This window comes from Cavia porcellus, unplaced genomic scaffold, assembly GCF_034190915.1.
Source record: "Cavia porcellus strain 051 isolate PalLab524CR breed Dunkin Hartley unplaced genomic scaffold, mCavPor4.1 scaffold_26, whole genome shotgun sequence".
Classification (NCBI taxonomy): Eukaryota; Metazoa; Chordata; class Mammalia; order Rodentia; family Caviidae; genus Cavia; species Cavia porcellus.
In genome coordinates this window covers 45054402-45342759 of record NW_026947509.1, presented here as the reverse complement: position 1 = coordinate 45342759, position 288358 = coordinate 45054402, and the positions used below count along the sequence as shown (strand labels likewise).

The 288358-nt window shown below is 42.2% G+C and overlaps 5 protein-coding genes, 2 long non-coding RNA genes and 1 pseudogene across 22 annotated transcripts; 4 read left to right on the top strand and 4 right to left on the bottom strand.

Annotated features, from left to right (window-relative positions):
• Positions 1-13689: 13689 nt before the first annotated feature.
• On the bottom strand, positions 13690-27549 carry Cpo (carboxypeptidase O). The gene is given in 13 exon segments (XM_063236650.1): positions 13690-13904; positions 13906-14078; positions 14834-14918; positions 15354-15357; positions 20484-20659; positions 20662-20702; positions 21767-21773; positions 21775-21858; positions 22945-23073; positions 23968-24072; positions 25490-25591; positions 26190-26276; positions 27511-27549. Coding segments are annotated over 13 exon segments (1215 nt in total). The 3' UTR covers positions 13690-13721.
• A 138034-nt stretch (positions 27550-165583) lies between these two features.
• Positions 165584-183471, bottom strand: Fastkd2 (FAST kinase domains 2). Its single transcript, XM_013157722.3, has 12 exons — positions 183282-183471; positions 181002-181835; positions 178993-179096; positions 178325-178433; positions 177929-178052; positions 177541-177680; positions 176242-176402; positions 170323-170486; positions 168851-169069; positions 168430-168460; positions 166718-166832; positions 165584-165784 (listed from the first exon to the last, which is right to left on the bottom strand). Exons 2-12 carry the CDS (start codon positions 181737-181739, stop codon positions 165668-165670), a joined length of 2022 nt encoding a protein of 673 aa, XP_013013176.1. The 5' UTR covers positions 181740-181835; positions 183282-183471; the 3' UTR covers positions 165584-165667.
• Positions 183472-183616: 145 nt separating this feature from the next.
• On the top strand, positions 183617-214600 carry Mdh1b (malate dehydrogenase 1B). Of its 16 annotated transcripts, XM_003474463.5 has the most exons (12): positions 183623-183702; positions 188043-188155; positions 191786-191920; positions 192125-192267; positions 193838-194334; positions 194515-194656; positions 195909-196072; positions 197310-197449; positions 198080-198131; positions 201458-201535; positions 211012-211066; positions 214520-214600. In XM_003474463.5, the coding sequence occupies exons 1-12, from the start codon at positions 183675-183677 to the stop codon at positions 214524-214526; spliced, it is 1554 nt and encodes a 517-aa protein (XP_003474511.5). In that variant the 5' UTR covers positions 183623-183674; the 3' UTR covers positions 214527-214600. The 16 variants fall into 16 exon arrangements, 14 of the variants coding, with proteins under 14 accessions (XP_063093426.1, XP_003474511.5, XP_023422650.2 ...); XM_063237356.1 differs by lacking the exons at positions 211012-211066; positions 214520-214600 and adding an exon at positions 201660-208282 and having other exon boundaries at positions 183617-183702; positions 192148-192267; XR_010043499.1 differs by lacking the exon at positions 197310-197449.
• Positions 184648-186035, top strand: LOC106028619 (DNA polymerase epsilon subunit 3-like; annotated as a pseudogene).
• LOC134473302 (uncharacterized) lies at positions 212369-218562 on the bottom strand. The gene is made up of 2 exons (XR_010043501.1): positions 217931-218562; positions 212369-213908 (listed from the first exon to the last, which is right to left on the bottom strand). It is a non-coding gene; the product is annotated as an uncharacterized LOC134473302 (long non-coding RNA).
• Positions 218563-218723: 161 nt separating this feature from the next.
• LOC134473148 (uncharacterized) lies at positions 218724-221721 on the top strand. The gene is made up of 2 exons (XR_010043241.1): positions 218724-219012; positions 219274-221721. It is a non-coding gene; the product is annotated as an uncharacterized LOC134473148 (long non-coding RNA).
• Positions 221722-231168: 9447 nt separating this feature from the next.
• Dytn (dystrotelin) lies at positions 231169-281258 on the top strand. Its single transcript, XM_063236649.1, is given in 15 exon segments — positions 231169-231187; positions 238766-238840; positions 240726-240927; positions 242171-242256; positions 242770-242870; positions 251242-251313; positions 251541-251704; positions 255400-255511; positions 257034-257182; positions 264490-264637; positions 267399-267469; positions 272426-272585; positions 274482-274959; positions 278855-278982; positions 280084-281258. Coding segments are annotated over 14 exon segments (1941 nt in total). The 3' UTR covers positions 278959-278982; positions 280084-281258.
• A 485-nt stretch (positions 281259-281743) lies between these two features.
• Fam237a (family with sequence similarity 237 member A) lies at positions 281744-287988 on the bottom strand. The gene is made up of 3 exons (XM_013157459.3): positions 287852-287988; positions 285824-286239; positions 281744-281957 (listed from the first exon to the last, which is right to left on the bottom strand). The coding sequence occupies exons 2-3, from the start codon at positions 286233-286235 to the stop codon at positions 281824-281826; spliced, it is 546 nt and encodes a 181-aa protein (XP_013012913.1). The 5' UTR covers positions 286236-286239; positions 287852-287988; the 3' UTR covers positions 281744-281823.
• Between the last annotated feature and the right edge of the window lie 370 nt (positions 287989-288358).

The window sequence follows — 288358 nt, the reverse complement described above, 5'->3', positions numbered from 1 at the left end:
CCACATTCAAATCACACGAAGCACTAGCAGACAAGGTTTGTCCCAGTTCTGAAGAGTTTTTGCTTGTGGACTCAGGTTTCTAACTAAAGGTTCTCACCTTTGGCTTTTTGTTTGCAGGTTCGTCTCAGTTCCCGGAGGGAAGCTCTCTGCCCTCCCTGCCTAATCCATTGCCTTAAGCCTCAGGGTCACATGCACAGGTTCCCGATTTGAGCTGGGGAAGAAGCAGTCACCCTCCGGCTCCTCTTCTTTCTGTCTGGAGTTGAGGTAATAGGTCCTTGGGAACTCACCCTCGCCCCTCTCTCTGAAAGCAGCAGAACCGACAATCTCATGTTTGCACGATATTTGTCACTAGTTTTTTAAAGTTTCCCCCACCGACACCTCCTCTCTTTCCCCTTAACATATGAGGTTCACCTAGATGAAGATAATAAATGCAGACTCCCGGTACCCAGTGATGGTAACAGGTGAGTATTGATGGGTCCTGGGGTATTGGGCACGGTGCTGGTTGCTTCCTACACTTTATATGTCACTCTCCCCATGAACCTTATTAAAATGATACCATTATGATGCGTTATTTCCAAGGTGGGAGGCTGAAAGGCAGTTTAGTTAGCTCTTGTTGCAATAATGCTGCACAGCAGAGACCACACATACAGGGGCATGGAGAAGCACGGATTTAGGTGACACCTCCATGGGTTTCCAGGAGTTCAGGAGCCGCACTAAGCTGGACCCGGCCTGGGTGGCTTCGCTGCCTGTGCCTCTCATCCATTTTGGACCAGTGGCCAATGAGGGTGAGTTCTTCCCATGGACACAGTGGAGGCAAAACCTGCAAGGAGCATAGGGATATTCCTACCTGTATCAGATATTAGCCACAGCCGCTGCACGGAAGAGTGCAGAGTTGGTGGGGAAGCACATGCTGCTTAAGATAAAGATGGAGGGAAGGATGAGGGACCAGAAGCCCGAGTAGCGAAGGGGCGTGGCTGGACTTGGAGCAGTGCTAGCTGGCTTCAAAATCCAAGTTCTTAACTGCTGTGCTACATGGATGGGGCATAACAAAGGGGCATTACTGTATTTTTGGTTTGTTTTTAGAATTTTTTATGAATGTTTGCCACATATAATAAATACACTTGTCATGTGGTGTGGAAGACCATATGGATGGCTCTCCTTGGATACAGAACAATTACCTCTGCTTTAGCCAAAGCCAGCCCCATCTCCACGTTCCTTTTCCCTTCACTTGGCTCTGAGCAATGTGAACAGGGCTGGCTGAGAGACTGAGGTGTAATCTTTGAAACCAAGTGACAGCACTGTGTCTCCACTAAATGGTTGAGCCCAGCGAGATGGCAGAGCAAATGCTCCAGGGCGGTCAATTGGATTCAAGCCTAAAGATAAGAGGCTATGACTGCCCAGGGCACAAAACAAAAGTTTACACATCAGAAATGGAAGCAAAAGCCCCTTAAATGCTAAATGCTACCTCATTTATGTTGTGCAGATTGGTCTTTCTGCATCTCCTTCTCTTTGCATATTGCAGAGATGCTTTCTGACCTCCTAGCCAGCTCAGCTCACAGTACTCATGTATTTCCCACCAATCTTACTGCCATTCATCCTTGAGCCATTCTCTTCTTGACGAATTCATAAACTCTGGGTTACGCCCAGGGTCGAGGCCTTTGTTCCGTGAACCCTCACCTGGACCAGACTCAGGACTCCTTGGCTGTTCTCAACTGTAAATATGTGTTGGCATCTTTATTCTGACTGTGGGTTGCACTGGAGGTACTAGATGGGTATTAATTACCCAGGATTCCAATAATGTTTCCATGGGATTACAGATATAAACTTCCCAGACTGTGATGGGGAGAATGGAAAAGAGGCCACAGTAATATAGATTCATATTGCATCTTGATGCTTTTCACGTCTCTTAATCTCTTTCTCATTTCCACCCTCCCCAGGGCCCCTTCTCATCTCCGAGGAAACTCTGTTTCAAAGGTCCACCATTGTTGTTTTACCAATTCAGTTGGATTAATGTAGGCCGATCCGTGAGAATGGGTGAGAAAAGCTATGAACAAGAAATAGTGGAAGAATAAGAAATGGGGTGTGAAAGGGCAGGCAAAGCTATATTAATAGTTACTATATTAATAGTTATATTAACTCACAGTTGTGCGGTGCTGACTACTTGCAGAATATCTGCTGTATTTTACTCCATCCTTTCAGAGCAAATGAACAAGATGCCCTGTTCTGCCTTCTGAGGTGTCTCTACTGGCCTGTCTCTTGTGTTTTCTGACCCATGGTTATTTTTAAGTGGTTATTTAGGAGCTGTGCCCCCACTGTAATAGTGTGCTTTACTTCAGATATCCTGGCACTGCTCTGCTGGAAAGGATCAAGGACTAGAAACTTCTGCATCTGACCCCAGCCGGAGTGCTGAGAGAGCAAAGCCACCCAGAGGAAGACAAGTCAAGGGGAATGGAACAACGCCCTTAGATGACCTTGGAGGACAGATGAGATTGCAACAAAACGACAAAGTTGAGTAGACAACTAAACACATAAAACCTTTGGCCTCACCAGAAGACAGATAATTACTTTCTGTAACATTGCACCTCAAGATTGGTAGGGTCAGCCAGACAGAATTTCCTTGGATAGTGACTTTTGTCACAATTAGGAATCAACCACCATCATCCAGCAGGAAGCCAGTAAAGAAGGGGTCATGGGAAAAATGAGGTCAGTGACTCTCCCAGGGAGGAGTACCTTGCTACTTGATGTATGATGTTCTTTCTCCTCTCTTTTGAAAGTGATTTATTTGGATAATTCTACTGTCCAAGTCCTTTTTTTTCCTAACCTGAAATAGTATGTAAGGATCTACTGACAACTTGTTCTTTGCTCCTCAGTGTGTGTCTGTGTGTGTGTGTGTGCACGTGCGCACATGCATTTCATGGCTGTGATACAGAAACCTATCTTACAGAGAGAAATGGAAAGACAGCTCCTAGAAGACCAGGAGTGACTGTGGGACCAGCCAAAAGGCAACAATAAAGAGGAACAACAGAAGGTTCTAAGGTTCTTCCTGGAGAAAGACAACAATCCCCCTTTTCCTGCATCAGTGAAGCGGGGGTCTAAGTGTGAGTGCAGAGATCTAGCGGGCAGCCTAGGTGAGGAGGACCATGGTGAGATTTGGAGGAGATTCTTCATCTGTGCCTTGCTGTCTCCTCCTCCCCAGCCCTCCAGGCTAAGTGTCTTTCTTGAGAGTAAACTTCTCCTCAATGAAGCCCCTCTGAGACATCTTTGAGATTCCCAAAGAACAGCGTGTCCAGAAGCCAAGAGCTAAAAGACAGGATACTGGGACACTTTGGTCACTGTCTGTCTTAGGCACTTTCTCACTGCAGAGATACAGTACTTGCCACTCACAGTTTAAAGGAGAGTTTTAATGAGGCTCATGTTTCGTTGTTTAGTCCATGTTTCGGTGGCTCAAATGCAGCAATAATGGCATGGTGAAAGGGTCTCCTGGGGAGGAGCTTCTCACATCATGGTGACCAGAAAGCAGAGAGAGGAAGGAGAGACCTGGGTGGGAGATACACCCTTCCAGGCCACACTCTTGGGGGCCTACCTCTCCTGACCAGGCCTTACCTCCTAAAAGTAAGTCATCTGAAGCAACCCCAGGATCCAGTCCTCTTCCAAAAGACCTGCCTATGAACTCATGAGGCTTAGTGGGGACACTCTTGATCAAATCCATAACATGACCGATCATATCAGACCTAGGCAAGGCATGTCAACATGCAGGAGACACCATCTGCATGCCTTCATTTTCACAGTCACTTTGTGGGGACAGCACTCTTCCTGCATTGCAGCATTTCCCACACGAGACAGGACTGTGGCAGCAAGAATTATAGTCAGTTTTAACTCCTGAGCACTTATTCTGTGGCTGGGTTAAATGGCTCCGGGTGCAAAAAGTGACTTTGTCCTGGAAAATCAACATCATTCAAAGTACTTTAGAAGCATTAACCTACATGACCTCCCCCACAAACAGTAAAAGCTGGTCCTCTTATGATTCCCATTTGATCAAGGTAACCGCAACAGAGTTCCAGCAACTTCTCTCAGTTATACAGCTGTGAAGAGATGCAGTGGAGCTTCATACCCAGCAACATACCTTTGGAATTTTTGCTGTTCGACACTTCCCAAGTAGTATGTTTCACATGAAACCTGGGCATGGTCTGTGAAAACAGTTACTTGAAGCATTTGTGTATGTACCCAGACACATTGTTCTTATAGGTAAGAAGGTTCTATGAGTGGAAGGCTTTGGTTTACTTTGGGGAACCCTGAACCTAATTTTGGATGCATGCCTAGCACACATTTGAGAAATAATTTTATCAGTCAGTGCTCACTCGAGAAACAGATTTAATATAAGAGATACAAATATATAAAAATTTACAAGGCAGGTTTATACTGGCGGGCTGCAGAGTCAGGTGTGGAAGAGAACAAAAGGGCTGTCTGTGCTCTGGAGAGCTGGAGGAAGAGCTAAAGGTCGAAGGCCTGGGGCTCACTGTAGCATCCTGAGCAAGTCTGGATCAGGAGGCTGAGGGGTCTGCGGTGGAAGCCAGGAGACATCGCCCAAGGTGAAGGTGAAGCCTGGAGCTCCTCCACCAAAGCAGAAGTCAGCCTCCGCCTTCTTTCCCTTTTTATTCCATTCAGGCTCAAGCCTATTGGCTGCTGTCATACCGAGGGCGGATCTTCCATTTTCAGTAAATCCTATTGGCCACACCCACAACCATGCTGCTCCCATGGAGTTGGGCATTTCTCTTTCAAGTGGACGGTTAACTATCACGTAAGTTATGTTCCCGCTTGGAGGGCATATGGTGTCTTGAACCTCCTAGGTTGGATGCTGAGCCCTGTGGAAAGGCCCTGTACTTCGCTGATAGTGGGTAACAAGGGCTCCACCCAACCCCTAGGTCTTCTGGATGGAATACAGGGCCCTCGCAAATGGTAGACAGTGGCTCTACCATGAAGCTACACCCCTAGGCTTCCGCTGTGGCTTTGTGACTAGCCAGTGACTAACCCCAATATGAACACTCTAATTTCATTTTCTGTTTCAATCTCTGTGGCTGGAGCAGCTGGGCTATGCGTGGGTGAGCATCTCGGACCTGGATGGTTGCATCTTCCAGCTTCTCAACCCCAGAGGCCCAGTCAGTCCCACTTTGGGAATTTTATTGGAACTTCTGGAAAGGAATTATTTTTTTCTCCAGATGAAAGAAAAGATAGGATCCAGGCTGTGGCGAAGGGGTTTATCATTTTGCCCCCAGACAAGAGGAGATTGCTTTGATAGAACCAACAGAATAAAAACAGATGCAAAATTAATTAAACCCTGACCACATCTTTGAAATCCCAGTATCCTTCTGCCATACTCTCTGAGCCTTTCAGTTAGAGGAATCAATAAATTACCCCCCTCCCTCTCTTTTTCTGTTTCAGCCAGGTTGTTTAGTTTTCCAGTCTGACTGATCTCTCGATCTGTATCTCTCTCTCTCTCTCTCTCTCTCTCTCTCTCTCTCTCTCTCTCTCTCTCTATCCCTGCCTGGTTATTGTGTTTCACTCTGTCCAGGAGCTTCAGAATTCCACTCTGGTGAAGGGCCGGGTTGTGGGATTTCCCACCGTGAGTGGAGAGCACCTGCCTTACTTTCTGAGAGCTGAGGAGCCAGAGACCGCCAGGTGTTCCTTGACTGATTACCCAGCCTCTTCCTCTCCCGTCTGAGGGAGGGTTTGTTCAGGCTCCCTGGGGTTCCCAGCCCTCTCCTGACCCTGTACCCCCCACTCTTCTGCCTCATGAGAGATGCAGAAGTTATTGATAATTACAAAAGCATAACCAAATGGGAAACCGTGGCTCTTGTTGGAATCTCAAACCAAAGTCTGTGCCTTGCATAGATCAAAGATCACATAGGCACTCGGGCCAATTCCACGGTATGCTCAGTGGCATAAGCGCCTGCCTGGCAAGTGTGAGATCTTGAGTTTGATCCCTGATGCCAAAAAAACTGAAGAAAAAACAGCTGAGGATTTAGCTCAGTGGCGCAGGTGCTTGCCTGGCAAGTGTGAGGTCGTGAGTTGGATCTCTGGTACCAAAAAACAAACCAAGTTCTGCTCAGGTCCTGTGGCAGCCAGCTGACCCGTTCCCTGACCCCTTTCCTGGCTGCCCACACACCATGGTCTCTTCTGCAGTATCTATCACTATGTGAAGGGTTCATTTTTCTTTGTTTTGAATTAGATTCTAACATCTCTCCAAGAAGAGACTTTTCTTCACTCTTTTTGTCCCTTTTTACTCAAAACTATAAATCCAGGAATGAAGCTACCCAGGGGCAGCTACCCAGGGGCAGCTTCGTCTTAATTAGGAGCCGAGTCCTCTAATCCAGGGTTTCGCAGAGCAGGCTCCCTGAAGAAACAGTGTCGCTATCACCTGCTGAATCAGAAACTTCGAGATAGGGCTCAGTAGTTCACATATTAATGAGCCTTCCACCCTCTGATGGTCACTAATGTTGGAAAATTACAACTTTAGCTTCTTGCTACTCAATGTGTTGTAGTCCAAAGCCCGACAGTATCACATCCCCTGGGAAACTGTCAAAAACATAAAATTTCATGTCCTACCGCTACCTACCCATGTGGCTGAGAATCTGTGTTTTAACAAGCATTCTGGGTGACCTATGCACTCTGAAGCAGTGCTAACTAAATTCCACACCATCAAATTATCAGGGATTTTGTTTGTAGAAAGCTCCGGTGCCCAAGAGTTTGAATTTTTAGCAAGCTTCCACCTGAGACCAATGCTACAGGTCCATAGACTATAGTTGGAGTAGAACCTGCTGCTTTAGGACTGTGGGGGAAATTGGAGGGGAATTAGGGAAGCATCCCCAGAGCCACTGCCCAAACTTCTTCCAAAATCAGGCAGGATGGTTCTGTTTTTATTTCTTTTTACTTATATATTGAGTTTCAAGGTAAGCTTTTATTTTATTCAAAATAAGAATCTTGCTGCAAAACACATCTTCTAAGTAACAGTCGTAGAGAAAGCAGTCAACCTTTAAAGTGATAGACTTGCAAACCTAATTATAAAGGAAATGACATAGGGTAAATTAGTATATGTGCAAGAGGAAACTGGTGGAGATTAGAATTTTTAACTTTTAAAAAGCTTTTACTGAGTTCCCCCATATTGGGTGAGGTTTTAATATGATAGTGAAGGCTGCTTGTGACATGGCACCTGATTTCCAGAAGGAAAACCAGCCCCAAATTTCCACTGGTGCTGCTGTGCGAGGTTCTGAGTTCCCTGCATCCACGCTGTCACATGTTCGGTTCCGCTTTCCCTGGTGGCTTCTACGGATCCATCGTCAGCCTCCTACCCCTTCTCAGCCAGAGACAGAGCAAAGGTGACCGGTGACCTTACCATTCCAGGTTTCTAACCTGCCGCTCAGCAATTTCAGCCCCCCCTTCTTTCACATTTTCTTATTCAAATGAATTCCACATTGAAGTTCTTTGAATAACGGTTCCAGTTCCTGACTTTGCTTCCATTTCTCCAGGTGCCGCTCCGTGTAGGTCTTAGGCAGTTCCTGTGTGTACAGCATATGTAGCGTTCAGTCTCTGTCTCTGCTCCAAGGGTCTCACTGTACGCGTGTGAGACTGATCTTCACCCAGGTCTCACCCACGCGTGTGCAGGGCGTGGGTGGGCTCTGTGGTTTATAACATCTACACCCCTGTCTGGCACTGAGGATTTTTTAATCACCTGAACCTAACCTGTCTCTCTACCTTCTCAAGATTCATCTTCATAGTATCCTGAATTTGCATGAGTCCAAATCCATGAATTAATTTTATTCTTTGTCTCTTCTGTGTTTCTGAGGTTGCTTTTATCACACCTATGTAGAAAAGGACACCGTCCTTCTGTGATTAGAAGCATTATTTTGCAGCTGACTTTCACCAACTTGTGTTAAAACACAAAGAAAAAATCTTCAACATAGCCACCATTAAATCATGTTGGAGTCTTACTTTTTTTGCTTATTTATTTATTGATATTATTTTAAATGAATGAGTCCTTAGAAAGAGAGAAAATGCCTTTCCAGAGTAGCTAAGACTGTAATCTTAATTACTGCAGAGCAAAAAAACTGTATTAAGTGGCGATTATTTTCTCATGAAGGCTTATCATAAAGCCAATTACTTCAAAATTTGCAAGTCCACAAAGGCTAATTTTTCCTCACTGTGCCTTCTGTGAGAGGCCTGACTAAGAGTGCATGGTTTTGCAAAGCAAAAGTCTTATCTTAGACAAAACTCTTCATCATCTAGAATGACATCGTCAATGTAAGAATATTCTATTCATATAATATTCAGAATCCCCAGGAATATGCTAAGTATTGAATAACAGCAATACTTGTATTAAAGGTCATTGTTAAGAAATTATGAGTGTTTGGGTGATAATTCTAGAGGGGTTTGTCTTGCATGGTGCTCTCCAGTGGAAGGTGCGGAGCTGAGGGTGTATATTCAACTGATTTTTAAAGGAAGGGTTGTCAAGAGAGGCTGGCAAGGTAGCAGGGGAACGGGGCAGGAAAAGGGAGGAAGCCACCAAGTGCTCAGCCTCTGGGGAAGCTCTTTGAAGAGGAGCTTGTCCCTCAGGTCTCTAAACACAAGTGACATAACTTACAGGTCCTGCTCCAAAGGTACGAGGCTGCTGCACTCACAGACCCATTGTCCCCCTACAGGCTCAGACTGGAGATTTCCAGTGGTGGCGGTGGTGTAACTTCTTCTAGCTCCCTGTGGCTACAGGGAAATTACATGCATAATCCCAAGAGCAATCATCGTAAAAAAGAATGACGCAAGTGTGACCTGCTGGAGGCAAAAACACTCTGAAGACAGGGACAGATACAGGTTGAGGCTGGAGGAATCACAGGGAAGCACTGACAATGTCCACTAGAGAGGGCTCTGGACTGACACCCTGGAACTTGAAGTCACTATTCTGGTGAATGGTCTGCTCAGTCTTACCATGGATTGAACCCAGAGCCTTGTGGTCCTGTGGATTGAATCCAGGGCCTTTGCAATGATCTCCATTTCCAGCCCTTTTTAAATTTTTTGTGTTTTACTATTGAGATGGGATCTTGCTAATTTGTTCAACTGTCCAGCCTGGGCTGGGTTCAAATTTGTAAGTCTCTACAGATATTGGAAAGTAGGCAGAACCTGTTCACATAAGAAGGGAACAAGAGAGGAGGGAAGGGAAGGGAAGGGAAGGGAAGGGAAGGGAAGGGAAGGGAAGGGAAGGGAAGGGAAGGGAAGGAAAAGGAAAAAAAGGAGAGACTAGAAGGGAAAAATGGAAACAAAGCTCTTGTAGGTGGGGAGGCAAAGAAGGCTGAAGGAAAGGGAGGGGAATGGGAAAAAAAGAATTAAGATATATGATGTACAGGTACAGCTCCCATACAATGAATGTGGTCATTGTGTATGACAAATAAGTACTAATAAAAAGAATGAAGTTAAACCAAAAACCAAACTCACTTGTGATCCTCCTGCCTCAGGCGCCCAGAGCTCCGGTGTTACAGGTTTGTGCTAACATACCTGGTTTTAACAACTACAAAAAACATGTTACTTCTGTGTCTCAGCTTCTTCATAAAATACCTAGAAGCACCTGACTCAGAATTATTATTAGAATCATAAAAGGTAAAGTATTTCAGTCCTGGAATATTGTAAAGGAAACTAACAATTTTTGTTTCTAAAAATCTCTTTTGCACTTAAAATTGGGCAATTGCTTCTTTTAGCACCACAATAAATTTATGCCAGATTCAAAGTACATAAATAAGAATAATGTTTGGATGATACAAATACACATATGTTAGCAGGAGCTTGATCACTCATAGTGAAAACAAAATTATGATTCCTTTGACACTATCATAGAAATAACTAGAACTAGAAGTTTGAATACTGTTATTGCTTATAGCTAGATGTCCTGCAAAAGCTTCATGATCTCATAGGAAGAGCTTTCTGGAGATGACTGTACCATGAGAGTGGATCAGTTCTCTGATGAGTTTATGCCTGGGTATAATGTTGATAGGTAAATCCAGGTGGGAAGAGGGGGCCACTGTGGAAGTGGCCGGAAGGGTCTCTGTCCCTCCTCCTTCCTTGGTCTCTGTTTCCTGCCTACCCTGCCATGGACTGTTCTCCTATTTCCTTCCTTTCTGTCATGCTTCCTGGCCTTGGATCCAGCCAGTGATGGACTAAAACCTCTACAAACTGTGAGCCAAAATAAATCTCCCTTCCTTTAACTGGCCTGGTATTATTGTCTCAGTGATGAGAAAGTAACTAAGGCAAATACCTTCTGAATTTATACTTTTGCATAATTTTAGACTTTGAATGTACCTATAAATCAAGAAAACTATGTTATTAGTAGGAATAATGATGGCAAAAAGCACTAGGTGGATTTGCGGGAGGAAAGAGTAAACTGCAATAAAATCAATTTTCTTAAAAAATAATAAAAAAGGCATATGCAAATACTTTTATTAGCATTGAGATGACATTAATTTGAGCTACATAAAAGCACTAACACTTAAATTTGTTGACCAATGGAAAGAATAATTTCATACAATAAAACTTGATACATAAAGTCTATTGAAAGATAATCCTTTGTAGACTTTTTACTTCCTATTTATCTTACTGGTCAAAAATACAAGGCACTGACCTTTCTGAATCTGGGCCACTTCTCCATTTTGCCTGCACTCAGATGACCTCAAGTAATAAGGAAATATCTCCTTCTGGGATGAAGATGAGGAGGCAGTGGGCCCCAAGCTCGGCGTCTCTCTCCTGTAACACAGCGTCCTGCACACACAGAGTACCTGGGATTTTGTATCATCCCCTTGGAATTGGGAGCAAAGGAGTCCATGGACAGACGCTGAAATTTAACCTGCTTAATGTACTGTGAGAAATAATGTCTCATGTCTCTGGCCCTGGTGTTGCGTGTCTTCTGCTAACATCCATGAAACGATAACAGGCTGACTTCCTAGCCTTAAATTTGGGTGAAAACAAATCCCAAATGCAGCTAGGGGTGTGGCGCATGCCTGTCATCCCAGCATTCTGAGAAGGAGTGCACAAAGGGTGAGCTCAACCTTTGTGAGCTAAGTCCTGGCAACAGGACTTAGCCAATCCTGACTCTAAATTAAAACATTTAAAAAGAACGGGATATGTAGCTCAGTGTGAAGGTCCTGGGTTCAATCCCCTGTACCACAGGAGAAAGAAGGAAAGAAAACAAGAGAGAAAGCCTTACTATACCACCGCTACCAGCAAAAGGCATAAGTGCCGGGAACAGTGCAGCTGTGACCGGCTGGCACAGTGTCCTTGGATATGCAGTCACCGTTTCCAAATCTCCTGGGTGCCGGTCACAGTGCACTTCTGGGTTGTAACCCTTTCATTAGCTTCTCTTGTCCTCTGTTTCTCCATGTTTGGCTAGTGTGTGGCAGCCAAGGGTCAGACAGGCAAGTGTCTGGGGCAAGAGGGCCGTCTCGAGATTGCATTTATTTGCACCACTTGTGGAGTTCTCCCAGGCGATTACCATTTTATACCAGGAAATGGAAACTATCCCTAGGGAAAATCACCGCGACCGCTTGTCATCTTCCTCCCCTTATCCTTAGGATCCTTTCACAGGGTAGAAAGCACCCAGAAAAAGCAAACCATGGGTCAGTCATATCCCCAGGACTCCAAGCCCTCAGAAGAAAGGGAGTCCCTGAAGGAAAGAAGCCCCTCAAGGAAGCAAGGGTTGTTTCCCCAAAACCTGAAAACATTGCTTCAGGAGGCTTTAGGCAAGCTGGTGGATTGAGTATCTTTCTATCTGTTCCCTTCCAACGGTATTTGTCTATGGGCTTAAACCTCAATAGTACAGGTTGTGACACTTGCTATGAAAGTCATCAAATAAACTTTGCAGTCATCAAATAAACTTTGGCAATCGCAGGCCCCAGTTATTTAAAAAGAAACCTTGGAAGCTAAAACATGGCAGATTAAAACCTATAGGCAGTGTCTCTCTAATGTTTAGTTTCTCCGCTCTCCTTGAATGTGACACTGGCTTTCTTCTTTGCTAGGCTGACTGTGGATGAAACCTGACCACTCTCCCGGACAATGCCACAATTGTGGAGCTGGCATTTTTATGTAAATAGCTTTTCTCTGATTCATTAAGCGCTATTGCCCCTGACATTTTCCTTTCTGACCCTTATCAGCCACACACTAGCCAAACATGGAAAAAGAGACAGGACCAGGGAAGGCAATAAAAGGGTTACAACCCAGAAGTGCTCTGTGATGGAGACCAACAAGGAAATTTGGAAATGGGTGAGTGCACATGCAAGGGTGCCCTGTCAGCCGGTGATGGTGACATTTGTTCAAAGCTTGTCAAATGCTTAGCCCCATTTCCAGGTGTCACGTAGAGATACACAGGAAATGACAGCCATGAGCACTACTTTAAGAGCACTTAAAATTTAATAGGTGCGATGGTGCAGTTTAATAGCTATGCATCCATAAACAGCCAATCTGGCTCTCGCTTCCTTCTCTATTTATTCTTTATTTCTTTCATAGCAAGTGTCACAACCTGTACTATTGAGGTTATTTATTTGTATTCTTGTTTAGTGTGGCTTCTCCTGACATGGGATTTGCCTGCTATGAAATGGTGCCTCCACTCCAATTATTTATGACTGTTAATCGGAATCTCACCTACTGGCATAGAAATTCTAAATAGAAGGGACCACATCCATCTCAGTCACCATTGTAACCTCATAGCAGAGTCTCAAAAAAAAAAGTAAATAAAAAAATGAATACATAAAACCAGTGATAGCTATATAGAGACATTATATAACTTACCTTCTGCCACTAACTCGTAAACACAAAACTAAGGGAGAATCTGATTCAAAGCTTAACAAAAATTTTCAGAGAATTTAGGCAAGAAAATAAAAAGACCCAGAAATTTATTTCTATTTCATTACCCCAGTGACTATTGAGATCTCAAATCAGAAATAAAATATAAGAACATGAGAGGCATGTCGGAAGCTCATCATGTGATCTTTGTGAGATTTAAGGAACAGTGGGATTCCACGAGCACTCATGGACTTCTCAAGCTGGAATGCTGGGTGGAATAATCATGACTGTGCTGAGCCATCCCAGTGGTAAAGCTGGACCAGGATGCCCCACTCCTCGATGCTAAACTCAGCCACATGACTTTCTTTTCTTTTCTTTTTCTTTTTTTTTTTTTTTTTTTTTTGGTAACAAGGATCCATGACCTCACACTTGCCAGGCAGGTGCTTATGTCACTGAGCTAAATCCCTGGCCCCCATGTGTCTTTCTTTAGCCAATGGTATCTTAGATGTCTGATGCCCTCAGAAGTTTAAAAAGTGCCCCCACCCTGGGACTTGCTGGAAACCTTGTGTTTTCTCCTCCACCATTGCCATGAGCACATGCCCAGCTTAACATGCTGAAGGACAGGCCTCCTGTGTACAGCCACCACCTGCGGTCCTCGCTGGGGCTGCCCCAGCCCTGCTGAGAGAGTGGCCCTGGATGAGAGGAAGCAGTGGTTTTGATACTGCCCAGACCAGCAGGCTGCCTCACTGTCCACTATATAGATTATGTGCCACTGAGTTTTAGAGGGCTTAATTAGTTGCATTATTGTAGCTATAACTAATACTATGCTCTTACAGAGTGATAAAATTTGATTACCAACAAAACAAATATTAACATGCCGACACAATTCTTCTTTATTGGATTAGCAATTATTTTTAACTCCATGATTTGGTTTTCCCCACAACCGCCCAAACCTTCCCTGCAACCACGTCTGCATCACCAAGGTCACACAAGCCTGGGGAGGCTGCGTCTAGAGCAGAGACTGGCAAGTGACAGCAGGTTAGCACAGCAGAGGTGCAGGTTAGCTTCCCAGCAGCCCTGGAGAGCCAGTACTTGGCCATGCGCAACGTCCAGGATGGAGAGCACGGCCTCCATGGCCACCTCACAGGTCGGCCGCATCTGCTCTTCGGGCAGGATAAACTCATGGGTGCCATTGTCCCTCAGCTCAGATGTGTAGGAGAAAGGGATCTCGATGTGTCCAGTCCAATCTCTTGATGATCCGAATGTTTTATCTAGGAATGAAACACGATGGATGTAGGAATCGGGCTTTGGAAGGGCAGACTTCTTCACCAGGCCAGGAAATAAGGGGCTAGCTGTAAAGAACTGCTTTTGCACTGGGGCTCCCTGGATAGTGGGCTTCTCTCTCTCCTTATAGGTCACTTTGAGGGCAGCAACCTCCACCCACACAGTAAAGGGCAGAGAATTTGGTTACAGTTCCTTGATGGAATCAAAGGCTGGGCAACCTCATACTGGAAGGTAAGAGTGCACTGAAATAAAAGCTAACAGAGAAACGGTATGTAAGTATTATCTAGGTGGACCTCTGAGAGGGAGGAGGTGTCGGCTGGGCTGGGAGAAGCAGTGCTGTCTTCCTTCAGCCAAGCTCTGTTCCTTTCTGCCTCTAGGTCCCACCCTGCTTGGCTTCCTTAGCCTAACAGGTCCTCTGGGAATTAACTGACCAAAGATCAGGGGACAGTGTCCTTCCTGTTAACTTTGTGTGTTCTCACTTGCCAGCTCTTTTTAACTGAAGCCAGGGGGGAGTTTAGGTCGGAGCCAGTGTATTTTATTTTCCTTTCGTTCCCACCGTTTCCCTGGAGAATGTAATTTTGGACTCGTATAGACTCCCTTTTATCCCTGGTCATTTTGATTTGTACAACTCCCTGTTGATCTATTCCTTTCCTGCCTACCTTACCCTGCAAATTCCATTGACTTCTTTTGTGCCTTGGATACTACAGATGAGGAAAAAAAGAGGGGGAAAAATGATACTTACATAAAATATCTGCACTCGATTCAACTCTATAATTGGTTCCATGCTTTGCTCTCAATGTATTTGCCTCCTTCTCTCCAACTTGAATCTGTAGGTGGGAAAGGCAGAGACAGATATCTGGTGTTAAAAATAAATCCAGTAATCCAAACATTGGGTGTTTTGTCCAGACCTATCTCCAGAGGAGTTTTAGACCATCCTTCTAACTTCCCCCTGGACAGCCAGGCGGCCTGTTCATACTCGTAACTCAGCACCTTTCCGTTCAATTGCATCATCTCTCTTTCAGTAAGGTGGTTGTAAATTTCCTGTTTCTTGCATGCTCCCTCAGCTCAAGGTAAAATGCCGCAGGCATCTTTGACTCCTGCTTTCTCCAGCAGTTACCAACTTGCAGTTCCAATGTCATTGCCCTCGGTCAGATTCATTATCTGAAAACTGGTCTGCTGCATCTTCTAATAAGTTTCTCTTCCTCTCATCAATCCTTATTCAGATTGATCCCACCTGGCTTCCAGATGCATAGAGCTAGAACCATCCTCCTGCTGCAAACGTTCAATAACTCCCAGTGCTCACTGAATAAAGTACAAACTTTTTATCCTCATTTTTCAAGATCCTTTCAAATCCAGCCCCCAGGGACCTTTCCACCACCGTTCTCTGCACGGCCAACTTAGATTGCACTGAAACTCAATCTCCCCATTCTCCAGACATGTCCGGGGCTCTTCAGTCTCCTTTTCTGGTGGTGTCCCTTTTACCTGGAGTTCCTACCTCTTACCTCTGCCTTTTGAAATTCTCCCTAACCTCAATTCTCAAGCGCCAGCTCTCCCATGAGGCCTTGCCTGATCACCTGGACTGGATTCTGGCTCTCGGATCACCCATAGCCCTTTGCTTATACCTCTCTTACAGTTCTCCTAGTTCTCCTTATAGATACTTGAAACGCATCTCATGTAGACTTACGGAATTTCTGAGATGCAAGGTATGACTGTTCCCATGCCCGCCACCATGTCACCTTCTAAACTGGATTTTTCTAAGGTCTCAGTCTATGTCGACCCTTTCCTGAGACCAGAGTCACTAACTGGGACATAGTCTATTGGCTGCATTTATGGACTTTCTCATACATCTCATCTTTCTGATGCAAAGTCTCTCAACGGGCACTCTGAGTGACCCCGCTATCCGCCATGTACACATCTCAGTGACTTCCCCTGAGGGTCTACACCCTGTCACCCCCTATCCACATTGGGATCTGCCCGAGGGCTGCGTGGCTGTGATGGCCAGTGCCTGGCTCCCTGATTCAGGGTCATTCACCTGTTCTCTTTCCTTTTGAATTAGGGTTCTGAACCTGCCTCAGTTCCGGGGTTTGTGTGGCTCAGACCCCAGACCACAGGCAGGAAACGGTGAAGAAGAACAGGTATAAAATGAGTTCAGCCTTTGACACTGGGAAGAGAACACGAGCTGTTTGCAGAATGAAGAGAAAACAGTCAGAGGTAAGGGAGCATCGCTGATTTCTGGGAAAGAAATTCTGGTCAGAAAGTGAGGAAGAGTGGGGAGAGGGGTGGGGTCGCTGCCCTGTGTCATGAAATTAGGAGCAAGAGTTCCAGGAAAGCACTGCTGTGACTTCTCAACGACACTCTCTTTTCAAATCCTCCCAGAGTCACATAGCTGAGATATACATTGTTTTTAATTATTTTTAATTCCCATGTGCTCCTCCGTTTCTCTGAATGAGACTCCCTGCTAACTGGTACTACAGGGGCTTACCTTTTCTTTGGGATCCATGGGTCAGCCCCGGGCTACATTTTCTATTCAAATTAATCCTTGCAGGTTTTTAATTTTTTTTTTTAACAATTTGCCCCTGAAAATTTCTTTTCTCCATTACCAGCCTTTACTTATTTTATTCCCAACAGTTGTTTTTTTGCTCAGATCCTACTGGCTTTCCAGTTTTCCTTCTTTTATTGCTGTTGTTGAAGAAAGATCCTTTGGATTTTAGTTTTGAAATAATTTCCCATAGCAATGACTATAGGGAAGCCGATACGAATACGAATTATATATGAGAAGTGTAGAGCTGTGATCCACAGCTTATAGGTTCGATCCTTTCGGAGAGGATGAGATAAACATCCCCCAGACTTCTAAGTGTCCTTTCTCTCTCTGCATTCTTCTTACCTGATATTATACGCCAAGACCAGACCGAGACAATATCACCCGGCACTCCTCAACCTAAAGGTACTTCTAGTAAAATAATTAAAAAGAACTTCTTCGCCAGTAGAACACAGTAGACATGACAAATACCTCTAGCCTGCACAGCTCCTTCACCAAACCCAGAAAAATCCTTGCAGGCATGAATTCACATAAAAACTTTGCTTGAGGCCTGGCATGTGTGTGGGTGGGGTAGGAGGGGAAAAGTTTGGCATGGAGGACGGAGGTTTGCCGGAAAAGAGTTGCAATGGAAGGACGGAGGTTTGCCGGAAAAGAGTTGCAATGGAAGGACTGTAGGGGTGTAAGCAGTAGAATTCTTGTAGTTATCCTAATTTCCAGAACAGTTTAGAAAGGAGCTGCAGATACTTACATTCTCCTTACATAGTCACCACGTTGTCTATCATGAAGTGTAGCGTTTACCATGATTTCTAAGCACTTTGAGTTTTGTAAATACAGAGATTAATCACTAGCTCCTGTTGGCTGTAAATAGTCCTGGAAATGGAAATGCCCTTGAGATTGTGAGCTTGATTCTGTGTTACTGTGCATGATATCAAAACTTACCCCTCTCATAACCTCCCCCCAAAAAGCCTCAAAGTAGTGCCAAGTGGCTTCAGTAAATTTAACACATGGGGACATGTTCACATTGACTTTTCACTGACAAGTCTTGGAGGAGAATGTTTATGCTAACTCTTCAGCCTCTAAGACAGAGGTACAGACACATCTACTAAGATCTACAGCTAGTGCTGAGGGTCTTTTCATCTTAAAGATATCTTTCAGGATTGTCCATGTGATTGGCCCAATCCCTCCTGCTGTGTTGTTGGCTTTAACCTGTGGCCACAGTGTGCTTTCAGAGGGCCGACAGAAGCACAAGACCCTCTAACCTCTGAAGATGGACCTGGAGAAATGGTCATGCATCTGCTTTCCTGAACCCAAGAGAGAATGAAATTCCCCCTTGAAAAAGTACTAAATGCATAGGTGCTAGTGGACTCTGCCTTTCCACAGGAGATCTTTCCATAGGCTGAAGGCCCCGTGCCATCAAAGATCTGCCTCTGAATTCATGTGACTTTGTCACAGGCTCCTTGAAGGAGAAGGCAGAAATCTCACATGAATACTGCAGGACCCAAGGGTAAGAAGGGTTCTGAGCTTCTTGACCAAAACCTCTGTTTCTGCCTATATTTTGCTTAAAAAGCAGGATCTCTGGGAATTTGGAGTGTGGCTTTGAAAAGCTACCAACCCTTTCTGAGTAGACTGAGGCTAAGTTCTGGGGATGATGAAGGCAGCCTCTGGAATGCAAGGCCCCAAATTTCAACCTGTCCTCCACCTTTCTGGAAATGCGTCTAACTCAGTCTCAGTCTGACCGCTCTAAAATGAGGTTATCATGTTGTCACGAGAGTCAAACAAGAGAGTGACTCCTTTGATGAGTTATAATATCCTTTGATGAGTTATAAAGATATAGGCAAATGGAAGTGACTCTCACATCTTACAAAATGCGCACATAAAACAAATTTTCTTGGAATGAGAAAGACTAAAGTAATTTCCAGAAAGGCATGTGAATTTCACCGCATATTTCTGAGTGCGGAGGGAAGGATTCCCTCCAGGAAAGAACTACAGTGGGTTGTGTGTGTGTGTCCAGCTTGGGTTTTACGGGTCATGCCCCGGTGACAGAAGGACAGGAAGTGTGACATAACCACAAGACACCCGGATACTAACAGCAGAGTGAGACTAGCACCCTCCCCACCCACCATTTGCACACACAGAGGAGCTGAGGAAGCAAACAGGAAACAGCAAGTGTTGGCAGAACCGGAGACACTTGAGCACTTGTGCTTTATTGACGGATCTGTGAAATGGTGCGGCCACTGTGGAAAAAAGGATGACAGCTCCTCTAGGAATTAAAAATAGAGCTATCGGAAGATCGAGAAATTATACTTCTCATCACATCTGAAACAACTGAAGGCAGGGTCTTGGAGGGGTAATTGTATACGCATATGCAGAGTGGCATTATTCACGATGCCTGAAAGGCAGAAGTGACCCAGAGGTTCACTGAAAGATGAATGATAAACACTGTACGTACAGTGAGGCATTCTGTGGCCTTAGAAGAAAAGGAAACTCTGACATAACCTACAACACGGATGAACCTGAAAGATATCATGCCATGTGAAATAAGCCAGCCATAAAAGGAAACATTCTGTGTGACTTCACTAGGAGACCTGTTTAGAATAGTCAGATTCATGGAAACAGAAAACAGAATGGTGGTAGCCTGGGCTGGGGATAGAGAGAACAGGGGAGTGTTTTGTTTTTGTGGTACTAGGGATTGAACCCAGGCCTTTCGAATAAAGCTACATTTCCTCTAGTCTTTTTTTTCCCTTTATTTTGAGATAGAGTCTTGCTGAGTTGCTCAGGTTGGGCTCAAATTTGTGATCTTCCTGCCTCAGCCTCCCAAAAGTGCTGATATGAAAGACAATTTCCACCATATCCTACTTGGCAGTTATTATTTAATGAGTATACAGCTTAACTTATGCAAGATAAAAATTTTCTGACAATTGATTGAACAACAATAGAACTATTTTAAACTTTATGCTTAAAAAAGGCTACCATGGCAAGTTTTATGTTAGATGTATTAGACCACAATTAAAAACCAAAGAAGAAAAAGAGGAGGAGGAAGAAGAGGAGGAGGAGGAGGAGGAGGAGGAGGAGGAGGAGGAGGAGGAGGAGGAAGAAGAAGAAGAAGAAGAAGAAGAAGAAGAAGAAGAAGAAGAAGAAGAAGAAGAAGAAGAAGAAGAAGAAAGCATCAAATACTACAGTAGTTCTGCCCTCACCTTCCCTCTGATTTGTGACTGGGCTCTTCAGGTTCACAACAGGGCCAAGAGCCCAGCTCTGCTCAGCAGTTCTGCTCAAGTGCTTGCGTAAACACAGCAACAGGAAAAGAATGAAACAAAGCAGTTTCCCTGCCTCAGCTGGCATTTCGCTGGTGCTTCCTCTTACAAAATATTCCCAGGCAAAGGCTGGAGGAAGAGTTTAGAAGAAAACAGAGCATTGTGCTTAGCAGAAAAGAGAGCAGATACTACTTAGCCGTGTTATTTTAGATATGCCATATTCCACTAACAGCTGGCAAGTTCTGTCAAGCATGATTCAAAAGCTGTAATTGCTGAATGGAGCTTCGAGAGAATTCACAGAAATGAAAGTGCATTCCTGCAGATTATTAACATAATCATCTCATTTATATTATGGGCGAGTACCTAAGATGTCTCCCAACTTGATGCTTTATGAAACAGGTAGTTAATTAACACAGGAAAAGCAGCATTTAACCCAGAGCCTTCCCAGCAGGCATCTGGCGAGGTGCAGAAGATAGGAAAGGACAGTGAGCCTGAGCAGAGAGAGAAGCAGAGGGCTGAAGCCAAAATCATGGACGTGGAAACGGGAAGAAGGGAGGCAGAGGTTCTGCGGAGTTCTGCCAGGCGGCTGTGGACTTTCCAGCTCTTCCTGATTGCTTGGTTTATTTGTGGTGCAGCCGTATAGTACCAGAATGAGCTGGCCGTGACAGTGTATGGCCAGGGAGCACAGCATGTCTTCCTTCCTGCTCTCAATGAGGTTAGCGACGGCTTTAGTCTCTGGTTCCGCCTCTGGTCCTGTCCCATCACCTGTGGCCCTGTCCCACAAAATATTATGTCTTGGCAGTTTGTAGATGCGCCACTACCTGAAAAGTACAGGAAACCACGAAGACAGCTCCATGACTTACGTTTAGAAGTGACAGAGGGCAAGCAGTCTTCCTTGTTCGGGGCATCTGTGGGGATGCCAGGGACTGTCCTCATTTGTCTAATTAGTGCTGTGTGAATCAGTCAGCTTAGAAGGTCACCCAAGATGGCGATTTGAGAGGGAACTCAGAGCGCCAAATGCCAGGCTCACATGGCTCAGGGGGCAGATTGGCAAGGGAACGGCCTCCCACTTAAATCTGTGGCGAGCCGTGAGGCAAGTGCTTGGCAACTGCTTCTCAGATTCCCATGTCAGGCTCTGACAATCTCACTGCTCCAAGCCTCTTGTTCGACGTCTCGCTGCCTGGATTCTCATGAGACCAATTTGCTAGGACTTGAAGTAGTGCATCCTCTTTGTTAGCAACTACGAAGCGCGCCCGTGCAGCACCTCTGATGTGCGGAGTGTCTACCCAGGCCCTGCTGTGGAACACTGCAGATATAGCTGCTGGGCACCTTCTGATAACAGAGTCTTACAATGACCCGCACTTTATACAAGGAAAGACAAAAGCAGAAAGGGCCAGTCTTTCAGGGCCACCCAGCTGCCAACTCTGAATTTTAACCCTCGCCATCGGGAGATGGTTAAGCAAAGCACCTCACCATTTCCGCCTCTACTTGCTTCCAATTCTTCGGGAATATTGAGATTTGGAAACTTGGAAGGGCCATAAGGAGAACATGTTGGCTTTGTTTACTACCCACCATCTTGCAGGAAAAATCTCTAATTTTTCTGCTCTTTATAATGATCTATATATTTTAAAACTGAATGATAGATTTCAAATATATTCATATCAGCCTGGGTTTCACTGATCCTTGTTTAGGCAAACCTCACTTGAAAAGGGTTGTACTTCAGTGGGTGATTCGTACTATATGGATAATATCGTCTCTTTGCGGGGAATAAAATCTGAACAGCTTTCAGAATGCTCAGAAAGCTGTTCAGATTTTTTAAAATGATACTGTTTATAATGCACCTTTCCTTGCTTCTGACGCATTCTTCTACCAAACAGGTACTTACTACACCAGGGATATATTGAAATTTCTATTGAGATCTGACCCACAACATGAGCCATTATTATGGGATGAACGGGATTTCCTCCACAGCTGATCCTGTAACAGAAAAACCAAAGGCTATTGCCATCATGAGGTTACTGGATTGCAATGTTAGTGGTGCTCGGTGGTGTTTGAGTATGAAACTGTTTCCTAGGTTTACCTGGGAAAAGATGCCTTGTGAAGCCAATGTGTGTGATTTTTAGTTCTGCAAATGGGATAGCAAGTCCCGATAAGAGGAACATCTGTACAACTCAGAGCATGCGATCGTGCCAGCAGCCGCACTGAGGGAGGCAGACTGTCCTTTTCCTCATGAGCAGATTAGCTGTGCTGGTGAATGCGATCCGCTTACTCAGGGCGAGCTGCAGAGCCATTTTTCAGGGCCCAGGGATACAGAATGAAAGGGAAATTGCCCAGCAGATGGAAAAAGGCTGTTCCAGGTGTAATGGGGCTGGGCTCTGCGTATTTCTGGAAGCAGAAGACTAATGAGCGGAGGGGGAGATAAAGACAACTGTCACCTGCCATGCTCAGAAGGAGGGACTGGATTCAGAGATGAGCCAGAAAAGCTGTTCCAGCCACAGGGCCTTCAGGGAGTAACGGCAGAAAAGGAAGCATATCCTTGGGAGAGAAAGAGGGGCTCTCCATTGTGGGGTGAGGTGGTTTAGAAATGTCGTCAAGGAGAAACCGTCCACTGTCAAAGACACATGGAAGCTGGGTGCCATGTCCCATCTGCATGCACGGTCACACTGAGGAGCCAGGGTGGCTTGGTATTCACCTGCCACTCATTACACTTCTGGTCCCAGAACTGATCTGAGAAGCGCAGAGGCTGTTGCATGGGTTTTACATCACAGAATTCTAACTGGGTGATGGATAACTCACGAACATGGAGAAGACAGGGGAGAAGAAAAATGAAGTCAGCCTGGAAAATGGCAATAGGTCCAAGCAGTGAAAATCCCTGCAGTGCAGTCAAGTTGAAGAAGCCGCTTATCACTGACTTCTAGGGTTGATTTCCAACTGGTAAACTGATTTTTCCCTCACAGGGGTTTCTTTCTTTTCCTAGGTACAGCATATTTTTAGAGCTGGAATGGTGGAGGTCAGGACGAGGAAGCCAAGTGGACCCTTTAGTCTGTACACACATTCCAGGACCAAAGTCAGGCTGCTCATGGGTGTCCAAGTGTACATGCACCTGTCTATGTTAAGGACAGGAAGCACATACAAGTCCAGGGTCTCAAGAAACCTGCTGATCCTCGAGCTGCCTTCGTAGTTTTGGAGAATCTGAAAAATTGAAAAGAGAAGCATTTAGAGTGACTCCAGGAGGAAATCTTTCCTACCATTTTTATGATTTCAACTTAATTGTAAGAGGTGTCTGTGCGTCACATCTCCACTCTCCAGGCCCCAAACCCCTCCTTACTTTTCTTATTCTTTATGGTAGTCATCCTAAAGGTTTAAAGTGTATCAGAATCATCTGGAGAACATTCTAAAACACAGATTGTCCAGCTGTACCCATGCGTTTCCCTTTCCTGCTTCCTTTGTGGGTTTCTAATCTACCAGGTTTGAGAGGGAGCCAAGAGTCTGTGTTTCTAGAAAGTTCCTAGTGAATGTTGATTCTGTTTGTCTGGGATCCACATTCCAAAAACTACTCTTTGCAGGTTATTTTCTAATGTTTGGGTTTCTGAAAAGATTGACCAAACAAATATAGTATTTTTAAAGGATTTTTTCCCTGAAGAGAGTGGTATAAGTAATATGCAGAAATTCACTGTGCTAGGCATGTCTCTATGCCACGGCTCTCAGTCCATACAACAGGTGCATAAATTAATCATACTTTTTCTAGAGGAAAATCTGGAGCTCTCATTGTTAGAAAATCCACCCAGTGTTAGGAACTGAGAAAGAGTCAAGACCAGGATGAGCCCAGAGAATCATCTCTGATTCTCAAGATGCAGTTTCTTCTACATTTTGATATGCGTACTCTCCAAAAATGGTGATTGGGGTGTCAGCTACTAACTCGGTTTCCAGAAAGGTCCTGATTCATTCCCTTTCACTTCAATGAAGGCCCAATTCAGTAAAGAAATTCATCGTCAACATTTAAAAGCAGCATGGGTTCTCAGGAGCCCAGAAGTGCCAGATATTTAGTGAAACTGCTGGCCACTGCATGGAACCAGAGGTACTTACTTCTTTCACAAACCACTGGCAAAAAGCAGGGGCAATCCAGTCCCTGGCATGGATTCCACAGTCCATCCAGATGATCTTCTTGGGGGTACTGGACAGCTGGCTGATCTGGAGAGGAATCAGTGCTCCATCACCAAATGATCACTTACTGTTTGTAAACCATCACGCAACGCCAACCCGGTGCTTCCTTCTCCTAGAGGTGTCTCTTTCTCACTCTATTCTGTGGCTCCAGGAAAATGCCAGCACAGGTGGAGACAGCCACCTGGCACCTCTCCCCTGTCACTCTTCCTCTTGCTACTTGCCTTTGTAGTTATTCTCAGACCATGTGCTTATTCCCCCCGGAGCTCACCCAAAGCATGGTCTTTGTTACATTCTAAATATTCCCTAACTCCAAATAAAGGCATAAAACCCAAAGCCACCAGCTCAAATGCCAAATTTGTATAAATCTTATAAAACCTTGTCACAGAGGGTTCACTTAGAGTGACAAAGTGCACATGAGGTAACGCTCAGTAATCAAAGGAATTTAAAAATGGAAGGAATCTTCGCTTCAACTTTGTGAAACTGTGAATAAGTCAAAAGACATACTCTCCCGCGACACTTGCTTGAGTCCCCTTCTTGAGGAGTTCCTCTGCACTCAGCCAGCTCAATCGCCTTGCTTCTCTGTCCATTTGTTATTACTGGACATCAGGTCCACTTCGTTCCAGCAAGAAAGATTCCCTCCTCCTGCAGGTGAGGGGCTGGGAGCTGAACTGGTGGGTGTGGATTCTCTCCAGGGGACAAGAGACTGTGGCCACTGTGGGATTCACAAGTGGCCATGATTCATTTAGTTTGTTGAAAGCCACTGGGAGCTGCACAATGGAACCTCTCTCCCTCCACATGAAACGCTAACAAGCTGGGGCTGAGGATTTAGCTCAGTGGCATAAGCACCTGCCTTGCAAGCAGGCAGTCATGAGTTCTATCCCTGGGACTGATAAAACAGAAAAGACCAAAAAAAAAAAAAAAAAAAAAAAAAAAAGAAATGCTAACAAGCTATAAACACACGGCTGTCGTATTCCTGGAGCTTTCTCCTGTTAGCTTCTGCTATCTTTCAGCAATTCCAAGACAATTCTTTTTCAAATTTTTTATTAGTACAATTTTGTATTAATAATGTTTACATTCCTTGGTGCATGCAAGTAACACACCTTCATTCTTGTTTCATTCCTTTTCCTCCTCCTCCTCTTCCTTCTCTCTCTCTCTCTCTCTCTCTCTCTCTCTCTCTCTCTCTCTCTCTCTGTCTCTCTCTCTCTCTCACTTTCTCCTTGTCTTTTTGAGACAAGGTCTTGCTCTGCAGTTCAGGCTGAACTTGAACTCACTTCGTAGTCTGGGCTGGTCTTGAACTCATGGTGTTCCTCTTACCTGAGCCCAGTTTGGGGCAGACCTTCAGCAATGCTTCTTTTAACTTTTTCCACATTTCGGATAAAGCTGAGCTGCAAATGATATCCTCCCCCCACCCCACCCCAAGGTCCTTCTCAGCCTTTGAACTCACCTTCAGATAATACATGGGCGGGGACTTGTGTGTTACCCCTAGGAGATGCTGTATCACCGTGTCTGCAGACATCTCTCTGAGCTGTACTATCCACTCATAGATATGAAACCACCAGGAGAATGTGGCTACCAACAGCAGATCACTGACTGATTCTAATGACGATGACTCTTCCACTAAGACACTGGATTCTGGACTCTGCTCCAGATCGCAGCTGCCGTGCAGTACACAGAACAGAAAACCCAGCCAAGGCCTTGCTGCCTCCCATCTTTCCTTTCTTTCAAAGATCTCTCCTGCTGAGTCCTGGTCTCTTGGCATGCATTCTCTTCAGAGTAAAATGAGGCTGACCCCTGAGTCTCTCCAGCCTCCTGCTTTGACCCTGCTGTTGTTCTCCCCAGCAGGTGATACAGCAATGGCCAGTGGTCCTCACCAGAGACTGTATCAGGCTGCCTGGACTTTCAGTTCCTAAACTGTGAGCTAAACAAACCTCTGTTCTTTGTAAGACCAGCCTTCCTCGGGTATATAAAGAAATCAGATTAATATACCAACAGTATCCTTTTCTAATGTCCCCAAATTAGGCAAACTTATGTATAGCCTTCCTAGAACAATACAGCAAAAGTTTATAATCCCATCTTTCAAGCCTTGCTAAGCATCCTAATGTAAGTTGTGATTCCCTGCATCCTCCTCCCGTGTCCTTTCTCACCTCTGCCATGGGGTGGTACTCAGTGTAGGAATAGGTGTCCAGGTTCACTGCTCTGTCCATTACCTGTTCTCCTTGAGTGCTGAGGATCTGCAAAAGGAAGAAAGAGAGACAAATAGTGAAGAAAGTGAAATACTGTTGTAGTTAGGGATTGTGCAGAGAACAATTAGAATCAGGACATGGAGTTTATAATATTGTTTTATGATGGTCACTGGGAGTTTACACAAGAAAATGCAGGAAATCTACCCACAACACCAAAAACATAGAACATTTAGCCAAGGGCCTAAATTCCACAGCAATGTCCCACATGAGTCCAGATGAAGACCCAGAGCTCATGAAAGTGCCTCCCACGAGTCCAACTGGAGGTCCAGAGCCCACAAGAACGACTCATGCCAGTCTGCTTTATGGATCAGTGCTGGGAAGGCCCAAAGGTCAGCGGGGAAAAGGAGCTGTGCTGGTGGGATGAGGGTTCTATGCTGGAGCCAAGAAGCCACACTCACAACAAAGACCATGGCTGTCCTGAAATGCACCACAGCCATCCTCAGTGACATGGAAGCCCCGGGCTCCTTTGATGACAGGCACAGTCTGGTACATGCCAGGAAGCCAGCATGAGGAGTTCATCCTGGAGACCAAGTGGCACACATCTTCCCTTCCACAGCCAGGAAGCAATGCTCTATGTGAGGACCAAAGCTTCTCCAGGGGAACCAACAGCTCAAACAGCAACTCGTAGGAGAACCCACAATGCCCCAACACAACAATGCGTTAACGCCTTCCTTCTCCACGTCTCTATTTATGCTAGCAACTTTCCTCAGGTGGAACACTCAGTGCCATGCTGATGTAATCCAGCTGGCATTAAGTTGACCACCAGTTCTTAATCCATAACAGATACCCTGAGGGCTAGAAGGTTGCTGAGAAAAGTACCGGAATCATTGTGCAGGATTTGAAGCCCAAAAGCCAGTGCTGGAGTCTTGACTCTAATTTCCTCATTGTGAGATGGTGGGCAGTCACTGAACCACTTTAGGCTCCTGTTTCATTATCTATAACATCGAGACAATCGTCCCAATCTCGCAGGGAGGTCAGGATAATTCAATAAGATGTGGATATTTTTAAAAAGCTGTTTTAGACTTACAAAAGGAAAACTAGCTAAGATTTATTGAACTGAAACTTTTTATGAGACATGCACTGTTCTGAGCAATTTAAATCCCATTTGCCTCTCTGTAAAACTCTGAGATAGATACTCTCATTATCTCTATTTCAGAGATGAAGAAACTGAATCAGAGAGAGAGGGAGAGTGATATTGGAATTTAAGTCCTAAAAAACTGACTGAAGAGCCTGTAACATTAACTGCTGTGATGAGTAACATGGCGAGAACTAATCTCTCTGTGGTCGTTTATCTTCTGTTTAAGAAAACATTATTTTTAGAGCACTTGTAGCACAATCAAGTGGAAAGTCAGGTGGTGCCTATGGCCTATGTCTCTACACAGGCAAAACCTTCTCTACCATGGAACCCCACCATGAAACCCCACCATGGACACTCCACCATGAAACCTCACCATGGATACCCCACCATGGACACCCCACCATGGAACCCCACCATGGAACCCCACCATGGACATCCCACCATGAAACCCCACCATGGACACTCCACCATGAAACCCCACCATGGATAACCCACCATGGACACCCCACCTTGGATAACCCACCATGGACACCCCACCATGGACACTCTACCATGGAACCCCACCATGGAACCCTCACCCTGAACACCCTACCATGGAATCCCACCATGGAATCCCCACCATGAACACCCACCATGGACACTCCACCATGGAACCCTACAGTGGATACCCTAGCATGGAACCTCACAATGGACACCCCTCTATGAACACCCCATCATGGAACCCCACCAGGGAACCCTCACCATGAACAGCCACCATGGAAGCCCACCATGAACACTCCACTATGGAACCCTACCATGGATACCCTAGTATGGAACTTCACAATGGACACCCCACCATGGAACCCCACCATGGAACCCCACCATGGAATCCTCACCATGAACACCCACCATGGAAGCCCACCATGAACACTCCACTATGGAACCCTACCATGGATACCCTAGTATGGAACTTCACAATGGACACCCCAACATGGAACCCCACCATGGAACCCCACCATGGAACTCCGCCATGGACACTCTACCATGGAACCCTACCATGGACACCCCACATGGAACCCCTCCAGGGACACCCCACCATAGGACCCCACCATGGACATCCCACCATGAAAACCCCACCATGCATACCCCACCATGGAACCCTACCATGGAATCCCTCCATGGAATCCCACCATGAACACCCCACCATGAAACCCCACCATGGACACCCCACCATGGAATCCCACCATGGATTCCCCACTATTGTGCTACATTAGCTACAACCAGTGAGCTTGTAGGATACGTCACCAGCCAGAACCCATGGTTTGCATAGGTTTTACACAGTGTTGTACTCCATGGTTTTAGACAAATGTCTATGGACACAGATCAGCCACTACAGTCTCATACAGAATTGTTCCTTAGCCCTCAAAATCCTAATTTAGCTGGGTGTGGTGGCACAGGCCTGTAATCTTAGCAGTCTTGAGGGAGCAGGAAGATCATTGTGAGTTCAAGACCAACCCAGGCTACAAAATGAGCTCAAAACCAGCCTGAGCTCATAGCAAGACCTTGCTTTAAAAAGGAAAATAAATAAATAAGGACAAAAAGAAAGAAATCCTAATTTATCACTCCCATCCTCAAGCCTTGGCAACTATTAACTCTTTTTTGTTCTGTAGTTCTGTCTTTTTTCCTCAGGTTGTACAGTCGGAAAGAGTGTGGTGCATAGACAGCCTTTGCAGTGACCAACATGCATTAAACTCCTTCCTGTCCTTTCAAAGCTTAAAAGCTCATTTCTCTCTGGTGTTGTGAAATTTTCCTTTGTCTGAATGAACTACAGGTTATCCATTCATCTGCTGCAGGACATCTTGATTATTTCCAAGTTTGGGTATGTAAGCTTGAACTAGGAATAAAACTTTCTTAAACTCTGCCTGTGGGTTTTCGGGTGTACAGGCTTCAGATCACGGGAGTGAACACCGAGGGGTGCAGTGCTGAGTCCAAAATGTATGCAGTTTGCTGAGAAACTGCAGCCCCAGCTTTCCGAGACTGCAGTGAGGCTCCACACCCCCACCAGCAGGTGGCAAACCCTAACCCTAACCCTAACCGTAACCCTAACCTTAATCCTAACCCTAACCCTAACCCTAACCCTAACCCTAACCCTAACCCAACCCTAACCCTAAGGTGCTCCTGACCTCCTTCCTCAGAAGCACTTGGTGCTGTCGGTTTTGGAATTTGTGTCCTTTAATTAGCAGGTGAGTAGTGGCAAATCATCACTATCCTCATTTGCAGCTCCTCCGTGATATTCCAAGTAGGGCACCTGACGTCTCTACACCTTCTTTGGTAAGGTTATCCATTCAGGGTCTCTGTCCGCTTTTTTATCAGGTTGTGTTTTTAATGAGATGCTTTAGGAGGTCCACATATGTTTTAGATCGCAGAATTTTTCCCAGCTGTGCCTCTTGGAAACATTTTCTCCCCATTTACGTCTTGTCTTCTCATGATCTTGATGTCATCTTTCAGAATAGGCAGTTTAATTTTAAAGTTCAGAGGATCAATTATTTCTTCCATAGATTGCTTTTTCTGTTTATCTAAAAGAAAATCACCACACTCAGAGTCACCTAGGCTTTGGTCTTAAATTATCATCTGGAATATGACAAGTTTACATCCAACATTTAGGAATATGATACTTTTTTTAAATTAATGCTTGATTCATATTGTTTTACATATGGATGTCTAGTTGTTTAGCATTATTTGTTGAGAAGAATACCTTTGCTCTGTTACATTATCTCTCTTTCTTTATCAAAGATCAGTTGGCTACATTTATCTAAACCTACTTCTAGGTATCCTTCATCTATCTGTGCCTTTGGTGGTACCACACTGCTTTGATTACGGTAGCTTTGTATTTAGTCTTGAGCTCAGTATCAACCCTGTCACTTTATTGTGTTGGCTACTTTGGGTCTTTTACTTCACACAATCTTCAGAATGCATATGTTGAAAGTCACAAAATAACCTACTTGGACTTTTATTGGGATTTCATTGAATCTATACCTAAGTTATAAAGAGTTGATACCATGACATTAAGTCTTTCTATATATAAACATAATGTGTATCTCCATTTATTTAGTTTTTCTCTAATATTGTTCATGAAAGTTTAACAGAACTCACCAGATAGTTCTTGTACACAGTTTGATAGATTTGTACCTGCATATTGCAATGAGGGGACAGTAGTGTAAATGGTAACGTGCTTTTCGTTTTGAACTTCTCTTGTTTACTGTTAGCATCCAGAAAATCAACTGACTTTCCTGTGCTGCCCTTGTATCCTGGAACTTTGCCATAATTGCTTATTAATTCCAGGAGATTTTTTGTTGTTGTTGAACCTTCCTGATTTTCTAAACACATATTTATGTCATCTGCAAACAAGATGACATCTTCTTTCCTAGTACATGTACTTCTGTTCACTTTTCTTGTCATATTGCATTACTAGGGCTTTAGTACAATGTTGAAAACAGTGTTGAGAGCAAATATCCTGTTATTGATTGATCGTAGGGAGAAAGCTTTTAGTTTCTTACCATTAAGCATGATGTCAGCTGTTTTGTGAAGACAGTCTTGTTAAGTTAAGGAAGCTTTCCTCTTTGTATCATAAATGGGTGTTGAATCTTGTTGATTTTTTTCATGTCTGTTTGTATGGTGATGAGATTTTCCTTCTGTGATAGATAACATCAATTGATCTCTGAAAGTTGAATAAGCCTTTTATAAATAGTATGAATCCCATTTGGTCATATCGTATGCTTCTTCTTACACATTGCATGAGTGGATTTGCTAATGTTTTGTTGCGGATTCTTACTCTAATATTCAGAAGGGATTGTAGAGAATTGGAATAATTTCTTCCTCAAATGTTTGGTAGAATTCCTCCATTGAACCCACCTGTGCCCACTTTCTGTTTTAGAAAATTACTAATCATAGGCTAAATTTACTTAATAGTTATAGGCTTGTTAGTTGTGCTCCAAACTATTTATTTAAGATGTATCTTTGGCAAGCAGCTTAATACTAGCATTCAGTGCCTTGTCCACCCCAGATATTGCACTAGCACCTAAGAGACCGTATTTACACACCGTGTGTGTAACTTACTTCTCATTATAGCCATGTAAAATTATTCATGTTCCATAAATGAAACTAGACCAGAAGGAGCTAAATAATTTGCAAAGAGTCAGAACTTGCAAGGAGACACAGAACTGTATTGCTAAGGTACAAACACGTAGCTTAGTTCCCTGGTTAAAAGATTTTGTTTTACAAACAAGATCATGTTTTTACTCTATGACTACATGGCTGATAACTCCTTTACCCAGCAAATATGCATGGGTGTGTCAGTGCTGCTGTGGCGCAAACTTTCCCAAAGGCTGCAGTGCAGACTTTTGAATTGTGGTTCTAGATAAGAGGAAATGTATGAGATCTAATTAGCTAACTTTCAATGGCTTTTACCTATTTAACCACGTTTTGAGCTTTTACAGTGTTTCATCTCAGTAGTACCTCAACAAAAGGATTCTCATGAGATTAAATAAATGAATCCATTTAACAATAAGCACAATTTCTTACACAGAGTCAATTTCTAACAAATGTTAATTAAATACAGTCATTCAAAACAAAGCAAAATCCCTACTTAACTGCCATAACATTAAAAAATAATTGTACAAAGAATAATTAAGCTGTGCAACTAGCATTTTTCTCAAACTATGTCAAACTACAAAATATTTTGCTAGGATTAATTAAAATACAAATTTCACTCATGCCTACCTAAGTCCAGCATTACATTCTCTATATTTTAATTTTTTTCTAGTTTTCTAGCATCATGTACCACCTTTAACTCTTCTAATGGAAATACATTTCTTTACACAATTCTACTTGAAACTTGAAGTTACATGTGTTATTGTTAATTATTATCAGTAATACTAATTTTTTTTTTTTTTTTTGGTACTGGGGATCGAACTCATGACTTCATGCTTGCCAGGCAGGCGCTTATGCCACTAGGTAAATCCCCATATCAGTAATATTAATATGAACAATTTGAAGCTCTCTGACTTGAAAATTATAAATATTTTACACAAATTTTATTATCTTTATCTTGTTCAAATGGAAACCTTTTGGGGCAAGATTGCCCAAATAAATTGCCAATAGCTAAAACACTAAATATGAGTTTTAGATGGAGGTTTACAGAAATATTATTTATGTTGTAATAATTTAAGAAAATATGTTCATTCATGTTTTTCATGGATCCATTTCTAACATTTGCCTTTCATTGTATTTTTAAATAAACAACACTGCTTTCAAGTAAGTAATTTCAAAATAAAAATACATGTTGGTACAAGTAATATATTGAGACATTGCTTTAGAAAAGATACTATCATTTTATAAAGAAAAATACATACATTTTCAAGTGTGTTTAAAAGTCATAAAAGTCTGATCTACACATAAATCATCAGGAGCACACTTCATGGCTTCAGTAACAAATCAACAAATACACCTTCTAATAACACTAGTTAGCTCTTACTAAACAATACATGCTAAGAACTGGTCAAACCATTTTATATTCTCTTATTAACCCATTCAATAACCTAATGGGCTCATATTCTTAGTATTTTCAAAAGTAGTAATAGGTAGCAATGATAAAAGTTTCTTTCTTGCCTTTTATAAGCCACTAAAGAGAATAAGAAATGAACACATAAAAAGCAAAATAGTGTGGCTATGAAATAAGAAGATATGAGATATTACAACCTAGTGCCTTATTAAATACCAATTAATGCTGCTCAAAGTTTTGACCTGTTCAGTACAGACAAGGAGGCGGGGAGGGACATCTTCAACCCGAACTGGCGGAATGATGTCTGTGGATAGGACAGCTGACTGTATTCCCAAAAAGCAGGGCTTGTACCTGGTGGATTTCTGTTCTCATGAGCTGGGACCCCCTAGAAATGTCACAACGTAAGAGGAGTAAAGAAACCCGAATACCATCAAGCACCAGCACCTGGATTTTCACCTCGCTAATGTCCACAAAGTGGGTAAGTGGCTCCCCAAACCCAGCGTTGACTGCCTGGGTTCATTTAATATGCAGAAGTTTCCATATTGGAATGGCCTGGGATTTGAATGAAAACCTCTAACATTAAAAATGCTTATCATTTTTCATACAAAACTGAAACATAATACTTAAACATCAGATTCTAATACTTAGTTCAAGTGAATTTTAAAATCGCATACTTAGAAAAGCTATTTTGGTTTCTAGGCAATTCTTGGGTGATGCATAATACATGTAGACAGGGCAAGAAAAAGCTGGATAATCCCCCAAATTATCACCACACATCTCGCCAAGTAAATGAGAAGATTATTGTACTTCGCGTATTCTTTCTAAACAGAAATTCATAAAATGTTTAACAGAGAAAATGATCCTTTGGGGTACATTATTAATAAATGCTGCAGATCAAAGATGGTCTGATGAAATTTTGACTGGAATGTAGAAGGAGGCACAAAATAATGAATACAAAGACAGATTCTGTACTATAAGTACATAGTGGAGAAACAGATACATGAATATTTCATTTAGCAATGTATTTTCAATTTTTATTTTTCTGTTTGCAAAATTAACATATACTTAAAGAGGAGCGTTTAAGAATATGCAGCAGAAAAACGGGTTAAAAAGTAAGGGATAATTCCCAAAATTTCCATCTTCCTGATTTAAGGACTGCTGATATGAGAACACATCTCCTTTCAGTCCTTTACAGATGCCTATATTTACCGGAGATTGTATCTATGTATAATTGGTATTTATTCCTTTGCATTCTATATGTTACTACAGACATTTCCTCAAAATAATGCAAACTAGCGGGGGCGGGGGCACAATCGCAGGACTTGGGAGGTCGAGGCAGGAGAATTTCCTTGAATTCAAGACCAGCCTGGGCTACGTAAGCGAGTTTAAGGTCAGCCAACACTACATAGTGAGACCCTGTCTCCAAAAAAACAAAAGAAAAAAGAAAAAATGCAAACTCTTTCTAAACATTATTTCTAATAATTGCATAATGGTTACAACATTTATTTAAAAATTTTCTCCTATTCTGAATAAAGCTGTTTTTCTTTTTGGGAGTCTTGCCATTTTAAATAATTCTAGAGCTAATAAATTTTTGCATAAATCTTTATTCACATTTCTGATGACTTCCTTGAGCTAAATAAAAAAAGAAATAGGAGATAAAAGAGGCTGCACATTTTTATGTCATTTGATTGCAACATTCAAATTACTTTATAGATGTACACTTTTTGGAGGACCATGAGTGTCTGTCTCCCTAAATGCTCAGAATAAAGATTACAAGCTTCTGGTCTTAATTAATTTTAGATTTTTCTAGAATATCATCACATGCTGTCACAAGGACTTTCAAAAGTCACAGCTGACCCCTGTTTTGAGTTGGTAACAGTCCTACAAATGTAAATGCTATTTCATACCAGGAAATAACAACAATAAAAGTCCCCACAAAGGACAGGGCCACACAGATTTGAAATGTTTTTCTCAAATATAGCCGTGAGGAGCCCTCCAAGACACACTGTCTCACCTGAGTCTTTCCTCCCAAGCCTGACTACTTTTATAATTTAGCCTGGGTGTGGCAACTTCTTTCTTTAAATATCAGTGTTACATGAATCCATTGTGGAATATTTACAAACTGAAGAATACTTAATGGAAGGGGAAAAATCTCATCCACTAAAGCTAAGGATTACCTCTTTGGGTTGTCTTTGTTTTTCTGTTCTACTATAGGAAGCATCTACAGGAGTCTGTGCCTGCAGGACAGACTGATGACGCTCATTGTGGAGAGTTGGTGCATCCACCTAATGCATCTTAATTTTTCTGGACTTCCTTCTCTCTCCTCCTCTTGCCTGCTGCCTCCATCTCGGGATCCCCTTCCCATTCTCCATGTATGCATCTCCCTGTCTCAAGAGCAAAATAAAAGACAGGCAGTAATAGAACCAATACTTTCTTGGCATACATTTGTTCTTTAATTTTTCTAAGTATTTTATTACATTTTGTAGTCTGCATCTATCCCTTGGCCTAAAAGATATACTTTCCCATGCCTTTGGAATGTTTCATAATTATTCATCTAATAGACCAATAATTTCACTGCCGTATATCACACATCAGCATTTATATAACTCAATATGGTACATTTAATTACTTCCAAATATTATAATATTTATAAATAAAGCTGTATCTCAGCGTATAAAGTACTTTCCATGCTTTATTTCTTCAGTATAGACTTCCCAAAGCAGGGGCAGTAAGCCAAAAGACATTTAAGTTTTAAGCTTCTTGCTATTTTCAAGCAGCCTAATTTTTCCATGTGAGATAGAGTCTTTGTCTCTAATCTATGGAAGGAGAATCTTAGAAATAAAGATAAACGTGCCATCTATATGGAGCCAAGTACATCAGTGGACGAAATGAGAGAGAAATGTCTACACAGGCTTTTGGTATCAGGTGGACACTGGGGTGTCTTCATGTGTCTGAAATCAGACTGTTAGGGCAGGGGACCACCTGAGGTCACATAGTTAGTCCGGGGCAAAGTGTAGGGTGATGTCTGTTCTGTGAGAACAAGATTGTTGCGGGATTAATTTAACTACAAAGCAAAAGAAGAAACACTAATTATAACCACACTTCATGAAATATGCCAAAGGAACTATCTATGTGAGCTCCACGTGAGCAGGAGAAAATATCCCTATATGTATAAGGAAGCTGTACACAAATGCATGCAGTTGAACCTAGATGCTCAGAGAAGAAATAACATGGATGAACAACTTATAAAATAACGAAGTAATAAGCAAGACGAAATAATTAACCTTATTACAAATCAATGAAGTACACAGGAAGTCAGTATTTTTCGTTTGTCAAACTGGCAAACACATAAAACAACCTTTCATCCATGAATGCTGGCAGTGTGAACCTGAAGACCTTTATGAACAGTGGTTCCTCAGTGTGTGGCGGGTCCCTGACATCCCCTCAGCTTCTGACCGAGTACTGCTATTTCTTATAACTTAGAGTAGGGAAATAATGAAAGATTGGCAAAAACCATGCAGCTGGTTGCTTGTGATGACATTATTTATGAAAAAGGAAAAGTACACATAATTTAGACAATGGAGTATTACTAGTGACTCTAATATGTGTTGAATGAGTTATGAATGCCATAGGAAAATTCTACAAAGCCATTTAATTGAGACATTTCAGTAACCATACTATACACATAACTAGCTATTTATGTACCCAAAATCATTAACAGTTATTATCTCAAAATGAAATTATTTAATGATTTTTAACATTTTTCTTAATAATTAGGAAAATTGGATTTATCAGTTGAGAACTATGAAAAGCCATACAGAAGTCTTAATACAATTTTCTAGGAAATGTTTGTTAGATGTTTATTTATTTTAGGATTATTAAAGTAATGTTCAGTAATAAAACATCAGGGATCTTTATTGTTCTCGGAGGTATATAGTCATAGGAAGTGTGGGGGGAGAACCCAGCCGCATTGAGCTTGTAAAAAGCTTAAACAGTAAATCCTAATGGTCAGCCCTCTTCCCTGGCCACACTCACCTAGCATATCCCAGCCCCCCCCCCGGAACCAGCATCCCCAAAAGGTAAAGGGGTCCCCAGCACCAGCTGCATTCTTCAGAGAGAGCTAGACAGTCCCAAACTTCCTGTAGGCCTGGTGTCAAGGTCCTTGAGCAGGCACAGGGATGGTGCCCCTAGAATCAAGGTAAGATCAGTCAGCCAGTGGATGTCCCAGCAGAATCTGACTTGAGCGACGGCTTCATTAACTCCATCCTCCATCTGGTCCTCAAACACATCTCATCATTTGCTAATTTCATTTCTCTTCTAAAACTTGATGCATACCAACTCCTGGCCCCATTAGACGGAGAAAGACATTTCCTCCCTGGGTGAAGTCCCCAGGAGCGTTGCCAGGAGCCCTGTCACCTCCTACTCTTCCTTCCCCCCCGGGCTGCAGGACAGGAAAGGTGGAGCCCTTCCGTTCTCAGACAGCACACACGGACACTACTCAGAGTCCCCAGGTCCCCACGTCCTTCTGCAGCCAAGGCTTGCTTGGGGCCAAGTGACTTTCTATCCTTCTGCAAAACACACTGCCTCATCCTTAAACCCATGACTCCCAAACTTAACCTCCAAACAGAGCAGCTGCTCCTCGTCCCCTCAACCCATCAGACAGGCCCGAGTCTCCTGCAGTGACCAGCCAAAGTACCAATGCCCTCAAGCAGGCAAACTTGAGTGCAGGGCTGGGCGAGGGTGGAAATAAAGTTCTAGTTACTTGGGAGCCTGCTATGCTTCAGAAACTGAGGGAAGAAAGCATCTTAGAAAATGAGAATTACACAAATAAAAAAGAAAAGAAAAACAAACTTTGAGGCTGGGGCTCCATGGTAGAGCTCTTGCCTCGCATGCACAAGGCCCTGGGTTCAATCCCCAGCACCACCACTAAACAAATAAACCAGGAGAAGCACAGCAGGAGTTACTCACGGGGTCTAATCTAAAGTTAAGAATTTGAGTCGGGGCGATTGAGCACTAACCCTCCACCATATTGCTCAGGATGGAAGCTCTGGGACTCTTGAGAGCGAGCAGTCTTGAGGACAAATGGCAGAAATACCCGCATTGTTACGACCTTCCGTCACCACCTCGAGCAGAAGATCACAGATATTAAATTTGGATCTTGGGGTAAAATACTAAGCCTACAACACTCTCCTCTCACCCAAGAGATGGGCAGGGCAGGCATCTCCATCGTGCTAATTCTGGGGCCTGGGATTTCCCAAAGCAGTCAGTACCAGGGGAGGGGAGCAGGCCGGGGAGTCCAGGGTGCACTGTTCCAGCATCTAAGCAAATAGTAAAGCCACCATAGGCCCCTCGCCACCACCACGTAGGCAAACCATGCAGTCATTCTGGAACAAAAGAACAAACAGAAATAAAAATACATAAGAACGCCAGCCCGTATACATGCAAATTGTCTGTAGAAACCTGCAAGGAAGTTTCAAAATGTGTTGCGAGGACATTTGGCATTGCAACACAGGGTTTTCCTAACAGCTGCTGGTGAGTGGATTTCCCTCAATTCCCCTTGTCCAATTTCGCTATAATATGTGGTCTCCTGCCAACCCTAGTGGCCAAAGATTATCTTTCCGTGAACTTATGGTACATGAGCAATAACCCGGAGTACTCAGGGCCAATGAACTGGAGCCATGCACTCCTCTCTAACAAGGGTGAATTATTATCACATATTTCCTGCTGATTAGATTATTTCTTATCGCTGTGTTTTACAGCTTTCTAGTTAGTCGTTGCAATACAATTTATTCACAAATAATAGTGTTTCTTATTATTGCTGTTTTATAGTTCCTACAGCAGTAAAATTTATTTTCAACTCTATTATTACAATATTCGACTACTAATGGAATTCTTGTTTTTATTTGATTGTGTTTTAAGGCCATAACAATAAAATTTACTTCCAAAAATATTACTGCGAGTTTTATGCTCTTTAAACCATAGCATGCCTACAAACACATGTGGTTCTTTAAGTCTGCCAAAATATAAACATTGCTCTAGGAAAAGAGAAGGGGGCTGGGTCCTGTTACAGGGAGGCTTGTGTTCTTTGATAGCTTAAGGAATAGAATAAAAGAATCTTAGTGATAATAGGATAACAGAAGCATTAACTTCTAATTGGCAGAAGTGTTCATTTTTTAAAAAAGCCTTTTTTTACTCCCTGCCCAGAGGTATACATTTCCACTACCTTCAGCCTCCAAAATAATGTGCTCTAAGAATAACACCCCTGGTTTCCCTCGACTCAAAGTTGCATGGCAGGTTGCCGCATTAGCTGGAGAAAGGCTGCCATGACCGTCTGACCAAGCCTCAGTGACTTAAGAACTGGAAGGCACACAGCCAAGTCAGCTGTGCTGCTCCTCATCGCTGTCACTGACCCTGGACACAGGACATTACCGTGAACCTCATTACGTACTGTTCACTGAATCAAAGGAACCAGAGCATGAATTACAATCCACCCAGTGCAGCCACGTACTGGTAAGTTTCAAGGAACAGGTCTATCAGACCAGCAGCAATTAAGGTCTAGTTAAGGGCTTGGTCTCAAGTGCAAGACTGATTTATGGTCACAAGGAGGAAGAGCGGCAGATCAGGTGGAGACAGAGGCCAGTGAGTGCTCAAAGGATCACCTTAGGAGCCAAGGAAGTAAAGTCTAGATTGGATCTCAGGCAGCACCAAGGACAGGTTCTTGTTCCCAGGAGGCTTCAACAGGTTGTTGCTGTCCTCTAAAGCCATAAATGAGTGCGTGTAGGGATGGACAGATGGACGGACGGGTGTGTGCGTGCATGGATGGATGGTGGATAAACCTGTGTCTGATCTCTTGTTGGGTGCCACAAACCCATTGGCTGGATCTAACCACTCGAACGCGTAGGTGGATGTGAGGTTTGCTGAGATCGCCCGCCTCCCTTTATGCAGCTGTGGCAGTGGTGTAGGTGCCAAGTCACATGTTACAATGTTACTTTTAATAGAAAAACTGCTGTTCACCTTGGGGCTGGGGGGAACTTCAGAATCCGACTCAGTAATTCAAGCCAAGACTAACTACCAGCTGGGCACCCCAATCAATGAGCTAACACAGGAGCAGTGGAACGACACCTGTACAAGGAATCTTGAAGTTGCACTTGAAGCCCCTCCCTCCCTCCCAATTCTCTTTTCACAGCTGTCAGACTTGGATCATGGAGGGAAGCTTCTTCTCGTGTTCTTATTCTTCTTCTGCCTTTTCTCTTTCTCAAGAATTACATCCCCAGAATTTTATATTTCTAGCTCCGCCATGTTATCTGCTTCTCAAATAATCCAGCAATAAACCAGGCAGAGTCTAGGCCCAAAGGAAGTAAGTTAAAACAATGCATCTGAGTCACAGGAATCTTTTCGGACCTCATGAATAATTACATGTGGAGATGGTCCTGGAACTCACAGGGGTAATCCTACATGACCCAGCCTCATCGAGCTTTCAAAACACAGCCGACAAACTACAGAAAGTCACACGCTGACACACCAGCGAGCTGGGTTAGAAGAGAAGAGGAAAGCTGATTTTCTTTATCCCTGTGTGTTTGCCCTATCTAATCAGCTCATAGCTTGTGCCAAGAGTGGAGTCTTCAACTTTTAGTGAGGATAGACTGCTTCCTCTCTGGTGTTAAGATAGCTTGCATCTGGGTCATCAGGAGAAAAAAGGAAGCAGGATTCATGGGCATGCCCTGAAGTGTCAGGGCAGAGGTGGGGGGGGGGCATGTTAGCTTTCCACTGCTGGGACGCATGCTTGATAGAGTAATTTGATGGAGGAGAGATTTAATCTAAGTCAGAGTTTGAGAGGTTTCAGGCCATGGTCAGCTGGCTCCAACATATCCTGGAGGTAGAGATATCATGGTGCAGGAGTGTGGCAGAGCTAAGCCACTTAATTCACAGCACTGGGGGACATAAAGCAGAAGAGGAAGCGGCCAGGGACCAGGTCATGCCCCATGACCCACTTCCTCCAACTAGGATCCCCTCCCAATACCTTAACAGTCTATCAACTCATCCACACATTAACCCATCGGTGAAGTTAGTATCCTTGTAGTGTAATCACCCTGCCGGAGTCTCCTACTCCAGTCAAGTTGACCTGCCAAGATGTACCAGCATAGTGCACCAGGAGGCTGAGCAGAGTCCCAGGAGGAATGTGGCTTTCCCACAGAAGCCTCAGCCACATTCCTGGACATGGTGGGAGACAGAATCACAAGGAGTAGGGAAGTCACCTTGGGCATGTCCACTGGATTCATTTCCATCTCTTCCAACTGGACAATATTTCATTCAACATCAGCCACCAATTAGTTTTCAAAGAGAACATGTCTGATGCACCCCCTGAAGGTCATCATCCTGGAAAATATGGTAAAGAAAGTTCTCAGTATCACAGATTATGAAAATCATGTTGGAATCTCAGCAAATTGTTAGTGAGGAGTCCTGGGTTCAAAATTAGATGTCTTGAGTTCTTAGTCTGACTCTACTGTTTTTCAGCCATGTGGTGTAGGGCAAGTATCATCTATCTTTGTTTAAAATATATATAGATGTGTGTGTGTGTGTGTGTGTGTGTGTGTAACAACATAGTAAATGAAGTCGTGTATGAGAAATCCCTTAGAGAACTGTAAATCAAAATATATCGTGTGATTATCATCGACATTAAGGACAACAATCCATATCTAGATTATAGCTTTATACAATTGTACTCTAATATGAGACCACACACTATAGAAGAGAAAACCAAATGGCCCAAACAGAAGATGTGGATCATTTTCTCTTTCACTATGGAAGATTTAACTGAAAATTCATCAAAGGATTTGCAAAAAGTGGCAACAGAGTTTCCTAGCCCCCCATATATATATATACACATATATATATGAAAAACAGATTTTTGAAATGTAACACATATTTGAAATGAGCTATATTTTAGCTACTAAAATCAGCTGTACATCATACTTCATCCTAGCTTTCAGTTTATAGAGGAACAACACTTTCTAGCATAATTAACTTTTCTATAAAAATGTCACTAATCTAATGCAATTCAAGCATTCCTATTCCTGTGACTTTACTCTGTATCTCTAAAATAATTTCTATAAAAGGATAGAAATGAGACTCCTACTTTGTTTCACAAATTGAGAATTAATTTTGTATACAGTTAAGTAACTGCTACCAAAATCGTGGAGGTTTAATAAACCCAAATACATTCCAGAAGTTCAGCTCCATGCTGACACACGAGATCACCTAGATTTCACAAGATTTCTACTTGTGACTGCTGTTCTTGTAAAGATTGTGAGTGGTGGATGGGCATCCTTTATCCTGACTCTCCTATGCTTGTTTGGCTTCTATCAGCATTTCTGTTCCTCCCTAGAAAGATGTCACGTGACTCTGCTGGAAAGACAACACTTAACCTAAGTGATAGAGTTATAAATATAGTTGACAGAATTATTACTATAACAATACACAAACAACCTTTATGAAGCAGAACCAATTACTGGTCCCAATTACAAAGAGAGAGAGGGACGGGGGGGGAGAGAAAGAGAGAGAGAGCTGCAAAACACTCTTCCTCAATCACACTGTTGAGAATGGGTCAGTAATAATCCAAATGCCTCTGCACAAGAAGAAAAGATTGCCAAGCACACACCCAATAGTAAGCAGTAAGCAACTATTTTTTGCAGATCACAGGAAGCTGTGCTCCGGGCTGGTGCATGCATGTCAACAGTGGTATGAGATCTAACAAAGGCCACGATATGTGACGGGAAACAGAAAAGCCCGGCACACAGGCCCAAGGTAGCAGCAGCCACAGGCAGAAAAAAGAGGCTGAGGAGTCAGACTTTTGGAATTTAAAGCCAGGCAGACACCTCTGCTTAGGCGCCTCCCGCTGAATCTCCCAGGGCACCCATGCTGGGCCTCTCCTGGGATTTTGGTATTTTTATCTTCTACTTCTCTTAGTATGAGGGAAATAGGAATAACCATGCAGTGTTGTTTAGAGTCAAATGCAGAGACTGTGTGTCTGGCAGTGCTGATGCCATCTGCTTTCCTCTGACTGTTTATGCTCTGCCCTTCAATTTATACTGAGGAATGGGGTGGGGTGGTGACCAGCCCCGTGAAGCCGACAACCCTGACCAGACACGGGCTGTGCTCATCTTGGATTTCCCAGCCACCAGAACTGTGAGCAGTACATTTCCTTTGTTTATAAATGACTCAGTTTAAGGTGTTTTGCAATAGCATCTCAAACTGGAATGTGAGTCAAAGACCAGCAACATCAGCAGGCCCCAGACCCTGAGAAAGGTGAATGTTCTGACCTCCCTGAAGTCTCCAGACCTCTCCCATTTCATTACCTCACATCCATCTGCTTACTGTGGGTCCTATTTGCTTCTCCCAGTGTTCTCTGAAGGCCCTCGCCAGAGATGGGCTTCTGCAGAGCCCTCTCCTCTCAGTCTGGAGCTGTCTTCTTGGAATAGCGGAAGAGTCTGCTGTCTTGCAACCTCAGAGAGAAGTAGAAACCTTCGACCTTTTTATTCCTAATCCCTGCACCAGAGCTTTGCTTTACCTGGTAACCACCTGCTGCGTGAGTGATGCTATTCTCATAGCTGTACAATGTTACAGCCATGTTAAACATTTCTGCACAAGACATCTTCCCCAATCCAGTTTACCCTGTATTTTCTCCTGGAAAGTCATTGCCACCCCTCTAGACAAAGCCTTAGTCTGTCTGAGCATTTTGTTTCTTCATTAGCAAAACAAAGGCAAAAATTACCTTCTTGCAGAGCTATTGGGAGGAACGCATTAACCCAAAATACACAAATAAATTGTGTAGCTCAGTAGCTCACTTACTTGGTATCACTTTAGAACCCTATGGGCAGCTCTTCCTGGGTCCTTAGACCAATTAGCTTCGAAATCCTGGGGGCACTGGCTTGGAATTAGTATTTATCTATTTCCATATCTGTTTCTAATGAACGTGAGAACCTCTGACATCGATTACATTGTTGTAAAGGCCAAATAAAAGTAGCTGAGTTTTCATTCTTCCTAAACAGACTTTGTCCAAGAGTAAAGCTCCCCAAAGAAGCCTTGCTGAGTTCTACAATGGTTTTCCTTAGGTTGAGTTCTTCACTGAACCAGGGCACATTGTTTCCATCTCTACCCTGTTTTCCAAGGAATTACTTATGAAGTCATAGCTTTTCTCTAGAATCTTTTTAGTTTCTCCAAACCTGAGCTTCTCTCAAATACAGTGACAGTCTGAGATCTCTTCTATAAAAGCTACCAATATTCCTGATTCTTTCATGTGTAGTTTGCAGTGGTTTCCTGTGTGTCTACTCAGCACAATTATCTCCTATACCTTCTGCCAAGTGGTAGATATACCTTTATCTAGAAGCTGTAAAATCATTTTTTAAAAAATGTAAAATCAAGGCTTACATAAAATAAACAAGAGTCAAAGATTTTGCTTCACGCATCAATTAATGAAAAGTCCAGAGTCATGTTATGACAACTTGAAAGGAGAATTTGAAGAACCACATATATAGGCCCCTGGAAATGCTGAAATTGATTTACAAATAGATTCAAAATTAGCCCAGTGCATTCCACTAAACACTGTTCACTTGTATTTCCATGGTAAAGAATCATTTTGACCCACTCTTCTGTTCTGACTCTGTTTTGCTTAGTCACATTTGTTTTTATTCTCTTCAAAAAAGTAATAAGAACCGTGAGAATAATAAAACCCTAAAAGTCTAATTGTTACTGTAAAAAAGAGAGGAAAGTAAGGTGGACTAAGGTATATAACCGTGGGAATGTTCGAGAGTGTAGGACGGAAAATCATATAACTGAGCTTTTGTTGGATCATTGAACGGAACTGTCTCCAATTCCACTGTATGAATGTTCACTTTATATGCTTTAATTTAGTGATATGGACAACTGTTTCTGGGAAGATAATGTGTAGCCTGTTAACTGGTGATTTCGTACTGTATATATTTTTTTCTAGAAATACTGTATTATTTGTACCCTTTTACTGCATTGTTTTTTTTTATGTCCTTTCTTTTTTTCTTCTTCTTCTCTCTTTAAATAAAAAAAAGTTAAAAAAAGAATCATTTTGACTATTGTTCATTTTCTACAATGTGCACAGTTATAAAATAGATCAAAGATGAAAGAGTGAATCACAACAGTCCTCTAGACAACATCCAGGGATTTTTTTCATAGTAAATGATCCATAATCTTTGTGGTCCATCCCATAGTCTTTCACAGCTTTTTTCTGATAGCATTAAATGAGATTAATTCAGCTAATGGCATCTTCAAATACTTGCAGACAAAGTAGAGTCATTAGAACAGGCATGTAAATTTAACTGCTTCAGATATCAATGGAAACTGGTTCCAATTGTTACTCAATTAATGAACTCAAGAGTGGGAGATGTTTTTCAGTTGCATACCACCCTGCAGGATACAACCTCCAAGTGCTGGGACCAGGAACAGCAAAGATGATTTGAACATGATCCCTACGTTCCAAACCAATATAGTAATAGTGACCAAAAGCTAAGAGAATTGCAAAGTATAACCTCACGATTGTGCAAATATCATTTCAACTACTTTTAAAAAAAAGCTGTTCTATGAAAATTTAACACCAGTATTGTGGGTTAAGAGCCAAGTTTTAATGTTTCCCTCTCTTAATTAAAAACTTATTTTTCAAGTGGAATCTACTTATTTGCTTACATGTTTTATGCTCCCTTGCCCTTGATCATGGGCGAGTCCCATTGGATTGTGAGGAATTCACTAAGAACCAGAACACATCTGGACCTCCCAAGGTTACTGCCCAACCCTAGTGTAACCCACTCCCATGGCCTCACTCCAGATGTTCTCCTCATCTGGCCACCTCTCAAATTCTATCCAGCCAGCCCTCGCCGAAGGTCATGTCAACAGGCCTCTTCTCAGCATCTTTAACACCTCCAAGTCAGTTATGTCCACCCTGCACATCAACTAGCCACCTTGAGTCATTTACATCACCTGCATGGAAGAAAAAATCTCAGCAAAGCTTTAGCTGAAGGCTTCCTTGATGGTTAATAGCTGAGGAAGACAGGAAATGTCAGTTGTTATGGATGTGGACTCCACTTCACGGAAGGAGAGTCAGAGATTCCCTGATGAGGAGGGTAGAGGAACACGGATATCTAAGAAGCCATGAAAGATCTCAAAGAAGAGCTGAATGTAAGAAAATCTCTACCACAGCCAGTTAAATCAGCATGGTGCAAGTGATGCATTTCCTGCTTCCTCAAAGCTTCTCTTTCCCATCCTTCCCAGCCTGGTAAGATAAGGAGGTGGATTAGAAAAACAAAGGCAAATAAAAATCAGGATGCCCTCTTCTCTTACCACTGGAGTCAGGCTGCAATAGGCTGGGACTATGAAAAGGGAAGTGTTTAGTACTCAGAGTTTTATTGGACTAAACATTTGGACTGTTGACTGTAAGACTTTTTTTTATTAAACTGAAAGTGGTCATAAATGTCATGGACTTATGTTAATCTTCATCGAGAGACTGAGTTCCACCAATAAATCCAAGGAAACATGGAAGGGACTTCCTCTTCTTTCAAGGAAGTAAAAAGTCATCAGAGACTGGTATTTTCCTTCCTAGCAATAAGAGCACTCCAGAGAAATTACTAAATCGCACTTGTAATTGGTTTTTGAAAACATTTTTGCTGTTTTTTGTATGTTCACTCTTCAGAGAGCTGAAAACACAAGAAAGCTGGATAATTAACTTCCAGAAAGTAAGAAACCTTCCTAAGAAAAAAAAGACCAATAACTATATTCATTCCTAGTAGAACTGGGAAAGGAAGGTCTGATCCAGAAGGGACACGGAACAACCAAGCAAAATATAAACAAATATTTAATGGCCACAGGTCCACTGGCATAATGAACTTGACCTCCAGGATCCCCAGCCACAGAACAAGTTATTCACCAATTTAGAAAGGAACATTTGTCCACAGTCCTTCCCTAAGCTCACGGGGCCAGCACTGGAAGGCTGGGGCCAGGGCAGGGAACCGGCGGAGTCACCTTGAGGATCTTCAGGGCGGAGTGTGGAGCCACTGAAATGATAAACATGTTTATATATAGACACGGAATTATTGATTGTAAAAACAAAAATAATAGTGATGTATTTTGAGGCTTATGCATATATAGAAATTTATAAGCACAAGGACATAAGTGTGGGAGGAAAGGAGAAAATTCCTAGTGTCACTGTAGGGCTCTATACTTTGTAATACGATCAAATATTGTCCAAATGTAGACTATGGTAAAAAAATGCATATTTAATATCTGCAACAGATAAGAAATTACAGCTAAAAAGTCAATAGAGGGATAAATTTAAGTAAATAATCATATTCCTCAAAAAGAACAGAGAAACAGACCAGATGAGGAAATCAGAAGTAAACAGCAACGTGATTCAGACTCAGCCGTACTATTAATTATGCTAATTTTAAGTAAACTTAACACTCTCATTAAAAGACAAAGTTTACTAGGTTGTATTAAAAATTCAAGATTCAACTTTATTCTGTTCATAAGAAACCTACTTCAAATATAGAAAAGTTGTGTGGCAAAAGTAATATTGAGATTTTCAGGTTAAGAACATTACCAGACTCAGAGAGAAACAAAATGGGATCATAAAATGGTTAACTCATTGAAAAGACATAATGGTCTACTGGGCATGCATTTGATAAGAGTTTCAAACTAAATGGAACAAGACCTTGGAAAATAAAAAGCAGAAATCTAAAATCCATAAATCGAGATGTTGTATCACCCCTTCTTAGTAATTGATAAAACCAAACAGACAAACTCAGTAATAACATAGAAGGTGTGAAAATTGTTATGATTTCATTACTAACATTCTAGAAAAATACCCAGCAGTCACATCAAAAAAGATACATTATTTTTCAAAGACATTCAAACATTTATGAAGAAAGATATACAAAGTATATTTTCTATTCACAATAATATTAAGTTGGAAACTGATGATAATAAAATAAAAAGGAAATCTTTAGAAATTTAGTTACATCTGAAAAAACCTAGTGGGCCCAAGAAGAGATCACAAGGTATCTTGGTTATTTTTTTTCTCCTCTTTGTTGAGACAAAACACCTGACTCCCAAAGTTATTTAGCTTACAGTTTTTGGAGGTTTCAGTTTATACTCAGTTGGCTCCAAGCATCAGGGTGACATGGCTGGGCCACCATAAAACAGCAAGGCATGAACTGGCAAGATAGGAACACACCTTCTTCTTGCTGTGACACGTTACGCTGGCTCCACCCCTGGAGAGGTGTAGGATTCATACCACCAATCTGAGTGCTAGACCAATCACAACAACTAGATTTGGCTGTGTCCATGAGTGCATGAGGCTTGGGGGCCACTGACATAAACCATGACATGAGGTGCATCAGTCAGTGCTTACTAGAGAAACAGATTTAATGCAAGATATACAAATATAAGTATTTACACGATTGGTTTACAATGGCCATTCGGAGTCAGGTACGGAAAAGGCAGAAGGTCTGCCTGCATGCGGGAGATTTGAAAGATTCAGTCAAAGGCCTGGAACTCAGTGCAGACTCCTGTGTGAGTCCGTATCAGAAGGCCAAATGGTCTTTACTGGAGGCTGACGTGTCTGTTGGAAGCCAGGAAACTACATCCAAGAGAAGGTGAAGGCTTGGTTTCCTCCAAAGAAATAAAAGGGAACCTTCCTTTGTTTCCCCTTTCTTTCCATTCAGGCCACAAGCTGCCCAAGGTTAGGTTTTCCACCTCTTGTAAATCCCCTCAACCATACTCGGAACTATGCTAAGCCAATTTAACACAGTGTTTCTCAAATTGACACAACCAGTGAACTATCACAATCCACATCTTGTCAGCTTGACAACCAGACACATTTCTTCAGATACAAAGACAAGTTCATAATCACACCTAACATGCTATAACCATCCTGTGCACAAATGGGAACACTGATTCGCCCCTCAGAAGAGAAGGCAAGTTTTTTTGGGTTATGCTTAGACCTAACATTTCTTAACCTGAATGTTTAGCACAGGTTTAACAATTCTTAAAAACCAATATTAACTTTATCAACATTGTATTATATGGCAAACACATTAGCAGCAAATTATTACAATTACGATCCTGGTTTCTGCTTCTGATCACAGAGCTGTAACTAGTATTTAGAACTACTTTCTTGTACTACCCATTCTGTATTCCCTTGGTCTTGCGCAAGTCCTCAAGGTCAGGGGTAACAGGAGCAGCTCAGGGGAATGTTGTGCACACAGCTGGTTTGTGTCACAGCTGAGAGAACACAAGGTTAAGAAATCCAAGGCTTCACTAAGCAGTTGCAAACAGAACTCCATCACCTCTGCCCCCAGGTGGACAGTGACTTTATTATACTGGACAGCAAAACACCTGCTTCCTGCTCCAGGCAGAGCCACCATCTCTACCTTCTAAGAGTACTTGCCATGCAAACATCCTGGAGAGATTGTGTGGAACAAAACTTATAAGTATTTCTGCTCATAAGACATGTAGAAATGTGACAGACCCACGGAGAGTCATCTATCAATCTAAATTAGGTCAGCCAAGCAAGTTCCATGAAAAATACAATTTACAAAATGTGACATGAAACAAAGAAAATTAAAAAACTCAATATCCATTAAATAAATTCATTTTGCAATCAAAACATATCCACAAAGATATTCCAGGTTTCAGAAGTTTAGTCTAACAAAGTTTTGAAGAAGAAAACTCATTCAGAAAACAGAAAAGTAAACATTTCCAATTCTTTATCATGCCAGTATAAATCAAATAATAATGCCTGACAAAAATATTTTTGAATGTTCCAGACCAGTATCCCACATAAACATAGATTTGAATGAATTTGACAAAACATTAGTAAGTTGAATTTGTTAATACAAGAATGACTAAATGTGTTTTATCCCAGGCATACAAAATTATTTTACTATTAGAAAATTCCATCACTGATTGACAGTAAACAGAATAGATTTAAAAATATGATTATCTTGCAACTGCCAAAAAAGCATTTGACAAAATTTAATGCCTGTTTAGCTTAAAAATTATCAGCAAGTAAGGAATAGAAAGGTACTTTTTCAATGTCATAAAGATCATATATGCAAACCTACAGCTAATATTACATTGTAAAACTAAGGATATTTTCTGTTGAGGTCTGGAATAAGACGAGAATATATGCTTTAATGTCTACTAAACATTGTACTGAAATCTAGTTTAGGCCAATAAGAAAGGAAATAGAAATCACAAAGATTGGAGAGGAAGACTCTCATAACTTGCAGACTATGTGTTTACAAAAATCATTAAAACATTCACTGAAATTTACCCAAACTGGAGGACAAACAAGCAAATTTAGTAAGACAACATGATCAAAACCACTGTTTCCCTATACTAGCAAAACAATTGGAAAATGAATCAATTTTTAAATTATTTGCAATACTATCTAAAAAATGCACAACTAGAAATGGAACTAAAAAAGCATGAGACCCTCACACTGAAAATCACAACAGACTTTGGGGAAAAACTGAACAAATAAATCAGTTGCTGTATAAGGTGTTCATTAATTCAATGATTCAATATCACTATGATATACCTTTCCCCCAAACTCATCCAGACAAATTCAGCAAAATTTTTTGAAAAAAACTCAAGCTTGTCCCAAATGTTTTCTCAAAATGCTCAAATTAAGAAAAGCCAAAAAATTTTTAAGATGAACAAACGATGGGAGGGAAACTGGAAAATGAAAAAATAAAGCAAAAAGAACCTCATCAGGAGTCTACTTCCCTCCCCTCCTTAACTCCGTCTCTGTCACCATTACATCCTTGCTTTTCCCTGTGACTCATTTTCTTGTGTACTGGTGCCTGCTGATGACTCACAGGGAAGTCCCTTCCCCTCCAGGAACTGTCTGTCCAGCTAGTGCCATAACCTCTCCCTCACAGCAGCCTGACTCCAGTAAGTGGCCAACAAAAATACAAAAGCCCAGCTCTCTTGCATCATTTGGGGCAGGACTATTGCAAGTATCATGCTCCTCAGAAGATTAGCTGAGGTCTCTATTGCAACACAGTCAGCTTCCCCCTCTGCCCAGCTCTGCGTCCTTTGTCCTTCTCAGTTTCTTCTGAGCGCTTCCCATAACCCTTGCATTCAGCAAGGCTGTTTCATGGAGCACTTGACCCCTACCTTTCTTCATTTGAAATGAATTACTGATTTAAATATAAAAGCTAAACAATGGAACCTCTAGAAGAACTGACAGGAGAATATCTGGACCTTTGGGCAAAGATTAAGAACATAAAAACACTATGAGTAAAAGGAAAACTTACCATTTGGATTTTATTACTATTCAAACTTCCTGATTATCAAAAGACCTCATAAAGAAAGTGAATGGCAATTGGTATGGCTCATACCCAGAGCCTCATTTGCATACTGGGGGGCGGGGTTGGGAGGCACCTAGATCATGAATGTGTGATACTGCACTAGTCTACTGATACGTTTAGCGTAGCTCTTGGTGTGGGTAATGGACTTATTGAAGACAGAAGACCCAATCAGCTGTGGGTGGTATCAGTCTGGAGGCTGGTAGTCTAAATGAAATAAAAAGAGAAGAAAGAATAAAGGCTCCTGCCTGCTATGCTACTGACTGTTTCTCCTCTGCAGGTTTCTTCGGTGTGCTGTCCTTCCTTGTAGACAGACAACCACAGACTGAAACCTCCAAAAGCTGTGAACCAGTTTCCTCTTTTAAATTATAGGTGTCAGGTATTTTTCCTAGCATTGAGAAAGTAAATAAGACAACAACCAACGAACTGGGATGGGGGAAAGACTTACAAGTCATATATATGCTAAATGAGAACTCATATCCTTCAATATAAACACCTCTTTAAAAGTAAACAAAGAAAGACAAACAACCCAAATAAAGAGACAAAATACTCTTGCAAAAAAGTGGAATTTGTGAAAAACCAATGAACATATGCAAAATTGTTTACCATCATTAAAGAAATACAAATTAAAACCACACGTGATGCTGTTCATCAGCCAATGAAAACAAGTAAAATTTTAAAAGGTTGACAATATAAGGCATGAATATGGAGCACCTGGAATGCTCACATATTGTTCAGTGAAATGTAAAATTCTATCAAAATTTTTGAAAGCTGTTTTTCAGTTTCTTGTAAAGTTAATATATAGTTACTCTGTGACTCACTAATTCCTCATGTAGGTACAAAATGAAAGCACGTATCTACAGAAAGAGCTCTACCACAAAGTTCTCAGCAGCTTCATTCATATTAGCCAAACACTAGAAACTACTCACATGTCCCTCAGTAGCACATTTAAAACAGTTGTGTTATGTCCAATCACTGGAATATTACACAGCAGTAAAATTAAATAAACACTAATACACTTATCAGTATCAATGAGTCTTAAAAACACACTGAAAAAGAAAAGCCCAATACAAAATCTATGGTACTTGCCTCCACGTACATGAGGTCTAAAAAAGAGAAAAAGAAATCTATAATGACATAAATCAGAAAGTAATTATCTCTGATTGCAAAAGGGAAATTTCTGTTGTGGCTGAAATTTTAAAGTGTTTTTGTTCACAGAGTTTTATAAAGAACTCATAAAACATCATCAAAACATACACACATAGAAATCAGTGTGGAGAGTCCTCAAAAAACTAGGTTTGAAGATCTCATTTAATTCAGCTGTGTCCCTTCTATGTATTTTCCCAGAGGAATTGAAAACATATTGACACAGTAATATATGTGCATCCATGTTTACAGCAGCACAATCTGTAATACCTAAATCTTGGAAACAACCCAAATGCCTACCAACCATGGACTGGATAAAAAAAATGTGATATTTTTATATAATGGAGTACTACTCAGCTATAAACAAGAATAAAGTAGAGACTTTTATAGGTAAATGGATGCAACTGGAGACCACACTTGAAAGTGAAATAAATCAGACTCACATATGTAAATATCATAGTCTCCCTAATATAAAACATTGAAAGAGTAAATCGGATCCAAAATGTACAATAGGTATTGTGAAAGGAAAGGGGAAGAAACTGCTCAAAAGAAAAGAACAACTGGGATGGGGGAAAGGAGAAAAGAATCAAGGGAAAGATTATATGTAGAAATATATGTATGAGACATATAATTATACTACAATCTCTGATAGTTCATTGAAGAGAATGGTTTGTGATTTTATCAGTGGATCATTTGTTCTTACTTACTTTTGGGAGCAGGGGTTTCAGTGTTCTACAATTGGTAGCAATATAGAAATCATAAGGGCTGGGAGTTTAGCTTGGCAGCATAAGCACCTGCCTTGAAAGTACGAGGTTGTGAGTTTGATCCCCAGTACCAAGAAAAAAAAAAAGATAGGAATCATATATGCTTTCTCTAAGTGAAAGACCCCAACCTAACCCTGTAAGCTTTTTAGAAGAATATCAAGGATTTTTTTTGTTCTTCATATAACACATGCCTCACTTGTAAAAAAGTCCCCTTTCTGGTCATTAAGAGATCAGGAAAAAATATGATGAATCCTGTTTTAATTATATTAGTCTCTCTTTGTTGGCTTTTGTTTGTGTTTTCTACTGCGTGAGTAAATACTGACACCCCTTAACAGGCATTTGTAGATGTAGAGGAAAGTTTTTAGTTGTTATAGGGACAGAGAAACATGACCAGTATTTTTCATAGTTGGAAACCAAAAAATTGCATATCTTAAAATACTGAATACAGGATTAGTTCCGCATAATGCAAGTTTATCCCAACCCAGATGCCTGCAGCACCCTGCTTCAATTCGCTAGGGCTGCCATGCACACTGCTGCAGACTGGGTAGTATAAATGACAGAAATGTATCTGTCATAGTTCCAAAGGCTGGAAAGTTCAGTTTCAAAGCTCTGGTTTGGGAGGTAGTGAGGGGATTAGTAAAGCAAACTTATGCCCTGTCTGAGTAAGTAACGAAGGTTCCACCTTGGGTACCATATATGATCCCTGGCCCCTTCCTCCAACCTTTCCCCTGCTCAGCTTCCTGTTCCTTGGCTTCTCTACACTCGTTCTCCGTGATGCTTCTGCCTTGGCGTCAACCAACCATGAACTGAACCCCTGGAAACCATGTAACAAATTAAACCTCTCCTCCTTTAAACTGCGAGTGTCAGATATTGCGTCCCAGTGATAGGGAAGTCATCTAACACAGGTTAACTTCTTTGAGGTCCTGAAGATTGAACCCAGGAGGGGTTGAGCTACATCACCAGCCCTTCTTAATATTTTATTTTATTTTATTTTATTTGGAGCCAAGCTATCACTGAACTTGCAATACCCCTGCCCCAGCCTCTTGAGTAGCTGGGATGATAGGTGAGCTTCGCCAAACCTTGTAAGTGCACTAAAATTTAATTTATATCTCTTGTGGTATCATTTATTTTTGTCTGTTTTCAACTCTGCCTTGTATCACTGTTCTCTCTTGGCTTCCTGTTATAGAAAATTATGGTTTATTACCAGGGCCACCCCCATGCCTTCCTTTCTTTTTCCTGATTCTTATATTACTATGTGACAACACACTGCAAAGTGATAATTCATTGTTTATGTTAAAACTGTATATGTATAATAATGGATAATTATACACAATTCCTTCCTTCTTTACTCTGAAAGAAGAATTCTCTCTAAGTCATACTTGGTCCTTGTTTGGGACCAGCCATATCATGTTGCTCAAATGTCCCTGCCATCAAAGTTTCAAGAATGCTGGTCAAACTTCTCTCCATACAAATTTAACTTCTTCAAAATCTAGGATGATCATTTCCTTGAAGGATGAAATTGAATCTCTGTATGTGGAACAAGGAAGCTACATTTTTGCTTCCTAAGAGATAGGGAGCTACTTTTATAAGTCAGACTCCCTGAACAAAGCAAGTCTTGATGTCATAGAGGTTTTTAGGAAACGTGGCATTGGATGGTCGGGGGACACACACGCAGGGGTGTGTAGCAATGGGCCACCTTTCAGAAGCAGAGCCTGGAGTTAAACTGTTGTTGATTGGCTGACCTTCAAGGGCAAGCAACTATCACTAATTGATAAGGATGGGTTTCACACTTTTGTGATTACTTGTTTACTACTTTGGACCAGGGCCAACAACAGTCTTCTGATCCTCGCTTTTAAATTAAGAAAGCCCTTTCCAATTAGGCGTGAAGCAGAATAACCTGAGTATCTGTGACAGCCCCTATTGCTGGGCATCCTCCGAGCGGGGATCTGGAATTGCACCCGAGCAAGGGCATCTGCCACAGTGTCCAGTGACACTGCTGCCGCCAGCGTGAGAATCTGTGAGTCAAGAATGGGAACACTGCACGGTGACTGTAGCTGGAGGGGTCCAGGCTCAGGGACATTTTGGTGGCAGCAACCCACAGGATACACCGGGCTGTACTTGGATACAGGGACGTTAAGAGGCAAAGGCGAGGAAAAAAGTCACTTGGACGCTTTCTCAGGGCTTCGTGGGCAGCAGGGCTCAGGAGCTATTGTGATGGGCGCTCTGCCTCTGAGCCGTAGCAAAGTTTTGCTCATCTCCTTGAAAACAATGCATGCGTGACTTTTATTTCAGAATTATCAGGTAGATAAAGGAAATCACTTTGCCTTAAAACTTTTCCTCTTTTTGTAAACATAAAGTACTGAAATAGATTTTACTTCCCCCTTCTTTCTCAACGAAATGTTCATAAATTTTCTCATTGCCAATTAGCACATCCATTCAAGGTGGTGGATACTTTGTTCATCTGAGCGGGCAACTTAATGCCTTATGGAAAGGAAAATTCCCTGAGGGGAGATGTGCGTTATCAGTTCCTCATACATGAATGATGCATGTTGAAAAATCAAGATCTGTGCCCAAATGTGCAATATATTTTTCGTCTCAAATCCATTCCAGCATACGAAATATGGTTTCGACTAGATAGAAAATTTTTCGTCTGTTAAGAAATGTGATCGTTGCCAACTAGTGATGGAGTTTCCAGAATTCTTCCCCCGATGCTTACCAGATGAGTTTATTGGACGGAAAAGGAAGAGCAAATCTGAGCTCCTCTGGACGCATGCCCAATCTCACAATAGTGCTATCAGTCAGTGTCACGTGGAGGAAAGGATCAGTGACAGGAAAAGAGTGAAGTCAACACAAAACCACCAAAAGGAGCAAAGCCAAGGGCAGTGGGTCTTGCTGGACCACTAGAGTCAGGGCGTGAGCCTGACCAATCCATCAGCACTGCCTGGAGGCTCACACGGGTACCCTAACACTTTCTCATGTAACTAACCCTGCCGAAGACAGCCTTTCCGTTGTGCGTGGATTGTGAGCTCCACGACCCTCCAGGAATGAAGCCCATCAATACAGTACCTAGGTTTTCTTCTCGGCATGCTGCAGACCATAGGTCATCTGTAGAAGCATTTCACACTACCCACTTTTGGAAATACAAATAGCTTCGAGAGACATTCTCAAAAAATCAGATACTATACACATCTTCATTTTAAAATGACAGAATCTTCATGGTGAGGAATGCAAGATATTAAGCACAGAGGTTCATACTTCTCCCTATTTTTAATTCCAAGCAGCTGACAGTTGATAGCTCTTTCAAACTAAGTTTTTCCCCACTTATTTCTGCCTAACAGAAAGAATCATTCACCAATTTTTAGCCAGAGTAGCATTCATTTGAACAATATTTTATTTTCAGTTATGTCATAGGGAGTGAGCGAGCTCAGGACAGGGATAGAATGCATTCTTTTAAGAATCTCTAGTGAACTTCGTGGAGAACTCTGAGGACCCCCAGTGTCCCACACTTCCTGTGTGTATGCAGCTCAGGCAGTTTCTCTTCACTGTGTTGACTGGTCTGGCTGTTGACTAGACAAACTGGCGCATGTACCTACCGTGTCCTGAGCACTGTTGTCTGTGTCCCTTTGTGGGTGAGTCTGTGGTCACCTACCAAGTGTGGTCTCCTTTTTCCCTGTGACATCTTAAACCCAGCATTACACAATTCGAGTTTCATTTCTTTGGTTCCCAACGAATAGGGGACTTGTTCCTTGTTAAAACAGTAAACTTCCCTAGATGAGTAACAGGGTCATTTAATCTTCTCTGCCACTTAACCTAGGAACGTGACTACAAGGAACACATTTTGGCTAGGGAAGGATGAAAAGCCTAGGATATAATGGGTGGGGAAAGATAGTCTGATTCCTGGGAGCTCTTCACCCTCATTTCTCTTCTCTGCTCCTCAAGAACTTTGTCCCAGCACTGCAATTGGTTTGTTTGTTTGTTGTTGTTTTCTTATGCCATTGTCAAACATCTATCTCTGCTTCTCCAAGCATAGAATTACACTTAGCAAATGCCATTGACATCACTTGGGTGTGCAGGTCTCTACACACAAAACTGTGTGTGTGCTCAGCTGCAGTGCACATGGATAAAATTTAGCATCTTATTGGTACCACCATCAAATATTTCCTCAGTACCTATTTGGTGCCAGCCACTGTGCCAGGCACAATAGAATAAACCACCTGTGCTTTTCCCCAGGACTTTATGCTCTGTGATGGAGACACACATGTGGCACTCTAGGGTTCATATGGGCCATTGCGCCTTAACCCCTCAGGAGGCAGTGACTGTGTCACAGAGAAATCTTTAGGATCCATTTAGCCAAAGAAGTCCAGCTTACCTTAAAACTGGGAGGTCTCAAAGAAGAAACTGAAAGTTCTTTTCTTATGTTGGAGGGAAGGCTGTTAACCTTTCTGCTCTCTGACCCACACTACTTTCCAGTCTATTCAACCATCTAAAAAGATCATTAGCTTCTCTAAAGAGAGGTTAATCTGTATTTTCAGAGAGCTACAATACAAACCCAGCTCAGTTCTGTTAGCTTTGGCTCTAGAAACCAATTGATACAAAACTCTGAGAAATACAGCTCACAGGACACAGGTGTCATAAAGTGTCGAACTGCAGAAGCACAAGAGATTGGTCTACAGCAGATTCTCTGACCAACATTAACTCTGCTCTTACTGCATGACCATGGGAAACACAGTCTTACAGGGTTCCTGCCAAGAACCTTCTAGACTCTTCCCTGGGTGATATACTGATTCATCGACCCTGATTATTGCCATGGGGGTGACTGATGAAATGTTGGGATTCATGCACCAACTCTTTGACCCTGGTCCCACTTGAAGCTGCAGCTGTGCGCCTAAGGGCACCGTGGTTGTGCTGCTGTACCCCTGGAGCTGGGTCCACCAAGCCCTGAGGCCAGCAGGACAAGGAGTCGATGCCTACAGAGCTGCTCTTTACATTCAGGAACCCATAGTACTATTGAAAGAAATGAAAACAAGTGGTACTTTTGTTTCTGAGAGGTCCCAGGGCTAAGTTGTGTGAATCCAAAAGCGTGTTAGTATGTTCCATATGGTAATTTTCCATCAGGGCACAAACTTTTCCTAAGAACAACTTCATTCAAATGAGCTCTCCTATAAGCCACCAAACCATTAGCAGTGGGGGAAAATGGAAAAAGAAAGAAAGTAAATTCTAAATGTTTAAGGCCTTCATCCTGCCTTGCATTTGCTTTCCTTCTGATGTATTTCCTTGAGGAATCAAATCACAGTCTCTAATAAGTCCCCCAGACTGTTAGATGTGTCTGTACATGAGTGAGCCACCAAGGTTCCAACCTTGAGTATGGTTGAGTACTTCCCTGAGAGGCTGACTGATCCCATTGTACATCGGTCTGCAAATCTATTTGTTAATGAAGAGTGGACCTTATTCACTAGCCAAAGCATGTGGATCCTGGCTTCCCCCTAAATGAGATACCCAATTTTTCTAATGGTTTTGTGATTTGAACTAAAGGGAATCTTCACCATTTCACTTAATGGCTTGATTTTAAATTTGAGAAAATTGAAGTTGAGAAACAAAAGATGATTTGCCTAAGGCATACGATTAGCTAATGAGTTGTAAAGAGGAATTTAAATAAGCCACATAAATGCACGGGTGAGTGAATGAATGGATGGTGGGAAATAATAAGACTAAGGAGGAAGTAGCTCACTCTAAAGATACAGAACTGGCAAATTAAAAGACACTATCTATCTGTGTATAGATCCATCATTTTTCTATCTATCTGTCTATCTACCTTTTTGTCTGTGGGCTACTATGAAAGACCTATTTTCTTCAGGAACTATATAATGTGTCCTTAAATCCACTTCTTGTAGAGTTATAGAATTACTCAATTTACTCTCCCCCAAATTCTTTGGACTCATGAACAATGGCCTGCAGTCTGCTCTCCACACCTGAAGGTTCCCCATCTACAGGATTCAGCCAATCTTCAGTCAAAAACACTCAAAAGTAATTGAATATGCTCTGACCACATACAGATCCTTTTCTTGTCATTATTTCATAAGCAAGACTGAATAGCAACCATTTACACTGTAGTAAGCACATTCTCATTGTCCTCATTATTACAGGTCATCAAAGATGATTTGAAGTATGTGGAAGGATCTGCCTAGATTATATGCAAACACTGCCCCATTGTATATAAGGACTTGAGACTCTGAGGTTTTGGGCATTGGCAGGGACCAGTGCCCTGCACATAACCAAGGGGTGATTATAGTAAAATTGACTGAGGATCTGCTGTATTTAGTAAACCATAAAAGACAACACAAGAGAGGCAGGCTGGCCCCCAATGTGAGGAATGAGGAAGCACTGTCAGTGATGTGGGCTCATCTCTGGCAAATGGCTTTGATTCCTCATGGTGGTTTCCCCACCTGCAGAGTATGGCTAACTCTGAGAGGTTCATTCTTCCCATGGAAGTGCTGACAGGCTTCACCTTACGCATGAGAAGGCTTTTACTGCTATTTCTTAGGGTTGATATGAGAATAGTCAAAGGAGAAAAATGAGTTACAGAAATATAAATGATTGTTGTTCTGTATACATTTTACATTTCTAATTTTAATCATCAGAACATAAAAAGTATGATCTTACTGAGATTTCAAATGATAAACATTCCTCCTCTCTGACTCCCAAACCAATTAAGAGGTATAGCAAGGAACAGTAACTGGTTAGCATTTGGTAAAACTATATTGAAGAATGTACGTTCAATTTGAGGACAATATAGGGACTCCCTCATCTGGCCTTCCTGCTGCCCAAACTCCCGAGTGGACACTCACCCAGTAACTGCACATGGATGCAGGGCTGTCTCACTCCCTTTAGAGGCAGAGGACCCAATAATCAGAGACAAAGTAAATGGGGCTGTGAGAAGAGTCATTGTTTGCAATTGACTCCACCCAACCGTGAATCCCAGGACACTTGACCCTCACCATTACACCAACATAAATATCATCCCTCCTTTTGTGTGGAGGGGGCCAAAGAAAAGAACAAAGCTTCTTTCAGAATTTCTATTTTACAGACCAAGAAGAATAAAGAATGAGGAAAGAGATATTTTCCTCCTAAGTCCTACCTGCCAAGAAAGATTCTGAGGGAGCTTGGTCTGCAACCTGACAGTGTGGTACCATTACCGCTGCCCCCTGAAGCTAGCTGGGGGCACAGAGTAACAGTGGCGTGGGCCAGTGGGAATGACTATGTGCCACCTACACCTAGGCTGAGTCAGAGCCAAAGGAAAAAGACCAGGCGAGCACACAGTGGATGCCTAAGGACTCAGTCATTTCCTTTATGGTTAGCTGGAATCCGGTGGCTGGAATGTCTTTTTCTAACTTTTGATAGATAAAGGGGGCAGATCTTTGCAACACTAAGAAGGGAGCAGCTGCACATTTTTGGCAACCATCTAGAGGAAAAGAGTGAATACATGAAATATTGCTGCAAGAATATAAAGGAGGAATCTAAATAGACAGCCAAGAAAAGAGTGAAGAGTAGAGAACAGAAAATTTAGAGGTCTCCATATGATGTGGTTTCTCAAACACACTGTATAAAAAATAACAGTAAGGGATCAGGGAGAGAGGGATCGAAGCAAAAGGCTTGGAACAGTGAGCAGCAAATTGAGGAAAAACTTTCCTGAGACACACTTAAAAAGTAATCAGGGAAACAGACTAAAGACCCAGAAAGGGCAGTTTGTCTAGAGCTTAAAATGGAAAGACTCACAAGGAGAGGCCACCTACTATATCAGATTCTTAATGGACCGAGAAATCTGCTGTGCTAATAGCTCTGAACCAATTGCTTTGCATGAGATTCAGACCAGGCCAGATGACTTTGGAGAACTCCAATTCCCCATTTTAAACACAGAGCAAATAATAATTCCGAGGTGTGTATAGCATTCATACTATAGGGATGACTCATGGAAAGAAGCCAGGGAGTTTTACACTCAAGTGTTTTCTCACAGGATTCCAAGGAGAGCTTGGTCAGCGCCTTCTTTAGACGCCTTGACCTCCTGGCTCTTTGCCCTGTAGAGGGCGCTGGCCTCCCTCGTAGCTCATTCCTGCTGGAGGCTGCACGACTGCCTAACTGTTCTCCTCCCTTATCTGGTGTTTTCACCAGTAGATCCAACATGGCTACAGAGAATTAATTGTTAATATAAATTTAAAAGTTTCCGTGACTTCTGGTGACTCTCTGTTCTAAGCTGGCTACTTATCTTACTTGGATAAAAGGTCTGCCATGCCTAGATAATTAGATGGTGGGTTTTGCTGAGAGCAACCCGAAAAACTGTCACTGGAATCTGAAATTAAAATCAAATCAAATCCCAGCTGATAAGAGCTGCACCCATTAAAGACTGTTATTAACTCTGAACTATCAGTAAGGGATCGTTTAGTCAAGATTTAAATATCTGAAATTCTAAATGATATCATTTGGAATAGATCTTTCTTTCTTGTCAGGTAGGTAGAAGAATGGAGAAGACGACTGATCAAAATATTCAGGGCTATCTGCTGAAAGGAATGGAAAGAAACTAAACTTTAATGAGAATTTTCTAAATGCTATAAATTTTTCCAGCTAATTTTGTATACTTTATCTCATGATGGTATGGGTATCACTACCTTCATCTTAAAGGCACATAAACTTACAATCAAATAGTTTAATTTGTTCATTCAAATTCACACAGCTGTTAAGTGGGAAATCCAAAATCCAAGCTCCAGGACATTTAATTCTAAATTCACTTTCTCATGATCATTTCAATTAATATGGAAAATATATTGGACAAAGCCCAACCTATTTTCTGGACTGTTGTAGTCAGAGGTTTCAAGGAGAATAATTATGTACAGGGCACAGAATTTATAATATTATTTTATGATGGTCACCCAGAGTTAAATATAAGCATATGCAGGAAATCTGTCCACAACACTAAAGATCTAGAAAATTCAGCTGAGGGCCTGGATCCCACAGCAATGTCCTGCATGAGTCCAGCTGAAGACCTAGAGCCCATGACAATGTCTCCCCTGAGTCCAACTGGAGGACCAGAGCCCACAACAATGACTCATGCAAGTCTGTTTTATGAATATGCACTGGGAAGGCCTGAAAGTGGAAGCTAGAAAGTCTGTGCCAGCAGGCTGAGGGTTCTACACTGGAGCCAAGAAGTGATGCTCAAAGTAAAGACCAAAGCTGCCCCAAAAGTACAGAGACAATGAGGGACAGTGAGGTCCCGAGCTCCTCCAATGATGAGAACAGCTGAATACATATTAGGAAGCCAGCATGACAAGTTGCTCCCAGAGATTAAGCAGCACACATCTTCCACTCCGGAGCCAAGAATCGATGCTCAACACAAGGACCAAGGTTCCCCCAAAGGGAATTGCAGCCATTCTCAGCGTCAAGGTCCAGAACTTTGATGACAACAGCTGAGTTCTATCAGGGGAGCCATCATGACAAGCTCCTCCAGGAGAACCAACAGGGGGCTCCAAACAGCAACACTTAGGACAACCCACAAGAGAAAGAGTGGGTTTCTTTCTCTCCAGGTCTCCTTTCATGCTGGCAAATTTCCTCAGCACCATGCTGATTTAATTCAGCTGGTGTTAAGTTCACCACCAGTTTTTAATCCATAACATTGTTTAAGTCTCAATAGTTTAGGTATAGAAAAAAAGTCCTTCAACACAATAAATGCCACTCATGAAAATCCCACAACAAACACTATGATGAGTGGGAAAAACTACAAGGTTTTCTAGTTAAGACTGAGTACAAGGCAAAGGTGCTTGGTCTTCTGCTTGTACTCAACACACTGGTGATATTGGAACAACTAGCACAGACAGTGAGACTGTAAAAAGAAATAAAAATGAAGTGACATTATCAGGCTGGGGATTTAGCTCAGCGGCATAAGTGTCTGCCTTGAAAGCGCACAGTTGTGAGTTCGATCCCTGGTACCGATTTAAAAAAAAAAAGAAGTAACATAAACTCTATTTGCAAGTTATGAAATCCTACATGTAAAACTCCCAAAGATCCCACAAAAAAGTGTTAGAACTAAAAAATGAATTCAGTAAAATTATTCCAGTTACAAAATCAAGTATCGGTAGCATTTTTATACACTAATAACAGCCTCACTTAAAAAAATGTAAACAACCCATTGACAATAGCATCAATAATTAATTGGACAAATTAACAAAAAATTAACAAATCATTTTTACCAAGGAGGTGGAAGATTTTTATACTGAAAATCACAAGACTTTGAAGAAAGAAATTGAGGAAGACACAAATAAATGAAAATACACCTCATATTCATTGATTAAAAGAATTAATATTATTAAAATGTTTATACCACCCAAACTACTGTACAGACTTTCACAGAAACAGCCCTAAAATTCATATGACATCCCAAATCACCAAAACAATTCTGAAAAATAAAGACAAAGTTGGGGGCATCATATAGCCTGAGTTAAAATTATATTACAAAGTTATGGTAATTAATATCAGATGGCACTAGCATATAAACAGGCATATGTGTTTTACAGTGAAGCAAAAGAGAGGTCAAGGGTAGACTTACATACATACGGTCAATTTTTGACAAGGTACCAAAAGGACATGATAGAGCAGAGAATAGCAGCTTCAATAAATGCTGGGGGTAAATTTCCACATGAAAAAGTGAAATTAAATCTTATTCCATTTCTAAAAATCAACTAAGGGAGAAGGATATAGAGGAGAAAGAGAAGGGGTGATAGGATCAAAGTATCTGTATGCTTGTGTGCCACAATGAAACCAAATATTTGTAAAATTAATGTACTCTATTAATATATCTGGGAAAAAGTGAGAAAATGTCTAAATCTAAGACCTGAAACTCTAAAATTCCTAGAAGAGAGCACATTGGAAAAGCTCATGATATTACCCAAACAATGAATTTTTAAATTATACCAAAAGCTCAGGGCACAAAAGCAAAAATAAATAAACACGTGAGACTACATCAAATGAAAAGCTTTTCCACAGCAAAGAAAACAATCAGCAAAAAGAAACACCCTGTGGGTTGGAAAATATATCTGCAAATCACGCATCTGATGAGGAGTTAATATCCAAAATTTATTTTAAAGATCTCATGCAGTTCAAAGTTTTAAAAAATCTGGTTTAAAAATAGGATAAGCAAGGGCTTGAAAAGACATTTCTCTTAAGAAAGCAGAAACAACCATGAATAGTGGTGCATGCCCATGATCCCAGCACTCAGAAGGCTGAGGCAGGAGGATCCCTGTGAGTTCAAGGCTAGCCTGGGCTACAAAGTGAGTTCAAAGTCAGCCTGAACTTCATAGCAAAACATTGTCTCTAAAAGACAAAAAATTTAAAAATTAAAAAATAAAGTAAGACAGAAACAGTGCCAGCAGGTATGTGACAAAATTTTCAAGGTCATTAATCATCGAAGAAATGCAAACCAAAACGGCTGAGACAAGCTCCCTTCTAGATAGCTTCACGTAGCAAAAGAAAAGAGAATTCTTATGTACCCTGTAGGGATGTAGATTCATTCAGTCCTTGTCCAAAACAGAAAGATAATTTCTAAAGAAATTAGACATAGAATTATTAAATGATCTAGCAAGCCCATACCCAAAGTAAACAAAGTCATCATGTTGTAAAGATACTGGTTCAACCCTGTTCACTTCAGCCTTGTTCACAAAACCCAAGCTATGTAAATAAACAAATGTCCACCAATGAATGGGGGTAAAGAAATTGGTACATACCAGGAAGATTGCTCAATCCTAAAAGTGTTTATATTTTGCCATTTGCATCTATGTGTATGAATCTGTAGGACATAATGCTAAGTGAAAGAAGCCAGATGCAGAAAGAAAACCATGTACAATCTCATATGTGGAATTTTAAAAAAATTAAATATACAGAAATAGAGAGTGGTCTTTACAGGGTGGTGGTGGGGAGATGTAGATTTATAGATATAAAGGAAAAATACATACGATGGACATTAGCAAATACATGAGATGAACCAGTTTAGAGATCAAAGATACAGCATGAGGACTATAATTAGTAGTCTTTAATTAGCTTTGGGGGATTTGTGCTAATGAGTAGATTTTATGTGCTCTAATCACCAAATGCATGCACACATACACAAAAATCAGTAACCATGAGGGTGGTGGAATACATTAAAATTTTCACTATAGTAACATTTTTGCTATCTCTTTGTATCCTATTGTATATCTTAAATATGCACAGTAAACTTATTTTGAAATCATATATAGTAATATATATATTAAAGTATACTCACAAAAGACTTGTTTTTAAATTTCCCTGTTCCACTTGGCCTCTGTTAGTTCACTGAAAAAAGTTTCATGCTATTTGTCTGTTTCTGTTTTGTAAAAATCTTTTCCATCTATGGTTTGTATTCTGAATGACTCCTTTGAAGACGATACGCAATGTATTAACTACTCTTATTTTCTTGTTATGAAATTTTGTTTCATTTTTGCATAAAATAAAAAAGTCGTGGTCATGGGCCTAATAATGCATGGTCTTTATAATTGCACAGGTACCCTTCCGACAGCATTCCGTGGGTGTTTGGTTTTCGTTTCCACTTCTGCCCTGCAATGCTGGCTCTGTTGATTCTTCCATCTGATAATAAAGACACTGAAGCTTAGAAAGATTTAATAACTTGCACACAATCACACGGCCAGCCAGCAGCCAAGTGGAGTTCCGACATGGGACGCTGGACTGTTGTCTCCATCATCTGTACCCAAAGATGTTATTTATTTATAAACCAGCTCTAGGAGGGCAGGCAGTTTGTAGCACCTGCTCGCCTTCCTGGTGTGACTGACTCCAAGCTCGCTGGGCCACACTTCTGGCCCCCAGCCCACCTGGACAGTTAACAGCGCAACTGTAATTATAAATTGACCTGCTCTTCACAGCTCCAGATCTACAAACCTTGGTGTGCAGGGAAATATACTGATTTCCTTGACAAATGAATGCACCAGGAAGGCTGAAATGCTGCAGGGTGAGCGTGTGTTTCAGTACAGTGTGACTGGCGTTGGGCACCATCGGTGGAGCCAGCACTAAAGACCATGAGCTCAAGCCCCATTTTTCACTCACAGAGTAACACTCCGAAAAGGCTGGGGGACCTATCCACGGGGCAGTGCCCCTGCACATTGATAGTTTATATTTTTCCATAGATCACTCTGGGTGCTTGGATTGTAACATTGCTTTCAACCAAAACTCTCACTGCAGTGGGGTTGCTGGGAAGCAAAAATGGACCGCGCACATTTGAACTGAACTGGAACCCCAAAACATAGACTCTCTGTGCTCCAAATTTGAAATAATAACAAAAACGATTGTGCTTCCGTTTTATTTTTCTGAAGTTAGTCCCCAGCAACCCTTAGCTAAGCAGAATTTCTCAGACACAAAATAGCAGAAAGGCTCAGAAATAAAATATTGTTGTTCAGTTTCATGGTCTTGTGTTCCCCTGAGATACCGGGGAGACCACCTAGCATTCAGAATTCTAGCAGTAAGTGAACAACATTGTCCTTGCATTGGGAAGCTGACTGTTTTATCTGCTCATTCATAAAGTATAGCTCAACAAGATAGGACTTCTGTTACGCACTCAGAGGTGAAAACCCCAAGTGTGGGATTCTAAAATGACTTTTTCAGGACACTGGATATATTAAACAGCATTTGCATTTTTTGTCACCAGAGATCCCACTTCATGGGGATCTTGCTACCCTAGCATGCTCTTACGGGGGAAGCTGGTGCTCTGATACCCAATTTCAGCCCAGTACTGCTGCCTTCAGGAAGGATCATTGTTCACAGATACAGCTGAAGAGAAAGTCAGAGCTGAAATGAAATCCCACTTTATTTTTCTGGGTCGTTTTCTGTGTCAGAGAAACTGGTCTTAACACATTTTGCACCCAGAATATAACAGAAGAGGACTCTGGATCCACAGTAATTGGGAGAGAAGACATCACCCATCTCTCACAGTGGCAAATCTTCCCTCAAATACAGGAATGTAAATAGCAACAGTAACAAGAGTTAAACTTAGAGCCTCCGGGGACAGAATTCATAAACATTGTGCAAACCGGTTTATAAATGTCATGTTATTATTTCTTAAAATGGGTTAGGCAGGTGTTTATCCATGCTTCTTTAGAGGCCAAAGTGATTCTGCATTCTCAAATCCTTTTCCTGCAGACTGGAATTGGTCACAGGTTGTCTGCAAAAGGGAAAGGGAATGTATGAGAGTATACTGCGTGCTAGGCCGGAGGAGCCCTGGGCGTTGAGCTCGCCCAGCCATCTCATCGTGCCGAGGACAGGGGTGCAGAAATGACAGGCTTCCTGGACACGTGAACAGGCTTCCTGGACAGCCTGAACCCCAAGGTGGCCTTCTTCTATCTGGGCTGATTTTTATAACACCCCAGGGGAAGTAATACTCACTCAAAGAAGCAAGAGGCTGCAGTGTAATATAACAACTTGGAATGCTAATAGCTAGTCAATAATGCCACGATATTTTTAAAAAGCAAGTATAAAGGTTAGGACATATGGAATAGAGATGTATTTTCTAAGTAGAGAAATACAGTGAAGAAAAACAATGAAGGTGGGGGAGGGGGAATGAAACAAGGATTTTACCAAGGTGAGAGGCTCGTCACTGAACCTGGGTATCCGCATCTCTGACCACGTCTGTGCTTACATATGCTTTCGAACTGATTCTTCCACAGTCGTGGGGTGCACCATGAACACCGTTTGGTAGCCAGTTTTGTTACACTTCTTACATCTTTTCAACCAGAGGTATCTTCATCTACATTTTTTTATGGCTGGCTAGCATCCCATGCCCTGTCTGCTCGGTAAGTCACTAATCCAGTTCCCTAACAAGAGACGTCTACATTGCTTTGATTTTCCACTGCTAGGAGTAACAGAAACTTGATGGAAACAAACTTAGACCCCTTCTGGGTGTGTTACCTTAGAGCTCTGTCGGCCTGAGCACCATTATCCTCTCTGAGCTGTTTCCTCTACAAGCAGTCATGTCTCTGTCCCACACCACTGTCTGAAGAGGAGACTTTGCTCATGCAGGACGTGATCAACTCTTCCACAAAGATCTTCATAATTACAGTTCTGCACACATTCCTATTGCCTGGGAATCATCTTAAGACTTCCATTACTATGTTTTTAAAAATATGCATTTTTCACATTGACTGCTAAATTGTCTTTTTAAAAGATGGTGCTAAAGCTGGGCATGAGGGGGGGCCCCCCAAAATCAATCCCCGATCTTTAGAAGGCTGAGTCAGGAGCATTTCAAGTTGAGTCTCAACTGGACAATTTGGTGAGACAGTGTCTCAAAATTTAAAAAAAAAAAAAGAATAATAACAGAATAAAATAATAATAATAATAATAATAATAGTATAAGGGCTGGAGTGTAGCTAGTGTAAAGGATCTGAGTTCAATCCCTTATCTCTCTCTCTCTCTCTCTCTCTCTCTCTCTCTCACACACACACACACACACACACACACACACACACACACACCCTTGTGCTGAGTTGCTTGTCCATAAGAAGAAACAAGAGCTCTTACTACCTTCCAGCCTTCATAGCAGTGTTATGATTCTTCTTTTACAACCTTTGTGAAATTGAGTAGTTGGAAGGTTTTGTAGTGATTGTTTTAATTTTATTCCTCTGTGTGAGGAGAGTTTGTATCTGTGTTTTGGTCATTTGTATTTATTTTCTTTTTCGCTTGTCTCTGGCACAAGCTGATCTGTCTGGAATCCGTCACGAAAGTCCGTTTAACATCTTCTTTGGACCAAGAACACAAAAACAGTGCCCCGGCCCCTGGCGCCGGGTCCTCTCTGTAACGCGTGACCTGGAAGCCTTCTGCAGAGGCTGCAGTAGGCCGCTGACTCAGGGAGTGGATGCGTAGGTGGCAGCTGGGGACATCCAAATGGTCTCCTGGAGCAGTCTGGCAGCATCTGCCGTGGCCGGGTTCCCAGGTTTATCCCGTCTTCCTCTTCCCTTTGTTTTATTTAAGCTCTGCTGCTGGTGGAACTCAGGCACGCCTTCCCACCCCAAGGGTTTTCTTGTTGTGTGACCAAGTGTATAGGTCACTCAGATTCACCAATAGAGGGTCCCGGGCCGAGAGTCTGATCCAGCAGGCATGTGTTCATCAAATAGACGATCTGATCTGACCTTTGATTTCAGAGTTGCGCTGTGTGCCTGCCAGGCAAAGGAACTGGGCTCCAGGGGGAGGAATTACGTTGAAATACAGAGGAAGGAGCGGCCCACATAGGTGTCAGCCATCAAGGTCAGGAACCCTTTCAGGCCTTTCAGATGTCACAGCAGCCAGGTGTATAAGTGATGGTGGTCAAGAAGCCAGGTCAAGAGCGTGACCTTGACCTAAAGCGGTGATCACCTTCAGCTCCAGCCTTACTGAGAACATGCAGCTAACACCACCAGAACTCAGAATGCGGTAGAACACCTATGGAAGGGTTGTCAGGTCAGTTTTTAAGACATTGACTGGTTAGATGTCAAATGAAGGTAAGTTCTGACCCATGGAGAGAGTTAATGATCAGGAAGCTGAAAATTCACAGTCACAGATAAAGGTGAGGCACGAACTTCATTTTCTAGGGCAATATTCAAGTAGGTTGAAAAGACCATGAAAATATTGGATAAATGAATTTAAAAAGCTATAACCAAAACAGAGTTGAGGGTATAACCGCATAGTTGGGGTAGGTTTTAGGGGAGCGGATGTATAACCCAGTGTGAAACCCAGCAGATGTAAAACCCAGCAGATCTGATGGATTCAGCAAGACTTTGGAGAGCTACTGTTTGGATAAAATAACCAGCAAAAGTCTCAGCATAGTGGCATCCTCTGCAGCATGGCGTGTGCAGCTCCTCCCCACCACCACCCTGGACACCAGGGATACCAACCATGCGTGACCCTCACAAACAGGGGTAGTGAGACTTCACCAAAATCAGAAGGCTCTCAGGCCTTACACCACAGAATCTTTCCTGGATCCTCCTGTGCTGCTGTTCCCCAAGGGCTGTCCATTCTCTTTCTCTTTAAACAGCAGCTCATGGACGATGCTCTGTTTCTTTTTTTCTATTTGGAAGCACTCCAGCCTAACACTTGCATGGTTACCATGGCAACTATCAGGTAGCATCCTCTTGTGCCTGAAGCTCAACTGCTAGCAAGAAAGCCAATACAGTAGTATATTGTTTCTTCCTGGGTTAATCTTTTAAACTGTAGCCTACAGTGTTCCCATAATACATTCGATCAGAAGCTCCAGCGCTTTATTGAATTTAATGTGCCATGGCTCTCCTTTGACTGAGCGATCCATTCAGTAGCAGGCCTTTATTTTGAATTTTCTTCTTTGCAGTGAAAAAGTGCCAGGACCACTTTGGTGCACATTCTGTGATTTTTATAATTCTAGAAAAGAAAATGGATTTGTACACATAAACAGACTTTGTCTTTTTAATCTCACGCTCATTGAAGAATTATTCATCTTATTTTGACAGGCCCAGGTGGGCTGTTGGCCAAACATCTGATGTCTAAAATGGTGTATCTATCACCAGGAGAGAGCTGATGCGTAGCTGGGGAACACTGGCAGGAAACAAGAAGTAAAAGCCAGCAGGTTCAGACAACCCGCGGCTATCAGTTCCAAGCCCTCCAAATTACCACTGCACTGTGGCCTCATGGAAAATCCGCATCTCCCGGCCTCCCTGAGGAAGGGGAGGGAACGGAAAGAAAGACTGAACGTGCACAGAACAGTACAGAACAGAAACAACCCAGCAGCACCCCATGGATGGGAGCGTTCTTGGGGAGTCAATCAAATGAGGACCTCAGTTGTTTTAGAAAGTTTCACAATCAGGCTGGGGGTATGGTTAATTGGCACAGCACCTATCAGCCAAGTGTGAGGTCCTGAGTTTGATTCTTGGTATCTCCTTGCCCCCATAAAAGAAAGTTTCAAAGGATAATAGTGGCTTAAAAAGAAAGGTGTTTTAATAAGGGTTGTGCATGCACTTATGCTTGAAGTTTCTCTTCACTGTCTCAGGTGTTACAGGAAATAAAGATGAATGAAATAGCTCATCACTTTCAAGAAGCTTGTAATTTGCTGTGGTAGCCTGATAATGGTCTCCAAAGACAAGGCCATGCCCTAAACCCAGTCTCTGGGACCAGTCAGTGAATGATCTTATTTAGAAAGAGTCATTGTAGATGTAATCAAATTAAGGATATAGCAGTGAGGAAATTATCCCAGGTCATCGGGATGGATCCAAAGTGCCGTCCCAAGCATCCATGTGAGAGGTGGGCGTGGGGGATACAGGAGGAGGAAGTGGGAGGGCAGAGGCAGAGGGTGGGGTGGTGCAGAACGAGGCAACAAATTTCAAAACATCCCAGCAGACACCAGAGACTTCAGAGGTGAAGTGCAGTCCTACTGGCACCTGGACTGCAGGTTTGTGACCTCTAGCTGAGAGAAGGCATTGGGGCATTTCTAACCAGCAGGACTGTGGTATCTGGTCACTGCATCCACAGGGGCTCATGCACTTGGTGGGATATAAGAAGCTGCTGTCAAACAACCAGCATCCACTGGATACTTCGTCACTGCTAAGCATTTTAGATGTGCTCATTCTTTTAATCTTCCAAAAATTTCTATGGAGCAGATATCATAGACAGCACCACATTGTAAATGACGTAACTGAGTCTCATTGTGTTAGAAAACCATCCCGAAGTACCATACCTAATTAGTAGCAGTTGAGAGATTCAAGTACTAACTAGTCAAAAGATCATGGTTCACTCTCTACTCCATTTCTGATATAATTAAAAACACACATTCAAACACATCGGATGAGAAAGTACACATCATCCATGTATGCTAGAATTAAAATACCTTTTTTCTAGATTTTCTAATAGAAAGTCATGACTAATGTAATTGACATTTCTCTATCCTTGGGTACCTCACTGTACTGGCCCTCTTAGCCATACTCCATCTGTCTCATGAGAAGATTCCTGCCTTCCTGACACAAAAATGTGTAAAATGCTGTCAGGAAACATGGACCAGTTTTGGGATGCATCAGAGTTATGGGAGGAAACAGAATTTTCCTCCAAGCCAGTTATAAAGAGCGTAGAAAGACCAATCAAAGAAACAGATGATGATGCAGCTGGAAGCTGGTAGAGGAAACTAAGAAAAGATAATTAGACTACAGTGGTACGAGGGAGAGCACTAGTGACATGTGCCCTTTGTGTGCTGGGGTGGAGATATGGCAGATTACAGGAGGGGAAGGGGGACTCAGGCAGGGTTAGAGGTGAAAACAGGTGAGATAAACCCTTTAAGGGAGGGATCTGGCAGTGGGAGAATGAGGTGAGGGTTTTGTGGGCAGATGGATAGCAACAGGTCAAGTAGAGATCTTCCCCCTAAAGAGACCTGGTAAAAATGAGATGAACAAAACAGAAAATGAAGCCAGTGATTTTTAGCAACCCCAGCAAATGTTCTTCCTAGATTCAGAGGCAAATAGATTAAACTCTAGTTAGTAATTCTCAGTTTCCTAGGAAGACTCTGGAGTATGAAAGTGTGCTTTGAGGAGCAAAACTCTAATTTCAGAGAACCTAGGGCTTTGCCAGTATTTGGTCTTTAGCTTTTGCACGAGTCAATACAGTGGCACTTGGGGTTACAAACTTAATTAGTTCCACAATTCTGGGGAAGATGGGGTTTTTAAGATTTTTTTCTTTACCTGGTCTGAATTATTTATCTAAAGACAGGAAATTTCATTTAACAATGCCCAAATCTCTCCAATTCTTAGGTTGAAGAAGATGGAGAATTTGGTGGTTTTGAAGGACAGTTTTAGCTAAGGAATTAAAGACTCTTGTTGAGGTTTATTGCTTTGACTGTAGCCTCTGGCCTCATTGAATCATAACAGTGGTCAGCTACAAGTACAGCTGGAAACTAACAGCAGGGGTCAGCGATTGGAGGCCCCTTTCTATACCTCACCTTAATTACTTCAGTATTATTTTTATACATCTTTTGGTTATACTTTTATGCTGAGTGTCTAAGACCAAATTAGAGTGAGATCTATGTTAATTACAATTAACATCTTGCTGTCTATCAAAGTCAGTTAAGTCTCCCTAACTATTTCACTTGGAACCATGTATAGAGGCCCCTCAGTATCTCTATCAGTGTCAGCCTCCAGAATTGGTCATTGTCTTTCTTGACCATGTAGCTTCCTATGAAAGAATGGGAGACATTTTGCTCTTTGGTGACCCTCCTTTTTGGTATACTGTACTTTGGTTGACTCCTGTCCCTTAGAGGGTGCAACAATCTTCCTGTTCAGGAGGTTTGATGTTTCACCAAAATTGTAACATCCTGTAGAAAAAGTATCCTCATGCTTTAGGTCCTTTCAGACCTTGGAAGGCCAGCACCAAAATATCGGTCATCCTCTTAGGCCAGTTAACTTCCTAGTTTCAATCTCTAAACCTCGATTGTTGAACACTCAGAAGAGGTCAGTTACATCAGTATTACAGTGCGAGCAGTACGCTTAATTTTATGATCTAGCGATCAAGCATCTCAAAATATGAACTATGACCAGAGAACTGCTATTTCCTCACTAATCATGGTCATCTTAGAAGTCAAATCTTATAGAATGCTAAAAGATAAAGTTTTCCAAAGGTCTGAGATCAAGAAAAATCACAGCATTTTAGAATGACAATCATGATGACATCATTAGAACCATTACTAGAGACATTACTAGAACTAGTTTTGTTATTATCTCTGAAACACATTTAGCTATTGTCTTGGTTACTTTTCTCTCTTTGTTGGGACAAAATATCTGACACTCAAAATTAAAGAAGGAAAGATTTAATTAGCTCATAGTTCGTGGAGGTTTTTGTCCATAATTGGCTGGCTCCAAGGCAGGGTGGCATGGCACAGGGCAACAGTTCAAGGTGACAAAAAGTAGCAAAAGCAAGAGCAAAAAGTGGGCAAGAACAAGTCTGTTTCCTCTCTTTTTTGTCAGCAGGCTACACCCCTTGGTTGGATGTAGCATTCACACGATCTCTGTGCCCTCCTCTGGCACAGACTGAAAATGTTTACTAAGTAAGGACCTGGCCTCCTGCTGAATCACTTGCTCTCTACAACCCAGGATGTAGAGCTGCTGAGTTACTTATGAAATTTCTAGACTTCTTAAATTGATACAATGTATCAACCATAATAGCTGTTCAATATAGAAGTATAGAATACCTTTTTGGTCAATTATTTTTATCTAATTACAAAATAGTAAGTGACATAAGGAAGGTTTTAATTAATTTGTTATATCCTAACTATTCTCTATTATCAGAGTGATGTTTAAGTAGACTGTAACCATTTGTAGACATGTTTTACAGTTTATTAATGTCTACCATTTAGATTTCCAAACTGGTATTTCCTGGGCCGCACAGTGTTTGGATGTCTTTAATTATTATAACAATTACATAACAATCACACAAACACAATCCTGAAATGTATCCACATCTTCTGGTTGGCTGGCTTATATTGAATGGGCAGGAACATTTCATCACAAGTAAGGGAACACAAGTAAGTAATGTCAGATGTTTCAACATAAAAGTTTACCACTATAAACAACTTTAGCTGGAAGTCACCAGGATGATGTTTTTAGTTTATGTAATGATTGATACATTGTGTCAACTTGAGAAGTTTAGAAGTTTAACTAAGTGACTCAGTAAGGGGGCAGAGTCCTCATTTTGTAAATATCCTCATCCTGTGCAAGAGGAAGGCATGAATATGGTGTGCCTCAGTTAGGTTTCTCTCATTGTTGAGACAAAATACCTGACATCCAAAATTAGGGAAGGGAAGGTTTATTTCTTACAATTTTGGAGGTTTCAGTCCACACTCAGCTGGCTCCAAGGCAGGATGGCATGGCAGGGAAGCAGTTCATCATGATCACCACAAACAGCAGTTGCAGACAGAGCAAAAGATCAGGGACACACCTTCTTCCTGTCCTTACACTGTATATCTGCTCCACTACTGGGTGGGTGTAGCACTCCTATCACCAATCCCAGTGCTAGATAACAAACCAATTACGAATGCCACTCAGCCACATCCATGATTGCATGGGGTTTAGGGCAGCATCTGAACACCAACCAGAACTTGGTGTGAGTGCTACAGCCACCCAAGGGGTTGGGGGGATGGATACTTACAATATAAAGGAGAAAAAGAGGCTTGCTCTCCATCTTTTTGCTTTTGCTATCTTCCACCACCTTGAACTATTGTCCCTGTGTCACACTACCCTGCCTTGCAACCAACTGATTATGGACTGAAACCTCCACAAACTGTGAGCTAAATAATTGTTTCCCTCTTTAATTTGGGTGTTGGGTATTTTGTCTCAGCAGTGAGAGAGAAGTAACTAAGACAGTTTCTTCTTTGAAGGTCTTTCCCCTCAAGAAACACAAATACACCTTTTAATATGCTATGGGGTTAGGAGAATTAGTAACAAAGGAACCAAGCAAGTCACTCTTTTCCCAGCATTCAACTGCAAATGCTATACCATCCTAATGATAATTCATGCTTCCATAATCCTATCACAGGGACTTTGTGTGAACCACCTTCCTTCTCTCTCAACCATAAATACAGCACCACTCTGATTATCCAGGCTTAAACTTAGGAATTGTGCAGATTGTTGACTCAGAGAGAGACAGTTAGAGGTGCTTTGTATCAGTGGTTTCTGGCCCCAGGGTACTGGAAGCCTCCATTCTTTTTCCCTTCACACTTGGTTCTCTTTGTCCTTTTGCCCTTGAATCGCTTTCTCTTCACCCTCTTTTCCCCTTCAACTTTCTCCCCGTCACTCACTACATACTACAAGATGCATGCATGGCAGTTCCTTCCTTGTTGTACACAAGAGCCTGAATTATTTTTGCCCATTCGAGCACAATGAGGTTAGCAATAATTGGCATTACAGCTAAATAAAAATCTTTACATATATTTGATTTCTATTCTTAAGACAATTTTTAGACTCTTTTAACAGGTTTTCTAAGGTGTGACTATATTGACAAGGACATCTTTACAGCTCCGATTGATAGAGTTATTTCCAAAAGATGAAAAATATTAACAAAAGATGAGAAATATAAAATAAAAAGCGGCCTTTATTCTGAGAACACGGAGAGAGATGACCGGCACCCCACCGCTGGCGTCCGGCGATCTCTCCGGCGGACATGCGGCGTGGGGGCCTGTAAATAACCTCGGTTTGGGGTGGAACCTAAGGCGGGCATTAGGGATACACAGGTAGCCCATTGGTCCTAGGTTTGGCGCCATATGTAAATTCCCAGGGGCGGGAAGATGGCGTCACAGGTAACTTCCTAGGGGCAGAGCAAGATGGGGCTTCCTGCTTCCGGTTGTGGCTTTCCTGGCTACAGAGTCCTGTCTGGGCCAAAACCTTTCATATCCCGTCTTATGGTTATTATTATGAAAAGGGGCGAAGATTTCTCTCTTTAACTACTTCCTGCTGGCAAAGGGCGCTGTACTGGAGCCTAGGGGAGTCGACGGGATGAAGGTTGATGCCCAGGTAGACGCTGCTGCCAGGTGTTTTAGCCAGGACAACTTCACTGGTGAATGCACGTATGTCAGACTGGAAAAACAAAGAGACAAAATGTTATGAGGAGACATGGTACTGTCATATTTAAGGACCCAGGTGAGGTAGAGGGAAAGGTGCCTTTGATTTAGACATATCATTCTATCAGGACCATGTTGAGGTAGAAACATTTCCACGGTGAGGCAGAATTCTGAAAATTAAACGTGGGGTTAGGAGGAGTGGAGTTATGAGAGGTGATTACTCCCCCATCTGAAAGCATCAAAGTTAAGACGGTAGGTTGGTGAGGCTTGTCTCTGGTATGCATGATGTTGGAGTCTGTAGGCAATACTGTTAAAGAGTCCTGCTGTAAAAATGATCATTAATAGAATGTAAGAAATTAGGAACCAAAGTGGATAACAAAACATGACTTAGCCTGTTAACTGTGGCTGCGTGGCCTTTGTGAGACGGAGACGGGTAGGCGACAGAAGATGAGGTGACCACTCAGAATGATCAGATTTAGGGCTGGAAGGGCACCTCTTAGCCTGAGCGATGTGAAACCAGGATGGCAGTCCAGCAACTTTGATTTGGGCATGGGTCACTGTAACCTGGTTGTAGTCCTTGGAATGATTTGCTGTAACAGAACTTTAGCAAGTATGAGAAAGGCTTTTATGTATCCTGAAAAAGTATAAACCAAGTGAGAAGACAAAAATGCATCTGTGTCTTGACTAGGGTTACCTGAGAAATTGGTGAATAAGAAAGGAAGGAGGTGGTCTATATCACTGAGGAAGGGTCCACCAGTGACAACAGGTGGAAGCTGCTGAGGCCTCAGTGTGTCTAAGTCAGCCTGTATAAAAGGCATTTTAAGATTTAGGACTGGGACCTGCACAAAATAGGCCCTGTTTGTAAATGGCATAGGTTGACCATCAATACCCTGTCATAGAGATTGAGGACTTAATATAGCAACCTGAATACTCAGGAAGAACTCTGTATATATGGCCTCTATGTCCACAAATATAGAGAATGTCTTACCTGAGACTTTAGTGCGACTTGGAATCTGAGACGGACACCTTAAAGGGGGCTGTTGTTGCCCTGAACCCCCTCAGCCTCCAGCAGCGATTTTCTGTCGGTGACGAATCTGGCAGTGTCGAGATTTCCTGTGAGGGCTATTACTTAGGATGACTTACCCACTCTCTGGTGGCTAGGACAGTCCAGTAGCCCTGGAGTAAGGTCTCAAAGAATGCCAGGATGGGGCATTTTCTTGCCCAGTATCTTCTGCTGCATTTGAGTGTGGTCCATGGAGGGCCAGGCAGCTCCACCTTGTGTAGGTTTACCTGTCTCAGAACTCCAAGTGTCACAAGTGTTAAAAATATGAAAAACCATATTAAGATCTCTCTAAGGTTTGAAGGTCAAGTTTTGCCTTTTTGTTTGGGATTTGGACTATAGTAGAATTAAGTAAGTATGCAGGAATTTAATATTGGCATTTTAGATCAGAGAGCAGGCTTTATCTGGATGGCATATCGCTTTTTTTTTTAGGGTGACACGTAGAATTAACAAAGCTTTAATCTGCCCAAAAAGGCTTTAATGGAAACATTTTGCAGTAAAGGTTTAGCAATCTTATGAATAAATCTATCAAAACTGATCTAATACTGTCAAATTCTGAACACATTTACTTTTAAAGTTGTTATTTGCAGTAGAATGGACCAAGACAAATAAAATAAAACTTTGAAGAAAACCCTTGTCTTGAAACAGAGCGAGCTAGTGGTTCCCAGCAAAAAGGAATTTATAACCTTAGTTGTTAAACAGGAGATTGGTGAAGGCTTTGATTGACAACCAAGGCTGGTAAAATTATCAGGTGGCCAATAACCTTGATTAAATGGTTTGAGAATTGTAATAAAAAGCATCTTTTGAGCAGAACCAAATTGTAAAAAAGCATGGCTGAGCAGAGCCGCTGAGCTGCTGTTTCACCGTGCTCCGGCAGAGCACGCCCAGTGGGTGGGGCAAGCGCTGGGATGTAGCGCGCAGGGGCGGGCTCGGACTGCCCCTGGAAACGTGTAAGGTGGCAGCGGCGGCGACGGCGACACACAGGGGAGGGAGGGGCTGGGACGGCGCATGGGGGAGGGGCTGGGAGGCGGCCCGACACAGCGAGCAAAGCTGGAACTGCTTGCAGGGCTCGAGGATTAGAAAGCCAATTTAGGAACACAGCTGGGTTTTGATTAGCCTCCTGGACCTGTTTTAAAAGTTTGTTATAGTTAGTATGCTTGTCCTGTTCTGGCACAGCTATAGACCCAGAGTCATTATAAACGTCCTTAAAATGTAGATCATAACAATTAGTAATAAATTTAAATTGCCTGATATAATTCTGTGGGTTAACAGAGAGGCTACCTAATTTAAGGGTAATCTGGTATAGATCAGAAAGGGAAAAAGGCACATGGATGTTAACAAGCCCCTTGGGGCCAGCTTGCTCCCAAAGCGGTAGCAGAGCCTGAGGAGATTCCGGAGCAGAGGGCTTTTGAGCAGCCATCCTTCCGGTAGGCACATGTGAGCAATTATCTGTAGAGCGGCTACAGAGCTGCTGCCAGTCACCCTGGGAAACACAGGCAGATGGCGTCTCACTGTGTGCCTCGCAGCTAGAGGACTGCTGTCGGCAGCACAATGAAGCATCGTGTGCACTGCAACAGGGCGGCTGTTGTAGTTCACAAGAGGAGCCACAAGAAGACGCCTGTTGACAGTGAGGGCCCTGGAAACATGGCGGCGCCCTGTCACGTGACCCAAAACATGGCGGCGCCCTGTTGCCATGTGGCCCTCCGGAACATGGCGGCACCATGCCATGTGGCAGAGGGTTGCAACATGGCGACTGTTCCCTGCGCAAGCTGGAACAATCACACGACCTGCTGGAAGGACATAGCGACTGAGACCTAGTACGGTGGGCGGGCGGCGAGACTGCTGTAGGGGATAGAGAATTCTCAGGAAAGGAAGTCAGAGACTGCGGGGAAGCGCTAACAGAGAGATCAGAGCCGCTGGGAGAGATATGGGTCCCTGGAGAAGGCGGGGGAGAGGATGGAACATCGGGAGATAACTGCGACACAGAGGGATTAGAGCTGCTGGGAGAATTATGGGTCCTGGAAGGCGGAGAGGGAGACGATCGCACAGCGGGAGGTTTCTGCAACAGAGAGGGATTAGAGCTGCTGAGAGAATCAGGCATAGGGGGAGGAGAGAGTGGTCCGGCGGGAGAGAATGGCAGGGAACGAGTTTGGTGGTAGGCAGGCGGCGGCTGTGAAAACAACGGAGGGCAGGAAGGAAAAGTTTGCGGCGCAGTAGACTTAGCTAAAAGTATCTCAGCTGGAGCACAAGACTTAATGAGAGATGGGCGTGTTCTCAGAATAAGAAAGGCTTGGACATAAGGGAGTTCTAATAACTTGTTGCCAGCTTGACAAAAATCATACAAGTTCCTGAGAATGCAGGGGTCAAATGTTCCTTTTTTGGGCCAAGGCTTGCCAATAAGCGGATAGGTTGGCCAGACCTCCTGGCAGTAAAAAGTTAGTTGTTTAGTTTTTATGGTACCTTTAATTTTTAGAGTACGTAAATTGGAAACTAGGCATTGTAAAGGCGTCTTTTGGGAGTTAGAAAATACATTCCCCATGACTGATTCAGGCAAGAAAAAAAACCGGAGGTCCAGAAAAAGTCGTCACTTATTTGTGGTACCACGCGGCGGCTATGGTTCCAAACCGTAAACTCCAGTCGTCACTGAGAGATTTACGAATGGAGTCTACGTGGGATCAGTAACAATTTTGCCCGTGAAAGCGCAAGGCTTTAAGGGAAGTGAGGGTCTTTCAGTGTGGACAGTCCCAAAAATCTCTGCTTTGGGCTATCCGAACCCAAAGAACGTGAGAGATTTTGTGGGCGCAGGTTTGCCCAGAAAGAACCCTGCCCTGGGCGGTCCTAAGGACGTGAAAATGCACAGACCCACGCAGACGGGGAGAACATTCCACTGGGGCTGCCCAGTGCGAAAAGTTCCCTGGGGAGTGCTCACCTGAAATCAGTCTGGCCGATGCGGAGTGCAGGCAGCTGGCGACAGGAACGTCTCGGGAGAGGAAAAAGCTCGGGATTAATCCAGGATGTTATCTGGTTATCGGCGAGGAAACTCTGGGTATGTGGCCCAAGAGTTAGTTGCCTGCCGATCGAGTCAGGGCAACAAATGATAGAGTTATTTCCAAAAGATGAAAAATATTAACAAAAGATGAGAAATATAAAATAAAAAGCGGCCTTTATTCTGAGAACACGGAGAGAGATGACCGGCACCCCACCGCTGGCGTCCGGCGATCTCTCCGGCGGACACGCGGCGTGGGGGCCTGTAAATAACCTCGGTTTGGGGTGGAACCTAAGGCGGGCATTAGGGATACACAGGTAGCCCATTGGTCCTAGGTTTGGCGCCATATGTAAATTCCCAGGGGCGGGAAGATGGCGTCACAGGTAACTTCCTAGGGGCAGGGCAAGATGGGGCTTCCTGCTTCCGGTTGTGGCTTTCCTGGCTACAGAGTCCTGTCTGGGCCAAAACCTTTCACCGATGACTTTAGGAAACAGGGCTAATGAATGCAAGTAGACTTAACATCCGGCATGCAAGCGTATCTCATTTCTACAACAACAAAAATGTTTCTTTAATCAAAACAAAAAGTGGTAGATTAATTTTAAACATTACGACCAAATTTAAAGAGGTAATGAATTTTGATCATTTTATATTTTTAAGGTCTAAACATATATGGCATAAAAGATAGCACTTATTAGTTACTCTATATTATTAAGCATACACAGAATTAACTTTATACATTTAACTGTAAAGCTGAAACTCACAGTATAATTTGTTTTTAGATGTCTACATAAGTAGACATCATTATATATCTATCCAGACATATAAGTTGTGTCATAAACTAAGATAATAGTTGTTTATTTAGTCAGTCATGAAGATGTTTTACAAGTCAACATTTAAATATTCTTTAACAATTAAAGTTCACTTCTTGGTAACCAAAATCCTAATAATGAGAACACAAGATAATATTTTAGTAAATTATTAAATCTTTGCTTTTAAATCTAGTTTTGTAAGTTTAACCAAGAGCATCTCAATATTTTAGAAAACACTATTGTTTCAGTTGCAGAAAACTTAGCCTTTTAATTACAGCCAAAATCAGTTACTTCAAAGGACCCATCAAAACATCTTTGAGAAAATTTCTTAAGTATTGTACACAAAAATGAAGACATTGCATTTATAAGAATAATTTATTACTTACAAGAATAATTTTGATATCTTCTATCAAATGTAAATATGTCACCAGTTTTTACTCTTATCAAGTGATTTGAATTAGCTTACTTTTAAGCTGTGTGAATCACAAACATTTGAGATAATGTCTTGAGTGTTTATTTATCTATAAGCCAACTTAAAAAATATTTGGAGGATAATATATGCTTAAAACTTAACACAGAGAAACACACATATTAACCTAAATCACATGTAAAATTTATGTTATCAAACTTTAATGAGTTTATTCCTATGTAAGCCTTGAGGTTGTCAGTCTTTACCTGGTAATGTTTTAAATGAATTTGGCTACCCTGAAAACCCATACAAACAGTTTTCCATGGAAATCTCAAAAAGAACCAAAAAGAATTGTTGAGCTCAAAAAATACTTTTTGTTTCTTAAATGAAGCAGCCCTAGGTGCTTTTATTAGTTATTAACACACATTAAAAAGACTGACAAACATATCATCACACAGAACAATTTTTTTTAGATCAAACAGTCCACTCTCATTTTGTACCAGTCAAATTGAACTATAATACTTTTACCATTTTTAGCTTTGCAAGTATAAATAGACTAGTCGGATTTGCTGTACTAAGACTCTGAAAGAAAAAAAGTCCTTTGACACCTTTGAAAGCGGAGTTTTGTTTTGTTTTGTTTTGTTTTGTTGTTTGAGACAGGGTCTCACTATGTTCTTTGGGCTGGTCTCAAACTCCTGGCAATCTTCCTGCCTCACCCTACTGAGTGCTGAGATTACAGCATGCACAGCCACACCCAGCTCAAAGACTGTCTTTAAAATGGGCCAATTGGTTATCAGATTGAAATAGCCAATTACACAGACAGCTATTTTGCTAGCCACATGTAACCCTTCCTCCTAAAGAGACAGAGGCTAAAGGTAACTTTAACTCTCTTATCTTCAGGGAGTGCTCATCTTTGCCTGATTAACAGCTGACAAAGTAGTTAAAGAGCTTAGCTCCTGTCCTTAGGGTGCAGAGGACCGGGGAGGGAAGCTCAGGCCCAGGAAGGGTGGATGCTTCAGACTGTGCTCCAGGTACCAGAGGGGCTTGGCTCTCCAATGGCCTCGTCTACACCAATGTAAGTCAGAACTGTCCCTCTTTGCAGAGCAGTTAAGGCATCTCCAGCCTCCTGGCCTCTCACAGCTGTAAAACTGTGCCAAGCAACACTTCCCTCTGAGGCCCGCTTTGCCTCCAGGGGAGAGGCAGACCCTGGAGGAGTGCAGAGCAGTATTGAACAGCTCTTCCCAGGAGGTGAGGGTCGAACAATTCCCAGCGCTTAAAGATTCACTCCAAAGGAATAAGGGAATTTGATATGAGTGGGTTCCCCATCTGCAAAACAAGGAGGGGAGAAGATGTCCCTTTTACTCTGGGGTGGGGTGTGGGGGGTGGGGGGTTATATGTGCTCAGGGTAGCCTGTGAGCTTTCCCTGCCCCAGGCACCTTGTGCCTGGTCTGGAAAGTGAGCAGAAGACAGGTCGGCTGGAGTAGCCACCCTTAGTAACACACATATCCGTTTCCTCTGAAAACTCACATTTCCAATGCCAGAGTGTGCTCCCAAAGGCACAAGCTATGGCTGATTCCCGCTATAGCAGCCACATTTAAGAAAGGAAGAATTGCCAGTGAAGAATTAAACCAGTGACCAAGAAGAGACCCTGACAACCGTGTGTTTTTGCCTGCTGGTTCTGCCAGACACAGAGAAAACCCCTGCCCCAGCACAGGATGGGCCACAGCCTCACATGCACCACATGCGCCCTTCTGGGTGAGTGTGGATTCCAGTGGCCTTCTAACCAGGTAAGGGCTGACGTGGTGTATAGAGCAGTGGCTATAGGTGAGCGCTCGACGTCTAGGGGTGAAGGAGCTTTCAGCTGAGAAGGAAAACGATTTCAGGATTGTAAATAAAGCATATTACCATTTACTGACCACGGTAACGACCTTCTCTAACAGGTAGACCGCCAAAACCTGTCCCTTAGCCTCAGCCATACTCAACAGCCCGGGCTGCAAGGCAGTTAGAAATGCAAAAGGCCCTTCCCACAGCTGTCTAAGACAAGGCAATAAGCCACTGCATAACTGCAAAGCAAGTCAAGAAAGGAACACAGGTAAATTCAGCAACCAGTGTAGAAGCCTAAAAGTGGTACACACAAAACAGGAACGCAAGATGCTACCTGCAAAATGAAAACATCCCATCAAAAAAAAAAAAAAAAAACCCCACCTATGAAGACATCACAATCTTTCCATCTCTCAACTTAAATCCTACATCACTTTAACAAAAAAGACAAGGCATAAGCAACTGAAGAGCAAAAGATGGTAGTTTTTGATTAACCTGCATGAATAACAATCCAAAAGCCAGTCAAAATACTTAGGGGTTCCCGTGAAACAAAGATCTCACCTTCTTCCAAAAATCTCACCAGGGCCTCTACAATGACGTAGGAGAAATATAACTCCTGAACAGCTGGATGTCAGATGCATGCATTCGTTTGACCAAAAATCAAAGAATGAACGGAAGTGAAGAGCAGGACAGGTTTATTAAGAGAGAGCTCCTGAGAGACAGGGAGTCCTGAGACTGGGTTGCTCTCTAATTTTAAATGAAAAAATAAAGTTTAAATAGCTGGTAAAAATCACATTTGGATGTGTTCCCTTATTTAATTTTTAAGAGTTAACACTGCTCTGATTCTTTTATACTTTCTCTAGTTCAAAAAGTTAATAACTATGCGTCAGTAAACTTAATCCTACCCCTTCTCCAGGTGAAAGGTTATTCTCTATTTCTTTATTCTGAATGGCACTGAACTTTGCAAATTTACATATAAATATAATCAAATGAACTTCCCTAGGGCTCCTTATTATGGTCTCTCCTTCTGGTTGGTTTTAATTCTTCAAGGTATATAAATGAAAAAGCTTCACACTTCCTATACCCCAGATGATGTGAGACACATGGGAAGGGTAGCAAAAAAGATCTGAGATTTCGGAATGCAGATTTTCACACTGCCTCTGAGTGCCAGTCCATAATACCACTTCTAGATGACTACTGAAGACATGAACACGAAAATGTAACAATCAGATATGACACTTTGGGACCTAAACCCTAACCTGAAATTAGTTTGGATATATTAGAAACTGTTTTCAGACATACGAATAAAAAAACAAATGAACTCAATAACAAGCTATGCCTATAAAAGAGAGTCATCCAATGTTGTAGCAACAACTGGGGAATAGATGTGTAGTCAAACCTCTACTCCATGCACGCACAATGTGTAAAAGGATTGTGTCTTCATGAGAATCAGACGTGCTCAAAGTCGCTGGCACATGGGAACTCAGGGTCCAATGGTGGAGGCAGATATTTAAATGTTGGCAAAATGGACAGTAGGATATGGGAGAACACCATTTATGGAAAGTGAAACCTTAACATGGATTGACAGATCTAGCAAAGCAGTTAGTAATTTGGCTCTCAATTCACTAGCTGCAGATTGAAAGACAGCCCACAGTGCCCAGTTCCGAGCTAAATAATAAGCTCTTCAATTTTACATCCCTCCTACTTAAGAACTCCATCTCTTCTGCCTCTGATCAGAAATCGAGGCCCACATGTGCTAATACCATAAAACCTCTATTGGAATATAGATTTGAAAAATGAATCTATTGAAAAACTCAAAAATTCAGACAAACCTTTGTTCAATCTACACTGTGCCAAAATATTAATCTGAGTACCAAATTGTTGCTATTCCTTATTAAACATGTTTGTAGGTATACGGATTACAAAATAAGTGAATTCAGAGACAGCATCAGGTTACAAGAAAATAAATCTATCAAGAACTATGAGAAGATTGATGTTATGGAAACAGAGGAAGAGCCAGCTAAACAGAAATTTGAAAGATATTTATGCCTCCATTTTAGAAATTGAAGGGTTAGATGCACAGTTTCTTGAAAGTCCCCAACTGAGAAAGAAATTCAGAAGATAGTTCTTGACCTCCTGATTTTTCCTAGGTCTGGAAAAGTTACAGTCCTTAGCATCAGTAACCTAAGCCTACAAAATGAGGGTTTGGTGTCCATTAGAAAGAAATCCAGTTCAAAATGGTTCAATTTTAAAAAGAGAATTTTATTATGTTTTCTGTAATGGAAAACAAGGATACAAACTGCAGGCATCATTGGATGTAGAAAGTTAAGTTCTATCACCAGGACCCTCTTGCTCTCCGTCTATTATGCCTGTGTTTCCTTGTGCTGGCTTCATACTCAAGCAAGTTCTCCTTCCTGATGACGAGATTGTCCCTGGAGTCTACAAATCTATATTCTAAAAACTTCCAACACACACACGCATGCACGCACACGCACGGTGCCCTTAACTATATACATTTTTTACAATCGTTGAATCACACTTCATCTCCAGCACACTCAGCCAGACCCAAGGTGAAATGTCCTTCTCTGCAACAGGAATCACAGTCCGCACAAAGACTGAGAATGAGGAATATTTGACTTCCAGGGGAAAATCGGCAATCAGCTGCAGACGAGAAAGGGAATGGGTTTTAGAACCCTTGAAATAACAGTTGTATTTATAGGAGGAAATCCATTGTCTCCTGGCAAACTCCTAAATATCTAAAATTATCTCTAAAAACCTTTCCATTGTTAAATAAGGAAATTGTTGCCAAAAAGATCTGATGATCTGTCCAAGTGTCACAGGAAATGATAGAAATAGAATCCTGGTCTCTTAACTTTCGATGCTGTGCTCTGCATCTCTTCAAGGGTTCTAACTCCAGTGGTCACAGTGGATCAAGACAAAAGGGTTCACCAGATGAATTTTAGCACTTTTGGCAGCTATCATAATGAAGACCATCTTCTTTGTTTTTTCTCTAAAGATGCCACCAGGAACCTCCGTCAACCTCTGGTGGCTTCCATGTTGCCTATTTTGGTTGACTGATTCTACTTTGAACATGCCACACACGGCACCTGTTTCTAGTCTAGCTAACGACACTCTGAGTTCTCATTTTTAATGTCTAAGAACACACTCATGGTTACCATAGCAACTGTCTAGGATAACTTCTTATGTGTAGAGATGAGGATGCCAGCAACAAGGCTGTTTCTTTTTCTTGATCTAGCCTAGGCCTGAGGGTAGAAAGATAGGACCCAGGCCTGGGCGATTTTACTTTTTAAGCTTTCCAGATGATAATATGCAGCCAGTGTTAGGAGTTCCTGGTATCATTCTTTAAAATTTTATGGAGACAAGTTTGTCTGAGAGGTCAAAGAGTTCATTCAGTTCTATTTCCCTCCTGTTTCACTGTACAGTGCTCCGTGATATGTACCTGGTAACTTATTAAAAGTGCATTATTTTTCCCTCGTCTCAAAGGATTATGGCCACTCTGATACATCATGTGATTGCTGGATTCCAAGGTGCAAACTCATGAATATTTTTAACTAGAACTGCAGTTGCCTGATCTTTCCAGTTGGGCCGCATTGGAACTTAATTGCAGCTGGAGACCAGGAACCTCTGACGGGTCTAATGGCCGTGATCAGTGCCCTGGAATACGGTGCGTGAATTACCACCAGAGTGGCACATGGCTGTCATTGCTGCTGTGCAGAGGAGACGTGGAGGGAGAAGGAAGCAAGCAAATAGTGACCTCTCAACTAAGCTTTCCAAAAGCCTAAGGTGATTAACTGGCTACTGGCAAAGCCCGCTCTTCAACTGAGAATGTAAGCACATCTGCCATCCCAGTGATTCGGGGACATGGAGAGAAACAGCCAAGTTCTTCACGTTAGTAGGCGTCCAGTGAATTCCAGCTTATTTGCAGATGATTCTGCTTCCTTTCCTTCATTAGTGTGAGGCTCAAAATAAGTTCTATTCATCTCATATTACTGACTTTGATTCATGTCAAAACATTGTACTTGTTGTGACCCAGGCAGGGCTAATCTTCAAGGTAATGCGACTTGATGTTCAAAAATAATCCATGGGAATTGAGTGATAAATAGTTAGTAGAGAAATTCAACCTCATTTTTGAGTCTAATGGAATAAATTTAAATTTAAATGTTCATAATTGAAAATAACGTGAAGTACTTTGGTAAACAATAGCGGAGAATTTATTCAGTAAATATTTATGCAGCATAGACTATTTGCAAAATCTTTTCGTAGGCACCATAAATGACATAAAAATGAATGCCCTTGGGATGTTTGCAATCTACTAGAAGAAATGAGAGTGTTAATAAGTGGAATGCTGAGGGGTGTGTGGTTAAGAATGATAAAGTTCAAGGTAGGCAGACTTGAACTTGGCAGGGAAAAAGGGAAAGGGTCAGGAGAAGCAAAATTTTATTAGAAACCAAAAGAAAGGGGCGGGTGAAGGTGAGGCTCATATGAGTATCCATAGCATAGATAGTTTTTTAGTTGGTACTACATTTAACTTTTGGAACAGCTGTAGGAATTTATTCCAAGTTACACAGATGTTAAAATTCAGAGATGTTAAGTGATTTCTCAGAGATGGTCAGAAAAAAGTGACCAGTACATTTTCAGAAGGCTGAAATGCAGTCAACTGAGACAAAACCGCACAGGGCTGGAATGACTGGCTGATACATTCAAAGTCAAATACATGTAACGAGAATCATGACTATCCTAAACTTCAGCCAGGGAACCTAGCCCCAGGGAGTTGTGACTGCAAGCTAATGCCACAGCCTATAACTATTACACCCCACCCCATTCTCCGTACTTTATCCCTGCTTTAGTTACTTTTTACTCGTTGCTGAGACAAAATACCTAATGCACTAAATTGGGAAAGGAAAGTTTTATTTCTTACAGTTTTTGGAGGTTTCAGTCCATACTCGGCTCCAAGGCAGGCTGGCATGGCGGGGCCACAGTTCATGGCGGCTGCAAACAGCAAGGCCGAAACCAGCAAAAGAGCGAGATACACCTTCCTGCCATTACATCACATCCTGGCTCCACCCCTATGTGGGTGTAGCACTGACACCATCAATCCAAGCACTAGACAATGAACCAATCACAAATGCACAATGCAAACTCATGAGGCCTGGGGACCACAGACATAAACCATTACAATCCCCCAGCACCTCCACACTCCTGTGCCTCACACATCTATGCAGATGCAATGCCCAACTGCACCCCAGGGAGCCACAAAAAATGCAGTAGGTATGGAACATTATAATTTTGGTATCTTTTCTAAAGAAACATGGAAGTCACAGAGAAAATTACACCAAAGAGGAAGATGTCCTCAACCCATGACCTGGACCTGGTCTTCTACCCCTGCTTTTGTTTTTCTATTTCCTTCCCTCCTGGCAAGACAAGAAAGTACTCTTGTTTGCCTCGTAAAGGGCTGTTCCACCCACGCTCATGGACAGATCCTTGACATTTAAAATACTCCCCAATACCTTGAGATAATTTCTCTAAAGAATGGCAAAGTACTCCTTGGAATGACTTCTAGTGGGAGAGACAGATTGGATCAGTAGGAGCCTAGAGGCCAATGCCCTTGTGTGCCATGATCCTATAAGGACCTCACCCAGATGTCTGCAGATATGATGGAAGAACAAAAATTGGATGTGAAGTATTAGGAAGGACAAACTATTTTTCAAATAACAGAAGAAAAGAACATTCTATTTTGCAGATTCCTTTGCTCCTTGAATTCTTAGTGAATTTGATGGTATATTTTTTTCTTCCTGATCAAAGAGCTTTAGTTCTAGCTAAGTTTTGAATAGAAATCAGTATTCTTTCCAGATATAAAATAGAATAACAGCAGGTGGCCTTGGAAAAGAATTTTCCTAACATGCTCTACACTTTTATCGGGGACATTTTTTCATGCCACTAGATTTTTTAAAAGTCATGATTTAGTTTCCAGAAAACTTATGACTCTGTTTCTATTTAGTTTGCTTCACAAAGGAGCAGATTAGCTGAAGCACAAGACTATGATTCACGGAGCAGCAGCGACCACTGATGCAGCGGGACGACAGGGAAGGCAAATCATCTGTCTTTTCAGCAGGCACACACAAATGATCATTTCCTGCCATATGTTCCATAGGATTCTTTTATTTCTCCTCAGGTGTTTGACCCTCGATTGAATAGAAGCATTGATCAAAGTTGAGATTATAGAATGACTGATCAAATAGCTCTACTTTTCGGTAAATCAAATCTTAAAAAGAATTGAAAGCAAAATTCCTGATATTTAATTCCTACTGAGTCTCAGGCTCATGCAAACATGAGGATGCTGCTCAACTACCCCATAATTCTGACTTATTTTTTAAAATTTACACAGCCAAGGAATTCTACAATAGGAAAAAGATTTTTTTTTTTCCATTTGTATGGACCTTAGAGATGGAGCCTCTTAAGGAAAGGATGATAATCTGAAATAAAGCTCCTGTGTCTATTTCTAAAGAATTATGACTTGGATGGTTCATATGAGGTAACGGAGAACAAGAAGAAATAGATGTTCGAGTTGAGAGGCTGTGCCAAACATCTGGAGGAGAGAGGAGAGCATTATGGGAAAACAGATGGAGTGAAGCTTGGCCAGATAAAATTAAAGGCAACACCACTCGGCTTCTGATTAGCTAGGAGAATTCTCCTTAGGAGGAAAGTATCTCTAAAACCTGTGCTTTAAATAGCCTCTTGACATGAGAACACTTTAAAAAATTAGAGCCCTTATCAGGCAGGCATGGAGGCTTACTTTGAAGGTTTTAATTTACTAATTACCGAGTGGATTGTTGCTTTTTTTAAAATTAGAAACAAGACTCTAATTGATAACCAAAAGGCTTATAAAAAACCCACACTAAAAGTTAATTTTATACTCTTTTAATTAGCTTACTGAAATTTCATTGGAAAAATCAGGGTCTAAATCAAGAATTTATGGGTAAGAGTGAAATATCTGTGTTTGTCAAGAGAAGCTGGTATGCTTCTTGGGGAGCTGGCTTTAACTCTGCTAGAATGAGCTTGTTGGTGTTTGAACATTTTATCCATTAGCTATATTGAGAACAAGGCCAAAGGCTGACAAGCTTTCCAAAAGTATGATAAAATTTTAAAGATTTGATCTTAAAACATTGAGTCCAAAAACTATTAAGTTCTAAAATGAAAATTAATAATAATATCCAGAAAGTGATTCATGTGACATGAGGTCTCTAAAGTCAAGATGTCCAGTTCCTGCTGCAATCCTAAAATAGCCCTGCATGCATACCTCTGCTGGCCCCAGAGCTGTCCACATCCCTCAACTTTGGGGATCACCCTTTCTTTTGCTATCCAAATAAAATGTAGTCCCCAGTTCATGAGTGCGAGAGGCACAGCCCACCTCTGAGGGCCCCAGCGGCCCCCAGAAGTCTGTGGTTCTCCTCGTTACCTCTTGCCTGGGCATTTTGCTTTCTCGGTCCTTGGTTTGTCCCGTCCCCCCCATCCCCCATCTCTATACAGTCTCCTTTTTCTCTGCTGTGTTCAGCCTTCTGCTCAGTTTCAATAAAAGTAAAAAGGTTTTTTCTTTCTTTCTTCCCATCTCATTGAAATTCACCACCAACAAAAAGCCATTGTATGAGACAAACTTTTCGGGGAGTTTGAGAATATTGAAGCGGACCAGTTCTCCTCGGAATAATAAATAACTGAAAAGCAAACACCAGTGAGGACTGCACGTCCCGTGCCCCTGCCATCCCTCGGGGGAGCCTCTTACTCCCACCATCTGGCTTGGTCCCTGGCCTGCCATCTTCTTGCTGGACACACTGACCCTCGCCAGACTCCCAGTTCCCAGTTCTTCTTTCCTCCTGGCTATCTCCCTGCCTAGAGCACATGAGCACGGGCCGCGGCCTGCTGTAGACACAAAATTCAGCTCAGCTGCTGCTTTCTCTCATGTTCCTAATGACACTGGCTGCTGCACTTGACTAACAAAGATAATCTTTGCCCTTAATTCCACTTGACCACATCTTAAAATGTGACAACTGCTAGGCAGTTCTCTATAGTCATTCATTCACTGGAATGGTAATCTTTCCCTTCCTGAAACAGTTTTAAGAAAGAGCCACAAGGGTCAAAATAAGAAGTGGTACATGTTTAGCAAGAATGCTTTCCCCTGAATAATTACGTTAGTTTGTGCTGAGGCTTTGAACAAGGAGACCCTGGAAATTCAGGTCCTTCCTCTCTTCACTAAGCATGCTGAGTACAAAGTTCAAACAAGCAGAGGACCCAGCTTTTCCTTCCATAAATCAGCATGTTTCTCTGACTCTGACTTGGGTTCAGGCACTGTTTCCCCCACATAAGGAATGATGATCACTTACACTCTATTAAATTACAAGTGCTATGCTGAAAGACAGGACAGACGCCAAGGAGCAAACACAGGAAACCATCAGTGCTCTGGGGGACAAGTGAGAGATGACAAGAACGCAAAGCAAAATCTCAGGACAGTGGAGTAAATGACAAGGAGAGTCATGGGCTCAGCCGGTGAGCAGCGCTCTCCAGGGATATGATGGACGGTTCCAGGAGAAGGAGGCTTCTTACTTCCTTCTCTGAAGATGAGTGGGAGACCTTTGGCGAAAGGAGGAGGGCAGCGCTCCAGCAAGAGAGTCCAGAATGTGTAAAGGAGGGAGGCCAGCCGTGGCCGGAGCCTGGGCCTCCAGAAGCAGAAGAGGCCAGGGAAGGGCCATGAGCGTGATTATGGGATCCTGTGGGTGTCACTGCAGGGTGAACGCTGAGCGAGGTGTGGGGCAGAAGGTGCAGCGGGCCGGCAGTGTGAGCGGGCTCTGCCCACACTGACTCTGCCTCCACAGAGCAAGCATGGGATGCCACATTCCATTTCACTTGGGAAAGAAACTGGTGCTTTAAAACAGATGACAATGAAAAGCAAGAAATGACAGCGGCAGATCTGTAATTTAGAAAGACGGCATCAGCACTGGTCCGAAAGCAGATTAGAAGGAATGCACACTGATAGAGACAATGACAACTTGAATGAGCGCATTATGAGGTTCTCAAATGTAGTTCAGGGTATTGTTAAGGTAGCAAATTTTTCCAGAGACCGGAGATCATCTTCAGTAAAAGTGGAGAAGCGAAGAGTACTTAAAACTGGTTACATGAGCCTTACCATACGGAGGGGTTATACGGCCAGTGATACAGGCGAGTCCATGAAGAACTCTTCAGTTTGCATCTCCTTTATCGGTGGAGGTCAGCTGACAGCTGGTATAGGCAGAGTGCGATGTGGAGATCACAAAACTATATCAAAGACTTGGCATCCCAAAAGGTTTGATCAGTTCTCTGCCTCGGGTATGAGAGACCTCACATCCAACCAGAGGACAGTGTGCTCTGGGACACAACCATCCTAGTTTCCTTTTTGTTTTTGATTTTAATTTTTGACATGTGATGATTTTTCATGTGTATGGAGTGCAGTGTGATGCTTTAATGTGCACACGTTGAAAAATGGTCAAACCAAGATAATTAACATATTCATTACCTTACAGATTTATCATCTCTGTGTTACTAAGTGTAAAAACACTTAGTCTTCTCATAACTTTTTGAAATATATTTTGCATTATTGCTAAGTTTCATCACCCTATCATGCAAGAGGATCAGGATTTATTCCTCTTACTGAGCTGTGACCTTGTGCCCAGCTTCTCATTACCTGACTTTTCATTTCTCCCTCCGCAGCATCCTCTCCAGCCTGTGCTGACCTCTGCTTCCCACTGCCACATGTCACCATTTTTTTTTTTTTAACTTTTTTTTTATTGGTACCGGGGATCGAACTCATGACCGCCTGCTTGCAAGGCAAGTGCTTATGCCGCTGAGCTAAATCCCCAGGCCCAACACACGTCACCTTTTTATATTCCACATCCGAGTGGAATCATGCAGTATTTATCCTTCTGTGCCTGGCTTATTTTACTTCACATAATGTCCTCTGGTCCCGTTCATATTGTCACTAGTGATAGCATTTCATTCTTTTAGTGCTCGGGTAATATTTCACTGCATATACATAATAAATACTATATATGCAATATTTTCTTTATTCATCAGCTGATCAATACTTATGTCCTGTCTATTTCTTAGCTATTGGGATTAATACTGCAATAAACATGGGGGTGTCCATGTCTCTTCAACACACAAGTTCCACCTCTTTTGGGTAGATATCCAGAAATGGGGCCAGACATGTACCCCTCCACAATGAACACAAGGTATGCCTGTGCCCCACGTGCAGTGCACCCCGCAAAACAAGGCTGTGGCTGTCCGCCAACCCTAAACTAGCCCTGCATTGTGCTTCTGCTTGGCACAGGGCAGCACAGGCAAGGACTCAAACCCGATCTGATACTGAATGAAGACAATGTCCAGAGAGAGAAGGAGTGGCCAGGCCCCGTGGCTGTTGACATTAGGTCCACTTGAACCCTCACCTCCTGGCCTACCTCTAACAGAGATCAGAGGGCCTCCAAGTTTCCCGTCTACAAGGGAGACAAGGACATAGCCTTGGCTTGGGCTGTGACCACAGTCTAAGGTGAATGGGCAGAGGGGCCTCTGATGAAGGAAGGACACCTCAAAATCCCATAGCCCTAAACCTAGACAGAGAAAGTCACGACCGGCAGGATCCCAAGACTGCAGACCTGGGAAATGAACCATTCATACAGAAACAGGAATTTTTTAATTTTCTACTTTTTACTCCTTTTTATCTCTCTCTCTCTTTTTTTTTTTTTTTTTTTTGGTTAGGCCTTTTAAGGAGTTGGGGTTTTTTTCTCCCTTTTTATCCTCTTTAATTATTCTCTCCTTTTATCTGTTTCTCGTTCAGCTTTTTTCTCTTCCTTATCTTACTTTTATTTCCTGGATTTTATTCTCTGTTTAATTTTTTCCTTCTTTCCCCTTTTTGTTCTTTTCTACAACTCTATTACAATTCCATTTCTTACTTTTAATTTACTTTTACTCCTGAATAGGACCCTATCTCACTTTTTCTCCTTCTTGGATCCCATTGATTATTTTCTCTAATTTTTCTTTTTTCATTTTCTGTTTCCCTATTCCCTTTACTTTCCTAGAATAACTACTAGCTTGTATGGGTCACTAGATAGCTAGTTAATTTTACCATATTGAAATTTAATACTGTTCTGTTGTTAGTAGAGGAGAAGTTGTTACATTTAATAGTTACTCACTGTAGGTCAATTGTAGGTCAATATTTGGTCTGTCCATACTATAACTATGCATTTTTTCTCTATAGTTAAAGATGGTACTTTTTGATTTCTAGAGTTTATTAGTATCAGTTTGTGGCTATAACTGAGGCTGATTTTATTACGATAGCCAAGGAGACATGCTATTAATTGGATTTCCTGGCATACCAATATCTGGATTGCCTTGAGATCATTAACCAGGCTGCAGACACTTCCCAGGGAACTGAGTACTGGGTCAAACACATTGCAGTCTCCCATCCCAAGTAAAGAGACAGCCGTGGATCCTGGAGCAGAGGAAAACACCAACAGCTGGCCACATCCAGAGGACAGAAATAAAAAATAGACATCAACTAAAGAGTCCTCCATACTAGGAGCAAAGCTTTCCACTACAATCAATTTGCAAGCCACAACACAAAACGAATAGAGAATAGAAACATGAGAAAATAGCCCAAAAAATGTCTCCAAAAGTTCCCAATTCCCTCAAAGCTGACCCATGGGTCTTGAAGAAGAAGCCAAAAGCCACAAATCTGAATTATTCAAAATTACATCCAGGGAGATAACAAAGCTGGTCAATCAGGCATTTGGCAAGCTCACAGAAGACAGAAGGAAACTGATACTGGGCCAAATAAATGAAGTGATCAGCAAGTCTACAGAAGACACCAACAAAAAGCTAATAGAGTTAAACAAAATGATGCAAAACACAAATAATCAGAATACAAAAGACTTTCAGTCTACAAAAGTCTCTGAATAGAAATTCAGGAGATTAAAAATTCTACTGAAAACAAGGGCAGTCGAAATGAGCAGTCTAAGAACAGAGCGTCAGAACTAAAAAGACAGTGACTGAAGAGTGAGACACTTTCCCACAAGAAAACATGGAAAATGGATCCAGTAGGTTGTAGATGATGCAAAGGAGACTAATCTAAGATTAACTGGAATTGTAAAAAAGAAGAAAACAACACAAATGGCAGGAAAAAAGTCTGTTTACTCAAACAATAGCAAAAAAAAAGCCTTCCCAAATAAGAGGAAAAAATTTAACATACAAATATACAAGGCGTATGGAACTCCAAATAACCACAGTCAGAAAAGAACCTCACCACCACACATCATAGTCAAAATCTCAGTCCAACAAAACAACTGAATCTTAAAGCAGCTAGAGAAAAGTAACAAATCACAAAAGTAAACCCCTTATTATTGTATCAGAATTTTCAACACAAACCTTACAAGTAGGGAGAGCTTAGAGTGAAGCATTTCAAGTCCTAGGAAGAAACAACTTCCAACTAAGGCTGATATTTTTCAAAATTGATGGAAAAACAATATATTTCCAGAATAGGAATCTAAAAAGTTCATAATCACAAAACTAACACTTCCAAAAATTGCCAGTAATATCCCAGAAAGTTGGACATGGTGATGCACGCCTATAATCCCAGCACTCAGAAGGCTGAGGCAGGAAAGACTGAGCTTGAGGTCAGCTTGGACTATATATTTCAAGGCAAACCTGGATTACACAGCAAGGCCCTGTCTCAAAATAACACAAAAGGAATGTCCTAGAAAGATACAATAAAGCTAACAATGATAAAAGGTCTAATAGAATGGATACACTAGGTAGTGTAAACAGTTAAGAGGAAGGGAGAGAATTATCAACAAGAAAAAAAAGTCAATGACAGGAATAAATCAATAGCTCTCAATGTGAATGATCTGGATTCTCCAGTCTTGGCAGAATGGATCAAGAAACATAATCAAATGCTATGATGTGTACAAAAAAATACATTTAACCAGAAAATAACCTTTAGACAAAAAAAATCAAGGGATAGAAAACAATATTCCATGCAATAGGAACTCATGTAGATATTATAACTTCAGATAAAGTGGACATCATGCCAAAACTATCAAGTGAGGCAAAGAAGCTCACTGTGTATTTTGTTAAGGGAACAATCCAACAGAAAGACATGACAATTATTAATAAATATGCACCGAACAATGGTCAATCCAACTTCATGAGACAAGTATTACTGGACCTCAAAAATGATAAAAAATGAATACAATTATATTGGAGGTCCTAGATATCCTGCTATCACAAAGAGACATATTAACTTGAAAAATACCAACAAAGAATTCAGAGTTGAATCAAACCTTTGAACAAGTGGACTTAATAAATGCTACAGAGTGTTCCACACAACAGCAACAGAACACACTCTTTTCAGCTACAAGTGAAACTTTCTCCACAATAGGCCACAGACTAGCCAATAAAGCAAGCTTAAGTAAATGTAAAAGAATCAAAAATATGTTATGCATTTATCAGATCATAGCACAATGGACATAATTAAAGAAGTCCTAAGAGGGAACTTTAGAGCTGTGAATGCCCACATCACAAAAATAAAGATCTCAAATAAGTAACTAAGGATGTACCTCAGGGTCCAAGAAGAATATGGAGCAATTTAAACCCAAGACTAGTACAAAAAAGGAAGCTAAAGATCAGAGCAGAAATCAATGAAATTGAGACCAAAAATTTACAAAGAATCAGTCAGAGTTGGTTGTTCAAAAGAATAAACAAAATAGGCAAAACCTTAGTGAATCAAAACAAAAATGAGAAAAAAAGACCCAAATCAGTGAAATTAAAAATGAACAAGGTGAAATCACAACTGAAACTGCTAAAATAAAAGATTATTAACAACTACTTCACAACTTGTATGCCAATAAATTGAAGAATCTGGAAGAAAAGGATACATTCCTAGATAAATATGAATTACCAAAACTGAATAAGAAGATTTAAAACCACTGAAATAATCCAACAGCAGACTATCAAAGTGAATAACTATAAAAACCTAGGCCCATTGATTCATTGCTGAATTCTACAAAAACTCAGGGGTGACCTGAAACTAATCCTCTTCAAGATTTTAAAGAAACTGAAAGGGAAGGAATACTCCTGTTATTCCAAAAGCTAGCAATACCCTGATTCCTAAACTGGATAAAGATCTAATCAAAAAAGAGAATTATAGATCAATTGCTTTAATGAATATAGATGCAAAAATCCTCAAGAAGACATTGTCAAACAAGATGCAATAAATCATCAAAAAGATCATACACCACGAGCAAATAGGCTTTATCTCAGGAATGCAAGGATGGTTCAACATATGCAAATCGGTAAATGTAAATACGTCAGATAAACAGAAGCAAAGACAAAAATCACATGATTATCTCAATAGACGCAAAAAAAGGCTTTGACAAAATCCAGTATCTTTTCGCGACAAAAACACTGAAGAAAATAGGTATAGAAGGACCTTATTCCAATCTGATAAAAAAAACATTTATGACAAAACCACTGCCAAATATCATATTAAATAGGGAAAATTGAAAGCTTGTCCTCTGAAATCAGAAATAAGGATTCTATTATCATCATTCCTGCACAACATAGCACTCAAAACACTAGCAAAAGCAATTATGTTTAAAAAGCATATCTGTATGGAAAAGGAAAAATTCAAATTAATATTTGCAGATGACACAATCCTCTACATAGAACACCCTCCTCAAGAATCTGCCAAAGAACTCTTAGAATTAACAAATTCAGTAATGTAACAGGGTATAAAACCAACACACACAAAAAAATCACATTCCTGCTAATAATGAGCCCACTGAAAAAAGAAACAAGGAAAAAAAATGCCACTTACAATAGCACCAAGAAAAAATAATTATTGAGGAATTAACCTAACTAAGGAAGTGAAAGACCTCTTCAACAAAAACTGCAGAATGCTGAAAAACTGGAGCAGACATTTAAAAAATAGAAAGATATCCCATTTCTGGATAGACAGTACCAATATAGTAAAAATGGACATATTACAAAATTGATATATAGATTTGACACATTTCCAATAAAAATACAAAAAGCATTCTTCATAGAATGAAGAATACAATCCTAAAATTCATACTGAACCAGAAGAAGCCCAGTATAGTAAAAGCAATACTGCATACAAGAGCAAAGTGGGAGACTTTATAATCCTGCACTTGAAGCTGTACTACAAAGATATAGTGATAAAAATATCATGGTGGGAGCACAAAAAAATCAGACAAGTGAATCAATGTAACAGAATAGAGGGTGTAGAAACACCCCTAAGCTTGCTACTATTTGATCTTGGACCAAGGGGCCAAAACATATCCTGGAGGAAAGAGCCTCTTTAATAAATAGTATTAGGAAAACTGGCTTTTCACGTGCAAAAATTTTTTAAAAATGAATTTAGATCCTTATCTTTCACCATATAATAAACTAAAGTAAAAACAAATCAAAGAACTAAATGTTAAGGAAGATATATTTAACTTTCTGGAAGGCAAAATAGGTAAAATTATTGAAGGCTTAGGCATAACAAAGACTTTCTGAGCAAAACAGCAGTCATTCAGAAAGGAGGACCAAGAATCTACAAATGGGATCCTATCAAATTAAAAATCTTCTGCATAGCAAAATAAATAACCAGTAGCATTATAAGAAAATCAATAGAATAGGAATGATTTTGCCAGCTATTCCTTTGATAGGGGACTATATATATACAATTAGAATATATAAAGATCTTAAATGTACTAGACTTCCCAAAATAAAAGATCCAGTAAAAAATGGGTAAGTGAAATGAATAGACACTTCCGAACATCACTGGTCATGAGAGAAATGCAAATTAAAATAGCACTGAGATTCTATCTCACCCCAGTAAGAATGGGTGTCATAAAAAAATCAAATAATGACAAATGCTACGAAGATTGTGAGAGAAAGGGGACCCTCCTACACTCCTGCCAGGAATGTACACTAGTACAACCACTATGATCAGTATGGAGATTCCTCAAAAAAGTAAAACTAGAAAGTCCATTTATCCCAGCTATTAAACTTCTAGGTATCTTCCTGAGAGTTAGAGACATCATGTTACAGTGATACATGCCCATATTTACAGCAGCACGACTCATAACAGCTAAGTCTAGGAAGGATAGGCTGTATGTCCATTAACAGGTGAATGGATAAAGAAAACATGGTATTTATATGCTGTGTGGTGCTATGATGCCAAAAATAAAGATAAATTTGAGTAATTTCTAGGCAAATGGATACACCTGAAATCATAAAGTCAAGTGAAATATACCAGACACACAAGCTTAAATATCACATGGTTTCTGTTACATGAGAAACATAAATTATAAATAAAGAGCAAAATACAAAGAGATAATAAGAAACAGGGACATCGATCTTTTCCAGACAGAAAGAGGAACTGAAATGCAGTGAGGAGAGGGAAAGCGGAAGGAAGGGCAGGAGAGAAGGTATTAAGATGTGTTATGTGCACGAACCAACTTCACCCAAGGAATAGAATCATAAAACTTTTAGTTGGATATAATTCCATGTATCTATTTTTGCTTTTATTGCTTGTACTTTTGAGAGTTTGATCTAAAAAATCCTTTCCTGGACCAATGCCATGTAGCTTTTCTTAGGTTTCCTTCTAGTAGTTTCATAGTTTCAGGTCATATTTTTAACTGTTGAATCTTTTTGAGCTGAGTTTTATGTAGTGAGATAAAGAAGTTAATAAGTCTCATTCTTTTGCATTTAGATATTCAGTTTTACCAGCACTTTATTGAAGAGATTGTCCTCTCTCCATTGTGTTCTTGGTACCTTTGCCAAAGACAAATTGGTTGACCACGTAACCAGCTTGCCTCCCTGGTAAGCAGCTGTGGTGTGGCAGGCTGCAGCCGCCCCAGCAGGAGAACCACCAGCAACTCCTGAGATCCGCGCCATGTTGGAACTTAGGGCACTGGGAATCCAAGCAACCAGCTCGCCTCCCTCGTAAGCAGTAGTAAGCCTACCGGTGCATGGACTGAGAATCAAACATCCTCCTCACCCCCCTTTAACAAATGGGAGCCAGAGGTCTCAGCATCTTTTGAGGTTGACCATATGCATATAGCAAATAAGGGGGATTTCCTTCTACCATCTCTTTGAAGGCAAATATTTTTACCTCTGTTTTGTTTTATTCTGATTAATGGTACTGCTCTGTTAAATATTCTGTTTTGATAAGTTCTATAATGTTCTGTATTTCATTTTATTTTGCTATACCTGACTGAAAGAACAACTATTGTGAAGATAACAAGATATACTATATGGTACCTATTACTGTTATCCTGGTAACCTGATATGAAGTTCTGTTGTTTCGTCTTGTTCTGTTATATTTTACTACCTTCAAAATAATAAAAAACTTAAAAAATAAAAATAAATAAATAAAAAAAATTGGTTGTTAATGCATGGCCTCCAAGTAGCTAAAACAATCTTGAACAGAAAGAGCAAAGCTGGAGGCATTTTACTCCCTGACTTCAAGATGCGTTACAAAGCAATAGTAACCAAAACAGCATGGCATTAGCATAAAACAGAAAGACACACCAGTGGAACAGAATAGAAACACCTACTCTATTTAAGGCATCTTTGGGATCATCTGTGTGTATATGGAGTCTCCCTCTCTCCTGCCCTACTTGCTTAAGTGATTAACCACAGCTTCTCCTCAGATTCTGTGGTCCTCAGATTCTGCAAATGCCTGCTCCTTCCTCTCCATTTTCCCAGCACTCCTGCTACATATCTCCACTCATCCTCCCTCCACATGGATGTCAAAGACTCCACAACCCAAGGGAAAAAGCAAAAGGAGGGAGAGACCATTATTATGGCCCGCCCTATTGTCAGAATACTAAAATATAACTATGGACTAAGTGGACAGTAAAGAGTCAACTCCTGCACTTCTGAGTGCCTGCAGCTTATCATGCCAAGGGTGTATGCTTCCCAGGCTTCTGTCATGTCCAGTGGAGGCAGAGAGAGAGAGAGACAGGGACAAGGCTGTGTACACATGTAGAAGCATAAACATGTGTGGTTCCCATTTCTCTAACTCTGAGACCATTCTGTTTCTCTCTGGGAGAAAAGAGCTGGTGAACCTTTCCTGCCACATTTACAAACATTATTTGCAACCAAAATAAAATATTGACATAAATAAGCACCAAAATGATAGATTTTTCTCTCATGCATATTAAATGAACAAAACCTAAAATAGAACAAAAGACACTAAGAACCACTACAGGAGATCTGAGAAGGGACAGGGAACACATTTTGCTTTCCAAGTGCACTCTGACGGCTACCCTAACCGCTGCATTTTCATCTCTGGCAAGGAGGGTGACCCTGGCACAGGACCCAGAGGTGGTGACCGGGCAAAGGGTGCGTGTGGTGGGGGTTTGCTTTGGTTATTTCTAAATCTTTCTACATGGAAGCCTAGAGTCTCTCTTTTAATAAACTTTGCTCCATCCTTTAAACTCTCTCATATTCTGTAAATCTTCTCACTTTCAACACTAATTCCTAACAATTTACTGCTCTCTGCATGACCACTGTTGTGATGAAGTCGTTAAGGTCTGAGGCTCTTGGTTTGAGTCTGAATTCTTGTCCTGATACAAATTTATTGAGTGAATGCTGGTGAGTTATTTAACCTGTGTGAGCCCCAGGGTCACAGAAACCTCATGTTTTTGACTGTGTCACGCACTGACGGCAGCACAATCGTGGTAGCACCTCAGTTCATATAAACACTATAAGGTAAGTTCCACGATGATTTTTATTTTACAGGGGAAGAAAAGGAGGCAAAGCAAGTCGTTTCCATGCTGATGTTACAGGGCTAGTAGCAGGGGCTCACAATTCTGACTAACTCTGAGATAGAGAACTCTTTCTCTATCAGTGGCAAAGCCCAGGCCGTGGGACCCCAAGCCTGTGACCAGAACCTCATGACCTGATCCCAGAGCCAGGCAGCATTCCACTCGCTGCTCCTCGCCCAGCCTGCGTGAGGATGAAGGCTGTTGTTAGAACTCAAAAGATGGCATGGCATCAAATCTTTAGCAGGATGCCGGTACTTCACACGAGCAATCACTGAGAGCATCTACAGAGATTTTATTGTGGCATACCTCTTGCTTCGATGCGCACTTGTGTTCCTGACAGTGTCAGTTCATCTCCTCGCCATATTGCAGCATCCTCAGGGGAACAGACCAGCTCTGCTGTCTAAGTGCCCACAGCACATCCTGGGGGACGTGCACCGATGTATATGGGTCACACCTAACTCCAGACTAAGGCTGTTGTGTTTCCCCCAAGTGTAACCCAGAGGAATCAGCATTATGGCAGAGCGTGTGTCTCTGCACATTCTGCTCCTGGGTTGTCACAACAGGTGGTGGCTTGACCCCATCACACACCAGGGACATTACGAGAGGAAGGGAAAGCTAGCAAGAAGACAGACAGGAAAGAGGGGGCGGTGAGGAAGAAAGAAGGGGCGAGAAATTCTATCTCCTTTCCAAGCATCTTTAAGCATCCTAAGGATGAGCTGTGACATTCCTTTGATGACATTTCTCTGTGCCTCCTCTGTGTCTGAACTTCCCAGGCGACTGCCATTTGTGTCACCCACCATGTGTGGGAAACTTTGATCCTTTTTAAAAATCAGGCCAAAATCAAATATGTGGCAGGTCATGAAATTCCCATTCTTAACTGTCGGCATCACCACCTTAGCGCAAGAGAGCGTGAGTCCTCTGCAGGCTTGTCAAGGAGGTTTCTATTTTTGGCTTCCAGTCTGTTTCAGCAGCAATGAGAAAAAGCAGGCCAGGAGAACACACACACACACACACAGGCACAAAATGGGGGCGTCTATAACATGGGCCACGGAAAGCACTTGTGTGTATCTGATGGAGGGAAACAAAAAGAAAATTGGGATGATTTAACATTCATTTATACTTTCATTCAACAAATATTTGCTGAGTGCCTACTTGACGCAAAGCCCAGGCGCAGGATGATTTTATGGAGGGTATAAATATCAAAGTGCTTCAGCCCTGCCCTTACCTTATGGGGGGGCGGATAAGACATGCACATATTTATTATTTAGCAGTGTCTCGTGAATGTCTGGGTGGGAATCTGTGGGCTAAAAAGTGATGTTAGTTATGCTACTGAGATGAAAACACAGATCATCCCGGCTCTCAGCATTTAGGCATCTGCTCTCCGCTGGCCTGTCCACAACACCATGGCAGCAGGTCCCGGGCCACGGATACATGCACAGAAAATGCAGATGTTTTTGCAGGCAGCCCTGGCTACATGAATTATGTTTCAGGAAAAAAAAAATCTTTGCATTCAGTGGCAGCAGATGTCAGCTGTGAAAATCGAAGGGTCAGGAATTCGAGGAGGGAATGTCCTGCCGGCTTAGCGTAAGGATCCAGGAGCGTGGACGTGGCTTCCTTTTCGGCTCTGTGTGCTGGTTCTTGACAAATGAACCCTCTCTGAACCTCTTTCCTCTTCTGCAGCCTGTCGGCTGAGAGGCATCTCCAAAGCCGAATCCTCACATGCTCGACAAAGTGTCCTCAAGAAATAGACGTTGAGGTTGTCATGGTTATTTTGTGTGTAGAGCTCTTCTGTACTGCTGCACACGCTGGGGCCCGGCCTTGCAGCTCATCTGTGATCCTGTCTTTTGTGTCGGGAATGTGAGGTTAACCATTGCATTGTTCTCTTCCTCACCTTTTAATTATTTAACATGCTGTGAGATTTGCCATTTTAACCATGTGTAAGTGCTCCGTTTAGTGGATCTACACACAACTATCACACCATCCATCTCCAGAACTTTCCCAGCCTCCCTACTGAACCTCTGTACCATTTAAACAATTCCCCAGTCCTCCCTTTTTTAAACCTTGCCTCTTACAACCTAATTTCTGTGTCTATAACTTTAACTATTCTGGGTATCTCACATAAGTGAATCGATTCAGTATCTGTTCTTTGGTGTCTGGTTCATTTCTACTGTAGTAACATGTTCAGAAATTCCTCCTTCTGGATGTAACTGGATACTATTCCATTCTTTGTGGATGGTGATGTTTTGTGTATTCATTTATTCATTCATTCAGTCATGGACGTATGTCTACCTTTTGGCTCTTGTGAATATGTGTTTGGCTCTCATTATTTAAGTGCTTGAAAAATATTAGCACTGTATTTTTAAAATAGCTTTTATTTCCCTAAGGGACTGTGTAAATATGGGTGAGGTGATTCTCTTAAATAGCTATGTCTGATATTGAGAATATGGAGAAAGTTATTTTACTCCAATACTTTGTCCTTTAAAAAATCTCCCTTTACCTGATTTTATGAGGCCTGCAAACTAAGAATAGGTTTTATCCTCTCCTGACAGCTAAAAAAAGAAAAGCATAAGAAAAGCAATACTCACGATGCACGAAAAGTATGATCATATACAATTTCTAAATTTAAATCCCTGCACTCGTAAATAAAGTTTTATTGGAACGTGGCCACACCCATTCATTTCTACGGTCTACAGCAGCCTGGGAACCGCGGTGTCAGAGCTGAGTAAGTGTGGCAGAAACTTCGTGAGCCTCACACATTAAGTATTGATGATCTGGAGATCTACCTTATCTAACTGTCTCTAGCTTCTTGAAGAAGACAATGTGTAACTTATCAACTGGCAATTTCTTACCTTTTGTTTGTCTGTAATTTAGTATTATTTTTCTACCCTTTTTTTCTTTAATCTCCATGTATTTTTTTTTTTTTCGTTTCCTTTTCTTTAAATAAAAAAAAAAAAAGTATTGATGATCTGGCTCTTTAGTGAGAACATGTGCTAATGATCTAATCTCACTTCCTCATTTACACTTGACAAAATCAGGGCCCAGGTAGGCGTCCGGTAGGACCAGAGATTACAGATCTAAAAGTGGCCATGTGCTATTCCCCTTGAGACCCCGGTGTGTGCCTGAGACGTAGCACAGAGCTCACCTGACAGCTATGCACTACACACTACAGGGACCGCTGCTCCTTGTTAATAACGAAGACTGAAGGGTGTACCTTAATTTCCTCTGAGAACTCTAGGGTGGGGTACACTTCTTTTGGAAGCATCTATGAGGGAATCACATCAGTTCATATCTTTCCGTGCTGAGTATTGCTTGTAATATCTTCAGTATGATTCCTTAGGACAAAATGCCTCCCCAGTGTAAGATAAAATCTGAATATGTCCTGGGGCTCTCACTGACCTGGGCTTGAAGTCCCTCCCAGCCTCCTCTCCTCATCCTTCTTTCCCTCTTTGTCTTCCACATACCCAGGAATCCTCCTAAACCCCCTCCTAAACCCCCTGCAGAGGTCTCTCATCTCTCCGTCTTTGCTCACGCTCTCCCTCCACCAGAGGGACGTATCTCATCTCTTGCCCCATCCGGCCCAGATGCTCTCTATCTTTGCTCCGCCTCCCTGGTTCTTACAAAAGGCAGATGTCCTAACTTCTCACTCTGTGCCCTCTGAACAGAATAGCAACATCTCACTTGTGACCTTGGGCTCAATTTTCGTGTCTAGAAAATTCTATCTCCCGGCTAGATATTGGGACTAAGGAATGACAAAAGAAAAATAAAATAAAGCCAACTGAAAAATAAGTCTCTAGCCACTAGTAATCTTGTTGTACATCATGCCCCTTTAACTTCTGCATAAATTCCACTGAACTGTGACACTGAGGTCAAAGAGAATAGAAGATAAATGTAAAATTGTGAACTGAGAGAGAGAGAGATGAGATTTAATTCATTTATTTTTCTGTTCACTCAGTTCAGTGGCTCAAGGAACATTTACTAAGTGTCTAGAATGACATTAAAAATAAAGAATAATAAAACTGCTATTTTGATCTCTGGTAGCAAAGGGCCAAGGAAGGGCAAATTGGGGACTAAATTGAAAAAAAAAAAAAAAAGAAGACCAACACAGAAAGTGTCTTTTCAAACCTGGGGTCACAATTGATTAATGGATGTGAAATTCATTTGGTGAATTATAGCCCGCATATTTTACAAAGAAAAATAGGATAAAAGAGAAAATATTAGGAGCACAATGTGTTTGGTAAAGCACTTTCAGCATAGGCTTTGTGTATGCTCTGTGTACCTGCGCTGAATTACAAAGAAAAATGTATTTTTTACTGTGGATTATGATCAAGTAATTTGCAAATACTGTATTAAAATTATTAAAATACTGTATTAAAATACTGGGGCTGGGAATATAGTTTAGCAACACAAGTGCCTGCCTGGCAATTGCAAACCTGAGTTTGATTACTGGTACCAAAAAAATACATTTATAAATAATTTTTTTAATATCTGAATTTAGTATAAAAGCAGAGGTGAATCTACTGTCTGTAAATTCTGCACCAAGGAAGACGGTCCAGAGATGCATCCTCAGGTCGGAGCTCACAGAAACACCAGTGATGTTTGCATGACTTAGAAACAGCGCACAGATTCTGCCTTTACTCCCACTGTGCCACGGGACCCCCAGCCCCCAGATTGCTTAAATCTGGGTGGGCTCTGTGACTGCTCTGGTCAGCAGAGCACCAAGAATATGACACAGTGGAAGTTTTGACATGGAAGTTGCTGAGTTTCCATCTTGCTTGGTGGAGCCTTTGGCCACCATGTAAATTCCCCTCTGAGGTTTTGGGGGGCCTCTGCAGGCTCCCAGGTCACTGTGCAGCCAGATACTATCACATCTATTCATTAATGCTGTAAAGAATAGAAGAGTCAACCAGCTAGTGCTGCCCTCACTCTGCGTCTATAAAACTGGGATGTTCTCAGCCACTAAATAGGAATTGTTCTCTTTCAAAGTAACAGACGCCCAAAACATCCACTGAAGGTATCTTTAACCACTGGGGCCCAACTCATGTGTGATACAGGAAGTCATTTTAGTGGATAACAATTAGAATCTGCTTTAACCAATGGAACAGGAAAGAAAAGAAAGGAAATGTCAGAATGTACAGTACACAAGAAAAGTGTTCTTTCGAGACATCTTCTCGGCCATGTGTACGTATGTATATGTATGTGTATGTATGTATGTATGTTGGGTTCTACTACATATGTATGCATGTTGGGTTTCAGGTTCCAATGCATTTTTCACTGTGGATTATCAAAATCTTTTGAGGATCGCTGTATTAAAACATCTAAGTTTATTATGAGAATAGGCAACAAATCTTTTACAAAGACCATCAGGTCCTTCCACATTCCCCAAGCACTGAATTCACAGAGGCGTGAATCAATGCCATTCATGTACCATGACTCACAGAAGGTCGTGCTGTCTCTGTGTGTTCTCAGAGCACTTTTGCCCTCATGTTGAGATACTGTAAGCACAACTTCTGAATGGGAGTGTTTTATGCTGATATGCGTAAAACATCATGTTTTGAAAAAAAAATATTTTCTGTGTTTATTCCAACAGGGCCTTCCAAAAACTAGAATAATGAACTCATTTTGATTGGTTCTGACCCAATAATAAGGTTCTCATCAGTTTGAATTCCATCTTGGAATTCTCTTCACTCGTGGAATGGTAAGACCTCGGTGTCAACATTTATCAACTCAGCTGATAAAAGCTTTGGTGAAGATGCACTGGCACTCCCGGGAGACGACGGAGGGACTGTTTTTTGTTATGAGAGATAGATTTATGCCTCGATGTTTTACAATAAATTAGGTTTCTATTATTATTTGAAGAAAAATATCAATCATGTTCAATGGGCCTTTCGGGTTATTTCTGTCACAATTTCACTGTCACCCTGATGATTTTTCTCCTCTTCCCTAGTGTGCCCTGACCAGCAACAACAGAATTTCCATTTAGGTGAATGTTTAAAGAGTCTTCTATGATTCAGCACTCTTAAAATCTTCTCTAAAGATCATTATAGAACTGATAACTGACTTCCTGTCAGAAAACATGGGCTCAGGCCTTTAGTCTTTTATTTTTTTACTGTTGTTTTGATTAAGTCAATTTCTCTGGATTATTTTCTTACCAGAAAATAGTGATAGCGCTTGGATTTCCCAGTGTGCCTCTTTGAGAGTGAAACCACATGATTTCTTTGGGACACTGGCCATGCCGGCTAGCAAGATGACCCTTACTCAGTGTAACTCACCCCATCGAATCCTCTCAGGGGCCATGCAGCACTATGTTGTGTATGTGCCAAAGAAGGGACAAGCACCTGCCCTCCCCTGTGGGGTGCAGGCCCAACTCCCTAGGGACAAGAAGAAACAGCCACGCAAGGAAAAGTGTTCTGGGTGCTGTGAAGAGGTGATCACAGTGTCCTGGGACCAGGCTTAGTTCTTGCAGGGGAGGAAGCCTTAGTCATGGAAAGGGGGTAGGTTCCGAGTGAAGGAAGAAAACAATCAAAACCAGACTCCAGCCTGACCGGAGGGACACTCTGCTCCTGACACTGGGAGGTGTTCCATCTGCTCCCACAATAGAAGGGTTTGCACAACATGCTTGATCTTTCCAGAGGACAAGAAGGATGTGGTGGGAAGCCTAGGATCTCCTGAAGCCTGCCACCTGGTTACAACATGTTAGAGAAATCATGTGTGAAGGACACTCTTACGCATTTCCTGTAGCACAATTATTAAGAGTGCCAAATCTGTCTTCCAAAGGCAACCTCCGGTGGTGGTTCTGTTGGAGACAGTAGCTTTGTGGACTTGCTCATTCATTCCGTGAACACTTATTGCATGGCCTCACTGTGCCAGGACCACACTGGGACTGTGGTAGGCACTGAAAAAAATAGACACAGTTCCTGCTATTGAAGGTTCAGGTGCTGGTCCACGGTAGTCAAGGAAGTAGGAGCATCCAGTGGAACACAGGACTACGTGACAGAGGAAGTGAGCTGGCCGTGTGGTAGAGGAGGGGTGCGGGCAGCCTCTGGGGGAGAAGGTATGCATAGTAACAGCACAAGGCTCCAGACAGCGCACCCAGGAGGACACCCAGGGGTTCCCTGCAAATGCCACAGAACTCTTGCTTCTTCGAAAATAAGGAAGAAAAGAGCTCAGCATAAAGGCTGAAGAGATGGGTCTGGTATGCTTCACTAAGGATTTGCAATTATTTCTTAAAAGTCATAAATTTAAAACAATAATCACACAAAACACAGGAACTGTGCCTATATATCCTTTGTATATATGAGCCAAAATTACCTTTGAGATATGTGTTTTTAACTCTTATAGTCTGAAAAATAAATAAAGCATAAGCGTGCTGCTCAATTATTTGGAAAGCTGTATCTCAGGAAAGATGTGTTAATCATTTTTCTGTGTTGGGACAAAACACCTGACACCCATGCCCTAAAGAAGGAGATGGTTAATTTGGCTCAGTTTTGGTCCACCGTGGTTGGCTGCTCCAGGCCATGAACATCATGGCAGAGTGGGGTAGAGAGGGCTGCTCCCATGGTATCTGGGAAGCAAAGGGATGGGGAGGAGCACCGGAGAGAAGAGGGCCAGGGACTGGATGCAGTCCCCAAGGCCAACCTCGATGGCTCACCTAGACGTACCTAGAAGAGAGCTTTACTATCTTCCAGGCAGCTCTCACACCAGTCAAATCAACACTCAAGACAAAGCGTCACAAGGGAATTTTGGCAATCCATGGTATTTGCTGTCATGTGGCTGCTGGTTCGTAGTTTGGGACTAAGAGTTTTTACATCTTTCTGTAAAGATAAATCTATACTAAAATTTTAACTAAAACTGACGGCAGATATTCTGACCTCAGCTGCAATAAAACAGTATCAAGTCATCATACATCTGAAGATGTGAAGGAATTCCAGTAAGCAAGACATTCCTCAGTAGGGCATGGTGCAGGAAAATATTCTTAGAGCACACATAGAAGCCAGACAGCAAGGGAGAGGGTTCAGCAAAAACTGCAGCCCGGCTTTGCCCGAGCAGCCTGAACCGTAGACTTTCAGACCCTGCACCCTCAGCGGCCAAGTCCTTTTATGCTTCTGCTCATTCCACCTTCCAGTGACAGAAGATAATCAATTCTCTGCAAGTTAGGAATCCAGCACCTCTCTGCCTTGGCTTCTGTCTCAACTGAGGACCACCTCTCTACTCTGGCATCTTTCTCTGGCTTTTATGTCTTCCAGTAAGTTCTGTTTATTTCTGACTCTGATTCATGACTCTGTTCTCAGGGTCCCTAGGCTTCGTAATATTTCTCTATGCAGAACCTTCTCATCCTGTTACAGTTTGCTCCTGCAGCTACTACCAAAGACAATCTGTTATGTGTGGTTTGTTCACCCTCCTTAATCCCGCTGGACAGAGCCTTGTGCTGGGCTATTCTCAGCTCTCCCACTGCTGCCACCAAATACCTCAAACCCATAATTTAAAGGAGGAAATGGTTTATTTGGCTCACAGTTTCAGTAGGTTTAGTCCGTGGTAAGCTGGTTCCAAGACAGGAACATCACGGCAGATGGGTATGGCAGAGCAAAGCTACTCAGCTGATGGTGGCCAAGATGCAGCATGGGAACAGTGCCAGAGGGGAGGACGTGACCATGACCCACCAAGACACACCCAAATATGTGCTTTACTAATCTTCTGGGTGCTTTCCAAGTCCACCACAGTGACAACCCATCTTAACTGTCACAGGCTGCTTCTCAAAGTGCTGGCCACCCTGCATCCTGGCTATCCTGGCATCGCTCCTTGTCCAGTTAACTGGCCAGGGCTATAAGACAGGTGACATACAGTGAGAATTCCTCTATGTGCAGAATGGGTCCCTTCCTAAGTAGGGACAGTGATCCTGGAAAATTCCTCCAGTTTAGGAATTAGGGGAGACACTATACTTGTTAGTCTTCCATATCTGTGGATTCCACATTCACAGACTCAAACAAACCACAAAATAAAAATGTTTTGAAAGATTGCATCTGTACTGAGCATGTACAGATTTTATTCTTACCATTATTCCTTAGCAATACCACTATTGTATTTATATAACATTTACCTCCTATTAGGTATATAAATAATCTAGAGATTATTTAAAGTACACAGGAAGAGGTGCATATATTATGGGCAAGCAAGTTAACACTTTGCTTCTCAAATGCTTGTGTCTGGAAACAATTTGTTTTTCTCAAACAAAATTTTGCTTCCATTTACAACCTCCACATCATATGACAAACACAACCATAACTCTCTTCCCCACACAAAACACAAATCCAGTCATCTTCCCCAAAATCAGAGAACAAATTAAGTTTGTGAACCAAAGCTCCACTACTTTATATAAGGGACTTCAGCTCCTGAGACTTGTAGCATCTGCAGGGGTCCTGCAACCAATTCCCAGTGGACACTGGGAGAGAACTTCAATGATATGTCTGTTACGATGGCAACAACCTCTTTAAATAGAACACTTTACTGTCTTCTATGGCAGCCCTAGAGTCCCAAATGTACAACAGGGAGACAGCACAACACAGATGGTTGCTGCAGAGGAGAGAGGAGAATGAATTTTATTCTGATGTGTTTGCCCCTTCACAAGGTCGTCTCCACCCAAGGGATCTAAAGCGAAGTGAATCAGATCGTGTTCCTCCCCGTTCAAAGCTTTTCTGCTGCACTCAGAACACAATCCCTCCTTCTGTGTGGGACCAGCAGGTGCCACTGAGCAGCCCCCTGCTTCTGCTTCAGTGTCAGGCCAGGTGCTTTCCCATGCACCCACCACACCTCAGCCAATCCAGCCTCTCCTCTGGTAGTCAAACACTGCGGCTCTTCCCTTAGCTCTGAATATTTGTTCCAATACCTGAGCTCTTCTTTCAGCTCCCATGAAATTGGAATCCTTCCCATGTTGGGTCCCAACTTGAATGTCAGCTCCCCAAAGAAATCTTCCCTGACCCAGTGAATCAGAAACTCTGGCCAAAGGCCCAGCACACACTGAACTTGGAGGATCACTGACTAAGAGCATATGGAAAGAATTACAGGATAAGCCAGGAAGATTCTGAGTTCTAAGAAACATGCACTATTACAAAGTTATTCAGATAAACATCTTCTGTATATATTTACGCAGGACTAGTGTGATACGTGCTATAAAAAAAATAGAACAAAACAAGGACTAAAAATGATAGTGCGGGGCTGGGGATTTAGCTCAGTGGCATAAGCACCTGCCTTGCAAGCAGGCAGTTGTGAGTTCGATCCCCAGTACCGATAAAAAGACAAAAAAAGACAAAAAAAAAAAAAAATGATAGTGCACCACCAGATATGCAGTTCACAAAAACTAAAATTCACTCATTCATGTATTTAACAGAACAGTGGCAAAGGGGTGATGGTCAGTGGCACGGTCAGGGAATGTAACCTGAGTCTCTGATTTGCCTTGAGTTGCTTATGAATGAGACAGAGAATCAGGGAGAAGCTCTTGAAGCAGAAAAGAGCAAGGTATGTTTGAGAGACAGGAAGGAAGGAGACCATTGTGTTTGGAGTACAAGGGCAGAGAAGGCGAGAGAAAGATGAATACATAAGACTAGGCAGGCACCAGATTATACCCAGCCATGGTGAACGGTTTGGATTTCCCGTGCCTCACCATGGGCAGTGCCCAGAGAATTTTAAGCAGCCAGATGACGTAAAGGGATTCTTAGTTTTCAAAGACCACTGGAGCGCTGCGTGGGGGATAGATCACGAAGGTAGAGCTGTGACTGAGAAGGCTGTCCACACACTTGTGAGGTGTGCAGTATCCCCACTGTGACTTCACACCCTTGACAAGCATTAACTCAGCAAACACCACCATACCTGGTGAGATAGGCATTGTCATGACCCGCTTTACTAGCAAGAAAACTGAGACAGAGAGGTCACTGCTTTTTCCGAGGTCACACAGCTAGTATGTGACAGATCCAGGCCTCACACCCAGACAGCATGAATTCAGAGTCTGGGCTCATAATCACCATATTAAAATAGGCCCCAGACTTCTGCCTTCCCCACTGACAAAGGACTGCTTTGAGCTTAAAATAGTATGCTCCAGTAAAGTGCTTTGAATATTAAGAAGGGCACTTGTGACTCTGACAGTGCCATTATATCATATAAATATAACTCATTAAGCAAAGTATAATGAATTGGTTCCTAATCTTCTGTACATTGTGGTTAAAAGAAGCACTAATATTTGCAGCATGAAAAACAATTAGCACATTCATTAAGTAGAGTCCTGCTTACATTTCACTCCTTAACTTTAATCATCTATGAAATGCTTGAACCAAGCTAACCGGGCAGCACCTCGGTCATTAATGTTTGTCAGGAAATGGTGATGGTTTAATTTTTAGGATATGATCTAGTTTTACAGACTAACAAAGAATCTGGCTTATCTTCTCTGAGTGATACATATGATCAAGATATTGAATATTACTTAAGCTAAAAATTACTGCCTTTCACAACAGGAGCGTTAGTTAGATCCTAATTAATGATTGCATTTGTTTTTCTTCACTGTCACAAATATTATAACTCCCATGTGGCCTTAATCAGCAACAAACATTCTAAAATGGAATACATCAGTATTTCTAATGGAACATAGTTATTATGTCTAAATCAACACAAAGAACTACGTATGATACTGGATAACCAGGAGCATTTAGAAGAGTGGTTTTTAATCTTTTGGGGCATCACAGACATCTTTACAAGTCTAAGCACAGTATGCATCTCCTCCAAAGAAAAACACGTATGTATTTGTACATGTATATGATTTTAAGAGGTTCACAAAGCTCCTAAGTGTATCCTCTGATCACTGTGAAATCCAGGTTAAGAATTTGTGATTTAATTTCAGTTAAGTATAGTATTTAGACTTCCTTGAAGCTTGGCCCTCCTTTAAAGTAGGATGTTAGCTAATATGGAGAGAAGAAAGAGTATAAAGAGGAAACGCACCACTGGGGAACTTCTAACATTTACTTTCTTAAGTGACACAACACCATCGTGGTATGTCGGAAAATGCTCTTATTTTTAGGAGATGCATTTTAAGAAATTTAGGGATGCATGGTTAAGATGATGCAAGTTCATTTAAAAGGTTCAACAAAATATATGATTAATAGATAGATAGATTAGATAGATGATATAGATAGGCAGACAGATACATGAAGTGATATGGGGTAATATTAACTACTACAGAAACTAGTGGGTTCTATTTTATTGATCTTGCACATTTTCTCACTGTTTAAAAAATTTTTAAGTAGCTGTAAAATAAAAGATCTAATGCAGCTCGAGACTATACTCCTAGGTGAAATAAATCAGACTCACATGTATAAAAATCATATTATCTGCCTAGTGTAAAACACTGAAAGAGTAAATAAGATCCAAAGTACAATAGATACCATGAAAGTGAAAGGGGAAGAAATTGCTCAAAAGGAAAGAACAAATGAGACGAGAGAAAGGAGAAAAGAAAGAAGGGAAAAGATTATGTGTCTATTTATCTATCTGTATGTATATATGTATATGATAGATAATTATACTACTAATCTCACTAATCTCTGATGAACTATTAATTCATCAAAACAAACAACTTGTGCTTTCATTGTGTGATCAGTTTTTATGCCTATATCTTATAATCTGAGCAACTATTTTGAAGATAACAACATGCAATATATTAACCATTGTTAATCTATTATTTTGTTTTGAAATTCTGTACCATGATTTTATTTATTTTTTTTTCATTTTAAAAGAAAAAAGAAAAGATGTTAGCTTTTTGAACATTTGGGTATTAGAAGGGTAAAAGCAGAGTTTTCATGGATAGTCTAAAATAGACACTGCTACTAGAAGAGTCCAATGGAATTTCTTCAAATTTATTATAGAAATAAGATTAGAAAAGAGATTAAAAGAAAGAATGCATCAAGTTAGGGTCATAAGTTATCTTGATCTATCTTAAGAACACTGATATTTTTGCAGCTCAGTTTAATCTTTTGTATGCATAGTTGCATGTATATTGTGATATAATGATTATACTGGATTTTATAAACATAACTCATTAAACAAAGTAAAATAAATGCTTCGAATCTGCATGTTATGGTTAATAATGTCTACACCAAAAACAAACAACTAGTGCATTCACTGAGTAGAATCCTAACTATAAACTGTGAACCCTGGATTACAATTTCTTGAGAGATCTGTGAACATTGATCTGCTTTCTGGTTTATCAGGAATGTAAGGATGCTAGTGAAAGCAGGTCAAACCAACATCAACACAGTGCTCCTTCTACAAACCCTGAATCCCTGGACAAAAAAACATACTAACGTAGGCTAAGATATAAAAGAAAAACTGAATGCATGAAGAAACATAGGATATCCTTCAGTGGAAATATTAAATTAAATATCATTAAGGTATTAACTCTTGCTAAATTTATGTACCCATCCAATATGATCCTAATCAAAATCATAAGCAGACTTTCTATGAATCATAAGCTGATTATGAAATTTTTATTGAAGACTAAGTTTGGCAAGAACAGAAAATAAAACTTCCTTGTAAAAAGAAGGAAGTGATTGAAAGACTTGTCCTAGTCAATACTGACTTCTGGTTACAAAAAGAATCCCATGATATTGGTGTGAGATAAATAAATAAAACAAAAGAGTCTGGAAAATGATTGTCTTAGTTACTTTTCTTTCTTTACTCAGACGAAATACCTGACACCCAAAGTTAAGGGACAAAAGATTTATTTGGCTTACAGTTTGTAGATGTTTCAGTCCATAATTGGCTGGCTCCAAGGCAGGGTGGCATGGCAGAGGGGCATCATAGAGAACAGTTCACAGCAGGCAGAAGGCAGCAAAACCAAAAAGGGAGGAGGACAAGGCTCTTTCTGTCCCTTATATTGTACAAAGCCTGCCCACGGGCAGGTGTAGTACTCACTCTTAATCCTACCCAGAACTATGCCCAACCAATCAGTGGACTGATTTGCTAATCACATACCAGTAGTCCCAGCACCATACACTCTGGCTGCAGCCACCTCTGAAAAAGTTCTATCACCGCATGAGCCTTTGGGGGCACACAAATCATAACACTGATACATAGTTACATGGGAAATTAATATAGGATAGAAGGAACTTTGCATATTACTAAGCAATATACAAAGGAGATTTTTAAAATAAATGCCCCTTGAACAATTATAGGTATATCAAAGAATAGAACTGTATACCTATGATAGAACTGAAAATTTATCTCATTCGGGTTAAAATTTTAAAACTTTTCTTTATAGACACAGTATAAAAAACTTTTCAATATGACTTTTAAAACAAAACAATTGATACATTAGGTTACCTTAAAGTGAAAACTTCTAATTATTAAAGAACATTATTTAACAGGTGAAGGTAATCACTAATTGGGAAATTGTATTTGTGATTAGCATAATAAAGAGAAAATTTACTATGAAGAATATTTTGAAGCTCTTAAAAAAGATAGAGGATCAAAGGTACAAACAAGGAGAACATGGCAGATAGATAAGAGCAGCTACAGAGGCTCTCTGAGATACCCCACTTAGAATCTAGGAGTGCGATACGAGGAGTCCTAAGCAAGGGGAGATATACCCTGCCGACCCAGGAATGAACTAAGCTGAGAGAAACCAACTGGAAATGCAATCCCGGTGCTATAACAGGAATAGATAAAATCTCAGCACTGGGGCTGGAACCCGTGCCACTGGAAGTCGCGATTTGAATTTCCTGCTGCCGCTGCTGCATCCAAATCCACATGGCAGGGAGAGAGATGCGCGAAAGCTCTGAGAGTGGGAACCCATGAATGGGGTTGAGAGCGGGACTGGCAGGGAGCCCTGCATCGACCTGAGGTGAATGAGTGGAACGGGGACTCTTCCATAGAGTAGGAGGCTCCAGCAAAGGACATTCTGGGACCAGGCAGACTAGCAGGAACAGGATGCTGCAGTGACTTTAGTCACATATTCCCCTCTCAAGCGGGATTGGTGGGGAGCACTCGGCCTGGGTAATACCACTGACTAAGACCCAGTAGGCAAGCCCAAACCAGGTCCCAGCACCTAGAGGTGCACCCTAGCAGTGAAGCCTTCAGTAGGTTGACCCGGAGGGGTGGGCCCAGCAGAGGCTGCCCAGGTCTGTGTCTCCCTAGTACACTGCAGTGGGTGGGAACACCTAGCTGGTGCAATTCAAACAAACTGTAACAGACAAAGAGAAAAAATAATTGGGCCTCCTATATTCACTTGTATGGAAGGAACAAAAAGTATGGGAAGAGGGAGCAACAAGAAAGGGTCCTCAGTCCCCAATCCTGAGAACACTGATCCAGGAAAGGTAAATGCAAAGGAGGACAGAAAACATGCAATATAAGACACGACACCAATGAACATAAAGCGATATCTCTGGAGCCTCATAGACGAGTTCAAAAGTATTTAATGAAATAAAGCAAGATATAAGTAGAATAGTTAGAGAAATGCTAAGCACTGCCCAAGAAAAAACAGATGGTGGAATGGAAGAACAGAAAAAAGGGAAGAATTGCTTGATGGAGAAAATAAAGAAAACATAGAATACGTGAAGCAGGTTCAAAGAGATTACCAGGAAACTAAAAACTCTATTGAAAACTGGCATAACAGCTTGAAAGAAACTAAGGATAGATTATCTGAACTGGAGGCCAGATTTGTAATGTGGGAGCATGAAATGAAAAACTTCTTAAAAATAATAAGAAAACAAACAGCAATAATACAAAGGCTAGAAGATGATAAGAAGATCTATAACTTAAGAATTAACATAAAAGAAGAAGTAGGGACACAAAAAAATGGACTACAAAAGCTATTCACAGAAATAATCCAAGAGAATTTCCCTAATTTAGCAAAAGGTAAAGATACTCAGATATATGAGGCATACAGGACCCCAGCCACCTACAAACCAAACAGAGCTACACTGAGGCATATAATAATCAAAATTCCAGAAATCCAATATAAGAACAGAATATTAAAAGCCATCAGAGACAAGAAACAGATCACTTACAAGGGAATACCAATCAGAATTACAGCAGACTTCTTGGCACAAACCATCAAATCACGAAGAGTGTGGGGGGAAATAATTCAAGCTTTGAAAGATAATAACCTCCAGCCAAGATTGATATATCCTCCACAACTGTCCCTAGAAATTGATGGAAAAACAAGGTGCTTCCAGGATAAAGAGGAACTAGGGGAATCTGCAACCACCAATTCAACTCTACAGAGAATACTGCAGGATATTCTAAAAAAGAAAAATACCAAGATTCCAGAAACAGTGGCAGAGAAGCCACAATGAATGGAGCAGAAAGCAAAATGAAGAAGACAAACTAACAACTAATGACAGAAAAAGAGCTCAACAGAAATGAGCCAGAGAAGGTTGAATGGTAGGAACAGCTATTTTGGATAAAACAAGACATCATAATAGCTAGTGCTGATTTAGCATCATCTTGTTTTGAAGTCCCATCAAGCTTTTATTCTTCTGTCTCCATCAGTCTTAACAGGTTGTATGTTATTGGATTTTATTATATGTGATAATATAAGCAAAAACTTTTATAGACAAGGAGATTATACAGAAACCATTATTCATTTTCTGGTAGTTGGTTCTAAATACCCTGTAATACTGTCATTCTCTTGAATGGTTTTACGTTGTCTTGATATGTTTGGTGCTACAGTATACGAAGTTATATTCAAAGATTTCAAGGAAAGAGACACTATGGTAACTACTTTTTTTTCAGGATATCTTGTGGTTAAACACTATTTTGCTTAAATGGTTATGTTTTGACCTGCGCTATTTTATTGTTATGCCCTCTTTTATCTCAATCTCTTTTTTTTAATTATTTACTTTTTTAATTAAGGGAAAAATAAATAAAAAATAGCAGGATATGTTTTAGTAACCCACTTTGATTTCCTATTAACTTGATTTGAAACCCTGTATAGCCCTCACCATCTTGTTTTGACTGATTTTCCCCTATTCTGTTTTGCTTGATAGTATCAAGTTTGAAAGTATAGGCAAAACTGTGAAGACAATAAGATTCATGATGACACCCATTCTGGTTGACTGTTATCTTCTTTTAAAGTTCTGTAATGTCTCCAATGTTTTGGTTTTATTCTTTACTGTTTTGTTCAATTTTATTATAACTGATGATATAGGCAAATTCTTTTTAAGATAGCAAAAGGCAGTATGGTAACCATTGTTGATCACCTTGTATTTGGTTTTTACATTATGTATTATGTCCATCCTTTTGATTTCACTGACTCTTCAAAAAAAAGTAATAAGAACTGTGGGAGTAATAAAACCCATAATGTGTAATAATCATTGTACAAAAGAAAGGAAAAGAAAGTGCTCTAAGAATATAACTGCATGTATATTTAAGTGTATAAGATAGATAACCATATTACTGAGTTTTGTTGGATCATTGAACAGAACTATTTGCAGTCTCACTGTTGGAAAGTCCACTTTATATGCTTTAATTTTATAACTTGAACAACTATTTCTAAGATAACAATATGTAATCTATTACCTAGTGATTTCCTACTGTTTATTTTTTCTGAAATTCTGTATAACTTGTACCCTTTTTCTGTTTTTTTTTTCTTTTTCTCCTTAAATAAAATTAAAAAAAAAAAAAAGGTACAAACAAGTGTTTCACTGAAGAGGAAACCCAGGGTAGATAAATGTTTGAAGTGTTTCCACATATTAGAAATTGAGGAGATGTGAACTGAAACCATAAGAAGATGCCATTTGTACCTACCAGATGCATTCAAAACTCTGAAGTCTCAGGCTCTTGCCTATTAGCGAGGATGTGGAACATCAGGAATACTTATACAAAAGTGGTGAAAATATGCAATGGCTCCAATTGCATAAAAAATGCATGCATCCTAGATCCCAGCAACTTAAAGCCAAGTCCACATTGGAAAGAAAAGTTCCACGTGTGCACCAAAAAATATGAGTAGGACCATATGTAGTAATTGTTGTGGTTTGTATGTAAATTTCTCCCCATCACCAATCCTTATGCACTGATAAGTAGGTATTTGGAGAGGGGTGATCACGGGTGTGTGATGCCGGACTAGGATGTGTGACACTGAGAGTAAGAGCGTGTAATAACTAAATTGGATTACCATAGTTCTGAGTGTAGATAAAAGCTCCACCCTGGTGACACCATTAATAGACTCATAGCCTTGGTGCAATATAAGACGACAGGAAGAAAGCAGGCTCGCTGCTTCCTGCTGGTGCTCCTGACTGCTCTGCTATGGACTGTTTCTCCTCTGCAATGCACCTTGGGCATGCTGCCCTGCCATGGAGCCAGACAACTACAGACTGAAACCTTTACAAACTTCAAACCAAAATCAACTTTTCCTCCTTCAACTGTGGGTGTTGGGTATTTTGTCTCAGCATTGAGAGAAAGTAACCAAGAAAGTAATCTTTTCATTAAAGAAAAAGAAAACTAGAAATAATTTAAATGATAAAGACACTAAATTTTAAAAATGGTCTTATAATCATGGAATTATAATGGTCTTATAATCATGGAATACTATCCAAGAGTAAAACAGAATGAACCAAGTGAACCAGAGCAACATGGATGAATCCAATAAATACAATATGAAAAAGCAAAATGTGGTTGCGTCCATTTTTATGGAGTTAAAAATATGCAAAACCCAACGATATGTTTTTAGGGATGCATGCATGTAGAGAATCAAATATAAAGAAAAGCAAAAGACTAAAGAAACTCAAAATTCAAATATTATGGTGGCAGCTTTTGTGTAGATACTTAACTTTTTTTGTTGACATGTTGGTTTATTGTTGACAACTTAATTTTTTTAAACCAGGGAATCGAACTCACAACCTTGCCCTTGCCAGGCAGGCACTAATACTGCTGAGCTAAATCCTTGGCCTTTAACTTAAGTTTTAAAGGCAGGCAATGAGACGTGGTGTCTGTTTTAGTGTTGTTCTTTATCATTTTACATAAAGATATCTCGACTGGATAATTGTTTCGATTGGCTACCACACGCAGCTATAAGCTGGCTAGCAGAACTGTTGGCCTCTCTGGACTCAATGACAATGACCCCACCCTCCCAATTGTGACAGCCACAATGTCTGCCAAAGGTTCCCCTGGGAGACAGAAGCACCCTCCACTGAGAACCACTGCCCTACAGATATGACTCTCACATATTCTTTTCTTTTTAAATGTATGAAATACTACTAACTACTGTAACACTATAACCTCTAACTCATATAACTAATTTATTGAGTAAACAAGATGCAATCAAGCAAGCAGAAATATTTTCTTCTCTCTTACTGTTTCTTCAAACTCCTTCTGTAAAGTTGATTTTTTTTCCTTGTCTCTAAATGATACCTCAGGCTGACTCTACGGCTTTTTCGACCTATAAAAATGGCATTTTAATATGATTATAACTAATAAATGGAGAAGATTTATCAAGCTTTTGGCTAGGACACTCAGATAATGAAGATGTCATTTCTTCCCAAGCAAAGCACAAATTTAATAACATTGTAATCCTAGTCTCAGCGACAATTTCATTAACCTTGATAATGATTCCAATATTAATTTGGAAAGACAAAAAGTCAAAAAAGACAAGAAAGAAGAAAAGGGTGATGGAAACTTGTCCTGGTAAAAACAAGAGTTCCGGGCATGGTGGTGCACTCCTGCAATCCCAGCACTTGGGAGGCTGAGGCACTGATCACTGCGGTTTGAGACCAGCCTGGGCTACGAAGTGAGTCCAAGGCCAGCCTGAACAGCACAGCGAGACCCTGTCTCAAAAAGACCAAAAAAAAAAAAAAAAAAAAAAAAACAGGGTAGTGTGGTAATCAGAGGTAGTCAGAGCCATGAAATACTCATTAAGAAAAGTGTCAGGCATGCCTTAGCCCTGGAATCTTGGTGGCTTGGGGCTCACTCACTCCTTGCTTACATAAAACATGATGTTAGTACAGGAAAATAGGGGGCCACAGAGCAGTCAGCAGGTCTACCTTATCCCCTGCATCCCAACAGACATCTCTCCTGCTTGCCACAGAGGAGCGGGGAGCCGAAGGAAAGAACCAGGTTTCTCTCACAGAATGGCTGTTCATGGGCCGTGGGCCACTATTAAGCTGGAGCAAAGCTGGGTAGGAGTCTGGGGACCTCCAGGGAGATCAGATATCGGGGAGCACCAGTAGCGTCTACTTTAGATGAGAACTTGAGATATAAAGGAGGAGACATCACGAACCATTAAGAAAAATAAAACGTTCACATGCAAGTAATACATAAATTAGTTTTCATCTAGAAAAAATACTAAGTTCAATCCCTACCTTTCAAACAGACTAAAGATTTAAATGTAAAAAGAAAACTTTAAAATGTTTTAATAAAAATGAAAGTCTATTATCTTTACCAAGTCTAATAACAGTTTCTTTTACAAGAGAACATCAATGACTATGAAGGCTGAATTATAAATTCAACTAGGAACAAAAGACAACACAATATTTAAAAACAAACCGTCGATGAAAAAGATATTTGTGCTATAAATATCAATAACAACAAATTTTATTCAGAAATTAAATCACTCCTTCAAAGACTAAGAAAGAGAAAATGTAAAAATCATGAAAAGGATGAATTGAATAGGTAATTCCATCTTCAGATATGAAAATGTCTAGTGGAGCATTGTTGGCATGACAGAAAAACTAGAAATGTTCAAGAAGAATACACTGGAATGTGTCTCAGACAATGGGACTCTCAACCAGAGTTAAAATGACATTGAGACCAACTTGTATCAATATGATTAGGAATTGGTAAACAGAAGGTTATAAAAACATAGGTCATTGAATACTATGGTAATGATGCCATTTATGTACACCACTATTTCCTGTATTGTTTATGCATTTACATTCATAAAGCCAAATTTTTAAAAACTGACAATCATGGAAAGTAATGCTATTGATCAACTTCAAGATAAAAGTTTCCCTTCAGGAGGGAGAGGGATAGATTTGTTAAAAGTAGTGCCCAAGTTTATAGTGCCTAAAATACGTTCTTCTCCCCATCGAATTTCTCACCAAAGATTAAAGGAAAATGTGGCAAACTATGAAACATTAATTTTTGATATCATTTTGTCTTTTTTGAGACAGAGTTTTACTGTGCAGCCCAGACTGGACTTGAATCCACAGCAATCCTCCTGCCTCAGCCTCATGAGTACTGGGTTTACAGGTATGTGTCACCACACCTGGCAATACATTGCTATATTGCTCTCTATACTTTTCTATAGGTTAAAAATATTTGTTAATACGGGGAAGTGAAAGAAAGCAGGAAACATCAGAGTATCTGGTTCTTTAAAATGGATAAATGTATTCTGATCAAATCAGAGTTCTTAAGTTAGAACTGATGCATAGACACTCTATTCTCAGATAACATAACCTATGGCAGAGAGCTCTCCCAAACCAAATGGAGAGTTAAGAAGCCCAACTTCCTTCCTCTTTTCCCACTGGGTACTGGGCATCTTACTTTTCCCACTGGGCACTGGAAGTTTTTGAGGTTCCTTTATGTTTACAGGTCTCAGGGATACAATTTAATTCACAGGGGCAATAATTTAAATAAAGGCACCAGATGCCCTAAGCAGAAGAAACAATCTCACAAATGGTTTTATTTTATGGCCAATAGTATGCATGGGCCACATTACTGGTATTAGCTGCTCTGAGTTCTAAAGGCAAAAACTAATTATAAAGTAATATTTAACATACATTTTGGCTTATTTTGAGACATCAATGGCATTTTAATAGCTGCCATCTTTCTGGCCATGATTTAAACCCACCTATACATCATTTCTGTTTATAAGGTTCCTGGACATCTGTTTCTTGCATTAGGTAATTAGTTCTGACCAAGTTATGGTAAATAGCATATACTCAGTTGACCATCTGCCTCCCCAACGTGGTTCACTTTGAGAAATGGCTCTTGTTCTATGCCCTCCCATCCATATTCATCACCTGGGTGTATTGCTAAAAGTTCCTCTTCCACTCACTGAGTAGGATCCAACAAGGTTTACAGAGCAGACACACAATGATCACCAAGGAGATTTCATGTTAGAGAGATTTAGTAGATGTGATAGAATCTCTGTAAAGACAGCCTGACCAAATGGTTACAAATGGATGTTTTTATATGTGATGTAGTTTCCTTAAATCAACAGATTTTGGTTTACATTGTACATCACCTTAAGTATGACACCTGTAAGTGCTGTTCTGAAATAATTCTGAAGTGTCATGGCCAATATCTGGAGTTTCTTTTCAGAAAGAATAGTTTTCAGGACAGTATAGTGACACCAGCTTTGAAATCATTTCAAATTTCTTTTTATGTTAAAAACTGCCTCACATATGCTAGGATATCAGCCTTCTGGCTGCTTGTTCTATAAGCTTTGCAAAAGTGGATTTTTATATTACAAGGGTAACTATTTAAAAAGGGGAAGGAACAGGAGGATACCGAGAGGAAGTCTTACGTTTTGAAGATTTGAGCTGTAAAGTGCATTGTGTGTAGTTATGAATTTAAAATTTGACTTTCCACCATAATATTCAAAAATCTTTTCATGGTGCATTATTTCCATTTTCAATTGCTGTATTACTGTTCCTACCTTACCAAGAATTATGGGTGAATAATCCATCTCAATTTTCACTTGTCTGAATTTTCAACATTTTTTAAATGAGCTAAAATTAAATCTATAGGAAGAATAAAAATCATTTCTATTCAAAAGTGCTTTAGAGTTTGCCAAAATATTATGATTTCATCATATAACTTTATTTTTACTTTCTCTGGTCTACTACTCACAGATACAAAATGTAGTGGTAACCAGAATCTGCTTTTCTGAAAATTTGAGGTAACTCTGCTACATTAGCTACAAATACATTATTTTGTCCTTAAGAGACAACGTTCAATCAGCAAATGTTAACAAGTGGCAGAGCAAATATAAATACTACCTGTTCTACTGATGTTTTAATAGGCTTCCTCAGAGATAAGGTTGCTTGCATCTTAATATGATTGACATTGCTTAACTAGTTAAATGATAGCATGATGCAACATCAATTATTAGATCCCCACAAATTCAATGTAATGTGAGACTCAGCTAAAATAAAAAAATGTAAGCATGAAAGTGATTCTGATCTACTAGATTGGACCACACTGAATCAATGCACAGCCTTTAACCTGCTTCCCATTTGTCTCAAGCACACGATCTGGAGGGGCTTGCGAGATAACACGCTGATTACAGTCCTCCCCTTGCCCTAAAGCTTTCTGCGAAATATCTTCCTTTATTCTTGTCTTGGCATCGCTCTAGTGAGTCGATAGTCTTTGCATACAGAAGACCTCACTCCAAGAATAGTTTTTCTATTTTATTATTTTATTTATAAAAGTGGAACTTTTAGCGATGTGTTTATGTAAAATTAAAGAAACACAAGCAAGGGGCTGCACTTCTTTTTTCTAAACATGAAATGGGTTAGAGGTCAGTAACTGCAGAGTCACACACATCTGTTAAGTGTGTTACTTTTTTCCCCCCTTTCAAGCTCTTCTTCAAATTCTGCCTCTCCCATAAAGCTTCTCCTATCATTTCTGGAATGGTCCTTCCTCTGGCTTTAAGAATATCATGTTTTTCTATCACAGTATTCACTGTTCTCTCCTGCGGTTCAGCCCTTAGGAGGCAAACAGTCATGCACATGCTAACATTTCTGAAGCTGAAACTCACCCCAAGGTGTATGCATTACGCAGCTGCCCCTCCATATTGTGGGTTCTACATCTGTGGATTCAACCAAGCACAGATAGAAAGTGTGAAAATGATTGCATCTGAACTGAACAATGTAGACTGTTTTTTGGTCATTACTCCCTAAACAACACAATAGAACAACTAAGTATGTTTAGCTGTCATGTTTAGCTTTCTAAGTAGCTGAAGGTGATTTAAAGTATTGGAGAGAATGTGTATAGGTTATATGTGAATACAGCACTATTTTGCCTAGGAAATTTGAGAATTCTCAAATCTTGGTTTCCTTGGAGGGTCCTGTAGAAAATCCCCATAGATACCAAGGGGGGACTATTTTTAGATGTTAGAACTTCCTTCCTTCCTTCTCTCCTGCATGCCCAAATCAGCTCTCTTTAAATTGAGAGAGAAATTTACAATTAAGCTGTGACTAGCCTTATAATCTGCCTGCCTGGGCCACAGGTAGCATATCTGTTGGAACTCATGTTCTCTAAAAACATAAAGCCATTGACTTGCCATGTAGAGACCTGGCAAAACACACATTACTAATCTCAGGCTCTCTTAGGCTAAGAGAAGACATTTTGTATTCACGGAACTGAAGTATCACCGAGTAACATCTCCTACACTTCTCCAAATGCATATTAGTTTTCTGTCTCATTCTCAGACAATTCTATGATATGGCATTTGTCCATGGAGCTGCAAACAAATCAGATTTTATATTTCATGTGAATAACATTAAAGGTCCCAGCTTGCTTCTCTCCTTGCAGTGGGTACTGAATTGGGCTATTCAGATGCCTCCTCCTTTTCCTCGGTTTTTGTGAGTATTGGTAGTGGTCAGATCTTAACTCAATCCTACTTCAAATACTGTTCTCTGCTAAAGACAGTTTGGAACCAGAGCTCAGCCCCCTTCCTCAGAGCAGCCCATCTCCAGGGACTGGTCAGGCTGGGCCCTCCCCCAACCTGGGGATGGTTCACAGAGCAAGCATGCCTCCAAAGCACGCAACGGGGCTGGTCATGGCCCTGTTTGTGAATGCCCAATTCCTTTTCCTGTCTAGCCTTACAGCCTTACTTCCTTCTCTTGTCCACAAGGGTTGATTCAGAGTTTCTACTCCCCAGCAAATGTGACCCAGGCCACTTGGTGTTCTAGGAATGATCTCAAAAGTGCTTCAAAAATAAAATGTGGGAGCTGGATTCTCATGAGCCAGTGAACTACAATGGCCCCTTATCATGGATGGTAGATGGATCTTGGAACATAAAAACACCTTCACTCTTGGTGAACAGGGTTAGTATAATAGCAAGATTAGCAGGTCTGATGTACAAGGTATTTTAAAAACATAGAATACTACTAATAATAAGCAGAGTTGACTACTAGGTGTGAAAGTTGAAGCTTGCTTTCCAGTAAAACATGTGACTCTTATCTCCTGCCACTATAAGGAAGGCAAAGTTGAAAATCAAGATCAAGACTTATAAGAATAAGATCAGCATAACACGCAAAAATCCAGTGATCCTGTCCAGTCTGCTGTACCAAGGCTAAGTCTCTGATTAGGAAGGAACAGGACTTTGATGTATGAGAGAGAATATCTAAGCTGATGCACTCGACAATCTTGAACCCTCAGATTTTCCTGATTCCTCTGCAGATCTGACCCTCTCTTTTCTGCTAAACACTAAATCCCTGTTGATGGATTAAGGCACAGGGACTCTGCCCTTACAAAAACATGAGCCCCACTCAGGATCCACCCTTACCTCCCTCTTCTGTCCACCAAAACAACAGCTAGGTTTAAATGAAAGCAAAATTCAGCCTGGGAATCACCAAGCATACGTAGGCAGGAAAGAAATAACAGACCAAAGGATCTAGACAATGTATACTGACAGAGCCAGGAGATGATGTATGGCTGGGACTCTGTGGATTACGGAGCTGGGAGAGTAAAAAGACAGATATGGGTGGATTTGTAGATATGTGAGTAACACAGGAAGAACTTTATAGTTGTCAAAATCCCACTTAGACATGGAAAATGCATTCCTAAAAGACCCCTTAGGAGGTGAGAGAAAGCAATGGCCCTCATTGAGTAATGAAGTCACATCATAGCAGAAGTTGGAAAGAAAGATGAAAAACATTAGCGAAGTCATGGTATATCAGTTGAAAATCTCACCAGGTGACTGATTCACCAGAATGTCTTCCATTAGGCAAAACAATGTGGTCATGCAAAGGACAGCAGTGTCCCCAGGCAGCTTAGTGTCTGCTAGCCTCTGTAGATCATGGCAGACAGTAGATGTTAGTACAGCACTGAGTCCTTCCGGTAGCAACTTTGGGTCCCTGGGTCCCCAAATAATAAGTACACAAAGGAGTGGCACTTAACCTAAGATGCAAGATAAGTAAAAAATATTGCAATGAATAGCAAGGCAGTGTGGTTGCCAAGGAGGACTGATCCTTAGAAAGCTACGGCGATGCATGAAAAAAAGTAATAAGACACCCCTGGAGATGACAAATGGTAGTGAGAACGGTAGCTCACCCCATTAAACTTCCACTGGTAAGTTCCTAGAATCTCAAACGAGTGACCCACAGGACAAATGTAAAGCATGGAGACCTGCGTGTGTTAAAGGGAGAACGGAAGGGAAAGCTATATTGTGTGATCAGTCCTCCTGTGCAGCTAAGAATTTTGGCAACTCATAATTGCCTGGACCAGAGTACCTCACTAGAGATGGCTGTCCACTGAAGAAAGCCTTCTCCACCAAGATCCCAGCTTCCCTGCTGGGAGTAGCCCATACTCAGGGACTGGTCAGTCAGTAAATATAAAGGTCTATCTCCCTGACTCCAGGGCAGGACTCTCCTAGATCCAACTCTCTGAGTCAACCAAGGCTTTCTTTATAATTATTTCACAGCCTGGTTTCCTCCTCCATATCCTTTCTTAGTTGATTCTGGTGGGCTGCCTTATGTAGGAACAACTGCTATGTCAAGAAATTAAGACTCCAGTCTTCCTGTCAGCTTATTACAGAAGGGAGAAGCAGTAAATAACCGAAGCTTAGTACCAGGTAAAGAAAATGTGAACAACTAGTTTCCATGAGCAACTAGTATATTTTTAGCTATTGGCAACTCATCTTATTTTCTCCTTTCTCGAGAAGCTCAAAACAGGATCTGTGGCCAACTCCTGGCTTTCAGATAAAACTTTATCATCTCCTCTGCCAAGCATTAACCTCACCCCTGGCTGTCTCTCATTTTTGCAACCCAATTTCACTTTCATCTCAATTTCCTTTTCCATTGATTGTTAAATCTTATATTTCACATATTTCTTCAAGCAACTTCAGATCTGGTTTTCTTTTTCTTGTGGGGAACAAGTGGAGAGAACCAATTAAATGAGGGAGAGAAATGGAAGGAAAACACTGTTAGTTCTAGATGCAGAAGCAAGGGTGGACCTTCAGGACTTGAATCATACAGAATATCTCTTATGGTGAGCTGCTTAGGGTTAGGGTTAGGGTTAGGGTTATGGTTAGGGTTAGGGTTAGGGTTAGGGTTATTTCGGAGCAAGAACTCACCACTGAACACATTTTGTTCACTCAACACTACACAGTTAAGTTTGTAAGATGCACACTAATGTAGCAGGAAATGCATCCCCCATCCAGTGTATTTCAGTTTCTCAGTTGCCCAGGTAACGGTTCCTGTTCCAGTTCCTGTTGCTCCTGTCTCTCAGAGATAGCTGGTCACTGAGATGTGTACCTGGCCTCTGTGGTGCACATCATATAAACAGGTCCCCAACTGACAAGCCATTCTGCTTCTGCACTTCCCGCTTGCTCATCTCACATAAGCCCTAACCACCAAAGAACAGGGCCCGATATTGTAGGAATGATCCTGATTTCAGCGCCCGTCAATGTAAGATAAATGTGCCTCCAAACCCTGGCTGCCCTTTCCACATTTCTGCGTGCCATTGTACTAAGGTGAAATGGTGAGAAGGGGTAGGTGGACGAATTTAGCCATGGCGATCTGAGCGCCCCACTGCCCTGCCTGGAGGCTCTGGTTTCAGTATTTGTCCTCAGGTGCAGCCAAATCTCTCAGCCCAGTGCTATCACTGCCAACCCAGAGCGCTTCCAACCTCTGCACAAGGAGAGGAGGTAGGGGCCGACCTTGTCCACAGAGTGATGCTTATTAGAATCAGAGATCTCCAGTCTCATTCCAGCTTTGTCCTTTTTCCTATCTGATTGTCCCTGCACGTTCTGTATTCAGGTTCCGTGTCCTGGGAGGGTAAGTGAAAAGCTTTCTCCAGAACCAGGCTGGAACGAAATCCTAATAATGTTTTTTCTCTTCCCGCTGGAAGAATGCCCTAAATGAAAGTGCCAACAGAGAGCGATATTATGTCCCTGGTTACAAGCTTTTCCTCTCCTTCTGTAGTTGGTAATTACTTAGAAGAATAAAGCTGTGGTTTCCAAATGTATCAAAAACTTACAAATACAACTTGTACCTGTAGAACTTTATATTTTTCTCACTGGAAGGTAAATAACTGTGATTAACAGCAATTCCACACTTATGGGACTCCTAAGCCACTTGACTCCCTAAAGAAAAATGAAAAAATAAAATCAAGTTAAAGTACATTTGTCTTCATTTCAAGAGTATTTGCCCGGCTCTGCTGACATAATACGGTGCTGTAGGAAACTCTGACCAGGCTACCAAACATTCTGTGCCTCTTAGACTCACAAGGGCCCAGCTATTTTTCTGGGCTCACCTCTGGGTTACATCTATCACTCAGCTTTGTTGTCCATATTGAGGAGCCCTGTGATCTTTTAAAGACATCTGCTTTAGAGGGAGAAGATTGTGTGTGCTTTGGTTTGTGCCAGAGTGTGGAGTGAACCTCTGGGGGTTTTGATGAAAGTTATGCTGGCCACTGAAAAAGCCTGATCCAGTTAGAATTCCAGAAATGCCATGCGAGCCCAGAAATCTGAAACAAAATAGCTCACAGGAAAGGAAATACGCTCCTCTACTGAGTGCAAATGGTATTTTTATCTTTATTGTTATGTTTGCCATACGTAACAATCGCATTCATCATGGGGAATTTGATCCTGTGCATAACTCTTAATTCTTTTTTTTCTCCATTCTCCTCCCTCCAACCCTTCTTCCCCTCCCAATTTACAAAATCTGTTTCCATTTTTACCCTTCCCTCCTTTTTTAAAAATGCCTTTTCTCTTCCATCCCTTCTCTCCCCGCCCCCATCTCTTGCTCGCCTTCTCATTTGAATAATTTCTTCCTACTTCTCAATATCTATCCTCCATTTTGAGTTTCTCACAGAAGAAAAACAATGAATATTTAAATTTTAATATCTGATTTATCTCACTTAAGATTATGGTCTTGAGATGCCTCAATGTACCTAAAAATAGGTTTTTTGTTCTTTATAGCTGAGTAGTATTCCATTGTGTATAAAAACCACAATTTCTTTATCCATTCATCTGTTGATGAGTATATGTACTGTTTCCAAGATTTAGCTGTTGTAAACTGTGCTGCTATAAACATAGGTATGCAGGTATCATTGTGATATGTTGCTTTTAGCTCTCCTAGGAAGTTGCCTAGAAAGGGAATAACTGGGCCAAATTAAACCTCTAGTTTTAGATTTGAAGGAGTCTCCGTGCTGATTTCCACAGTGGTTTCACCAGTCCACACCCTCAACAGCAGTGGACAAGGCTTCCTTTCCCCCACAACCCCACTAGCATTTGTTATTGGTTGATTTCTTGATAATAGCCATTCTTTCTGGGGTGAGATGGAATCTCAGTGTTGTTTTAATTTGCATTTCTTGAATGACCAGTGATGTTGAACATTTTTCATATATTTATTTGCTGTTTGTGCCTCTTCATCTGAGAAGTATCTGGTCTTTTTAGATGCCCATTTTTAGATTGGATTTTTACATTTGAGGGATCCAATTTTTTGAGTTCTTTATATATTGCAGAGATTAGTTCTCTAAAGAATAGTGGACAAAATTATTCCCCATTCTGTGAGTTGTCCCTTCACTCTGTTACCATCACTCTGATGGTCTATTTTGCTATGCACAAGTATTTTTAATTCCATATGATCCCATTTGTTGATTCTTTGTAATATTTCCTGTGCAACTGGGGTTTTGTTAGAAAATTGCCTAAAAGCTAGTGGCAGACACCTGTGATCTCAGCTCACTGGAAGGCCAAGGCAGAAGGATTAGAAATTCAAGCCCAAATCAGGCAATTTAGTAACTTAGTAATGAGCTTCATTTCAAAAATAAATAAATAACTGGAAATGTAGCTCAAAGTGAAGGCCCTGGGTTCAGTTCTGGTATCCACCTACCCAATCAAAAAGAAGTCTAATATCTATCTGTCTTATCTGGACACCAAAACAAGGTCTCACTTTTGTGTAATACTTTATCACTTATTACTAACTTTCACAGTTTACTTATGCAATCTAATGTTAAACTATGAAGGAAGCAGAACTTGAGTTGTCATTTTCTTTAAAAAGTCACCTTCACTGTATCACATTGATGCCTGGTCTATGATACGGTTTTGTGTTTAAAATATTCAAAGAACTGACTAATTTCATTAGTCATATAAAATATCACTGCTCCCTTTCGCACAGTATGAGTATTTCTAGTCCTCTTAAAAACAAGGAGGTGGCCAGAATGAACTTGCTGATCAATAAATCGAGCTAATATCTAATAAAAATAAAATAAAGTATCTAGAGCTCACTTTAACCAGGGAAGTCAAAGTTCTACAAAATGAAAATTAGAAAACACTGAGAAAATAAAGGGACATGAAAAATGAAAAGATATTCTACAGTCATGAATTAGAAGAATTAAGATTGTTAAGCTGTCCATAGCATTCAAAGCAATCCACGGTCAACACAATATTCATCAAAGTGCTATAACATTCATCACAGCAAAAGAAACAAATGGTCATAAAATTCATAGGGATTTCACAGAGATCTCCCCAAAAGCTAAACCAATGCTGACCATAAAGAACAAGCTGAAAGAATGAGAAAAACTAACTTGCAAATATACTACAAAGCTATAGTAAGCAAAACACAATGGTATCAGCATTAAAATTAACATAGAATAATGGAAAAAAGTAGAGAACCTAACTAACCCGTGTACCTATGGACAACTGATTTTCAGTGAACTTCCCCAAAACATACAATGATGAAAGGGCAGTCTCTTCAGGAAATAGTGCTAGGAAAATTGGATACAAATATGTAGAAAATACAATTACATTTCTCTCTTTCTCTCACCCACATACAAAACTCAATTCAAAATGGATCAGAAGCTTAGCTGTTGTACAGGAAACTACCGGAAGAAAGCCAAGGTTGACACTTCAAACACTGGCATGGGACAGAGTTTTTTTAGGATACAGTTAACCAAAGTGACACTAGACAAATGAGATTCTGTCAGACTGAGAAGTTTCTTCACAGCAATGGAAATAATGAACAGAATGAAGAGACAACCCATGAAATGAAAACAAATTCATTCAAAAAGAAATTAACACCCAAAATATATAAGAATTCTAACTCAACAGCAAAAAATTCCAATTTAAAAGTGAGAAATAATCTGAAAAAGTATTCCATAAAAGAAGATATACAAATGGCTGACCATATGAAAAATGCTACATATTACTAATTATGAGAGAGATTTAAAACTATGATGAGATATAATCTCATTCCAGTTAGAATGGCCACCACTAAGAAGGAAAGGTTGGGAGGACATGGAGAAAAGATGAACTCCAATATACTGTCATTGGGAATGTAAAATAGTACAGTCACTATGAAGAACACTATGGTATTTCCTCAAAAAACTAAAAACAGAACTATAATGGGATTCAGCAAGCCCATTATTAGGTTTATATCCAAAGAAAATGGAACAGTCATATCAAAGAGATGCCTGAAGTCCATATCTACTGCAGCCTGTTCACAGTGGCCAAGATACAGAATCAATCAAGGTGTCCACTGGCAAATGAATGGCTAGAGAAAATGTGGTATGCACACAAAATAAAAGTTTTCAGCCATTAAAAAATAAAATACTGTCATTGGTTGCAACATGGGTGAAAAGAGCAGATAGTTCATTAAATGGAAGAAGTCAAGTACGTAAAGTCAGACTTGTTCTCACTCATTTGTGGAAGCTAAAAGAGTTGATTCCAAGGAAGAAACAAGCAGAACAGTGGTCAGTAGCATCTGAGAAGGGTAGGGGGTAGGTTAACATAAACAGGTTAGGTCACTGATACCAAAATCCTTAGGTGAGTAATTAGTTCTGTGTTCATCACAATAGGGTAACTATGATCTGAACAATCTATGACACATGTCAAAATAACTAAAGGACTCTGAAGTTTCTCAATACATACAAATGGTGTTTGAGAACACATACACACTAACTACCCGGATTTGGCCAATATTGGGTATAAATGAATTATAGTGCAGCACATCATAAATATGTATTAATAATGTGAGTTGATTAAAAGAAGCCTGGCATGGCGGTTCACACCTGTAATCCCAGAACTCGGGAGGCTAAGGTAGGAGGATCTTGTGAGTTTGAGACCAGCTTGGGATACAAAGTGAGCCTCAAGGGCAGCCCAAACTGCATAGTGGGACCCTGTTTCAAAAAGGCAAAAAAAAAAAAAAAAAAAAAGTAAACATACACTTTGTTTTTCACACTAGCAACAATATGGTGTTTACACATGTGAGTCTGATTTATTTCACCTATAAATAAGGTTTCTAGCTCATCCATTTACCTTTAAAGCCTCGAGTTCAATCATTGTTTATGGTAGAGTAGTATTGCATTATGTAAAAATGCCACATCTTTTATCCATTCCTAAATTGATGGGCATTTGGGTTGTTTCCAAAATCTGGCTATTGCAAATTCTGCAGCTATAAACATTTGTGCACATATATTACTGTGCTATGATGTTTTCAGTTCTTCTGGGAAAATACCCAGAAAGGGAATAGCTGGGTCAAATGGGACCTCTAACCATATTTTGAGCAGTCTCCACACTGCTTTCCACAGTGGTTGCACCAGTCTACAAATCCAACAATGGAGAAGGGTTCCTTTTCCCCCCACAGCCCTGCCATTATTTGTTATTGGTTAATTTCTTGATGTTAGTACTTCTTTCTGGAATATGATGATATCTCAGTGTTGTTTTAATTTGCATTTCTCAAATGACCAATGATGTGGAACATTTTTTCATACATTTATTTGCCATTTGTATTTCTTCATCTGAGAATTGAGTATTTATCTCAGATGCTCATTTTTGGATTAAGTCTTGAAATAAGATCCAAAAATTACAATACATCTAGTAAAAGGGAAAGAAACTGTTCAAAGGGAATTATGTGGTTTGATCAGTCTTGCATGCCTGTATCTGGTAGCCTGAGCAATTACTTTGAGGATAACAATATGCAATGTATCAACCATTCTAAAATTCCTATCATCTTGTTTTGAAATCCTATATTGACATTGCTTTTGTTTTGTTTTGTTATTGTCATTTTGCTTTTGTTGTTCTTTAATTGCTTGTTTGCTTCTTGATTTTTCTGTTTTCTTCTCTTTAAAATAAAAAAAGATAATTTGTTACTAGGCAAAAAATTTTTTAAAAAACATATAGGGGTTGGTTGTTTCTATATCATAACTATTGAGAATAATCCCGAATCAACCCAGCTGTGCAGATATCTCTGCCAAATACTGATTTTGTTGACAGAAAAATACGTCAGCCAGATTGTGGGGATTATTTCACAATGTGGATACCAAAATATCAAGTACACTTTAAATACATACCACTTTAATTTCTCAATTATATACAATAAAACTGTGAAAGACAAGGGTTGGGATCATAGGGATGCCCTGTATTAACCTAGCTCTGGTACAGTGTGGGCTAGAACAGTGCCAAACCAGCCAGGCGTGGTGGTGCATTATCTCATCCCACACAATGGGGTGAGGCAGGAGAGGCAAATTGCAAGTTCAAGTCAAGCCCAGGCAATTTAGCAACTTAACAAGGCCTTGTCTCAAAATTTAAAAAAAATTAAAAAGTCTGGGGATATAGTCAATGTAGAGTGAAAGCCTTGGGTTTGATTCCCAGGCTGGGGAAAAAAAGAAACAAAAGCAGCATAGAAAGCACAGGTTTCGGGATTCCCTCATAAACACGGAAGAGGAGGAGTAACTGGACAGGTCCCAGCCTGTGCAAGAAAATATGCACACTGGAGAAGAGGGACGTATGTGACTTAGACTTTAGCAAGGCCACACACACCAGACAGTTTGGTTGATTTTACTCACAAATCTCTAAAACTGATGGGTTCCATCAGGGGTATCAGGAGATACACACATGGAGGACGTGAGGAAGCCAGTTACAGGATGACCAGAGCACAGTCTGCTGTTTAAGCTGGAACAGACTCCCACACAGGAGGAGATCTGTAACTGATTATCAGCTCTGGCTCCTGCCACAGCGGTGGAAAGTCACATTTTTCCAATTACCTAATTAGCCTCCTTTCTCAGCACTTTTGGTGGCCCTCTGTCTTCTGTTGCTACCTTCTGGTTGTACCAAGGGCACAGCCCCAGGACCGCTTTTATTCTCCTCTGGACTCGTGATTTTAAATAACATCTCTGCAGAAGGACCCTGCGTTAATCTGTAGACCCCACTACTCCACCGAAGTCCAGATTCACCTAAATGCTCAATTAAGCATCTCAAACTCACTATGACCAAAACAGGCCCATGATGTCTCCTTTACCCCAAACCCAACCAAGTCAATCTTTTTCCTCTTCCAGTCTTCCAAATTCAGCAAACATAAACCCAAACTCCAGGCATTGATTCCTAATCCTCTTGCATTTTGCCTTCCATATTGACGCCCGTGTATTCCGTAAACCTTGCCAGTGTCTGCTCACCAACCGATCTCAGATCTGCCCACTGTTCTTCACTGTTGCCAGTGCAGCCCAAATTACCATCATCCTGTGGGTTCCATGCTAACAACCACAGAACTACTCTTGCCGGACACAGGGTTGAGACTGTAGGTGTAAATGTTTAACCCATAAGTAAATCGATCTAATTTTTTCCTCCAAGAATTTGTTTATTTTTTTCTTTTTTGATATAAACACTCATAAAATACTTCCACTTGGCAAACTTTGGGGCTAACTATATGCACTGTGCTATATGATAGAGCTGTAGAGCCTGCTCACACTGAGTAGGTGGAATGCAAAGTTTCGGTTTGTGCCTCTTGAGTAAAAGAATCTAAATCTTAATCAGAGGGCTACACAGAAGCCCCACTCCATCACATTCGCATTTTAGGACGCTCAGTGGAACTCAGTCATCTGCACTGAGTGTTAGAACCACAAGTCGATCCAAATTTCCTGACCTGGATTCAGGTCCAGTGGCTGATCTCATGGATACCAAAGGCTCATAACTCAGTTTTTCCTTTGATTTGGTTGAACCGCTCAATCTGTCTTCCTAAGAAAGCATGTAGTGAAAAGTTTCCCTTAAATCCACAAATAAGCCCTGATCACACATGCCCCCCCCACCCCGCCATGATCAGAGGCACAAAACCTTAATCAGAACAGCACCAGTCAGGATGTCTGTGGACAGGAAATTTTTTATTTTATTCAGTGCATCCTTAGTAGAATAACACTTACCAATACTACAATATATTAACAAATTATTTTAAGTGAAAAAATAAATAAGTATTTTCAGGCAAGGAAGAATGCGTGTTGCAAACAAAAAAGATATCACATTAAGATGAGAGACAGCATGCATGTTTAAGAAACAAAAAAAGAGGAAAATTGGAGGTGGCTTTGGGGTTTGGAATGGATGGTTAAAGACAAGGCAGGAGAAATAATCAGTGGTCAGAGAGTGAACAATTATAATCCAAATAAAAAATTAAACTTCATGCACAGAGAAAGAGGAACATTATTTTAGGTTTTTAAAGAGGGGAGAAAATGATAAAATTCACACTCTGAAAGCTCACTGTGGCTGCAATGTGCAGATTGGGCTTGGGACCAGACATGGCTGCGAACCAAGGAGACCAGTTCCACGACTGCTGCAGGAAAGCCGAGGGGCGCGGTGGCCAGCCCAGGGCAGCACCAGCACAGAGCAGTCTTGTGACAAGGATTTTTATGAAGTAACAGCATGGTGATGGGGGATAACAGGCAGGTCTGATGTCCTGTGTCTGAGAAATGGATAGAGTAGGAAGCCACTGGAAAGGAGCAGACATCAGGGACTGCGATGAGCTGACTAAGAGTGATAGTTTCAGAGCACGCATCCCAGGATATGGGTCTGGAGCTCAGGAGGGAAGCGTGAGCTAGAGCTGAGTCAGGCTCATAGCCATAAAGATGTAACTGAAGACACAGGAGGAAGTGAGGTCATGGAGCAAAGCACCGCGGCCTGAGAAGAAAAGATGACCCAGCACCAAGCACTGAGGAGCACCTGCATGAAGACAGAAGGAGGAACTGTTATGGCCTGCAGCGAGGAAGACAGCTAGAGCAGCTAGAGAGACCTGGACACGCAGGAAAGCCTGCAGATTATGAAAGAGAGACAGACGGAGACCAGGTCCGAGAGAGCACAGGCCATCCAAGGCTGCTCTGAAGGCATGAAACGAGAACACCGGGGGCATCATGTTGGCAACAGGGACGTCAGCGGACTGGCTGAGGAGGATTTCAACGGAGGTGGCCGAGGGATGGGGCCAGGTGGGGTGAAAGGATCAGGAGGAGTTTGAGGGGTGAGGGCATCTGCCCTCAGCAGTTTGCTTTTGAGGGGAGCGAGGGAGAAGGCGGTTGCTGGGAAGAGACCTGGGCTTGTGGGAGAGAGGCCAGCAGGCTGAAGACCAGTCTAGGCATCTGTAAATCGTGGAAGGAGGGCAAGGCAGAGGGAAGAGAAGGCTAATAAAGTTACAACGGGGAAGAAAGCATATGAAATCTAACTGCACTCAAGGAGCCCCATTACTGTCCCCCATATTTCCCACAGTAACTTTTCCAGAGTTGTCTACTCTCTCACGCTCATATCTCAGGCTTTCACTCACTGTCACCTGAAGGGAGGAGCTTGGACCTCCCCGGATAGAGTGGAACCACAGACAGGAGCCCCAAGCTTCCTGCACCTGTGCTCATCTTTTTCTCTGTCCATTCGGGTACAGGAGAGGCGGCATCCAGCTCCTGTTCACAGCCTGTCCTCTCACCCAGGGTTCAGGAAGCCTCTGCTTCCTGAACTGGGTGTGTGAACTGGGTGAGCCCCTTAAGGAGTCTGTTGGAAAAAGAGATAGGGACCCACGCTGTAAAATAGGGAACTAAAATAAAATGTCGTGGGGCTCTGGCAAAAGTATGGAAAGAATCCCAAAGCACCCCTCAGTGTTCCTTTGGGTTCTCAGAGAAGAAATCCTGGTGTCTCCTAAGCTTTCAAAGATGGGGACCTCTCAGTTCACCAGCTCCAATCCATCACAGAATGTTACAGTACTCCTGGAAAATACACTTCAATTTTGCAAAAGAATCAAAATGCTAAATTCTCCTAAGTGGGTTTGACTGAAGAAAACAAAACTTTCTATTTTGAAATATAAGCATATTCTTAATTTATTTTCTTTTTGTGTTAAATATACAAGACATCCCACTGAATCTCAAGTGTTGGCGTTAGTCTGATCCTTGCAGCAACTCTTAATTGCCATGTTCCAAGGATGAGGCTGTTGAACAATACAGGAAAATCCTTAACCATCACTAAGGCTTCCTCTGAACGCAGTTTGGGGTAAGAGGTGAAGGTGATGGACAATGCCATCACCACCCCACTGGGTTTGCTACATTAGACTCAAAGTGTATTCGCATGTGAATAACTAGAATGTACAAAATACTGAACCGGCCTCAGTTTAAACATGACATTTGTGACATGTGGTTTCCAATAGCTCTCTCCATAATGAACCACTGCTATCTGGACATCACTGATAAGAAACAAGGGCCCCTCCCCAAACACCCCAAAGCGATAGCTCTCTCCAAGGAAAGAAAGGCGTGGCTAAAGATCAACAAAGGAAGGGTGTGGCAGAAATCCTTGTCTACCCTCTGACATATTTCCCCCATCTTTCTAGATAACTGGATGCAAGCAGATGACCTCCTGGTGGCTTCTCCCACAGCCAATAACCACATGTTCTACGGGAGCCCGGTGACCACGAGAACTCAGATGGCCACCTCGCCCTGGAAATGGTCACAGCTGCCTACGCACAGGGACACAGGCTAGAGTGTGACACACTCGCCCATAGCATACTGATCTTGTGCCGGAGGAACAGTTACTGCTTTTAAAAGGTGTTTAAAGGAGAAAAAGAACCACGTAGTAAAAGCAAATTAGACTTCACTTCTCAGTGCTTTAGCCTGGCAGCCCATCAATACAGATAACAATGAGGCGAGAAGGGTTTTATAAGCAAAATTACACAGAACAATGATGTTTAAAGCAGCCTTTTGTGTGCCCTGAGTGGTCAGCCTTATGCTGTTGTTCGTGATTAGCGTTTATTCCTGCTCTCGCCACTTTTCCCAGCAGCACTCCTCACCTCTTCCTATTATCCACTGAATGTATACTAAATGCATATTATAACATAATTTGTTTCTGAAACAGAAGCTCCTAATTTGCCAAACTGGTTCATCGAAACATTTTCGTTTTTTCAGGAGAGTTAAGGTTCATCGTTGGTTTCAAACCCAATACACAAACATCCCTTTATTGCCTCACTGACAATTGTCCAGTATTTCTCCCCTCTTACTTTCTGAGTTTTATGGAAACTATTTGAACAGAGTAGACATTCATCATCACAGGGGAAACCCCATTTAGACATTAACTACCTCGGCTTTATTAGAAATTCATTTTCCACAGATGTCCAGCCATGCTTTGCTCCTTTTTATCAGGAAATAAATAATGTCAGGTAATAGCTTCTATGGCAGGGGTTACATCTTTATTACACCGAGGGAAATAGATACCAACTAGTCAGAGGACTGCCAGATGGCTTACCCTCCTTATCAACGAAATCTGATTTTCAATAAGCTAATTGCTATGGAGCTAATTTTAAAATGGGAAACAGACACTGAGAATTTTTATAAGGAGAAAAAAGAACATCACCTATGAGCATTCCAAACCTGCATAAACGCAGATCTAGTTATTAATGATCATCTCTTCTTTAGCCTGGAGCCCAAGCCAAAAATCTGGGCACCTTCTGTGTATCAAGCCAGGCCCATCTATCACACGCCAGTTCCACCTCGTGTTGTCACCTCAATCTGTGTACTCCTCCACATTTCCAGTGGTACAATCTTAATATGCTCACCATCCTCCTATAGCTGGTGCTTTGAACCAACCAGTTCACATACAAACCTCCACACTTTCTCCTCTTTGCTAGCCCAGTGGTCTTTCAAAAATGGGAAAGTGAAATGCCTGAATATGGCTTTAAAATTCTGGATGGTCTGCTTCTCTGACTGGTCTTCTAGCATCCTGTGCTATCTCTGATGCCAAATCCCATATATATAAGAAGTTGCATCCCTCCAACACTTACTTTGTTTTGCCTCTATGCCTTTGTAAACACTGCTACTTTGACCTGTCATATTTTTCTCCCTGTCTTCTCCATTCTCTTCTGTCTTTAACCCCAGCCTAGATAACAGCTGCCTTCCTCTGATTTTAGAACACACATGTCACCATTTATGTCTGTGGCCCCCAGGCCTCATGAGTTTGCATTGCGCATTTGTGATGGTTCATTGTCTAGTGCTTGGATTGATGGTGTCAGTGCTCCACCCACATAGGTGTGGAGCCAGGATGTGATGTAATGGCAGGAAGAAGGTGTGTCTTGCTCTTTGCTGGTTCCTGTTTGCTGTTTGTGCTGCCATGAACTGCGGCCCCGCCATGACCGCCTGCCTTGGAGCCAACTAAGGGTGGACTGAAACCTCCAAAAACTGTAAGAAATAAACCTTTCTTTTCCCAACTTTGGGCTTCAGGTATTTTGTCTCAGCGATGAGCATAAAGTAACTAAGACAGCACATGACTTTCTTAATGAAGACTTCCTAGTACTTCAAGATTAGGCAAGGAACCCTCTCTAGCATCTAAATGGATATTTGATAAATGTTACTGGCAAAACATCGTTGTCAATATGAACTAGTTACATAGGGTCTTGTGCAAATGATTAGAAGGGAAGGTGCACTCAGGTGTGACTACTTTCTGATATCCAATCGAAGCTGATGTCACTAATATGACTGGGGCAGCGGCAAGTACATTAGTCAGCCTTTCCATCGTTGGAAAAAATACCTAACACCCAAAACATGGCGGGGAGAGTTTCACATTGGCTCAGTTTCCAATGGGTTCAATCCACATTGTCTGGCTTCAAGGTAGAAATGGCAGGTGAACATGCCTTGTGGAAGAAAGCTGCTCACCCCAGGAAGCAGAGAGAGAAGGCAGGCGCCTGGGACATCACGTGCTCCTACACCCTTCCAGGTCACACTCATAGGGACCACCCCAGCTGGGGGAGCCCTGCCTCCTAACAGCACAATCAGCTGTGGACTCATCCCCGTACTAAATCTGCTGATGAGCAGAGTGGCCCTGTGACCTAGCCACCTTCCAGAGCCCCCACCTGTGAACGTGCTACTTTTGGGGGACAGCTGAGATCTAAACAGTAACAGTGATGAACTTCCCTAAGGTGCTGCGGTTTTGTATCAGAGAACAAAGCTAACAAGTGTAAGCAAAAGAGAGAAAAGAATCTAAAGACAGGGAGTGCAAGGATAATTCTGCAACTGCACTGTACAAAATTATCAGGGCCTTTTGCAAATGGAAGAGGGACTAAGAAGTGGAAGGAGGAAGGGAAGGATGCGGGGAGGGAGGGAGGAGAAGAGGCGGGAAGAGGAGGAGGAAAAGTAAATATAATTAAGATGTATTATGAACACATTCCAGCTCCCCACGATGAGTGTAATCATGATGCGGTGAAAACACGTGATAAACAAAGTTAGAAAAAAAAACATCAACACTAAAAAAAAAAAAGGAAAGAAGGAAGAAAAAGTCATCAGGAATGCAACCCCAGTGTCCTTAGTGTATGACTTCATCCTCAAAGCCACAAAATGCCCCCGAGTCTCCAGACAACAACCTTTATTTCTAGCAAGAAACAGGGAAGGCAGGGAAGAAGGCTCTTCTTGACCTCGCTCCTGTCACTGCAGTGTATCCCACCCTGGCCTCTCCTAAGTCCCAAGCCCACGAATCTCAGTGCCACGGAGCTGCTTGCTGGAGCACCGTGCTGCCTCAAGTGGTGTATTTCTAGGGAAGAGGGCAGAGCAAATGCCAGGCAGACAGCTAGCAGGTTACTTCACACTCAGCCTAGTTTTATAATCCACTTGTAACTCCCTCAATGAATGGCTATGGCAGAAAGAGTCAAAGAGGGACTTATAAAACAGCGTGCTGCAGATATGAGGAAGACAAAGGGGAGACAGCACAAGAATCTCACTTACTCACCCATGTCATGGCGTGGGATTGAGTGGGTGCTATGGGTGGTTCCTAAGCCTCCTGCACTCTTAGATGGGACCGATCTAGAGTGTGTGACTGAGTCACGGCTCACTGCTAGGATGAAGGGTGCTGGGATTAAGGATGGGTGACCACTGCATTGGTCCACTCCCCGGTTTGGCACTGCCCAAACCCCAGCAGTCCGGGTGAGATATTCTGCTTTTGCTGTCTTCTGCTGCCATGAACAGTTGCCCCTCTGCAAGCCACCCTGCCTTGGGATGAGCCAAGTATGACCCGAAACCTCTGCAGACTGTGAGCTAAATAAACCTTTCCTCCTTTACCTTTGGGCACTGGTGTTTTGTCTCAGCAACGAGAAAAGGAACCAAGGGAGTTGGCAGCACTGTGTCTGCCTGTCCCCCTCTCCTCTGCTGCAGAAATTCCCTGCAAGCCCACCCCACACGCTTCTCAGCATGAGCTATGAATTCTGTCACTCCAACGACAGACTTTCCATGGCGTCCCTCAGAGCCCAAGCCCACGGCAGCCTGTGTGTAGCAGAAGTTATTGGCCACTCTATTGAGTTTAAGCACACGATGGGCAGTTTAATTAGATTACTCGGAGCCTTAAAACTGGAAGATCATTTACAGTCACTCTGCTCAAGCTGGAGGTAAGAACACTGAAAGTGACAGGGGGAGACCCCAGAACACAGGCCCCGTTATTCCTGGCGCTCTCCCTCTGTGTGTGTGTGGGGGGGGCCTTCAGCTTTCTTGGTCCCAAAAGAAAGTCCAGATTAAGTTCTGTTGCTTTTTAGTCATTCCACGATTTTCCTAATAAGAATTAATTGCTCTGTGTTTAAATTATATTTTAACATCTCTTTTAATAGACCATTCACTCTGTTCTGTATTAATTTTGTATACCGATGTCTCCTTCTAGATTGTAAGTGCTGGAAGGACTTGGGTCTTTACCATCCCAAGCATCTAGTTTAGTGTTTTGTCCATCTTGTGTGCTCAACGTGCATTTAATAAATGGTTACATGAATCAGTACTATTTTAGTATTTCTTAGAAGTACATTAAAAGCCCCCCCCACTCTGATTTGAAGATAAAAATATTGCTCATTGTTCTGTATTAGTACTTTCCATTTCTATTTGTTTGTCTACCCTTAAAAATGTCCTCCATAAAAATGTGAGATCTTCACATCTAACACTGAGACTCATACAGAGTTGGCATCCAAGCACCAAATAAATGGCAAAGAAGCAAGTAAATCCTTCTCCAGGCCCTCATAAGACATTTCCAGTTTCAATCCAAGTCTTCTAGAAGCATGAACCCACCAGAGACAAACACTCAAAGCAGCCTTTTCATTCTTCAAAAAAAAAAAAAAAATAATTGTGGGATGTGTGAGAACACTGAGTTGGAAGATACACAGACACATCTTAAGAAAAATGGAGGTGTGGTTGTCAAGGAGAAAAGACTAAGACAAGAGATGTTGGACCTGTCTCATGAACTGTTCCGACAATAAAGCTGGCAGCAAACCAGCCTCAACGTGCAGGTGGCATAAAATGAAAAGTAATCCACACTCATCCCTTTGAAACAGCTGATTAGGCTATTCTCAGCTGACTGGTCATTCTCGTTCAGTGGGCAACTTTACAATATAAGGACAAGTGTTGATGTTGGTGGGGGTCAGCTTGTTTTCAACTAATAGAGGACGTCCTTGGCTGGAGAAACTCACCTCTGTTCCAAGAGTCTAATCATCCAACAGGGCTATCTCAGATACTTTTGTTATTGTTGTCATTAAGAATGAAAAGAAGATTGGTTTTGCCAGTGCTGTCAAGCTTTCATTTATGTCATGCTCAGCAAGAACACACTGGCCAAAATAAGTCTTGTATCCAAGACTAGAGTCAAAATTGAAAAGCAGTATAAATTTATCCAGGAAAAAGACTGGAGGAGTAGAAAATTGGAGCAGTTTTTACAATGGCAAAGGCTAACTCATGCTTATCTTTTGCTCCTAACACATAATAGCAGGTTCATAAGTATTTGCTGAACCAATGAACAGGTCAGTGGATGGATGGATGGATGGATGCATGGATGGATGGAGAGATAGATGAATGGACGAATGGATAGATGGATGAATGGATAGATGAATAGATGGATGGATGGATGGGCAGATGATTGATGGATGAATGGATAGATAAATAGATAGATCAATGGATGGACAGATGGATGGATGAATGGATGGATGGATGGATGGATAGATAGATAGATAGATCAATGGATGGACAGATGGATGGATGAATGGATGGATAGATGGATAGATAGGTGGATGGATGGATGAATGGATACATGGATGGATAGATCAATGGATAGACAAATGGATGGATGGATGGATGGATGGATGGATGGATGGAGATGGATGGATGCATGGATGGGTGGACAGATGGATGGATGGATGGATGGATGGATGGATGGATGGAGAGATGGATGGATGGATGGAGAGATGAATGGATGGATGGATGGATGGATAGATGGATGGATAGATAGTGGATGGATGGATTAATGAAGCTAGTTTATGGAGATCTTACCAGAGGCAAGTCATTAGTAATTCAACTCTTATTTTGATGATGACAGCAAGAAAACATTTGTCCAAAAATTTCCACAAGAACTAATGCAATATCTTATAAAAACAGAAACCAGCCCAAGTTCACAGGGTCTACCAAGCCACTCTCAGGCTGAGTTCTTCAAAATCCTTCCATGATGAAAGTCAAAAATTTTCTAAAGGGAGGATTCTTGTTTAATTCTAACAAGGCTTCCTTTGCTACTGAGCCAAATTTTCCCGCACATTTGTACCAAGAACATGTTAATATTTCCAATTCTTTCTTCTTACAAAATAAGGTTAAGTCAGCAGAGGAACACCACTGATCTTAAATGCAGGTTCCTTATTCCAGCAGCAACAATATTGCAAGCCCCAGGATCAATGCTAACCTTTGACAAAGCCATGGAAAATGTTCTGGCAGTGTTAGGCAAAAACTTTAGAGGACAACAAAATTTTCTATTTCTGTTTGTCTATCCTTGAAAATGTCCTCCAGAAAAATGTGAGATCTTCACTGAGACTCATACAGAGGAATAGATATTATGCAAATCAAAGTCTCTGACATTAATCTTTTAGATGGAATTTAAAATAATTATTGTGTTTATATTTAAATATCATCTTGTTCATTAGACTAGTTTACTATTTGTTATGGTTTGATAACTAGTGGTCAGCTTAACGCCAGCTGGATTATATCAGCATGCATTGAGAGAAGATGCTCCACCTGAGAAGGGTTGCCAGGATAAATATGTGGAGAAGAAGAGAGGTGTGGAGAGGGATTGAGGCGTTATGGAGGCATTGTTGGTTCTCCTACGAGTTGCTGTCTGAGCTGTTGGTTCTCCTGGAGAAGCTCTGGTCTTCACATTGAGCATTGCTTCCTGGCTCCGGAGGGGAAGATATGTGCTGCCTGGTCTCCAGGATGAACTCGTCACGCTGCTTCCTGGCACGTACCCGACTGTGCTTGTTGTCGGAGGAGCTCGGGGCCTCTGTGTCGCTGAAGACAGCTGTGGTGCCTTTCAGGACAGCCCTGCTCTTTGTTGTGAGTGTGACTTCTCGGCTCCAGTGCAGAACCCTCATCCCACTAGCACAGCTCCTTTATCCTGCTGGCATGGACTTTCTGGCTTCCACCGCTGACCCTTGGGTCTTCCTGGCACGAATCCGTAAAAGAGACTGGCGTGAGTCCTTCTTGTGGGCTCTGGACCTCCAGTTGGACTCGTGGAGGTGTTGTCCTGAGCTTTGGGTTTTTATCTGGACTCATGTGGGACATTGCCGTGGGGTTTACACTCTTGACTAAATAATCTATGTCATTGGTGTTGCGGATGGATTTCCTGCATTCTCCTGTGTTAACTTCCAGTGACCATTATAAAAATATTATAAACTCCATGTCCTGATCTGAATTGTTCTCTGTGTACAACCCCTGACTACAACACTATTGAATATACACATTGAAGAGTCTCATCCTCTATCCCTTCTCTCAAGAACATGGGATAACAGAGTGGAAACATCCTCTTTCCTGTATACCTTACACAGTAACATTTACCTCTTTTTGTGCAGCAGGAAGGGTAACCTGTATCTCCAAGAGAGTTGACTGGGGTAAAATAAAGTTGACACAATCATGAACTCTTTCTTTCATGTCCTTTCTTCTCCAGGAGAATGAAATACACACGGCAGAGGCAGTGGGATGGAGAGGAAATTCAAATAAGGGTGTGTTGTGTACTCACTGTGAACAAATCTCTTTAAAGAAAAAAACAGTCACCTCTGTCTTCAGGTCACACTGTTCTTTGCTAATGCACAAATCGGGAATTCACACACATTCTTCTCATGCAAGCCAAGTCAGAAAAAATGAACTCGGAAGAGGGATAGTGCTTGTGAAAGCATCAACATTCAATTCTTTTGGTAAAATATACTGACTAAATCAAAGAGGAGAGATAACTAGTCCAGAAAAGTGAGAATAGCAGAAGAGAGTCTAAATTACAGAAACAAAGGTTTTAAAAGATACAGACAAGAAACAAAAGCCAGGAGAGGAAACCCATGTACATGTGACAGAGAAATAGAAAGAAGCCTTCTCACAACATGATCAGAGCACCGGACAGCATCATGAAGAAGTTGCTCCCCCAAAGTACAACTTAATAAGGGAAGCAAGAGAGATTCTAAGTCAGGGGGCAATACACGAGAAAGAAGGGTTTCCAGTCGCCTGCCTGCCCTGAAGATCTAGGAGAGCAGTGATCCACACTATACCTAGGAGGAAATTCTGATGGAGGGAGGGGAAGGGGAGGGAAACCGGGAGAGAGATTGAGGATGTTCACTGACTCACCAGGAAAGAGAGGACGTGGGTGGCCTCTGGACTGTCCACCTCGCATTACCCAGGGCCACACCCAGCCCATCCCAGCAGAGGAGACCTCCAGGCAACAGTTCTCGTGGTTTCCCCGGACACAGTGTTCCAGGGCAGGGCACCGACCAGAATGTTTCCTTCAAACTAACCGACACCCCTGCTGTGAGATTATTCCTGCTCCTGCTGCTTGCAGTGCAGGCACAGAGCAGCCACTGCCTCCGGCTTCGTTTCCCCTGGGCTGGCAGGTGCTAGCTGCACCCTACCCTGGAGACACATGGTCTCCTGGAAGGGCACCACCGACTCCACTCCCATCTCCAGACTCAATCATTGCGTGCTCCGAGCTCTTCCTCTGGAAGGGAATTCTTAGCCTTCTGAAATGAGGGCATTTGGGAAAAACAAATTTTAAACGTTAATGTGAATGAAATAAAGACTCTCATAATTAAAAACATTGGGGACATGAAACTCTGTCTCCATTTGGCTCTCCAGATGTGGGTTCCAACTATGAGCCCACCTGAACCATTTAAAGGTGATGGTCCAACTACAGAGGTAACAAAGAACTCTAGGCATGCCAACTCGTGCTAAGACAGCTCAGGAGGGGACAGCTCTCTCTATCCTATTAATTCCTTTCTAGGTGGGACAAGAAAACTATCATTAATAATACAAATAATGATGATGGTGGTGGATGATTAAAAAAATCAGTTATTTCTTCGTCTTTACTGATTTTTCACTCCCAAAGATATTCCAATCCTCAAGAACCACAAATGTATCAAAGTTCATGCTAAGGAGGAACTCCAGCTGCAAATAGAATTTGGCTGCTAATTAACTCAAAACACCTGTTAAGATGAGGACTAAAACAAGGACGCACCTTCTCACTACTGCTTTTTAACAGCAAATTTTAGTCCTAAGTAATGCATCAAAAAAAAAAAAAAAAAAAAAAGAGAGAGAAAGATATCCTGGTTGGAAAGGAAGAAATAAAACTATCTTTGTTTGTAGATGCCATAATCATCTATGTAGAAAATACAAAAGAATCAACCACAACAGCAAAATACTGGGTCTCATAAGCTCTTACAGCACAGAGTTACAATACAAGGCAAAAGCTTTCCCATATACCAGCAACGAACAAATGATATTTGAAATTAAAAGTATGTTGTCATTTACATAAATAATTCTCAAATGAAATATGGGGGAATAAATCCAACAAAAATGTATAACTTTGTGAGGAAAACTACAGAATTTTGATAAAGATATCAACTAGCAACAAAATAAATAATGAGATCTCTGTATTCTTGCACAGGAGAACACTATTATCAAGGCGTGAGTTCTTCCCAACTTGATCTCTAGATTTCACAGAGGTCCAGTAAAAGTCTCAGTGAGTTATTTCACAGATATTGACAAATTTGTTGTAAAGTTGATGTGGAAAGATAAATACCTCCAGACTGCAGATAGAATTGAAGTTGTTAATTAACTGAATTTAAATTAGGGAAATTATTCTGATTTGACAGAGAGGACACAGTTTAACCACAAATACCTTAAAAGTAAAAAGGGATGGGCCAGGGATTTAGCTCAGCCATATAAGCACCTGTGTAGTGAGCATGAGATGGTGAAGTCGATCCCTGGTCCCCACCCCGCAAATAAAAGTGAAAAGGGAGGCAGAAAAGTCAGTGTCTAAGTGACACACAGAGAAACAAAAAAACACAGAGAGAGAGAAGAGGATTTGACGGGCCACTGCTGGCTTTGAAGATGGAAGAAGGGTGCCACAAGCCAAGGAATGCAAGCAGGCTTCAATAGCTGGAGATGAAAATAAAACTCAGTTTCTTAGAGATCCCAGGAAGGCAGGGAGCCCTGCCCACACACCTTAATTTCAGTACAGTCAGACCAATTTTGGACGTGTGACCCTAGCAAATGTAAGATAGCAAATACACATTATTTTGAGCCACCTAGTTTGTGGTGATTTGTGAATGCAGTCATAGGAAACTGGAAAAGCCTGGCAAACTTTGAACTGCTTAATTTCCAATAATCCCTAATTCTTACAAACACTGCGACAAAAATGTGATTATCTACTTAAGACAAATGAAGACTCTCCAGCCCAAGGTATGTGGTTTACATACGGTCCGCATGTCTTAAAGCACTCGTGTCCTAGAAGCATGATCCTCACTATGGCCATGCTGCAAGGTGGTGTGGAACCTTCACTATGACAACGCCTAGTGAAAGGGGACCACCTAACCTGATACAGTTTCTAAGGGAGACTCATTAGGTAGAGTGAGCCCCAGCCCTCCCTGCTCTCTGGCTTCCGCTCTCAAGCGCTCCCTGCACATGCAGGCCTGCCATGACACTTCCTGCCATGAGGTGATGCAGCCTGCAGTGCCCTCTCCAGACCCCACACCATGGTGCTTAGAAATTCAGCCTTGGAAGCCATGAGCTAAATAAACCTCTTTTCTTATAAAGTACCAGCCTCTGCTATTTTGTTACCATAATGGAAAACAAATAACACAGCTGATTTGTCTGAGGCCTCAGTGAGTAAAATGTGGGAGTGTAAATTCAGATCCGATCCCGAGCCTACCTCTCTTCTCTACTCAGAATGAGCCCAGGCGGTGCCAAACCCTAGCAGCCTTCACTGCATGTTCAGATGCACAGTGCTCATCCTCAGCAGCTGGGCTGACTCCACGAAAGCTGCATAAGGTTAAAAAAAAAAATTCAATTACCTTTTAAAAATACCTCTCTACCTAAGTGGCCAAATGAAAGGATTATTTTGGCTTAATTGGTCTGACTCTGTCTGATACCTCATTTATTCAATATGTAGGGCTTTTTTGAGGAAAAGCATGGAAGGGGGAAAAGGGAACTCATGCATGAGCCTGAAAGCTGGGCTGACAGCATCTGAGATCAGTAAGCCAGCCAGTGCTTGGGTCTGGGAAATTCGCTACAGTCGCGTCTTAAATGCTTATTTGCTTTTGCTTTGATAATTAATTACTGTTGATAATGCTTTTTGTTATTATTTTTATAATTAATTAGCAAGTACTGATAGTAGGCAACAACTTTTCATGCATTGCTTATACACACGGAGATAAGAAATCAGAATCATAACTGGAGTGCACATTCACGGATTACTAAAATGCTCACATAAGAATTACACACTAATTCAACCACAATAAAAAAATTACACTTGAAGAGCTTATTATATACTATTCCTTCCCCTTCTGAGAAACATTTGAGCAGAAGCCTAGCATGGTTACCATGGCAACTATAATGCAAAATTGGCAGTAACTTTATGAATTGCAAATTCCTCTAAGGGTGTTGGGGAGGTTTTTTTTTTTTTTTTTTTTTTTTCTCTATTTCCATTTTTAACCACCTCATATGCATTATCCCAGCAATATGTTAAACAAGATTTTTGGGAACTCATGCATCACTTCAAAACAAGCTATGTTTTAAACCCTCAAATTCCATTATTCCCACAGGAGCAGGCTTACCAAGGAACACTCGATTTACTGAATTTTAAATTTTCCATGGCTTTTAACTGAGTTGTTAGTATGTTTGATCATCCTCACCTTTTCTAAAGATCACCCAGGTATCCACAAATGGACCCATGACATTTTTCAGTATCAAAATATTTGAATCTCTGCTCTCGAATCTCCCTGAGAATGTAGAAAGTGGGTAATCAAGAGTTCAAAACCCAAAACAAAACAAGAAAAACTATAGTCTCACAATCCACCTCTCCCTCCAGGTAATTTCAGTTCATTCTGCATCAGAACTTTAATCAAACAAATGGTCAGTTTCCATTGTTTTCCTTTCCTGATCTCATCCTCTCTCATGGATGCTAAGTAGCATGGAAATGACCTTGAGGGTCTCCTTGGGGGGCCCACTATGTATTGCCTTGGGAGCTTGGGCTCTTGCAAAGTAGCCAAATGTGTCACAGCATAGTGGGCTTTTTGTTTATAAGTACTCGGAATTGAGGGGGACCCACAGGTTGCTTTGGTCTGTGTCACTGTGTTCTGGCTCTGTGACTTGGTCATTTGTATCAGCTTCGTCATCTATGAAACCTGGATGTTGACTTTTGCCACTCCATCTCACAGGTGTGCTAGACTTGAATCACAATTTATCTGTTAATCCAGAGACAATGTGTTTGAAAACTACTGTGTCTTAACTCAATTATCCTCAATTTTATTTCAAAAAACCCAATGGTATCTCCAAAATATCAGCACCTGCAGCCTCTATTTTCAGAATCTGGTATCATGAAGCAAGGTCATGGTTTATGAATTTGGTGTTCAGGAAATAAATTGATACAAAGCTAGAAACAAAAGGTTCAGAAGTCAGTCCTGTCTGTAAAGGAAGACCTAAATTATTGCTTTTCTCACTTGGGAGACTTTTTTTTTTCCAAAACAGTGATACAGAAAATGACTATAGTCAAAATATATCCAAGACCAGGGTCCACCCACAAGGCTTAACACATTTCAGAGCATTTTGTAAAGATGCACAGGTCTCCTGGGATATTTCTTTCTGCCCTGTTTCACAGCAGATTCCTCCAGTGAGAGGAACCTTGCTGTCCCTACCCCTGAACATTCATCTTTACAAAGGATGGAAGCCTGGTAGAGCGTGAGCCTCTGACCGACGGGAGGTGGGGTATCCGAGGTCATCAGAGACACACAGTGAGCAATCTTCAAAACACTGAGACTTCCAGAATTCCCATGCCTCCTTCTGTTCCTTCTTCATTCTCTTTCTTCCCTTCTTCTTTCCTTCTTTCACTTTCTTCATTCAACAAATACTAGAGGCCACTGTAGTCCGCTTCAATGACTGAAGGAAGAGTCGGACACACTCTGCCTCGTGAGAGGTGCTCCAGCGTGTTCAGAGAGGAGCCTGCAGCCCCAATGAGCCTGCCTGGTCATTGTCTCTATCTACAAGTTATGAGAAGACAGAGATGGCAAAGCCTGACTGCAAAGAGGCAGGCAGGACGGACTGAGAGGGACATCTCAGGGAAGCATCGCCCGGTTGCACTAATGCAGGAACACTAGGGGAGGCGAGGTGACAGGGCCTCTGCAGAGGAAGATTGTCAGCGCAAAGGCTCCGAAGAGCAAGACATAAAAGCCAGTGGATGCTTCCAAACTGTTGGAGCATGGGATGTCAAGGATGGGGAGTAAAAACTCCCATCCAAGGAACCTCAAACTGGACTCGGGTGCAACCTGGCGGTGCATACATGAGCAGCGAGCAGTCCTGGACTTCTTAAATAAAGGACAAGAGTAGCACTGTCCGTTCTGTGTTTGAGGCAGGATCCTTTCAGCATAGCAGACTACATTAAAGCAAGGACAGATGTTGCATCAAAAGTCACGAACCTGTCTCCTGGAGCAGACCTAAGACCCGATGTCCTCAAGGGCATGGGAAGCTTGGGAGAGCTGCAGGAAGGAAGCCAGCATCCGCCCTCCTCCGCAACTTCCTGATGAGGGAGGAAAATGCTGGAAAACTGTCAGCAGGACCTCAGAAGGTGAGCTCACAGATTGCAGAGTGTTTCTACCTTTCCAAGCTTGGCAGTCATACAAAAATGCAGTCGGCTTCCTTCCCTCCAAGTAACTCACACCAGATGCTGATGCCCTCGGTCGCTTCCCCAGCTACGGTTCCCAGAATCACTTCTTTCCAGAGGTCAGGCATATGGAGCTCATTAATTCCACGCAGCAACGTTCAGAGTGTGTGAAACTTTCTGTTTGCAAGGCAATTTAATGTTGAACTTGATTTACGAAGCACTACATATTCTTAGTCTGGGGATGACAACCTAGTCTAGGAGTAGGAATAGCAGTTTGGGGCAATGGGGCTGGAACTGGAAGTCTGGGCTTAGGCTAAGTATCTGTAAAGAAGAGAAAGCTTTACATCCAGACAAATCTGTCCCAACTTCACTATTCTACATCCGAGGAAACCGAGACCCAGAGAATTTAAGTGACAGAGAGAGTGGCTGGGGTCTTCTGTTGCTAGGTCGAGTGGCATTTCTTCTCTCTCTTGTCTCTGCACTGCTCAAAATACAAGAAAGGAGACCTTTCTTATTCACGATGTAATTCACTTCCAAGTAGAAAACGTTACTCACATAACGTCCTGGCACCTTCACATCCTAGCGTAACGCATAGAGATACTTGTTTGCAAACGGCTTGTTTTCTGTTTGTTACAAAGCTGTGTAATATATAGTGTGTGGCTACAGAATCAAATCTAAAAGTTAAAATAGCTCCAAGTCATGTGGCTTCGCTAAATATAAGTCTAGATTTCTTCATGCAACTGGCAAGGTAAAACTGACTTCAAGTCTAGAGTACTTCACTTAATTAAATTTTGAGGAAACTGTTTAAAAGATGGTGGCTATTGTTATACTTACGTGTTCTATATATATATATATAAAATGGGTTTGGACTCCAAACACTCTTCATGGGGGACTCACCAAACATTCATACCCACAACGCTGTCCTTATTCAAAATGCGTGCCCTTGTTTTAGATATACAGTTAGTTTTTGAGTCTTCAGAGAAAATTATGTCTGTATCTCTGCTTCTATAGCTTAGAAGTGTCCTCCCAAGGCCCTTGTGTGGGCCTGGCTACCTTGGGGCAAATGGACCTTCTCTGCCACCTGCTCCTACCATGGTGAGCTGTGCTGTCACAGGCCCAAGGCAACAGAGCCAAGGGACCATGGACTGAAACCACTGCTAAATATACCTTTCTCCTTGTCACGCAGATTCTCTTACATATTTGGTCATAGCCACAGAAAGCTAACACATCTACGCAATGAAAGAGAGGAACTCAAGTCTTAACCACTTCATTCACCCATGTGACCTGGGAGGGCTTGTTTTTTTTTTTTTTTTTTTTCTTTTTGATACCAGGAATCGAACTCACAACCTCATACTTGCCAGGCAGGCACTTACGCTGCTGAACCAAACCCCCTTTAACCATTTATTTAGACCAAAGCCATATATGAAAGATTTGCCACAACCAAGAATACTCGAAAATCTTTCATTGGAGAGAACACATTTCCTATCAGTTAGATCAGGCCCTTGGGAAAGTCGTAAGCTATGGGACCCAACCTGGCTGCAGAGTCCAGTGGGACCCAGGGGTGTCCGTGACTCCACATAGGCCCTGGGGAGCCTGGAATGCTCTGGAATCTTGGAGAGGGAGATTGTCTCTTGGAAGCAGTTGTGTGAATTTTCACAAGCAGAAAAGATCACTGCAGCTTTGATAGTGATTAATTCTCATTCTGTGGGAAGGAGAGATGGGGAGGAAGTTTGGGAGTGACCAGAATACTCCTGCCCCTGAAGGGCGGAAGAGGGGCCCCTCGGCACTCCATCATGCTCTCCTCAGGATGAACTCCCCTCTACCCTGTGCCCTCACCCTGAGGTGCACACACCTTTACTGTGAGAGTTGAGGGTTAGCATTGGTGCCTACAACTTGTGCCTTAGACATCTCATTCTTCGTGTTGTTAGCATTGCAACCCTATCATTACACTGCTGGTTAACATGATTAAAACAATAAACAAAGGGAAAACTCTTTCCCTGACGAGCACAGATAATTACCAACAAATACATCTCGCTTGGGCCCCACACCATGTAATGTTATATTCTGTTACGAACACTGTTGGAGGAGGATGTCTTACAGTCTGAGATATTTTTTTTTCTCATTGTAATGTTTATTCTCTCCAGATTCCAACCTCAACCTGAAGCCCAACGGAGCCACCCAAAGGGTCTGGGTTTGGCAGCTCCTCCCTGCCACTGATGGGGAACACAGCCTTTTTCTTTGGGGATGACCCTAAAGTGAAAACGGGAAACCTGGAAGAAGAGGGTGAAGGATGCTTTCCCACCAGCTGTGAAAAGGGAAGCACAGAGCGTGTCGGAGAGCTATTGCAGTGCTGGGGCAAAAAGAGATGCAAGGAGTCACCTACCAGTGCACCGCACCCAGGAAGGCTCACACTGGGGGAGACCAACAAATGAAGGGGCCGGCTCAGCTGCTGGGCGCGCATTTCTTCACACCTCTGCCAGCTCTGCTCTCCCAGACAGCAAGGGCATCACCAGCACATGCAGAGCACGATGGTCACCTGCACTTATTAGGAAGCCCTTGATGTAGTCTCCAAATAGTCATCTCTCCCCCGAGGCAGGGTTCCCCCAGAATCAGGGAGGCAGGGAGCAAGCCAGGGAACCTCCTTTGCCAGCTCTTCCACCCCGTGCTCTCTTTTGCTCCTCTTGTTCTATCACAGTGCAGCTGCTGACTCCTTCAGGGTCAGCGTGAAAAAGGCCGGGGGCAGGAGGGCAATTGATGAATGAATAGTTAGATGATAGACAGACAGGCAGACGGAAAGACATGCAGATAGAGAGCATTTTATAAGCATCACATCCAGGAAGCTAACAGATAGAGGTGGATTGGACGTCTCACTCTTCAGAATAATGTGATAACCTTGGCAAGGGGCCTTTAACCTCTTAGGGTCTCAACTTCGTCTCTAAACGGACATGATACTCACAAGACCCGCGGTAGGAATTGATGTCATCTTGGGAACTCTAAGACTTTTACCCCAGGAATGTGTTAATGGGGGTGGGCCAGAGGATAGGGGTCTCTGCTGTTGCCTGGAAGGAGTTCCACATTTCTGTGACTCACTTTCACTGCCTGAACCCCAGATGTTGGAAGACTCCTCTCTACTTTGCCCTATGAGGTGGCCATATCTGAGACAGAACTCCAGCTTCAGGGTTCAGCAATCCACCTCGCTGCACAACCAACGCCAAGCCTTTGAAACCTCTGTGCCAGTTCCCTCCACTCTGAGGAGGAGGAAGACCACTTCCCGAGGTTTTTGCAAGAATCAAATGCCTTAGATAGTGCAGTGCCTAGTGTATGAGGAGCAGTTCTCAGCCTGTACAAGAGTTACACTCATTGGCTCCTTGTGTGTTTCCAACAAGAAATTCCACATGGTTACCTCCCCCGTTACTGTCTAGGTTCAGTGATTTCTGAATAAGCTTCGTTGCCATGGTTACCCCCCAATGACACCATGTTTGATAATGTGCTGGAAGACAAGGATGGATGGCAGAAGGATTTAGTAGAGGGCACAAAAACTTTCGGCAACAGAGACGTTTTAATACACATGAATTCTTTCCCCTGGGAACTGAAGTTGCACTTGGCCAAAATGGAAATGAACTCAGGAAGCGGTGTCTCACAAGACCTACGTTTGGCCGGGCTGCTTCTCCCACGCCCGAGACCTCAAGGACAGGTATACCTGGCCCTGAACCAACTCTGGAGCATCTCAGTCTCCTCTCCCAGGATCTGGCAGGCAGAAAGCTGTTGGTTGCCAGACAGAATTCATCAGATTCACTTCCCAGATGCTATCACTTCTCATGCTGAAAGAAAAGTAGGTTGCCTAGGCAGAGGGTGGAAAGGAGGGCAGAGCTGAGAAATGCAGTGTCACACTCACTAACGGCTATTCTGGCTACAGTCATTAGCAGCCATATTTCAGGGTCCTCTCATGCTCTGGCCCCATGCAGGGTCCCCGGAGGGGCTAGCACGAGCGCCCCAGGCTGAACGTTCCCCTACGGTGCTGTCAGAAATGCTTTTTCACCTGTCAAAGCAGTCACAGCGCCATCAGCTCTCAGAAAATGAATTAAGAGTTAGCCTGACTCTACTTCCTGTTTGCAGCTAAAGCAAACCCGAGCCCAGGCGGACCTCGCAGGCTCTCAGTCCTGCTAAGAAGCCTCTTTCCACCTGGTCATTTCCCCCAGACATCCGGGGATAAGAGCAGATTTGCTCTTATTCCTGCAAAGTTCAAACCAGAAGGAAGTCACCCCCAAAATAACAAGCATCGCGCTGGTACTTTCGTGATGGATCAGCACCACCTAGCGGACACTGCTGCTCATTTCTCTTTTCATTTTAAATCCTTTTAAAAATATTGCAGCCCCCATCCCAGGAGAGAGCTATGGGAGGTTCTCTGCACACGTTTTCCACGGTTCAGCTTCCAATCTTGCTTTCAGTGGACTCTTACCTCACCACGAGCACTGCCGAGGGCCAGGGTCCACACGTAGCGGGCAATTTCATTTACTATTATTATAAGAACTACCAATTATTAAACATCTGCCATGTGGTAAAACATACGTGTTTATTTCTAACACACAATAGTCCTTTGCATGGGACATTGATACCCCCATTTTACAGATGAAGAAACCACTGATGGGGAACAAGGTTCTGAGAAGCCAAAGGTTTTCCCAAGACCCCAAACCAGGGCCAGCTTCATCTTTTCACTGTAAAATGCTCTTTAACCTACTGTGCTGATTCTACACAGCAGTCATTTTAATGATTTTGAAGCATAACATTAAAAAAAAAAAAAAGATCGTCCTTCAGAGAAGTCACTTGGAAGTCTGTTGTGACATTCCAGCACCTGGCGCTCAGGACACCCGGGTCTCAGACAACCTGGAAACTCTCCTCCAAACTATTTGTAACGTAATCTCAGGACTCCAGAAACGAGTTTCAGGTTAAATTAAAATGCGGTGCGGATGCTGAGCAGTGCCCAGGCCGCTCCACGCAGGCTTGGATTCTGTGCATCCGGATAAACCTAGGAACTAATATTTTATCAAGTAGCGGGGCCGGAGGGTTTGAGCAGAGGGTCTGACTCTGCATTTTTTCTCATCATTTACTCCTGGGAAATCCATTTAAAACCCTGCAGCATCGGCTTTCTTCATCTATAACATGAAGATCTATACTTATTAATAACCACCCAATAGGGACATGGTAAGGACAGAAGAATCCTTAGGAAAAGAGATGCGATTCGATGGATATATGAAAGGCAGATGACAGATGATAGATGGATGGATAACAGATTGGGCTGGATAATCTTTGGGATAAGAATACTCTAGAGATTAGAAAACAAACACTAAACTAGCTTTACAGATAGGAAATTCCCAAAAACATACTTGCAGATGGATGTAAGATGGAGAAGCCACCCAAGGGCCCATCCACAGATAAATGCATGAATGAAAGGAATAGTATTCTAATACAAAAGATTGCTATTAAGCCCCAAAAAAGGTCATTTGGACCACATGGACAAAACAGAACATTATGCTGAGTGAAATAAGCACTCAGAGAAGGATGTGTCCGGTGCAAGTCTACCGTGAAAGCCCCTTGAGGGTGAGGGCCGTCTCCCAGCTGAGGGGCGTTCACCTCTAGTACAATCACCAGCATGGAAAGAAAACAAGATAGGTAAGAAACCCTGGTGGCTGCCAGGCCCTGGAATGGGGGTGTGGGGACTCGGTGATTGACAGGCACTGAGTTTCCATTTTGCAAGTTTAGAAACTTCTGGAACTGGATTGTGCAGTTCCTTATGCAACAGTGTAAACATACTTAAGGCCAGTGGCCTGCGCCCACAGTGGTCAGGATGGTAAATTTTGCTGTGCATGGCTTTCTGGGATTGGATTGCTTTTTGGCAGCCCTGTGGATTGAACCTTGGTCCTGAGTAGGCCCGAAGCTGTGTTCCCCAGCCAGTTCCACCTGTGTATTTTGGGACTGGATCTCATGAAGGTGCCCAGGCTGGACTCCCACTGATGATGATCCGGCTTCCACCCTCTACTGAGTAGGATTAGAGGCCTGTGCCGTCAGGCCTGGCCACCACTGTAACAATGACAACAATCAAAAAACCTGCAGTGGCATCAAAATTACCGGAAATGTGAGCTTGAGACTCTGGTTTGTGCTGTTGGGACAAACGGTACCACGTGCACAAGACACAGAGACTAACAACAAGTGAATTCACGTGACAGTGACCAGCGTTGTCTCAGGGGACTGAACAGCCTGTTCTGCCTCAGCACCCTGGCCCGGGGTGCAGGGCACCACCTGGACGAAGCTCCTTGAAAGAAAATCGATCATCTCTGCCATGGCTAGACCTGGCCCTACCTCCGTGGGCTGATAGGTACAGAGCTGGCTGGGACTTTAAACAATGCAAATCGGCCTAGCCAAGGTGCTGATGTCTTTGAAGCAAGGAGACAGGTCAGCGTTGCCCTGCCCCGTAGCTCCCAAAAAGAATACAGAGCCAGACAGGAGGGAGAACCATGCTCCTTGCTGTCGCCTGGGGTCCTGGGATAAGCCTCGAGATAAGAGGCTGTGACTTCCCAGGGCACAAAAGATTGCAGAGCAGAGCTGAAGCACTGACCCTAACAGTAGACACTACCTCAACTGTGTTACTCCTTCTGCATCTCGCTCTCTCTGCACACTGCAGAGCTGATTCCAGGTCTCCTACCTAGCCCAGCTCATGGCACTCATGTATTTCCCTCCATTCTCACAGCTGCTCATCCTCAAGCCACTCTCTTCTTCACAAAATAATAAAACTCACGTTCAGCCCTGGGTCGAGGCATTTGTTCTGGTTAACCATCACCCTAGCTGGACTTAGGACCCCTTGGCTCCCCACAATCACAAATATGCCTTAGTGTCTTTATTTCCGCCATGGGTTGCACTGAAAGCGGTAGGCTCAGATTAATGCATTGGAACTCTAATAACTTCTCTGTGGGATTATAAATATAAACAGCCCAGACCTTACAGGGTCCAAGCAGGGCTCTCAACACAGGAAGCTGATTTGTAAATGGCTGCTATGCACAGGGCACCTTTTGGAAAAGAGCGGAGGCACATGGTCCCCTCTAAACGCAAGGGCCTGTGCAGAGCTCAGTGGCCTGAACCCCAGTACAGCCCCATTCCCACAATAGCCTAAACCACAGAAGATGGAATCCTATTTGAACCCCAACATGGCAGAAACTGAATATCCCTTTAGTTAATTTTAAGGCAAAGTGACTGCCGCTGTTTAAAAACACAGGAGTATTTTCTGATGCGGATAAGCAATTGCAAGCTCTTCAAAGGTCTCCAGATGTGACAGCATTGGCTCTTTGTCTGATTTGCTTAAAAATTATAAGATACAACTTGTATGTTTAGCAAATTCCCTTCTCTTCTGAATTTTTCCTTTCTGGCAAAAAGAAGGAATGGAATTCCTAACACCACTGGGCGCACACACACCCGCCCCGATTCTGGATGTTAGGGTCCTGATCTGAAAGATCATGGAGGAAACTGGCAGGTTGCAGTGAAAACCCGGGGAAGGTGGTGACAGGTGAGCCAAGACCATCAGGGTATGAGGACTCTTGCCCTCTCCACTCGGCCGCTGGGACAGTGCGCGTGCAGCATGGGAAGCCAGGGCATGTGAACCAGCACATCCTGGCAAGGTAGCCAGTGGACTTTAACATGACTCCAATCCTGAGCAAAGTTCACCAAACTCTGGGGACACGCATTCTGTCCCTAAAATTTACAACATACCTCAGCATACAGCTGCAGCGTTTATTATGCAGGTGTTGGCACCTGGAGCAGGAACATCACAGGTGCGGACCCCAGAACCACATCCTCAGCCACAGTCCGTCTCCTGCAACACGGATGCCCCATCCCTGCCACACCATCCGGCGGACCTGCTGCTGCGATTCCAGACCAGCCACACCCCCACGGCTGTTGGTAGGAACACAAGCAGGAAGTCCATCTCATTGGACCTACCTGATTTCGTGCAGGTGTCTCTGCATGGAGTGGCTAAGTCTCACTTGGAGTTCAAGCAGGAAGGGCCTGGAAATACACACTTCAGCTTTTCCCGGGCCCATCACTGAGCCAGAACATGCACCCATACACAAATGGGTCACAAGTATATCAAGACTCCTCAGCCTGCCATACACAGCCAAAGCCTCTTGGCCAGTAACCTGCAGGTTCAGGGCCCTCACTCTGCTGTCAGGGTTGCTGTCTGTAACACCAAGCGGCTGTTGTCACCCGGACATCTACCTGAGCAGCCTGGCCATGTGGACAGAGGACGCTCTAGCTGCCAGCTAAGATCAGGGAAGCAGAGCTGGGGTTGAGGACCGCCAGCTTCTTCCAGCTTTATTCTCTCAGGGCGTCATCACGCTTTAGAAACACTGTCATTAAAAACTCAACTGCATCTGAAATCCATTTGTATCCTTGCATGCAGAAACACCAACACTGCACTCTTCAATGTCTAAAAAAACCTGCTAGGCTGTAAACACAATCTTCAGGTTTTGAGTGGTTTCTCAAACTGTTTCATGATCGGATACGTTCGTAAACAAAATTTCCTGTCAGTGGTAACTAATATGTCTAAGTAACCTCTTTCGGTGTCTTGATCAAGAATTACTCATAGCCATTTCAAGGGCACAATTTGGTATTTAATAGTGATATCTAGGAAGCAAGATCAAGCCATTCATTAAGGATGCCGAAAAATACTTGGAAATTTCACACAAAGGCAATATTTAATCTACTGAGTATGCTAACACTAGGTTCTACTGATTCTTTATGTCACGTAAGGAAAATACTTTTTCCACCAACAAACACTGCAGCCAGTGCTACGGAAACCCAACACCCCCACCGCACTCCACACGAAAGGGAATAAATCCTTTTAGAGGTGAATGATCTGCCCACCGTCTTGATCATGGTGATGATTTCTGAGGTATGTATGTACTTATATGTCAAAATTTACCAAATCGTGCACCTTAAATACAATGTATGCAGTCCACTGTAGGTAAATTACACTTCGATGGAACTGTTTTTTAAAACACAGGAGAAAACGTACATTCTAGAAAGCCTGAATTAATTTACATTCCACCAGCAGCGCATGCAAGCGCTTGCCTCCTTACACCTTCTTACACCTTCTTTAGCGCTGTTATTCTGAAAGGAAGATAACAGTGCTAATCTCAAACGCAAAAATATCCATGGTGTGCATATGCATGCCTTCACCAGGAGACTGAAATTCTCTCGCGCTGCTCAGCTGTTTGCCCATTTTTCTGACATTGCCACAAAGTAACAAAGGATGCTGGTATTAGCAATGCTAGTGAAAGAGGAACCCCTTATCTGCCATATCAAACAGCTCAAACTCAAGGAAATTGCCACAAATGGCAGTCATACATAAGCGTAAAAATGGGGCCAGTCCTTTGACTGAAGCATAATTAGCCACAAGAAAACTGATCCACGTTTAACATTTAAAAAATCTTAGTTTCATAAATAATGGAATATTTTCATTTTACTCTGAGGCTTAAAAAGGTTACAACACGTGATAAGCACACAAACCCAGATGTTTAATCCGTAACGAAATTCTAATGTCTTTGGACACAGGTGTAAGTCAGTATCGTGACCTAGACTTCAGAGAAATGCAGTTCTAGGAGCCTTAACTTTCCCGTCCATAAAAGGAGGGCGGTGCATTGAATGATCACGCTATTTCCTTTCAGTTCTTACCTCTTCTAACAGGCTGGGCTGACTGACAAAAGCTGGTGGCTGGAGTCAAACTGCTGTATTTTTGCTGCCAGCCCAGGGAATCCCTGACTACTTTGCTCATAAGCCTACATCAGCTCAGCTCGCATTCTGAGCCTCGTCGTACAGGGTTTGGCAAGAGGGATGCAGCTTTTCCAAGTAATTTATCTTCCTAGTAGACATGAGGGGTGACTGTGGGAAGCCGCCTATGATGGCGCCCATTTCCTGCTTCCGGGTTCTTCCCGGCCTGAACAAGCCCGCCAAATTGTCATGTCTGCCCAGTTACCCGTGACGCTAGCCTATCAGCTTGTTAGACGCGCTTCTCTGTGATTGGATACTGCTTCCCCTTATAAGAGGTTGTTCCTGCCCCCAACGGCGGAAGAGGAACCAACGTTGAGGGTGGCGGACCTTGTCAGGTCCGGTTCGCTGTACGTAATAAAGTTTGAGAGCTGATCCTGCTCGAGTTTGGTCTCCTGTCTCCCGCGGCTCCGGTCAGGTGACGACCGAGATAACCATAGGAGTAGCTGTACTTCACAGTTTGCAAGACAATGAGGAGCAGGATGCAGAGGGACACACAGCAGCCACTGGCACGCACGCAGTAAGAGGTCCGGTGTCTGCACGTCCTGGGTACCTGGTACCCGAATGGGACCCAGTTGAGTCCCACAAGCGACCGTGCCCGTTCAGCACTCTTCCCAGCCTACACTGGTGGTCAGGTGTAATGAACAAATGCTTGAACCTGAACAAATAATTAAACAAAAGAATGAATAAACACAACTCATAAACACTTGTCCGGTCTAATTTATAACAAAGTGCGGTCACACAGTTCATCTAGAGGCTCTCATAAAGTGATGGGAAGTGCGGGAATAAACTAAATGGCAACAGTCCAGTATTACCAGCTTGTAACCACTGGTTCACATAAACACAGACTCCTCATCACCCATTTGTGATCTCACTGTTCCCCTCCTGTGGTCCAGGAAGCACCTGTACCTACAATGCAAACACCACGTTCATCCGTTCTTTCAAAACGCGCCTCGCTGCTTCTTGCAGACTCAGCAGCTGAAGAGCAGGGCCCAGCTGCTACCCGACCAGTGCCTGAAATGATCTGGACACCAAATCATCAGTCTGCAAACAGCCTCCAGCAGAAACACAAGTATGCAGCTTCCAAACAGGCCTGTCCCCATGTCACCTTGCTTGTGACCCACCACAGTTCAACTACAAAAACAAAACAAAACCTTTTCTTTTTCTTTTTTGTACCAGGGATCAAACTCAGGACCGTGCGCTTGCAAGGCAGGAGCTTATGCCGCTGAGCTAAATCCCCAGCCCCTTAAAACAAACATTTTTGATACATCAAAGCTAATAAGCAAAAGTGAAACCTACCACGAATGATTTGTCAAATATGTGGGCAGCAGACGGAACAGGTGTGTGACCCTTTTGGAACTTTTGCCAGCACATTTTAACGTGCCAGGAACAATGCTTCTTTACTCTTAAAATTAAGAGTGAACCAAAATAACATTTTCTGATACAGTAAACAGCCAGGTCAATTCTACTGATAATGGTACTACAGTCTTTATTAAAGTTATTTTTATAAATCTATGTATTCTAATATGAAAAGGTTGGTTTTTATTTTAATACGGGCTTTGTGAATTTGCTTTAGTAGGAACAACTTCAGATGAATAGATCTTATTCTTCAGAAATAGGATTGCATCCTCCATCTTCAGCTTTTCCATCTCCCAGCGTTTGACCTTACCAGAGAAAGAGGAAGCAATTTGTGAGGAGACACACACGGAATAAAAGCTTCTTTAGAGATCCGAACTTAAAAAAGGTAGCATCAAGTAAACCACTTTCTAAAAGCAAATATTACCTTATAATTACTTGTATTTTAAAGATCTAACGAGACTCTTTGATAAGACTGAGGAAAGCTGCCCCAGTGAAGCTTATATAAACCCTAAAGGCCAGCTAAGCAGTGCAAAAGTTACTTTCTTGGGAACCCCTTCCCTAGGATATATACTACCACTAGCATGAAAAACAAAATCTCAAGCAGCACGCACTAACGGGGGGGGGGCTATCTTCATCGCAGTGATCCTCGCACAGTTCACTTCTGGACACTAAGGCGTGACAAGGGAAGAGGAGAAAGTTTACACGTCATAGCATGTGCAGGACCGCAGCATTGAAGCGGCTCCGGCATTACCACAGATGTAGCTGTGAGTGCTTGCGAGAGAGTCAGCTGAAGAGGACATTTGGATCAGGCTGGTGCTGGGGCCCACGGAGGGGCCCGGCATCCAGGGGCCCAGCACCGTATAACAGCCTCACAGGCTCTAAACCCCCGCACCAAGAAAACAAGCTTCCACTCCTTCACCCCTGTTCAAGCTAATCTGCAGACTGAAAATGGTTTCACATGTCTGGAGCTAAGTAAAACAAAATTTGCATTTTTATCAAAAGTGGATTAAAGCTGACTAGAATAACATTTTTAAATCTCTCTACTAAATAACAGCAATCAGAGTAAGAGCCAATCATGTACTAGGAATGCTCTTTCTTAAAGAAAACAGTAACTAAAATACTTATTCCAGTAGCACTGACTATTTTTCTAGTGACTGGCCACCAACTCCAACCTCACTGTCCACGTAGCCGCTAGAATGTCCATCAGTCATTACACACTTCAAGTGCATCCTTCTTACCAAGACCACGTGAAAACCCATTATATTCAGATGTCGTATTTTCATGGCCAGGAATCCTCTGGGGTGGCTTAAATCCAAACAGTATGCAGACTTGGGAACACACAGCACAGCTACCCTAAAAACAAAGATGAACCATGAAACATCACTAAGGCTGCCATGTGCAGCCTCATGGCTTCCCTGCTCTCTGGGGGCCAAAGTTAAGTATTCCCTGGCCACACCCTCCCCACTCCCGACCTCTCAGGCCTTGCCTTTTCCTGTTGTTTGGCTTTTATAGGGCACGAAGCGAAATCATACCACGTTTCCATACTGCAGGACATGGAGGCTTCTTTACACCCCAAAACCTTTCAATAGCGTTTTACACAAGCAGCTAACCCTCGGCCAGCTCAAAGGATGGTTGTATTTTTGAGGAGGAAAATCTTCAGCTGTGAAAGGACCTGTCTCAAACATTTCCTGTGCTAACCGCTGATGTAAAGTACAGTTATTCAGCAGAAGTACTGGTGCAGGAACCCCAAATGGCAAATGATTTTCTTGTAATGCCCTGCACATATTCTAGACAGCAATGTTTAAAAACCAGAGCCGGGGACCAATTAACAGAAAGGCAAATGTGAAAAACGTAGAATTTGAAAACGTTAACAAAAAATGTGAAAGACGTTATTTGTTCTTCTTTCCATTTGGAAATACGTGCACTGGGAGGAAAAAAAAGAGAAGGAAAAAAGCCATTTATTTCTTCACGTCTGTTCCACCCTGGCCGTTGTATGAGAAATTTTATATTGTTAAAGAAATGGCTGGAGCCCCCATTTCTCGGTACTTTAAGGACTACTGTTGTTTATTAAGTTGTATTATGTCAGAACAATGAAGTAGCTTACAAGGCAAACCTGTCTGACCACGGTCAGGAACTCTCTCCCAAGAGCAGGTTGGGGATGTGGGCGAGACAGTGCCCACAGAGAGCTGGGACCCCGAAGCGCAGAAGTTCCAGGCTGCACGGTGTTTACGTGCACCTCTAACAGAACAACACGAGGCAGAGCTCCTGGGGGCCGGTGTCCACCCTGGCCTGTCTTCATGTGTGCCCCAGGCTGATGGCAGAGGCCATGCCAGGCTCCTGTGATCTCAGGGGCGGGCTGAGCGGGTGGCCCCTGGCCCACGTGGTATGGTCATTTCTCCTGCAGAAGTCCCGGTGTTTACCCAGAAGCACATGCATACTCTATCAAGGAATCAATTTATGACTCGTGTTCCTGTCCTCTAACCCATGCATGACACGACTCCACCAGAAAGCTCGGGTTCCTCTACTTCTTCACAGGTCTTGGTGACAGACCTCGGTATCTGTGCACTTGAATTTTGTAGAATTCTCATCTGTATGCTATCTTATTGTCAGAAGTACACACTGCCTTGGTAGTTTCAAGTATGTTAACACTGTTTTATTGGGTTGTTTAGCTTCGAAATCTAAGTTTTAAAAAAAGTGTGTTTCAGTAAGTGACCCAACTCTAGCCTGGTACTCTCAGCCATCACACAGTCAACGCCCCAGCAGTAAATTCACGGCAGCAGATTCCTTTGGGTATCACAAGCTCCGCACGAACATTAGTATGAGTATTACTGCTGTTTAATGTGAAGTCTTTCCAAATGAAGATTTAAATTTAGACAGCCTAGAAAATGAGTATATATAGTGTACATTCATAGCAGCCAGTACATATACATTAGAAAATCAAAGTACTTGCCTCCTGTTGGCATCTGTTCTGATTTCAAAATCTGAAAAAAAAAAAAAAAAAAAAATAGGATTAATTTTTTAAACACTGCTCAAAGTAACTTTCGGTGCCTGAATGTCCGACACCACCACCAGTAGTAATGGCGGTGGCCAAACTTACTGAAGGCTTCCCCTGTGCCAGACACCGGCCTGGAGATTTTACACTTGCCTTTACCATTCACAAGAGTCCTGAGGTGGACATTATTATTACAGCCATTTGATAGGTGAGGAAACCGAGGCTGGTAAGCCCCTGTGCTAGGAAGTCACAGGGCAGGAGTCCAAACCCAGGCAGTGGAGGCCCAAGGGCGGGGCCCCACCACACCGCCCGGCTGCAGTAAGGTAACAATCATCTGCCAAACACAAAGGGGACAGACACAATGCAGGCAGCCCCGTACCAATATAGTAATTATGCGGCAACTGCACATCTTTTGACAAGAAATCTCTGCTGCCCTCTAGAAGCCTGTTCAGTCCTTCGGTGACTTTCTCATTTGGAAACGAAGGAAAAGATGGCAGCAGGGGCAGGGCTGTGCCAATGGCCTTGGGATAAGAAGCACAATCCAGTTGCAGACAAGCATCCACAACATGAAGCTTGTAAATATTCTTCTCTGTGTCACCTAAAGGAGAAAATGAAGAAAGCAAGGGTATTCCGCATGAAGAAAAATGTTACTGCCAAAAAACTATGTGAGCACATGGTTTGTTTTGTTTTGTTTTGTTTTTTGGTACCAGGGATCAAACTTCAGAACTCACGCTTGCCAGCAGGCGCTTACACTGCTGAGCTAAATTCCAGCAGCACCTGTATTTCCAACAGTCCCTCCCCTGTCACACAGACCTCTTGGTGTCACCCTCATTTCTTGTACCTGGAGCAATGACCTGCACCTGCCAATGTTTACGGCTTAAACCATCTGAAGAGAGGATGCAGTGTAAACTCTGCACTTTACAGGAGAAAGTGTCCGGAAATGTTAATGATGATTAATCAAAGGCAGCACGGAGACCGGACTCCAGGTCCCTGGATCACACTCCAACACTGTACTCTGAAAACCCACACTATGTGTTGGCCCCTTACAACTCAAATTTGCATCATACAACATTTTTTTTTAGAACAATTTAACTACATTGTTCTGATATTTTAAAATTTAGAAGTCAGTAAGTTTGGTCTGAAAGAAAATAGATCCACTCACTTGGTACCTAGTTACTTGGACTAACAGGCTGTATTCCTAGTACAGACTGTGGGTGACCAAATGTTTACAGCTGCAGAAGCGGACTTAAGCTGGCTTCCTATGCGATGCATACAGATCAGGAAACACAAACACACACCTCAGCTCCCGCACATTTAGCTAGCGCTTGTGCAGGTGCATGCAATGGTCACGGCTATGGGTCGGCCCTTAAATGCTCCCCAGAGACCCAAACATCCAAGGCCTGGGGGGTGGTAGGGCCTCCTGGAAGGAAGTTAGGCCACTGGGCATCCTGGACAGGGATTCCAGCCCTTTGCTGCTTCTCTGTGTTTACACTTCCCGGGTACCGAGCACTTTCACTATGATGTGCTGAGCTGCTGCAGGCCCAAAGTGATAGGGCCATTGTGACCATGGACGGAAACCTCCCAAACTCTAAGCCCAACCAATCCTGCCTTGTAAGTTACTTCCCAGTACTGCATTTCTGTCAGAGCGGTGGCAAGCTATGACAGCATCACCATCTGGACTCTCTTTTGTATGCAGCCCCCGTCACACAGATACTCTGCTCTGAAGCCTGACCTGTGACTTCACCACGAGGAAGGATTAACCCCTTCCTCAGTAACATCAGGTCTGCACATTTCAGCCACTTCCGTTCCGCAGAGCACTGGCTCGGCAGCCACTAGAAGCGCTGCACCTACCTGTCGTCAGCAGCTCGCTGATGACATCCTTCTGGAGGAGCTCATCAAGAAGAGTGGAGGGGAAGTAATTCATTTTGCAAAATGAACACAAAGCATCCAGCAGGTTTTCATGCGAGACGTGGTGAAGACAGTCAGTCAGAGTGCGGGCTATCATGTCTAGGAACCTTTTAAGGAACAAAGAGAAGCCAGATTTCAAATGCAAACACAAGGAAGAGCTGATCAAGTACCTCACACAAACTGCATGAAGGGTCCAAAGCACAGCCTTCAGAGAACCAGGCCTGTAAGTCAGTTTCCACACAGCTCAGGATGCGCAGCTGTCTCGCAGGCATGTGCACGAATCCAATGAGCGACTGGTTACCGCTATGTGTCTCACATACTCAGTATCTCACAGGTTTTCACTCACTTAATTCCAATTAAAACACGATCATGCATTACTGTGATTATGCCAGGCTCAGAGAAGTTGAGTAACCAGTCTGGGAACACTCAGCCAGCAAGCAGCAGTTACCGTATGAGAACCTAAATTCTCAGGTTTCAGAGCCTCTTAATCACTATGCCAGATTTTCTGGAAGGCCTGACCCCCACTATCACAGTTTTATAACCAATTAAAACTCCCTCGCTCTCCAAACTCTGGGTTAGAACTGCAAACCTAGGGCTCCCATCCAGAGCTAGTGCTGAACCATGTAACAGGACGGTGAAGCACCGGTGAGAGAGGAAAGATCAAAGTCTGGCTGGGTCCCAGGCCCAGCAAGGTCAGTCTGATTCACAGGGCACACACCTACGTCACACAGACGACAGTGAGATGCACAGTGTGACAGCATGGAAGAAGGCAAGCAGACGGGGAGCCTTTGGGAGACATGGAATTTGAACAGGCGGAAGAGACCGACCGGGGCAGATCCTGTGAGTGGGGCTCCGGTGGTACTGAGTAACCAGTGACATCGTGCAGTGAGGCCGGCAGAAGGACCTAACACGGAGCCTGTGGGGCCAATGCCTGCCACCCACTGGGAGGCCCCACAGGCCAGGTGACGGCAGCCAGGAGGGAGACCTGGTGCGCTGGGCAGGCCACATGCACTATGGGGGGGGGGGACCAGACCAGATTGGGCAGTGAGCAGCCTCACTAAGCGGACCACTGAGTGCACCCGGACCACACAGGGGCACAGGGGCCACAGCGGGGGCCTCCTCCAGGATACCGAACGCAGGTGATGGCACCTTCATGAGTACCCAGGATGACTGCTCAGCCTCACTCTCCCTACTTTCCTACAGGACTTTGGGTTTCTTAACCTCAACACTGCTGGCATCAGGGCACAGAGAAAGTGTGAGCTTGGGGACATTTCTCCACCTTTATTAACTGTGCCTTTCTTGCCATACCCTGTGTGCTGCTCAAGGTAACAGGCAGCTGCGATTGGGTTCGCAGAGCCTAACAGCAGAAGGGCTGAGACAGAGGGGCTGACAAACGCTACCACTATGTGGTCACGGCCCACTCTGGGGCCCGTGCGAGCCGCAGCAGGCACAGGAGCTCCGGAAGGAGCACCCGGCAGTGCAGGGGACAGCATGTGGGCAGCTGCTTTGAAGGGGGCCCAGCACACTGTGTCCACCAACTGCCCACAGGGGCGGCCGCTTCCACTGAACTCAGTCCATTGCCGCCTCTGAAATCTGAAGTGAAAGCAGAACCTACAGGGCGGGAAGCGTTCTCTGACCTAACAATCCTGCCCCTCAGCCCTCTGAACCCTTGACTTCATGAAATAAACGGACCCAAGGCATTGCTGGGGAGCCCAGTGTTCAGTCGAGAGCCGGCAGTCCTGCACTCAGGACAAGCGTGACCCCAGAGCAGCTGTGTGAGAACATGCATGAAGGGCAGTCCCACCTTCCGTAGGCGCACAGCCCCCCACAAGCTGACCCCGCTGGGCAGTGAGAGTTCACCCACTGCAACCGACCCTGGGCGAGGGAGTGCAGCCACTGCCCACACCCCACAGTGTGGGCACCCTGCAAGCTGCGAAGAAGCAGGATAAAGTATTCATCGGGCTGAAAACACGGCAGCCCAGCAGGCCACACTCCTGCGCCCAGCGTCCTCCCACAGGAAGGGAAGATAAAGACTCTCAACCAACGGAAGCTGAAGTGAACAGCGCCCCTGGCTCTGCCTTCCAAAACTACGAGCGAGTTCTCCCAGCTGAAACGGAAGGGGACAGAGCACCAGCAATACGACGGTGTGTGGAGGCAGAAACCTCCCAAGATGCACACAAAGACAGACGCGCGACACTGCAATCCTGTACTGGGGGCACGAGACTGCGTCTTTGGCATGAATAATTTCTATGTGCTGAGATGTTCTGATTAGTACACGTGCAGTACGGAATGTTCACATTCGTTGTGGGGAGCTGTTCATGGACGCGACATTTTACAGTGGTACAGTCCGCAAGAGCTGACTCTTGGGTACGGTCTCCATGCCACCAACGGATGAGAGAATAAAACACGCGGTGTCTACACTGTGGGACATTGCCATGGGGTTTACACTCTTGACTAAATCTATGTCGTTGGTGTTGCGGATAGGTTTCCTGCATTCTCCTGTGTTAACTTCCGGTGACCATTATAAAAATATTATAAACTCCATGTCCTGATCTGAATTGTTCTCTGTGTACAACCCCTGACTACAACAAATGGTCATATTTTATACAATGGAGTACTACTCAGCCATAACAAAGAATAAACTGGAAACTTTTATAAGTAAATAGATGCAACCTGAGTCCATGCTCATAAGTAAAATAAATCAGACTCACATATGGAAATATTGTATTGCCTCACTAGTGTGACAAACTTAAACTATATATATATATACATACATATACATAATACACATATGTATGTATATAAAAATAGTTTAAAAAGTTATACTACTGATTTCTGAGTTCATTATAGAAAAAGGGTTGTACTGGTATTGTTCAAACAATTGAATGCAGATGTCTTGTCCTTTGGGTGAATGAATTGGGGATGACAGTACGCAATATAAGACTTGATTTTTAAAACTGATTAATGAAGTTGACAAATCCCAGACAGACCAACACAAAAAGACGTAAATAAAATCAGCAATGAAGGAGACATCATAACTAATACTAGAGCAGTAAGAACAGCTTAACCACCTACCATGAAGGATTACATGGCAATGAATCGCACAATCAAGAAGTGGGCAGCCAGCTGTGCTGGCAGACACCTGGAATCCCAGATATTCAGGAGACTACAGCAGGAGGACCACAGGTCTGAAATCAACCTGGGCAATACAGTGAGACCCCGCCTCGAGAGAGAGACATGCAAAAGGGTAGGGAAGTAGCTCAGTGTGAGGGCCCTTGATTCAATCCCCAGTGTCAAAAAAAGAAAGAAAAGAAAAGAAAAGAAAAAAGGGAGGGGAGGGGAGGGGACGGGAAAGGAGGGGAGAGGAGAGGAGAGGAGAGGAGAGGAGAGGAGAGAGAAAAAAAGGCAAGACCAGCCCAGCCCCTCACAGAGCCAGGCGTGGTGGTTACGGCTGTAACTCCAGCACTGTAAGCAGCTGGGACAGGAAGAGTCTAAGGTCAAGCCTGGCGACACAGAGAAACCCCAGCTCAAAGTAAAAATTTCAAAAAGGGCTGCAGATGTAGCTCGGCATGAAAGCCCTGGGTTCGACCCCCAGTACCACAAAAATCAACTAGTAAACAACTCACATCCAACATCATATTAGATGGCGAAAGAGGTGAAATCTCTTTATAGAAGATCAGGAATAAGGGAGCAATTCCTGCTCTCACTTATACTTAACATAGTATTGGGGTTCCTAGCCAGAGCAACCAGGAGAAAAAATGAACACAACAAACGAAGGAAAAGAAACAAAGGAAAGGAAATGCATGCAAGTCAGAGCAGAATTGTTTGCTTTATTCTTATACACTAACAACAAATTATCCAAAAAGGAAATTAGGAAAACAATTCTATTTACAGTAGCATGAAAAAGAGCAAAATACTTAGGAATAAACCTAACTAAAGAAGTAAAAGACTTGTAACACCAAAACCCACAAACACTGAAGAAAGAAATTAAAGACAACACAAATAAATAGAAAGATATTTCAAGTTCATGAACTGGAAGACAATATTGTTAAAATGTCTGTACCACTCACAATCACCCAGATTGGATGCAACTTCTGTCAAAAACCCAGTGGTATTTTTTACAGAAATAGAAAAAAAAATCCTAAAATTCATATGGAAAACACAAAATTGCCTGAATTGTGAAAGTAATCTTGGGAAGAATGAACTAAACTGGAAGGATAACATTTTCCTTTTTCAAAATATACTGCAAAGCTCTGGTTGTTAAAACGGCATGGTACTGGCATAAAAAAAGAGAAGAATGCCAAGAATGTCTAATGGGGAAAAGACAATCTCTTCAACGAAAGGCACTGGGAGAACTGAATATTCACAGGCAAAATAATAAAATTAGGTGCTGATCTTACACCATGCATAAAAATCAACTCAAAACCAATTAAAGATTTACATGCTTGACCTAAGCCTCTAACTTCCTGGAAGACAAACAGGGAAAGTTTTACGATCTTGATCTGTATAATGACTTCTTGGATGTGACACCAAAATACAAGCAACCAGGGCAAAAAGAAACATGGGGTCTATGTCACACTAAAAAGCTTCTGACTGCAAAGAATCAACAGAATTGAAAGGCAAGCTAAGGAACATGAAAAACCACTGGCAAACCAGCTCTCTCACAGGGGTAAACATCTAGATAAGGCACTCCTATAACTCAACAGCAAAACAGCAAGAACCATGATTAGAAAAAGGGCAAAAGAACTAGATAGGTATTTCTCCAAACAGATACATAAATGGTCACTAGGCAGAGGCAAAGGTGCTCAGAATCCGCGATCATCAAGGAAGCACACATGAAAACCATAATGAGATTATGACCCACCGCCTGGTTACATCCAGAAAGAACAACAGGAAGTGTTGGCAAAGTGGAAGAATTGGAACCCTTGCACACTGTTGGCAGAAATGCCAAATGGCACAGTCATCAAGGGAAACAGTGTAACTCTTCCTCAAAAGACTGTAGGTAGAACTACTCTATGATCTAGCAGTCCTACTTCTGTATTTGTAAGAAGTGAAGTCAGGATCTCAAAAAGATGTCTGTACTTTCACGGTCACTGCAACATTATTCACAAAAGTCAAGATACACAAACAACCTAGAGCCCCTAAACAGGTGAATAAGGAAAATGTGCATCTATACCATGGAATACTGTTTAGCCCCTAAAAAGGAAATCCCGCCACATACTACAGCATCAACAAACCTCAAAGACCTTACAAGTCCCATAAGCTAGTCACAAGAGGTCAAATACTACGTCATAGGACTTACTTGAGCAACCTAAGAAAAACTGAACTAGAAATTCCTAAACTGGTGACTGCAGGTGGCAAGGTGAAGAAAGCAAAAATGAGGGAGTCTCGGTTCACTGGGCTCAGGGTTTCACTCAGGGAAGACGATGAAGTTCTAGAGATCTGCTGTACATCACTGCACAGACAGGAACCAACACTGCACTCTGCACTGGAAATCTGACAGGAGAGTGAATCTCATGTTAAGTTCTCACCACAATAAAAAACAACAAAATGAAAAGTAAAAACCTGAAAACTGGAAATATATTTCTCAACATTGGAACAAAGTTTAAAAAATGAACTCTGAACACAGGATCTGAGGGGATAAGGCAGGGGGGTCTGAAGTGAAAACTCCTATACTGAATGAAAAAGAGACAAAGAAGAGCAAAAATAAAATTATGTTTAACTGAAAGGATACTAGTTTATTTCTTGACATGAGTGATAGTTATGAATATGTTCACTGGCAATTATTCCTTAAGTTTATGATTTGTAAGATTTTCTATATATGTTACATGGCAATAAAAAGCAAAAAAAAAAAGTACCTACTCTTTGTCGATGTAATTGAGAGAAGAATACACATGCAGAATAGAGATGATGTTTTTCTGGTTTAGAAGTTCAGGCTCCTCAGTGATTTTCTTCACAAACACGTTCATCAAATAAAGGGGTCGAAAGCTAAGTTTTTCAAACAAAATGAGGAGAAAAACAACCTTAAAAAGAGAGAATTCAGGAAAGCCTTTTTAGTGACACTATGCTAATAGTAATTTTTAGGTCCCAAAAAGTCTAAACAGCCCATACCACTGTCTGGATAACAGAACACTCCCTCAAAGTAACAAAATCTACCCATCAAATTAACAAGCAATGTTTTAAATAAGCTGATAGTATTAGGTCACACAATGATTTCCATACTTCTACTTTTATCTAAAAACCACATTTTCCTACAGTAGTATTTACACAACTGATGTGGAATTTCTTTCTTTCTTTTTTTTTTTTTTGGTAGCAGGGATCAAACTCACAACTGTGCACTTGCAAGGCAGGTGCTTATGCCACTAAGCTAAATCCCCCAGACCCAAAAATTTCTTTTAAAATATATCTTTTCTGAAGCTTTCCCATCGTAAATCATGGGCTGTTCCCAGTTCATTTCCTAAGTTCTAAATAAGATAATCAAAATTTCTCTATTTAATATTAATTTCTAAAAGTGAGGATAGAGCTGAAGTATTATGATTAAAATAAGCTTTCTAGTTCACCTCTGATTTCCTTCCTGGTTTTTTATCACAATAATAGCTTTTTTTTCAAAATAAATTTTCATTATAAACCCACATTCATCTTATTCTTCAAACTGATCCTACTGATTTACCACAGTTATCATCTACTTCATTGGAAAAAAATTTTTATAAGCTGCTTCATTTTTAATTGTTTTTATTATTAAGTATCACTCCTGAATTGCAAGGCTGAAGAAAACAGTGCTCATATTCATTTAGTAATAATAGTTTTATTCTCACGTCATTCATCTTTACTATTCAAAATCTAACAGGGAAAAAGTATAAGCGATACTAGATACCTAACCAAGTAGCACACAATCTTCTGAAAACCAAATAGAAGAGCAAAGTTTGGATGATATCATTTTTGTTGCAAATAGGAACATCATCAAAAGACTGAGCAGTGCATTAACAGAAACAACCTCCCAGATGAAAGTAACATGCGGCCAAGTTTGCAAAAGTCAAGTAAGAATGGGAATATTTTGATAATTTACCTGCTATAAAACAGAAAGACATACTAAACATGCTAAGTGAATTAATAAGCTTCTTGAAATTTCCAACGCTTATTCACCATTGATAACATACTTACATGTTTCACCTTCCAGATATCAAACGTTGTAGCCACATAATCTGCTATTCCCTTGAAGAGATCTGAATTATAGTATCGAAGGTCCTTGCAGGATTGCAATATGCTGATGAATATTTTAATAGAACAGCCATGGATATTATCTTGAAGAATGAATTAAGTCAACAAACAAAAAACATCAGATGTTTTGAATGCAATTTTCACAATGCTCAATACTTTTGTTTAAGGGAAAAAGTACTGTATTTTGTTTTTAAAAAAGAAAACTATTAGGCAAAAATAAAATTTAGATATATCATACAATTTTTTATGAAAAAACCATATCTTTAAAAACGAAACAAACATATTCCAAAACACTAGCTGGATGCTTCAGACTCTGAGACAAAGTTCTCACCCACGGCCACCTTGCTGCAGGCATTCAGGAGCACGACGGAACGGTGGTTCATGGAGGCCAGGACCTCAAACATGTGCAGGCTGTTCACGTGTGAGAACCTGCTGAGTTCCATCAAGGCTTTTATCTAGAGACAAACGTGCTTATGTTATCACTTGTGAAAAACTCAACTTCTATTTTTAAGTATAAAAAATGAAATTTGAAAATGACTTGGAAAAATAGGTCAGTAAATCTAGATGTGGACTTATGTCTATAAGTCAATATGTATTAATACACTCTAGCAGACATAAATTCAAAAGCACAGTGCTGTACTCCTAAACAATGGGTCAGGAAATAACAGCGAGTCACAAGAAATATTCTTCTCCAATCTCATTCACTAGATATAATTCAAGTATTTACCTCCAATTTCCTCTTAAGAGCCACTGGTGCGTCTTTTCCAATATATTTCATCACAGTTTGTAATGAGAAGATGTGTTTTATTTTCCAAACTTGCTGATCAACTAGCAACCTGATATTAAACACAATAAATGTTAGTCAAAGACCCAGAACCAGCCTAACACTATTTCCTCCACTGTTTCCTGTGCTATCTTTACTAATGAATAAATCAGTCTAGGAGAATATAGTAAGACATTCTATGCATAGCCAACATAAAAAGGAAATTAAGTATCACTCTCAATATCAATAAACTCATATTAGTTGCATCAATTTTATAAATTCCATGTATAAAACCGAGCCAGTTTTGTGTAATCCCTATATTTAAACAGTATTTCGAGTTGAACATACATCTATTGACCCACATGAATACCTTTTTAAGATAAATTAATTTAGATTTAATGTAAATGTAGATTTTACTGTTGCCCATATGTCTTCATATGGTAGACCCTAAAAAGACTATTTTCAGTTATTTTTCATCTAAAGCCACAATTTTAAATTCAATAAAGTATTACAAATTTTAACTGCCAACAATGCCTGCATTCCCTCCGTACTCCAGAAAAGGAGCTTATCTCAATTTTCAGTTCCTGGTATAAGAAAAACAGAGAAACCCACGTTTAAGGAAAAGCTCTCACCACAATCCTGTCTGAAGAGCATGGACATTCTTACATGGCTCCATCGCCTGTAAAAGAGCTGACAGAATTGAGAGATCTCTCTCATCACACTCGTTGATACGTTCCTATGGAAACAGAATGGCAAAATACCACAGGTGGTGAGCACGAGCATGTTAATGGGACTTGTGCCTAAAATCGTTCATGGCTCCAAGTTGCCTCCAGGATAAATGCAAATTCCATAACCATGCATACAAGGTTCTTATGATTTGGCCTCGAATTCCCCACGCTTATGTTCTACACTAGGGCTTTGCTGCTTCCCCCACTCACCAACCAGCTTACCTGTCCCTTGGTCAAACATACACCACACTGTTGGGTTCTCCTGCACTAGCCAAACTTGTTCAGGATGCTGTGCACGTGATCTTACACTGTCCCCTTCACTACCAATCCTCTCCCAAACTGCCGGTCACCTGTTCAAGTCAACTTGCACATAATTTCCTACTGGAATCCCAATTCTACCATTGACTGGGAATTCACTTAATCAGAAATGTTTATCAGGCAGAGGTTGAGCATTCTTAATCAAAATCTTTGAAAACTGAACCAGGCACAGTGACCGATGGTCCAAACCACTTAGATAAGGAACGCTCAATATGTATCTACATCTAGGAATATTAACAGGCATTATGACCTTGGGCAAGTGATCGAACTATCTAGGCTTCAGCTGCTTAATCAGCAAGATGAGAGTAACAATCTCTATGTAAAAAGGCTGCACTGAGAATTGCTCCGTATATATCTCTGCTTCAAACACTGACCTTGTGTATCCCCCAAACCCATTTCCCATCACGAAGCCACACTACGTTGGAAGCCTGTTACATACTCTCATAAAACTTGCATTTTTTTTCATTACACTAAAACACATCCTAGACATCAGTATTTTATTTACAATTATATTGCCCAGTATTCAGCCCAATGCTCAATACATGGCATGATCATTAAAGGAACGTTTTAGTAAAAGCTTCATGATTACAAGGAACCCTGTCTTGTATATATCTGACAAACACTGCAATTTGTAAATAGTGGATACCAAATATACTGTTATAGTTTGTGTTTAGATGTCCTCCAAAGACTCATGTGGTCACAGGTGGGGTTTCACAGAGGGGGTGGGATCTAGAGTGTATGAGACCCAGGTAAAGCGAGTGATACTGAGATTAAGTGTCTGATGTTGGAAATTAAGAGGGTATGATTACTAAATGAGTCCACTGATGGGTCTGACATAGTTCTGGGAGTGGGTACCGAAGGGAAGGTCCACCCTGGGTGTGTCTACCTGCCCTAAGGGTGTATCGCCTGAATAGAATACAAGGGACAGAGAAAGGGCCGCTGCTTCACTGTTCCACTGTTTGCTCCCTTGTTGGCCTCTTCTGCCTGAAACTGCTTCTCCTCTGCTACACCACCCTGCCTTGCAGCCAGCCAACTACAAACTGAAATGTTTACAAACTGTGACCTACAATAAACCTTTTGTCCTTTAACTTTGGGTGCTAGGAATTTTGTCTCAGCAATGAGAAAAGTAACTAAGCCAGGTACATTTATTGCATGAATAAGTGAATCAATTAGCTGTACGAGCTTAACCAAGCTGTTTCATAGCAAGAAGTCTACTTCATCTTCTGTAAAACTAAGGTGACACTAACCTCACAGGCTGTTGAGAGGATTAAACAAGATTATATAATAGAAGGCATAGATAATATTATCCCATTTCTCCTTCCTTCAACCACTTCGACTTTCTTTATATATCTTGCTTCTCTCCATCTTAGCCTCTTCACCTCTACTCAGCCCTGGAGAAGGCAAATGTGGGCAGGCTGTCACAAATTTCCAGAGCAAATAACCCATCTAAAGTCTCCAGATCACCATAGCAGAAATATATATATATTCCAATGACAATCCGTCTTCAGGAGGCTACATTATCTATTTCCTCTCGTTCTTTTTAAGATGTGTTAAACCAAATAAAAACACATTTAAGTCTCCTTCTGAGTTTTTACCTGGATGACCCGCAACAAAGTCTGCACCACAAGCGTATTCTGAAAGACTCCCAGTTTCACTATCGCGTGAAGACTGTACAGCAGCTGGTTATAGTGCATGCGGTTGGCTTCTCTGATCGCTTGTTCACACAGCTGGTTAAACGCAGGGTGCTTAAACATCAACTGCTTTTCATAGCGCTTCTGATCCTCAGACATCCTTTTGGCAACTGTCCACAGTGCTAAGAAGTATTTACTACTAGGAAATGTAGGTGCTTCTGAAAATGCATCTAACACATCACTCAGAGAATTGGACTCCTCAGATAGTTTTGTATAGCTGATAGGGGTTGGTTTCATTTCCTGGGAGAGCTCATCTTTACTAGAGACGTCATGATGAAAGTTTACTTTCTTCAATTCATTATCACAAGTACCAGCAGAAATAAAAGAATGTTTTGAGTCAAAGGATATTTTTCTAGAACAAAGTCTGTCAACTCTAAAGACTGTTACAGTATTTAAGTTTTCTGACTCAAAGCCATCATTTTGTGACTTTAACATCAATGCATCCCAAAAGAGGTATCTAACAACAGATGGCTGCATTCTATTATCAAAGTCATTAATTGGACAGTTTCTTGGGTTCCAATTTGAATGAGCAAGTTTTGGTCTGCAAAGTCCCAAAGAATATATACTCAAAGTTCTTCTAGCTGGAACAAGAGTACTGAATCGTCTGAGGCTCCATAAAATGGAACCTGTTTTGTTACTCATTTTGCTATCCAGTGAAACACGTTCAAATGCCTTCCAGATGTCACTATGAAACAAAAATCACTTCCACAGTGAAAGAGAATACATGCGGTCATTTTCCTGTAGGGAGCAGGGTAATAAAAGAATAGAAGTTAAAGCATAAAGACTTTACAGTCACAATCATAGTGTTGTGCTTATTTCACTTATAATATTATAGTTATGTCTATGTTTCTACACAGACTTCCAAATAGTTATTTTCACAGCAGTATGCTTCAATATTTTTATTAGCCTACGTTCTTCTTTGACATATAGACTTTTTCCAATTTTTTGCTAGTATAAATAATACAGACATAAACATCTTGGTGCATTTATTCTATTTTGGTATTATTCTATAAAAGTGCAATAGCAAAATTTGAGGCAAACAAAGAGTATGTACATGTTTATAGCCTTTGCTACCATATTGCATCTGGGAGGTAAAATGCCAAACAAATTCATCGTGGGGATGTGTAATAACTTTAACTTATTTCTCTTTATTACTATTTTGTATTTTCAATAAAAAAACAAAATCACAAAAAAACAGTTAAAGCAAAACTTTTACTTATGAATGGCATTTACTTAATGAATTTCCATTTGGCAGAGGCCAAATGGGAATCTATCAAGTCATGAAGATTCACATTAAAATGGCAAAACTCTCTCAGCAGTATGGACTTCCACTTTTGCCTTAACATGTACAATATTTTAAAGCACCCAAGTTAACCACTTTAGAAGTAATGGTTGTAGCTAAAAAAGAACAACAAGAACAAAAGAAATCTCTGGGAGATAAGTGTTCCATAAAACACCCTCTGCGGAAGGTATTTTTTTTATTAGCACTGCCTTGGAAATATCTTTAGTGAAATCAAAGGGTGTAAAATGAATGGATTCTCTTCAGTGTTATTACTTGGCAAAGGGCGAACCTGGACTAATCCATAGCTACTACAAACGGGTCCCGACCCGACTAATTTTTAAAAGAGACGGCTTGTAAAATTTGTAATCAGTGCTGTATGAAACTTCATCTTAAGGGTTATTAAAATTAACTTTTTATACTACAAATAGGTACTGTGTTTACAAGTGAAACAGCATAACTTTTTGGTCTTTATAAAAAATAAAATAAAATTTACCGGAGCTGAGGACTCTTGAGCAGTATATATGAAACCAAAATGAGTCGGTAACAGCTGCGTATTAATAATACAGATTTACGAGGCCGCCTGGGCTACAAAATGAGTTCAAGGCCAGTCTGAACTGCATAGTAAAACCATTCCTCAAAAACTAACACACACACACACACACACACACACACACACACACACACACACACACAAAGAATACGGATTTACACAGGTCGGACTTCAGAGGAAACAAAACTAAATGATCTGAAAGGTCTCACCCCCACAAACCAGGAAACGTCATTCAGCAGCTGGGCTACCTCCCTTTAGGTCAGGACCCTCCTCACTCACACTCTCTGCTGGCAAAAAAAAGTCTAGGAGAAGATGCTGCTAGTCGTTCTGACTAACCTCATGCTCCACTCACCTTAGAACGAAACCCAGTGGCCGTCTACGGGTGCAGCCATGACAGCGTCCCCGAGAGTTACAAATATCGCGAGAGTTTATGGATTCCTTTCACGGCCAAAAAGCATACGTTCGCGATGGTTGTAAGATGTCTAGAGAAGAAAAAGCGTAAAACGCTGGCGGAATTTTCTTGAATACTGAAATATAGAATAGGGTCCAGGGACCCCTCAAAGTTTATCAAAGAGATGTGTGATGGTTTACCACAACGCAACCTACTCAAATCAGAACTTTGAAATCCTAACCTTTCTGGTTGGGGGTCAGAATGCTAGGCTCCAATTCCATAGTGCGCCTGCGCCACTCTCAGCTGTGTGGTTGCTGGGAAACCGCGACGCTGTGGCCTGAGTCTGAGTCTTGCATGATCATGGCCAAATTTGTGATTGCGGGTGAGTGTTGCTTCGCTCAGAATGTAACTCCAACCCATAGACGGATCACGTGAGCTTTCTTACGTAGTCCAGGGTATTTACTGAACGGGCACAGAGTGCCAAACACTACTGAAAATGCAGATAAAGAAGTGCTTTTGATACGGTGGGATTAGTGCAATGAGGGAGCGGTGTGCAGGTCTCTGGGAGAATGCAGTACATACACACTGAGGCGAACTATTACAGGAGCCCAGTTGAGAAGGTGTGGAGTTAGAAGGCCATTCCAGACAAAGGCTGAGGTAAGGTAACGGAGAATCTGGATATCGGGAGAATAACAAGACCGGGGGCTAAATTTACACAAGCAAGGGCCAGATCCTTGCACTTCACACACACCTCACAAAGGTATCTGCACTGTAAAAGCAATGAAGATTGAAAAACTTAGAGAAGAGAGCGTCCTTAAGAAGTTTACAGTTTTGGAAAGTTGTCTTGGCAGCAAAGGAAAGAGAAGGACCTTGCAGGGAGGAAACCACTGCTCTTCCATCTCCCCTCTTAGCACCCACGATCTGGTTTGCAGGTGGTCTTCCTTGTGGAAACTGCTCTCACAAAAGTCACCCACGAGTTTAACAAAAGTTGTGCAGTCCTTCTCTTACTTGACCTCTTTGATACACTGAACACAACTGACATTTACTGTTTGCCTGCCTTCAGTTCTTTATCCATTCCAAGGGACATTTTGAGCACTAACTGTATGCTAGGAAGGCAATGGAAGACTTGCAGAAAATGTGTGTGTGTGGCAGCAGCAGAGCAGTGTGCTATAGCAACCGTGGCAAGGCTTCCCGAGAGGGAGAGGTTTTTTAAGGAGAGATAGAAAGATGAGCCTAGGCTGGGGATTTAGCTTAGCGGCATAAGTGCCTGCCTTGCAAGTGCGCAGTCATGAGTTCGATTCCTGGTACCAATTTAAAAAAAAAAAAAAAGAAAGCTGACCCTTACCTAGCTGAGAAGTGGTAGGGAGGAGCAGAACAGTTATGTATTTGTGTCAGGATGGGATTCTGGTGAAAATAGCTGGTTTGATAATGATCAAAAGTATATAATAAGTATAAAACTGAAATAAGCTTGGATGTATGAAGCCTGAACAAGGCAGCAGCCAGATGAGGAGGCCATAGCAGAGGAGCCTCAGGCCCCTGCACTGGCAATGGCGGTGAGGCCCGAGGACCTAAACCTGCCCAATGCTGTCATCACCAGGACCCTCAGAGAAGCACTCCTGGATAGTGTCAGCATCTCCAAGCAGGCCTGGAGCCCCAGGTCCCATGCAGCCAACATCTTTGTGCTATAGGTCACATCCTGTGCCAACAACTTTACAAGGAAAGGGAAACGCAAGACACTCAGTGCCAGTGATGTGCTCTCAGCCATGAAGAGGTGGAAATCCAGAGATGTATTACCCCAGTGAAAGAAGCTCTGGAAGCATATAGGCGAGAGCAGAAAGGCGAGAAGGAAGCTTCAGAACAAAAGAAGAGAGTCAAAGACAGCAAAAAAGATTTGGAAGAGCAAGGCAGAAGCAGGGATGATGATAACGGTGCAGATGAAGAAAGGCTGGAAGAAGAAGAACAGAATGAGGAGGAGGAAGCAGACAACTCATAGACACCAGCACTGGGGAGGCCACCACATGGTGTGTGTTTCTGTGACACTTCTCCTTGCTGGGCAGAGAAATGTTAGGCACAATGCCTGGGGAAATCAAAATAAAAACCAATTATAATTATCATAAAAAAATTGAAATAAGCTTAGTAGGACTGGAGCAAGTACGAGGAAGAATGGTACGGGCTGATGCTACACTTAAATAATGTAGTTTTGGAGTCATATTAGGTAGTTTAGACATTATTCAAAGTATTTGGAAGGCTTTTGGAAAAAGCATAGAAACACAATGAACAATGGAAGCAGAGAGAAATCCACAGATTAGGGAGCTGTTCAAGAGTAGAAGCTATAGGAACTGAATATCTAGTTGGGCAGAGGAGGGCTAGAGAGAAGCTGCTAAAAATTATTTCCAGGCAGTGGTTTGGATAACTAGGTAGATTAAGGGTCATTGAAAAACCTTAAGCAGAAGAATAAGCTTGATACTGTGGTGACCTTTAATATTCTTAAGTGAATTAGGAGAGGCACGTAAAGAACATAGTTGAAGGAGCATATTTGGCAGCAGACTGATGGCAAATATCCATCATAGACCTGTGAGACACGTAGAAGGGAATGGAGGAACACAGGACAGCATAGGCACCCAGAGATGCAGCTGGGTCTCAGATGGAATACAGATTACTGTGTGAGACCAAGGGGGTGGGGCTGGCTGGTAACAATACAAAGATATAAAGAAGATGGCAAGCAGAATGGTGCCACTCAGTGGGTTGAAAAGGGGACCAGTGTCTGCAAAGTTTGGAGACGAGTAGCCAGAGAAGCAGGAGAAAGACCTGTAGAAGCCCCACCGTGGTGGGTGTTTCCTCAGGGTGGAAGAGTGGGGCGGTGACAAAGGATGCCATGGGCCAAAAAAAAAAAAGGGGGGGGATCAAAATATGTCTGTTAAATCTGATGGCATGGGAGGTTTTCATAACCTCCTAGAAAACCATGGGGTAGGGTAGACTGCAGTAGAATGACAAATAAATGCAAACGGAGAATCAAGAAAGGCACACGTAGAGGATTTTTAAAAGAAGTTCGAATAGAAAAAAGCATATAGAAAACATGGGGAAGGACAACGCAAGCAGCTTATATATAACTTGAATATATTTAGGTGGGTTGGAAAGAGGGCATTGTATTCAGAGGTAAGATTGTAGAAAGAGAGAGCGATGAGTTGAGCAAGGTTCCCGAGAAGGCAGAAGAGGGTGGGATTCCAAAATCCAGACCAAGCCAGCAGGAAAAGAAGGAAGGGAAGAACACGTCCAAGAGCAGACCGATCATCATGGGATGGCAGGAGGTTCCGGGATTTCCCAGCTGATGTCTACCATTTGGTTTGTTTTAGTTTTTGTAAAGTAGGAAACAAGGTGGTCTGTTTTCTTATGGTAGTGCAGAGAAAAGTTAAAAGAAGAGATTTGGGGAAAGTGGACAAAGTTTGGAATAATCAACATGGAGAACAACAGAGTACAGGAGACAGAGGGATCTCCAGAATTGAAGAAACCTGATTCTGATTTTTCTTTTTTGGGGGTGTTTGTTTGTTTGGTCTTTTGGAGGCAGGGTTTTACTCTATAGTTCAGGCTGATCTTGAACTCACTTTGTAGCTCAGGCTGGCTGCAAGCTGGCAATGATCCACTTGCCTCAGTCTCCAGAGTGCTGGGATTTCAGCCGTGCACCACCTCCCTGGCCTGAGGACCAGCTGATTCTGGAGGATGTGATGCATAATGTTCCCGTGCCCAGTTCCTCAGTGTTTTCCCAGTGGTGCTGAGCAGAAGGGACCCAGGCACAGGGGAGGACTGTGACTGAGCCTCCAGGAGGAAGGGCTTCTATCAGACTTATTTTCCAGGACAGTTGGGAAGAATCATTTAGGGCTTGAGCCATAGAGTGAGCTAAAGTGATGGACAATGGATTTGAACTAACTGGAGAGGCCAACAGTGGGAGACTGAGCAGGGCTGGTGACCTGGGAGTTCTGATGAAAGCTGAGGAACTAGTGATTGGGAGCAACTGAGGAGAAACGTGACAGTGGATCCCCTGTCCCCCTACACTATCTGCCACTCAGTCCCACTCCTGACGCAGATCCAGTTTCCTGTGCATTCAGCTCCAAAAACATCTGACCCTCAACCATGGCACCTCCCTTCAGACTTGGTCCTGACTTTCTGCTGGTCATACTGGCTTCCCTATACTGCAGACACCCCAACTACACTTTCCTGAATGTATTTCTCTCTTATGAGGTCAGGATCGTCTACCCAATCTAGAAAACAGATTATTCTAGGCTTCTCTCTCCCTCAGCTACTCCCTCTGCCACAACCCAGGCTACAGATCAAATTCAAAAGTGACCTCCAGTGTACCTCACATCGCACTTTACCTTTGAGCAGCTTCTAGGGAGTAGCGTTCATTGTTAGCATTTCAGGCTCAAGTAGTGTATTTGGCAGCTGCTGAAAGGAAGCAGCCTGGCACAGGACTGGCAGAAAGTAAATATTCAATAGATTGTTTTCCTTTCCACGCTTTACTACCTAAGATTCTGACCGCCTATGAAATTTATTATATTTTTATTGACATAATAAAAATCAGATTGTGTCATGGTAGTTTGTACTATAATGTTATGTTATATATATAATGATATCATAACTATGATTAATTCCATAATTTGGTGGCACATAACTGTATAATAATTGCTATGTGGTGAATGAATCCATGGCTAATTTGAACTCTTTTAGGTAAAGCAGATTGTCCGTATTATGCTAAAGCAGAACTCCTGGCAGATTACTTACAAAAGAACCTACCTGACTTTCAGATATTTAAAATCACACAACACCCTGACGTCTGGGAGGTAAGAAGGCTTTTTACATTTTGTTAAACTCACACAGGCACAAAACAATGTGCTCTGATTTCATGAAATATTCACTAATGTATCATGCTGGCTTCTAGCAGTGAATGTTCAAATACTAATAATATTTTAACACTAGAAAAAATTAGTTCATACTTAATAGTTTCAAAACACCATTTCTTGGGAATTTAGCTCAGCCGCATAAGGGCCTGCTTTGCAAGTGTGTGGTCATGAGTTAGATCCCTGGTACCGACAAAAAAAAAAAAAAAAAAAAAAAAAAAATTTCTCTTTCTTCCCAACACCTATCAGAACATATGTGAACCTAACCAGAAAGAAAACTAAGTTTGACGGTCGGTTCTAGCACCACTGCTTCTGAGAACCCAGGGAGCTTATGCTGTACTTGGTAGTTTCCATTCCCCTACATTTCGAGCCTTCCTGATTTGAGAAGTCCAGCATTGTGACTATGTTGTCCCAGACGCAGAACTTGAAGATGGAGGTTTTGGTGAGGAGATTTTTCAGGAAGGCTCTCTCGGGAACAACATCCTGCGAGAGCAAAGAGGAGCCGCTGTGCAGCACCAGAGGGTCCGGGCTATCCTCCAGGGAGCTCCTGCTGGCACACTCTTTCAGGGATAACCCAAACAGAGGCAAGGTGGCCAGGCTTTCAGACTTCTGGGTCAACCAGTAACCCAGTGTGCACCATCCTGGGGAAGAGATTTACCATAGGCCAGGGAGCTCCCTTTGGCTGAGGGCAATCCTGCAGAGATGGCACAAAATATCCACTTCCAGGATACCTGGTAACTGAGGCCATGAGTGCCTTGGCTATAAAGGGGGAATCCAGAGCATGCAGGGTGGTATGTGCTATGGCCCACCTGTCATACTCTGGACCCACAAGCTCCATGCAGGAAGTTCACACCATCTGGTAACAGCTTCCCCGGGACTCCTGATGGCATCTTTCCCTTACAGCAAGAAGATTAGTCAAGTGATCGCTATTCTCCACTGTGCACAGTTTCAAAGTCAAATAGACACTCATCGCCTCTCTGTTGTCCTCTACAGCTTCCCCTCACCTGCTGGTCTAGCTGACTTACTAGGCATGGTGACCTAGATCCATGTGCTGAAGCGCTCCAAACTGCAGTCTCCTGGCAGAATATAATTGCTGCATGTGTCCAGCTACTGTCACAAGTGGGCGGGCAATACCAAAGATGCCCCAGTCAATAACTAGATCAGCAGTGGCAAATCTATGGCATGCATGGTGCCACAGGCGGGCAGAGCCCTCTCTGTCAGTCACAGACCACATCACCCCAGTAACCTTTCATCAGCTAACAGTTACGCTTTCTAAATGAAAACCTCAGCAGTCAGGTTTACTTGCAGCGTTGGCACTTTGATAAATAAGTGGCTTTCACATTGCAGTTTGGGCCCGTGTCTCTGAAAGGTCCGCTGTTACTGGGCCCCATGCTGTATTACTGTCCATGGGAAGGTGCTGGCCTGCGCGCTCCCATTCACAAGGTCTTCCGGCAGGCACCTGCTTTTCTTGCCTGTGAGGCTCTTGGATAGAAGCTCCATGTGATTAATGGGAGCCACAGCTTGCAGCCGAGCAGGACTCTTCGAGGGTCGCACTCGGGGATTTAGAATCCCCAGACCCACAGTCAAGAGTGAGGGAGTTGTGGGAAGTAATAGCCAACAGGATCACTCCTCATTCTACTCCTTGGTTCCTGGGTTCAGAAATTTTAACCTATTACAGCACAGCCTTACACTGGCTGAGAGCATGTGTCACATCCTGAAAGGGATCCTCTGCCCCTACATGGTGTCAATCTTCGAGTAGTGCAAGCACCTTTGGCGGCCGACCATGCCCCTCTCAGGCTGTGGGGTGATGCACTATACAATAGGGCGAGTAGATCCCATGGCTTTGTCTAAAATTGGATTCCTTGGTTTCCAAGTGACCTTAAGCAGGACCCGATGTTGGTATGTTAGGTACTTTGTAAGCTCTTACCTGGGGCACTGGTCAAAGTTCTACAAGCCAGAAAGGCAGTTCTTTACCCAGCATATATGTGGATTTGAATCTAAATAAATCATTGGCCCTCATACAGTGGAAGCAGTCCACCATGAACAACCTGCAGGGAAGAGGCTGGCAGTGCCTCCAAAGAATACCCACCGTCACTGGTGGCCAGCGTTGGTGCAGGTACCACGGTTATTAAGCAGCAGCTATCACTAGCAGGCTTCGGTGAGTGGCAGCCCATTCCCTGGGGCTGTCTGTCGCATGCCTCAGTCTCAGTGAGCCCAGTTCGGCTGCGGCCATGTAAGTCATCTCATCCCCTGGTTTGGTGTCCCTCTCTTTAGTGTTTCTGTGGTGGGGATGGGCCTGGGTTCTGTTCCTTGAAAGCTTCATCATCCCAATTTCCAGGGAGTACAGCTCCATAACCCTGCACCATGTGATAGCCCCAGCCTGGAACAGGAGGTCACACTGGGGTGCTCGGTGCCACTGGGACCCATCTTGCCCCGTGCACCCCAGATGCCATCGGTGAATGTGGTGTCACCTGAACCCTCTCAGAGAGCAGGGCTGACGAGTAGGCTTTCTGGCCTCTGAATTCATGAGCTTTTATTCCCATCTTCCATTGCCTCGCATGGCAATTTTGACATTTCCGTGTTACTTTGGCTTCCGAGAGCCAGCCTAGCAACACATTATTATGCTCTTCTGAATCCCTGCCAGGCTGTGCCCTCTTGAGCTGCACAAAGATGCTGCTTTCCATGAGTAAAGTTCCTCTTCCAGCCTTATGTGCCACTTTGGATGGGGGGGCGGGGTCCAGTGTACATTCTGCCGGTTCCCACGGGGACATTGGCATGCTCTGCTCATGCCACAGGTCCTTTCTGGTGTACCTTTTCCTCCCACTGGCCAGGCAGGGCTGTGAGTGGAGGGACCGTGATGCAATCCTGCAATCCTCACAGTCAGGCTGTTTGCTTTTGGACATGGAAAAGGAAGGGTAATCTTTGAGACCAGCAAGAAAAATTAGCTGCCAAGATTTTATCTGTCAGGCAGCCCCATGGTGTGAAGACCCCCCACCCTGTACTTCACCGGGAGAAGCGTTCCTGTCTGTACTCAGTCTTAGTCTACACACACCGGACAATGATCATTTCAACTGTTTCGCATAAAAAATTATCAGAAATCCCCAGATAATTTTTAGTTCATTATTTGTCTGACCTGCATAAACCATGCCCACCAGTTTGAAAAGCAATATCAAAATTTATGTGGCCACAAAACTAGAACTATCTCACATAGAAGAATAAGAGGGGGAAAAGTCAGTCCTTTTTTTTTTAATCAATCAGTCAAATTCGAACAACCCTTGACTTTTCTTTAAGTTGGACAGTGGTGCTCCAGATATTCTAAAAAACAAGAGAAAAATATCTTTTAATCTTTCTTGCCAGTGAATTTGAAGCATATTCTTTTGTATTTTTAAGTCATTAGTTAAATCATCGCTATTTTCTACATTTAGATTTTCCTGCTTAGAGATTTCTAAGTGGTATTTCGTATACACTGTGACACTGAAAGCAAGCTGGTATTTTGAGTGTGAGCTCGAACATACTGAGTTGAATTCTCAGGCAGATGAAACATCTGACTTTTCTGGGAACATCATTCAACAGGAGTGGCTGAAAGAGGTGTGTGAAAAGAATAAATGGAGTCACAAAAAATCCCCCATCGTCTGGAGAGAGCTTCTGGATCGAGGAGGAAAGGCCTTGCTCTTGGGAGGGTACAACGACTTCCTGGAGCACGCCCAGGTACACAATCAAGTTAATTATCTGCTCAAAATTATTCTCTTACATTTATTTTGCTTCAGATGTCTTGCTTTCCGAAGCATCCTCTCCTCTCTCTCTCTCTCTCTCTCTCTCTCTCTCCCTCAACTTCAAACACAATCTTTCCATGATAGCCATTGTGAGGGGATGCCTGTCCTCTGAGGCAACGTTTTCTTCCCCAATATTTAGCTTTACTATGGTGTCACCTCTAGCATGACTACCGAGATGATGATGATAATTGCTCAAGAGAACCTGGAGGCACACAAAGAAAAAGCATTGAAGAAGGAATCCCTGAAAGACCTGGTCAGCCCCTTACAGGTCTGGATCACCAGGTAGGGACAAGATCCCGGGTTTATGAGACTGTGTTTTATTTTAGGACAGTGTGATGGGGTTTGTTCCATCACGAAAGAACAGCTAAGTGTTGAGTTAGACACTTAAGTGTGTATGAACTTACATGTATAGGTGTGTCATTATACATGTGCCCTCCAGTGTAATCCTGTGCATGCATTCTCAGTTTTACACACACACATGCATGCACAGGCACATAATCGGAAAGTAACTTTAGAACGTGGCTGCCTTGCCAGATTCTGTCTTCTGGCCTTTGTCCTCCCCGACGGTCATCTGTCTCACTTTCCCCTTACCAGGGTTCTTACACGCCTGCTGGCTCTCCACGCCCTCCCCCTTTCTCCTTCCTCCCCTCCTGGGAGCCGCTCTGGTCACCCCCAGTCTGGGACACACCAGGTCCTTGTGGTCCCTGTCTCCCCTCTGTCTCTGCTGTCCACCTCTCTCTCTGTTTCCTCTTCTCACTCTCTCTGGCTCTCACACTGTCTTTTCCAACTACGTGTGTGCAGTGTAACATATGTACTTATTTTTAAAACAGTGTTTACTATGAGAAATTATAGATCTAGAAAAGAACTGAGACTTCTGTAAAAAAACATCTATGACCTTGTCACAGTTATTAAATAAATACAACCTCATGGAAGGGTTAATATAGCACAGGTGGTATTGAAATTCCCCCTGGAGCTCTCCCAACCACCACCACCACCCCTGACTTCTAAAAATCCCGGGGCGTGTTTCCCGGCTCCCCCAGCGGATAGCCCAGCTGCTGGCTATGGTTCCGGATGCACCGTGCATGCCTACTGGACCCTGGCCATCTTAAGCATTTTTCTTCAAGAGACTTTGGAAAAGATAGTCCTTTCCCAGAAAGTATGCCGTGTAGATAAGTGTAGAAATGAGAAACCTGTGGCTGAAACTTGTGTCTTCGTCTTTTCTAGAGGAAATATAAACATATCATGAGAATAGTAGGGCTCAGTTCTTTGACATTTTGCTTTCTGCTTAGGAAGAGTTCTGTTCTATTTGAAAAAGTCTAAAATGTAACTTTGGGGAGAGGCGTTTCAAAATCAGGACCTTGTGCTTGCCAGGCAGGCACTTGTGCCGTCAAGCTGTATCTCCAGCCCAAACATAACTTTAAAAAAATTTTTTTTAATTTATTTTGAGATGGTTTTCTGATGCTCAGAACAAGTTATTACTTAGGAGAATTTTTGTTGTTCTACTTCTGATTCCCTGCTCTTCAAAATGTCTATGCAGCCGTGTGAATGCTTATTTAAAATATTCAGTCAGGGCTGGAGATGTAGCTCAGGGGCACAGCGCCTGCCTGGCAAGCACAAGGTCCTGAGTTCTAATCTTGGTGCCAAAAAATAAAAAGTTAAAATAAAACAAAATACCCCATCAGCCTTAGTTATTAATATACATTAGAACCACCTATTAACAATATGTGCTTAGTGCCGGGGATTTAGTTCAGTGGCATAAGCGCCTGCCTGGCAAGCGCAAGGTCGTGAGTTCCAGCCCCAGTACGCACGCTTGGCCAGGGCAACGGCTCTGAGCTTCGCCTCTCGTTCCCAGCGCGTCCACGCCGGCGGGCTGCAGCCTGATCCCCGTCCTGGTGAGCGGGGAAGTCTTCGGCAGCCGCACCGCGCTCAGCCTGACCCTGTTCGACCGGCAGGAGGCGGAGGGGCAGCTGCTCGGCCTGGTGCTGGAGGCGCAGGACCTGGCGGCGCCCCTGCTGCGCGGCGTGGCCCTGTGCACGCGCGCCGAGGACGCCTTCCGCGGGGCGCGCGCGGTCGTGATGCTGGACGAGCCGGCGGCGTGCGAGGTGAGCGGCGTGGAGGAGTGCCTGCGGCACGCGGCGGCGCGGTGCCGGGACTACGCGGGGCTGCTGGAGCGCAACGCGCACGGCGAGGTGCGCGTGCTCGTGGCGGGGAAGAGCTTCGTGAACCTGCGCGCCGCGCTGCTGCAGCGCTTCGCCCCGAGCCTCGCGCGCAACGTGGTCGCGGTAGCCCTCGGGGTGGAAGGCCAGGCCAAGGCGGTCCTCGCCCGGAAACTGAGAGCAGCCCCCGCCTGTGAGTGCAGGGACCCTGGTGGGGGTGGGGTTTGGATATTTTTTTGGTTGTTTTCTGGGCTTGGGTTTTGAAACAAGATTTCCAGCAGCTGGAAGGAGCTGCGACTTCTGGGATCACTGCAAGGATTTGAAATACAGCGGATGATGGAAAATTAAGGTAACTATTTTTTTCTGTTCTTAGGCATCAAGAATGTGATCATTTGGGGTAACATAACTGGAAATAACTACGCTGATCTGAGGCAAGCCAGAGCTTACGAACAGGAGAGCGCTGTCTGGGGACCGCCTCCCTTTTCCCGCCCCGTCTTAGAAGTGATTTTTGATAGGTATCTCATGTTTTTAAATGAAGTGCATTCACAATGTTATTTAAGTGTGTAATAATTGTTACCGGCCATAGAATCATCGTACCTATCTTTGTGCAAAAGTAACTTGCATCGCCTACTCATATTTCTTCGTGTTTTTTATGAAAGAAAGAGACGATTTCGCAAAATATCCACAACCAGCTCGTTTAATTTTGAAATTGCGAGTTTTTATAGTTCAGATCACTGCTGAAGGAGTCTACACATTGCATTGACGTTGTTAGCTCTGAAACAAACAAGGACGGGAAGGCTTCCCTAGTGCAAAGACAGGGAACTCAAGCTGAGTTGAAATATTTCGAGAAAGAGAAATTAAGTAGATAAACAGGCCAGGCAAAGCTGGGAGTTGTCCCCAGAGGGGCAGAATTGAGATGCTATCCAGGTCAGAGTTCTCACGTGCTACTAATTAGCTAATTAGTTCTCACGTGCTACTAATTAGCTCTGTAGCCGAGAGAAGCCTCTTATCTGTGCCTTGGTTTCTCCATCTGCAATGGAAACAGCAGCGCGTTATGGCTTGGGTAGGGTCACTGAACTGGATTCATTGAGATAGGGCATCTCGAACACCGTCATCGTGGTGAGGAAAGACAGGCAGGAGAGCCTTGAAGCCCTCATCTAAACCTGCCAAGTGCTCAAAGGTGTAACATTCCGGTGCCGCTGCTCACAGGGAAAGCTCAGCTGTGTCCAGGAGTGATGCACCCGGGGCTCCCCGCTGGGCCTGATGTCCCTGTGTCTGCTGCCTCTGTGGGGATCAGGTCATCCAGAACCACATACTGTGTCGACCCATTAACAGGGCAGCCCTTTGGCAGGTGGCCCAGTCCAGCTGTTCCTCGAGTTGAGACCTCAGATCGTGAAAACACAGTTGCTTTGTGAAGTTCTTGGATTTTAAATGGAGGATACCATTTCACTGGTTCCCAGATTGCATCTACGTAAAATAAATTCTTTGTAAGGAAAGCAATTGTTCCTGCAGTCTTTGGCCACTTTTTGGTGTCCCATATTATTTTGTTTTCGGTTTGAAATTTGGGAATCATTTCCTGCTCCCTTTTGTTACTTTTCCATCAGCTTTTTAACAGGCACTGGGACCACCTCTAGCGTCTTGGGGAGACAGATTTCTGTCTGGATTGTAGGGGTGATTCCTGGGACTTATTTCCACAGAGCCGTGGAGCATCTGCTTTAATTCTCCTTTCTCTCTCTGTGGTAAAATTGTTTCTTTCTCTCCTTGCAGGGAGTGGGTAAAAAATGAATTTATGACCACTCTTAAGACTTTAACCGCCACAGGAAGGCATTTCGGTGGCATCTTAGCTGCACACAGCATAGGCACCACGCTGAAGTATTGGTACCAAGGCTCATTCCCCGGCGAGATCGTGTCCTTAGGAGTGTTGAGTGAAGGTAAATCTAGGCTTTTCATTTCTTATGATATTTTTTAACTTCCTGTGTAGGTCTTAACATGATCCATAAGCTGGACTTACATATATTTATTAACTCATTAATCCAATTATTTCCAAAATGTAATGATATTTTGTATGGATGTACTAGGAACACACACACACAAATGAGAACCAGCCCCTGCCTTCAGAAAACCAAATACAAAGCAAAGGAGAGCCTACACATAAAGACACTTGTCCCAAGAAGTTTTTCTTACTGTACCCAGCAGAGCACGGGAACGCAAGGCCCAGGAGCTAGAGGAGGTAGAACGGTTTCATGGAGGTGGTGCTTCTTGTTCAGTTGAAGTTCAGGTGTGTAACACTGTACACCGTGAGCTAAGATCAGTGCGTTACCTTTCTAGGAGAATAGGCATTTTTAACCCCTACCTTGATTTGTAGAAAGGAGGTTAAATCTATGTAGTAATAAAGAATGCACCACGTGGGGAGGGAGGTGGATGATCATTGTCTGTTCTAGGTAAGCCCTTGTACTTTCTCTGTCCATAACAGTAGCCCTGCACAGATAAAGCAGGTAAGAGAATTCATAGAGGACCTGAGAAGCCCGCAGGGGAGAAGTTTCTCAGATCCAGGTTTCCTGACCATCCTTGGGTTTTTTTTTTTTTGTTTGTTTTTTTCCTTACTAGCAACATTTTTCGTGGCCTGAATGGCAAGAATAATTCTCTTACTTGAGAGGGTTTTGCTGGGATGGTGCTCAGTTAGTAAGAAATAGTGCCAGGCTGTTTTGTTCAGAGTGAATCTGCATGGGGACCTGGGAGCCAGGAGGAAAGAAGCAGCTTTGTAGGCCGCCGCTTCCCCTGCCCAGGCCTCCCGAGCCTCGCCATGTGACTGCCCTACTGGTTCAGGAGCATAGGAGGCCAGGCTGGCAGGTGACAGCTCAAGGGCCACGGGGACCCCTGGAGACGCCTCGGGAAGGAGGCACCAGAAGCACAATCGAGATGTGGCCCAGAAAGGTGGCCTTAACTTCCAGCAATGAGAGACCCAGAGAGGGAGAGTTGTCAGTACTTGGATAAGCACCCAGCCTGTACTTGTGGAATGAGTGCTTTCGACCTGTGTGCTGAGAAACTCAGTCCCATTGTCATCCTTAAAAACTGGGTATCGCGTGTGTCCCTTCCTATGGCCCTTAGTAGGACGTGTTCATTTTCTGAGTTCTTTTGTTTACTGTGCCTTGTGTTTGCTTACTGCAGGCCAGTTTGGCATTCCGGAAGGGATTGTCTTTTCTATGCCTGTAAAATTTGAGAATGGAACGTGGGCAGTTCTTACAGATCTCAAAAATACTGAAATAAATAGAGAAATAATGACAAAAATGACGAGTGATCTAATTCAGGTAATCTCAAGAGTACACGTAAGGGAACTGACTTTGGTGTTTTTGTTGTTGTTTTGTCTTTTTGAGACGGGGTCTCACTATGCAGTTCCGGCTGGCCTTGAGCTCCCCCGTAGCCCAGGCTGGTCTCAAACTTGCCTGCCTCAGCCTCTTGTGTGCTGGGATTACAGATATGTGCCACCTACCCAGCTAAGGGGATTTTGGTGATGACTGGAAACTAATTCCCCTCAACCAGACCAAGGCATACATTGGTCTTCTCTGGGTTCTATTTGTGTCTTATTCCTAAAAATAATGAGGCACTAAAAGTTCAAAGAAATCAGCAGAAGAATACTTCTCACTTGGCAGAACAATTTCTGAGATGCTAAAATTGTTGTTAGCCGGGCATGGTGGCTCATGCCTGTAATCCCAACACTCAGGAGGCTGAGGTGGGAGAATGGTTGGGAGTTCGAGACCAGCCTGGGCTACAAAGTGAGCTCAAGGCCAGTCTGAACTGCATAGTGAGACCCTGTCTCAAAAAAGACCAAAAAAAAAAAATGTTTGTTATTTATTTCATATGTAGAATTAAAGTATTGTTATATTAATGAATGATTTAGTAATTGTGGTCATTTAACTGACTGTAAAATTTTTCAACAGGAAATACGTGTTGCCCTCGGAGAACCAATGATTTTTCAGCCACACCAATCAGGTAATAATTTCCTAGATGTGATATTTCATTGCACTGCTATTAAGAAAAATTAAATACTTGCTATAACTTAACCACTAATAGGGTAGATAACACTAATCCATATTCTATCATTTTTAAACTATTGACAAACTTTAAATTATTGACAAAATAAGCTGCCAAGTTCAGTGTGCCTTGTGAAATAAAACATAAAAATGCTAAGGACATCACATCCTAAAAACACTATGGCCTGAGAAAGTTTGTACATGTCATACGTATTTGATTTCTACAGCTACTATAACACATTACCCCAAAACTGGTTTGCTTAAAACAACAGAATTACTTCATTTCTCCTCGGGAGAATAAAAGGTCTAGGCTTTGGTGTCAGCAGGACCACGTTTCCTCTGCAGAGGAGCCCGTGCTCCCTCTTTCAGCTTAGAGCTGTGTTACTCCAATCCCTGCTCCCTTCACATCTGTCCTCCTCTGCCTCTGTGTGTCTAGCGCTCTCCTCTCCTCTCTCCTCCTCTCCTCTCCTGTCCTCTCCGATCCTCTTCTTTGTCTTTCTCTGTCTCCCTCTCTGTGTAAGGACAGCAAGCATTACGCTCAGGACCCTCCTCTCCACCCCAGTATGACTCTGTCTGAAATTAAGTCTTTTTTTTTTTTGTCTTTTTGAGACAGGGTCTCACTATGCAGTCCAGGCCGGCCTTGAGCTCACTTTGTAGCCTAAGCTTCTTGCATATTTGCAATGATTCTCCTGCCTCAGCCTCCCAAGTGCTGGAATTGCAGGCGTGCACCAACATACCTGGCTAGAAATTGGGTTTTAAATCTCTTCTGAGAGCCAGTTTCCAGAGAAGGCCACATTTACAGGTGCCAAGGCTTGAGACTGCCCTAGATTCTTTTTGGGAACACAGTTGAGCCCACAACATCATATTTACTTTCCAATAACTTTATTTAAACATCACTAAATTTCAATAAGCTATTTTTCTCATGAGCATTTCCTCTAATGTAAGGGCCTAGAGCAATGCTGTCATTTTTGTTTTTTTCCTTCTTTTGACCGAAAGAAAATCCCAGTATCAATACAGAAATAGATATGGAGAAATAAACCCATTTATGCAAAGAGCTTTAATCAAATATCATTGGGAGCCCAAGATTCCTTCTTTCCACTAATATTTATGCAGCGCAAACCTCAAGCTGGTGCCGTTTCCAGTGAAAGGCAGGGGTGAGTGAGAAGGACCCGCTCTTGCTCTCTTGGGATCACAGAGATGTATGTTATGAAAGTGACCTTGCTGGGTCTTTTTTCAGAAGGCCTTTGAGTGAACTTGTAGATACTCAGCTTCGAGGACACAGTGTTGGAACGTAAGGTGCCTGATTCATCGTAAACGCCCCAGTGTGAGGAGACACTGCCACTGAATAAATTCAGTTAAAATAAGGGTAATGCTGCACTCTGTTCCAACAAAAAGCTGAAGTTCTCTATGCTGAGTTTATCTGGAATATTGAATTGCTTCCAAGACACACGTTTTTCTCCTATTTGTGTCCTTCCTTTACTGGTGCCTTAAACAGAGGCTAAGATGATTTTGGTCATCAGTACCAGATATGGGAATGGGAAATGCATCCTGCTTTGTGATTTTGTTTGGCATTTGGGGAGGAAGAAATGGAAACAAAGAAGTTGAGGGTAGTACAAGAAGCAGATTATGTGATGGACTTTTAGGGCACATATTTCATAAAGAAGGAAAAATCTAGAGAAATGAAAAAGCCCAGTCAGCACTGATACAGAAGGTATCTGACAACCACAGTGGTGCAGATCGCAACCAACAGAAATAGTTGCTGTCTTTTGCAACTGACTGGTAAAAAGAACCCGGCAGAAGACCATGAAGGAACACAGGAGCGGACCAAAGAGGATTCAGTGAGACCAAAGTACAGGCAGAAAGAGGAATGGCAGAGAGACCTTGAGATAAAGAGACTGTGAGCAGAGAGTGGGCTCTGGGAAGTCAGAGGCTGTTCTGGCCGATGGTCAGCTCACCAGGAGAGGGCCAAGAGAAACAAAGCCCAGGGGTAGGAAGAAGGTAGAGGTGCACACGGAAACCCCTCAGAAGGCACACGGAAACCCCTCAGAGGCATCAGTCTCCCACCTGGTAACATGACACATGGATGAAAAATAAAGACAAAGAGAGAAAGTTCTGCAGTCGAAGAGCTTTAAGATGACCCAGTGTTCTTGTGGAAAAAAAGGCCATGAGTCCAGGAGCTCATGGTTTTTATTGGTATCAGTCAGGCAGTGGGTTGGGGTCATGGCACAGTGCTAGGGAAGAGAAGCTGCAGGCCTGGCTTCAAGGAGAAACAGAGCACCCTCGCACCAGGCACAGAGGCCCTCCGGTTAGCAGTGTCACGGACGGTTTGCTCTTTGCATGGCTGACACCCTTACTGCCAGGAAGGTGCAATTCTTTTTAAGTCTCATAGCCTCAGCTAAAATATCTCATGTCTTAGCCCTGGAATTTCACAGCATCTTGCTTGAGCCCTGACTCCAGCCATCAGCTGAGGGCGAGGGGGCACCGCCCAATTTGCACACTCATGCTGCAGTGTGACACTGAGCCTCCCAGACTCGGTCACATTCTTTTGGCTAATTAAAGGAACATCTGCTTCTCCATAGCCAGCTCTGAGTATCTCAGTGAAGAGAGCTGAAGCAAAGGTCAGGGAAGGTCAAGGTGAGAGGCTTTGTTTTTTAGGAGAGCATGGCTTGGTGGACTCCCACAGGTGCAGGCAGAGAGGCCTTTGTAGAACTCCAACAGGAAGTTGCTTTAACTTGAACTCTTGTTCTCATAATTTAGAGGCCTTTTGGGTATCTTTCTGCATCTGATAGGCTAGGGCTACAATTCCTTTCATCATGCTGAGTTACAAAACTGTCACTTTAAATTGGACTCCATTGTGTGGTAGGTAGCCCTGAGTTTTCCATCTGCATTGATGTTACAAAGATCTGTGAAGTAAATCGACCTGCCCTGTATATACCCTATGTTCTAGTTAGCAAAGGTCACCATACGTATTATTGAACTTGACTCTTACTTTTTTTTGTACCGGGACTCGAACTCAGGACCTAGCAGTTGCCAGGCAGGCACTTATGCCGCTGAGCTATAACCCTGGCCTGACTCTGTTACTTTTAGATTCTGCTCCCTCATGAAAAATTAAAAAAAAAAATACTGTGCTAGGAATTCCAAACTCAAAGCATTAAAAATAATCAGAGCATTATACCCTCTCTCAGTTTAGAGATCTTTGCTTAATAATTTAGCAATGAAATGATCCATGTATGAGGTTTGCTTAATCCCTCCAATTAATTTGATCCCTAATTTCCCTGCTTTTAGACACTGAAGTACCCAGAAGAGATGAAAACATTGTATCCGTCACTGAACACAATCAGGAAGAGCTCAGGCTTTCACATGGTAGGTACACCCATGTGAAAAAGAAAACTGTCTTTTTAATCAAAAGATTAATAATACATTTTAAATATGAATTCAGTTGTTCCTTAACCATAAAATGTGAAATCTACTTTCTTACATTTTTTAGGAGAGGATGTTATCAGCATCGTAGTCATTATCACCCTTACCTTGTACTCAGAGACATCATGTTTAAAATTTCTTGAAGTCTTTGAAGGAAACGAGAGGTATTTGTTGAGTATCTTCTGTGCCCTGGTTTCTGTGAGAGATCTTGGCGGACACAGTAAGGGGGTGATGGCCACACAGCTTTCTATGAGAAAGCAACCAGGAGACTAGGAAATGCCAAAATGCAGGATGAATTTTAAAAAGCACAAGAAAGTAGGGCAAGGTATGTCAGAAGGCCAAGAAGTATACAGTAAGCAATGTGAAAACTCACAAGGCCAGGAAAGATCCTTCAGTACAGGAAGGAGAAAACAGTCATTCCTTTGAATCTGCCTGGAACGTAAAATGGCAAAAGATAAACAAATGTTTATTTATTCAGAAACCGTGCTCATTCAGTTAGACAAGAAGAAAAGGTTCTAGAGATCTGTACAGCAATGTGTACATAATTGACCACACTCTCTCCTTAAAAATGTAAGAAGGTTTCATATTATAGGTGCCTTACTATCAAAACCCTGTGAGATGCCAGCACCATAAATATGTATCAAGAGGGCTCTGCCCGCACAAGTACTCACTGTCCAGCTTGGGAAATAGCACAGCAAAGATAAAAGTGCTCCATGAAGAGGTGCCTGAGTTTGTTCAGGCTGCTGTAACAAAATACCATAAACTAGGTGGCTTGTAAATCATAGAAGTTTATTTCTCACAGTTTTAGAGCTAGGAAATCCAAGAACAGGGTATGGGGAGAATCAGTGTAGTGGGGACCCGTTTGCAGGTTTACAGCTGTCCACATGGTAGAGAAGGACAAGTGAGGTCCTTTGCATGTTTCATGAGGGCATAACCCCGCTCCTAAGAGCAGTGCCTTCGTGGTGTAACCGTGACGCCCACACCTGTCTCTCAGCGTAGTTATGCTGGGGTGTAGGCGTCAGCATATGAGGGACTACCTGGACACCTGGACGCTAGCACGAGGTGGGTACCATCGCAGAGGTCCAGGCTATGATGGGAGTGCGAGGGGGCCTCAGACAGAGGCTGTCCAGAAGAGAGACGTGGAAGTTGGGTCTGGAAGGATGAAAAGTGAATCATAATTTAAAGAAAAGAAAGTATGCAAATGGAGGGGCAGGCGGGCAGGAGATTGTAACCTGTTACAGGAAAAAGAAGATGGCAGAGGACATGGAGGCGTGTCCAGATGTGCAAATCTGGGGCAGGATAAATTTGCAGAGGACAGTAAGTAGTGTAGCTGGGCACAGAGAGTGGAACTGCCTCTCCAGAGATGGGCATCGGAGATGCACACACAGTTCTCAGATGAAGATACACAGATGGCACATAAACATATGAAGAAATGCTCACCATCACTGGTCATTCGAGAAATGCAAATTAAAACAACACTGAGATTTCATCTCATCCCAGAAAGAATGGCCGCCACCAAGAAATCAACTGATAACAAATATTGCTGAGGCCACAGGGAAAAAGGAGCCCTTCTCCACCGTTGGTGGGAGTGCAGACTGGTGCAATCACTATGGAAATCAAAATGGAGATTTCTCAGAAAACTAGGATCAGAAGTTCCATTCAATCCAGCTATTCCTGGGTATTTTCCCAGAAAAATTGAAAAGGTCATGTCCCAGTGATGTATGGGCACCCCTGTTTATAGCAACACAGTTGGTAATAGCTAAATCTTGGAAACAACCAAAATGCCCATCAACTACAGAATGGATGAAAAACGTGGTGTTTTTATACAGTGGAATATTACTCAGCTATAAAAAGGGTGATCTTGAAGCTTTTATAGGTAAATGGAGGCAACTTGAGAATATTCTCATAAGTGAAATAAACAAGACTCACATTAGTAATATCACATCATCTCTCTGGTGTAAAAAATAATAAAAACTGACAGAATAATAAGATTCAAAATGTATAATACATATTGTAAAAAAGAAAGGGAAAGAAGGTGCTCTAAAGGATGTAACTGTATGTGTGTTTAAATGTGTAAGATAGATGACCATATTACTAAGTTTTTGTTGGATCATTGAACAGAATGGTTTGTACTGTCAATGCTTGAGTGTCTGTCCACTTTTTAGGCTTGGATTTTGTTTCTTGAACAACTATTTCTAAGATGACAATGTATAATGAATCAACTAGTGATTTCTTAGTGTTGATTTTTATTTATTTAGTTTTTTAATTCTGTATTATTTCTACCATTTTTGTGGGGTTTTTTTCTTTCTTTAAAAAAAAAAAACAGAGTAGAACTGGGGAGGGAGTTGGGGTGGTGTGTGGGTATCAGCGTGGCTGGGGCTGAAATAGCTGGGCTCAGGGCTACAGAACCAACAAGCCTGGACCATTAGCCCTCCAGAGGACTGTCGCATGCCCTGGTCACCCAGAGGCTCACTGTTAATTCAGTCCCAGCCAGAACTGACCTCTGCTGTGCGTCTAGGTTTCTGACAAGCAGCGCTTCCTTCCTAGAGAGGCACTCAGGACCTTGTGAGTGAACTGGAAAAAACCACAAGATGACTTTCATAAGGAGCTTGGCTGGATGGATGAAGAAAAGCCAAGTCACAGAGCTTATATTCCGTAGAATTTGTAAAATTTAAGTTGTCCCTTAAAATTACAGATACTTATACCTCCTAAGTCATGTGCTTGTACAGACTAGAGCATCTAAATAATGAGAAGGTAGATGGCATTGATTTCAGGCTGTAATAGGGACTGTTTGTTGAATGGATATTGCAATCAAATATAATTTATTACAGTACTTACCATATTGTGAAAACAAAGTCCATTATCTTACTGTAAAAAACATCGGTGATTAATGAGATTGATTTAGTCATTAACATTTTGCTCAATGAAATATTATTAATTGATACAAAAAGAGTAAGATGAGATTCCATTTGTTGATTCTTTGTATTATTTGCTGTGGGATTGGGGTTCTTTCATAGTCTTTGCCTACACCTACATCTTCAAGAGTGCTACCTATGCTATCTTGCAATACATTTGGGTTTCTGTATAATATTGAGGTCTTTGATCCATTTTAATTTTAATTTAGTGCACAGTGAGAGACAGAGGTCTAGGTTTCATCTTTGGCATGTGGAAAGCTAGTTTTTCCAGCACCACTTATTAAAGTGAAGGTGATGGCCCCTTTGTCACAGGTAAGGTGACTGAGTGTGTTTGGAGTTGTTTCTGCATCTTCTAGTCTGTTCCACTGATCCTCGGGTCTGTTTGTTTGTTTTTTAGTTTTTTGCCAGTAAAATGCTGTTTTTATCACGATATCTTTGTAATATAATTTCAAGTCAGGGATTGTTGTAGTTAGGATTTACCGGAAAATAGATTTAATACGGGACACATAGTTTACATGATTATTTTATGATAGTCATTTAAGGAGTCAAGTCCCCTGGAGGCCTAGAGCCCATGACAATGACGCATGCAAGTCTGTGTCAAGGACTCACACGGGGCAAGCCCAAAGGCCAGTAGTGGAAGCTAGAAAGTCTGCACCAGCAAGGTGAAGGATCTGCACTGGAGGCAGGAAGCGGCAGTCAAGATAAGGACAAGAGCTTCCCCAAAGGGAACTGCAGCCATCCTGGCTCCTCCAGTGATGAGAATAGCCGAGTTCATATCAGGAAAGCTAGCGTGGCACACTTCTCCAGGAGAATCATCCGCACACCATCCTCCCCTCCAGGTCTCCGTTTGTGTTGCTGGCAACAGTCGTTAGGCGGTCATTCCACACCCAGAACCACGCTGATTCAGTTCAGCTGGCTGTTACAAATTGACTATTAGTTAATCCACCACAAGGTTTGTGATGCCTCCTGCCTTGCCTTTGTTGCCCAGGATTGATTTTGCAATTCTAGGTCTCTTCTGTTTCCAAATGAATTTTAGGAATGTTTTCTGCAGAGCTGTGCTAATGGTATTTTGATGGGGATTGCCTTAGATCTGTATAACAGTTTTATGGGTATGGCTATTTTCACAGTGTTCTTCCTATCCATGAGCACGGGATACCTTTCCATTTTCAGAGTACTATAGTTTTCAAAATATAGATCTTTTACTTTCTTTGTTAAACTGATGCCTAAGTATTCCTCTTTTTTTTTTTTTTTTTGACTGCTTTCTAATTTCTCTCTCAGTGAGTTTGTTGTTTGTGTAGAGGAATGCTATTGCTTTTGAGTGTTGACTTTGTATCCAGCTATGCAACTAGATTTGATTATTAATTCTAGAAGTCTTGTGGTGGAGTTTTTGGGGTCTTCTATGTAGAGTATCATGTCATCTGCAAATAGTGACAGTTTAACATCTTCCTTTCCTAATTTTGTACCTTTTATTTCTCTCTTTTGTTTAATTTCTCTGCCTAATGTTTCCAAAACAAAGGACTGAAGACAGTGGTCAGCCTTGTTTTTTTCCTGATTTTGGAGTGAAAATTTTCAGTTTTTGCCATTTAGTATGATATTGGCTGTTATTTTGTCATAGATGGCTTTTATCAGATTTGAGATAAAGATCATCTATTCCAATTTCCTGTTGGATTTTCTGTGTCAATTGAGGTGATCACATGGTTTTGCCCTTGGTTCTATTAATGTGATACATTGCATTTGTGTATGTGCATATATTGATTTGTGTATGTTGAACCATCCCTATGATATAGGAGAATGAGACTCCCAACCTACTATGCGTGAGTTCATGTTCTCTAAAACTGAAGAATGAATTTTAGGAACAACAGAAGTGAAGAGTAGAATATATTTATTGAGAGAAAGAAAGCTTCTGTCTGAAGAGAGACAGAAGAGCAGGTTGCCTAAGACTCTGTCTTGTCCAGGGACTTTTATGAATTTCAGGCGGGGAAGACTGGGAACTCACAAAGCAGATGGGCATAAGGTGGGACATAACTATAATTAGCCAATAAGATCAATAGTGTAGGTAAAATTGATTAAATTGGGGACAAATGGAAAAGTAGGTCATGTAGGAAGCAGGCATTCTTAGCAGTGACTCCTCCGATAGGGAATTGGGATGGTGACTCTTGGTTGCTCAGTGTGATCCAGTAATCCCTAAGATTATACTTAAAGGTGTGGATGCAATTCTTTTGCCTTCTGTCTTCAGATCTGGCCCACAGCAAGAGGTGTGTGTCCCCTCCAAGGTCATTGGACATCTGGTCCTCTGTGCCGGCCTCCTCAAGGGCCTAGCCCTGTCTGACTGCCTACAATATTTCCAACTGGCTCAGCTGCCTGTAACACCTACATCCCAGGAATGAATCCCACTTGGCTGCAGTGTATAATCTTCTTGGTGACTTGCTGCATTCTGTTTGCCAGTGTCTTACTGAGGATTTTGTATCTATGTTCAGTGGGGAGATTGGCCTGTAGGTTTCCTTTTCGCTTGTGTCCCTCTCTGGTTTTGGTATTAGGTAACACTTGCTTCCAAGAATGCCTTTGGGAGTATTGCATCCCTTTCGATTTCATGAAAGAGTATGAGGAGTGTTGACATTAGATCTTCTCTAAATTTCTTGTAGAATTCAGTAGTGAATCCTGATGGATTTTTCTTTGTTGGTAAGTTTTTAATTACATCTTCCATTTCATTAACAGATACTGAGTTATTTAGAACCTTTATATTTTATCAATTCAGCTTTGGTAATTCATATGTGTCTAGGGATCTGTTTCTTGTATCTGAAGAATTTTCTGAATTCAGAAGAATTATCTTGTCTGAATTCAGATTCTCCAAGTAGATCTTAATGATCCTCTGGATTTCTGCAAAATTTGTTGTAATTTCACCCTCTTCATTCTTAACTGCATGGATTTGAGTCTTTTGCTTCCTTTTTTTTTTTTTTTTGATTAAGTTGGCTAAGATTTTGTCAATTTTATCTGATCTTTCAAAGAACCAATTCATTGGTTCTTTTGTGTTGTTTTCTTAACCTTGACTGCGTTAATTTCTGCTCTGAGCTTTTTCATAGCAAAAGAAATCACCAACAGAGTGGAGAAACAGCCCACAGAATAGGAAAAAAATTTTTCCAGCTGTTCCTCAGACAGAGAATTCAGAAAAAAATCAGACTCCCCAGATTTGACGACTCAATCCAAAATTGGGGATCTGATGAAGAAGTACAAATGACAAATAAATATACGAAAAAATGTTCAACAACATTGGTCATCCAAGCATACAAATTAAAATAACACTGAGATTTCATCTCACTCCAGAAAGAATTACTATTATAAAAAAATCAACCAGTAACAAATGTTAGGGTAGTTTCAGGAGAGCGGGGAGGAACCCTTCTCCAGTGTTGGTGGGAGTTTAGATTGGTGCAACCACTGTGGATATCAGTGCAGAGATTCCTCAAAAAACTAGGACTACAGGTTTCATTTGACCCAGCTGTTCCCCCTCTTGTATCTTCCTGAAAGAATTAAAAACATCATACCACAGCACTATGTACCACACTTGTGTTTATAGCAGTACAACTTGTAATAGCTGACTCTTGCAAACAGCCCAAATGTCCATCAACCAATGAATGGATAAAGAAGACGTGGTATTTTTATACAATAGAACACTACTCTGCTGTAAACAAATATAAACTTGTTTTATTTGAGCTAAATGGATGCACCTTGAGACCATACTGTTAAGTGAAATAAATCAGACACGTACGTTTAAATATCACCTTGTCTCTCCTTGTCTCTCTGTTGTGAGAAGCTGAAAGTGTAAATAAGGACCAAAATATATAATAGATTGATAAATGGGAAGAAAATGTTCAAATGAGTAGGAGAAAAAGGGTGGCAGAGGGGGGTAAAGAAGGAAAGGAAAAAAGAGAAGGAAAAATGGAAACAAAGCTTTTGTAAATAAGGAAGAAAAGAGGAATTGGAAGGAGAGAAGGGGAATGGGGAAAAAAGAAAATATCAAAGAAGAGGTGGCATATACAAGTACAAATGTGTAATGATGAACATTATCATTAGGAAGACCTGAAATGTACCAATGCAATGAATTTTTAAGAATGAAATGCACGTACACCTCCCCCATGGTATACAGATATTGGCAAAGTCAGGAAGTGAGAATTAAACGGTAGCAGCCATCTGCAGGAGAGGTGAGAGGAAGGAGAAGCCTCCACCCCGCTCCTTCAGACAGAGGGACAGCATCCCGGGTCACCGTGGAAGCTGAATTCTGAAGCAAGCGTGTTTCTGGGCACACGGGCTGGAGCGACTGCTGGAGGGACGCACAAGACTCAGCCCATGGCCATTGCCTGGTGGGGACGGGGACAGCCAGAGGCTCCACGCTGTGAGGTCCCGTCTACAGCTGAAACGCCCCCTTTTATGGCTTTTTTTAAAAAAATTTTATTTAAAAGGAAAAAGAGAAAAAACACAACAAAACGAAGCGGTGTAAGGGTACAAGTAATACAGAACTACAAAAAAAAAAAACAGTAAGAAATCACCAGTTAATAGATTACACATTATCATCTTAGAGATAGTTGCTCAAGTCACGGTATCAAAGCATACAAAGTGAACATTCAAACAGAGAGACTGAAAACAGTTGTGTTCAATGATCCAACCAAAAACATTAATATGGGCATCTATTTAACACCCCTAAATACACTTGCAGTTATATCCTTTAGAGCACTTTTTTTCCCTCTCTTTTTTACAACAAAATTTACACATTTTGGGTTTTATTACTCCTTAGTTCTTGTTACTTTTTTTTTTTGGAAGAGAATAAAGTCAAATATGGCAAAACAAAGTTGTCAGTCAAAATCAAGGATAGACATAGCACCTGATGTAAAAACAGAATACAAGGTTATCAACAGTGGTTACCATAATGCCTCTTGCTTCCTTAAAAAGAATTGTCTATCTCGTTAGGTATTATAAAGTTGAACAAAACAGTAGAGAATAAGACCAATAAAACTTAAACATTGTAAACATTACAGGACTTCCAAAGGAGACAATAGTCAAACCAGAATGGGCATCTTAGTGAATCTTATTGCCTTCAAAGTAGTTGCGTATACCCCCAAACTTGATACTATCATACAGAATGGAATAGAGTCTAATCAGTCAAAACAAGATAGTGGGAGTATTACAGGACTTCGATACAAGTTAATAGGAAATCAAAAAAAAGTTACTATAATATATCCTGCTAATTTTTTAAAATTTTCCCCTTAATTAAAAAAAACCATAAAAAATAACTAAATAATTTTTTAATGAATAAGGGAGAGATTGAGATAAAAGAGGACATAACAACATAACAATACAGGTCAAAGCATGACTGTTTCAGCAATCTAGTGCTTCACCACCAAATAACCCGATTTAATAGTAGTTACCATAGTGTCTGTCTTTTTCCTTGAAATATTTGAATATAACTTCATATACTATAGCTTCAAATATTTAATGCTCCTAGAAGGCTGTATTAGCTGGAGTCCCGGGTCGTCTGAGTAATAGTGTTATCTCTGACCTGAAAGATGCCTGGGATGTTAGGGGAGCCGGAGCCCCATGTCTAGGTGTCTGCTGGAGAAGCAGTGTGGCCAGAGGGCATTCGTCTGGCCCTGGTTCCTTCTTCTCTACTCTCTGCTTCTTGGTGCTCATAAAATACACCGTCTCCATTTCTACCCGCTGTGGTGCTTCTGCATTGGAGACTGTCAGTCATAGACTGAGATGGCTGAAACAGTGTGACAAAATAAACTTTTTTTTTTTTTTTTTTTTGCCTTTTTGAGACAGGGTCTCAATGTGCAGTGCAGGCTGGCCTCCAACTCAATTTGTAGCCTAAGCTGGCCTCGAACTCACAGTGATCCTCCTGCCTCAATCCCCTGCCTGTAATCCTCCTGCCTGTAATCCCTCCCAAGTGCTGGGATTACAGGCATGTGCTACCATGCCTGGCTGTCTTTCTTTCTTTAAAAAAAAAAAAAAAGCAAAAGAATAAGGGGGCAGGAGGAGGAGGAAAAGAAGAAAAAGAAGAGGAGGAGCAGGAGCAGGAGCAGGAGGAGGAGATAAGAGTGCCAGGGTTACCCTCCCAATGAACTAGAAAAGAAAAAAGAGATTGTAACTAAAAATTTTCAAGGAAATGAAAACAAACTGGATTAGAAAGAGTGTATTATTTCCTGTACTTTTCATTTGGATGTAAACAACTATCCTGCCCAAGTGATGCTCAGGGTGAACTGTTAAGTGGTCAATCTCAGGCTCGTATTAAGTCTCCAGACATGAATAAAATATAGACAAAATTTCTGCCAAAGCTTAATACCGGTGGGCTGGAGTCCAGCTGCCAGCTGGATGTGAACGTACTGGGCTACACCATAAAGTGCACTTTTTATTGCAGATCCTGTTCCGCAGTGTTGGAACAGCACCCGTGAGAGCATCGCACAGGCTGTGGGTTATATTCTAAGCTTAGCATGTTTTGTTTAATTTTGGTTTCAGAACATAAGGACAGCATGCAATCCAGTGTCACCTCAGATGAAGTCAGTCTTGCCGAGTGAGTCAAGGGGGCTGCTGGGACCTTTGGAGAGTGCACACCCGCCGTTCATGTCATCTGCTGGTAGTGATTGTGGTCAGAAGAAATGGCAGAAGTGGAAATGAGTTTTCAGTAACTCTGATCTTTCCCTTTCTCCCCCCTTTCTTTGCCATGCTCTGAACCCAAGGCCTTCATGCTGAGCTCCATCCCCAGCCCTTTCCTTAATTTTTTTATTTTGCAGCAGGGTCTTGCTAAATGGCTACATTGCCAGGATGGGGCTCAAGTGTTTGATTCTCCTGCCTCAGCCTCTCTCAGAGTGCTGAAATTGCAGGAATAAACCATCAAGCCTGACTGATTCCTTTCTTACACTTTTTAAGCCCTTTGAAAGATGGATACAAATGGTAATACAGTAATTATTTTTAATTACTGAAACTGCCTCCATGACCCACCTCAGACTCTTCCAAAATGCTTTAACCTCACTCTTAGCCCTTCTCCTTTTCTACTTAATTCTTCACCAAAAAGCACAAAATGGTCATTGTCACAAGAGAGGAACCTTCTCAGAAGGTGCATAAGAGGAAAAGACAGAGAACTAAAGTGGAATTATCCTGCACCAGGAAATCTGGAGTGTCTCTCTCTGTCTCTCCCTCTCTGTCTCTCTCTCTCTGTCTCTCTCTCTATGTCTCTTTGTCTCCATCTCTGTCTCTCTGTATCTTTGTATCTCTGTATCTTTCTCTCTTCCTGAGTGTGTGTGTGTGTGTGTGTGTGTGTGTGTGTGACACCCACAGAATAAAGATATTTCTCATTTAGCAACCTACCTGTTTTAACAACTGTTTGAACTTGTGACCAAGGTACACTCTTCAGACTTAGGTAGGACCTGACGTTCACACGTGTGACAGTCTCTTTTTTCCCTTGCAGCACAGTTCTGTGCATCTTCCTAACAGAGCCTCCATGTCTCTTTCTGTACACTACTCCTTGTTTGTAGTATCCTGTAATTTTTGCTGATTGTACAGCACAGTATAATACAGCATCATAGTTCCATATTCTGTTATACATTACAGTACTGCATGTAAGAGTTATGCAAAACTAGCAAAGCCATCCAGTTGGAGTTTCCTTTGACCACTTCTTTGTTCCAAACACTGTAGTGTACATATCATATACCAGTGATGAAAAACCTTTTAGAGACTGAGTGCACAAAGTGCATCTCAAAACCCACTTATTTATTGCCAAGTACCAACATGGCAGTTGAGCCTGAATCCTGAGGTTTTAGTTTAGAAAAAAAAATGACTCATATATTAACATCTTTCCAAAACACAATAACAGAGCTTTCAATGACACAAGCAGCTCTTTATTGAAAAGCAACAGTTGCATTTAACATGCTTTTGCACAGTTAACATGACCTTCACTGTTGTACGTGTGCTAACTTGCCAGACCCTGGCTGGGGCAGGGTCTGTGTGCTGACAGAGCTCAGTGCTCCTGCAGTACGTGTGTACCACAGGTTCACCACCACGGCTCCGTGTAGTTCCTCATGCAGCAACCAGCTCATTTAACAACCTACTCACAGGAGTGGAACTCAGTCATCAAACGAGGAATGTCTGTACTTGTCAATATTTATGCAGAGGCTTGAATTGAGACTCCATGAAAACATAGTTTAAGATCTTGCAACTTCTAAGAGTACAAGGTTTTCAGAATGTAAGAAACAGTGGAGGATCTTGATCACTTTCCTCATTGTTTGGACAAAACTCCTGACACACACATCCTAAACACGGAAAGGTGTATTTTGGCTCAAGGTTTTAGAAGTCTCAGTCCTGCATGATTGGCTGGCTCTAAGGCAGAAAACTGCAGAGCAAAGGGCCTAGCAGGGAAAGCTGCTTACATCACGACAGCCAGGAAGCAGAGAGAGAAGGGAGGCATCCAGCATCCGGCATGTACTGGTGATCTGCCTGTCCGGACCAAGTCTCACCTCCTAACCACAAATCAACTATGTCACCCCCAGGATTCAGTCACCTACCAAAAGCCCCACTTATCAGTGTGTAAAGGACTTTAGAGGACCTTTTTAATCTAAGCTATAACATTTCACCCTGACCCCCTAAAGACTTGTGTGCCCTTCTTTATGCAAAATGCATTTAGTCCATCTCTGAGACTCACCAAAGTCTCCACAGGTTCAGCACCATGGAACAGCCCACATCCAAAGTCTTACCAGAGACTCAAGGCAAACTCTTTGCTATAAACCACTGTTAAAATCAAAGAGAAAGTCAAACACAGTCTTTCAGTTGGATCCTTGGGCTTTCAAAGGGTTGGGTTTGCTGATTTCCAGTATGTTCTAAAGACATCCTACCAATTGTCCACATACAAAGTATTTGGCTTCTTTTTACTACTGATAGTTTTATCAAACAACCTCTCCTTGACAAAAACTTCACAGGGTCCATTATTTATAGGCACTTCCTTTCTCAGGATAGTCAGTACCTAAACAAATATGCTGCCCAAGTGATGCTCTGGGTAAACTGTTAAGTGATCAATCTCAGGCTCCTGTTAAGTCTCCAGACATGAATAAAATATAGACAAATTTTCTGCCAAAGCTTAATATACATGGGCTGGAGTCCAGCTGTCAGTGGAATCCATGTTCCCAGTGAAACCTTCTGAGCTTGGTCTTCGTTCTCTGCTTTTCTGTTTTGGTCTTCTGAGCTCTGACCAGGAACTCCAGTCACGCTCAGCTTACTGCATTCTAGGCCTTCTCTAACTGACATCTCCAACTGACATCGCCTGATGGCTTCTATACCACATGGTCAAGTACAGTCACAGTTGTAATCCCACTCCTGGTACCAGTTAGTCAGTTTCCTCATCACAGGGACAAAATATCCAACACCTACAACCAAAAGGAAGAGAGGTTTATTTTGGGTCGCAGTCTCAGAAGTCTGTCGAATGGTCGTCTGGATCCAGGGCAGAAGTCCACATGGCAGAGAAACATCATGAAGGAAAGGTGTTCACACAGTGGTCAGGAAACAGAAATAGAAGGGAGGGGTTGGGGAGGGAGATGTCGAATAAAAGGAACATGATCCAGTGGACCTTTCGTTCTGAAAGTGTGTGTAATGATGGTCCTTGGACTGGGACTCATCATTAGATGGAAAATCAGAATTAATGCAATGAGGAACAGCAGAGCCCAGAGACAAAATAGAGCTGAGAATACAGCTGAAAATGTAGAATGGCGGGTAGAGGAGCCAAAACATACGCACATAACAATGCCACAAGGTCAGCAGAGGCCAGAATTATATTTGCTACATGAAAATACCTAGTAATGGTCTCATGGTTTTATTTCCCCATAAAATCTTACATGTTCACTTCCTCAGCCATTGAATCAAAATGAATTCAGGAACCCAGCAAACAGGAAGAAGGGAATAAAATAAAAGCTAAAAAAACAAAAACTAATATATACCGTGTGTTAATAGTCACATCCCTTCATTTTTCTTCCTTTTACAGACTTTGATGGCAAAACTGCAAGACACTAACGGATGCAGTCAGACCAAATCTAGTTACTTGGCACTGTCATAAATACAGAAAGATCTACAAACGGCTGCACGTAAGGAGGAATAACTGAAGATTTACTGCAGCCTCAGACAATACTGTACGAGCAATTAAATATTTTTGTGGCAGCACAAAACCTCAGTTCAATCATTTTGTGTCACCTATGTTCACTCATTTCTTACTTCATTTTCTCAGAAATGGTTTTTTGTCAAGTACTATTTGAAAAACTACATTTAAAAAGTTGTCAGGCATTGTGTCTTTTTATGAGAGACCTGTTTCCTCCCCCCAGTCATTCTGCACATCTGCCCACATGTCCTAACCATCTTGGCTTCAGTTACACTGGCCTCGGCTACAATGAAGGAGAAGCAATCTTTTTTTGTCTTCTCTCTCTCTCTCTCTCTCTCTCTCTCTGTTACACACACATACACACACTTGAACATAAATGGTAGCGTGGGTTGGTGTTTGACTTGGAAGATCACAGGTTTCCCCTGTGAGGTCTGGGCTGGTCAGGTTCCCCACTTTGAGAAGACCTGGCTGTGCACTGAGTTTTATGTAAGCATCTTTGCAACAAGTCTTCATTAACTTCCATTGCATAGGTTTCTGTATCTTGATACCACAGACAGCCTGAGTAAACTTAAAGAAAAACACAAATTTTTTACCATAAAATTGCATCCCCTGGGAATTAGTCTTTTATTAAAGCTGTACTAGTCAAACCAATGTACTCATACATTTTCAGGTTTATTAGGAACCTACGAAAGTGCCAGCTAGGAACTTTTAACCAGAGTATGGTTAAAAACCGCAGCTCTCTGTCCTTTCTCTGTATTTTTAAATAACTCTCAAGGTACAAATTACTTTCTGGATGTTCAGAAGAGTTTGAGATGTTCGATTGTGGCTTCTGTATTTTCATAATCATGTGGGTAATTCCAGTCCCTGACTCAGCCTTGGCTGCTTCCTCATCACTGGGCAAGGTACAGGACACCTGCACCATCAAGGCTCACAGTTTATAGATGTTTCGGTCCACATGGGCCATCTCCAAGGCACAGTAGCCTGGCACGGGAACATGGCAGAGGCTGGTCGCTCATGGCATGGCCTCCAAGAAGAAAGGAAAAAGTCAAGGAAGGAGCGAAACCCTTTGAAGCCCTGCTGACCAGACCTCCTCAATGTGATGGGGTTCATCATAGCAAGTCAGTGATGAGCCCCATAATCCAGTCTCTTTCCAAAAGCCCCACCTGTGAGCACCTGAGGCTCTTGGGAGACATCAAGATACCAACCATGACACTAAGCTTTGGCTTGTTTCCAAAGTGAGGACTTGACTGGATGTTATCACGAAGACAGTGTAGTGCCTGTGTTAAGGACCTTAGCTCATTCTCTAATCGGACCACTTTCCCTGCCTCTTCATGGGTCCCAAACCATAGGTAGGGTGTGACCACAAAGAGCAGTGCACAGATGGGGCGCTGTAGGCACATGGCAGTTATGCCTCCCCCTACCTGGTTTCTTGGTAAGATTGAACTAGATTGAAAAACAGGTCTCAACCAAGAACTCAAAGCAAGGCTCCTTGCTCTGTACCCCTCAAATCAGATATGTGAACTGCTCATTACCCAGAACATAGTGGAAAAGCCAGAGCAGGATCACGACATCACACACTTTAGCTTTTCATCATCTGGGGGGTGCTAAGCTCTGGCCAATCAGATACCAATTTCTTCTTCATCTGATGGACACCCAGGAAGAGGATGGCCAGAAACACAGGAAGAGTTTTATGCTCTTACGGACATGTTCAGCCCCTTCCCCATCAGCCTGTGCTCTACAGGGTGGGTTTGGACTGCCCTGTGTGTGACACCCATACAGCATGCTCTGGAATAGACTCCCACAGGCAAACAGAACAGCTTGATATTAAGCACTAAATCCACCACCATACCTTTTCCCAGATTATGACATGAAATTTCACTGGCAGAAAAATACTCATGTTTGCTATCAATTTAAAAACAAGGGTGTTACCATTTCAAAAACAATTTTGGGAGTGATTTTGTTTGTTCAGTTCATGCTCTGGGTCTCATAGTGCCCTGTTTCATGTAACAAACTGACTTGGAATATCTCAAATCTAGTTTTCTCCATTGGAAGTAACTTTAACATCATATTATTAAAAATAATTTCTCAGTGTTGTTAAACCTGCTATGGTAAAGGTCCAAGGGAGGGATATGTAGTGGAAAATTGAGAGCAAGATTTGGGAAAAGACATTATGTTTATAATTATTGGTCACTAAAATGTGAGTTAAGTGTTGGCTTTACCAGGCATGTCAGATTCTTTCCCCATTCTTATCCCTATTCTCTCTTATTCTCTCTCTCTCTCTCTCTCTCTCTCTCTCTCTCTCTCTCTCTCTCTCTCTGTCCTTCTCTCTGTCTCTGTCTCTCTCTGTCTCTCTCTCTCTGTCTCTCTCTCTCACTGCATTTTTCCTCTTTTCCTCTGAGCCAGGGTCTCACTATGCATTTTGGCCTGACTTTGAACTCTCTATTTAGCCAAGGCTGGCACTGACCTTGTGTTGCTCCTCCTCCTGCCTCAGCCTACCGAGTGAGTGCTGGGATTACAGGTGTGAACCACCGTGGCTGGCCCTTTTCCCCTTCACTAATAAAACTGATTTTGTCAGGATGGCTGCTCAGGGCATGGATATTGATATATGTGACCTAGTCCCATTTGACAATTGGTCCAGGGACAAGCATGTACCCAGTGTTTGGGGAAATGATACATAAAGAGAAATCTGCAGGCCTGTAACCGTGGGAAAGGGGAGCACGGGAGAGAGAGAGACAGAAACGGAGACGGAGACAGACTATGGCTCCTCCCTACTTCTTTCCTGCTTCAAACACTGTCTGGCCAAGATACAATGCTTGCTTCCTTGTCATTTTGTGGCCAGAAGAAGGACACCCCTGGCAGAGTAAAGTGGAAAAGATAGAAAAAACCCGGTGCCCCCTGAGTCAACCCAGGACAGTCTAAAATTTCTGTCAAATAACAACTCTAGAGTTAAAGATCCTATAGTTATAGTTTGTTACTTACAGACAGTAGTGATATATGATAGAGAGATAGAGATAGATGACATAGATAGATTGATAGGTTGATGATGATAAGGGATTGATAGATGATAGATAGACAATAAACTTTGGTTTGTGAGGCATAATTCTTTCTGAAAACATACTCATAATCCAAAGTGTTTGTATATTAAAGTAAATTTTCCCACAAGAAATAATGGGCACTCCGATAATTTATTCCACAACCCCAAAATACTCAAAATATTCATATAAAAATGATTAAAATACTACACTATTATACAAAGTAATAAAATAAAATACAAAGAAAAATCAATTAACCTGCACTTACCTGTGAAACCTTTGTGGCTGGTGTGAGGGAGACCAGAGAAGAGTGGTGCCTCACAGGACAACTTTCATGACTTTCACGATCACTGACGGAATCACTGGTGTCGATTGGCTCAGTGGAATCTTTTTCTTTTTGTGCAGTTTTAACAAGGAACCTGTCCAATGACACTTGCTTTGCCTCCATCTGAGGATGTCACAGAAATATGACACTGCATTGTTATTTTAAACAGATGCATTATTCACATAGCTACCCCCTTCTTCTACAAAATTTTGCACTGTCTCCCACATTTTACACATCTCACTCATCTCGTTAGAAATGATGGATTCCTCCACCTTTTTCTCTCCTCTGCAGATGAGATTTGCTCCATAACCTCTGGCTATTGAGATGTGAGCACCCCATGCCCACAGAGAGAAAGAGACAAGGAGAGAGGGAGAGAGAGAAGAAATCACTGATGCTCAGTGTCCTGTAGTACTCACATTGCAAGACATCACTCATTTCTCAAGATAAAAATTTATTAGAAATGTTTGCTCATCCTGAAGAATGATCACAGAGCAGGTTTCTTGCAGACCAAAGTGTGTGTGTGTGTGTGCGTGTGTGCGCGTGTGTGTGTGTGTATAGCCAATATCTACATAACTTGATAGAGAAGTATTTCCAGTTATTTGTTTTAGGAGAATTAATAATCAGACTTAGGTAATTTAAACAACTAACTTTTCCCACTCAGGCTCAAACCCTGCTTTGGCAGATATTCGAATATTCCTGTGATTTCTGGGTAGTGAACACCATCCACATCCTTCAATCCCAGACCAGCGGCACCAGCATGACTCACGATCATCTGTTGAAACAGATGGTGAAGTTTAAAATATCTGAAATTTATCACTCAATAGGCTGAATGCAAATTCTCAGCAGGCAGAACTCGCATTTCTGAAGTGTCGCCAGGTCACGCTTCTTCTGCTGGGCTGGTCCACACCTGGGTGACGGCAGTTACCTCCTAAGTCAGCCGCCCTTAATCCATCTGACCCACCCCGTGTACACTCCAGATACTTTTCATCACTGTCTGACCACAGGGTTCTTTTCTCAGCTCACCGGTAAGTCATTTTATTTGCAGCATCCTGACACCCGCAGACTCATGCACCGTGTGCTGTAAGTTCCAGATCTGCTGCTGCTTGCTTTTGTGGGTGCTGGTTGCCCTGCCTGAGTGCCCCCAAACTTCTCAGCTCTGTCATGGTGGGGTCGCCTTTTCTCTCTTGGCCAAATCATTATCTCTTTCCTTTTGGTTCATGGAAGTGGAAATTACGAGACTCCAAAAATAGAAGATAAAACGTTTTTCTTCTCTCTGCTCCCTACAGGAACAGGCGTGAAGTAATGTTATATAGAACTCTGATTCGCTCTTTCGCTGGCCTCAAAGGAAGCATCTTTAATGCTGAGATAGATGCTCCTGGCCCACAGCTGAATGCACAGGACACAGAAAGGTTACCCAGACCTGCAGCTGAGCGTCTGCATGCAAGCTGCTGAGCCTCCCAGCAGTGAGCAGCTGCTCTGCCTCATACAGTAATATGTTCTGCGCAGAAGTTTGGAGCCCACAGAGATATGTAATCACAAACCTCTCATTTCCTTGGTACAAAGAATGTGGTTTTTCTAAACACAGAGGCCACATCAGGGGCTTTTCAGGGTACACACTGTCTCCCATATTCTTGTGGGTGTTTCTCCTGTCCCTAGGAAAGAGACTGTACAGCCTGGTGTGCCGTGCTCCAGACAAACATGCAAGAGTCACATCCACATGTGCTGTGTGGAGTTTTCGTCCACGCCCAGAATTACCTCCATGTTTGCAAAAGCTGATGAAGAGCTCTGAGTCTTTGCTATAGTTCGAATGTGGCTTTTTTCTCAAAGGTTCATGGGTCACAGACTATGTCCCCAGTGTGACAAGGCAAAGAGATGGTGAGATTTTTACTAGGTGGAAACCACTGAGAGGCTGGTTGGGGATGTGGTCCCAAAGGGCAGAGATAGTTCTCAGAGAACTCATAGTTTATTATTTCCAGAGAGCTGTTATGAAACCAGCAAGACTGGTCTCCTACTCTGGCTTTCTGTCTTGCCATGGCATTTCTCCCTCCTGCACAGGCTTCTGCCACAGTGCTGCCAGCCAGATGTGATGTAGCCAAGGAAAACCTGTCCAGAGTTGGCACTGTGTTATTTCAACTTTAGCCTCCAAATCTGTGCACTTAAATAAACCTCTTTTCCTTATAACCTACCAATCCTCGTGTATCTTGTTATACTACTGAAAATGGACTAATTCAGTCTTTATGCTTTCTTAACTTAGCAGTGAGATACACCTTGTTTTTTTTAGACTGCTATAACAAAATACCTTACACTAGATGTCTTTAAAACCATAGAAGGCCCACATGGCAGTGAACACCTGTAATCCTAGCACCATGGGTTTGAGGCCAGCTTGGGTTACATAATGAACTCAGAGCCAGCCTGAACTACACAGCAAGACTCTGTCTCAAAAAAAAAAAAAAAAAAAAGCAACGTTTTTTTTACAGTTTTGGAGGCCAGGAAGTCCAAAATCAAGGTGCCAGAAAATTCAGTGATGGTGAGGACTCATTTCTCAGTTCATAAATGATCCCTTCTCCTTGTGTCCTCACATAAAGGCATGGGCAGTGCAACTCTCTGAGGCCCCTTTATAAGATTACTTACCCTTCTCAAAAGCCTCACCTCCTGAAGCCTTCATATTAATAACTAGGTTTCAACCTTATCTATTAATTCTGATCTCTCACACCAAACCTGCTCCTCTCACAGGACCTCCATAGAGAGGAACTTCATCCTTCCATTTGCTCAAACCACATTAAACACCCTCCTGCAGAATATCCTGTTGTCTCTACCTTCAAAAACGTGATTCTGTATTGACAAGAAGCCAGTCTTCATGATGACCATTGTGGCCCAGCCTCTCCTACCTCTCTTCTAGATTACTGCAGAGCCTCCTAAGGGGTTTTCCTTGTTGGTTTGGCTTTTTGAGACAGGGTCTCTCTCCAGAGCCCGAGCCAGTCTTGAAATTGTGTAAACCAGTGTTATGGTTTGATAACTAGTGGTCAACTTAACGCCAGCTGGATTATATCAGCATGCATTGAGAGAAGATGCTCCACCTGAGGAGGGTTGCCAGGATAAATAGGTGGAGAAGAAGAGAGGTGTGGAGAGGGATTGAGGCGTTATGGAGGCATTGTTGGTTCTTCTACGAGTTGCTGTCTGAGCTGTTGGTTCTCCTGGAGAAGCTTTGGTCTTCACATTGAGCATTGCTTCCTGGCTCCGGAGGGGAAGACATGTGCTGCCTGGTCGCCAGGATGAACTCGTCACGCTGCTTCCTGGCATGTACCCGACTGTGCTTGTCATCGGAGGAGCTCGGGGCCTCCGTGTCGCTGAGGACAGCTGTGGTTCCATTCAGGACAGCCCCACTCTTTGTTGTGAGTATGACTTCTCGGCTCCAGTGTAGAACCCTCATCCCACTAGCACAGCTCCTTCATCCTGCTGGCATAGACTTTCTGGCTTCCACCGCTGACCCTTGAGTCTTCCCGGCACGAATCCATAAAAGAGACTGGCGTGAGTCCTTGTGGGCCCTGGACTTCCAGTTGGACTCGTGGAGGCGTTGTCCTGAGCTCTGGGTTTTTATCTGGACTCATGTGGGACATTACCGTGGGGTTTAGGCTCTTGACTTATATAATCTATGTCATTGGTGTTGCAGATAGATTTCCTGCATTCTCCTGTATTAACTTCCGGTGACCATTATAAAAATATTATAAACTCCATGTCCTGACTGAATTGTTCTCTGTGTACAACTCCTGACTACAACAACCAGGCTGGCCTTCAACATATGATCACCCCACCCCAACCCTCCAAGCACTGGATTTCTTTCATCTATGACTGCTTAAGAGACCATTCTTAGGACAAGAACCAAACTAATATTTTCTTTCTGAATGCCAATCAGATTACATCACAAAGTTCTTTCCATTGTAAGGTCTTTAAGGTGACCTCAAAATCCCTGTATATCTGTCCCATTAATCTTTCTTACATAACCAAGAAAGCAAGTGTAATGATAGGATAATGACAACTTATCTACCTTAGATGTAAAGGAAAAACATCAGAGGCATCAATGCCTACAATCCTAACAACATGTTCATTTCCCATAAGCTGCATGGAAAACAAACTACAGACATAAATCTTAGAGTCAGCATTGTGGAAAGCTATTTAGATGGTGTAGATACCTGATGGTGCCAGATGCTAATTAACTTCCAGATCCGTGATAAAGCCACATCCAGTTTTGACTGGTTGAGATCATAGTGTGTGACCCTGCACTAGGCTCACCAGTCTCGCCAGATTCATTTATTCCACACACTTCTAGAATGTTCATGATGGTTCATGCAGTGCAGGCAGCAGGCATTGAGGACACAAGGACAAATAGGGCAAGAGGATTCTTGGCCCTGCCTTCAAGGAGCTTGCTTTTGAGTGAAGAAGACAAGTCATAAACATACCAAGACACATGCTGAGCTCAGAGTGAGCGAAGAGCTGTGAATCGAACACAGTGACCTGTGGAAGCAGCTGCGGAAAGCGCAGTCAGGAGGAGTCGATGACGCCTGAAACATGAGAGTGGCTCATTTACAAGATGCGCTGGAGGAAGAGTGCAAGCAGGCAGAGATCAAGTCCAGGGGTCCAGGATGAAGGGGAACAGGGGAATAGCAAGTTTTGAAAGATGTCAAAGCTAGCTCCCATCAGAACAAGACAAGTATAGGAAAGGTTTGCAAAGGTTTGGATTAAGAGACAGGTTGTGGAAGGTTTCATTAAGTGTCAATTAATGATCTAGATTTTTTCAGTATTCTGGATTGAATCCAGGGACTACACGCTGAATTATGTCCCCAGATCTTTTTATTATGCTTTTTAAATTTTGAGACAGGGTCTTGCTAAATCGCTAAATTGCCCAGGCTGGGCTTGATCCTCAGCCTCCTGAAGTGCTTGGGTTACAGGTGTGCACCACCATGCCCAGATTAGCGATGTGGATTTTGAAGTCACCACTAGCCATGTGGGAGACTGATGTGTGAATCCAGACAAGGAGGCTAATGACTGAGGCGGAGGAGGTATCAGTGGGGAAGGGAAGGAGTGGGAAATCTAGCTGCATTCCAGAGGAAACATTCATGGGTTTGCAGGGGAGAGAAAGTAGTGAGGAGAGAAAATAAAAAGGGGAAATACCTGCTTTTGTTTCAAAAGCTGGGTGGAGAGCGGTGCTTTTCCTGAAACATGGAGGAAAAATGGAACAAATGCATGAATAGAATAGAAAATTGAGAGCATATCAAAGTTAACACCTAGGAAGCCAATTTGCCCTTCCAGTCATCTGTGCAAGCCACACGGGCCCGGGAAGGGAGAAACCAGATGGCTCCTCCGCGAGCCGACTGGTGCTGTAAGCAACTGGCTGGTGCAGAGCACTGGCTGAGCTGACAGCAGCTGAGGTACAAAGACAACTGAATGCTTGCATTGTTTGATTAACTTTGCAGGCCTGCGGCCAGTAGTCTGAGCTTCTATTAGGAAGATAATAGCATGTAACATAGCAGACATGGAGGATTTCCTTCTGTCTTGTTTTTGAAATCCAATATTATTCTCACTGGGGATTTTTTGTTCCAGTTTATTGTTTTGCTTTATCCAGTGCTCTGTTTTGATTGGTTTTATTCTGTTTTGTTTTATTTGCTTTTACTGTGTCTGATGACATGGACAGCTATTGTGAAGATAACAAGGTACATTGTGGTAGCCATTGTTGCTTTCCTTCTATCCTGCTTTGAAGTCCTGTGCCACCTTCACTGCTTTGTTTTCATTGGCTTTACTCTGTTTTGTTTTGCTTTATTGGGTTTTATTATCTTCAAAATAAAATTTAAAAAAGGAAAAAAAAAAACAAATTTAACACCTAAATTGAGATCCCAGATTATCAATGAGTCTACAGGACTAGAGTTATTAATTTGTGAATTGCCTGCTTAAAGCTGGGTTAGGGACCCACATAATGTACAACATTCACAGGTGAGAGAAGAGAGCGCAAGCTGTATTTGGATGACACTCCAGTATTTAAACACCAGACTGAGAAGGAGGAGTCAATGAAAGAAGAAACAGGTGTTAGATCAAGGAGAACCTGTCAAGATTGGTATAACAAAGATAAAATGAGTATTTTAGCAGAGAAGATCAGTGTTTTTAGAAGCCAGGTAGTCAGTGCTAGATAAAGGTCAAACAAATATGGAACAGAGAAAGGAACAGAAAAACATCTGGCTTTGGATTGTGGATTGGAGCCAAATGCATGTACAAAGCAGCCCAAGAAACTCTGGAGTTCACAGCAGTGAACGCATTAGCACCCAGATTTTGGGGTCTAAAACCACTCCTCACTGTAAGAAACCCAGGCTTTTTAGAAAAATGATTGACTCTTTGACTGGGACAGGGTAAATTTCTAAGTCTGGAATATCTTGTTGGACAAGAAAATGTTAAAACAAAAAGTAATGGAATGATGTATACCTAAAGAACACATTAGCTTGAAGAGCTAACACAGTAACCAAGTGTACAAAGGTAATGTTACCCAGTAATTACACTGAAATCATGTTCCTCCTACTGTGAATCAGTGAGGATAAAGGATTTCTTATGGCATGCTGTATTGGTAAGTTTTGCTCTGGCTAAGACCAAATACGAAATACCCACAATTCTAAGGAGTCAAGGTTTATTTTGGCTGATGGTTTCAGAGGTTGCAGTCCCTGGTTGTCTGGTTCCAACATCATGGCGACAGGGCATATCAAGGTCAGAATGCTCACTGCATGACAACTGGGAACAGTGCTCAGGGGAAGAAGTGCCGGAGAGGAAGGGGCTGGAGCCCAAATATGGCCAGCCAGGGACACTCAGAAGTGTACTTTGACAGTCCCCTCGGTGGCTCCCAAGACAATCAACTGTCAGGATTAACCATCATGTGTCCCTTCCCCCTCACAACGAGCACAGATACTGTCTTCACACTGGCTGGCTCACACAATTAAACAGTCAATGTCATGATAGCCAAGAAGAGGCTAGGGGATGGTTCAAAAGTACAGGACACTAAAGGAACACAAAAGCAAAAGGTAATATGTAATGCTGGATTTGATCCTGGGTCAGGAAAAAATACTATAAAGGACATTATTTGCAAATTTTGAATGATATCCATTGGATAATAGTGCTATTTCAATACTAAACTTCCTGATTTTAAAAATTACACCATGGCTTGAGGAATCTGCTTATCCTTAGGCACCATTTAAGAGAAAGAGGAGGAAGTATCTGCAATTTACTTTCAAATGGTATGGAAAAAACACAGTGTGTGTGTGTGTGTGTGTGTGTGTGTGTGTGTGTGTGTGTGTGGTGAATTAATACAATAACAAGCTATGAATCTGGGTGAAGGATAAATGTGGTTACTTTTAATGTCCTCAGCTTTTGTGTATTTCAAAATTGAAAAATCAAAAGTTTAATGTAAGAAAACTAAGATAAAGGTACAGAACAGTTCAGATTTTCACTGATGATTTTTACAGATTGTTTTTAGAAGTCTCAGCCACCAATACTTGGCATCTTCCTGCTTTCTACCTAAATATTTTATAATCCTCATCTAATCGTAAGTTAAGTCTTCCTATTCTGTGTTCTAACTGGATTGTCGACATGCTTTTATATGCTTGACTTGTTCTACAAACTGATGTCAATGATACGAAATAAGAAACAAGACACCAAATAATAGGAAAAAGGACTTTCACACCTAGGAAATCCTCGAAATTGCACTGATATAGGTTAAGATAAATGAGGCTGCAGTGAAATGGAAGAAAATAGTGATAATAATAGCATTTTACTAAAGAATAAACTTTTACACTGAAAAATAAAAAGAAAGTGGATGAAGTAACTTGAAAAGACACGAACAAATGGAAAGATGCTCATGAATTAGAAGATTGAATATCAGTAAAATGTACATACTACCCAAAGTAACTTACAGACTCATTGCAATCCAAATTATTATTCCAGTGATGTTTTCCTAAAAAACAGGAAAACCAATCTTAAAATACATTCCACACCACTAAAAAGCCCAAACAGCCAAAGCAAAATTGAGCAAAATGAACAAAAGCAGAGGCATCAAACTACCTAACTCCAAAACACACTACAAAGCCTTAACAATCAAAACAGCATGGTTCTGGCACAAAAATAGACAAACTGGAACAAAATTAAGAATCCAGAAGTAAGCCCACTCATTTGTAGTCATCGGTTTTTGACAAAACTCCTACAAACACACGAGAAGACAATTCTTCCCCAATTTTACTGATACAGCTAGATATTCACATGAAGAATAAAATTAAACACTGAACCATAACAAAATTTAACTCAAAATAGAATCTTAAACAAAAGACCTAAAACTACTTGAAGGAAGTCTAGAGAGTAAAGTTCTATGACATTGGTCTGTAGGGTTGTTGCTGTTGTTGTTGTTAATGTAACCTTGAAAACAAGGTAACAAAATAAAACTAGACAAATGAGATTACAGCAAAGGACCCAATTAACAAAATAAAGGCATAACCTAGGGAATGGAGGAAAATAATCTGCAAAATATATCCAAATAAGGAGTTAATTCCAAAATGTAGAGGAATACAACTCAGGAACAGGAAAACAACTTAATTTTAAAATAGGCATATCCCAAAAGACTTACAAATGGCCAGGTTCATGAAAAACATGTTTGTCTTAGTTACTTTTCTCTCATTGCTGGGACAAAACACCTAGTAACTGAGTTGTCTCCAAGTGGCAGGGGGGCATGGCAGGCCACCATCCGTGGCCGGCTGCAAACAGCAAGATGGTAACTGGCAAGAGAGAGAGAGAGACAAACTTCCTTCACGCCTTTACATCATATCCTGGGACCACCCCTAGGCAGGTGTAGCACTCACACCACCAATCCAAGCATTAGACAATGAACCAATCACAAACGCATAATTGCATGAGACTTGGGGGCCGCTGACATAAACCATGACAGTGTTCATCACTAATTACCAGAGGGACCAAGAGATGCTACCTCACCATGCATGGTGACACACCGTGTAATCTCAATAGTCAGGAGGCTGAGGCAGGAGGATCACCTCGAGTGCAAGGCCAACCTGAGTTACACAGTGAGTTACACAGGCCAGCCTGAACTACACAGCAAGACTATTGAGAGAGAGACAGACAGAGAGAGAGACAGAGACAGAGACAGAGACAGAGAGTGGGGGATTGCTTCACACCTGTTAGAATGAGGACACGACGATTATACAAAAGACGAAAGGTAACAAGCCTTGGTGAAGATATGGGGGGAAAAGAACTATTTCACACTCTTGTGAGAATATAAATTAGTACAGCCATTGGGAAGACAAAGGCAGACAGCTTTCTCCAAAAGTTGACTCAAAATGTTTCATTTCCACGGTCATTTTGACTTTGAACCAGGAGTTGCAACAGCAACTATAAAGCCCACTTCACAAAAGTTTTCACATCTTTTCTCTAATCTTGTTCAAAATCCGAGTAAGCTGAAAGCTCGGGACTATCAACTCTCTGTTTGCTTAAATTACTTTTTAGTATACGCGAGTACATTCTTGTGTGCTTTTAACGCCTATTTAATTTGTTTTATTTTGATTGGAACTTTAAACTTTTTCTTTATCTTTGTTCTCTCCCTCCATGTCTTCCCCCTTCTCCCTCCCCTGTCTTTATCTCTCTGTCTGTCTCTCTCTCTATCTCTCTGTCTGTCTGTCTGTTTGTCTGTCTCTCTCTGTCTCAGTGTAAGGTTCTACCACTGAGCTAGACCCCGACTCCCTGGCCCAAGATTTTTGGTCCACAGACTTAATCTCTAATATAAATGGACTCAAATCTGAGCGTGACAACATTAAACAAAAACATTCAAACCTCCTTCTGCTACACTGCAGGCACTGCGACCTAAAGGCACTGCGACCTATCTCGATGTAGCTATAAAGTAACACAAAACTTCTAAATATGATTTCACCTCTAAGTCTGCAGCGTTCAACTAGAATTCCTGTGGAAGAGATTTCCTTTCTTCCTAGAGTTTTGCCTTAATTGGTTACAGAAAAGTTAACAGTTTTTCCTCCTCAATTTGATCCCATTCTTATCCCATTTATCAATTTTTGTTTTTTAAAATGTTCCCCAGTTTCAGTTTTTAAGAGCCCAATAGCATGACACTAACTTTTCAAAAAGAAAAGAGTAAATTGGCTATTCTTGGATTTTACACTCAGTTTTAAATTTGCTTTTGTTTATGGGATAGTCATGGTTGTTTTAAGTGTCACAGTTGGGACCACAGACTCCTGGACATTTTGGCTTTCCAGATACGGTAGATTGACAACTCGTAGTTGTTGTACCCCAAAAATGAGATGACATCCAAAAAGAGCACTTTATTTAAGCTGGTACTCAGCATCACAGTAGCATTGGAATTTGCAAAACTGTGCAACTAGGCTAGATTTTTGGGAGGCTTATAAAGGAAAAAAACCCACAAAGCAGGGGTGGAAGGGGATAAGGGTGAAGAAGGCTTTTGTTCTCTTATTTGGTCTGGGAACAGAGTTCCTTGCTTAGTCAGCTGCCTTTAGGAAAATTTTTGTAGCTAGTGGTCAGTGAGTTCCTCTTTTACAGGATCTTGGCAACTTGTGGTCGGCTAATTCCGGGAATAACTGTCTTTCATATAGGGGGACAAAGGTTGAGACAGAGTACAGGGTTACCAGGGCAACGACGCATACAGAAAAGGTTGGCAGCGCTTTGGTTAGAGCACAATATTAGCTTGTAACACGCAGCTGAACTGAGTCAGCATAGTGCTGGGTGTGGAGGGCCCCCCTGAGGTCTGTTGCCAACAACATGAAAAGGAGACCTAGAGAGCAAGGGGTGATGCTGTTGGTTCTCCTGTTGAAGTGTGTCACACCGTGTTCCTGATATGAACTTAGCTGTTCTCACCATCAGTAGAGTTCCTGGTTGTCACTAAGGAAGACAGCAGTTCACTTGGGGGCAGCTCTGGTTCTTACCTCGAGCATCGCTTCCTGGCTCCAGTGCAGAACCTCAGCCTACTGGCACAGATCCTTCATCCTGCTGGTGCAGACTTTGTAGCTTCCACCGCTGGCCTTGGGGCCTTCCCAGCGCAGATCCGTGAAACAGGCTTGCATGAATCATTGTCATGAGCTCTAGGCCTCCATTTGGACTCACAGGAGGCATTGTCCTGGGCTCTAGGTTTTCAGCTGGACTCATGCAGGGCATTGCTCCGGGATCCAAGTCCTCAGCTGGATTCCTTGGGTGTCTACTGCATTGACAGATCTCCCACGGTCTTTTCATTTGACTTTTTGGGTGAATATTATAGAATAGTCCTATAAATTATGTGCCCTATATGAATTCCTTTTCCTCACAAACCCTGACTACAACACTAGGTGTGTACAGTGCATTGTACTGTAAACACACCTATGCTACAGTTCAGATGTTTCTGAAACCCACATTAAAATCAACTCCTCCCTCAGCAGCCCAAAAGACCTTCCTGGTGAGGTTCTGACCATGCTATGCAGCCTTGTAAAAACTTCCAGGAGACATAGAATGGGTTAATTTTTAACTAAACTATCTTAGGAAAAAGACATGTTAAAGTTATACTTAAAATTTAAGAGGAAATGTGTTTGTATCACATATTATAATTATCCTTGAAGATTTGCATTTAGTGCCTTTTAAGGCTATGTGAACATACCTCTGTGTTTATACAAGAATTCATAAAATTAATTCGATTTCGTTGTTCTGCAACTCTTTTCTGGGCTGCTTGGTGTGAGAGGGGGTTACCTGGGGCACGGGTGCTTCTCATGGGTTCCCGGTCGCTATGGTAACCCCTGCTCTCCTGGTTCCCAGAAAGTGTTTCACATTTCTCTACTCCATGCAAAACTAATGGCCCTTTGACACAGAGACACACGCGTGGCCTTCAATTATTCAAGCTCTTTATTACCAATGAAAGCACTTCAGGGAGCCTTTCAAACATCACTGTTTTGCATGCAATTTCTGGGCAGTGAGAGCAGCAAACCAACACTACTCAGAGAGTGTATGCAGACACCTGACACTGCCAGCTTTTCCTCGCCGGGGCTTCCTTGCCTGGAGCTTCCGGTCATGTATGCAGACAGTCTTGACTAGAATGCTTCTTCGAGGAACCTAGGACAGGTAAGGACCTGTCGGGATGGGGGGGTAGCCTGTGAAACATGCCTGCACCAAGGACAGTGCTGGCTGGCCTGGTTTCCCTTGCTGTGGCTTTTCAAAAGCAGACCTTACCTGAATGTACCTGGAGACTCCCTAGATCTTGGCAAGGCTCAGATTACTGTTGTCCCTATCATATTTTTATAGAGCTAATGGAATAAGGTTTTGCTTTAGCTTCTCTCTACACAGTGATATTTATCTGCACAGAAGATGTGTATTTTAACCCATTCATTCAGAATGGAAAATGTTATTTCAATTTAACTACCATTGCAACTTCTAAAAACAGCTTGCAACAAACGGGATATATATTCCTTAGAACTGCTTAAGGCTGTCTTACAACATGACTCATTATTTTTGTTGAAAAAAACCTAGTTGGAACAATAGTTGAAACAAACTATTAATGAGGTAACTAATTGACTATTCTTTCTAAAATGAAATACTGGCTGAATTTTGTACAGACACGCATGTATATATATGCATATATATTTGATAAATAGTATTTGTTAGAAATTTTATATCCAGAATTATTTAGCATAGCGCTATTAGAAATTTCAGCAATTAAGAGCTTCTGATTTTGTCTGTAAATTTACATTTTGGGGTTTTTTGTTTCTGTGTTTTGGTTCTTTGTTGGGGTTTTTTGGTACTGGGAATCAAACTCGGGACCTCGCTCTTGCCAGGCAGGCACTGCACCACTGAGCTAAATCCCTGGCCCTACATTTCTTGAAATGAAAATAGAATCTACTTTAAGGATGACAGCACCTCCAAAGATCTTTTGATGCTATGAGTTTAGGAGCTGCTCTCAGTTTTCCGAAGAGCCCTTCATGACCTTCGTGATCCTTCCGATCCTTCATGACCTCCTGCACACTGTGTCGCTGTCTCCAGGTAAAACGATTTCCTCTTGATTTTGTCCCTCCGCCACCCCTCCATGGAAAAACCTTCCGCGTAAAATACTGGTTCGTCTTTAGCTCCAGCGACCTTCTCGACATCAGTCATCGCAGCACACTCAGGAAATGGACTGCAATAAACAAGGTGAGTGAGATTGCGATGTTTCTGAACAGTTTGTAAACAAACCTCAGGCACAGATAAAGGCAGTAGGCAAATTCCTGGCTGCAAAAAGAATCTATCAGGTGATTAAACAGGAATCTCTTCTAAACAGGAATCTATACTCTGTTGAAGAGCATTTCAGCCACTGTCTCAAGAGCACCAAAAATAATTTAACAAAAACTTGATGTCAATATGATTACATTTAAATTGCTGTTCAGATACACAAAAAGTATCTTATTTGTCATTATCTTCACAGCTTGGTATTTTAATGTCAGTACAATGTAGGCTGAAACTGGGTGAAAGGTCCCCCAGCTGTCACTATATAAATATTTGATCAACGGCCAGTGAAAACCAGCTCTTTCCTGTAACATCTCTAGATGCAGGTTACACCCCGGACTGGTCCGTAGCATTTTGTTACTGGATCTATTTGCAACCCTTTCACGCATCTAATCCAAATTGGTAACTTTAGTTGTTTTGTATAAAAGTCTGTATGATCTCATTATTTATTGAAAACAGCATTACAAATGATTCAAATTATCTTTGAGCATCCCAAATTGGAGCTCTGCTCTCCATAAGCTTAACCCGAAACACGGGTAGTCGAAGCAGTGTTTCTCAAACTTTGTTTGCCTCCAGACCATTTGGAGCATTTGGTAAAATGTTGGGGCTACACGGCAAAGTCGCTTGCGACAGAGACTGGGTGTGGGGCTCGCATCACACCTCCCTGCCAGCAGCAGCACTGCCCCCTGAGGACACTCAGCTCAGTGCTGAAGCTGTCCCAGGATGTCCTGAAGGAGATAAGCTAGGACAAGGATATTTTCAGGCCCTGGGACATCTGGGGACATTCCCAAGAATTTACTCTAGACACTTCAAGGACTCTGCCTACTGTGGTACAAGACTCCAGGGAACTTGGACCACAGACATATATTAAGATCTTCCCGCTTAATGTTCCCTGCTTCTCTCTGTCCATATAAAAGGGATGCACTTCTCTTTGCTCCCAGCAGACGATCTTACTGCTGTCTGCCTGGCTGCACCAGGTACAGTAAATTCCACACCATGGTGTCTTTGCGCGAGCCTGGTGGTCTCTGCTGGTTCCCCACCTCCCCCACATGTTACATATGTTATATTAGGAACCTTGGTTTCTGACAAGTTCCGGGGCCCCCCAATACTGCTTGCCTGGAGCTGTGCTTTGAGGACCACAGGCCTACAGTATGCACTTGTAGATCTTCAAATTAAATGCTGGACAGTTGAAAGAAATCTTATTACACTCATCACAGTATCTGTGGAAAACGAATGTAACGTAGCTAAGCAAAGCTAAGGACTGGTCAACACAAATGACTTTTCCCAAATTGGTCCCAAGAACATGAACACGCGTGGCTTATATTGATGCCTCCAAGAAGCGAAACTACATATCGCTCATAGCTTGCAGCCTGCAACATCCAGCAATGACTTCTTTTCTTGGGTTTTCTCCCATCATCAACCGGAACAAGCGATAAGCAAAGCTGGAGGGCGCAGGGCCAGAGGCAGAGCACCCGGTCGGCTCCCCGTTGCACTCCAGCACGGCTCATCACGTGACTCCGCAGCGTCCTATGACAGGACTCCAGGGCCGCATGGTCAGGCAGGTACAGAGCTGCTTCTCCACCAAGGGCAACATCTGGGGATCTGCAGAACCCCGGATTGGTATGCGTCCACTTAGTGCATCCAACAGGAACCAGGGCACGAAACTGGCCAATGTCCAGAATAACAAAAATGCTAGACACACTTTTGCAAATTATTCCCACGTGATTATGTCTACTCTGAATTACTTAGCTTTCTCCTCACAGAGCCGACCATGTTTCTCTCCTCTTCTGTCCTCCAATGTTGGACTCTTCTCTGAACACTAAGTCCTTCTGAAACTTAACGAAACATTAAATAACAAAAGAATTAGAGCAAATTGTGTTTTGCCCTGCCTTTGAATTTGTTGAAAAAGTCAAAATCAGCTAGGGAGGGTGCTCAAGCCAGATCTCTTGTGTAGGTGACAGTTTTTAGGTACAGCCCGCATTCACCTTGTGTGCACGTCTTTAACATGATTGTGCATCGATCAGATGCTGCTTTATATCCATGAGCAACTGGAGCCAGGACCTGCAGGTGCTCAAGTCCCTTCCATGAAATGGAAAAATAGTATTTGTATATAATGTATGTGTATCCTTCTGGATACTGAAAACCATTACATTACTGGTAATAGCTCATGAAATGTAAATGTTATGCAAATATTATGTAAATGTTGTCATACTGTGTAGTTTAGGAAATAATGACAAGAAAAAAGTCTGTCCATGTTCAGTGTAGATGGGATTTTTTTCTAGTAGTTTTGATCTTCAGTTGTTGAATGCACCAGTGCAAAATCGCTGTGGCTTTGTAAAGTGTCTAGTGCTCCATGTCCCCATGTATAAGAGTAGGGCTTTATGCCACAACAGCGCTCAAGAGCAAGAAATGTCATCTTCCAAGCCAGAGTGAAGCCACCAGGCTTCAGTATGAAGTGTGGATTGAGTTAGTTTGAGATGGAGCCAGTCCTTGGAGACAGACAGAAACCTCAGAAGCTTCTGTCCTTAATGTCTGACCAGAGTGTCTGACCTGGTGGACTACTGTGGTTCCCACTACTGTGGTTCTTTGCCTTTGATTTCAGAGTCTACACAGAACTCCTTGCCACCCCTGTTCCCTAGTCTCCCTGGCTGTCCCATGCACCCCTAGAAATATCCCTTGGGCCCCAACCCCAACTTCTTGTCTAGGCATCAGCCTCTCTCCCCCTCCAGGAAAACTACAGGTCAGTTCTTTGGTGGGCTTCTGTCCTTTCAGGACAAGCTCTGAGTAAATAGCTCAGAGATAGCTGCTTAAATTCAAAGAAGCTTTCGATTTCCCCAACAAATAAACAGATCTTAGACCTTGGAACATACACAGGAATGAGCACAGAAGAATTCTCTTTTCATTCTTTAAATTCTCCCACTGCTGCAATAATAAGAAAAAATTATCCAGTCACATGTGTCTAAATCAATGAAATCCACTGAAAAAAATCTCTTGTTTTATTTTGGGGATCCACTTAGCGAGGTGCAAGGACTGGCTGTGTCTAATCACAAAACCTCCCCAGCACACAGGCACTCACTCCCATCTGCCTGAGGTCTGCAACAACCAGCCGATGTTACAAAAGTGGTCTCATTTCTGCAAGGCTGCTTCCCCTTCGCATAACAGCTGCAGATTGGTCTCAGGCTCAGAGCTGGCTATTGGCAGGACCCTTCCCTTACCGTGAGCTACAGGGCTGTAAACTCATGAACTGGAAATTGTTATCTCTGGAGACACTGCAGGTGGCGTTGCTTGACATTTCTTACCAAAGTTTGTAATTGGTTTCCTCTCTGATCATCACTCTAACTAGTCCAAATCTTCATTATTTCTGAAGTTTTATGCCATATCACTACCTCCTATCACTAAGTGGATAAACAGATTCCCAAATTCCTAAAGAAAACAGAAACTCTCAGCAGGTACTCTGTACTACACACCATCTTCTCCTTCTCCTTCTCAGGGAATGAGGGGTAAGGTTCTTGCCAAAATTGGTTCCATCAGCTGTGTATCTTTCCTCATCCAGGGTCTCTCCTTTAGGGATCACATTTGTTAGCAATATTTTAGTTGCTTGTGATAGAAAATTAAAGAGGCATTAACTTTTATAACTAGTTATAAGAAAATCTCTTTAAAAACATGGTGAATTATAGCTAAAAACAGAATGTTCTATTCTGGAAATTTGTGAAGGGAGATTTTAACATTCTTAGCAACAAAAGTTATAGCTATGTGAGATATTGTATAAGAGAATTAGGTTAATTCAGGCTGTCCGCAGTGTGTGAGTATTTTAAAACAATGTGGTACACATGATAAACTGGGGGAAATAGCTTAACGGTAGTGTTGTGTTTTGCATAAAACCTGGGTTCAATGCTCAGCACTGGCAAAAGTTATATGTGATAAATACATATATATAATTTTTACATGTTACAGGAAATAAGATGGAATAATAAAGGAAGGGCTAACTGGTAAGATGAACTAGCTCATGCCAGGGTCAGACGTTGTCACCACACAATGGTTTCTCCATCTCCAAGGCTGCCTCTGAGCTCCTTGTGTTTATTCCTTTCTCAAAGCATGGTGGACCCAGTCCACAATTGCAAGTTTAAATTTAGCAGGAAAAAAAAGAATCTGCTTGTCACAACTTGAAGAAAGAGTCCTTGAGCCACATTTTCTTGGCATGTCCTGCTCCCAGGACAAAGCAGTCACTGATGGGCTAGACCTGGGCTATGTGCCCTCCATGGAGGAGGAAAGGCTGGAATTACATTGCCAGGTTCACGAGGTCAGAGCAGGGTAAAGTTATTCCAAGGAAAGGTGAATGCATGCCATGTGGGAGAGGGGAAATGTGCCATCAGAGAAGGACTTTGCTGTATCAAATACCACCTGGATCCCCCACTTCCTGAGTACACAATGTCTTCTCTCGTGGCTTCTTGTCTCTCACGCATACATCCATTCTAGAAGCTCTCTTCCCTTTGAAAATCAACTCTCATTTTATGTGGTATAGTGATAGCCCTCTCATTTTCCCATCAGATTAAAGGTCTTGAAAAAGTTATCTATTTTTAGATTTTCTTTTCACCTTTGTTATGGATTAGGTGTAAAATGCTTTCCAAAAGTCTCAAGTGCTTAGAGATGGGGCTTTTAAAAGGGGCTTGACTCAAAGAGCCACTGTACTTATGAGTGAATTAGTCCATTGATGAGTTTGTGTGCTGCTAGGAAGGGGAGCCTGGTCATAGGAGGTAATCAGTAAGGGCAGAACCTGGTAAGGAATATTCGTGTTCCTGGCTCCTCTTTTCTGTTTCCTGGCCACCATGGGTTGGGCAACTTTCCTTCACTATGCCCTTCCACCGCACCTTGGAGACAGCCAATTATGGACTGAGCCCTCTGAAACCCTGAGCTCCAATAAACCTCTCTCTCCTCTTTTAAATTGTGAATGTTGTGTATTTTGTCCTAGCAACGGAAAAGAAACTAATACAGTCTTACATTCATTGATTAATCTTCTGTAATGTATCAGTGTCTCCACTGAATCTGCTCCTGTAAAGACTTAATAATCAAATTAACCATTAAAAACAGAGGTGACTTTTTAGCCCTAGAAGACATTCAGGAATTGAAGCATTAGTTTATCTCTGCCTTCTGATACTCACCTCCACTGGCCTTCATCATTGCTTTCTCCTGTTTTGCTTTTCCCTTCTCATTGTTCCTCTTAGGTTTCTCTTCCTCCTCTGTTACTGAAATCATCATGTGCTCAGATTGCTGTTGCTTAGCCTAATTTTCTCTTCACTAAATGCACTCTACTTAGCCAGTGTAATGGATGGACATGGTGTTGCTCACATCTAACACAAACGACTCTTAAATCTCCAGCTCAACCCAACCAGCAACCCTGACTCCAGACACATAATACAAAGTCTAGGGCCAATTCAGCACCTGGAACAGCTCCCCTTCAAAGGGCTTCATTAATAGGAGCCGTCACTCTATAGCAGCTACATACACGTGGTTACAGGGCACTTGGAATACAGCTAGAATGAATTCAAATATGTTGCAAGTGTAAAAAGATATCATATTTCAAGAACTTAATATAAGACTTAATATAATAACTTTTATGTTGATTGCACATTAAATGATGTTTTTGACATCCATATTAAATGTAAGGGGTAAAAAAAAACAAGAATGCTCTATATCAGCCCTATGACACGTCACTAGTCTGGAGCAAAATAATAAAATACAGGGCGACAGAGCCTCCACTGCCTCCTGCACACTGCCTCCAACAAAGCAGGCCGTCAAGAGAGCCCTCCAGCAAATCAGCAGGGGTTGCTTGGCTTCGGAACAGAGTAATGGGTTGAAACGTACTTGCTGTTTCTACTTGGGAATTTTAATCTATACACACAAGCTAGAAATATTGGAAAGGAGGACATTCACAGATGTTATCAGGATTTGCTGATTATCTGGTTATTTATGTAAATTATCTCTAAGAATCATTTGCAAATTGGCTGGATCCAAGACGGGTGCTCCAGAATCAATAAACTCCCTCTGCACAGATAGTTTTCAAACCTTAGTTTCCGTAAGATTTACTTTATTACTGAAACAAATGTTGGTGGGTCCCCTCCCCCATCAGAGCATGGAGCTGAGGACCTGGTGCTGTATTGTCAGAATCTTCGTTTTGAAAGAATGCCCAAGCGGTACTAATGACCTGGCCCAGGAGCCATATTTTGAAGACCACTACTTTATACTAACAATAATCAGAACAGGCCATTCCATGTGCATAAAGTTAACTAAACAACTAGCGTTAAGGTCTTACAAAGCTTTACTGGTGACTCTAAAGAGGATATGAATGGGTGGGATGATCTGCTTTGTACCTTTCAGTTTTGCTAGATATGAAGACTGATCTTTCAGTCTTAGACAACAAATAATTCTGTTTTCAAACAGCCAAAAGACATGAGATTGTTACTTGTGTCTCAAATGAAATGGGAAATCAAATTTGGAAGACTGATGGAACAAATTTAAGTTGTAGGTCCTCAAGGAAAGTAACAGAAACAATTTAGGGTATTACTCATGTCCTTATTCCAGTCATGTAAATACCCTATAAGGAATGCATTATAAACCCTATTGATCTGGTGAAGAAACTGCAAATCAAAAACTAGATTACCCTAAAGGAGACAGGAAGGAATCAGTAGAACTAGACATGGTGGGCTCCTGAGCTCTGTTCTCTGACCACTGTGAAATGGTAAGTAACACACAATGCCTGGTGAGAGCTCGCAAATGCTCTCCACTGATGCAGTGATGCCCACTCAAAATAAGATGTGCTATTAGAGCCAGGGATATAGCCCAGCAGCATAGCACCTACCTGGCAAGCACAAGGTTGTGAGTTCGATTCCTGGTACAAAAGCAATAAGATATAATAATTGTTTTATTATAAAAATAATATATGCCCTTTAAAGACAATTTAGGTAATGATGACAAGTACAAAATATGTAAAAGCACCAATAATTTCAGTATTTGAGTTGCCTAACTGTTAACAATTAGGTGGATGTTATTAACAGTTAAAATCCATAAGAGTCAGAACTTTTATCTACTGTATTTCAAAGACTTAGAATCATATCAGGATCATGTGAGAAGACTTCATTAAGTCTTTGCATAGTTTTGGGGTCTTTTTCATATATGCCTAAATAGATGTATACACCTAAAACTGGAATACACCGACAAGATGGCTTTTACAGCCTACAGTTTTTTTTGTACAATTTGAAAAGATTGATGCAGGAAGACTCCGTACTTTTTGACAAAGTTTTCTATTTGGTAGATTCCAAAGGTACTCTTAGGGTCACTTCCAGTCCCAGGAGACCGTAAGTACATTATTATCCACAGCATATTTGTGGCTAGAAAAGAAAGTTCTCCATTTTAATTGGGGGCTAAATGATCTCAAAGATTCCCCTCTATGGTGTGGGGTTTACCTAATGAGACCATCTCTTACACATGTTATTTATAATTTCCTTACAGATACTCCTCATAGTAGTGAGAATTCCATTTGTAGAACAGCCTTCAAATTATGATCACTGCAAACGCTATGCCAGTGTGAGTACAAGCGCTCCTGAAACAGCTGAAGTACCTGAGCTTGGTGATGTATGGCGTTGAGATCATAAAGAAACCAGCCCTTCCCCTCCCGGGCAGGTATCTACACCGAGCCCCTTTGTCACCGAGGGGAAGAGGCATGTGCTTGGATGGTGTGCAGGTGTATTGTGTGGCTTTATGGCTGACAATGGGAAATGGTCGGGGATGAGGATTTCAGGTTTTTTGTTTTTCCTATTAGGCTTCTAGAAACACTGTTTATTTGGTTTTGGGGGTCTTATGGTTTTTTGGTTTTGTTTTTTGTTTTTCCTTTCAGAATATCAATATCAACATCAAGTAAGATTACTAAAAAGGCTAGCTAAGAATCTGTACTCGCAGATTTAAGTTAAAAAATTAAAAATTTAAATTTCAAATTGAATGTTCAAGGCGTACTTCTTGTCTATAACTGACCAAGCAAAGATAGGTGCAAATAAAATATATTTAGTCCATAAATTTTAAAATCATCTAGGGAATTTCCCTTCTGAATTATATTTATATCTGATTGAACACTATGGCTTTCTTATATTCTTTTCCAGGTTAAATTTAGCACCTAGGAAAATGCCCTTTAAAACTCCCCAAAATGAAATAAACTCAGGCACTCAGCATACCTAAAATTATTAATCACTCACGTTCATCATTTTTGCATTAAAAAAACATCACTCCATGTAGACGAGGCTCACGGTTGCCTAGGCGCAGTGCACGGCTGCGCCGCCCCTTCCTGCAGGTCTGCACACAGCACCCTCCCAGAGCAGCTGTCCAAACGCCCTGAGGCGCAGCTGCGTTTCCTCATTGATTCAGTCATTATTTTTAGTCTCTGTTAAATCACGAAGCTCATTGATTTGTTGAATCCTTTGGTTAGAAGCAGCCTATATGGATTCTACTTTTTAAGTTCTATGATATTGTCCTTGTAAATTTTTATTAAGTCATTTTTGTTCTGTGGGCATAAGAAAATAACATCCAAGCTTAATTGCTGGGAAGAGGAGCTGGGTGTGGCTCTTACAGTGGCTTTAAGGGCTGGATGATTGTGTTGTGAGCTTTTCAGCAGGAACAGCCAGAAAAGAAGTGTTTGCCCTCCTGGAGCTACTTGTGTTTTCTCTTTAGTTTTAGTTTGTAGTTTTGCTTCCATTTGGTTTAGTTTAGTTTCTAACCGGAAATTGCTTTATTAAGTGGAAATGCCTGGCTAGTCATTTCGTTGTACACTTCTTTAGAAGACGGAGTGTTTAATCTCTCTGTGTGTAATAAACTATTATTTTGTGAACCACTCCAGTTTTATTAACTGCCTTCTCTGGAGCATAATATTGATGGAACCAAGATTTTTAAAAATACTGTTTCTAAGGCAAGAGTGGTACCAAAATAGTCTGAGAATTTAGCTATTACTTCTCACAAAGATCACTGTGGACTTTAACTGCTGCAGTTAACTTCCTAACACGCTCTCCTCTTCCAGCTAGGTGCAGGCAGAAGAGGTGACCTGAGCACACAAGGTTGATTTGTTCAGTTCACTTAATGTGAAAGACAAAAGATTTTCTCTCAACTTACCGCCACGGTGTCTTAACTTGGTTAGAAAGTTTATACTTCAAGTTTCTCACTTCTCATCCCCTTTAACATCATTCTTCAAAAGGATTACGCTGGCAATAAAACTTTGATTACATTTTAGTATCTCAAAGCATAGTTCCCCAAAATAAAGTTGACCGTCAGAATAGTAGTGCCTAAACCACACGCAAGAACGATGTGTCCGCTAAGTGGTTGTGTTTAATTCCCTTTAAAGAACATAGCAAACATCCAGTGTTCTTGTTTACATATGGGAAGCCGTGTGCTTTATTCGAAGGCTCAATTCTCCACCTGCCTCCTACAGTGGACTTGGTCAGCAGCGCCTTGGTTCAGGAGGTCCTGCTGCACCCAGGCATCTGGAAAGCTGGCACGGGTTCCCTTTCTGTGCCACAGCTTTTGCGGGTCCTCCAAGAGCTGTTTTGGAGAGCCAGGGTGGGAACAGCGGAACAGGTGCACCCCAGAGCTTCAGAACTCACCGCCAGCCTCCTGATGGCCATGTTTGACAGGTGAGAAGGATGTGCCATGCGGAGACTGTCTGAGGGCTTCTCAGTGCCACTGATATAAATGACGCCCAGGAGCAAAAAGGAGGGACAAAACCTTATATTATACGAATCATTTCCCCTCCAGAGGAGTGTGCACACCTTTTGCAAGGACAATTCTACAGCTCCAGCTATTTAAAATTACACTTTGTTTCGACTCCCTAGTAGTATGTTTCTTTGTAACTCATTATCAATTACGGCTTTAGTTTGTGTTTAGCTAGAATCAGGTTGAACAGCCAGTGCACGGGTAACCAACCTAAAGAACTAGGTTAGACCCTGGCCAAGGGTTAACTACTACATGTGTCCCCAAGTGAGTGGCTTTGCCAATCAGCGTCCACACACGCATTTATGTAATCTTGGAAGCTATGGAATCTTGATTTGGTTGACTTCATTTTTTAGAGTGAATGTGTAAAAAATGTAATCAATATAAAGTACGTGGAAAGTAAAGAAAAAAAGAATAAATAAGAAATGTTACCTGTAAGCCTGCTTCCCAGAGGCAGGCACCATTTGAATCATGGCAAATTTCTTTTCTTTGTTTTCTAGTTTTTTTATTTACTTTTTAACTGTATGAATAACATAGAAACAGACTGGCAGGTGATTTCTTTCTTGATTTTTGCCTCTTTCCACATTAAGCTCTGGAGTATCATTCCAACCATTGTGCACGTTGAGAACAGCCCTCCTGCCTTTGATAAAATGTCCTGCAGATTTGCAAACTATGTAGCAAGTGGGCGAAGGAAGATGAGGTTCTGAGCTAGAGCCCACAAATAGCGAAGGATTTATTTATTTTATTATCATGTTTGCTCATTTGGGCCCTTATCTTTGTTGTTTGGTTTCAGGCAGCTGAGTCCTGGGACTGTCTGTCCCATGCGAGCAGGAAAAAGCCTGTAACCACAGCCCCAGAAATATTTGTTGAAAGAATGAATGAATAGTGAAAGATTTTAGTTCAGTGGTTCATTCTGTCAAATCTACTGATAGGAAAAGAGACCATGAAAAACCAGAACGATACCACTGTGTGAGAAGTGTCCACTGATAGTGACAGGGTTTTTTTTTTTGTGATACTGAGAATTGAACTCACGACCTCATGCTTGCCAGACAGGCACTTATGCCACTGAGCTAAATCCCCAGCCCTATAGTGACAGTTTTTATAAACAGTGTCTTGTAGAGTAACCGTGCACTTCCTCTCTTGTCTCTGTGATTTGTTCCCGTGCAGCACAGGGGTGGGTGTCCTCAAGCTTCTGCCCGTGGCTGCTGCCTTGATCGCGCTCTCGGGGGACAGCCCTCTGACAAAATACAGAGGTGAGCTAAAGGGGTTTGGGGTGTTGTGAAGTGTAGAGGACCCCCCACCCGCCCTCCCAAGGCATAAACTTCTCCGCCCACTCCTCCATCCTTGTCACATGACTCTCGTTCTTTATCACAGACTCAGCACAAGGGGCTTGTTTTATCTAAAAAAAATGGTTGATTAAGGTGTAGAGAATATGGAATTTGCTGCGATCTTGTACCCATTCCCTGGGTGCTCTTGACACTTGATTGGGGATTTTGCTAATTAAGCACTGCTAATTATTGTTCATTAAGAACTAGGATGATCCTCACATTGCTGTTCACCAACCTCGTGATCTTAAATTACGAGGAGGTTGAAATGTGAAAGGGTTCTTGTTAGTTGTCCAGGGGTATAGACTCGGAGAGCTCCACAAGAGTAAGCAACACTGTCTTCCCTTCTCTTCACACCCACCAGAACTTAATCCCCAGCATGCACCCCTCACAGATGTGAGCAGGCGATTTAAATATGTCTTTCCCTTCCTGTGTGCCCAGCTCTTTTCCAGCTTTATGCAGAAAGCAACAAAGAAGGTTATGAATCCAGGGCTTGCATCACTCGAACAGTTTTGAGAAATTTCCTAATGGATCTACAGCAGGTAAAGTCTTCATACTTAAAGAATCTAGTTTTTACAGTGTTGGTTCTATCCTTATGTAACTCTCCATGCAACTGTGTAGCCACAGCTGCTTTCCAAACACAAACTGCGTTTACTCTAGCACGATCTACTACAATTTCATCCTAACTGGTTTCTCCAGCTTAGTCTTCCAGCATCTGTCCCTTCCTCTGCACTGTCAGTGACCTCTTCAAACTGTAGATGTCACCCTGTGTTAGTGAGCTTTCCACTACTTAACAAAATAACTGAGGTAATTGGCTTTAAAAGGAAATCTTTTAGCCCACAGTTTTGGAAGTTTCTGTTCTTGTTCAGTTGGCCCCCTTGTTTTTAGACTATGGCAAGGCTGAAAATCAAGGTGGGAGCCCAGGGTAGAGGAAACTGGTGCCTACTTCATGGTGACCGAAGGTGAAGGAAAGGGAAGAGGCCAGGGCTCCACAGTTCCCTTCAGAGGCACCCCCCAAAAGACCTAAAACCTCCCCCAGTCTACCTACGCTCCCCTCACTTCCCAGTAACACCACGCTGGTCACTAAGCATGTCACACGTGGGCCTCTGAAGGACACTTAGGTCCAAGCCACAGCACACCCCGTCCCTAAAACTCTTCACTGGCTTTTCATGTCTGGAGGAGAAAGCCTAATCTCCTCAGCATCACCAGAAAAGCTTCTACGGTTTGGCCCAATCCTTCTTCCTTTACAAAGAGGTGATTTTATGATTCTCCTACAAACATAAAGGGAACATGTAAACAAAAAAACTCTTTTTTTGTTGTTCTTTAATTAAAAGCAAGCTCCTGGAAAACATCACAACTAGTTAAAATGGGGGGGGGGTAAAGAACAGACAAACCACAGGACTGAGAACCTTAAAATGAATTTTTAGATGAATGCAAAGCCTACTTTTAGGGAGAGGACAATATTGTCCCTCAACCAGAGCTCATCTTTCACCTCTACAGAGCTGTAAAATACCTAGTTAAGGACCATGAGGTACTAGTTGTGTAGGTTCAGGTAAGCAGCACTGGACAGATAACCAGGAGTCTCTTCGTTATTCCAAATGTTCAGTTTTTCCTTGTGTGCTGAGTTCCCTTTAGCCAAAGCCCTAATGTACCCAGAGTGCCCTGTTCTCCATCCCTGGCTTCGGCAGGCCCATCCTGCTGCACCATAACCGCCCATCCTTCCGACCAACAAACACTGCGCATCTTTCAGGGCCGTTCAAACATCAGTCACCTCCTCACTCAGAGCTCAGCTCCTCTGTATAACTCTACTGCAGAATCTGCCAGGCTCGCCTGGCTGCTTCCCCACCGGCGTGAAGGGCTCCATTTCCTGAGGCCGAGGATTGTGCCTCATTCGTGTTTATCTCCATTGCCTTTAAAAACCCTTCAAAAAGTGCTTAATGAACACGTAAAGATTTCCATCATTTCCTATGGTTTAGGAATGGATATATTTGATATTGTTTTTATGCTTATCAGGCAAGGGAATTTGATCCCCGTAAACATCCAATCAAGAGCCGCTGCGAATTCCAGGCTGCCTTGTGTAAGTGGTTATAGCCCCATTATCCCTTCAGCTTTTTTGAAAGACGTCTTTATTTTTCTTCCAGCCTCGATAAGATCCTCATAGTTCATTTTCTGTGCTGTGAAACCATGGAAACTCTTTGTCATTTTTCCCCTGGGCTTGAGCCAACCTTTCTCAAGAGGAAATAGTCAAGATAGGATTCCAGGAGGAAAAATATCTAATTTACCTTTGTTTTTATTATTTCATAAGATAAATATTTTATGTTGTGCTTATTGCAGTAGCTGATACTTAACTTATTCTGCAAATTCCTGACAAAATTTAAGATGTTCCTATTTCTTCTATTTTTAAGTGATAGCTAAGAATGGCATGTATTTGTCATGTAAAATTGACCATTTTACATATACATGCTTTGTGAAAGTTAAATCTAGCTAGGAGGCAAATTGATTATCTCACCTGGTTATTTTCTTTTTGTGATAACAATGCTGAATGCTCCCTACCATTTTTCAAAACTACAATATATCATCATTAACTCTAGTCCCTGTGCAGCACCCCAAAAATCTTGAAATTATTTCTTCTACCTAAAAATAATGATAAAACTTTCGAGCAACAGCTTCACCATTTCCCTTCCCCACAACTACGCCGGTCTCTGACAAGCACCATTTTGCACTCAACTCCTGTGAGGTCTACAATGTTTGTTGATTCCACACATGAGTGAAATCATACCGTGTTGGTCTTCTGAGCCTGCGTTATTTATTTAACACACTGTCCTCTGGGCTCGCCCATGTTGTCACAAGTGATAAGATTTCCTCTTGGTAAGCACTCTATGTGGTCATCTACCACACTTCCTCTAACAACCCACCCGTGGACAGACACAGGCTGCCTCTGTATGGTAGCTATTGCCAAGAACACTGCAATCCACACGGAGGTGTAGACATCTCTTCATCATGTTATTTTCTCTCCTGTGGATCTACACCAGACTGGGACCGCTGATTCATATGGTGGGTCTATTCTTGATATTTTGAGAAACATTCCAACAGTTTCCATAGTGGCTGTCCTGGTCACAATCTCATGAACAGAGGACAATTGTTGGATTGGCTGAACTGGGAATACCTATCCTGCCCATTCACGGAATGCAATTTTAAGCCAGTGTTCAAGGCTGAAAGTGTAGCCCAGTGGTAGAAATGTGTTTAGCACATTAGGCCCAGGGTTCCATTTCAGGGCCACAAAACAAGTAAGTAAGGGGGAAATAAGTCTGCTTTTTTTAGTTCATTCTTTTTCTGAATGGTCTGACTTCCAGACATTGCTGGAAGCCTGTTATGGCAGTTCTCCAATATTATTCTACTGCACTCGTCTCTTCCTTTAAGTCTGTTTGGATTAGCTTTGTGTATTTTGGTAGTCCGGAGCTAGGTACCTACATATTTACAATTGTACACTCTCCTACTGATTTGGTGCTTTTTGTAATGACCTTCCTTGTCTTTTACAGTTTTTCACTTACATTTTTTTAACCTAATATAAGCACAGTTACTCCTACCTTTTAGTTTCTATTTGCATGGAATTTTTTCTTAACTCTTCATTTTCAGACTGTGTGTCTTTACAGATACAGTGAATTGCTGGTGGGTAGCAGAGGATTGAGTCTGGTTTTACCATTCTGCCACTCTGTTTTTTAATTAAAGAAATTGATCTGTTTACATTCAAGGTGATTTCGGAGAGACATGGACTTACTACTGCCATTTTGTTAAATTTTTTTGAGACATTCTTTTTTTCCTTTTCTGTTCTCTTATCTTCTTCCTTTCTGGTTAAGTAATTTTGCTTAGTACTTCATTTCAGCTCCTTGTGTGTTTGTTTTCTTTTTAATTTTGAGAGTGTCTATTATATGCTTGTTCTTATGGTTAATTTTTTTTCTTACGGTTAATTTAAAGCTTACAAAAATATAGCCTGGTTCGATGGCACACACCTATAATCCCAGCACTGAGTAGGCTGAGGCAGGATTGCTGTAAGGCCAGGGCCAGCCTGGGCTACCAAGTGAGCTCAAGGCCAGCCTGAACCCTGTCTCAAAAAGACTAAAAATATTTTTAATATATACTTATCATAGGTTATTTTAAGATGGTAATCATTTAACATTGATTGAAAAAGTAAATCAAGTCTCCATATGTTAATTCCATGCCTTCCTCTTGTATTTTGAATTTTGAGATAAGTTTAAACCTTGTTATATTTTATATCCCTCAATAAATTATTATAGTATTTACTATTTTATCAGTCTTGCCTCTTAATCCTCCTACTAATGATATATGTGATATTTGTACCACCATTACAATATTTGAATATTCTGAGTTTCACTTTGTCCATATTTTACCAGTCAACTTTACTTTCACATGTTTTCATTTTACTCACTAATATCTCTTTCGGTCTAAAAATTCCCTTTATCATTTCATATAAGTTTAGTGCTAGTGAATTCCCTTGCTTTTGTTTTTGGAAATTTTTATCTCCTCTTCATTTCTGAGGGACAGTATCCTTGGTTGGTACTTTTTAAGAAACTTTCCTTTCAGTACTTTAAATTCACTATCCCATCCTCTTCTGGCTGTAAGGATCCTGCTGAGAAACCTGCCACTAGGCACATTAGAATTCTCTTGTATGTTATTTCCTTCTTGTCTTTGGCTGCTTTCAGGACACACTCTTTGACTTTGCTTTTGGTAGTGTAATTAAAAAAACAGCTGCCCCTTAAGAGCCACACAGAATTGCTGTGCCTGCCACTGCAGATACCAAAATCCATCGGTGCTCAAGTCCTTGTTTAAATAGCAAGGGATTTTCATATAACCTACACACTTCCTTCCATATATTTAAAATATCTCTAGATTACTTATTATACCTACTAGATTGTAAATGCCATGTAAATAATTATCATTTTTATGTTGTATTACTTGATGGAAAATTACAAGAAAAGTTTCTTGCATGTTCAGCAGAAGTGAAATATTTTTTTCAAATCCTTTGATCTATGGTTGGCTGAATCTGAATGTGGACCTGGCAGAGACCAAATGTATGTCATGGAGTAATCTTATTTGGACTGAAACTGGATAAAGACCTTTTATTGCCTTATTTTGGGTATCAAATCTTTCTCTAGATTTAGAAAAATTTTCTTTAAGTAATATTTCTATCCTTCAGTCTCATTCTATTCCTTCTTGAAACTCTTCCCCTGGTTCTTTTAGCCCTTGAGAAAACACTTGTATGCATAGATAGTGATTCCAATTGACGATTCTGCAGGAGCAATTGTGAAAATCATATCCTGACATCTTGCTCCACTCTCTTCCTCTTTTCTTGAGGATGCTCATGTTATGTAAATAACGTGATGACTTATAATTTTTGCAATGGTGAAATATCAGGTATAGATACCTTTAAGCAGTTCTTGTGAGTGCTACGGTGTATGTCTCAGAAACCCATCATAGCAGGTGTTCTTCCCCGACTATCTCAGAACTCTGGCAGGTGGAGAGCAGGCAGTGCAGGGAATCTGTTCACCCATCAATGCAACTCGACCAGTGGAACTAGGATGATGGGCTCAGGGCCATTTTCCTCTCCCTCGAGGATTCCTTATGCTGCTCACCAGACTATTACCAGTGTCTCCAGACTAGCACCAGTCTAATAGGCCCCCAAGGTCTGCCCTTGCTCCAAATTTAACTAAAGTCATTAAGCTGCTACAGTGAAAGCTCCTGTAGCATGTCCCTACCATCCTACACACACAGCTATGCAGCTAGGATGCTCCTGAGAAAGCTATTAGCAAGATGGAGATTTGCATAGCAAATTGTCACCCCATTAACTTCCAATATAGACACAGAGGTGAATTCTGTTTAAAAACAAAATTCCAGACTATACTATGTGATTCACACCCTACCCTAAGAATCCTAATTACCCTTTCAAGTGCCATTCTGTCTGCATTGGCATGCCATCTAGTCCCATTTAATTCTTCCTTGTAACACTGCAAGAAATTAGTCAAGAGGGCATTTAATCTGTGAAATCTTTATGCACACACTTAAAAGCAAAAATGTACATTCAAACCCACTACAGAGTAAATTTTCTTTTCATGAGTACAGGAATCCCAGAACTGGCAAGCTGACCTCATATTTTTCACCTCCTTTATTTTACAAATGAAGTAAAACTCCTTCCCCAGAGTTCAAGGACAAGAGAGAAGCGTGAATGTTGAATCATCAACACAGTCTCAATAAGTGGTCCCGTTAGTTCATCAGCACTGGGGAGCCAAAAGATGAATAATGGGTTATTTTTTCAGACAAGGCTCAACAGCATAGGGTGTGGTCACAGACATTTGACTGCTGCCAGGGTCCTTATCAATTTAAAGTACAAACCAAACCGTCTTGTCACGATTACGCACTTGTTTGTTGACTTCTGCCTGGCTAATGTCAGCCAAGAGGGTCTAAGTACCCCTCTCCTGATTAAAGAGTGTTTATTAGGGTTGATGAACACGGCAGGGGAGACTCTGGGATGACTCCTGGACTAGTGGGCAGTGCCCGCTGACGTGTATGCTGTGCATGACAGATGTGGATTAGGTCTCCTGACCAAATAGGGACAAATGGAGGAGCCAGGGCACACCTCTGAGCATATGAATGAGCCCTGAACCAATCCACCCTGCCTGTCTCGGCAGTCAGTAAAGGTTTTCACTCCCAGAGTTAAATTCCTTCTAGTGACTGTGTTGAAAGATGACCATGACAGAATGAGGCATTAGAAGATTATAATCAGCTGATATAAAGCTTTGTGAAAATCTCTCAATAAAGAGAAAGGAGATCTGGTGTGAAATCCTAATTCTGTAGTTGTGATCTTGAGGGAAATGTCAAGTCTGAATTATTCCATGGTTTATTAATTTTTTTAAAAAAATTTAACTAACAAGATGAAAATTATACATAGTCAAGATGTAAGCAGCGTGTAGTGGTACTTACCTGTTCATTTCAGCTGCTCAAGAAGCTGAGGCAGGAGAATGATCCGAGCCCAGGAGTTCAAGGCCAGAATGGACCTCATGACAAGTCCCTATCTGAAAAAGGAAAAAAAAAAAAAAAAAAAAAAAGACATTGCTGCGCACTATGTAATGCTCACCAGAGTGAGCGTACTAAGCCCACAGTTGCTCTGTTAGTGTGAGTGGAGGGGTGGCGAGGACACTGAAATCTGCTCTCATAAAATCAAATGTCAAATGAACAATACAGCATTAGGGACAATAATCACAATCTACATTAGATCTGTGCTGGCTTTTCATCCCCCCAACAAAACACATGACAAAAACAACCAAAAGGCCAAGAGACTTATTTTGGATCACGGTTTTGCAAGCTCCAGCTACGGTCGGCTGGTGCCTGGGTAGCAACGCTCCAAGGACGGGCTGGTGGGGGGAGACCACTCAGCTCGTGGCACACGAGGCACAGAAGTGGGCAGAAAGGGCCGATGGCGCCTGTGTCTTCAGGTCCCCTTCTTCTTGGCCCCCGTCTGGTGGATGGTACGATCCGGCCTCTTCTCACTCTTGTGCTCCCACATGCCAGGATCTCCAGAAACGCCTCTCAGCACCCAGAAGGGTCCTGGACTAAGTCTACTGGTGTCACTTTCCAACCAAGTTGACACAATGAAACATCACCTGTACTGGAGAACAGATTTAATACAAAGTATATAAATGTGTAAGAATGCACAAGATTGGCTTACAATGGCACGGCTGCCCACAGACTCAGGTGTGGAAAAGTGCAAAATGGGCTTCCTGCACACTGGGGCTCCCTGCAGTGCCTGTGCCAGTCCATAGCCAGAGGCTGAGGGGTCTGCGGTGGAGGCCAGAGGACGAGGTCCAAGCTGAAGGTGAAGCCTGGATTCCTCCACGGAACCAGAAGGATCACTCCTTCTCTCCCTTCAGCCACGGCCAGGCTCAAGGGTATCGGTCAGTGCCAGTCACACCCAGGAGGGGTCTTCTGTCTTCAGTAGACCCTTTCAGCCACACCTATATCTGTGCCCATCCAATGCAGTGGGGCATTTTTCATTTAAGCAGACACAGTCAGTTAATTATCACAATCACAGATCCCCAAAATTTATTCACCATATACCATAACTGGAATTTTGTACTCTTGATTGGCATGTCTTCTTTCCCCTACCGACCACGACCTCTGTGGCACCCCAATTCCACTCTCTGCTTCTATGAGTTCAGCTTTTTAGATTCCCCATATAAGGAATATCATACAGCATTTGTCTTCTAGTGTCTGGCTGGTTTCACTTTGCATATTGTTTTCCAGGTTTGTCTATGTTGCAACAAGTGAGAGGATTTGCTTCTTTTTAAAGCCTGCGTAGTACTCCAGTTTATAAACGCCACATTGCCTCCCTTTATCCATGTCCATGGACATTTAGGTCGTTTGCATGTTTGGTTATTGGGAATAATGAGGTGTGATCACTGATCCACAGATAGTGCTGTGATATAGTGATTTGGTTCCCGTCACCCTCTTGGTTTTAAAAGGGATAAAGATTAACAGCCTAAAGGGTAATATTTGCTAAAATGACATGATATGAAAACACTGGCAAAGCTTTTCCTTAAAACCATTAGGAACTTTAATGCAGTGATTTATTGTGATTTCATAGGTAAATGGGGCAAAGAAAAACTAAAATGAGAGCCCAAGAAATGAATCCAGAGAAGCCATCATTTACTGCCCCGACTGCCAGGCTTTCTTCCCTCGTTTCCCTTCCTCCTCTTGGAAACATGGCACAAATCCTGCAGAGGTCTTCTTTTTGCTTGTGGGCCCCTCCAGTCTTGGAAACCCACTCCCATGACCCCAGGACCCCAGGTGGCCGCGTGTTTCTGGCCTTTCCAGATGCTGATGCGAGGTTCCCCTTTGCAGATCCCAGCTGTGGTGGGTGAGAGTCGCAGGCTGAGCTCGGTGGACAGCGCTGTGCGGAGCTGCTTCCGAGGGGTGAGTACCCCAGACAGGGCGCTGGGGCAGACTCCAGGAGTTTGCCAGCGGATTCAAACCCAGCTCCACACTGCAGGGCAGACAACCTCACTTTGGAGGTAGATTTGCCTCCAGCGTTCACATGACAAACTTCTTTGGCAGGATGCACAGAAATAGACCCCAAAACTAGAAGGTAAAAATACAAGGCCGTGCCTAAAAACACCTATTGGGCCACTGTTACGTTTCAGGTGTTGAGCCCGGGAATCAAGGAGGAGAAATTCCTCTCCTGGGTGCAGTCTGAGCCTGCAGCCCTGCTGTGGCTCCCGACCTGCTGCCGGCTGTCGGTGCCAGAGAGGATCACTCACCCTGCCCGGTGCAGCCTCTGCAGCGCCTTCCCCATCACCGGACTGAGGTAGGCACGCTGTGTCGTGGGGACCCCTCTCCAAATGCGCCTAAAGCTGGGGCAGTGTGTCTCTCCAGGCTTTCTGAGGCTTTTCTACCCCTTCTGGAACTCAGCTGGCTTTTTCAGCACAGTTCCCTACTTGAAGCTAAAATAAACTGATCTTCCATAAATTTCCCACTCACTCTTACTATGCTCAGTAAATATTTTTATTACCTTAAGGCGAAAAATTGCCTTTTGTTGAACAATAACAAGCACAACCACAAAACCTTTTCAATCCTTCGGAGCCATCCAAAACAACACAAACATTCGTAGTTTATATTTGTTAAGTATTCAGTCCTAAACTGAACATTTTGTATAAAAAAATGCTACGTTTACAAAGGTAGTGTGGTTAGCCTGGTGAGCAGCTGAAAAACGCGCTTCCATTCACACAGTGGGCAGGACCTGAGGTTGGCGGTCAGAACGGAGTCCCGGCTTTGCAACTATGAACTCTGCTCCCTTCCTGGGGACAGCAAAGCATAAGACTCCATGAAACAACCTGCTTTTATAAGGGCAGCGTAAGCCAGATCTCTCGGCCTACAGACAGTGCAGATTTAAAAGCTAGGTTTAAGAGTTAGAGACCCAGCCCTTTCTAGAATCCTTCCTGAGGAAGACAGTCCAGATTCCATTTTAGAGAAAAGGCGAGGTAGGTCTGTCATACACAAAACAATGAGAAAGTAAAATTATTATGGTTTTTATTATAGATTTGGGGAAAACTAGCAGATTTGGGACAAGCGAGGGCAACCCCATGATTCACAGAGCATGGACACTGGCCCAGAAGTACACAGGCCCAGAACGGAAGTACACAGAACCTGAGCGGAAGTATACAGGCCCTGAGCGGAAGTATACAGGCCCAGAACGGAAGTATATAAGCCCTGAGCGGAAGTATACAGGCCCTGAGCGGAAGTACACAGGCCCTGAGCGGAAGTATATAGGCCCTGAGCGGAAGCGCACAAGCCAGAGCGGAAGTACAGAGTACCGGAAGTGAAGTACGTGGGCCCGCAGCAGAAGCACACAGGAGCTCCGGTACACTTGCTAATGGAGGTTGGGACACCAGAAAGGAGGGGACGGAGGCCCCAGGGCTTGGCCCTTGCTCGCTTTGTTCCACTTCCTTCCCCATAGTTCCCGACCTGAAAGAATTAGAGCTTAGAAATAATCCCCACAGACATAAAACAGGTCCATGAGGCCCACTAAAAACATAAAACTAAATTTTAGTTTTTCTGAGAAAATAAATTGTGTCTTTAAGAATTTAGAGTGCACAGCAAAATTTCTCTCCTAAAAAACTCTGCAACTAACTGAACGTGTCAAACCGTAACATCAAACGGTAAGACCTATCAACAAAAAGGACTGTTGGAAACCAAGCCAGCACTACAACAGAAATCTCCGTACTACAAAGAATAGTAAGCTCTTCTTATATCTGACAGTAGAGGAACAGAAATATTACTTACCTTGTCATATGTGTTATCAATAAGCAATGTGAAAGGTGTATTTTATAACATTGTTATGTGTTCTGCACTAGGCCAGGGACAGAATCAACTTTGCAATTACATAAAATGTAACTTTTACACTGAAATACTGTTTCAAAATCATTATGCATAATATAAACCAGATATTCCTATTTTATTACTCTTTGGCACAAATTGAGTGTCTTAACTCAGGTCACTCAAGAAAATGGCAAAGCAAGGCAGAGGTTGAGTGCCACACTTACTTTTCCTTCTCTGGGAAGAATGTGATGAATTCTCCCTCCTCAAAATACTTCTAGACATTCAGGGCAAAATAAAATGAGGGACTGATTAAATGATGTGTGGGGTTTCTTTTACCTTCTACTACCTTCTATAAGTCTATTAAAAATCATTTGGATTTATAATTGTACTCAGGGGTTGTGAGGAGAGCAAGTACAATCAGGATACAGAATTTATAATATTTTATGATGGTCACTGAGAGTTAAACACAAAAAGTGCAGGAAATCTGTTCACAACACTGAAGACCCAGAATATTCAGCCAAGGGCCTTGATCCCACAGCAACGTCCCACATGAGTCAAGATGAAGATGCAGAGCCCATGACAATGCCTCCCACAAGTCTAACTGGAAGTCTGGAGCCCATGAGAAGGATTCACGCCAGTCTGTTTTACAGATCTGTGCTGGGAACGTCCAAAGGTCAGCGGTGGAAGCTAGAAAGGCTATGCCAGTGGACTGAAGGAGCTGTGTTGATAGGTTAAGGGTTCTACACTGGAGCTGAGAAGCCAGGCTCAAAATAAGAACCAGGGCTGTCCTGAAAAGCACAGCCATCCTCAGTAACATGGAGGCCCTATGCTCCCCCGACAATAACAGTTGGGTACATGCCAGAAAGCCAGCATGAGGAGTTTCTCCTGGAGAGTAAAGGGCACACATCTTCCTCCTGGAACCAAGAAGTGATGCTCGATGTAAGGACCAGAGCTCCCCCAAAGTAAACCACAGTCATTCTCACTAACAAGGTCCTGAGTTCCTCTGATGATAATGGCCGAATTCATATTGAGAAAGCCAGCATGACAATCTCCTCCAGAAGAACCAATGGTTCGAAACAGCAACACTTAGGAGAACCCACAATGCCTAGCTCTTCTTCTCCACATCTCTATTTATGCTGCCAACCTTCCTCAGGTGGAACATCTATACTTAGCACCATGCTGATTTAATTCAGCTGGTGTTAAGTTGGCCACAAGTGTTTAATCCATAACGATAATGATCCTAACCATAAACTTATTCTTGGCTCTCAGAAACCTCAAGCAATAGCTGGCTTTAGGGAGATTAATTACATCATTTCAGAGCAGGATTCACAGATCTGAAAATAGCAGGAAGACAACAAAGCCTTGTTCTTCGAAAGAAAATACAAAAGATATAAAAATCAGAGATTGCCCCTCCTAAGGGTCTCTCCTAAGGATTTAGCACACAGAACCCTGCATATTGCAGGCACATGGTATCAGGGTCATGGGAGATCAAGGAAGGGGAACCATACCTATGTACTATGTTCTGTTGGATAAAACTGTATTAATATAATGCCTTATAAAGATACTGTCTTAGTTGCTGTCTTGTTGCTGGGACAAAATACTTAACACCCACATATTAAAGGAGAAAATGTTTATTTTGGCTCACAGTTTGTAGAAGTTTCAGTCCATGGTCACCTGACTCCAAGACAAGGTGGCATGTTTGAGGGGCCTGGCAGAGGAGGAACAGTCCGTGGCAGGGTAGGCAGGAGGCAACCAGTCATAAGCCTTCCTTTCCCTTTATATTCTATCCAGGCTACAAGCCTATTGGTTGGTGCCATCCATACCCAGACTGGGCCTTCTCATTATCTACACTCAGAACTCTGCTAAACCAATCAATAGGCTACTCCAGCTTTCACACATCATTAGTGCAGTGTCACACATATGATCCAGCCACCTCCCAAAAACCTCACTTATGAGCAGTAAGGGGGGTACATCTAAATATAAGCCACAATACTATCAAAAGAATATTTCTTTGATTAAATCAAGGTTATTTAGTATCCTTATCAACTTTAAAGGAAACCTTATATTCACTGGACAGCTCATACATCTGTAAGTTTTGGGGAACTCATCATCCTCCATCTAGGTATTATTTCTTTTCTTTCTTGCTGGTCATGATGAAAGCTGCCTTCCCATTTTAATTGGCAGATACCGCTGTCTGAAGTGTCTCGACTTTGATATCTGCCAGGTGTGTTTCCTCTCTGGTCTCCACATCAAGTCTCATCAGAAGTCACATCCTGTAATTGAACACCGTGTTCCGGTAACATCTATTATGACCTACCAAAGCATTCATTCATTAAATCTTATAAGCAACCAAAAAACCTTTCAGTAAATCTATAGATCCTGTTTCTGGCCTATTTAAGACTAAGAAAGCCTAACATGAAATATCTCTCAATATAAATATGTTTTCTTTACACTTCAGATTTTAATGAAAAGTTTGTGGGGAGGAGAAAAGCCAAACTGACCATTGATTCCATATTGTGCACTAGAAAATGACTGTGAAAGTCAGGTGGGGATGGGGAAACGTTGGAAATTTGCATAGGTAAAAAAGGAGAGAGCTCTGGTTTGGTAAAAGTCATGCAGTAAAGCTTCTAGTTGATGGTATATTTTTGCAAAAGTTCCCTTTGAAACATGTCTTTTCTTGAGTCATAGGTATATTTTCTTTAGGAAAAAAGAAAGATTATTATCTCAGTTTTAACTGAAAGTAACTGAGGCTTTAGAGCTACCTTTCAATATTTTTAAGACAATTATTAGTAACCCATAAGTGGGTTTAGTTCTTTTCAAGAACAAAGAAAAACACAAACAAAAATTTTGTAAGTTTTTAAGGAGGAACATTGTCTTTCCTCACTCATCTCCGTGAGTCAGTTTCCCCATGCTGGTGACACCCTCTCCTGACACAGCAGTCAAGGATGGTGATCAGCAGTCTTCATCGATGATCACTTTTCCTGTTTCTGTTTAACATGCGGTGCATGAAAGACTAGAGTCTGATCTCGGCTAATACTTTACAGTGGGCGTGGCCTTGCAAACCCGTTTTAACCCGGTCCTCTGGTTTCATTGACCTATCCTCCAGTTTCCTGTTTCCTGTAAACCAGGGACTTTATGATGTTACAGCGGCACCGTATGGTCACTTTTTTTATTACACTGTAAATTTCAAGTGCTAAAGAACTCTTACCCTTCTTTTAGGTGCTCCAATCTTTCCCTTCTAAAACTCTCCTCATTGTCATTATTAATGCATATTAATTGTACAAATTAATGCGATCACTGGGATATGTCCAGACACACATACATCCTGTGTTTTGCTCACATCCCCTACCTTTCTACTCTTCTCTGCCTCCTAGCTCCTTCTCACCCCCCAGTAACCCTTGTAGCAGAAGTCTTAAGGTGAGGAGCATGGGTGCACATCACGGGCTCCCCACATCCACTGATTCTATACAAAATTAGCTCTCACAATATTTTTCTGGAGACAAATCCCCAAGTCACCATCCAGTTCTCAAAGGAATCCCCAATCCACGTGGTTACAGACTGCTGTGTTTCATGGTCCTTGCTACCTTTAGAGCCCCGAGTTAGTGGTTCCTCTGAAGACGAGAAGTTATTGAGGGAATCAGGGCGTTTAATTTGGAGGCTACATCGAGATTCCAGAAGTAAGGAGATGAGATTATTTCCCCAAGAATATAAAAGTAAAGGAAATAATTCTGAAACCTATCATCGTGTCCTGAGCACCAAAGCGTGACTGAGTTCACACAGATCTGACGACTGTCTTTTAATTTCAGCCGCTGCAGCAGATGTCAGCGAAGGAGAACAGGACACTGCTCCTCAGGACGCTCAGAAGCAGCCGGCTCCAGGGGCGCTGCCAGAGCGGAGCAGCTCTGAGAAGGCCGGGGCTGCTGGATGCGGGGAAGCGGGAGGACCCAGCTCCCCGCACACAGGCCGGGTGAGTGAGGGCAGGGGGCAGTCGGTTGTGGGGCCCAGGGGACTGGACACTGCATGGCAAGGTGGCAGAGGGTGCAGCAGCAGGAGTGGCGTCGCTGAGGACCATAAAGGAGAGGTGAGGGCAGGATGCCCATAAGTGGCAGAGGTGAGGGCAGGATGACGGATCCTTCTCCCCCTAGAACTGAACTTGAGGTGCCAGTGACGGGTGGCACTGCCTCTCCGTGACCACACAAGGAGAAGCATGGGAGAGACGGAACGTCTTGGGCTGCTCATGTAACTCCTCTCTGTCTTCCTGCTTTGCCATGGTTTGCCTTTGGAGCTTAAGTCAGAGTCAATAGTTCATTTTCTTAAAAAAGGAGGAGGAAGATACTCAGGGTTCCTCCGCTCCCAGATGAGTGCCATTCCTGTTGCAGTGTTACCAAAGCAGAGAGGACGCTTTCGGTTTTCCGGTTTTTCATTCTTTCTTCTCCTGCACTCACTGGAGAGCGTGGCTGTGTCGGAGCTGTTCATCGTTTCAGTGGGCCTTACATTCACCCTCATAAGGAGGAGCTCATTCGTAAGGAGGCTCTTGTCATTGTGTGGGTTAGACCCAAAGTTTGCCGCCCCTGTAATCCTACCATCCGCTTCCCTACATGTGCACCTTGCTGTGTTCTGTAAATTAGTCTGCTAGGATAACTCCCTGGCCACTCCACGGTCTGCGTCTAGTGCCTCAGGCAGCACGATCTGTTCCAGTTCAGGTCAGACAGGGTCTGCACTGCGTAGACTTTCTAAGGGCTTCACGGAGAGCCAGAGTCCCCACAGCAGCTTCCAGCCCTGCTCCCCCAGGCTCCCAGCCCTCGTGTGCCTCTGGAGGACTCAGTCTGCCTCAGCCTCCAGCCTCTCCACACACGTCAGGTGTACGGCACCGAGGCACCCCAGTGCCTCCAGATCCCACCGAGGTCTTCGTTCAAATGTTGTCTCATCCTTCAAGCCTTTGCCTGATGACCTTGACCTCTTCGGCCTCTGTCCCCACTCTGATGTCCCCAGTATCCTCCCTTGCTCTACTTTTCTTCACTGCCTAGCATCCCATACATTCAACTTGTTTAATGTATTTATTTATTGTTGTCCCTCCATCCCCATCCTGCCACCCTGCTGCACGACAGTGCAAGCTCTATGGGGGAGGGGTTCTCTTGTTTCCAGTTGTACCACTAGTGTCTGTAACAATGTCTACATGGGATAAATGTCCCATAGATGTTTGCTGGACCAATGATAGACTGACTGATGAATGAATGAATGAATGAATGAATGAATGAATGAATAATAAAACAGATGGATGGATGGGTGCATGGATGGGCATATGGATGGGTGGATGGGTAGATGGATAGATAGACAGGTAGACAGATGGATGGATGGACAGATGGATAGGCAGATGGATGGGTGGACAGATAGATGGATGGACAGATGGATAGGCAGATGGATGGGTGGACAGATGGATGAATGGACAGATGGATTGGCAGACAGATGATGAGTGGACAGATGGTTGGGTGGACAGATGGATGTGTGGACAGATGGATGGATAAGGTTGATCATGAGTTTCCTAAGAATAAGCTATGAAGGAATTCAGAACCAGTGCAGGGACACCATGTGGGGACAAAGGCAGTGAAGGGTGAGCAGGCCTGAAAGAGAGATGTAGACCTCGTCTTCGGCCGGCCACATGTGTGGCCTCAGGCTGGTCACTTTATTTTTCCCAGATTCACTGTCTTCATCTGACACTGAGGATGCCTGGGCTTGGCAGTCTCAGAGCAGCATTTGTGTAAATAAAATAAAGAAAGGGCGTGATGAGGGTAATGCAAAAATAAAGGGTTTTAAATCTCAATGTGCCCTACTCCATCTGGGTCGCTTTCTCCAAATAATATTATGAGAAATTTTCAGTGTAGCCTGGGTATTGATGCTTCATAAACTCTTATTCGATCCAGGGGAAAGGAATGTGGAATATTACTAATCTTACAGTGTGCTAACAGACAAAAACATGTTCCTGATATCTTCTAAGTTGGTACGTTAGCATCGAGTGTCTTCAAGGGGTTAACAGTGTTTCCAAGTGATAACAATGAATTTATTCAGTGACTCAGCAAAGAAAACACATACTAAAAAAGCATCATTCCTTCTGATGTGAATTTATTTACCTTACACACAGTTATTCACACTGAAAAGGAAACACTTTTATTTATATAAACATAATTGAAAGCGATATCAAATATTTCCAGTGTTGTTAAATATGTTGGGAAGTTCTTGAAAATGTAATAAAAAAAGAAAATTGAAATACTGAAAAAGAAAAGACAATACTGCTTCAATTTGCTGTTAATATGATTGTGACTCCCTAAGAAAGCCCATGTAACTTTAGCAAAAAATAAAATTAATAGGCTTTGAGTGAAGACAGAATATAAAATAAATATGACAAATGTTAGCAATAACCAGCTATGCATTTTATAAAAATCCCAGGTGCAATGGATGTAAAAATTACTTTAAAAGAAACTACAAAGAAAAGTTTAACAAAAGATTCATGTATATTCGCTGAGTACAGAAAACAAAACCTGAACAAAGACAGAAAGATATCAAATACCTAACAAAAAAGACACTAGCATAAGTGTGTTCATGCTCCAAAAATTCATATAGTTTATTATCATTACTCACAGATTCAGTATTTACAAATTTGTCTCTTTTGGGTACCGGGAATTGAACTCAGGACCTTGCTCTTGCCAGGCAGACACTGTGCACTGAGCTATATTCCCGGCCCAGTATTTACCTATTTGGCTGCTTGGAAAATGTACTTGTACTCCCCAAATAATGGTGCAGTTACAGTGCTCACAGATGTACAGAAGGCAAAACTGACTGATGCATACCTCCCCAACCGAGGTCCAGCTGGTGTGGGGCCCCTTCCTGTTTCAGCTGCAAACAGGCTCCTTCTCACAATCTACCTGGGGCCATGTGCTTCATGGTTGCCTGGCTTTTGTAGGTGATCCCTGGTGCATTCCTAAGAACAAGAAAGCTCTGATGTGTGTTAATGAGAAAATGTGTGTTAATGAGGTTTATTCAAGCATGTGATACCGTGCTGTTTACTACTGAGTTCAATGTCAATGAATCCACAACAGCTGCCACATAAACAGCCTATAAACAATGACATAAAACAAGGTTATGTATTGATGGACTAATGAAAATATTGGGATCAGAGGTCACAGAATCTTGCTCCTGTATCCCCCACCCAGGAGCAGAGGCTTGGTATTTGTGAAGTCCCAGTTCAAGGTGACTTTATAGAGCATAACTTCTGTGAATAATAAGAATCAGCTATGTACACACAACGTGCTTCCAAGTAAAATCATGATGTTTTTTAAATAGGATAAAAGAATTTCAAAGATATGTTGGGAGAATAAATATACAAAAATAGTCAAAAGCAGGCAGAGATAGAATAGAGAGCAAAGATATTCCTTAGCAGATTCTTTAGCAAGCTTACTGTAGAAACACTGCGATCAAACAGTGTAGTAGAAAAAGGACTGGAAATTCAGAGCTTAGGATGATAATGTATAACTTAATTGACCCAAGAGCACGTGGAAACGTCACGTGATAACAGTGCTATTTCAATTCAGTAGCATTCGGAAAATTGTGAAGGAACTTATAATCCATCTGAAGGAAAAACTGGCCCTTATTTTGATCTCTATGCTAAAATAAATTCCAACTTTAAATGAAATTTAAATATGAAAATCATTTTTTACAGTACTAGAAAAAAAACAGCAAACCTATGGTGGAAGAAGACTTCCCTAAGTAAGACAAAAGTAAACAAAGCAAAAACAAAAAAAGAAAGAAATGAAGAAATCATGAAGGAATAGGCAGCAGGTGTGTGTAATGGCACATACTTAAATACCTTCCTAGGAGAAACAGTATCTCAAATATAATCCAAAGACAAGCCTTAGACTCAGATGGATTGTTACTATTTTCAGCAATAGGATAAATTAGGTTATTCAGAAGCTTCCTGCAAATTGATAACAAAAACTCAAGAAGAAAATGAAGAGGAGAAGAAAGGGGGAGGAGGGATCTACACAACATAGGTTATCTGGGAAAAGGATTCTACACACACACAAAGATGTCCAGGCCCAGGAGAAGTCAGAGGAATGCTTTGTAGGCCACCACAGGCAGGATGAATCAGAACATGCTACACTGGTAAGGACGGAAAGAAACAGACACTCTTGAAATCTGGTAAGACGTACAAGGGCTGTAGACCTTTGAGAAAACACTGAAAAGCATTCATTTATTCATTCTACAAAACAAGATTCATTAATATTCTTGTATGCTTTTTTTGAGCACTTGGAATACATCGGTGGGCAGAAGCGAAGATCTCTGCTTTCATGGCACTTTCTTCTTCAGGGAGAGACCACACTGAGAAAAAGAAGTTTGTAAGTGAAATACAGTGTACCTTAGAAGCGGGGTGGTGTAAAAGTGACAGGAAGGGGACCCAAGAGAAATCAAGACTTGCAGGGAGATTTGGTGGCAAATTTAAAGAGTGATTGCAGAGGGCTTTGGTGAGTGGGGACGTTGGCAAAGGGCCTGGAAGAGGGGAGGACGTCCGTCACACAGACACCCAGGGAAGAGAGACCATGCAAAGAGGAGTGTGCCCTGCAGGCCCAAAGGAAGTGAGGCGGCCAGGGTGACCTAGTGCAGGGCAGAAGCAGGGTAAGAAGGGAGCAGGGGTGCGGGGACAGATATTAGAGGGGCTGGTGAGTAGACCAATGCAAGGACTCGGGCTTTTGCTTTGGAGAGGACTCGCAGGGTCTGAGGACAGGATCTGACTGAACTTTTAACTCTGTCCCTCTCAGCAGAAGCGCACTTGCCTAACCTGTGCAAGGGCCTGGCTTCTCACTTACTCACAAGAACTGAAATAAAAGTGTCACTCTGACTGCTCTGCTTAGAATAAGCTAAGGGGTGGAGAGTTGGAAGCAAGAGCATACCAATGATTTCCTAAATGTTCTAATGTTTCTATTTGGAATTCATTAAAAACTTAATCCATTTAGAATGTAGTTTACTTTGGCTGTCTCATCAGATAGGCAATCAGTTATGATATGTTTTTTCCAGCCAAATTAAAATTCCAACTTTATCACATATTAGCTTCTCTTACAGACTTGGGTCGATCAATAGAATTTGTGTTCTCATCCTGAGATCTATGTGCCTTTTCTTGTATAAGCACTGAACACTGGGGTCATTGTTGTCCTAAAGTAGAAGGGTAAAGTGCCACCACCCAAAAGCAGCGCCAGTGGCTGCACAAGTTGAGTCAGGACACTTAAAGAAAGAGACGTGGAGATGTTGAGTAGACCATTGGCTGTCCACATCTGGAATTTGAGGAAAATGCATGCACTAGAGACACCAATGCAGGGGCTTTGGCCTACCTGTGTTTTAGAGCTGAAGAGATGCCAACACATCTGTGTGAGATTGTAAGAAACCACCACGGAGAAGACAGGGCGATCACAAGCTGGGTCCTGTAGCCTCCCACTTTACAAAGTCGAGGAAAGGAGGGAAAACCAGAGAGGGGGACTGAGAAAGACTGAAGAAGGAGGAGGGAGGAAACTCAAGACCGTGAGGAATCCTGGAAGATGGGAGAGGAAAGTGCTGGAGGAGGAGGGTGTGGTTGCCCCACCATTGCCAGACCTGACTGATTCAAATGGCACTGCTAGGTCAAGCAAGATTTGCCTTGAGTAAGCATATCATCGATGACTTCCCAAAAGGACCCAGTAGGACAGTGGTGGAAGAAGAAATCGGGCTCAGGGAGACTGCTGAAAGAATGGAAGCTGAGAAACAGAAGATGCCCAATCAGAAAATCCCAGGATGTCTTTCTGTTGGGAAAGCATAAAGATAGTGTAGATCACAGAATCCCTAGAGTTAAGAGAGTGCTTCGTTATGATGGAGAAAATCATAACAGGTGTAATTATGGAAACAGTGAGTAGGGAGAAAACATTGATAATCTGGGGAGAGGAGAGAATGGTTGCTACAATCAAGTGGGGAAAGATGTGAGGTCTGGCATCAAAAGATTAAGATTTGCTAAGCTACAAAATAAACGTAAGAGTTGGCGGATTGGCCAGTCTGGGAATTTTGCCCTGCAGGAATGGAAGCAGCCCGAGGCAGTAAATGAAAATGCTTATTGTAGCATCTGCTTTTCAGGGCAATAAACCAGAAACAACCGCAGAGCTCGTGGCAGAAGAATGAACCGCATATTATACAGAATACAGCAGAATCTAGGGAATGTGCTTAAAGGAACAAGTTTTAGCTCCTGTCGCTTATATTAAAGGGTATTCAACATCAAATGCAATGAGAACAAAGCAGCAACAGAATAATGCCAGGGGCGGTTTCTTTTTTTGTTTCAGAAACAAATTCAGTATGTGTTTAGATACTTGTGAATGTTTATGTCAATACAAAACAGTGTGTGATCACGGGGGCCTCCTGATCTGACACTTCCGTCCTTTTGGACTGTGAGGAAATAAACATCCACTGTTTAAACCACCCAGGATATGACCCTGTATAATAGCAGCCCAAGTGAACTAAGATGAAATGGAACAAGTTCAGGGTACTAGAATTATCTCAGATAGGCTTGGAGCAGAGGGTATCACTCAGAAAATGTGTTACAAAGTGACAGGTTTCCCTTTTTGCTACCCAAATGCTTGCATCTTACTAACGTGACTAAGTACACCACCAAAGAATCATCATTTCTTTCCTAGTGCTCTTGCTGTGTCTTGCAGAAATTACCACAGTGTGTTGGAAAAAATTGTATCATCATTGTTTGTCAGAAGTGAATCGTCTGTGAACGAGGAGTTCTCTGACTTTTTTGTTGTCATTTTTTTTAAGAGCTCAAGATGGCTAGATGCCTGAAAATGATTTTGAATAGAGGGATAAAACCAAAGGTAATTGTATAAAATTGAATATGCCTGACCTTAACCAGCATGTCCCATGTTCTTTCAGATTCGACATGCTAAGCACATACCTATATTTAGAACCCCGAGTGTCTGACCTGAACACCCTGACCTGAGAGATATTTCTTGCAGTCATCCCTCAAATTCTTTGTATTGGCATGCCTAGATTGTCCTGGAGAAGGAAAAATGGAACTTTCATTCCTATTATTGGATAATTATCTATCAGCCTAATAGTCTGACTGGGCACAAGCACAGAAGAAGAAGGTGGATTCTAGATTGCTACTCGGGGATGGGCTCTCGCCATCAGTGTTCAATTTGACAGCTTTGGAAGAGGCTTTGCTCGAGTCACACCTTCTCCTCCCCAAATCTCTGCTTTCTACAGGTGCTCCACTCAGTACCATAGCTCTAAAAACCCTGTGTGCGGCAGGTTGGTGAGACCAGTGGAGGCAGCAGCCACCAAAGTTTCCCGCTGCGGCCACCTGGGATTATCTCAGGCTCAACAGGTGAGCCATGCCAGCCCACAATACCAGGTAAGTCCAAAGAGGGAGGACTCAGTGTGGACGCATGATTCAGCTGGACCGATCTGTAAGCGTGTAGGTGGGTTTGGTAAATCATTCTCTGGTTTACAATTTACGAGATGTTAATGTGATCGATGGAAAACTTAGAAATATATTTTTAAATAAGGTTTTTCTCTGCAGTTATGAAGGGCTGCATATATGTTACAGAAAATTTGAAAAAGACAGGAAAAAGCAAAAAATAAATTTAAAAATATATAGAGTTCATCATACATGCACCATTAGTATTTTGAAATATGAGGTATGAGCAAAAATTCAGTGAGTATTTTATTTATCTTTTAAAAGTGTATTACAAGCTGGGAATAGTGGTACACACCTGTAATCCCAGCATTCTGGAGGCTGAGGCAAGAGGATGGCTGTAAGTCCGAGGGCATTCTGGGCTACATAGTGAGTTCAAGGTCAGCCTGAACTAATAGTGAGACCCTGTCTCAGAAAACCAAACTAATTAATTAAATATACTACAGTGAAAGACACTACCATTTATCCCTCCCCAGAATACTGCCCCTCACTCTGAACACACCAATCCCATCATTCTTGCCTCTTTCTGAAGCAGTTTTGGACTCTGCTTTCAGGAGTGTCTGTGGTTGCACTGTCCTCCCTGCCTTGATGTCCTAATTTGATTCAAAATACTTACCTTTCCTAGTCATTCTGACTTTGGGGAAGAGGCAGAAGTTGCCTGGTGCCAGATCTAGTGAATGAGATGACAGGGACATGCTATATTTTTTTTATTTGACAGAAATTGCTGTAAACTTTTTTTAATGGAGTCAAGACATCAGGGAAGCCATGAAAGGAGACTCAAGAAAGGAGGACTCCAGAACTGCTTCGGAAAGTGGCGAGAAGGATGGGTCGTGTGTGTCTGAAGTGAAGGGGAGTAATTTTAGGGAGTTTAATGGCAATGTGTCTTTTACAGAAATACAGCTTTCATTTTCTAATTTAAGCATTCATGGCTTGATTAATTTTCTCTCAAAATACCCAATACCCAAAATGCAGGAAGGAGGGGTTCATTTAGCTCACTGTTTGTGGAGGTTTCAGTCTGTAATCAGCTGGCTCCAAGGCAGGGTGACATGGCACCGGGCAACACTTCAAGGCAGCAGCCAGAGCAAAAGAGGTGAAAACAAACCTCTTCTCCTCCCTTATATTGTAAGCAGGCTGCTCCCCGCTCCACTTCTCGCGTGGGTGTAGCACTCACACCATCTCTGTGCCCTCCTTTTTTTTTTTTTTTTTTTTTTTGTCTTTTTCCTTTTTATCGGTACCAGGGATTGAACTCATGACTGCCTGCTATGCCCTCCTTTTGCACAGGCTGAGGATGTTTACAAAGTAAGGATCTTGGCTCCCTGACGAGTCTCTTAGTTAAATTTCTAAACTTCTCAAGTTATGTATCAACCATAACAATTCACCATATTTTTACCATTCCTTAAATGTAGCAATTTTTTATTTAAAATACTTTAAATTATATAAATAAGACCTAAATCTGTCTTATAAGAAGTTAAAATCTATTCAGCCAACTCCTTTACAGCCATCAGTCCTAACCTAGATTCAGTCTTTAGTTCCCCAGAGGTATCTATTTGAGACAGAGGGGACCAGTGAGGATTATTTATTAAGCTGAAAATTTGAGAACCTTGCACATGTGCAAAAAAACCCCTACAGAATCCTATTCACTGCACCAATGCTTTAATTTTGAAAACTTGTAAACAGCCTAATATTGAGAATAACTCAATAAATAATGATATCTAGTCTGGATCTATCAAGGTAAATCCATATGCAGCAAAATATGCTTCTTGATTATGGGAACATGCACCAGATGATAATATTGATGTAGAAATATTTGCAAGTTTTTATATTAGTATGACTCAAAGGCCATGTGGAAGCCATCCAAGTATGACTTAAATGAAGAGGCAGACAGGGACAGTTCACTCAGAGAGGACATGAAGGGCACGTGCCAGCTAGCAGATGTGACCTTCAGTTTGTGTCCTGCCAAGTGGCTCCTTCCTGCTGATCTTCTTCTGCAAGGCCATTCCCGCAGGGCAGTGCTGTGGAGGTGGCCGGAGTCTCTGCAGGTCATTTGCATGCAGAGAAGGAAGCTGCAGAGCATAGACCCAGGCTCCCCTCAGACACGTAGAGGTCCAGTGGCTGGGCCACTGCACCCGAAAGCCTGGGTCTCACTGGGTCAGGTTGGTACAAGCCCTTGGGGGGCTTTTCAGGAAGCTGACTTTGATGGGAGAGGTTTGGTGGGGAAACCCTAAATGAGAGTTGTGCCAACCACAATTAACGCAGCAGACTTGACCGATTCAAAGAGAAGGACGGGCCCTGCCTGTTCATCTAGGTAGGAAGCAGTGCAAAGAAAATGCAGTCAACGTAGAAGGTGGAAGGGAGGAAGTGAAACACTTCTTAAACCAAGGGAAAGAAAGGGACCCGGATGGTTTCATAGTTGCTTTTAGGGAAGCCATTCGGGGCAGCAGCCTAACTTGGGCAAATACTGTTTTGACTTGTTTTTTACAGGTGAAAGTGTTGTCTGTATTTTCCCTGCTTTTGTGGAAATAAATCACGCATGTACCTGTAACCACTGTCGAGGGACATAAACCAGAACATCAGCAGCTTCCGTGAAATACTCCGTATTTTTACAAGAAACATCATTTTCATGTTCCGATGGTAGATTTTTAGGAATGTGAGTTGTGCTCAAACCAAAACTGATTTTCCCCGTTTCTTGCTTCACTAGACCATGGTCAGCATGGAGAGTGAACTGAGGAGGACTCGAGAGTCCATCAATGCCCTCCAGAGAGAAAGAAGGTGAGAATCGTGAGTGGATGCACACGCAATAACAGATCAGCAGAACTTCACTTAGGTTGTATAGAAAAATGTTCTATAAAGGTTTTTACATTTTCAGGGCTGGGGATTTAGCTCAGCGGCATAAGCGCCTGCCTTGCAAGGGCGCAGTCATGAGTTTGATCCCCGGTACCAAAAAAACCCACAAAATTTTACTTTTTAAAAATTGGAATAAATTCTTCAAGTGCAGAAGTCCTGTGTTTCCATTATTAAGGTGAAAGAGAAGTTTGACTGCACTTGAATAGGTAGCCATAATAAAAGTCATGTCACTAGGTATAGTAAGATTTACTTTTGATTACCTAAATTTATTCCTTGAAAGCTGGAGAAGCACTTTCTATAAAATTTTGATTCTTTTATATATTGATTCAACCACAAAAACAGGCTTGTATGTATTTTCATTATTTCTACAAAAATCAGTATACTTCCTTTCAAAGCACCTAACTTTTTACCAGGTTTGTTTGGTTGATTGGAAACTCTACCATTTTCTTTTTGTGTCTTGGGGAACAGACCTTAAGCCTGTGTCTCCTCTAGTCATTCCTTTAGAAAACAGAATTTCTGACTCACAATCAGAAGTTGCTTCTCTGAGAAGACATGCATTTTCAGGCACAAGAGAGGCTCAGTAAATTAATGATTCTGTATGTGTACATAAGAAGACAAATACTTCATAATGAAAATGAATGAAAGGGAGTATTTTTAAATTCTGTGATAACTCATGCAAAGCTGCTCAAGAAACTTTTAAAGTACTTAAATAACTGACATTTTAAAAATAATTCTGATCATTTTCATGGAGTAAGGAAAAGAAATTAAAGCCAAAGCTTAAAAAATGATATTAAAAGGCTGTTTTGAAACTGAAAGTATAGAAACAAAAACAATTTTGAAATGTATTATTTAAAAATTAATTTTTAAATAACTGTTTAAAAATATTTCCTTCTAATTAAATTATTTCCTTACATATAATCCAAATCTCCCACATACACCATTGGTATCCTAAGAAAATATTTATTATACAAAATGTGGAGCTTTTTAATAAATGAAAAGCAAAGTAAGGGGCCATCCTTATGCATGGCTACACCATCATTTTTGTCAGTCTTGGATAAATTTGTAGATGGCGTGGGCTCTTGCATCTGTATGTTACATGATACAAAAAGGTATAGCTAACAAGCCAAATAACAATTTAGAATCAGTAAGATTTCAAACAGAGGAATAATTAATAAAGACCAAATTTTAAGACATTAGAGAGAAGTCCTATAGTTGTAGGTCCAGGTCCATAAGTAGCGTGAAAAAGACCTAAGATATGTAGTTGACTGCCAAGTTCAGTAATAGCCAGCGTTGTGTCAGTGATTATTTGAAAAAACAACACAGTTTTAGACATTACTGACAGAAATCGTATCACTCAATGGTTACCCAATGGTTGCCCATTTATGATTCTAACTGTGCTCAGAACTCACCAAGGGAGGTCATGCTTCCCTGCTCTGTGCCTGATTAGCTTGCCTTGGGGACCTCTGGTTTCCTTTCAATTTTATTTATTTACTTATTTATTTTTGGTACTGGGAATTGAACTGAGGATCTTGCACTTGTCAGGCAGGTGCTTATGCCACTGAACTATCTTTGGCCCCTGGGTTCCTTTTAAAATCCTAGGGTTGTAGTCAGGGGTTGTACAGAGAACAATTAGAATCAGGACACAGAATTTTTAATATTATTTTATCATGGTCACCCAGAGTTGAACACAAGTAAATGCAGGAAAACTATCCACAACACCAAAGACATAGAATATTTAGTCAAGGGCCTGAATCACACAGCAATGTCCCACGTAAGTACAGATGAAGACCCAGAGCTCATGCCAGTGCCTCCCATGGGTCCAACTGGAGTTCTAGAGCCCACAAGAAGGACTCATACCAGTCTCTTTTATAGATCTGTGCCAGAAAGGGCCAAAGGTCAGTGGTGGAAGCTAGAAAGTCTATGCCAGTGGGGTGAAGGAGCCATGCCAGTAGGTTGAGAGTTTTACACTGGAGCCGAGAAGTCACACTCAAAATAAGGACCAGGGCTGTCCTGAAAAGTACTACAGCCATCCTCAGCGACAGGAAGGCCCCAAGCTCCTACAGCGATAAGAACAGTAGAGTACATGCCAGGAAGCCAGCATGATGAGTTTCTCCTGGAGATTCAATGGCACATGTCTTCCACTCCAGAGCCAGGAAGCTATGCTTGATGTAAGGACCAGAGCTCTCCCAAAGTGAACCATAACCATTCTCACCAACAAGATCCCGTGCTCCTCCAGTGACAATCTTCGAAATCACACTGGAGAAGCTAGTCATGACGAGCTCCTCCAGGAGAACCAACAGCTCAAACAGTAACACTTAGAGAAACGCACAACACCTCACTCATCTTCTCCACATTTCTATTTATGCTGGCAACTTTCCTCAGGTGGGCCATCTACTCTCAGCACCGTGCTGATTTAATTCAGCTGGCATTAAGTTGATCACCAGTTTTTAATGTGTAATACCTAGGATGATTCAAGTTGCCTAGCTCTGAAAGCTGAAATACATATAAAGATCTAACAGTTTGGAAAGCATATTTCAGGTCATCTGGGAGGAATTATTTCTCAGATAATTTCAGCTGCTTATTAATAGCAGATATTTGCCTGGAAAGTATTGGGCTCTCGGTTGCTGAAAATATTTGTCTCACGTCAGTTGTGTTTACTAGAAACACTGCATCAGAATCTCTGCTTTAAAGAAAAACAGCCTTCTTATAAAGAATGAAATAATTAAATCACACCATGTTAACCTGAAACAGTGCTGATAGCCCAGGTACTGGTGCCAAGCCTTAGCCCTCAGATCTGAAGGCTGTGGGATGTTGGGGCCCCATAGTTTGTTTGATGGGCTCAGGTTTGAACAGCTATGGACAGACATATGTCCCAGCCTTCTGCATTCCCGGATGAAGTAGATAGAGCCCTATCAGAAAGGAAGAAGGATTTTACCAAATTTTACCAAATCTGCCAAATCTTACCATTCAATAATGGGAAGTTACCAGCATAAAGACATGACTAAAGGTTTGTAAACAAAAACGTTTATATTTTGGACTTCTGCTTTGCCATTTTTCAAGAGGTCTTCAGTGTAGCACAAGCCCAAAGTGGACTCAGCTATGCAATTAGAAGGACTTGGAGAAATCTGCTGCTAGGGTTTGTCATCGTTTTGTGCTGTGTTCCCCTTTAGTTGCTTGCTTCCCTGCTTTTCTTGTGCCTGTAATATTTGGTAAATGATGACTCGATGCATTGGTAACCAACAAAGACCTTCCTTGGAGGACTCCAACAGTATTGATTTAATAGTATTGGTTGCAAGGACTATTAACATTCCTGGAACATGTGTTTCAAAAATCAGAGGAAGAAAGAATCAATTTCTGATGGGGCTCTATCTTCTTTATCCTGGAATGCAGAAGGCTGGGGCATATGTCTGTCCATGGCTGCTCAAGTGTGGTGGGTTGGCCAAAGAGGAAGGGATGTGGGTTACCGACAACACGGGAGACAGCGAGACTGTCATTGCTCATGGTCAAAGCAAGCACAACACTTTAGGCCCCAAGAGTGCTGTCAGTAAGGCGCAAGAGTGTTTCTTCGTTGTCAGTTACATTAAACCCTTGCACTGACTCCTTCCTGTAAACCCATCATCTGTGCACATTCAACTCTGCGATCACAGTTAAATAGGTTAGAGTTAGACTCCTACCTCCCCTGGAAGTGACTGGAAGTTTGAGGACTCATTCAGAGACCCTGGTTTGGAGGGAGCCCCAAGTACATTCCAAGACCTCTCCAAGATAACAGAAGTTGGGAAATTCAAAGGTGTTAACTTTGAGAAATGTTGCTTTTCATACCAGAAGACCAATATATACAAATATATACAAATTCTGCAAAAATGCCATCAGCATGGATTAAAGAATAAAGATTATATTAGGCCATTTACATTGTTTATGTATTATGTGACAGGGACTATTTTAGTCCGAACCCTGAGAACATAGTAATAAACAAAATAGGCCAATCTGCTAGAATCAGGAGAGAGTAAGCAAAAAAGAAATTGAATAATGTCTAAGTAACATAATGAGTAAAACATGCAGTGTGTCATACAGTGTGACGGTCAAAAAGATTAAAGGCTGGTGCTCATGACAAAAGCCCCAAGATCCTGTCAACCTCCTAGCAGTTAGACATGGAGACCAAGCAAGCAAGGCAGGGGACAGGCCTGCCAGAGTACAGCTGGGACTCTGGGTTATAGAATGTAAATAAGTTAGCAGGGGCTCGAACACATGGGGAGTGAGTTGTGGGAGAATCAGAGAGAGGAACCAGGAGCGCTCCTGGCTGAGGGGCAGTAAGCAAGCGAGAAAAGCAGAGATCAGACAGGAAAGGAAGCTTGGCTATGTTGGTGAGCTTGCTGGCCTCTGGCAGGGCTCCGGTTTGCTCTAAAGGGGGGGGGGGGGTGGGCATTGAGGGCTTTGAGCAGAGGAGGAAACATGTTCACTGGTTCATTTTTAAGTCAGTGAACACCTAGACAGGAAGAAAAACCCAAACAGACCCACCACTCCTGCGCCAAATTCTTGTTCCTTCCCTGTGATCTGGACCAAATATTTGGTATTTAGCCACATGGGCCGAATCACCCTGCTGAGCGGAGTCCTTCTACACAAAAGAATGGTGGATAAACTCAGAACTACTATTTGAGTAGCTGGTGAAAGTCCACTGTCAGAAGTAATCCAAATGTGCTAGTACAGCCTCTGGAGGAACTGCATACATGATGGACCCAAAGGGCAGCTGGACTTGGTGAAGAAACGGAACCGAACTGATCTCTGTTAGATAGCAGTCAGGGACCTGCCGACGGCTTGCCAGGGCTCCAGGCAGAGTGCTGGCCTCTTGCTGGTCAGTACCACTCAAACCCTTTGTCGTTTCAGGCTCCTTAAAAAGCAGTTAAACCGATACAAAGACAAGTTGCGAGCGCTCTACACCTTCCAGAAAGAAAAGTGTGACAGATTTGAGACAAAGATTCAGGAACTCACCAGTCACCAGGACAGTCTGCGTTCCAAGCTGCAGCAGATGCGGCAGGACATACAGGTATAAAATGGGGGAGACACTGGATGCATGGACTGCCTAGAAGTCTAAGATCAAGTCCTCCAGGCAAGGTGGGGCCCTGCCCAAAGCCTCTGCCTCACTTGACTGACCTGTCCATGCCTGGGTCTTCTTCCACCTCTGCGCCCCACATTGTATCCGTCCCCTGCCTCAAAGCAGCGCTGCTGAAAGACAGCAGGACGGTCCCATTTAGAAGGATCAAGTCGTGGGCAAAGCAGTTTTGTGCAGCAGTGGTTCCTAAACCTCTTGGTCTCAGGGTCCCTTACATGCTCTTAAAAATTTGGGGGCACCCCAAGGAGCTTTTGTTTCTGTGAGTTACATCTGTTGCTGTTTACCATACTCAGAATTAAAACTGCAAAGTATATGAGATATATTGATTAACTAACTCAAAAATAAAAATAAACTCACTGCACATGTAATATTTTAAAACAATAGCTGCCTTTTTTAAAACTTTAGGTGACATTATTTTATGTTTTCTAGAAATCTCTTTAATATGTGGCTTAGTAAAAGATCGCTAAATTTACAAATGGCTTTCATAATTAATCTGCTATAAGATTTTTTTGATTGAAGAGAATGAAAAGGGCCTCACATAGATTTGCAGTTGAAAAAAAAGTGTATTTTCATAGCCTTTCAGATGACTGAGGATACTTTTATTTGCTACTATATCAAAACATAATAAAAATAATTTCTTAGAGGATAGTCATGATACAGAATATGAAGCCTTATCTAAAGGCTTCATAAAAATAGTTTCATTCAAATAGTTTTCTAATACACTCTTTAATAGATCTACCTATGCATGATTTTTATTAAACCACATACTTTAGTCATTTGGAAGATACTGGCTCACTGAGCCATGCTGTGCTTTCTAAGCCTTTAAATTTCATTGCCTCGAATCAAAAGAAATTCACATTCGTTAATGTCACCAGTAATTCTATCAGAAAAACGTTCAAGGATTGGAAAGCTATCAAGCTCCTGATGGTAGATTCCAGTTTTCTAAAATTCTAGTGCTTGCTTGAAACCTTAAGTGTGATAATTGACCACGAAGGCAGCCCATCATTTTCCCTGCAGTGACATTCTTGGTTTGTTCAGTTTTGAGGAAATATTTAGCAGATGCCCACGTCTAATCTGTCAGTCTTCTTTGGCACAGGAGGCAATGTTTGCAGCGTGGTCTGCATTCCAGAGTTGTGTGCACGCCTCTCTTCCCCTCAGACACACTTCTTATTCTTAAGAAAACTAAGAACTCTTGCTACTCCATCAGATACCATAGGTGAAATCACCTCTTTTCCTGACTTGGTCATGTATGATCCTATGCTGATGCTGCCTGGCTCCCGGCTAAGGCATCCAGAGCCACACTTTTTGGTGACTTTATACCAGCATTGCAGGGGTCACTGTGATGAAAGTCAAATACACCACAGAGTCCTTATGCAAATCATTTTATTTCATCAACACCTAATAGGATCTCAGGAATTCCCAGGGCTGTGGATCCTCTCTGAGAACTATGCTTAACACAGGAACGCACCCTAGATTTTCGGCTTATTGTAAAACCAATTACTATGAACATTTTATTGTGGTAAGTTTTGTCTATCACCCAACATATGCTTACGTTTTGAGAAATTCCTCAGAACATTTTTAGAACTTGAGCTTTTTAGAACTTAAATTTTTTCCCCAAATTTCTTGTGATTATGTTATATGTTTTTCTTACAATCTGAAGTGATCCAATCTTTTAGAGAATTTTAGATCTTCATTGAATTAACAGTGTAAAATAAAATGAGTAATATATGTAGAGGAAAACCAAACATGTCACATTTGGAATATTAAAATTTAATGCATTTGTGAAAAAGAAAAATATTAATTTTTTATTAACAGTTTTTCTTTACCCAGGCGATGTTGCAGCCATTCCATTCTTCATCTTCCTGCCAACATATAGTGTCCAAGTTTGATCCCTCAGCTGATAGGTTTGGGAAGGGAAGAGACTCTTCCCAGATGGAGAGCATCACTGAGGGTGGCCCGGGCTGGACGCCTCTTCCTCACCCTGCCCTGGTTGACAGAAGCCAAGCAGATGTACACCAAGCTCCACCAGATCCACAGTCACTAGCAACTGCGGTGCAAACCACCAAGGCTCAGAGCTACATACAGAAGACACCAAAGGAAATCCTCAGGTCCCAGCCTGGTTCTCAGCAGAGACTGATGCAGGACAAGCCCCAGGTCCCTCCAACTGAAGTGACCAGCACTGCTCTGGCCTCTGCGGGAAGGAAAGAGCTAGTCAACACTGCAGAAAGAAAGGATGAGCCAGAGGAAGAGGAGCTACAGGAACTACTGTCGAAGCTCACGGATGCATTCAGTCTGGAAATGCCATCAGGTAAGGTCTTCAGGCAGGGCAAACAGTGATGGTGAGGAAGTCTAGTCTGATGGCTAGAGTTAGAGTGCATCAGAGTTCTGAATCTTTGGGGTATCCGTAGCATCTCTGAACCTGATTCCTAATATTGACTTAAATATTACTCTGAGTGTTAAAGATGATAAACCATGCAAGACTGTAGTCTGGCACATGGCACATATTAATCGTTATATAAATATTTAATGCCATTATTATTTTCAGTAACTTTCGGGTATATATAACTGAGCAGCTCCGTGTCACCATTTAAAAGTAGGGACAATAATGCTGCTCTCTTCCTAGGGGAGCACTGATTTAGGATTTGCATTAGCACAGCATCGTCCGATTTAGAAGCTTATGGCTGAAACCTACCACACTCAGAATCCATTGTTGAATTCTTCAGGATTTATTAAAAACATCCTTTACTATAATATTTTCTTTTGTTGTGGAGTGACACTGCCTTATTTCTAGTTTAGAATACATCTCTATCCTTTTGAGAAAATTAAAGATTATTTATGTTGGAGACTTGTGATTTATCTAGGTATCTGTGACAGATTGATGAATAACATTGTCTCATGCGTTTGCATTCTCAGAGGAGGCCTGAAAATATTTCTGAGTTGGTATATTTATTTATAGTTTTCCAGGGCTGCCATACAAAGTATCATAGATTAACTGACCTAAACCCCCACCCCTTGCAAAAGGAAGCAGGAGAAGAAAGAAGAAAGTAAACAGGAGGAGGAGGGTGAGGTCAGGGACGAGGACGGCCGTGGAGACTGGTTGAAAGCTACCTTGTACCTGTGTCTTTATATGGTGTCCCTTCTGTGTACGTCTTTGTGCCGCCATGCTGAAATAGCACCCATCTCAATAAACTCGCTTTCAGTTCATATCTCTTTAAAGATATTTCCTCCAAATACAGCCACACTCAGAGGTACCGGAGTTAAGACTTCAGTGAACGAATTGATAAAGACACAGTTGAAGTCGTGACAATTGGAGAACCATACACTGGGCACAGAATAATGTCAGTTATCTAGACCTTACCAGGGCCACATCTATGAAATAATTCCTTGGGTGAATTACAAAGCTACAGTAAGGGAAGCTGGAGTTAAAATCTCAGTGTTCAAATAAACTGAGACGCCAGAAGCATGCTGGGAGGGCAGGAGCACAGTAGATGAGAACACCTTGTTCTTGATTCTTAAACCAACATAAAATTTCACCCATTGTATTTCCATCTAAACATCCTTGGGGCTGGAATAAGTATCCAAAGCTAAGTCAACAGCCACTTGACTTTTTAAGGAAAATTTCACATAAAAAGTAGGCACTATGGAAAAGTTTTTAGTCTTTGACATTTTTGTCTTGATTTTATTTATTTATTGTTTGTTTGTTTTTGCAAATGGCCTGATAAAAGCTTCTGATTTCTCAAACTGTGCTGGGTCAAACCTTATAAATGTCATCATAATAATGTACACTGCAGGCTCCTAACAAATTGAATCTATTACTCCTTTTTGGAAAACAGTATCACAACATTTGTCCAGTTTAATACCTAAGGGTATTAAAGATTCATGCATATTTTAAGTGACATATCAATTCTGTGTATGTGAATATACCTATATCCATCTGTACAGGTACCGCAATACCATTAAGAAGACAATCACAAGACAGAAAGGTGTATTTCTAAATTCATATGATGTAATTTAGAAAGGTATGATAAACCGTGCACACTGATGTATAAATAAACTACTGGTATTAGTCTTGTACAGTTTTTAAAATAACCCTCAAAATTCACCTATCTGCATTTACAATCTCAACAAAATTACTGAGGTGCTTTAGTATGCTTATAAACAAGCTTCTGGTATTAGCAAGAAGATACTCATCTACTTTTTGTTATTATAGCAATCTTTATTTTGTAATAGTATTTAAATTTTATAGTATTATTTCTTTTATGTTAGCCTTCTTTATTCTAGACCATTAAGCATAAGACATAAGAATATTTGTTAATCTTCATGGTTGCTTTTTTGCACTCTCTATCACTCATCATTCAAATCCTTCTAACTAAATTTGGGTCCTTTTTCAATCTCCTATTGATGATCCTGTTTTCAAATTCCACTTACCTATTGCAATATAGATTATGAAAATATATTCCTTAATTTATACACAATTTGTACATGCTTACCAAAATACACCAGATTTAATCACAGCCAGAAGTATCATCATGACCACATTTACAAAGTTGTGAGGAAGGAAGCCAGCTAACATAAGGTCTGTTTCCTTTGCTGACTTCTGTCTGTATCATGCAAGTGTCAGATAACAGCTGGAAGTTTGTGGTCACTTTATTCTCCCAGGTTTTGCTTAATTCGAGGATGGTTATGAAAATTAGAAATATCCGTTGTGATATGTACTCAGAGTGTCCACAGAGCCACAGGCATGGTGATTATTCTAGGAGTTGATAGCCCTTTTGATGGTGTTTTGCTGAGATGCCTCCACATTTTGCAAATTAAAATGACCTTTTTGTTACTTAAAGGCCTCATTGTATTAAAACAGCAAACCTGATTATCATTATCAAACCTGACATCAATTGAACAGAGTTAGTCAGCATCAAGATCTGAGATAATGAGATTTCCAGAGACTGTGAGAGCTTAATAAAACGGAAAAGAGAAAGTTATATAGAAGGAGTTCCCCCAAAACTCTTTCCTGTCTAAATGTTGGATTGAAAATCAGTGTTGGGCATTTTGGTTAAAAGTTGTAGTAAGGAAATCAGATTTGAAAATGTGTTCAATACATTTTTTTCCTTCTCTCGGGAGTCTCCCTGAGGGCTGAGTGCTCTTGGCTGAGAAATAGCACCTCGGGGCCTCTTGGTGGATTGAACTAGGTCTGGTCTCCGAGTAATCTTTCTCATCCTCTACGCCACCCTCACTCCCCACCAAGGTCACTCCCGGCAGCACGTTCCCTTCCTTTTTTGGTATCTACTTGCCATGTATGTTTCTGTGATGATAAGGGAACATGGGTGAGGGTGGCAGGATCGGTGCACGAGAAAGACGGTGGATTGGACTAGCACGAAAGCACTTGCCATGGCTCCTCCTCCAGGATCCCACAAAGCCTAAGTATAAATAAACCCCAAGTCCCAGCTTCCCGGGAAGGAAGCAGGTGGACTGTGTACTCACAGTGCTTGCACCTCAGAGACCTATCCGAGAGAATCAACAATCTGTCTTAATACTTTCCGGGTGATTCTCGTATACAACAGAGTCTGAGAGACACTGCTCTGACATGGGCTTTCTAGCTCTGTAGGTTTGTGTTAGAGCCACAAGAAAAATGTACCTGAAGAACCTGCACCAAGACTGAGTCAGTAATTAGTCACTTTCCTGCTGAAACAAAATACCTAGCACGCATAGCTGGAGGGAGAAGAGGTTCATCTTGACTCACAGTGTCCGTGGGTTCAGTTCATGGTTGGCTGACTCAGAGGCAGAAATGACCCGGTGGAATGGCCTGGCTGAGGATAGCTGCTCTGAGGGTAGCTGTCATAGCACCCAGAAAGCAGGAAGAAAAGGGAGGAGCCGGGGTGAGAATATACGTTTCCTGATCACATGCCCAGAAGCCTGCCTGTTCCCACCAGGCTGACCCCCTCACAGCGGCCAGCTGTGAACTGATACACACAGTGCCTGCGTAACCCAGTCACAGGAGACCTGTGGAGGACACTTTCCACCTAACCCACAACAGTAATAATGATAGTGGTAAATACGAGCCACTTTATTCTATTAGCCTGCGTAGAGAAAGGGTGCTGTTCTTGGGAACCAAGGCGAGAAGAGTTGTTTGTGTAGCATCTGTCCAGATCAACCTGAGAACCTAAAGGTGCTTTTCTCTGAAGTGTTCTCCCGTTTGTCGATTGCAGGTCCCGGGTCTTCAGTGAGAACAGATCTGTATGAAGGCGCCGAACGGGTGTGCAGGGCTTTCTCTGCTCTTGTGGGTCAAGTTACCTTGCCCAACTTGAAGTGAGAGTCCGAGCTCAAAGGCCCCTTGGTATGATGATAAATGCTCTTTCAGAATCTGAGTTTTAAAAAACTGAGCCTGCTACCTCTCTCTCTTAAGAGTTGATGTGAATTATAAAGACTTTTTTAAAAAAATTCCCTATTATGTGTCTTAGTTCTCAGTGCCTCAAGGGCGAGGGGTAGAGGAGCCACACAGCCCATCCTGGGAGCTCGGTTTCCAGAAGAAGAAATGTTCTTACTTTGAACATTTTGGTAGTGATATTCAAGCGTGTGAGCTACGTGACTGTACGATCTCCTTCAGATACCATTTCAGTGACCAAGTTGACAACCTAGTCTATGTCTGGACACTTTGGCTGAAGCATGGGCTTAGTAAAGAACGTAATACACGTAGACATGTGCACACATGCACACACTTGCACGCACTCAGGTGTGCACAGAGTACATGTAGAAATTTGGACTGCACCAGTGTCAGTTCCCTCATTGTGGTTCTGTGTTACAGTTATGTAGAATGTTCTTGGGGGAAGCTGGAGAAAGGGTTACAGATGTGCCTCTATGTAGCATCTCCTATAATAAGTATCTCAAAGGTTTTTAACCTTATGTCAGTGTTTCCCTCTAAAACGTCACATCTGATGAATTTCACAAATATAACTCTGGGTTGTATTCTCTGTATGTTGGGTCAGGTTATAGATACTCAACTGATGCTCGAAGTAAGAGCTGATGCTTTCTGACTATTGGAACATTCAGTTTTAAGCACCTATGATACTAACTGGTTCAGTCCTCACAACAGAGCTAAGAAACAGACATGTCACTTTATAAGGAAAGTGAGGCACAAAGAAATTTAACAGTTTATTTAAATCACTTGGCTGGAACTAAAGTTGGGATTTGAACCCAGTTCAGGAGCCCATACTCAAATCACTATTTTGTAATTTTTACCAGTAATATTGTTGATTTCACTACTTTGATTAGTTGATTTTTACTTGTATAATCTATAATTCCTAGTGGTGTTTGTAGAGTAAAATAATATCCCATTGGACAGAATTAGGACTAGGCTATCCATGCTTAATTTCGTCCTGATATTTTTAAATTTGCTTTCCCGCCTGTCATAAATATTTACTGTGCATTTCTGTTTCAGATGTCTCCTCTCCTTCCTTCCTCCAGGCCAGGGTGTTCCATACGAAGTTCCACGACCAGAGCTCGGGTCTACACCCCGTGTCTATCACGTGGGCCAAATCTTCCCCGACACTTGCTCTGCATGAGGCATGAGCTGAGAGTGGCTGTTACATTTTTTTTAATGGTCAGAAAAGATATTTCACACCTGAAAATTCTGTTGATTCAAAATTCAAGGTCCACAAAGAAAGTTTGATTGAAACCCAACTGTTTCCTTGGATGCATATGTTGTTATAATTTATTTTGTTCTGCCAATGCCTGCAGAGTTAGCCACTGCGGAGGCTGAAGCCCACAAAGCCACTCTGATTATATTTAAGACCCAACTCTTGGCAGAAAGGATGCCAAGGAGGAGCCCGAGCAGGCTCCACTGCCCGAGCACAGCATCTTCTCAGTGACACAGGAGAAGGAATGGGTTTACCAGATGGTTTTGAAGAATGTGAGAGAAGATGTTAGGGGAACCGTCGTGAAGGAGAAACCATGAGCTTATGTGGAAAAGGCAGCCAGAGGCTGGCAGCTGCTTTAATGCTCATGTTCATGCGGTCAACCAAAGCATGAGGCAGGGTCTCCTTCCCCGGCTCCTCCTCAGGCTGTCTTCACCCACTGTAAGGACTGGGCTGAGCCTCCCATGAAGCTGTTGTAGAATAATGCTTTCGATGAGATTTCTAGCTTCAGGAGGACCCCAAACCTTCAGTGAAACATTTACTGAGGATTTTTTTTGGAACCTGTAAGAAGCTAGAGAATTACTAATGTATCTGAAGTCCATCATTGATTATAAGAGAATGATTAGAGACATAGGAACAATTAGAAATAAAAATAACAGTGTGTCTGGAGCTCTGAGAAACTCGCTAATCCAATGGCACTGCTTGGACTCTCATCCAGGCCTGGTCATTTTTCAGGGAAAAAATATTTACAGGTTCTTCTATTATAATGTTGTGCATTTTAATCTTATTTTGTTTTTAAATGCAAAGTATAACTATTATAGAGTTTTAATATTTACTTTTAATATTTAATTTTTAATATTTACCCAAACAACAAATGTGTAATTGGGAGATAGTTTATACTTACTCTGCTTTATTAGAGTTTAGACATCATTACTGGTAAACTTTAAATATTGAAATAAAGAAACTCCAATAACATAAATGGGGGTCCAGAACTTCTATTAATTTTATTTCCTTTAAATGAATGTCTTATTCCCCAGGTTTTTGTTTTATTTGTTGCTTCATTTGGTATTCAAAAATATTCTGTCAAACAAGATTTAGCATCACAGGTTATCAGTAACAGGTATTAATATATTTAGCTCTCTTATACGCTATTGAATAAGCAATTCAGTGGTTAATAGCTTGGAATTCATGCAGTATTTTTTAATGCATTAAATGTGTGACCTTCTGGGTCATTAATAATGTCAGATTCCAAAATAAATTATCAGATGAATACCAAGAGTTAGGAGTCTTCCATTCCCAAATCATCTTTGGAAGTTACTTAATTTGTTTAGACAATAGAATGGTCTAGCAGTGGTCACCTTTGGAAGGAACATGCCTAAAAGAATGAATAAGCATTGTTTGAGAACTTGGTTGAATATTTATCTCTGGACATTTCCACAATTTAAAATAAATAAATATCAGTAGTTAAGAAAAAATATTTATGTGTCTATAATATTATATGCATATATTTATTTCCATGGCATGAATTAGTTCAGAGGTTAGATTTATTTTCTCTTTATTTCCAGTTTCACTTTTCCAACAAATCTAGACCCACTCCTGCGTATACGCATGCTTATCAAATCTTCGATTAACTCCTTCTTCTTTAGGAAAGGGCTTCTCAGGAGCTGAGAATATACACCTGCAAATAGAGAAAAGGAACTTCATAAGGTTATTAAACTATTTTTAGATTAATAGTAATTTTCAGATTAATCAGTAAACCTTTTAAGAAGAAAAATTACTGTTTCTGCCCATTCTACTATCAAAATTTTATAAATGTATTGTAGGGTTATATATGCAAATTTGTATTCACAAAAAGTTTTATGTCTTATGCAGTCTAGTTATATAATCTAAATTACATAAATTACAATAAATATTTTTGTCAGTATACATTAAGATATTTCTTACTTTAAAAGTTCAAATGGCTGTTATATTATTTTTAATGTAGAAATATAAAGGAAACATTTCAAAACACCCATAGTATAATCCTCCAGAGGTCATCTTAACTTTGTACACATACATCATACCAGGATTCATTTCAACATCACCTCTGCGAGGCACTCAGCTTATTTCTAGGTTTTCTATTACTGTAAATGATATTACAATGAACTGTCTTACAGTCCGCACCTCCAAATGTTCCCTTAGAACAAATTTCTAGACTGGTCATTGCTGATTATATCACTTAGGAAATGTATTAGAATAAGTAAAGCTGAAAATTCAGCATTCGTGAGTCAACTTATTAAAAACTAAGCACCGGAACATTTGCTGGTTAGTCAGATACCAACTGCAGACATCATCAGATTACAAATCTAGATTATAATTTGCTCATCACAGAGAAAAGACGCAGATTTTCTAGAACATACAAACAGCCAGGCCTGGTAAGGCTGATTTTTCTGTTGTACTTTAAAACTGCTTCGTGTGTTCGTCTGCATTGAAGCCAATACCACCCTATAAATTAACCTATACTCTTACAGTCAGGACTTGTATTTTCTTTAGTTCTCTCTCTCTCCTCTCTCTCTTTCTCTCTGTCTCTCTCTGTCTATTTGTCTCTCCTCTCTTTCTCTCTCCGGAATTTAGTGATTAAGTATGAGAACTTTGTCTTTACACCTTCCTCCAGATACTTTGATGTTCAGTTAGACTATAAGCAAATGCCTTTCTAGACTAAATAATGATAATCTTTAGAGTCTTTTTTTTCCCATCGTATCATCTCCAGCCCTTAGAATTTCTGGAATTTTCATTTCCAGGCTGACTTCTTTGCTGCTTTTCATTGTAAAAACAACCATGCTGTCCAAGTTATCGCTCAGCTCTTTAGGGTAAAGGTCTTTCTATACTTTGTAGAGTTAAGTACCTTCCATATACATTTCTTTTCATAGAAACATTGAACATTAGAAGAGAGAACATGAAGAGACTGAAAGTTACCTAATTTCTTTCATATTCTTTTCTTCCAGATGAAGAAACTGAAAGCTAATATACAAATTAATTTGCCCAAGATTACCTAACTATTTGATATCTCTTATTCTCATATTTGTAGAAGTATATTCAAACACACGATAGTCACATATAGAACTATATGATTATGTGTTTTAGCAAAGCATGATTTTGTAAGTACATTGAAAATATTTGATTTAAAGATCGCAAAACAACAAGAACTTTTTCATACTATGTGGATACTTATTTTAGTTTTTTTCCCTTCCTGTCCTGATGATACAATTTCCCCCCAGGAACTGTAGGGACAAATACCTCTTCACCCTCACTGTCATCCCTATCTGGCAGCATATTATCCCCCAGAGACAAAAGAAAAAAATTATCAGTGTGCCATGCTGGTACATCTAGAGCCCGTCAGAGCCACTAGAGATTTGATTGAGCCTCTTGAAAGGGAATCTCAATGTTCTGTAACTAGTTAATCTTTAGACATCCATCTCCTTGACCCAAGAAACACTTTGTGATAATACCGACCAAATGAGAAGTCTTATTTCCTGATCTACAAACAATTGTCTGAGCTAAGCATTAAAATAATTTCACGGAAGTGAAAACGTCACTTCTACGCTTAGGGTCTCACAGAACAACTCTCACTAAAGTCTGGGGCTGGCCGAGAAGCTAGCAGCTCTGCGGTCAGCAGAAGGAAATGGCTTCCAAAGGAGAAGCTGACTTGGAGAAATGTCACAGGTGTCATTGCAGTGTTCAACTGACCACAAATGAGATTTTCCTGTAACGGGCCCATACCCCGAAAATGTTGGTTTACATTTTTCAAAGTTACTCAAAGTGAGTGCAAGATGAAAAAGTATTGTTGATGATCTGAGTTCAGCACACCAAAGCTATTGATATAAAATTTTTCTAAAAGTAAAATCAGAGTATATTACAATTATACCTACCAAAATAATAAATTTACCTATAAAGAATAGCCGTAAATTATCTGGTTTTGTAGACCAGGAAATCATGAGGATATTTAGTTGCTGAGGTTGAAGCAAACTATATATCCAAGGTGTGATCTAAACTACCATGAGTTTAAGTTTTTCAACATTACCCTAGAAGCAGCTTCGCCATCCATCCCTCACAAAAGACTCCCCTGGCTTGAAACACGCCTGTCCTCTCGTTCTCACCCTTCCTGGACAGTCCCGGAAGTCCTCTTTGCATCTGTAATTGAGCTGTCATAGGCGCCTTGAGGCCCTGCTTCAATTCAGTGTTCATCTTTCACAGTCCTTCCGGCTTTGGGGAGGAGCTACAAGGTACACAGTGCCAGGTCCGGTGACCGAGGTGGATGGGACACACCATCAGGGCTTTAAGAGCTCGCCTTTCCTTTGGATGACACCTACAATGCATTTTTCATCTTCTCACTTCATAAAAATATTCATGAAAGAAAACTTCCAGCACTGCTTCATGAAATGGCGAGACTGATTGCTTGAGTCTGTCCAAAGGATGGGGAAGTGTTTTTCAGGAGAATGAATGGCAATGCATCTTGTACTGTAGTAACTTTTTAAAAATTTAAGTTCATTGTATTTTTCAATCATCTCTTGTGTATAAGTGCTACATAATACAAAGAAAGGATACTGCTAGAACTACTAGTGTTCATTATTATTTTAATAGAGTAATTACTGGAATATTTGGAGCCCAGTAGAGCCACTAGTCATAAAATTAGTTATGGCCAGATTTTCCAGTGGCATATAAATAATTCTGAAGAGTTATTGCCACCTAAACAGTGCTTGTTACAAGCCTGGGAAACCCACTGGTTGAAATGACACCAAAGAGGATTTTTTTTAAAAAAGGCAATATGAATAAGGCTAGGGAATCTCTGCTTACCTACAAGGATTTGCAGGCCCTCAGTCTAATTTTATGGGGAATATTTCTTTTATATCCTGGAGAACACTATATTTGATTATATGCTCATTTCAGTGAAACTCTGTAAATGTTTATGAAGTCCAACTTAACTAAAGTTTAGTTACCTAAAGTTAATTACTTCAAAAAGGAACAAAGAGTGGAAAAGATGCCAGCAGATTTTTTCACTCTTTACTTCATCAACTGAGTACATTTCAAAGATCCTCCACTTGTACAAAAGCAATGCTTTCTCAATTTAAAGAGACGTCTGTGTGTCACAAATATTCCCCTGCCTGGTATTCAAGTCCTCCTAATTCCTTGGCAGGTAAATATCAAGTTATGACTGACAGTGTTCAAGCTCATTGTAAAAAAGTGTCTTGATCAAGAGAATGCCTTTATACCTTTATAAATCACACTTTCTCTTTTATTCTTGGGTTTTCCTTGCTGCTATTCACATGAAGAATGAGGTGAGAACACTATACTGATACAAATACCTACTATAAAATGCAACTTATTTCAACAGACACTATGATGTCCTCTCTATCTTTACCATCACACTCATGTGTTCTTAGATTGATCCCTTGAGGGGAATCCATGAGATACTGGGTTTCCCCACAGTCATGCCCCTTTTCCCCACACCCAGAATGTTCGTACATGGTTGACCCTTTTGGAGGCATGGGAACTTGGAAGCACCACCTTGTTTACCCTCTCCATGCTGTGGCCGAGCTGCTGACACTGTGTCTCCCTCTCTGGCCAGTTGCCTTCTTCCCAAGCCATGGTTCCTTGAAAGGACACAGTCCACATAGATGTCCCAGAAGAGCTGAGCCAGATCCCAAAACAGGGCCCCATGCTTCAAGTTCTCAGATGACTTCAGGTAAATCATAAAATCCCAGAAGCCCGAAACAGTGTTGGAAATGCGAGGCTTTTGCATTTCCAGTAGGAGTACTGAGGAGGATTCCCAGCACTGAGGATCAGCTTGGTCAAGAGCCAGCAGGTCTGCCTGGCTGTGACAGAAGAAAGGAGACACACAGCACATCCCCAGAATGAGCAGGGAGCAGGTGAGGCTCCAGGAGCAACGCATCCCTCTTCTGTTCCCAGGATCATCCATGGCCCTGCAACATCACAGAATGGAAATGCATCAGTCCTACTCAAGAGAGAAAATAAGGACCCCTAAAGAAACTTAGTCCAGGCATAGAAAACACACTGGGGTCACTAAGCAGAAAAAAACCTTTATCCTTCCCATACCAAAAGCCCAATTTTATCTAAAATGATTCGTTGTCAGGCATGTGGTATAAAACCAAAACATTTAGACTAAGAACCATTCTGCAGTTTGTTCATGTGCAAGGCTAATAAACTGAAACCCTTTTTTCCTCTAGTACAAAAGAATACTTTTAAAAGAATCTTAAACCTATCCATCCTTAGCAAGATTCTTAAACAATTACAAAGCTGAATATATTTTAACCTTGTATGCTTTCTTATTTACAGAAGCTCTTAATTATTTTTTAAAAAGCCATAAGTATTATATTATAATACAAATAAATACAAGATCTAGGTTCTAAAAGATTCTAAAAGTATGGATAAATACTCTTAGATATTCTAAAGGTATGGTTCTAAAAGTATGGATAAATGTATTTTGGAACTCGAATATACATTCAACCCATTAGAGTAGTCAATGGACATTTTACAAGCACCTAAAATGCTTCTCTATTCTGATGTAAATGTAATAAAAATACCATTTTCTAATTTTTCTCTTCTTGCTGTGAACCTCAAGGATTTCAAAGAAAGTCATTTCTCTCTTATCCAGCTTTCCGAGCCCTCAATGTCTAGCACAGTAAACTCACAGAACCCACATATCACCTTGAAAAGATTCTTACGTCACCACTTCTCACAGTGCAATGAAGAAATTCTGTCCTGGAAGCCAGTTACCTATTTCCCGGGAAAAATAAAGTTTACCTGACTCCCTTCAGACTATGTAAATGTGTGTCACACTCAAAAATTTCATCATAAGGAAGAAACAGGAAAGGCACACAGTGCTCGGTTCCAGTTTATGTTTCCCGAGCTTTCTAATGTCAGCATCCCCACGGCAAGAGCCTTCCACAGAGATGCTTATGGGGCTGCTCGTGTGTCAGAGTGTTCCACGCAGCACCTAGCTAGTACCTCTCTCTGCACAGCATCAGGGCACACTGAGGCAGACAAGCATTTGAGAAACTCTCTGAACGTGCACCTGCTGATCTGAAAGGCGTTTGAGATGCAAATCATGCCCGAAGTGTTCCGTACTATATTCTACATCGTGTGCATCTCAGTTCTACTTCTTGCGGTACTCTTTTCAAGGCTAGCATATCCAAGTCGAGCTCACCACAGGCCACCTTGCTGCTCAAAAGAGGGGACTCTAAACCCTCAGGGCTGCGCAGATGGCAGAGAGCGGACGCTGTCCGCGGTGCTGAAGTTGGCTCTGTCGGGGGCGCGCCCTGGGCTCTGGCCACAGAGCTCACGTTACCCTGGAGGCTCCTTTAGGAAGGGATGCTCCGAGGCTAGAGGGGTGCTTCTCTGAGTTCTTTCTCGCCGGGCTCCTCCGCACCCTCACGTTAGGAGCCTCGCTCTGCATCAGGCGCGCCCTGGCCCCGCACTGCTCCCCCGGCCTCACCTTCCCCGCGCAGCTGCGGGACCCACTCTCCAGCGCCTCGCCTCACCCCGGGGCTGCCCGCAGCCTCCCCTCGCACTCACCAGCCTTGCTCTCTCGTGTTCCCTCGAGAGCGGGGAGAGAACGCGCTCCGCCTGCTCCCTCGGCGAGCGACTGTCCCCAGCGTCCTGAATGCCACCGCGCCTCTTCGAGTTTACGTCAAAGCGCCTGGAAACTGCCGCCACCTCTCGCCTCCAAACCCATCTCCCGCACCCTGCTCTTCGCTTCCTCCCCGGAGGGTTCTTTTCAGGAAGCTGCAGACTTGGCCACCCACACCCTGCCTGACTCCGACCCACGCCCACCGTCCTTCCGCACCAAAGACTGGGCCTCGGGTGCTTTGGTGACCACAACCTACCTCTACCGCCCGATGCTGCGGGGGGAGGGGGGGAGGCTGCAAAGTTGGGGTCCCGCTCTTCTCCATCGAGAGGACAGTGCAGAGCCCCAGAACCGGGTCTCAGCGTGCCTCTACTGTGCGCCATACACAGGAGGAAGACCCTGAGACCATGGGATCGGAAAAGGAACACGGGGCCCTCCTGGTCTGCGGTGACTCC

Coding starts and splice junctions, on each gene's coding strand:
- Fastkd2 (XM_013157722.3), bottom strand. CDS start 181,739: ATGAGTAACAAAACAGGTTCCATTTTATGGAGCCTCAGACGATTCAGT. Junction 178,053..178,324: donor CTCTTAAGAGGAAATTGGAG/GTAAATACTTGA, acceptor GTTTGTCTCTAG/ATAAAAGCCTTGATGGAACT. Junction 169,070..170,322: donor CAGCGAGCTGCTGACGACAG/GTAGGTGCAGCG, acceptor TTTCTCCTTTAG/GTGACACAGAGAAGAATATT.
- Fam237a (XM_013157459.3), bottom strand. CDS start 286,235: ATGGATGATCCTGGGAACAGAAGAGGGATGCGTTGCTCCTGGAGCCTC. Junction 281,958..285,823: donor GCATGGAGAGGGTAAACAAG/GTGGTGCTTCCA, acceptor CTCTATTTGCAG/GTGTATATTCTCAGCTCCTG.
- Mdh1b (XM_023566879.2), top strand. CDS start 183,675: ATGATCATGGCCAAATTTGTGATTGCGG. Junction 188,156..191,785: donor AACACCCTGACGTCTGGGAG/GTAAGAAGGCTT, acceptor ATCATTCAACAG/GAGTGGCTGAAAGAGGTGTG. Junction 191,921..192,124: donor ACTTCCTGGAGCACGCCCAG/GTACACAATCAA, acceptor CCCAATATTTAG/CTTTACTATGGTGTCACCTC.